This window comes from Artemia sp. Qi Xiang Cuo, chromosome 5, assembly GCF_049724085.1.
Source record: "Artemia sp. Qi Xiang Cuo chromosome 5, ASM4972408v1, whole genome shotgun sequence".
NCBI lineage: Eukaryota > Metazoa > Arthropoda > Branchiopoda > Anostraca > Artemiidae > Artemia > Artemia sp. Qi Xiang Cuo.
The window spans coordinates 41,371,129-41,592,427 of NC_142798.1; the positions used below are offsets into that span (position 1 = coordinate 41,371,129).

At 36.1% G+C, this 221,299-nt stretch overlaps 1 protein-coding gene across 1 annotated transcript; it reads right to left on the reverse strand.

Moving 5' to 3' along the window:
• Positions 1 to 37,506: 37,506 nt before the first annotated feature.
• xit (ALG6/ALG8 family glucosyltransferase xit) lies at positions 37,507 to 207,987 on the reverse strand. The gene is made up of 9 exons (XM_089088859.1): positions 207,917 to 207,987; positions 148,002 to 148,274; positions 135,739 to 135,916; positions 109,659 to 109,874; positions 103,500 to 103,605; positions 81,695 to 81,835; positions 51,118 to 51,257; positions 49,293 to 49,429; positions 37,507 to 37,958 (listed from the first exon to the last, which is right to left on the reverse strand). The coding sequence occupies exons 1-9, from the start codon at positions 207,979 to 207,981 to the stop codon at positions 37,544 to 37,546; spliced, it is 1,671 nt and encodes a 556-aa protein (XP_088944985.1). The 5' UTR covers positions 207,982 to 207,987; the 3' UTR covers positions 37,507 to 37,543.
• Positions 207,988 to 221,299: the final 13,312 nt, after the last annotated feature.

A 221,299-nucleotide genomic window follows, 5' to 3' on the forward strand; every position in this document is an offset into this window, starting at 1 on the left:
AACCAATAAAAAACCAATTGAATTTTTCTGAAGAACTGGTTTAGCCTGCCTATCAGTCTAGTGGAAAAGGCAGGCAAGCCTAGCAGCCCCAACCCCAGGGGTGCAATTGGGGACCCCCCAGGTAAAGTCTTTTTATTTTTCTGCCTGGTGCCTACACCTCTGCTTCGCTGTTATTAGAACCTTTTATAATTTATAATTGCTTGTGCCAGCCGGAAGATCCCTTGCCTTTTGCTATTGGGCTGTATCTTGATTAGCCTAGTTTGGATTTCACTTTAGCCTACATCATGGGAGACAACTCAAAAAATAGTTATAGACCACCTAGTCACAGAGAGATGAAATCAGACTGCTCCATCCAGTACAGTGAAGCTGAATCTATTAATGAGCAGATTAGTATGCTTACCTCACACATTAACACCCTTAAGAGCAAGAAGAAGCTAATTGCAGATTCACTGAATGACCAAAACCTTAGATCTACTATGGCAGAAGTTGTCAGTGAGGCACTGTCTAATGAGGTTGGTTCTTTAGTTGAGGCCTCTGTTAAAAAACTTGCCTCTAGTCATCTGCCTGCTGCTTTTGATGCTAACAACATGGAAATTATTAAACAGGAGGTATATAATAGTCTAAAAATAGATTTTGATGTGCTTGTGGAAAAATCACTAAAACAATATGATTTGAGGATGTCAAAGCTTGAATCATCTCTTCATTTGCTTGACTCAGGTTTGTCAGAGCTGCAAAAATCTCTGAAGCCAATTCAAATCAATATGGATCACCTGTGTGATCAGTTTGACCAAATAAAAATTTCAAATCAGCTAATCCTATTTGGTTTCAAAGAAGACCCTTATCAAGAAGCTTCTGAAAACAAATTTCTTAGATTTTGCAGTACTAGATTTCCTGGTAGTCCTTTGACTAAGAATGACATAGTTTCTGTTAGAAGGATTGGAAAAAAAGTCTCAGGTTTGAAATCTCGCCCACTTGTTGTGGAATTTTGTAGTCCAAGAATGCAGCAGCTTATTCTTAGAGAAAAGAAAAGTTTGCAAGGTAGTGGTGTCTTTATTTCTGAGTCACTTACAAAGCCTAGACTTCAGCTACTTAACTAAGCTAAATCAAACCTTGGGAAGAGGTCTACATGGTATAGTGGAGGAAAAATACTTACCAAGCTTTCTTATGGTAAAGTGATCACTGTTAAAGAGGCATCTCAAGTTGATGTTCTCCATTAGTCAACTGCAGCCCATCCAAACCCATTCCAGGACTTAAATAAACCCTGTTTCCCCTTTTAGCTCTGTTGTTTTGTTGTTGTTTTTGTTTTTTTTAACCCTTTATGATCTAATGGTTTTACTTATACTTGCATTTATGTTGTTTTACATTATTTTTTTAAATGAATTCCATAAACCATTGATAACTCTTTCCTCTGGTTGCTTCTTTATTGTTTTGCCTTTTTCTTTATTTTGTTTTTGCCTTTGTCCTTGTAATTGTTTGTTATTTTTTTTTTTTTTGAGCTTAGTAGCTTGTTATTGTTCTTTGTCTTACAGGCTTTTTTTTCTTCTCTTTCTTTTCTTGTTGCCTACAAGTTTTACCTTTTTAGTTTCAATTTACCCTCTGCTATTTCAGCCTGTTTGTTTGATATCTTATTCATTTGTGAAGATATTGTGTGCATTTGTTATGTGTGGTAAATCTGGCTGATTTTTCTTTTTTTTTGAATTCTTCTATTCTTAAATCAGTTATCTTTGAGCAACCAAGTAGTGCTGGCAAACAAGAGGCCCACACACTTAACCCTCTTCTTGGAGCCATGGTTAATTCTAGTTGCAATTATCACACTACTATTGATTTTTGTGATAAAATCATGCCTTCTCTCTCTTTAAATAGTTGCTTTAATGTATTTTGTTTGAATGTACGTGGGATACGAGATAAGTGGGATAGTCTGAAATCATATTTGTGGTCTGATAATTCTTGCCATTCTGATGTAATTAGTTTAACTGAAACATGGTTATCTGATAGTGAAAATTTAACAGTTTATGATATGCATGGTTATATTGTTATCCATGTCCCTAGAATGGTAACAAAGTGCTCAGGGGGCATTTCTGTATTTATAAAATCTTATATTAAATTTAGTAGACGGTATGACCTTGAATCCTTGTTTACTTCAGTAGTGTTCAATAGTAGGACTGTTTATTCTCTTGTCATTGGTCTGAAAAGTCAGTTAGCATGTGATACTGTTTGTTTGTTTTATAAGCCCCCTCCCTTCCCAACACATCTGTTCTGTAATTTGCTTGATCAGCTTTCTGGTGCGGGGCATTTCTCTTAAAAACGTATTTGTGTTTTGGGAGATTTTAATTGTAATATGCTAAATGTTGGATCAAGAGGTGAATGCAACCATCTCTTTGATGTGCTTTCTTTTTCTGGGCTACTTCCTTCAATTTTTTTTCCTTCTTGTGTTGATCCTACAAGAAATTCTACCACTTTGATAGATAATATTTTCATTTCTCATGCTCCAAAATTGAAGTTTACTTCTGGTCTTGTTTTCACTGATCTGTCTGATCACTTCCCTATTTATCTATCACTTTTTGTACCTAAAACTGAGATTGCTGTGAATAAGCAAGGTGAGTTTTCTTTTAGAACTTTTACAGATAAAGAAATTTATAATTTAATTCTTAGTCTTCAGAGTAATGATTGGTCTAGTGTTCTTGAAGCTAATGATGTTGAGTGTGCAACAAGTTTATTTGTGTGTCGTATGGGAGCTCTGTTGGATAAGCATTTTCCTCTTAGGAAGAGACTAAGGAATTCTACATCCAAATGCCCATGGATGTCCATAGGTCTGATTAATGCTACACATATGAACGCGTCTCTGTTCAAGGTTGCATGTAAAAGTAAAACACAGGATGATCTTTTGAAGTATAAACATTATAAAAATGTACTTACGACTTCAGTGCGTGCAGCCAAAAACCTCTATTTTTCGCGTTAAATTGATGAGTGTAAGGGGAACTCGCGAACGATTTGGACTGTTGTTAATGAAGCTCATTCCTACTAGAAACTCAATCAGATCCCCCATGTTATTATAGGAAAGCTGATGGATCTATTGTGGATAAAAATTCTTCAGCAAATGCCTTCAATTCGTATTTCACCACTCTTCCTTCAGTTCCCATTCAACCCAAGAATAGAGTAAGTAGTTTTCCCATAGCAGAAAAGTCATTTTTCCTTTCCCCATGCAGTGATATTGAGATTTATAGTATTATCTCCCAGCTTCCAAGTAACGGTTCAGTTGATGGTTTTGGTTTGACTAATAATGTTCTTAAAAAAATTGGTCAGTTTCTTTCTAACTCCATCTCACACATTACTAACCTCTCTCTTTCTTCTGGTGTTTTCTCTCATTTATTTAAAGTTGCTGATGTTTTACCTTTACATAAAAAAGGTGATTCATCTCTAATTTCAAATTATAGACCCATTTCTCTTCTTCCTGTCATCTCTAAGGTTGTTGAAAGAGTAGTGTATTGTAGACTCTCTTCATTTGTTTTTAGTACTAACACGACTGCAGGAAATTTTCTCATAACTAACCATAAGTATGGTTTTCGTCCCACTTTCTCTACCTCGTATGCACTCTCAGATGCAACAGAGTTTGTGCGTGTTAATCTGGACAAGGGCTTGTGTGTTTTGGGTCTATTTCTTGACTTTTGAAAGGCCTTTGATATGGTTGACCACTCTGTTCTTTTGTCTAAACTATCTTCATTTGAAGTACATGGAGTCCCACTAGAATGGTTAAGGTCTTATCTGTCGGGAAGATCTCAGTATGTTTCAGTTAATGGTAATTCTTCCACTACTTTGCCTATATTGAAGGGTGTACCACAGGGCTCTGTGCTTGGACCACTTTTGTTTTTAATTTACATTAATGATCTCGTTGATGGTCTTCATCCCCTTGTGCACCCTATTCTTTTCTTTTTGCTGATGACAGTAACTTTTTCATTGCTGCAGTGGACTTGCCATCTGCCACTTCCCTAGCTCAAGGTCTTCTTGATAAAGTAAAAGATTGGTGCTGGTCAAATGGTATGACTCTCAACAGCCAAAAAAGTGCCATTGTACACTTCAGGACCCCTTATCGTATGAGAGACGTAAGGGAGCCAATCATCCTGACTTATGGGAATGATGTTATACCGCAAGCTGCTATGGTGAAATTTCTTGGTGTGTATCTTGACTGTTTTCTCTCTTTTAAGCCTCATATAACTCACACCCGTTCCCTCATCTTCCGCCAGTCTTCAATGTTGCACCGGTTTAACTCATTTCTTCCCCCAGACGTTATGCTTTCTCTTTATTATGCTTTTATTTTTCCTTACATTTCTTAGTGCTGCTCTGTCTGGGGTAATACTAATAAATCTCTTCTCTGCTCACTTCAAAGAGACCAAAATAGGGCAGTGAACGCTACTTTTCTTCTCCCTCGGCTTTACCCTTCCTCTGATCTTTATAATGATACTGGAATAGCTCCGCTGGATCGCATTGTGAGTAAAAGTAATCTTTATTTAGCGCATTCTGCTTTTCTAGGTACACTTCCACCGCCTCTACAGCAATTTTTTTCACGGACAGGCTCATGTAGGTACTCTTTTTTTTTACGTAGTTCTTCTCGTAGATTTATTTTGCCAAAACATTCATCTACAGCAGCCCAGAGGTCTCCTGTTTATAAATAAATTCAATTATGGAATTCAATCTCACCGGATGTCCCGTTATTTTTGTCTGCAAAGGCAGTTATTCGTCGTGTATTTCCAGTTTAGTAATTTCTCTCTCCTTCGTTTATTTTGCCTGTTTTCTCTTTTCCTAGTGTATCTCCTTTTGTGTTTTTCCTTTATATATCGTTATTATTATTATTTTTTTTTTTACTGTACGGTAGTGTTTATTCTATTTAATCTTTATTTCATATATATTGTTTGATTTAGAGTAATATTCATGGTTGTTTTAGTACTTTATTATTGTGTTGTAAGGCCCACAACAAGCCAAGCTTCTTGGGCCAAATAATTTTTCTTTATGTCTGTAATACAGTTTAGTATTAATAAAATGATTGATTGATTGATTGACAATCTTCAATTTGCATAGTAGATCCTCTTTTTATTAGACGTGAGATGTATAAACCGACCGTTCAGTCAAGTACGTCAATCTTTTCACAATTCTCTAATGATGACCAGCTGCCTAATTAATGTATGCACAGTGGGCGTATCTTGACCATTTTTTCATATGTTGACGAAGATAATTTCTTAAACAACATTGGCCTGACATCACATAAATAAATAAAAACGAGCAAAAATGGGGTTTTTATAGGTAAAATGACGATACTGAAAAAACAAAGAGAATATTTAGAGATGAAAAAAGCATATCTTCTTCAGCGCGAAACGAAAACATGTATCAATAAAAGACAAAAATTCAAAGAATTAAAACCAACTACCTAACAACCATAAACGCGAGTTATTCCCCAATATCCGCGATTTGCAAAAAATCAAAAAAAACATGAACTGCCATCGACGGATACTAGCGAGCAACAGACAAATGAAAGGAATCAATTCATTCACTCGAAAAAACAAAACGAACCAGCAATTAAATAAGTTGGAAAACTATGTCCTTTGATTTCGGATTTTAATTAAGGCATTTCTTGCAGACACCCTTTGAGACCTAAGGGGTTGTTAACGTGTTTGATTAGATGACTGGGAAAGTGGTTCAAGGTTTATTTAAGGGATTACTAACGTATCGGCTTCTCTTTTGAGAAAACCGAAATATGACTCGTTTATTCTTAAATAACCCGAAACTGTGTTTAAAGCTAGACATAAATGATGGTATTTATAAATTTCAACAGCTTCTCTGTAGTGCTGGACAATACCTTTATCATGGGAAATAAGACTAGCTTGATTAAACAAAATAGTATGGTCTGGTTTTTTAAAAATGTTCTTTGCAAGGGCAGAGTCAAAAATTTCTTGTTTTTTTCGCTTTTTCAGTGTATTATTAATTGAACTAGAATGCTGGGTTAATCTATCTCTCAGTCGCTGATTAGTTCTTCCGATATACCAAAGACCACACGAACAAGGAATTCTGTAGACACCGAAGTTTTCACCTATCGGAATAGGGTCTTTACCTTGATAAATTTGGGACCTGATAGTTTTTCTGGGTCTATAATAAGTGTAAATGTTATTTTTTCTTAGATTTTTTGAAATGTGGTCTGAAATCCCTTTAATGTATGGGAGACCAAGATAAACTGAATTTTCCCTTTGATTTGTGTTTTCTGTGGAACTATCTGATAATCTTTTAATGCATTTTGTAATTACAGAATTTATTAAACTAATTGGATAACCATTCCGAAATAAAATATCTCTAAGGTGGTTGAGTTCTAAATCCAAGAAACGTGTTGAACAAACTTTCAATGCTCTATCAACTAGAGAAGTGACAACTCCTCTTTTCACAGCAGGAGAATGATTGGAGGAATAACTTAAGTAACGGTCATTATGTGTGGGTTTTCTATATACACTAAACTCGAAACACGAATCATTTCGGTGCACCAGAACATCTAAGAAAGGAAGACGCCTCTCTATCTCTGATTCCTGAGTAAATTTCAGTTTTGGATCCAAGGAGTTGAGCCGTCGATGGCAGTTCATGTTTTTTTGGATTTTGTGCAAATCGCGGATATTGGCGAATAACTCGCTTTTACGGTTGTTAGGTAGTTAGTTTGAATTCTTTCGATTTTTGGCTTTTATTGATACATTTTTTTGTTTCGTGCTGAAGAAGAGAGGCGTTTATCATTTCGAAACATTCGCTTTGTTTTTGCAGTTTCTTCATTTGGCCTATAAAAACCTCAATTTTGGTCGTTTTTATTTCTTTATGTCATGTGTTGACACTCTCACTGCCACAATGAAACTGAGCTAGCAACAACAAAAATTGTCTGAGACAGAGAGAGAGAGAGTAAATTATCCTTGAGCACCATCTTTCTCATGAAAAAAGTCCTAAATTTCTAAACTAATGTCTAAAAGCATATCCACAATATCATTTTGGCGTGTCGTGATCAATATATCAATAAATTGGGTAAACGCATTTGAACCACGGTGTAGAAGCTTCATACAATAGTCTAATGATGGAGAATCAGTTTTCATTATATCGACAAGCAGTCCCCGAGAAAATATCTTCCTTTGAATAGACAGCTCTAGAAAATCGTCATCTAGAATCAAATCTCTTTCAATAAACACTAGATTACCCAAGATTCGCTCTTTCTCAAATATATCCATTTTTTGAGTCCTAAAACTCTCACAACCAACTTCAGACTAACCAGAATTTCTTTTTGTACTCTAGAAAATATACGCTAATCTACCATAGAAAGAAAAATACCTTTGATTTAGAAACAATTTTATTGAACATAATTACAATAATAGTATTCACTGATACATTTCGTTCTCATCAGTATATTTCGATAGGACATATAATGCTGACCGAAGCTTATTTATATGGAGAATATTCACTTTTCCAGCAAAACATAGTTGCTCCTCCTGCTTAAACTTGCTTAATGATATCACATATCTAGCATACATACTGTCCTATTCAAGGCAGTCTACAGCCAGCGGTTATTTCCACAGCCACATTGGGTACTCGTGTATCATTGCTGCTGCTGTCGGCTCCATCATTAATCTCCAACAATGTAAATGCACCACTCATTTTTTTCTCTACTAATATCCTCTCAAATAAACTATTCTCTCTGAATTCAATTCTCTTACTAATATGAATTGTAGCGAAAACCATTCGTTTTATTCAAATCCCAACCACAGATCAAGTTATCGTATATTGAACAACCTCTGATTGGCTCATAAAAAATGTCTGCGTCAAACGGTACATTCATTGTGCAATTGACAAGAACAACAGAAACCTTGGCAGATTTTCAAAATGTTCACGTGTAAATACAGTGTCTCAAGCATGGGTTTTTCTTGCGCAATTCCAATGTACGCTTGAATGTACGCTTGAAATCTATTACACTTTTCAGCATATTCTTGTAGGCGTGAATTTACGCTTGAATGTACGCTTGAAATCTATTACACTTTTAACCATATTCTTGTAGGATTGAATGTAGGGTTCGTATCTATTACACTTTTGACCATATTCTTGTAGGCGTGAATGTATAGTTGAATGTATCATTCAAATCAACACCTAGGTTACGTGTAAATACAGTGTCTCAAGCATGGGTTTTTCTTGCACAATTCATGTGTAATTGTGTGTGCAATTAGTATCTATTACACTCACACTACTCACAATCCCCCAGAGCGCGGAGGTGAAGGTTGTAAGCAGACCCCAGAGCCACGCCGGCGCAACGACTGAACGCCACCAACTAGGGGCCCATTTGACCGCCACCGAAGTGTCGCAACGTCACCGGCATACCGCCGCCAGTAGAGGCGGCGGCGTTGCGCCGCCAGTACAGGTGACTTTGAATTAACTTTGCGGCAATCTTTTATTGCGTCAACCGCAGTGTCGGAGCTTTCCTTTTCTCGTGTGGTTAAGTATTTCGACTTTCCTGATTAGAAATCAAGCAGGGCTTGCAAAATCCCCGCATTTTCGGGGATTTTCCCGAAAATGTATGTCACCCCGAAAATCACCCAATCACGGTGCCACCCCTAGTGATTTATCACTAGTGACTATCCCTGCCAAATATTACTTTGCATACCATAATTCTTCACTACTCTCTTGTTCGTTAATTTTCGTCTCTTGTGTTACTTTGCATAAAAACCAGACAGATACAATTACAAATTCGCAATACACACGGCTCTTCATACATTGACAAAAGTTTTTATGAAATAATATTAAACTATTTCGAATGCAGTTCCCAAATTGCTATAATTTCTTGCATAATTCGTAGTCAACAATGTTATTTTTAAGAAGAGCGGAACGAATACACTATACAGGTTCAGTTAGACTTTGAAACTGATTAAATAAAAAAAAACGAGTTTTTTAACTGAAAGTAAGGAGCGACATTAAAACTTAAAACGAACAGAAATTATTCCGTATATGAAAGGGGCTGTCCCCTCCTCAACGCCTCGCTCTTTACGCAAAAGTTTGACTATGTCTTACAACTTTATTTTTTAAAACAATAACAAACTTTAGCGTAAAGAGCGAGGCGTTGAGGAGGGGACATCCCCTTTCATATACGGAATAATTTCTGTTCGTTTTAAGTTTTAATGTCGCTCCTTACTTTCAGTTAAAAACACTTGTTTTTTTATTTAATTTCTGATCGTTTTTTAGTTAATGCAGCTTTTATTTTGGCTCACCGTCACTGAATAAGTAAAACAAAATTTGGGTATTATTTTTACTTTTCTTGTGCTAAATGGCTTTCCAATAAACCAAAACCAATACTATACAGAAATACCAATGCAGAAATTATTCCGTATATGAAAGGGGCTGTCCCCTCCTCAACGCCTCGCTCTTTACGCTAAATTTTTTTATTGTTTAAAAAATAGTTGTGAGAAAGTCAAACTTTATCGGAAAGAGCGAGGCGTTGCGGAGGGGACAGCCCCTTTCATATACGGAATAATTTCTGTTCGTTTTAAGTTTTAACTTCGTTCCTTACTTTCAGTTGAAAACTTTTTTTTTATTTAATTTTTGAACGTTTTTGAATTAATACAGGTTTTGATTTTGGCTCACCGTACATGAATAATTACAACAAAATTTTCATATTAATTTTACTTTTATTTGGTTAAATGGCTTTCTCGAAACTTGTTTAATTTTATTTACGAACGTTTTTATTATCAATAAATATACGCAACTTACGAATTAACTTACGTAACGAAATTCTATATTCATATATTCTTAATACGTATATTAGGGAATTCGCCCCCTAGTCAATACCTTGCTCTTTAAGCTAAATTTCCAATTTTGTTCTTTAAAAATGACCCTTAATCACAAAGGCTCTTATGAAAGTACTAAAACATCTTTGGCTTAAAGAGCGAGGTATTGACTAGAGGGTGAACCCAATCATATACGTAATATTTTCTGTTCGTTTTAAGTTGTGATGTTGCTCCTTACTTTCAGTTGAAAAACTTATTTCTTTTTATTTAATTTCTGGTCTTTTTTTTAAAGAATGCTGGGAAATCTGGCGCCCCCTTCATAGCAATGTCCCTTCTCCCATGAAACTTCTTTTAAGGAAAAATCCTCTCACATAACCCCCAACCCACCCCCCTCCCCCCACTACCAGAAAAAATCCCCTCTGAAAACGTCTTTATACTTCCCAATAACCAATACCATATGTTAACATTGGGTAAAGTTCATAACTTTCAGCCCTCCCCCCGGGGACTTTGGGGAATTAAGCCCTTCAAAAATATATAGTTATCATATTTTCGACCATGCTGAACAAAATGGCTCTCTCAAAATTTTAATCGCAGGAATCTGGGAAAAAAATAGACGTTAGATGGGGCCTAATTGCCGTCCATTTTTTTGGTCACCAAAAATAGGCACTTGAACATTCAAGTTCCATTCCAATGATCCCTCCCGCGATTTTCTAGGAGTACTGGGTCGATACGATCGCCCCTGGGAAAAAACAAAAACAAAAAACAAACACATAAACGCGCACCCATGGTCTTTCTTCTAGCAAGAAATGCAAAATTTCAAATTTTTGCAAATAAGTGATTGGAATTTCTGTAGTAAAGTTTTCTGATACGCTGAATCCGATGGTGTGATTTTCATTAAGATTACAAAACTTTTGGGGGTTTTTTCCCCCTTTTTTAAAAATATTTCACATTTTCTCCGGTGTCTAACTGTTAATGCGTTGGACTGAACTTGATGAAAGTCATATATTTGAAATCAATAAAAAAGTCTGACTCTTTTGATGCACTTGTTCGCATCAAATTCTTGTTTTTTAGAGTTTCGGTTACCATTGAGCCGGGTCGCTCCTTACTTACAGTTCGTTAACCACGAACTGTTTGATAGTCAACAGATTGTTGTGACAGCTGAATCGTAAATTTTTAATTTTTTTTTTATTTTGCTATTTTTGGATATATTTTCTTAATGTTTAATACAATTATTGAACGCATGATAGGTTAAAGAAATACAATTTTCTTTCTGAAATTTTTTACCCCCCCCCCCAAAAAAAAACCCGTAAATTGAGACAAGATTTAGCTCTAGACTATGTACAAGGTTGGGGAATTAAAGATTGAAACGGAAGTAAACCTAAAAATAGGATTCATAAAAAGCAGTATATTATTGCCTACATGGGGGGGGGATAGGGAGCTATTATTTTTAAATGATAAAACCTATTTTTTTTTATTGAAAGCAGGATGCCAAAAAGATTATTATTTTTTTCATTAAAGGTGGAGACGGAAGAAAATGATATCAAATTCCCTGGGAAACAACATAAATATTTTGATAGACCCAGGTCCCCCGATTAGGACTTGTTCATTGTCTTGGGTATTTTTGCATTTCTCATAGGCTACTGGCCTCATTTGGCTTTTGTGTATGCTCTCTTTTAATTAGATTCTTTAGATCTTCTTTAATGCTACGGCAAATCTATGATTCAGTTTTCCAGTAATTTGAGGTATATCTGAATAATCTCGACATTTTTGTTGTTCGACCTTTATAATTTTTTTATTGAAAGCATGGATGCCAAAAAGTTAATTATTTTTTTATTTGAAGCAGAGATGGTATCCTATCAAAGTGGTATCCAGTGGGGAGGGGGGGGTAGGAATGGTCATATTTAAATGATGATACCTCGAAAAAATTTTTCTTGTAAGCAGGGATACCGAAAAGTTTTCTTTTAATTTAAAGCAGAGACGGTATACTATCAAGGCAATATCCAAAGCTAGGACGGATAGGGGGTTTCATTTTTAAATGAAAATACCTCGATTTTTTTTATTGAAGGCAGGGGTGCCAAAAAAGTTATTTGCTTTCTTAATTTAAAGCAGAGAGAGTATCCTATCAAGGTGGTATCCAGAGGGGCTTTTTTATGCAATTGGAAGTTCTTCTAATATAAGGTATTTAGAAACTATTTGCAAGTGAGAATTTTAATTTTTATCAAAGTATTTTATTTTTTTAATTGTAATTGAAGTGTTTCACCAATATGTATTTTTCAATTTGATAAATTTACTCCTTTTAGATGCAGTGTATAATTTAACTGATATTAGATATTCATGAATTCCTAATTTGGAATGAATCCCCAATAGAAAAATGAATAATATCCAAAAGAGCAGCCAAAAGCAATCCAAAAAAGCAGCAGTTCAGCATTAGCTTACATGATATATATTCTATAAGGAAGCCCCCCCCCCCCAAAAAAAAATTTGGTTTTTAATTGTTATTAAAAACCAGTTTTTAATATAAGGAAGGCTTTTTAGGAATCCAAAAGTCGTCCATTTCAACTGTTTTAAAGGTGACAAAACAGATATAGGCAAAAAGCATTATGAAAAAATTAAGCTTTTAAGTTCAAACTAAGTTCAAGGTTCTATTCAAATTTTTTACCCAGATAATTGACAAATTTTGTGATACGGTACTTGAACTTTTCTATGCAATAACGGCCGATGAAAAAAAACAACTAATTTTGATAATTATTTATGTTAATAATACATAGTTAATAAATACTTCAACTATTATGCAAGGGTTCTGAAACGCCACAGCCATTTCGTTTCTACCAGATTTTTACTTTTCTTGATGAATAACGACCAAGACCAGCGTCCAGCCAGCGATTTGTGAAGTTTTTAACTCATGAATAGGCCCGAATCAGTTGTGAATTCAAGCTGGGATTTGAGAAAACTGATGAAAACATTAATGTTTGCGGTCAACATTGATCGCGCCGGCGGCACGCCGCTGACATATCACCGGCGACGGCGCGGAAAATCATCAGTGGCGCGCCGGCAGCGCGCCACCACTGTTTTTGGCCCCGCCTCCGACCTTCCCTTATCGGCGCTGCGTCGGGGGCTAGTTGTAAGTTATGCCCCTGGGGCATATAAGGTTTTCATGGAAGAGGGGGCTGTGTGAACGGAGGCTTATTTGATTGGAAATGTAAAGTTCTAGTTCCCTTTTAAGAGTAAAACGTGATGGAGATCAACTAGCCCCCCCCCTGACCTCTTTTCCCCAAACGCGTTCGATCAAAATTGTGAGATAGCCATTTTGTTACCAATATACCAGAGGGCATATAACCATTTCCTCAGGGTGCATACAACCCTCCAGAGTCCAGAGGCAAGGGTTGTAAGTTATGTCCTGTAGCTCATAAGTTTTTTAAGGAACGGGTGGTCGCATAAACTTTGGATCAGATTTGGCTCATTTGTTTGGTTTAGTGCCCTTTTTAAGATTCAAAAGCGAATTGAGGGCAATCAGCCCCCCCCCCCGCCGCACGTATGGTTCCCGAAAAAACATTCGATCAAAAATTTCAAGAGAGCTATTTTGTTCAGGTTTGTTGAAAGGTCTAGTAATTATGTCTTTGGGGATGTCAACCTCTCCACAGTTCTCAGGGCAAGGGCTGTAAGTTAGGCAATTTGTTAATTGTTTACATATAGTACATGTAATTGAGAAAGGTATGCATGTTTGAAATTTACTTTCCAAAAATATAAAGGGCATTCAAGTGAGCATTTCAGAGAATGTTGAGGGGAGTGTTGAACTAAATCAAAACACGTTATGTGTATGCAAATTGTCAAAAGGGCGTAACTCAGGAATGACTGAGTTTACTAATTTGGAAATTTGAGGAAATGATAAGGGATATGATCAAAAAGGCAATATTTGCATACTACCACTACTACCATAACTACCACCACTACTACTACCACAGTACTCCATTTAAAATATTGAAGGGGACTTCGAACTAAATCAAAAAGACGCTATGTACATACACATTGTCGAAAGAGCGTATTTCAAGAGTTGATTTGGGTATTAAGTTGGAACTTTCAGAGAATGCTTAAAGGGGAAGATCATCTAACTAACCAAAAGGCAATATGTACACGCTACTTCTAATACTTCTACTGACCAAAAGGAAATATGTCAATATTACTGTTGCGACTAGTACTACTGCTATTATCAGTCTAAAACAGCGGTAGTACTAGTAGCATCAAAACTACTACTGTAATTACAATTACAACTATACCTAAGGGTATGAAGGTGAAATTTTCAAGGAATTTTGAGGGGGGATGAACTGAATCACAACAAGTCATATGTATGCAGGTTGTCAAAAGAGCGTAACAGCAATATATTAGGATGAGCTTGGTGTGTGAAGTGGAAACTAACAGGGCTTGGTGTGAGGGATGTTGAACTAACCAAAAGAAAATAACTGCATCCTAAAGCTACTGCTTCTACTTGTACTATTTCTACTGCTACTATTACCACTACTTCTACTACTACTACTGCCACTAAAGCTAACACTACTACTGTTACTGCTATAAAACTAGGGTATTAAAAACTTGGGATATATTGAAACTGTATGGAAATAAATCGAAACACTCTATTCCCACACAGGTTAAATGCTTCAGGAATGGTTGATGGTGAAATCTGCAGCATGTGCTGAAGCGGATGTTGAAGAAACCAAAGGTGTCATGTGCATACTGCTACTAATGCTACTACAACAATTGCTACTACACAAGCTAAGGGTATCAAGGTGAAGCTTTTAAGAAATATTCAGGCGGATACTGACCTAAATCAAAACAAACTATGAGCATGTGGACTTCAAAAAAGGGTGACAAAGCAATATCTCAAGGACAGCTTACATTGTCAAGCTAGAGCTTTAAAAATGAGTTTTCGGAAGTTTTGAACTAGTCACATAGTACCATGTGTATACTATAATACTACTACTACGGTTACTATAACTAATGACGTTAAGGGTATTAAGGTGAAACTTTTAGGGAACGTTTAGGGGGAGTTTCAATTAAACGAAAAACTGTATGTATGCAGATTTTCAAAAGGGTATATAAGCAAGCCCATTCATTTTCCAAACACACCCACTTAAAATGTTGAGACAGGCATTTTGTTCGGCATAGTAGAACGGTTCAGCAACTATGTCTCTAGGGATATTAGGCATGTCTGTATTAAGTTGAAACTTTTGGAGCTAGTACTATTAATATTTCTGCTCTTAAAATACAAATAAATAAAATGAGTGTAAGTGTATCCAGGTTGTCAAAGAGCATAGATAGAATCTTTTGGGAATGATATTAAGTTTTATTTTTCAGGTCCACTTCAGGAGGTTTAAAACTAAATTAATAAATACTAATTGTGTCAGGATTGAAAATTGTTGACGAAGTTTCTCCAACATACAAATGTTAAGCCAAACTATGGATTCTTCTAGAAAAAAAACGAAAGATACAAAATATTTTTTCCATGTTATAACCTATGTCAATAAAAAACTAAAAAACGAACAGAAATTAATTTAAAAAAAACTTTTTCCACAACAGGAGTTTTCTAACAAAAGTAGAACTCCATTAAGCCAAAAATAAGCAGAAATAAAGTCAAATAATCTTCCAAGCGCAAAATTACCACAAATCAACATCAATAAATAAATGAAACTCAAAACGAACAGAAATTACAATAAATAGTCGAGTCAAACTCAAAACGAGCAAGAATCAACATATGTAGTGCTGGTAATCCCCACGCCTTCTCAAAACCAGAAAATAATTTGCACTTTACTAAAAAAAAAAACAAAAAAAAACATTTAATCTTTTTACTTTTTTTACTTTAATAAATAAAATAATTACAATTTTGAGGAATAAAGATCAGTATATTTAAATCAAACTGACTTCTTAACCCTGCTGCCACCTACAATTTAGTTTAATGCTGACGGGACATAATTTATTCAAGGATTATCGATCGAGTCTAATGTGGTGTGTCAAGGTCAATCGATCTGTTGTTGTTTGGCCACGTGCGAATGACACGAGGAATGATTTACATAATCGATGGGGGACATAATTTATTCAAGGATTATCGATCGAGTATAATGTGGGTGTGTCAAGGTCAATCGATCTGTTGTTGTTTGGCCACGTGCGAATGGCATGAGGAGTGATTTACATAATCGATGGGGGAATTATTGATTCACGAGCATGAGGGACATAACCTGTGAAATTATTGATCGAGCAATGTGGGTATGAAACAATCATGGTTTCATTGTTGTTTGGTTAGACTTAACCTGAGAACATTGATGCTTACATAATCGCAGGGAAATTATTGATTCACGAAGGGGAGAATTAGTAAACATTAAGGCTTCTTTAATCTGTGATTTACATAATCGCTAGGGGAAATTATTGATTCACGATGGTGGAATTAAGAAACAAACATGGCTTCATTGTTGTTTGGTTAGCTTAACCTGAGAAATTGATTTACATAATCGGCGGGGAAATTGTTGATTCACGAAGAGGGAATTAAGAAACATTAAGGCTTCTTTAATCTTTAGGCCTGAGGGATTTATTTATTATTGTTGTTTTTGGACAAGTGCATGCCATAAACCACGTGGTGCTGTCACGAGTCAGAACACCTGTGCTGTCGACCTCAATTCACCTATCGTGAATCAATAATTCCCCTTAGAAACAACAAATTAATTTCCCTTTCTTGACAGATCAATCAATCAATGACATCATCTGTCAGACTTTAAAAATTTTCGCCTAGAAACATTTCTCCAGGAATAGATCCAGGTCATTAATGTCTTTGCCTCGGGAACAGTTCTACTGGTCGAACTCCAAAGGATATTAATAACCAAAGGCCATGGAAACAATTAGGCAAGAAACATCTTAGCGATGAATTGTTTTAGCGTGCGAGAAGGTTTCCTATTAATTTGAAACGCGTTAGCACAGAGATGCCAATAACAAAGGAACACGCTGAATTTGCGTTTAGGGATTATTTGGGCGAAACCGTTTTAGACAGGTAATGGAACTATTTCGGCGAAACAGATAGAGACATTTTAAAAGAATATTTTTGAAGAGATTTTAGAAGAGAATTTAATGGTGAAACTCTGTGGTCGTTATAATACACAAGTTTCATTTGAACAGTGTTGTGAGGTCCTCTAACCCAACCCCAAAGGGTTCCAATCCTCATACCCCAACCCCGAAGGAAGCCCCCGGTCCTCAAAGGTCCACCGGGCTCCCAAAGGCCCTCCACCGGTCCCCAAATGTCCCCCAGGCCCCCAACTGCCCCCCGGACACTCAAAGGTCCCCCAAGCTCCCAAAGGGCCACCGGCACCCCCAAAGGCCCACCCCAGACCCTCAACGGCCATCCCCGGGCCCCCCAAAGGCCCATCGAGCTCCCAAAGGACCAACGGGGTCCCAAAGGCCATCCACCGGTCCCCAAATGTCACCCAGACACCCAAAGGCCCTCCCTGTGCCCCAAAGGCCCTCCCTGTGCCCCAAAGGCCCTCCCCCGGCCCCCTCCTCCTCCTCCCTCCTCCTCCCTCCTCCTCCTCCTCCTCCTCCTCCTCCTCCTCCTCCTCCTCCTCCTCCCTCCTCCTCCTCCTCCTCCTCCCTCCTCCTCCTCCTCCTCCTCCCTCCTCCCTCCTCCTCTCCCACCTCCTCCTTCCTCCTCCTCCTCCCCTCCCCCCCCCCATTCCCTCATCATTTTTTATACTTTTTTTGTGCATTGAGACACAGAACGACCCCCTGCCCCCGGCCCCTCCCCCTCCAAAGGTCTGATTTTTTCAAAGTTCATTTTGAATTTCTTTCATTGAAATGCAAGAGTTGGAATATTTCAGTAGTGTTTGGTTGTGGTTTACCTTGTCACAGTTACATTTTCTTGATTTTTCAAAGTTCATTTTGAATTTCTTTCGTTGAAATGCAAGAGTTGGAATATTTCAGTAGTGTGATGTTGTAGTTTACCATGTCACAGTTACATTCCCTTGATTTTTCAAAGTTCATTTTGAATTTCTTTCGTTGAAATGCAAGAGTTGGAATATTTCACTAGTGTGATGTTGTAGTTTACCCTGTCACAGTTACATTCCATTAATTTTTGATAGTCCATTTTGAATTTCTTTCGTTGAAATGCAAGAGTTGGAATATTTCAGTAGTGTTTGGTTGTAGTTTACCCTGTCACAGTTACATTTTCTTGATTTTTCAAAGTTCATTTTGAATTTCTTTCGTTGAAATGCAAGAGTTGGAATATTTCAGTAGTGTTTTTGGTCGTGGTTTACCTTGTCACAGTTACATTTTCTAGATTTTTCAAATTTCATTTTTAATTTCTTTCGTTGAAATGCAAGAGTTGGAATATTTCAGTAGTGTTTGGTTGTGGTTTACCTTGTCACAGTTACATTCACTTAATTTTTCAAAGTTCATTTTGAATTTCTTTCGTTGAAATGACATAGTTGGAATATTTCACTAGTGTTTGGTTGTGGTTTACCATGTCACAGTTACATTCACTTAATTTTTCAAAGTTCATTTTGAATTTCTTTCGTTGAAATGCAAGAGTTGGAATATTTCACTAGTGTTTGGTTGAGGTTAACCTTGTCACAGTTACATTTTCTTTATTTTTCAAAGTTCATTTTGAATTTCTTTCATTGAAATGCAAGAGTTGGAATATTTCAGTAGTGTTTGGTCGTGGTTTACCTTGTCACAGTTACATTCCCTTAATTTTTCAAAGTTCATTTTAATTTCTTTCGTTGAAATGCAAGAGTTGGAATATTTCATTAGTGTTTGGTTGCGGTTTACCTTGTCACAGTTACATTCCCTTAATTTTTCAAAGTTCATTTTGAATTTCTTTCGTTGAAATGCAAGAGTTGGAATATTTCACTAGTGTTTGGTTGTGGTTTACCATGTCACAGTTACATTTTCATGATTTTTCAAATTTTATTTTGAATTTCTTTCCTTGAAATGCAAGAGTTGGAATATTTCACTAGTGTTTGGTTGTGGTTTACCATGTCACAGTTACATTTTCCTGATTTTTCAAAGTTTATTTTGAATTTCTTTCATTGAAATGCAAGAGTTGGAATATTTCAGTAGTGTTTGGTTGTGGTTTACCTTGTCACAGTTACATTTTCTTGATTTTTCATAGTTTATTTTGAATTTCTTTCGTTGAAATGCAAGAGTTGGAATATTTCAGTAGTGTTATGTTGTGGTTTACCTTTGTCACAGTTACATTTTCTTGATTTTTCGTAGTTCATATTGAATTTCTTTCGTTGAAATGCATGAGTTGGAATATTTCAGTAGTGTTTGGTTGTGGTTTACCTTGTCACAGTTACATTTTCTTGATTCTTCAAAGTTCTTTTTGAATTTCTTTCTTTGAAATGCAAGAGTTGGAATATTTCAGTAGTGTTTGGTTGTGGTTTACCTTGTCATAGCTACATTTTCTTGATTTTTCAAAGTTCATTTTGAATTTCTTTCGTTGAAATTCAAGAGTTGAAATATTTCAGTTGTGTTTGGTTGTGGTTTACCTTGTCACAGTTACATTTTCTTGATTCTTCAATGTTCATTTTGAATTTCTTTCGTTGAAATGCAAGAGTTGGAATATTTCAGTAGTGTTTGTTCGTGGTTTACCTTATCAGAGTTACATTTTCTTGATTTTTCAAAGTTCATTTTGAATTTCTTTCGTTGAAATGCAAGAGATGGAATATTTCAGTAGTGTTTGGTTGTGGTTTAACTTGTCACAGTTACATTTTCTTGATTTTTCAAAGTTCATTTTGAATTTCATTCGTTGAAATGCAAGAGTTGGAATATTTCAGTAGTGTTTGGTTCTTGTTTACATTATCAAAGCTACATTTTCTTGATTTTTCAAGGTTCATTTTGAATTTCTTTCGTTGAAATGCCAGAGTTGGAATATTTCAGTAGTGTTGGGTTGCGGTTCACCTTGTCACAGTTACATTTTCTTGATTTTTCAAAGTTCAATTTGAATTTCTTTCGTTGAAAAGCAAGAGCTGGAATATTTCAGTAGTGTTTGCTTGTGGGTTACCTTGTCACAGCTACATTTTCTTGATTTTTCAATGTTCATTTGAATTTATTTAGTTGAAATGCAAGAGTTGAAATATTTAAGTAGTGTTTGCTTGTGGGTTACCTTGTCACAGTTACATTTTCTTGATTTTTCAAAGTTCATTTTGAATTTATTTCATTGAAATGAAATAGTTGGAATATTTCAGAAGTGTTTGGGTGTGGTTTACATTGTCACAGTTACATTTTCTTGATTTTTCAAAGTTCATTTTGAATTTCTTTCGTTGAAATGCAAGAGTTGGACTATTTCAGTAGTGTGTTATTGTAGTTTACCCTGTCACAGTTACATTTTCTTGATTTTTCAAAGGTCATTTTGAATTTCTTTCGTTGAAATGCAAGAGTTGGAATATTTCAGTAGTGTTTGTTCGTTGTTTACCTTGTCACAGTTACATTTTCGTGATTTTTCAAAGTTCATTTTGAATTTCTTTCGTTGAAATGCAAGAGTTGGACTATTTCAGTAGTGTTTGGTCATGGTTTACCTTGTCAAAGTTACATTTTCTTGATTTTTCAAAGATCATTTATAATTTCTTTCTTTGAAAAGCAAGAGTTGGAATATTTCAGTAGTGTTTGGTCGTGGTTTACCTTGTCACAGTTACATTTTTGTGATTTTTTAAAGTTCATTTGAATTTATTTCGTTTAAATGCAAGAGTTGGAATATTTCAGTAGTGTTTGGTTGTGGTTTACCTTGTCACAGTTACATTTTAGTGATTTTTAAAAGTTCATTTTGAATTTATTTCTTTGAAATGCAAGTTTTTGAATATTTCAGTAGTGTTTGATTGTGGTTTACCTTGTCACATTTACATTTTCTTGATTTTTCAAAGTTCATTTTGAATTTCTTTCATTGAAATGCAAGAGATGGAATATTTCAGTAGTGTTTGGTTGTGGTTTACCTTGTCACAGTTACATTTTCTTGATTTTTCAAAGTTCATTTTGAATTTCTTTCGTTGAAATGCAAGAGTTGGAATATTTCAGTAGTGTATGGTTATGGTAAACCTTGTCACAGTTACATTTTCTTGATTTTTCATAGTTCATTTTGAATTTCTTTCATTGAAATTCAAGAGTTGGAATATTTCAATAGTATTTGGTTGTGGTTTACCTTGTCACAGTTACATTTTCTTGATTTTTCAAAGTTTATTTTGAATTTCTTACATTGAAATGCAGGAGTTGGAATATTTCAGTAGTGTATGGTTGTGGTATACCTTGTCACATTTACATTTCCATGATTTTTCAAAGTTAATTTTGAATTTCTTTCATTGAAATGCAAGAGTTGGAATATTTCAGTAATGTTTGGTTGTGGTTTACTTTGTCACAGTTACATTTTCATGATTTTTCAAAGTTCATTTTGAATTTCTTTCGTTGAAATGCAAGAGTTGGAATATTTCAGTAGTGTATGGTTATGGTATACCTTGTCAAAGTTACATTTTAATGATTTTACAAAGTTCATTTTGAATTTATTTCATTGAAATGCAAGAGTTGGAATATTTCAGTAGAGTTTGGTAGTGGTTTACCTTGTCACAGTTACATTTTCTTGATTTTTCAAAGTTCATTTTGAATTTCTTTCGTTGAAATGCAAGAGTTGGAATATTTCAGTAGAGTTTGGTTGTGGTTTAACTTGTCACAGTTACATTTTCTTGATTTTTCAAAGTTCATTTTGAATTTCTTTCGTTGAAATGCAAGAGTTGGAATATCTCAGTAGTGTTTGGTTGTGTTTTAACTTGTCAAATTTACATTTTCTTGATTTTTCAAAGTTCATTTTGAATTTCTTTCGTTGAAATGAAAGAGTTGGAATATTTCAGTAGTGTTTGGTTGTGGTTTATCTTGTCAAAGTTACATTTTCTTGATTTTTCAAAGTTCATTTTTAATTTTTTTATTTTAAATTCAATATTTTTAATATTTCTTTTGTTTTTACTTGTTTATTTCATTTTCAATTTTACTTTTTCTTTATTTTTAAGAATTTCATTTGTATTTATTTCGTTGAAATGAAAGAGTTTGTATTTTTCAATTGTTTCTTGTTATTGTTTTAAATTTAAAAGGTAAATTTTAATTTTTTTTTAAATTTTAATTTTGAATTTATTTCTTTGAAATGCAATATTTGTAATATTTCAGAAGTGTCTGGTTATGGTTTACCTTGTCAGAGTTACATTTTCTTGATTTTTCAAAGTTCATTTTGAATTTCTTTCGTTGAAATGCAAGAGTTGGATTATTTCAGAAGTGTTTGGTCGTGATTTACCATGTCACAGTTACATTTTCTTGATTTTTCAAAGTTCATTTTTAATTTATTTCATTTAAATGCAAGAGTTGAACTATTTCAGTAGTGTTTGGTCGTGGTTTACCTTGTCACAGTTACATTTTCTTGATTTTTCACAGATAATTTTGAATTTCTTTCGTTGAAAAGCTAGAGTTGGAATATTTCAGTAGTGTTTGCTTATGTTTTACCTTTTCACAGTTACATTTTCTTGATTTTTCAAAGATCATTTGAATTTCTTTCTTTGAAAAGCAGGAGATGTAATATTTCAGTAGTGTTTGGTTATGGTTTACCTTGTCACAGTTACATTTTCTTGATTTTTCAAAGTTCATTTTGAATTTCTTTCGTTGAATTGCAAGAGTTGGAATATTTCAGTAGTGTTTGCTTATGGTTTACCTTGTCACAGTTACATTTTCTAGATTTTTCAAATTAATGTTGAATTTCTATCGTTGAAATGCAAGAGTTGGAATATTTCAGTAGTGTTTGGTTGTCGTTTACCATGTCACAGTTACATTTTCTTGATTTTTCAAACTTCATTTTGAATTTCTTTCTTTGAAATGCAAGAGTTGGAATATTTCAGTAGTGGTTGGTTGTGGTTTAACTTGTCACAGTTACTTTTTCTTGATTTTTCAAAGTTAATTTTGAATTTCTTTCGTTGAAATGCAAGAGTTGGAATATTTCACTAGTGTATGGTTGTGGTTTACCTTGTCACATGTACACACATGTATACACATGTACACACACATGTGCTTATCATGAGTGCTCATGATAAGTTAACCTAACCTTTTCCGGTGAGTATGGTTAGGTTAGACTAGATTCAGTTATGTTAGATTAGACTAGGTTAGGTTAGCCTACGTACGCTTCACTTAGGTTAGCTTAGGTTAGGTGAGAGACATGCGAAATGTTAGGTGTTTTTTTTGGTTTGGTTAGGTTATATTTGGCTAGGTTATGTTATGTTCGGTTAGGCTAGGTTAGCCTACGTACGCGCGCGTACTTAGGCTAACCTAGCCTAACCTAACTTAACCTAACCTAGCCTAATCTAACCTAACCTAACCTAAGCATACACCTAACTTTTCGCATGTCTCTCACCTAACCTAAGCTAACCTAAGTGAAGCGTACGTAGGCTAACCTAACCTAGTCTAATCTAACCTAACTGAATCTAGTCTAACCTAACCATACTCACCGGAAAAGGTTAGGTTAACTTATCATGAGCACTCATGATATGCACATGTGTGTACATGTGTATACATGTGTGTACATGTGCCAAGGTAAACCAGAATCCTACAATAGTGAAATATTACAATTCGAGCATAACAACTAAATAAAATCAAAAATGATCCTTTAAACTAAAATAAAAGTTCAATGGTGCGATTTTAACCCCCACACACCAAGACTTAAATAGTCCGTCACTTTATTTACAAAGAAAGAATTTCAAAAATCAGTTTGACGTTTCGAGACAATGTCCCTGGTTCTTGATCAACGACACAACAAAGCTCCTGCCATACTAAGTCACCAGCATTTCAATGATAGAAATTAAAAATGAATTTGAAAAATCTAGAAAATGTAACTGTGACAAGGTAAACCATAACCAAACACTACTGAAATAGTCCAACTCGTGCAATTAAAAGAAATAAATTCAAAATTAAATTTGAAAAATCTAGAAAATGTAACTGTGACAAGGTAAACCATAACCAAACACTACTGAAATATTCCATCTCCTGCTTTTCAACGAAAGAAATTCAAATGAGCTTTGAAAAATCAAGAAAATGTAACTGTGACAAGGTAAACCATAAGCAAACACTACTGAAATATTCCAGCTCTTGCTTTTCAGCGAAAGAAATTCAAATGAGCTTTGAAAAATCAAGAAAATGTAACTGTGACAAGGTAAACCACGACCAAACACTACTGAAATATTTCAACTCTTGCATTTCAATGAAATAAATTCAAAATGAACTTTGAAAAATCAAGAAAATGTAACTGTGACATGGTAAATCACGACCAAACACTTCTGAAATAATCCAACTCTTGCATTTCAACGAAAGAAATTCAAAATGAACTTTTAAAAATCAAGAGAATGTAAATTTGACAATTTAAAACAAAAAAAGACAAAAAATAAATAATACAATTCATTCAAATCAAATAAACAAATTAAAAATTAACATTTAAAAAATCAAGAAAATGTAACTGTGACAAGGTAAACCATAACCAGACACTACTGAAATATTCCAACTCTTGCATTTCAACGAAAGAAATTCAAATGAACTTTGAAAAAATCAAGAAAATGTAACTGTGACAAGGTAAACCACAAGTAAACACTACTGAAATATTCCAACTCTTGCTTTTCAACGAAATAAATTAAAAATGAACTTTTAAAAATCAAGAAAATGTAAATTTGACAAGTTAAACCACAACCAAACACTACTGAAATATTCCAACTATTGCATTTCAACGAAATAAATTAAAAATGAACTTTGAAAAATCAATAAAATGTAACTGTGACAAGGTAAACCAAATCCAAACCAGACTGAAATATTCCAAATCTTGCATTTCAACGAAAGAAATTCAAAATTAACTTTGAAAAATCAAGAAAATGTAACTGTGACAAGTTAAACCACAACCAAACGCTACTGAAATATTCCAACTCTTGCATTTCAAAGAAAGAAATTCATAATGAACTTTGAAAAATCATGAACATATAACTTTGACAAGGTAAACCACGACCAAACAATACTGAAATATTCCTACTCTTGCATTTCAAAGAAAGAAATTCAAAATGAACTTTGGAAAATCATGAAAATGTAACTTTGACAAGGTATACCATAACCATACACTACTGAAATATTCCAACTCTTGCATTTCAACGAAAGAAATTCAAAATGAACTTTGAAACATCAACAAAAAGTAACTCTGACAAGGTAAACCACAACCAAACATGACTGAAATATTCCAACTCTTGCATTTCAACGAAAGAAATTCAAAATGAACTTTGAAAAATCAAGAAAATGTAACAGTGATAAGGTAAACCACAACCAAACACTAGTGAAATATTACAACTCTTGCATTTCAATGTAAGAAATTCAAATGAACATTGAAAATTCAAGAAAATGTAACTGTGACAAGGTATAAAATAATCAAACACTACTGAAATATTCCAACTCTTGCATTTCAACGAGAGAAATTCAAAATGAACATTGAAAAATCAAGAAAATGTAACTGTGACAAGGTATACCATAACTATACACTACTGAAATATTCCAACTCTTGCATTTCAACGAAAGAAATTCAAAAATAACTTTAAAAAATCAATAGAAAGTGAGTTTGAAAATGTAAAAAACAAACAAACACAAATGAAATATTCCAACTCTTGCATTTCAACTAAAGAAATTCAAAATGAACTTTTAAAAATCAAGAAAATGTAACTGTGACAAGGTAAACCACCATCAAACACTACTGAAATATTCCAACTCTTGCATTTCAACGACAGAAATTCAAAATGAACTTTGTAAAATCAAGAAAATGTAACTGTGACAAGGTAAACCACAACCAAACACTACTGAAATAGTCCAAATCTTGCATGTCCTCGACATAAATTCAAAAGAACTGTAAAAAAACACGAAAATGTAACTGTGACAAGGTAAACCACTACCAAACACTACTGAAATATTCCAACTCTTGCTTTTCAAAGAAAGAAATTCGAAATGAGCTTTGAAAAATCAAGAAAATGTAACTGTGACAAGGTAAACAACGACCAAACACTACTGAAATAGTCCAACTCTTGCATTTCAACGAAAGAAATTAAAAATGAAATTTGAAAAATCAAGAAAATGTAACTGTGACAAGTTAAACCACGACCAAACACTACTTAAATATTACAAATCTAGAATTTAAATGAAAGAAATTCAAAATGAACTTTGAAAAATCAAGAAAATGTAACTTTGACAATTTAAACTACAATAACACACTACTGAAATAGTCCAACTCTTGTATTTCAACGAAAGAAAATCAAATCAACATTGAAAAATCAAGAAAATGTAACTGTGACAATGGAAACCCTAACCAAACACTTTTGAAATATTCCAACTCTTGCTTTTCAACGAAAGAAATTCAAAATGAACTTTTAAAAATCAAGAAAATGTAACTGTGACAAGGTAACCCACAAGCAAACACTACTGAAATATTCCAACTCTTGCATTACCACGAAATAAATTCAAATGAACTTTGAAAAATCAAGAAAATGTAACTGTGACAAGGTAACCCACAAGCAAACACTACTGAAATATTCCATCTCTTGCTTTTCAACGAAATAAATTCAAATTTAACTTTGAAAAATAAAGAAAATGTAACTGTGACAAGGTAAACCATACCCTAACACTACTTAAATATTACAACTCTAGCATTTCATATAATGAAATTCAAAATGAACTTTGAATAATCAAGAAAATGTAACTTTGACAAGGTAAACCACAACCAAACACTACTGAAATATTCCAACTCTTGCATTTCGACGAAAGAAATTCAAAATGAACTTTGAAAAATCAAGAAAATGTAACTGTGACAAGTTAAACCACAACCAAACCCTACTGAAATATTTCAACTCTTGCATTTCAACTAAAGAAATTCAAAATGAACTTTGAAAAATCAAGAAAATGTAACTATGATAAGGTAAACCACAATCAAACACTACTGAAATATTCCAACTCTTGCATTTCAACGAAAGAAATTCAAAATGAACTTTGAAGAATCAATAAAATGTAACTGTGACAAGGTAAACCACAACCAAACACTACTTAAATATTACAACTATTGCATTTCAACGAAAGAAATTCAAAATGAACTTTGAAAAATCATGAAAATGTATCTCTGACAAGGTAAACCACAACCAAACACTACTGAAATATTCCCACTCTTGCATTTCAACGAAAGAAATTCAAAAAGAACTTTGAAGAATCAGGAAAATGTAGCTATGACAAGGTAAACCACAACCAAACACTACTGAAATATTCCAACTCTTGCATTTCAATGAAAGAAATTCAAAAAGAACTTTGAAGTATCAAGAAAATGTAACTGTGACAAAGGGAAACCAAAACATCACACTACTGAAATATTCCAACTCTTGCATTTCAATGAAAGAAATTCAAAAAGAACTTTGAATAATCAAGAAAATGTAACTGTGACAAGGTAAACCACAACCAAACACTACTGAAATATTCCAACTCTTTCATTTCAATGAAAGAAATTCAAAATAAACTTTGAAAAATCAGGAAAATGTAACTGTGACATGGTAAACCACAACCAAACACTAGTGAAATATTCCAACTCTTGCATTTCAAAGAAAGAAATTCAAAATAAACTTTGAAAAATCAGGAAAATGTAACTGTGACATGGTAAACCACAACCAAACACTAGTGAAATATTCCAACTCTTGCATTTCAACGAAAGAAATTCAAAATGAACTTTGAAAAATTAAGGGAATGTAACTGTGACAAGGTAAACCTCAACCAAACACTACTGAAATATTCCAACTCTTGCATTTCAACGAAAGAAATTCAAAATGAACTTTGAAAAATTAAGGGAATGTAACTGTGACACGGTAAACCACGACCAAACACTACTGAAATATTCCAACTCTTGCATTTCAATGAAAGAAATTCAAAATGAACTTTGAAAAATAAAGATAATGTAACTGTGACAAGGTTAACCGCACCCAAACACTAGTGAAATATTCCAACTCTTGCATTTCAACGAAAGAAATTCAAAATGAACTTTGAAAAATTAAGGGAATGTAACTGTGACATGGTAAACCACAACCAAACACTAGTGAAATATTCCAACTCTTGAATTTCAACGAAAGAAATTCAAAATGAACTTTGAAAAATTAAGGGAATGTAACTGTGACAAGGTAAACCGCAACCAAACACTACTGAAATATTACAACTCTTGCATTTCAACGAAAGAAATTCAAAATGAACTTTGAAAAATAAAGATAATGTAACTGTGACAAGGTAAACCACGACTAAACACTACTGAAATATTCCAACTCTTGCATTTCAACGAAAGAAATTCAAAATGAACTATTAAAAATAAAGAAAATGTAACTGTGACATGGTAAACCGCAACCAAACACTACTGAAATATTCCAACTCTTGCATTTCAACGAAAGAAATTCAAAATGGACTCTCAAAAATTAATGGAATGTAACTGTGACAGGGTAAATTACAACATCACACTAGTGAAATATTCCAACTCTTGCATTTCAACGAAAGAAATTCAAAATGAACTTTGAAAAATTAGGGGAATGTAACTGTGACATGGTAAACTACAACATCACACTACTGAAATATTCCAACTCTTGCATTTCAACGAAAGAAATTCAAAATGAACTTTGAAAAATCAAGAAAATGTAACTGTGACAAGGTAAACCACAACCAAACACTACTGAAATATTCCAACTCTTGCATTTCAATGAAAGAAATTCAAAATGAACTTTGAAAAAATCAGACCTTTGGAGGGGGGAGGGGCCGGGGGCAGGGGGTCGTTCTGTGTCTCAATGCACAAAAAAGTATAAAAAATGATGAGGGAATGGGGGGGGGAGGGGAGGAGGAGGAGGAAGGAGGAGGTGGGAGGAGGAGGTAGAAGGGGGAGGAGGAGGAAGGAGGTGGGAGGAGGAGGAGGAGGAGGAGGAGGAGGAGGAGGAGGAGGAGGAGGAGGAGGAGGAGGAGGAGGAGGAGGGAGGAGGAGGAGGGGGCCGGGGGAGGGCCTTTGGGGCACAGGGAGGGCCTTTGGGGCACAGGGAGGGCCTTTGGGTGTCTGGGTGACATTTGGGGACCGGTGGATGGCCTTTGGGACCCCGTTGGTCCTTTGGGAGCTCGATGGGCCTTTGGGGGGCCCGGGGATGGCCGTTGAGGGTCTGGGGTGGGCCTTTGGGGGTGCCGGTGGCCCTTTAGGAGCTTGGGGGACCTTTGAGTGTCCGGGGGGGCAGTTGGGGGCCTGGGGGACATTTGGGGACCGGTGGAGGGCCTTTGGGAGCCCGGTGGACCTTTGAGGACCGGGGGCTTCCTTCGGGGTTGGGGTATGAGGATTGGAACCCTTTGGGGTTGGGTTAGAGGACCTCACAACACTGTTCAAATGAAACTTGTGTATTATAACGACCACAGAGTTTCACCATTAAATTCTCTTCTAAAATCTCTTCAAAAATATTCTTTTAAAATGTCTCTATCTGTTTCGCTGAAATAGTTCCATTACCTGTCTAAAACGGTTTCGCCCAAATAATCCCTAAACGCAAATTCAGCGTGTTCCTTTGTTATTGGCATCTCTGTGCTAACGCATTTCAAATTAATAGGAAACCTTCTCGCACGCTAAAACAATTCATCGCTAAGACGTTTCTTGCCTAATTGTTTCCATGGCCTTTGGTTATTAATATCCTTTGGAGTTCGACCAGTAGAACTGTTCCCGAGGCAAAGACATTAATGACCTGGATCTATTCCTGGAGAAATGTTTCTAGGCGAAAATTTTTAAAGTCTGACAGATGATGTCATTGATTGATTGATCTGTCAAGAAAGGGAAATTAATTTGTTGTTTCTAAGGGGAATTATTGATTCACGATAGGTGAATTGAGGTCGACAGCACAGGTGTTCTGACTCGTGACAGCACCACGTGGTTTATGGCATGCACTTGTCCAAAAACAACAATAATAAATAAATCCCTCAGGCCTAAAGATTAAAGAAGCCTTAATGTTTGTTTCCTAATTCCCCCATCGTGAATAAATAATTTCCCCGCCGATTATGTAAATCACAGATTAAAGAAGCCATGTTTGTTTCTTAATTCCCTCTTCGTGAATCAATAATTTCCCCGCCGATTATGTAAATCAAGTTCACAGGTGCTATTTCTCAGGTTAAGCTAACCAAACAACAATGAAGCCATGTTTGTTTCTTAATTCCCCCCTTCCTCAGACCTAAGATTAAAGAAGCCTTAATGTTTCCTAATTCTCCCCTTCGTGAATCAATAATTTCCCCTAGCGATTATGTAAATCAAGTTCACAGGTGCTATGCTCGTGAATCAATAATTCCCCCATCGATTATGTAAATCATCCCTCATGACTTTCGCTCGTTTACAAACAACAAAAGATCGATTGAGCTTGACACCCATTAGACTCGATCGATAATCCTTGAATAAATTATGTCCCCCATCGATTATGTAAATCACCCCTCGTGTCATTCGCACGTGGCCAAACAACAACAGATCGATTGACCTTGACACACCCACATTAGACTCGATCGATAATCCTTGAATAAATTATGTCCTGTCAGCATTAAACTAAATTGTAGATGGCAGCAGGGGTGCCACATGGGAGTAGCACCTCCCCCTCTACTAGCCATTTCGTTCAAAATAGTCCATGTATGATATAACAAAGCCTTTGGGGTTGACACAGCCTCGCAAAGCCCAGAATCAAGGGTTGTAAGTTATTCACCGGGGGCATATAAGGTTTTATGGAAGGAAATAGTCGTATGAGCTTTGGAGGAGCCTCATTAGATTAGGAATTGAAAGTTTTAGTTCCCCGTTTTAAGAGCCTAAAGTAATGAGAGGGCAAAAGCCCCCCCCCCACGTCCTCTTTTCCCCAAGTGCATCGGATCGAAATTTTGAGGTGGTCATTTTGTTTAAAATAGTCCAAGTTTTAAATAACTATGGTTCCGGGTTCGAACCCGTCCCCCAGCCCTTGGGGAAAGGGTTATAAATTATGCAAGTTACCTATCGTTAACATATAAAGTTTTATGGAAGGCGTGGTCGTATAAACTTTGGAGAAGGCTCAATCGATTGGAAATTGGAATTTCTTTTGTTCTTTTTACGAGTCGAAATTGATCAGAGGATAACGAGCCCCACGTCCCCACGCTTTTTTCCTCAATTGCATCCGATTAAAATTTTGAAATAGCCATTTTGTGGAAAATTAGCCAAAACTCAAATAAATATAACTTAGATGTTGAAAAATCCCCTATAGCCCCGGGGCATGATTCGTAACTTTTGCAAGTTGCCCATTGTTAACATATAAGCTTTTGTGGAAGGGGTGGTCGTATTAATTTTTGAGGGGCTCATTCAATTGGAAATTGAAACTTCTATTTCTTTTGTTAAGTGATCAAAAGGCAACCACCCGCCTAACCCTTTTCCACAAATGTATCCGGTCAAGATTTTTTTGTTTTTTATTTTTGATCAAGTTTACTTTGATGCTTTCTTTACTCTGATACTGTCGTTGCTTTGATACTTTTTTACTTGGACATTTTTGGAAATTAGAAAAGATGAAAGCTTCGAACAGCCTTTTTCATAAATGATGAATTTGACCGAAGAGAATAATTCATAAAAACCGCGAAGTTCCTGGAATCTCGGGAATCTCCGCGGAGCTGCTTAAGAATGGCGGCGACACTATCCTTCTATGGCTCCAAATCCTGTTCAATGCAATATTGGGACTCGGAAATCTTCCCGAAAGACTGACGTACAGAAGTGATTCTACCACCGTGGAAGAGAAAAGGTTCCAAGGATGATAGCAAGAACTTTAGAGGGATAACGCTTCTCTCAGCACCAGAGAAACTCTTTCCTATGGTTTTGTTGCAGCGAGGTTTTGCACACCTCAAACGAAAGCGCAGAGTACAGCAGATGGTTTTATACCTGGCCGACCAACACCAGAGAAGATATTCTCCATAAATCAAATCATCGAAAAGGCGAACGAGTTCCTCCATCAGGCTTTCATTGCTTATGTCGATTTCAAGGCGACATTCGACTTTGCTGATTGAGATTCTCTATGGAATATCCTTTCTAATATTGGCCTCCCGTAAAAATATGTATGCATCAAGAGACTGAAAGGCGTGTGCAAGTGAACGGTAGACACAACACGTTCTTTCCAGTAAGAACGAGAGTAAGGAAAGGTTGCCCAGTTTCTCCGGAGCTATTTAACTGTATCATAGATTATGTTATGACTTCCTTGACCCGGAAGCTGAGCTTTGGACTCAAGTATGGGGATAGAGTTGTCACTGATTGTCATTTGGCTGATGATAGCACAAGTGGCCAATTCCAAGTCCAAGTCACCACTGCTCATGACTAAGAAAACGCTTCTGGAAGAATCTGATAGGACCGGACTATCCATTAAGTGGAAGAAAACGAAAGTCATGGTAGTGCAGCCAAAGTCGTACGCTGAGAATTTGAATGACTTGGTCGCCGGGAACCAAATCGAAGCAGTTGACCATTTCGCTTAATATGGTTCTATCATATCATCGGACAGCTACATCGACCATGGAGTTGTTGCGCGCGCGGTTAAGGCCTCTACCGCCTTCGTTAGACTGAGCCATGTTTGGAAGAAGCAAATGATCAAATGAGCCACCAAATGAAGATCTTTGGAGCGTCAGTCTGTTCAATTCTGCTTTACAGAGCTGAAACTTGGCCTGCAACAGCAGTTTTGCAGCACCGTCTCGACACTCTTCAATCTAAGTTATTTCGAACAATTGTGGGATCCCAATGAACAGACTTTTTCAGCAACAATCGCTTACCAAGTATGAATTCCCAGTCGGCCTTGTCACACCAGGTTACACAGCGGACACTTCGCTGGTTCGGACATCTTTTGCGACTGCTTGCCGACACTCCGGCTCAGATTCTTTACGACTTTGAACCAATCAGTAGTGGCTGGATACATCCAAGAGGAAAACCCAAGTTCCGGTGGAATGACAGTCTCGGGAAGCGACTGGACTAGGCTGAATTTTGCTGTAGATGCAGAAGCCCTTACTGCTGGCCGTCCCTCGTAAGTAAGTATTTCGGGATATAGAGTTGTTACTAGAAATAGGCCTACCCGTTTGAAAGGTTGACTTCCTCTGTCTATCAATCATGATCTGCATGTTCGTGAAATCACTTACTTGAATGATTCATATCAAGAGATGGAATTTGAATTCTTGATTGTTGAAATTACGTCAGGTAAAGAGAAGCTACCGTTATGCCGGTTTTATCAGCTTCCGGGATGAAGCGCCACGAGTTTTATTGGTAAGTTGAATGATCTTATAAAACGGATAAATTTTAAGAAACAGAAAATAGTTTTTATGGGAGATTTCAGCATAGATCTAGGACAGGTGAATTCGGAGTCCCAAGCCTTAAGATCTCAGCCTGCTGATTTATTGACTACTTGATTTTCTGTGGGTTTGTCCCAGCAGTAAGAATACCAACGCGTATTAGTGAAAAATGTGCTTCAGTTATAGATAACATATTTACGAATTTTAGTGTGCACTCGAGTTACATCGTGTTAACTGATGAATCAGATCACTTTATCCGATTTGACGAATTTTTGATTGTCCGTGGGGAGTCAAACGCGAATATAAAAGTAAGAATGACGATTAATGACAAATCTATATAGAAGTTGCGAGCGAATTGGCTTGTATCGATTGAAGCTCAGTTTATGAATATACGAACTCAGACGAAATGGGTGCTCTATTTGTTGAGAAATTTTCGTCTGCTCTCGACTCTGCCTGCCTTTATTCGAAAAGGGGCTCTTTGTCGACACCAAAAAAGCCATGGATCATGCAAGGATTACTTACCAATGTTGAGCCCAAAAATATACTGATCAGGCAATATATAGATGATCCTGGTGCATTCAGTACCGAATCCAAAACCTATTAGAAACACTTTGACATCCCTGCTCAGGAAAGCTAAACAGGCATATTACCATAAAAAGTTTCAACAAGCAGAAGGATCACGAAAGAAGACATGGACCCCAATAAATTAATGCCTGAATAGACAAACACATTTCCCGAAACCAAGATGAAACACTGTCAACATCGTAACAAGAAGTAGTCAACACGTTCAACGAATTTTTCGCAGGTAGTGGAGGATTTTTTCGCATCTGTAGAGGAAGCTTACGGTCAGTCAACTACCGTCACAGATGATTAAAAAAATATCGTCATCTAGCTCCCCTTTGTTTCTGTCACCTATCATTGAAGAAGAACTCTTGAAGATTGCACAAGTCATGAAAAGTCACTTCGAAGGTCCAGATGAGTCGTCAACTTACCTCATAAAGGAAACCATCGATCCCTATGTCGGCGCATTCACACATGTTATCAATTCTTACTTTAAGGATGAGATCTTCCCCACTGTTTTCAAGTCGACGTGGATTAAACCCCTCCATATAGATAGTGACCCAAAGCACCCTTCGAACTACCACCCTATCTCTATTCTCTCTGATTTTTGAAAATTATAGAGCGTTAGATATACAACAGAGTGATAAATTGTCTGACCAAGTCTAATTTCTTACACCAGTTCACATACACCAGTTCTTACAAAATACACCAGTTCAGATTCAGGTCTGGACACTCTAATGATCATTCTATGCTAGATTTTGTAAACATTTCTAAGTGATACAATGGACCATGACGAAATACCAGCCTCTATATTTGTCGATGTGAAGAAACGATCATTTAATACGATCTGTCGCATTCAATACGATTTGTCATCTGATTCTTCTGGGTAAGCTTGACAACTGTGGAATAAGAATGCTCTCTTACTCATCCCGTCTTACCTCACTGATAGGAATCAACTTGTGGATGGAGGTAGAATAAGATCAGTAAAAACTCCGTGTTCAAGAAAGGTAGGAGTGCCGTAAGGTTCAATTCTTGGACCATTTCTGTTTATAATATGTGTCAATTTGCTTCTCAACGCAATTGCACGTGATGGACTTGTTCTACTATTTTCAGACGACACGGCTAATTCCGTCACAGGTACAGATGAGTCTTCGGTCAGAGAAAACCTCTGTCGTGGTCTAGCGAAGCTATTGCGGTGGTTCGCTGATAACACCACTGTTTTAAATTCATCGAAGACTTATTTCATCCTCATGGTTTTTTTTATGCCCTGCCGTCACTTTCTCAAATATTTGTCCATTTTTAGGGAAAACTAGTCACCATTACTAGAAAGGAATCTTGTAAGTACCAAGCTTTTATAGTTGATGAAAACTTATCATAGAAGGTTCATCTTGATAGACTAAGGATTCATCTGGGAAGGAATGTGGGTTATTGCAGTATCTAAAATTTTACCTCCCTTTCCCCGCCCTTAAGTCAGTTTATTACTTTCTAATTAATTCTTACTTTAATCATTGTCCCATTGGTTATCCAAGTACTTTTCAATCTCGAATTAAGCCCCTTCAAAGTCTTCAAAATAGAGCCCTTCGCACATTGAAAGCACTCCTTCCTTCCCCACTGGCACTCTCTGATAAATCCCCTACAAAGAGTCTTTTTACATTTTTGAGAGTATCGCCAGTTTATGTAGTCCTTCCTGTTCATTGTGTCTTTTTTTTACTTAAACATTGTAAATATTTATCATTATTTGTTCTTGATTCTCTTAATTTTACGCCAATTTCTTTTGTTCAGAATAGGTATAGTATAAGAAGACATTCAGCAAAACTGCCTAATCCTAGAATTCAGACTGAACGATCTATATTTTCTCCAAAACATCCTATAATAAACTTTGGAACATTTATGGAAGTTAAATAGATTCACGATCTTCTAATTTGCCTTATAAAAATATTAAAATTAAAACTATTAAAATAAAACATAAATAATATTAATTAATATGAAATCATGGTTGCCGGTGCTGGTATTTACATATAATAAGGTTAATATTTGATTTGGAATATGGGTTGCGATTTGAACGTGGTGTCTCATTGTCTTTTCATCTTGGGTATTTTTATTTTTATAATTATCCCTTTTTTTCATTACTTTTATACTATTATTTATTTATTTGTTATTGTTGTTGCTTAAGGGGGCTAGTTTTTGAGTATAAATCACATTTTAGGCACCTTCCGTAAATATTTTATTTTCTTATACTTTTAATTTGTCATGCAGTGAAATTAGTATGAAAATTAAAGAACTTGAACTTAGATGTACATATGTGGCCACGCTCCGCAATGTACATTGTGTCCTTCTTAGCAGTAACGTAGGCGTCCTGCACCTTGTTTAACCCGAAATCATGCAAGGATTATCAATCTCCGTACAAACACTAGCCAAACCCAGTTGCGGAATGAACCAGTGCAAAAAAACGCTAAACTTTAAATCAGTGTAAAACGAGCTAGTTCCAAGCTACGGGCAGACTCGGTCCAAAATGAACAAGTCCTGACTTGACGAAAAATTGAGCTAAGCTTTGAATGAGCTAAGTATTGAAACAGTGTAAAAACGGATTAATTTTGGGACTCGGAGCATAACAAACTCAGTCCTCACTTAGTACAAAAAGAACTAAACTTTGACTTGGTGCAAAAATGAGCAAGTCTGACTTTGTGCAAAGCGATAAAGTGCAAAGCGGTGGAGGTTGATAGGCAGATTCTAGGCATCAGTGTTTTGTGTGTTGGAGGGACGGCAATCAAGATAACATATTTAATTAGGTCTTAGCTGAGCAATGCTTTTCAAAGTTCAGCTCCCTCACTAGACCAGTTTATCATCTCTTACCAAATGTATTAATCTTAGGGATGTGGTTAAACGTCCATTTCTTTTAGTTCCACTCAAGAAAAATTGCGTGGGAACTGTTGATTTCAAAACTTTCCGCCCATTGATAACAGCTATTTCTAAGCTATTCATATATTGCTTTGGAAATAAATAAAACCAATTTTTGATTATAACAAGTTACAAATCTAATCTTAATTTAATAATGAAGTAGTTTATCTTTCGCCAGTATCATACATCATGGACTGAATTTATTTTCGTTTTAATCTTTTACATTTTCCGTTTTTTCTTCATACTTAGCCTTTTCCCCCCGATAAAGGGATACACGATACTCTGGGTGTACAAGAGACGAAAGGCAGGGCTAGTCCTAAGTTTGCCTTGAATCTAGTTCGTGAAACTGTTGAAATTGGTAACACAAAACTCTACAAGTAAGAAAATTATACTAACATTTTAAAAGCTTCGCATTTTACTTCGACGTTATTCTTTAATTTCTGAAGGCCTGAGTTTGCCTGAGTTTTCTACAAATATTATGAAATAGCCTGAGTTTTCTATAAATGATCACGGAAAAATTACGGTTCAAGTATATCACCTGATAGAATTTAAAACAACTGAGCTTGGACTTATAGAAAAATAAGAAATCCAGATAATACACTTAAAAAATATATGGCAAATAGCAAACGAGAGAAGAAAGTAGTAAATTTAAAATCAATAACAACATATTAAAGTAAGTAAGTTTAGATAATTAAAGATAATTAAAGCAAGTTTAGTTACTGCATGCCAGCACCTTAAAGAAATTCTCTCCCATTAGCCTTCACTCAATTGTTTTTACGCGTACTTTTACAGCAAAACCTTCCTCAAAGGATTCCAAAAAATCCAGACACTTCCTCAATTCCTTCCTAAGGTTTCAAGCTTGAAATAGTAGACCCTAATTTCACACACGAGGATAAAATAAAAGATATTCAAAATTATTTTTATTAAAATTATATTAAACAGAATAAAAACTATTCAGTTTTTGACTTTTTCCTTGCGAATAGCCTAACTAACAAAATAATCCAACAATAAAATATACCTATACCACAATAAAAGGACATGACTAATAAAGGCAAAAATGGCATTTGATCATGTAGTCCTGTCAGCTTATACATAAACACTTCATGTAAAGCAACAGGGACAAGACCCAAGAGGTAAAACAGCTCAAATTTGTTCAAATATTCCCTTAAGAAGTCAAAGAATCCTTTGTTCTTGAAATGTAATATTGACAAGCAGCTGACACTAAAACATGAATAAAATGAAACTAGTAAGACCTTGAAGACTGACTCGAATGCCGTAAAAAGTAGTGGAAATAATGAAATATGCCCAGTGATGCTCAGAATAATGAATGGCTTAATGAATGCCTCATCTACACATGCCAAGATCCTGAAATGAATGATCAGTTACAATCCATACTTCTACAGGACAATAAAAACAAATTATTATTAAAGGGAAAGAGTATCAAAGAAAAGGAAATTGTTATTCATGTTTTCTTGGACGTATTGCGACTACTGCCCACCATTCTCAGTGCTCAGTTCTACACCTTGAATTTATTGATGCTTTTTCGTACCATAGATTCAAGTTCATAAGCGTTGCCTGTGGACTAACATCAAAACTTAGAACAAAGTCAGTACACTCGGATCTGGAAAATAAAATTTCGAATAAGCACCGTAATACAAGGGCAATACGAGAAAACAAGGATAAGCGCGGTGATTTACCGTTTCCACGAGAAGGTGATCCTCATTTTCATTTTTTTTTTTTTTTTAGATTTGTCTTTTTATCTCGTCTCGTGGACTTATACCTACATTTTTATTCTTCTTTTTGAACTGATAACAACTGAGCGGAGGTCTCAGTCGAAAGATTTACGTTTCCCTTCTTTTCTTCACTGACAGTAAATAACCTTTTCACGCTTTCCTACGTTTTCTCGTATTGTCACCCTGGGTCAGTGTGGTCTTGAAATTATGTAAAATACAAGCACTATTTTTTGTAACTTTGCCATGTTTCTCGAAATGTTTTGTAATACTCTTTTTATAAAATGCTTTCCTCGATGATTTGAATTGGGGATTGATGTTTTTTTTGTGCTCCTTCAGTTTGGAAATAATGTCCCCCCCCCCCCTAGCCCCTTCTTCAATTCAGGGAAAAGACGGAAGTGTCTCGTTGCTGTGCCAATTTCGAAGTGGCTCCATCTCTCCGTTTCTGCAGATCCTTGACGAGCTTTCGGGGACAATACGAACTCGTTGGCTTGATCTTATAATAATGGAAGATGCCATCCTTAATTTATTTGATCTTCCATATTCAGTGGCAGTGTATTTTCTATCATCTCTGCCCACAATTAGAACCTTACCAAAAGTTCGCACGTCGACACGTCTAACAACGACTATGGCATGTAACTATTACCTTGATATATAATATTTTCCCTTCTCTCAATTTGTGGAAGAATTTTGTACTAGTAAATGATCTATCGGACCATTTTTCGATCCTTTCTGTATTTAGTCAGAAGATGATGGTGAGATTTTTAGTGCTAAGAATATATTGATTTTTGTTCAATTTGACTCCTTTATGAATCTGTCAAAACGTCTATCGTCATGTACGTGCTACGTCTACTTCTGGTTCCAGTTCTAAAAGATTTATTTCCTTAAATCCATGGATGACCCATTTCCTTCTCAAGAGCTGGAGAAGAAAAAATCCCTTTTGGAAATCTTACAAGTCAACAAAGTCATCATCAAGCACAGCTATTGCTCGCCTTCAACGTTTCAAAAACTATAGGAACATTTATGGTTCTTTGGTTTGAAAAACTAGACGCCTTTATCTGGATCCAACTTGCTTGGAATCGATGGCCCAGAAGGCTAATTCTGGGATTGAGATGAGTAGATTATTCAATGGGTTAAAAGGTTCAGCGTCTTCTGGTTCTGATTATACACCCACCAAGGTAAGGAAATTCATTCTTCCTTTAATTATATCTCCCTTGGACGGGAATACTAAATCTATCTTTTGAAAATGGAATTTTTCCCAGTTCACTTAAGCGAACTCGAGTGATTGTTATATATAAAGGTGGGCTTCGGAATGATCCAGCTGGTTATCAGCCGATATCTTCATTGTCTATATTTGGGATTTTTTTTTTGAAAAGGCTATGCTTTCCCGTCTACTTTCCTTTTTAGAAGTTAAGGATTTTTTTTCATACTGTTCAGTTTGGCTATTGAGCAAAGCATAACTGATCATTTGTGCTACTCCTTTAAATTCTCTACATTCGACTCATGATTCAGGTCTGATTCCAGCCGCTATATTTTTGGACGTCCGAAAAGCTTCTGTTTCCTTGAACCCCCAAATTCTACTTTTTAAAATGTCTCGTCACGGTACAAGAGGGAATGCCAGGACTTGGTTTGATTCTTATTTACCTGGTAGGGTTATTTCTGTGGATCCTCTTTTTCGCTTAGCGTCCCAGTTTGAGTTCGGGGTCTCACAAGGCTCTGTTCTAAGGTCAGTTCTGTTTTTATTTATGTTAATGATTTTGTTTTTACGGTTATGAACCAAGAAAAAACAGCTTATTGTCGTCTAAGTCACCCTGGATCTTTCCATGCCAACAAATGTAGATTTCCATCAACTGGGGCGACGTTCTAGTTGCCTTGGTTGACGGCAGTACCCTTTGTACTTCTGTCAGAGCGGAGCCCGAGATCCGTATTAAGTTGAGCGAATTATTTGAAAGACCATTTCAGTAGTTTGATGCTAATTGTCTGGTATCAAACGCTGCTAAGTCAAGCTTCCTGACTTTCTACCGAATTTCTAAGGCTTGCCCCCAACATGAAGTTTTTCTCTCAAGGCATTCAAACGGTGGACCTAGTGATCGTTGTGTTTGGTTCCTGGGTACTTTGCTTGAAGATATATCTCCTTCAGGCATCATATAAGTCAAATTAAAATGAAGATATCGAGGAATCTCGAGATTCTTAGAAAGATCAGACATGTTTTTCCAGGGTTGATTATAACATTTTTGTTTAAAAGTTTGATTTAACCTTACATTACTCATTTCCCCACTATATGGATGGCAGCATTTCCTTCTCTTCTGATATCGCTCTCTAGGATATATAACAAAGCAAGGAACCTTAACTTTGATAAAATAATTCTATTAATAAGCCGTTGCTTGATTTGAATTCACTGTATACTGTTTCATGTGTGTCTTTTTTTTTTTTTTTTTATTACACAATGACCCTCCTCCAGCCCTTAAAACTAGACCGTCTCCAATCTCTGACTGCCCTACACATTATTTTCGAAATTATAATAATATTCGAATTCCATTCAGTCCATCAACCAGATCCTATTTCAACCCCCTGACTACTTGTCAGTCTGTCTGGAATACTTTACCTGAATTCGCAAAAAAGTGCCTTTAAATATGCCGTTTAGTACCTTTAAAAGGATTTTAAAAATATTTTTGATATCTGCTTAATTTATTAAATTTTGTTTCTATCTTTCCTTTTCGTTCTTTTCTGTAATACGCACATGCGGTCGAAGTCTCTGGTACAAGTTGGAATGGTGTGCTGTTTTGTTTATTCGACACGGCACTTCGCTCCGGTTTGTTTTCGGCGCATAGTGGTGAGCGGCTGATTGATATTTCCATTTTGTGTGTGTGTGTATGTGTTTTCATTATTCTCCTTTTTTCTTTTTTTGTATTTTGTTTGTTTTTGTTCTTTCTCCCTGCATTCTCAGTCATAGACACTTGCGGAGGGGGGGGGGGGGGGGATAATTGAAGTTTGTTGCTGAACGTTTCGTGTTTTGTTGTATTTATAAACAAATCTTGTTAATAATAAATAAAATCTTAATAAGTCGGAACTGTATGACGAGTCTGAAAAATTTCCCATTTAGCTGCTCAAAGAGAAAATTGGTTTACACGAGCCGTATGAGGAGCAAAATGAAGAAATTAATCATGGATCAGAGCTATTGTCAGAGGCAGCGCATGAGCGCTGCCTAAGTAAAGAACGATGTTGGCACAATGTATTGTTTTTTTTTCTTGGTCTTAGACCAGGGCACTTCGTGTCGATGGAATTGTCGTAGAAACTTCGAAAATGGCTCATTCGATTGGAAATTGGACTGGCTAGTGCCCTTATTAATAATCGAAAACGATTGGAGGGCAACTAGCCCCCCACGACCATCATTCCCCGAAACACATCCAATAAAAATTTTAAGAGAGCCATTTTGTTCAGTGTAGTTAATTTCCAGATAGAAAATTTGTTTTTGAGGAGGTCACTCCCCCACAACCCTAAGGGCAAGGGTTTTAAGTTATGCCCTGGGGCATATAAGAACGATGTGGGCACAATGTATTATTTATTATTTTTTCCTTTAGACCTGGGCACTTCGTATCGAAGAAATTGTCGTAGAAACTTCGAAAAGGGCTCATTCAATTGGAAATCGGAGTGGCTTGTGCCCTTTTAATGGTCGAAAGTGAATGGAAGGAAACTAACACCCGCTCCACGCCCACCATTTCCCGAAACACATCCAATAAAAATTTTGAGATAGCCATTTTGTTCAGCGTAGTTGATTTCCAGACAGAAATTATATTTTTGAGGAGGACACTCCCCCACAGCATTCAGGGCGTGGGTTGTATGTTATGCCTTGGAGGCATGTAATGTTTATGTGGCAGGCATTCCTTTCAAAGCTTTAAAATAGGCCCAACTCGTTGGAAATTCAAAGGGCTAGTGCGCGTTTTGGTACTCGGAAGTGATTTGGGGGAACCTAACCCCCCTCTCACGCCCACATTTCTCCCAACAACATCCAATCAAAATTTTAAGATAGCCATTTTGTTCAACGTAGTTGAAAGTTCTGGAAATTAGGTCTTTGAGGATAACACCCCACAGCCCTCAGGGCAAGGGTTGTAAGTTATGCCATGGGGGCATATAAGGTTTTTATAGAACGCGTTGTCATAGAAACTTCAAAAAAGGCTCATTCCATTGGAAATTGAAAAGGCTAGTATCCTTTTTAATTTTCAAAATTCATTGAAAAACAAGTAACATCCCATCGATGCCCACAATCTTCCCCAACACATCCAATCAAAATTTTGAGATAGCCTTTTTGTTCCACGCAGTTTAAAGTTCAGGAAATTATACTTTTGAGCAGGGTAATCCCCCCACAGTCTTCAGGGCAATGGTTATAAGTTATGCCCTGGGGGCATACAATTTTTTTATTGAAATCTTTGTCGTAGAAACTTGAAAAAGGGCTAATTTGATTGGAAATTTAAAGGTCTAGTGCCCTTTTTAAGAGTCTAAAGTGATTTGAGGGCAACTAACCCCCCTCTCACGCCCACCTATTCCCCAAACATATCCAATCCCAACTTTCAGATAGCAATTTTGTTCAGCGTAGTTGATTTCCAGATAGAAATTATGTTTTTGAGGAGGACACTCCCCCACAGCCCTGAGGGCTAAGGTTCTAATTTGTACCCTGGACACATACAACGTTCTTGTAGAAGAATTTCCTGTCGAAACTTCGGAAAAGGATCATTCAACTTGAAACTCAAAGGGCAATAGCCCTTTTTAACAGTCGAAAGTAATTGAAGGGCAACTAACCCTCCTCTCACGCCCACCACTTCTTCAAACACATCCAATCAAAATTTTAAGACAGTCATTTTGTTCAACGTAGTTGAAAGTTCTGGAAATTAAATCTTTGAGGATGACAAACCCCCCACAGCCCTCAGGGCAAGGGTTGTAAGTAATGCCCTTGGGGCATATAAGGTTTTTATAGAACGCGTTGTCGTAGAAACTTCAAAAAGGGCTCATTCGATTGGAAATTGAAACGGTTAGTGCACTTTTTAATTGTCGAAAGTTATTGAAGGGCAATTAACAACCTTTCCATGCCCACCATTTCCACAAAAACATACACTAAAAATTTTTAGATATCCATTTTGTCCCAAGCAGTTCAAAGTTCTGGAAATTATACCTTTGATCAGAACACTCCGCCCACAGTCTTCAGGGCAAGGGTTATAAGTTATTCCCTGGGGGCATATAAGTTTTTATTGAAATATTTGTCGTAGAAACTTGAAAAAGGGCCCATTCAATTGGAAATTCAAAGGGCTAGTGCCCTGTTTAATAGTCTCAAGAGCGATTTGAGGACAACTAACCCCCTTCTCAAGCCCACCTTTTCCCCAAACACATCCAATCAAAATTTTCAGACAACCATTTTATTCAACGTAGTTGAAAGTTTTGGAGATTAGGTCTTTAAGGACGATAACCCCTCCACCCCCACAGCCCTCATGACAAGGGTCGTAAGTTATGCCCTGGGGGCATATAATGTTTTTATAGAAAGCGATGTTGTAGAAATTAAAAAAGGGGCTTTCTCAGTTGGACATTGATAGGGCCAATGCCCTTTTAATAGTAGAAAATAAATGGACGGCTGCTGACCCCCTTCTCATGCCCACCATTTCTTCAAACACATTCAATCAAAGATTTGAGATATGCATTTTGTTCAACGTAGTCGAAAGTTCTGGAAATGATAACCCCATCAGAGCCCTCAGTACAAGGGTTGTAAGCTATGCCCTGGGGACATATAAGGTTTATATAGAAAGTTGTTGTAGAAATTTGAGAAGGGGCTTATTTGATTGGAAATTAAAATTGCCCTTTTCAATAGCCGAAAGTGAGTGGAGAGTAATTAACCCCCCTCTCACGCCCACCATTTCCCCAAACACATTCAATTAAAGTTCAGAGATATCCATTTTGTTCAACGTAGTTGAAAGTTCTGGAAATTATGTATTTAAGGATAACAAACCTCCCAGGGCCCCCAGGGCAAAGGTTGTAAGTTATGTCCTGGGGGCATATAAGGTTCTTATAGATAGAGTTGTCATAAAAACTTCAAAAGGGGCTCATTCAATTGGAAATTTAGAGGGCTAGTGCCCTTTTTAATAGTTGAAAGTGATTGGAGGGTAACTAAACCCCTCTCACGCCCACCATTCCCCCAAACATATCCAATCAAAATTTTCAGATAACCATTTTGTTCAACATTGCAGAAAGTTCGTGAAATCTGGTCTTTGAGGATGACAACCCCCCCCCCCCCCCAGCCCTCAGGGCAAGGGTTGTAAGTTACTTCCTGGGGGCATATAAGGTTTTTATTGAAAGCGTTGTCGTAGAAACTTCAAAAGGGCTCATTTGATTGGAAATTGAAAGGGCTAGTGCCTTTTTTAATAGTCGAAAGTGATAGTAGAGCGACTAACGCCCTTCTCACGCCCACCATTTTCCTAGACACATCCAATCAAAATTTTAGATAGTCATTTTTTTAACGTAGTTGAAAGTTCTGGAAATTAGTTCTTAGAGGATGACAACCACCCTCACACCCCTTCGGGTAAGGGTTATAATTTATGCCTGGAGGACATATAAGGTGTTTATAGAAAGTGTTGTCGTAGAAAGTCAAAAGGGGCTCATTCGATTGGAAATCGAAAGGCCTAGTGCCCTTTTTAATAGTCAAAAGTGATTGGAAACTTTGAAATTTTTATAACAAAGATGAATGTGGGTATAATGTATTATTTTGTTCTTGTTGTTTAGACCAAGGCACTTCGTATCAAAGAAGTTTTCGGTAGAAACATCGAAAAGGGTTTATTCAATTGAAAATAGGAAGGGTTGATACCCTTATTGATATTCGATAATGATTGGTGGACGACCAATCCCCCTCCCATGCCCACCCTTTCCTTTGACTGTATGTTTAAAAAATAAATATTGCCATAAGATTAAATCAAAAGTCACTGTGTTAATGCTAATTCTCAATAAGGCATATCAGCAGTATCCCAAGAACGACTGAGGTTATCATGTTCAAACTGTCGGGGCTACTTCTGATTTTAAATTTAACCGAATCAAAATAGCGTAACTCTGTCCAAGCTATAAGAGAAAGTAAACAGATTTTTTTGCGAATGGTATCAAGTTTTCTATTTCACGTCAACTAGAGGAGGTATGAAACTAAATTAAACACTACTATTTGTGTCCAGATTTTTAAAAGGGTGTATGTTGTTAAAAATTGCTGAAATTTTTTCTCCAGTATACAAATAGCAGGCCAAACTATAAATTCTGAAAAAAAAAACCAAAAGATTAAAAAAATTATTTAATTTTTCTCTGAAAAGACTATGTCAATATAAAACGAACAGAAATTAATAAAAAAAAACCTTTTCCACAAAATAAGTTTTTCAAAGAAAAGTAAAGAACTCCATTAAACAAAAAATGAGCAAAACTAAAATCAAATAATCTACCAAGCGTGAAACTACCACCAATCAGCATTGATAAATAAATGAAAGCCAAAACGAACAGAAATTACAATAAATAACCGAGTCAAACTCAAAACGAGCAGAAATTAACATAAGTTGGGCTCAAAACCCCCATGCCTTCCCAAGGCCAGAATATAATTTGCACTTTACTGAAAAAAATACAAATGAATGTGCATTGTCAGTTTAATATACATATACTGATATTTAGTAATCAAAATGTTAATATTACTTGATTTATGAAAGTTACAAAAGTAAAACATTTATATTTTTTTTGGATCCAGTCAGTAGCAAGCTGAATAATTTTATCCATAGTTTAGTCATGACACCATGTTTTTCTCATTGCCGAGGGATCGAGTTGGAATTTCAGGGAAAGTTCATTCTCCAGTGGGGAGAAGGAAACAAGAGTACTTAGAATTTTGTGAGAGGAGGAAGGGGATTTTTTTCTCTAGTCCTCACAAAAGAGTGTACTCAAAAGTGTTTGTCCACTTTTGCAATTATTTATTATGGTTAAACTGTGGTATTCCAATTTTCATGTCCTTTATCTTCCATTTTATTACTTATAAGTGCCCAAACAAAATTTTCATCTCTGATCAGTTTAAAAATTATATAAGCAAATCCCCCACACTAGAGGACCCTAATATACAAAACAAAATAGGATGGGGTCACAGCCCCCCAAAATAGGGCCCAAAAACAGACCCTCCCAATTTTTTTTTATTAATTTGAAACTCATATCTGCAAGTCCTTACGCCAAGGGGGTCCCAGCTTACGCACACACTCAAAATGCTTTTTCCAAGGGAGGGCCTGAAAAACATCCGTGAGTCTCAAGGACAAGGGAGCCATAGTGTACAAACATATTCCAAGGTTGGAGGCCACGAGCCCCATCGGAATGAATTCACTTGATAGTCGTAGACATTATTCGACATATCAATTTGGATTAAATCGTTTGAACTCTCCAACTCACCGTAGTTTATTACCCGACCTTGAGAGCCCCCCTACTGAAGGACCAGACACTAGACACCGACAAAATAAAACAAACTTGTCTACAATTAATGGCTTAAACAGTCTGAAGTACCAAGAGATATCGTACATAATTTGCCCCTTATTTTACTCAGAATTTTAATAATATCACCTTGGGAAGTATTTAATATTTAATGTTTGATGTAGTTTATCCAGGGATTTGCCTGTAAATGTTTTTGAACTTATTTTTATGTTGGGCATTATTCACTTTATTGTGTACATGACGCACCTTTTATAAGTATTTTATATCCATTTATATTCTTAATTTATGTAACCTGTATAACACATGGTCACTATTATAATCATGAACCATGTGGCCCGACTCTTGACATATATATATTCTATTTAAGACTCATTTTAATCTCTCCACCTTTAAGCAGTACTAGCTACTTAAATTTTTGATGTTGCTGTTTTTGTATTTTTTTTCTTGATCCTTGTTTTGCTTCGTCTTCTTTTTAAAAAAATTGACATGCTCATGTTAGCTTCAGCTATTGTAGTAATAAATATATTCTATTCTATTCCAATAGGGCCAAAAAAGGGGCCAAAGATAAAATTTTCCGGTCAACTTCAAACTTATATTTGCAAGTTCTTGGGTCATGTGGACAACAATAGTACAATACACATACAAATTTGAAAACATTTTTTTTGGTTCATCCGTTAATCGGCCAAAAATTTTTATCTGATTGGCCAGGACTTTATTTTCAATCAGCCCAGAACAAAAGAAGTTATTGGACCAACAACGGGGCCGTTAAAAGTTGACCGCAACGCAGAAAATAAATTTAAAACTAATTTAGCTGTATCTATTCGTGAGGCCCGTAAATGGCTGGACTTTCTTTCGTCTATGGCTTGAAAAACAATTTGCATGTATAAAGGGCCAGGTGGAACTTAATAAACACAAAACATTTTGAAATATGGATGTGTCGACTTGGGACACCTGAAACGGAGCCAAAGATTTGTATTTCTCCGATTGTCTTAAACTTACAAGTCATATAGACAGAACCAAGGGAAGTTTTCAACAAAATAGTTGGAAACTATTGGTTGTGTCGATTGACTAGAAACTTACTGGGCATGAAGACACGAACAAAGGCACTTACGGAGACCAGAAAAAGTGGAAGATAATTGTTTGTACGGATTTGTGACGTCTGATATAGGTCCAATGTGGGTTTGTATTCGATCGGCTTGCAACGTTCTGTGCATTTGAACTGCACAAAGAGTACTCAGTAGGAAAAATAATAAAAAATTGGATTGTATCGATTTGTAACGCCCAAAAAAAGGCTAGAAACTGATTTTCAACCATTGGCTTGAAACTTTTATGGTATGTAGACTGGACCTTCATGAGGACAAATAATTTTGGGGGAAAAGTTTATTTGTGTTGATTCTTAACGCAAAACAATCGATTCTTTTGCATTGCCACTTAATTTGGTACTTACACCACAGATTATCTATTAGGTATCACCAGATACCTCACTTCAACATTGTTGCAAACATCAAAAGCCGTCCGATCAGATGATTTGCCTTCCTAAAGACTGACGATAGCCAGTGACATTGCACGGGCGGAACGTTGTCCAATCCCAGCGCTGGCGGAGAGTTACTCAATCCAATGACATTGCGCAAAATTGCCCGGGCGGGCGAGTTTTGTTAGATAACCAATGTAACTAAGGATCACATCGGCCCAAGTATTTTGCTGGGAGTGAGTTATCTGTTTAAGCACTGTAATTGTGCTTACAGGGTATTCAAACAGGGGCAGATACGTCTAGAAAGGTCTAGAACTATACAATAACCTAGATAAACATTTATTTAAACACTCTAGCAGCTACAACAGAACATGAAAAGATTCATTAAATAAAACCATGGATTATGTTTATGTTCAAAGGCGTCAACAGGATGGAGTTCAGAATGAATTAAACACTATAGAAGGCCAAAAATTATGCAGATCTTCAATCCTTGAGATTGAAAATCCCTCTCCCCATCCAACCCAAACTTCATGGTAAAAAATACTACCAAAAATGATCGCGCAAAACAACCGCTTACCGAATGTTTTGACTGAATATTTAAATTCTAATTCAACATCTAAGTTATTAAGCAGAAAAGCTGAAATATTTTTGTAAATATCGATTAAGTCCTACATAAAACCATGTCAGTTAACAACGATCAGTAAATGATTAATAAAAACGTTTTCAAAGAAATGTTTTCAAGCCAAGATCAATACTAAAACCTAAAATAAGCAGAAATAGTCACACAAAAATTACTGTGATAGAAAATGAAAACTAAAATGAATAGAAATTACTATAAATGTTATCACTGATGTTATAACAAATACAAAACACCGTGTTAAAAATAATGTTCGGAATACTTTTCGTTTAGAAATATAAAAAAAAGTCCTAGAAAAACTAAGGGTGCCATGCCGAAGCACCAAAAATCTTATTCTCCGTAGCTACTATGTTTTCACTGTTAGTGAGTAATAGATTATGAGTACTTACGTAAGAGGTAGCACAGGAAGCAAAATAGCTTTTTCGTGAACGTGCCAGCCAAACAAAAACGAGGAAAGAGAGCAAGCAACAACACTTTCTAGGAAGACGTGACTATTACGCCGCCGTATAATGGCAAACAATATGGGCTACAAAAGATAAACAGTTATTTAGACTTTGTGGATACTATGTGCTTACGATGAAACAGACCCCCTACCACGCCCACACCCCCACCGTAATCTTGAGATATTAACTATAATTTCTTATATATTTTTTTTTGACAGTTTTTGCATTTTTCAAAAGTTGCACCCATAAAACTTTCGTCCCCTACCACTCCCTCCCCTCCAAAACTAATTTTTCTGTATAGCCTATGTCTATCTGCGCGACACATGAGTGACTCAGTTGAAACTCAATTAACTCTTAAAAAAAAACCTGTAAAATTATTGCTCCTTATGATAGAAGTATATCAATCATCTAGCACAAATGTATTTCCGGTGTAAGAGATCTTACATTCAAAAGTGTGCAAACTTGTTTTCGAATTTATTAAGTATTTAAGTAAGAAGAATATTTTGGGGTATTTAACACTCGATTTAGCCAATTTGGCAACCAGAAGTGAGCATTATTAAAGTAAGGAATGAGATTAAGGAATAAGGAATAAGGTGTAAGAGATTTTACATTCAAAGGTGTGCAAACTTGTTTTCGAATTTATTAAGTATTTAAGTAAGAAGAATATTTTGGGGTATTTAACACTCGATTTAGCCAATTTGGCAACCAGAAGTGAGCATTATTAAAGTAAGGAATGACCAAAACCTTTTTTGTCATATTTTGGGGATTCAGCAAATTCTTATGTTTTAGAAAGTTCCTAGAGCCAAGAGTTTTTTGGGAAACGTGAAGAGCCAAGAGTCTAATTTTTTAATGCCAGAATAGTAAATAATAAATGCCATCAGTCAGTTTAATTTTTTAGAAACCTGTGGGTGATGCTTCTCATTTAAAACCCCTGGAGTAGGACTATATGTAATTCTTATGAAATGGAGTAAAGCCACGAACAAAACAAGAAAACCAACTCATTTAAATTCGCGATGCAACGAGGTAAAAAAAAATGATGCATACCGGCTCTTTCATTATCAATAAAAGAAAATCACGAGGTGAGTGCGGTCGAAACTAAAAAATAATTCGATTTTCAAAATTGACATCCTTTATATAATGTGTAAATTAGGCCGTCAGTAGACCGTCAGTGTTGAGCGAAACTATGTCCACTTTCTAAAAATTTCAGGCTTAAAGTTATGCTGATAGAAGGTCAATGTACTAGCAACTATGTCGACCCATTTAGCCTACATGAGGTATATTTAAATCTGTTGTCCGGCATCTTTTGTCTATCTAACATTTAAATTATCGGTTGATCTACGCACTATTCCAACATGTCAATAGTATCTACTTTTCCCACTGCCATCAATATCAGAAAATTAAGGTTTTAGACAAAAATAATTTTAGCAATGGATTAAAGTCCCAAACTACATTCTCCTTATCAGAAAATGATCACTTTCTTTCATCAAATAATCTCAATGTGTTCCTTAAGCTGTTTCGCACTACCTTACTATTTCTATTATGTAGCTTATTATCATTTTTGAATTTTATAATTGTTCTCAAAATTATGCATTCTTTTGTAAATAGCCATTCTATATCAAAACCGTCAAAAGTGCACCATTCTCATACAGACAGGCTTCATTTTCTTTATCAAACTATTCCTTATAGTACACGCAAATCATTAGCATACTGTATTAGAGTGATGGATTCGAGGACAAAATAAAAACAACAGTTTGATGACTTGAATCCTTACCACCATCGAAAGAATTGTTAGGACAAATGTAGTCTTTGGTGTTATGCTCGGTAGTAACGCATGTTCAAACTGCTGAACTAGACCACCCGTCATGGACGCTTTCGTTACGTTAAGTTTTGGAGGAATGAGCGTATCCTCATCTGAAAATAAAATAATGTAATAAATATATATATATATATATATATATATATATATATATATATATATATATATATATATATATATATATATATATATATATATATATATATATATATATATACATATATATATATATATATATATATATATATATATATATATATATATATATATATATATATATATATATATATATATATATATATATATATATATATATATATATATATATATATATATATATATATATATATATATATATATATATATATACTTTCTTTATAAACGAGCAATAATTGTATATGTATGTATTTATTTATGAACTTTTTTTTTATCGAAAACGGCTCTATATCTTTTCGGGAAAATACGTATCTTGGGATTTTCTCGCATAAAAAAAACAAAACGATCTAGATAGGTCAAAACTCTGAATAAATTCATTAAGAGTCTTAATTTTGGTGTTATGCTCGGTAGTAACGTATGTTCAAACTGCTGAACTAGACCATCCGTCATGGATGCTTTCCTTAGGCTTAGTTTTGGGGGAATAAGCGTATCACTCATCTGAAAATAAAACAATGTAATATATATATATATATATATATATATATATATATATATATATATATATATATATATATATATATATATATATATATATATATATATATATATATATATATATATATATATATATATATATATATATACACTATCTTTATAAACGAGCAATAACTGTATATGTATGTATTTTTTCTCGAAAATGGCTCCATATTTTTTCGGGAAAATTGGTATCTTCAGATATTCTCGCATTAAAAAACGATCGAGATAGGTCAGAAGTCTGAGGAAATTCGTTAAGAGCCTTAAGTTTTGTTTTTGAAAAATATGTCATGTACTATGTTAGTACATCATACAAGCATTTCTTATGACATCATATAAGCATTTTCTTATATGATGTCTGCATAGCATAAATAAGATTATTGAGTTTCCAATATTATCTTTATAAACGAGTGCTATCTTTATGTCTTTTTCAGAAATGAAAAAAAATTGAAATAATTTAGAAATTCAGTTCAGAATTGCTAAAGCTATTATGCAAACTGCAAAAATATTTACGATACCTGAGCAATAAATTTAACGTTTTAATTCAAACTAGACAAATACTTGAAAATTTTAAAATTTTTAGATAAAATCCACTCGCTAAGTGATTAAGCTTAAAGTCTTGAACGCAACCAGTTTTATAATGTCAGTAGGAAGGCCCAAAAAACGAAAATTTGCAATTATTACAAATGATTCTCTATTTTGACAAAGGATTACAACAATTCAAAAACCTTATAAAAGAAAACCAAGCTTAGTAGATATCAGTATATTCCAAGGTACCATTTTGCTGGCGCCCCCGTACCAAACAGTTTTTTCTGGTAGGTAAACAGGTCATTACACTCGGTCATTACATACTTTGTCAAGAGGATTTACGCAATTTCAAAGAGGAACGAGTACGCAATACCGGGTCCTAGCGTGATTGATTTTTTGGACAATTGCCTTTAGTCAAGACTAGTTTTTTGGGAATGTGTCGTTACTAAAGCTAACTCTCATTGGAAAAAGGGGTAAAAAGCTTTTTGTTTTTGATAAGAATTGCACTATGAATGTATCGTTTGACGTGGGCATTTCTTATGAGCCAATCAGAGGTTGTTCAATATATGATAACTTGATTTGTGGTTGGGATTTGAATAAAAGAAATAGTTATGTTATTTGCTTGCATGTATAGGAATTCCCAAGTTATTTCCTTGTGTGTATAGGAATTCTCATGTTATTTGCTTGCTTGTATAGGAAATCCCATGTTATTTGCTTTCATTTATATGAATTCCCAAGTTATTTTGCTTGCTTGTATAGGAATTCCAATGTTATTTGATTGCATTTATAGGAATTCCATTGTTATTTGCTTGCTTGTATAGGAATACCCATGTTATTTGCTTGCTTGTATAGGAATTCCCATGTTATTTGCTTGCTTGTCTAGATATTCACTGGTTATTTGCTTGCATGTATAGGAATTCCCATGTTATTTGCTTGCGTGTATAGGAATTCCCATGTTATTTGCTTGCATGTATAGGAATTCCCAGGTTATTTGCTTGCTTGTATAGTAATTAACATGTTATTTGCTTGCTTGAATAGGAAGTCCAAGGTTATTTTATTGCTTGTATAGAAATTCCCTTGTTATTTGCTTGCATGTATAGGAATTCCCAAGTTATTTGCTTGCGTGTATAGGAATTCCCATGTTATTGGCTTGAGTGTATAGGAATTCCCATGTTATTTGCTTGCCTGTATAGGAACCCCCATGTTATTTGCTTGCATGTATAGGAATTCCCACGTTTTTTTGCTTGCTTGTATAGGAATTCCTGTGTTATTTGCTTGCATGTATAGGAATTCCCATGTTATTTGCTTGCATGTCTAGGAATTCCCATGATATTTTAAGAGCTTATGCCCCCCCCCATGCAATTATAAGAGTTTTTTTTACCTTCCTATGCTATTCCAGGAGCTTATGTTCCTTCCTATGCTATTATAAGGGGCTTTTCCGTGGGGTTTTTCTTTACTTGGTACCCATTAAAAAAAAAAATTTTGTGTTAAATAAGTAGTTCTTGTATCTTTTAAAAGAACTTTACGGGGTTTGAGACACTCTGTTGCCTGATTCCGTTTGATTTTTCTTTACTTAGTGCTCATTAAAAACGAAATTTTTGTGTTTAATAAGTAGTTCTTGTATCTTTTAAAAGAGCTTTACGGGGTTTGAGAGACTCGGTTGTCTGATTCCGTGTGATTTTTCTTTACTTGGTGCCCATTAAAAAAGTTTCTAGAGAAAACCCCGTGTGGATGAGTTGAAATAAAAAATTTTAACAAGAAATGGCTGAAAAGTGTTTTGGGGGAGATGAGTTGATTGGCAGAAGGATGTATTAGCGAATTTAAAGTGGAGGGCGAGTTGCTAGCGAAAAATCTAAGCTAATAGGGGTTTTGACCGTAAACTCTAGTTTTTTGACAGACAATTATGGAAAATACAATTCGTTGGTTCATAGGTGAAACTTAAGTCCAGGTATGGATCGAAAAATAAACTATTTCTGTAGAATCTGAGCTAATAAGGGTTTTTTTTACCATAAACTCTAGTTTCCTGTAAGAAAATTATGCAAAATACAATTCTCTCGTTCAAATGTGAAACTTAGGTCCATTCTCTGGTTCAAATGTGGAAAAACCCGTGTGAATGAGTTAAAATAGAAATTTTTTAACAAGAAATGACTGAAAAGTGTTTTGGAGGAGATGGGTTAATTGGCAAAAGGATGTATTAGCGTAGTTATAGTGGAGGCCGAGTTGCGAGCGAAAAACCCGTGTGGATAAGTTGAAATAAAAATTTTTAACAAGAAATGTCTGAAAAGTGTTTTGGGGGAGATGGGTTTATTGTCAGAAGGATGTATTAGCGAATTTATAGTGGAGGGCAAGTTGCTAGTGAAAAATATAAGCTAATAAGGTTTTTTGACCGTAAACTCTAGTTTTTTGTAAGAAAATTATGGAAAATACTATTTGTTGGTTCATAGGTGAAACTTAAGTCCAGGTATGGATTGAAAAATAAACTATTTCTGTATAATCTGAGATAATAAGGGTTTTTGACCATAAACTCTAGTTTCCTGTAAGAAAATTATGGAAAATACAATTCTCTCGTTCAAAAGTGAAACTTAGGTCAATTTTCTGATTCAAATGTGAAACTTAAGTCCAGTTTCGGATACTCATAATAATGAGGACTGATGGTTCTAATTCAATATTTTTTTTTTCATAAAAGCAAACTATTTTTTTTTAAACTTCGAAATTATTCAACTTTTTTTTTGTACGTATCTTAAAATGACAAAATATGCTTACGGCTCTAACAATTGTACTCTGTGATTGGTCAGAGACACAATGTGGCTTTCCCACAGATATTCTATGTCCGGATATTGACACTACCTAGTCTATTGCATGTATTAAATCAGTATTTTTTACACAGTAGTACGATAAACACATAAGCCATATCTTTTAAAAAAGTGAAGATGGAGCATTTTAATAAAGTGTGTTCACATGTCAATGTTATTGTAGCATAGAATGCTGACAAGGAGACGTATTTAAACTATGAAACAAGTAAAAATGGTAGCACTATTGGAAATATATGTGTGCATTGTCATGACAGTAAGGAATTTAATTTCTTTGGAGTATCAAAAAAATTCAACTGTTTTTATGGTGGATATGCAAGAGTGAGATATCCAGAGATGATAACACTCAAAGAAAATGCCAAAATAAAAATAATAGTTGATGAAGAGGGACATCTTCTTGCCAGTGCTTGTGGTAACATGCTACCTATTGTTACACCCCATAGTCAACTTTTGGGTATTAGCATTCAACGGAAGATCAAAAGAAGACATGCATACTCTTCTACTAATATCATAAACCATATCTTGTCGACGTTCCGAAACTGTTACCTTTTTAAAAATAATGTTGTAATAGACAGTGAAATTTCCGTGAAAATAAAAAGGGCATTGGCATAAAATATCACTAAGGAATATAAATATTAATCGATGAAAAAAAAAGTGACTTCAAACTTCACTACCATTAATCAAAAAATTATTTATACAAAAAAGATCAAAGATGAAGTGCATATTGAACATTTGGATGACCCCCCCATTAGAAAAGTGTTCACATGCTAGTGTTATTGTAGCATTGAATGCTGACAAGGAGAAGTATTTGAACTATGAAACAAGTACAAGTGATAGCACTATCGGAAACGTATGCGTGCGTTGTCATGACACTATGGAATTAAATTTCTTCGGAGTACCAAAAAAATTCGATTATACAAATGGTGGATATGGGAAAGTATCATTTCCAGAGATGTTAGTACTCAAAGAGAATGCCAACATAAAAATAATAGTTGATGAAGAGGGGTATCTTCATGCTAGTGCTATAGGTAACATGCTACCTATTGATAGAACCTTTCGTCGGCTTTTAGGTATTAGCATTCAAATGAAAGCAAAGAGGAAAAAGAAAGGCCTACTCTGCTACTAATATCATAAACCATATCTTGTCTACGTGCCTAAACTGTTACCTGTGTAAAAATAATGTGATAATAGACAGTGAAATTGCCAGAAAAATAAAATGGATTTTGTCAGAAAATATCACAATGGAATATAAAGATGAAACGATGAAAAACATAGCACCAGCACACATTACTGTCTTTGATCAAACAGTCAATGAATCAAATAATACCAAAGACGAAAAGTATAATGAACCTGTTCATGAGACACCAGTAAAAATTGTGTATGATTCAAAATGGAATAATGATTATTCCACTGATTACGAACTAAGAGAGGACAATAACTACGATATCAAGACAGAACATGGGGAACCATTTTATGGAACAGGTTCAAAATGTTCAAATTTAATCATTGATATTAATAATGTATCATAATATATTTTTGTATTAATATTATACATAAAACTATTTCATTAAAAACTTACATTGTTATGTCTTAATTATTTTTTAGAGTAAGCTAGCACATCAAGCGTTTAGAATGTCTATTAAAACATCGACGATGTAAGAAAAGGAATTTGCTTACATCTATTGTCAAACACCTGGGGCAACATTGTCGAAATCTAGGTATCAGAATGAAGAATTGTAGGTAAGTAAGTAAGCAAGTAAGTAGGTACGTAAGCAGGTAAGTAAGTAAGTAAGCAAGTAACAAACTCTTTCTTGTATTCACCTCCTGGATACACAATGCAGAAATTTCATTTAAGAAATTATGAAAAAATTGTAAGCAAGTAACAAAAAATTGTAAGCAAGTAACAAACCCTTTCCTGAAGTCACCTCTCGGATCAAACTCTTTATTGATTTCACCTCTTGAATATACAGTACAGATACTTCATTCAAGAAATTATGAAAAAAATCGCAAGTAAGTAACTTTTTTCTCTTTATCACAAACAATTTTCACTTAGCTCCATGATGTAGAAATTTAATTCAAGAAATTATGAAAAAATTCTCAGTAAGTAACAATTTCTTTCTTGAAGTCAACTCTTAGATACACAATACGGAAATTTCATTCAAGAAATTATGAAAGTATTTGTAGGTAAGTAACAATCTCTTTATTGATTTCACCTCTTGAATATACAGTACAGATACTTCATTCAAGAAACGTGATTAAACATTTTTTGAAACTACATACTATTTGCATGCCTTTCCTTGGCACCTTTCCAAATGAGCGGGGACTCCCCACTGCTTCCTACACATTGCAAAAAGTGAGCAGTACGAAAACTCCACGTTTTCAACCAGACTGGTTTTTTGGTTTTTTAGACAGCACGAAAGACATACAAAGTCGACAGTGCTTTATTTCATTTTTAAAAATTCAAGAAATTATGAAAAAATTATCAGCAAGTAACATTTTATTTATTGAAGTCAACTCATGTGTAAAAATTATGAAAAAATTCTCAGTAAGTAACAATTTATTTCTTGAAGTCAACTCTTGGATACACAATACGGGAATTTCATTCAAGAAATTATGAAAAAAATGTAACTAAGTAGTAAATTCTTTCTTGAATTCACTTGTTTAATAAACAAAAAGACATTTCATTCAATAAATTATGACAAAATTCTACGTAAGTAACAAACTCTTTATTGTTTTCACGAGTTAGATTTACGATTTAGAAATTGAATTCAAGAAATTATGAAAAAATTTTAACTACGTAGTAAATTCTTTCTTGAATTCACCTGTTGTATAAACAAAAAGACATTTCATTCAAGAAATTACGACAAAATTCTAAGTAAGTAACAAACTCTTTATTGTTTTCACGAGTTAGATAAACGATGTAGAAATTAATTTCAAGAAATTATGAAAAAATTCTCAGTAAGTAACCATTTCTTTCTTGAAGTCAACTCTTGGATACACAGTACGGAAATTTCATTCAAGAAATTATGAAAATATTTGTAAGTAAGTAACAAACTCTTTATTGATTCCACCTCTTGGATATACAGTACAGATACTTCATTCAAGAAATTATGAAAAAAATCGCAAGTAAGTAAGTAACATTTTTTTTCTCTGTCAACTCTTAGATACACAATACGGAAATTAAATTCAAGAAATTATGAAAGTATTTGTAAGTAAGTAACAGTCTCTTTATTGACTTCTTCTCTTGAATATACAGTACAGATACTTCATTCAAGAAACGTGATTAAAAACGTTTTGAAACTACACACTATTTGAATGACTGTGCTTGGCACCTTTCAATAAGATTGGGGATTCCCCACTGGTTCCTACACATTGCAAAAAGTGAGCAGTACGAAAGCCCCACGTTTTCAACCGCACTGTTTTTTCAGACAACACAGCCACAGAGATTACACACACACTAAGGAAATTTTATTCAAGTAATTATAAAAAAAATATTTGTAAGTAAGTAACAATCTCTTTATTGATTTCACCTCTTGAATATACAGTACAGATACTTCATTCAAGAAAACGTGATTAAACACGTTTTGAAACTACATGCTATTTGTATGCCTTTCCTTGGCACCTTTCCAAACGAGCAGGGATTCCCCACTGGTTCCTACACATTGCAAAAAGTGAGCAGTACGAAAACTCCACGTTTTCAACCAGACTGGTTTTTGAGGGACCAATCAGGAGAGATATGCAACGTCGTCATAGCTTTATTTCATTTTTTGTAGGTTCATTTCGACGAGGTTCCGGGCGCGCACGTACCCCCGTCTAAATGAACCTTAAAAAAATGAAATAAAGCTATGTCGACTTTGCATGTCTCTCCTGATTGGTCCCTAAAAAACCAGTCTGGTTGAAAACGTGGAGTTTTCGTACTGCTCACTTCTTGCAATGTGTAGGAACCAGTGGGGAATCCCCGCTCGTGTGGAAAGGTGCCAAGGAAAGGCAAACAAATAGCATGTAGTTTCAAAACGTGTTTAATCACGTTTTCTTGAATGAAGTATATGTACTGTATATTCTAGAGGTGAAATCAATAAAGAGCTTGTTACTTACTTACAAATATTTTTTTATAATTTCTTTAATTAAATTTCCTTATTGTGTGTGTCATCTCTGTGGGTGTGTTGTCTAAAAAACCAGTCTGGTTGAAAACGTGGAGTTTTCGTACTGCTCACTTTTTGCAATGTGTAGGAAGCAGTGGGGAATCCCGCTCGTTTGGAAATGTGCCAAGGAGAGGTATTCAAATAGCATGTAGTTTCAAAACGTGTTTAATCACGTTTCTTGAATGAAGTATCTGTACTGTATATTCAGGAGAAGAAATCAATAAAGAGACTGTTACTTACATACAAATACTTTCATAATTTCTTGAATTTAATTTCCGTATTATGTATCTAAGAGTTGACAGAGAAAAAAAATGTTACTTACTTACTTGCGATTTTTTTCATAATTTCTTGAATGAAGTATCTGTACTGTATATCCAAGAGGTGGAATCAATAAAGAGTTTGTTACTTACTTACAAATATTTTCATAATTTCTTGAATGAAATTTCTGTACTGTGTATCCAAGAGTTGACTTCAAGAAAGAAATGGTTACTTACTGAGATTTTTTTCATAATTTCTTGAAATTAATTTCAACATCGTTTATATAACTCGTGAAAACAAAAGAGTTTGTTACTTACTTAGAATTGTGTCGTAATTTCTTGAACGAAATGTCTTTTTGTTTATCCAACATGTGAATTCAAGAAATAATTTGCTACTTATTTACGATTTTTTCATAATTTCTTGAATTTAATTTCTACATCATATATCTAACTCATGAAAACAATAAAGAGTTTGTTACTTAATTAGAATTTTGTCATAATTTCTTGAATGAAATGTCTTTTTGTTTATTCAACAAGTGAATTCAAGAAAGAATTTGCTACTTAGATTACAATTTTTTCATAATTTCTTGAATGAAATTCCCGTATTGTGTATCAAGAGTTGACTTCAAGAAAGAAATTGTTACTTACTGAGAATTTTTCAAAATTTATAAACATTATTTTAATTAAATAAATAATTTTTTACTTTATTATAATTTTTTCATAATTTATTTAATTTTAAAAAATTAAATAAAGCTATGTCGACTTTGCATGTCTCTCGTGTTGTCTAAAAAACCAAAAAACCAGTCTGGTTGAAAACGTGGAGTTTTCGTACTGCTCACTTTTGCAATGTGTAGGAAGCAGTGGGAATCCCCGCTCATTTGGAAAGGTGCCAAGGAAAGGCATGCAAATAGCATGTAGTTTCAAAAAACGTGTTTAATCACGTTTCTTGAATGAAGTATCTGCACTGTATATTCAAGAGGTGAAATCAATAAAGAGATTGTTACTTACCTACAAATAATTTCATAATTTCTAGACTGAAATTTCCGTATTGTGTATCTAAGAGTTGACTTCAAGAAAGAAATTGTTACTTACTGAGAATTTTTTCATAATTTCTTGAATTAAATTTCTACATCATGGAGCTAAGTGAAAATTGTTTGTGATAAAGAGAAAAAAAGTAACTTACTTGCGATTTTTTTCATAATTTCTTTAATGAAGTATCTGTACTGTATATCCAAGAGGTGGAATCAATAAAGAGTTTGATCCGAGAGGTGACTTCAGGAAAGGGTTTGTTACTTGCTTACAATTTTTGTTACTTGCTTACAATTTTTTCATAATTTCTTAAATGAAATTTCTGCATTGTGTATCCATGAGGTGAATTCAAAAAAGAGTTTGTTACTTACTTACTTACTTACTTCACTTACTTACTTAATTGCTTACTTACTTACCTATAATTTCTAATTTTGATAATTAGATTTGGACAATGTTATCTAATTTGTTTGACAATAGATGTATGCAAGTTCCTTTTTTTATATTGTCAATGTTTTTAATAGATATTATAAAAGCATTACTGGATAGCTTAATCTAAAAAATAATGAACACATAACAATGTAATGTTTTTAATGAAATAGTGTTATGTAGAATATTAATACAAAAATATATTATGATACATTATTAATATCAATGATTAACTTTGAACATTTTGAACCTGTTCCATAAAATGGTTCACCATGTTCTCTCTTGATATTGTAGTTATTGTCTTCTCTTAGTTCGTAATCAGTGGAATAATCATTATTCCATTTTGAATCATACACAGTCTTTACTGGTGTCTCATGAACAGGTTCAATATGCTTTTCGTCTTTGCTATTATTTGATTCATTGACTGTTTGATCAATGCCAGTAACGTTTGCTGGTGCTTTGTTTTTTATCGTTTCATCTTTATATTCCATAGTGATATTTTCTGACAATACCCATTTTATTTTTCTGGCAATTTCACTGTCTATTATCACATTATTTTTACACTGGTAACAGTTTAGGCACGTAGACAAGATATGGTTTATGATATTAGTAGCAGAGTAGGCCTTTCTTTTTCCTCATTGCTTTCATTTGAATGCTAATACCTAAAAGCCGACGAAAGTTTCTATCAATAGGTAGTATGTTACCTATAGAACTAGCATGAAGATACCCCTCTTCATCAACTATTATTTTTATGTTGGCATTCTCTTTGAGTACTAACATCTCTGGAAATGATACTTTCCCATATCCACCATTTGTATAATTGAATTTTTTGGTACTCCAAAGAAATTTAATTCCATAGTGTCATGACAACGCACGCATACGTTTCCGATAGTGCTACCACTTGTACTTGTTTCATAGTTCAAATACTTCTCCTTGTCAGCATTCAATGCTACAATAACACTAGCATGTGAAAACATTTCTAATGGGGGTCATCCACATTTTCAATATGCACTTCATCTTTGCTATTATTTGTTTCATTAATTGTTTGATTAATGGTAGTGAAGTTTGCTGTTACTTGTTTTTCATCGATTCATCTTTATATTCCTTAGTGATATTTTCTACCAATGCCCTTTTTATTTTTCCGGCAATTTCACCGTCTATTACAACATTATTTTTACAAAGGTAACAGTTTCGACACGTCGACAAGATATGGTTTATGATATTAGTAGAAGAGTATGCATGTCTTCTTTTGATCTTCCGTTGAATGCTAATACTCAAAAGTTGACGATGGGGTGTAACAATAGGTAGCATGTTACCACAAGCACTGGCAAGAAGATGTCCTTCTTCATCAACTATTATTTTTATGTTGGCATTTTCTTTGAGTGCTATCATCTCTGGATATCTCACTCTTGCATATCCACCATAAAAGAGTTGAATTTTTTGGTACTCCAAAGAAATTAAATTCCTTACTGTCATGACAATGCACACATAGATTTCCAATAGTGCTACCATTTTTACTTGTTTCATAGTTTAAATACTTCTCCTTGTCAGCATTCAATGCTACAATAACATTGACATGTGAACACACTTTATTAAAATGCTCCATCTTCACTTTTTAAAAGATATGACTTATGTGTTTATCGTTCTACTGCGTAAAAATACTGATTTAATACATGCAATAGACTAGGTAGTGTCGATATCCGGACATAGAATGCCAGTGGGAAAGCCAAATTGTGTCTCTGACCAATCACAGAGTACAATTGTTAGAGCCGTAAGCATATTTTGTCATTGTAAGATACGTAAAAAAAAAAGTTGAATAATTTCGAATTTTAAAAAAATAGTTTGTTTTTATGAAAAAAAAATATTGAATTAGAACCATCAGTCCTCATTATTATGAGTATCCGAAACTGGACTTAAGTTTCACATTTGAACCAGAGAATTGACCTAAGTTTCACATTTGAACGAGAGAATTGTATTTTCCATAATTTTCTTACAGGAAACTAGAGTTTATGGTCAAAAACCCTTATTAGCTCAGATTTTACAGAAATAGTTTATTTTTAAATCCATACCTTGACTTAAGTTTCACCTATGAACCAACAAATTGTATTTTACATAATTTTCTTACAAAAAACTAGAGTTTACGGTCAAAAACCCTTATTAGCTTAGATTTTTCACTAGCAACTTCCCATCCACTACAACTTCGCTCATACATCCTTATGCCAATCAATCCATCTCCCCCAAAACACTTTTCAGACATTTATTGTTAAAAATTTTTATTTCAATTCATACAAACGGGTTTTTCTCTAGCAACTCGGCCTCCACTATAACTACGCTAATACATCCTTCTGCCAATTAACCCATCTCCTCCAAAACCCTTTACAGTCATTTCTTGTTAAAAAATTTCTATTGTAACTCATTCACATGGGTTTTTCCACAATTGAAGCAGAGAATGGACATAAGTGTCGTATTTGAAAGAGAAAATTGTATTTTGCATAATTTTCTTGCGGTAAATTAGAGTTTATGGTCAAAAACCCTTATTAGCTCAGATTCTACAGAAAAAGTTTATTTTTTGATCCATACCTGGACTTAAGTTTCACCTATGAACCAACAAATTGTACTTTCCATAATTTTATTACAAAAAACTAGAGTTTACGGTCAAAAAAACCCCTATTAGCTTAGATTTTTTCGCTAGCAACTCGCCCTCCACTTTAAATTCGCTAATACATCCTTCTGCCAATCGACTCATCTCCCCCAAAACACTTTTCAGCCATTTCTTGTTAAAATTTTTTATTTCAACTCATCCACCCGGGGTTTTCGCTAGCAACTTTTTTAATGGGCACCAATTAAAGAAAAATCACACGGAATCAGACAACCGAGTCTCTCAAAACCTGTAAAGCTCTTTTAAAAGATACAATAACTACTTATTTAACACAAAAATTTAGTTTTTAATGAGCACTAAGTAAAGAAAAATCAAACGGAATCAGGCAAAAGAGTGTCTCAAACCCCTTAAAGCTTTTTTAAAAGATATAAGAACTACTTATTTAACACAAAAATTTTGTTTTTAATGGGTACCAAGTAAAGAAAAACCACACGGAAAAGCCCCTTATAATAGCATAGGAAGGAACATAAGCTCCTGGAATAGCATAGGAAGGGGACAAAAACTCTTATAATAGCATGGGAGGGGACATAAGCCCTTAAAATAGCATGGGAATTCCTATACACGCAAGCAAATAATAAGGGAATTCCTATACATGCAAGCAAATAACACGGGAATTCCTATACATGCAGGCAAAAAAAATTGGTAATACCTAAAAATCAAAGAAAAAAAAATGAGGTTTCCAAAACAACAACGACCTAACATTGTTAATTAAAATAAACGCACTAAAAGAACATGGGAATTCCTATACAAGCAAGCACATAACTTGGGAATTCCTATACAAGCAAGCAAATAACATGGGACTACCTATACATGCACGCAAATAACAGGGTAATTCCTATACACGCAAGCAAATAACCTGGGAATTCCTATACATGCAAGCAAATAAGATGGGAATTCCTATACACGCAAGCAAATAACATGGGAATTCCTATACATGCAAGCAAATAACATGGGAATTCCTATACAAGCAAGCAAATAAAATGGGAATTCCTATACATGCAAGCAAATAACATGTGAATTAATATACACGCAAGCAAATAACATGGGAATTCCTATAGATGCACTCAAATAACAAGGGAATATCTATACCAGCAATCAAATAACTAGGGAATTCCTATACACGCAAGCAAATAACATGGGGATTACTATACATGCAAGCAAAAAACAAGGGAATTCCTATACATGCAAGCAAATAACATGGGAATTCCTTTACACGCAAGCAAAATAACGTGGGAATTCCTATACATGCAAGCAAATAACATGGGAGTTCCTATACATGCAAGCAAATAACAAGGGAATTCCTATACACGCAAGCAAATAACATGGGAATTCCTATACATGCAAGCAAATAACATAACCATTTATTTTATTTAAATCCCAACCACAAATCAAGTTATCATATATTGAACAACCTCTGATTGGCTCATAAGAAATGACCACGTCAAACGATACATTCATTGTGCAATTCTTATCAAAAACAAAAAGCTTTTTACCCCTTTTTCCAATGAGAGTTAGCTTTAGCAACGACACATTCCCAAAAAACTAGTCTTGACTAAAGGCAATTGTCCAAAAAATTAATCACGCTAGGACCCGGTATTGCGTACTCGTTCCTCTTTGAAATTGCGTAAATCCTCTTGACAAAGTATGTAATGACCGAGTGTAATGACCTGTTTACCTACCAGAAAAACCTGTTTGGTACGGGGGCGCAAGCAAAATGGTACCTTGGAATATACTGATATCATTGTTAGAAATTGGACTTGCTTGAATAATCAGATATATTTGAAACGACCTCAGTATTAAAAGACAGCAAATTGTCTTTGGTTATAAGACAAGCGACAACGAGAATCCATAAATAGAAGCCTGCCAGGGCCCGGCGGATGGTAATCGCAAAAATATGTGTATATATTTTAACAAAGGATTACAAGAATTCAAAAACCTTGGGAAAGAAACCAAAATTTGAAGCTTAAAAGATATCGTTGTTAGAAATCGGACTTACTTTAATAATCAAATATCTTTGAAAAAAACACAATATGAAAAGATAGCAAATTGTCTCAAATTCTCTGCGGCTAGAACACAAGCGACAATGACCATCCATATATAGAAGCCTATATATATATATATACATATATATATATATATATATATATACACATAAATATACACACACATACACACACACACACACGCACAAACACTCACTAACACACAAAAAAAAACAAAACCCAAAAAAAAAAAAAAACAAAAAAAAAAAAAAAAAAACATACAACTGAAAATAACAAAAAAAAAAAAAAAAAAAAAAAAAAAATACAAACAAAAAAAAACAGCCAACAAACTCTACAACACACCCACACCAATAGACACACACAAACATAAACATACCAACATATACACACACACACACACACACACACACACACACACACACACACACACACACACACACACACACACACACACACACACACACACACACACACACACACACACACACACACACACACACACACACACACACACACACACACACACACACACACACACACACACACACACACACACACACACATATATATATATATATATATATATATATATATATATATATATATATATATATATATATATATATATATATATATATATATATATATATATATATATATATATATATATATATATATATATATATATATACATATATAAACTTGCAAAAGAACCGGCTTGATCAGCTCCCCTTTTATAGCAAAAGGTAAAAAAAGATGAAGATTCTCTCCCCCCATTACTGCCTTCACTCACTACGGTCACATCTTGGACTTCCAGCCTCTGCATTGCAACAGTAGAGAGGGAGGTGCTACTCCTGTCGCTCACCCCTGCTGCCACCTACAAGTTTTTTTGCACACCAAATATGGGCATAGGGTCCCTAGGGGAGATGGATTTCTGAGAAATTGATTGCGTAATCAAAGTGTGTCAATGACATGGAACACCTGTGCTGTCAGTCATTAATCAAATTGTTTCCGGGCAAAGTTTAATAGTGTCTGACAGATGACGTCAAGTTAATTAATGTCTTTGATGTATTTCCAAAGAGAATGTTTCCGAGGCAAAGTTTAGATCATACATGACAGCTGATGTCATGATTGATTGGCATGAAAGGGGAATTAATTTGGTGTTTCTAAGGGGAATTATTGATTTACCAAAGGGAAATTAATTTGTTGTTTCTAAAGAGAATAGTTTCCGAGCGAATGTTTTGATCTTAGCGCGCGAAAAGGTTTCTTTGTAATTTCAATTGTGAAAGCACAGGGATGCCAAAAACAAAAGGAACTCACTGAAATTACGTTTAGGGATTATCTGGGCGAAACCGTTTCAGCCATTTTAGGGAATAATTTCGGCAAAACAGTGAGAGATAATTTATAAGATGATTTTAAAAGAGGAGTTTAAAAAAGGATTTGAGGGTGAAACTCTATGATCGTTATAATACACAAGCTCAATTAGCAATATGTTGTAATACCCCATTACTAAGCCCCCAAGGGTTCCGATACCCCCACACCCAACCCGAACAAAGCCACCCAGCCTCAAAGGTTCCCCGGGCACCCAAAGGGTCCCCGGCGCCCCAAAGGATCCTGAGCCTCCATTTTAATACTTTTTTAAGGCTTTATTATATCTTTTCAGAACAAATTATTATTTTAGGGAATTATTTCAGCGAAACAGTTAGAGACATTTTAAAAGATGATTTAAAAGATGATTTTAGAAGAGAATTTGAGGGTAAAACTCTGCGGTCCTTATAATACACAAGTTGTATTTTAACAGTGTCGTGAGGTCCTCTACCCAAACCCCAAAGGCTCCTCATACCCCACCCCACCCCTGAAGGAAGCGCCCGGTCCCCAAAGGTCCCCCCAAGCTCCCAAAGGACCACCCGACCCTCAAGGATTCCACAGACCCTCAAAGGCTCTCCCCGAGCCCCGTCTTTCGTTTATGAGTGTTGTCTGAAACTTATGATTTGGGATATGTAAATTACTATTTCGGACTTTTCTGAGCTAGATTTCTTAGCCGTTCATAGGTGAGTGCTGTCTGAAACTTATGATTTGGGATGGTTAATTTGCTATTTCCGGCTTTTATTAGCTAGGTTTCTTAGCCTTTCATAGGTGTGTGTTGTCAGAAAATTATGATTTGGGATGTGTAGTTTACTATTTGGACTTTTTAGAGCTAGGATTCTTAGTCCATCATAGGTGTTTGTTGTCTGAAACCAATAGTTTGGGATGAGTAGTTTGCTATTTCAGGCTTTTCTGAGCTAGATTTCTTAGCCTTTCATTGGTGTGTGTTGTCTGAAACCTATGATTTGAATTGTGTGGGTTGCTATTTTTTGACTTTTCATAGCCAGATTTCTTAGTCTTTCGTAGGTGTGTGTTGTCTGAAACCTATGATTTGGATTGTGTGGATTGCTATTTTTTGACTTTTCTGAGCTGGATTTCATAGCCTTTTGTAGGGATGTGTTGACTGAAACCTATGATTTGGGATGAGTGGTTTGCTTTTTGGACTTTTCAGAGCTAGATTTCTTAGCCGTTCATAGGTGAGTGTTGTCTGAAACCTATGATTTGGGGTGGTTAATTTGCTATTTTTGACTTTTATGAGCTAGGTTTCTTAGCCTTTCATAGGTGTGTGTTGTCAGAAAATTATGATTTGGGATGTGTAGTTTGCTATTTCAGGCTTTTCTGAGCTAAGGTTTCCTAGTATTTCGTAGGTGAATGTTGTCTGAAACCAATAGTTTGGGATGAGTAGTTTGCTATTTCAGGCCTTTATGAGCTAGGTTTCTTAGCCTTTCGTAGGTGTGTGTTGACTGAAACTTATGATTTGGGATATGTAATTTGCTATTTCTGACTTTTCATAACCAGATTTCTTAGTCTTTCGTAGGTGTGTGGTGTCTGAAACCTATGATTTGGGATGTGTGGGTTGCTTTTTTTTGACTTTTCTGATCTGGATTTCTTAGCCTTTCGTAGGTGTGTGTTGACTGAAACCTATGATTTGGGATGGTTAATTTGCTATTTTTGGTTTTTCTGAGCTAGATTTCTTAGACTTTCATAGGTGTGTGCTTTCAGAAAATTATGATTTGGGAGGTGTAGTTTGCTTTTTGGACTTTTCAGAGCTAGGATTCTTAGTCACTCATAGGTGTTTGTTGTCTGAAACTTCGAGTTTGGGACGAGTAGTTGGCTATTTCAGACTTTTCAGAGCTAAGGTTTCTTAGTATTTCGTAGGTGAATGTTGTCTGAAACTTATGATTTGGCATATGTAAATTACTATCTCGGGCTTTTCTGAGTTGGATTTCTTAGTCTTTCATAGGTGTGTGTTGTTAGGTTAAGGTTAGGTTAAGTTAGGTTAGGCTAGGTTTGCCTCCGTACGCGCGCGAACTTAGGCTAACCTAGCCTAACCTAACTTAACCTAACCAAACTTAATCTAACCTAACCTAACCTAATCATACACCTAACTTTTTGCATGTCTCTCACCTTACCTAAGCTAACCTAAGTGAAGCGTACATAGGCTAACCTAACATAACCTAATCTAACCTAACTTAATCTAGTCTAACCTAACCTAATCATACTCGCCGGAAAAGGTTAGGTTAACTTACCATGAGCACTCATGATAAGTTAACCTACCCTAACCTAACTTAAACATGTAGAAATGTTTCTATTTATTTATTAATATTTATTTATACCTAACCTAACCTATTGTTTTGAAGGTTAGATGAACGAGTTTGAACGATTGTCTTTAATAATAGAACGAGTCACTCATTTTCTAATTTAAAAATTTGATGGATAAATCCATAAGACAAAGGAGCTAAAATTTAATTTAAAATTAGAAAAGAACTTTAAATTTTTCATTTCTTTGAGAAAAAACCAGAACTGAAGTGGTGCCTTTTTATTTTCTTGGAAAAATTAGAAGAGAACTTTGAATTTTTTATATATTTGAGGAATTAAGAACTGAAGTGGAAGCTTTTTTCATTTTCATTGGTAAAATTCAGAATTGAGCTAACATTTTCCACTTCTTTAAGAAAATTCAGAAGCGAACTTGAACATTTTGCACTTCTTCGAGAAAACTCAGAATTAAAGTGATGCTCCTTATTTTCATGTCGAATATTCAAATCAATGTATAACTTTTTCTATCTTCTATGAAACATTTGGAACAGAACTATAAATTTTTCATCTCTTTGCAAAAAATCGGTAGTGAACTTAAGAAAATTAGAATTAAAGAGAAACTTTTTATCTTCACTGGAAAATAATCACAATCATAGTATAACTTTTCCTATCTTCTACAGAAAAATTTAGAACTGAACTTTAAATTTTTTATGTCTTTGAGAAATTAAGACCTGAAGTGGAAGGTTTTTTCATTTTCATTGGTAAAATTCAGAATTGAGTTAACTCCTTTCTCTTCTTTAAGAAAATTCAGAAGAGAACTTGAACAATTTGCACTTCTTCGAGAAAACTCAGAATTAAAGTGGAGTTCCTTATCTTCATGTTGAATATTCACGATCAATGTATAACTTTTTATGTCTTCTATGAAAAATTTGGAACAGAACTATAAATTTTTCATCTCTATGAGAAAAATCGGAACTGAATTTAAGAAAAATTATAAATAAAGTGAAACTTTTGATCTTCAATGAAAAAAATCGAAGTCATAGTATTACTTTTTCTACCTTCCATCTAAAAATTTAGAATAGAACTTTAAATTTCTTTATATCTTTGGGGAACTTAAAACTGAAGTGTAAGATTTTTATTTTCTCTGGAGAAATTAGAATTAAAATGTGTGTTCTTTGGTAAAGTTCAGAAGAGAACTTGAACTTTTCTTCACTTCGTTGAGAAAATTTTAAATTGAACTAGAACTTTTTATATTCCGGGAAAATATTCACAAGTATGGTATTACTTTTTCTATCTTCCACCGAAAAATTTAGAATTGAACTTTAAATTTCTTTATGTCTTTTGTGAAATAAAGAACTGAAGTGGAAGATTTTTATTTTCCCTTTAGAAATTAGAATTGAATTGTGTTCTTTGGTAAAATTCAGTAGAGAACATAAACTTTTCTTCACTTCATTGAGAAAATTTTTAATTGAACTATAACTCTTTATCTTCCGTGAAAATAATCACAAGTATGGTATTAATTTTTCTATCTCCCACCGAAAAATTTAGAAATGAACTTTAAATTTCTTTATGTCTTTGTGAAATAAAGAACTGAAGTGGAAGATTTTTGTTTTCTCTGGAGAAATTAGAATTGAAGTGTGTTCTTTGGTAAAGTTCAGAAGAGAACTTGAACTTTCCTTGACTTCGTTGAGAAAATTTTAAATTGAACTAGAACTTTTTATCTTCCGTGAAAATATTCACAAGTATGGTAGTACTTTTTCTATCTTCCACCGAAAAATTAGAATTGAACTTTAAATTTCTTTATGTCTTTGTGAAATAAAGAACTGAAGTGGAAGATTTTTGTTTTCTCTGGAGAAATTGGAATTGAAGTGTGTTCTTTGGTAAAGTTCAGAGGATAACTTGAACTTTTCTTCACATCATCGAGAAAATTTTAAATTTAACTAGAACTTTTTATCTTCCGGGAAAATATTTACAACAATGGTATTAATTTTTCTATCATCCACCGAAAAATTTAGAATTGGACTTTAAATTTCTTTATGTCTTTGTGGAATAAAGAACTGAAGTGGAAGATTCTTATTTTCTCTGGTGAAATTAGAATTGAATTGTTCTTTGGTAAAATTCCGAAGAGAACTTGAACTTTTTTATCTTCAGTGAAAAATCTGGAACAGTATTTAAAATTTTTCATCTCTTCGAGCCAGATCTGAACTAAAGTGGAAAATTTTTATATTATTTGGAAAAATAGAAATTATCAATGACTAATTTCTTTTTCATTGTGAAAATTCAGAAGAGAACTTGAACTTTTCATCACTTCGTTGAGAAAATTTTAAATTGAACTAGAACTTTTTATCATCCATGAAAATATTCACAAGTGTGGTATTACTTTTTCTATCTTCCACCGAAAAATTTAGAATTGAACTTTAAATTTCTTTATGTCTTTGTGAAATAAGGAACTTAAGTGGAAGATTTTTATTGTCTCTGGTGAAATTAGAATTGAATTGTGTTCTTTGGTAAAATTCAGAAGAGAACTTGAATTCTTCTTCACTTCGTTGAGAAAATTTTAAATAGAACTAGAACTTTTTATCTTCCGGGAAAATATTCACAAGTATGCTATTACTTTTTCTATCTTCCACCGAAAAATTTAGAATTGAACTTTAAATTTTTTATTGGGGAAATTAGAATTGAATTGTGTTCTTTGGTAAAATTCAGAATAGAACTCGAATATTCGCGATCAAAGTATAACTTTTCCTATCTTCTATGAAAAATTTGGAACAGAACTTTAAATTTCTTCATCTCTTTGAGAAAAAAATCTGAACTGAAGTGGAAATTTTTATATTATTTTGGGAAAATAGATTTTATCAATAACTTATTCCATTTTCATTGAGAAAATTCATAATCGAAGTTGAACTTTTCTTCTTCCGGGAAAATATTTGGAACAGAACTTTAATTTTTTTCATCTCTTTGAGAAAGGTCGGAATTGAATTTAAGAAAATTTAGAATTAACGTGAAACTTTTTATCTTCATGGAAAATAATCACAATCATAGTATAACTTTTCCTATCTTCTACGGAAAAATTTAGAAGTGTCCAACTCAGAAAAGCCCGAAATAGTAATTTACATATCCCAAATCATAATTTTCTGATAGCACACACCAATGAAAGGCTAAGAAATCTAGCTCAGAAAAGCCTGAAATAGCAAACTACTCATCCCAAACTATTGGTTTCAGACAACAAACACCTATAATGGACTAAGATTCCTAGCTCTGAAAAGTCCAAATAGCAAACTACACATCCCAAATCATAAATTTCTGACAACACAAACCTATGAAAGGCTAAGAAACCTAGCTAATAAAAGCCGGAAAAAGCAAATTAACCATCCCAAATCATAAGTTTCAGACAGCACTCACCTATGAACGGCTAAGAAATCCAGCTCGGAAAAGTCATAAAATAGCAACCCACACATCCCAAATCATAGGTGTCAGACAACACATACCTATGAAAGACTAAGAAATCCAACTCAGAAAAGCCCGAAATAGCAATTTACATACCACAAATCATAATTTTCTGACAGCACACACCTATGAAAGGCTAAGAAACCTAGCTCAGAAAAGTCAAAAAGATCAAACTAGTCATCCCAAAAGATATGATTCATAAATCAAACATCTATGAAACTCTAAGAAATCCAGCTCATAATATTAAATAGTAGCATTCCTCAAATACCAATTCATCTTTTTCATACAACACAAACCAAAGAAAGACTAAGAAATCTAGCTTAGAAAAGCCCGAAATAGTAATTTACATATCCCAAATCATAAGTTTCAGACAACACACACCTCCGAAATACTATGAAACCTTAGCTCAGAAAAGCCTGAAATAGCAAACTATTCATCCCAAACTAGAAGTTTCAGACAACAAACGCCTATGAGAGACTAAGAATCATAGCTCTGAAAAGTCCAGAAAGCAAACTACATATCCCAAATCTTAATTTTCTGACACCACATACCTATGAAAGGCTAAGAAATCTAGCTCAGAAAAGACAAAAATAGCAAACCACTCATCCCAATCATAGGTTTCAGTCAACACACACCTATGAAAGGCTAATAAATCCAGCTCAGAAAAGTCAAAAATAGCAACCCACTCATCCCAAACTATTGGTTTCAGTCAACACACACCAACGAAAGACTAAGAAATCTAGCTTAGAAAAGCCCGAAATAGTAATTTACATATCCCAAATCATAAGTTTCAGTCAACACACACCTACGCAAGGCTAAGAAACCTAGCTCATAAAAGCCTGAAATAGCAAACTAAACCTCCCAAATCATATTTTTCTGACAACACATACCTATGAAAGGCTAAGAAATCTAGCTCAGAAAAGACAAAATAGCAAACCCCTCATCCCAATCATAGGTTTCAGTCAACACACACCTATGAAAGGCTAATAAATCCAGCTCATAAAAGTCAAAAATAGCAACCCACTCATCCCAAACTATTGGTTTCAGTCAACACACACCAACGAAAGACTAAGAAATCTAGCTTAGAAAAGCCCGAAATAGTAATTTACATATCCCAAATAATAAGTTTCAGACAACATTCACCTACTAAATACTAGGAAACCTTAGCTCAGAAAAGCCTGAAATAGCAAACTATTCATCCCAAACTAGAAGTTTCAGACAACAAACACCTATGAGAGACTAAGAATCATAGCTCTGAAAAGTCCAACTAGAAAACTACACATCCCAAATCATAGGTTTCAGTCAACACACACCCACGAAAGGCTCAGAAATCCAGCTCAGAAAAGTCCAAAAAGCAAACCACTCATCCCAAACTATAGGTTTCAGACACCACACACCTATGAAAGACTAAGAAATCCCACTCAGAAAAGCCCGAAATAGTAATTTACATATCCCAAATCATAAGTTTCAGACAACATTCACCTACGAAATACTAAGAAACCTTAGCTCAGAAAAGTCTGAAATAGCCAACTACTCATCCCAAACTCAAAGTTTCAGACAACAAACACCTATGAGTGACTAAGAATCCTAGCTCTGAAAAGTCCAAAAAGCAAATTACACCTCCCAAATCATAATTTTCTGAAAGCACACACCTATGAAAGGCTATGAAATCTAGCTCAGAAAAGTCAAAAATAGCAAATTAACCATCCCAAATCATAGGTTTCAGTCAACACACAGCTACGAAAGGCTAAGAAATCCAGATCAGAAAAGTCAAAAAATAGCAACCCACACATCCCAAATCATAGGTTTCAGATACCACACACCTACGAAAGACAAATAACTCCTGTTATGAGAAGTTGGAAATAGCAAATTAAATATCCCAAATTACATGTTTCAGTCCACACACACTTATGAATGGCTAAAAAACCTAGTTCATAAAAGCCTGAAGTTACATCCTACTCATTCCAAACTATTGGTTTCAGACAACATTCACCTATGAAATACTAGGACACCTTAGCTCAGAAAAGCCTGAAATAGCAAACTACACATCCCAAATCATAATTTTCTGACAATTCACACCTATGAAAGGCTAAGAAACCTAGCTCAGAAAAGTCAAAAATAGCAAATTAACCACCCCAAATCATAGGTTTCAGACAACACTCACCTATGAACGGCTAAGAAATCTAGCTCTGAAAAGTCCAAAAAGCAAACTACTCATCCCAAATCATAGGTTTCAGTCAACACATCCCTACGAAAGGCTATGAAATCCAGCTCAGAAAAGTCAAAAAATAGTAATCCACACAATCCAAATCATAGGTTTCAGACAACACACACCTACGAAAGACTAAGAAATCTGGCTATGAAAAGTCAAAAATTAGCAACCCACACAATCCAAATCAGAGGTTTCAGACAACACACACCAACGAAAGACTAAGAAATCTAGCTCAGAAAAGCCTGAAATAGCAAACTACTCACCCCAAACTATAGGTTTCAGACAACAAACACCTGTGATGGACTAAGAACCCTAGCTCTGAAAAGTCCAAATAGCAAACTACGAATCCCAAACTATAATTTTCTGACAACACGCACCTATGAAAGGCTAAGAAACCTAGCTAATAAAAGCCGGAAATAGTAAATTAACCATCCCAAATCATAAGTTTTAGAAAGCACTCACCTATGAAAGGCTAAGAAATCTAGCTCAGAAAAGTCCGAAATAGTAATTTACATATCCCAAATCATAAGTTTCAGACAACACACATCAACGAAAGACGGGGCTCGGGGAGAGCCTTTAAGGGTCTGTGGAACCCTTGAGGGTCGGGTGGTCCTTTGGGAGCTTGGGGGGACCTTTAGGGTACGGGCGCTTCCTTCGGGGTTGGGATGGGGTTTGAGGAGCCTTTGGGGTTTGGGTAGAGGACCTCACGACACTTTTAAAATACAACTTGTGTATTATAAAGACCACAGAGTTTTACCCTCAAATTCTCTTCTAAAATCATCTTTTAAATCATCTTTTAAAATGTCTCTAACTGTTTCGCTGAAATAATTCCCTAAAATAATAATTTGTTCTGAAAAGATATAATATAGCCTTAAAACAGTATTAAAAAATAGGGGCTCAGGGGCCTTTGGGGTGCGGGAGACCCTTTGGGCGCCGGTGGGAACTTTGAGGACCGGTAGGTTCCATCGGGGTCGGGGTGGGGGGATCGGAATCCTTTGGAGTTGTGTTAGAGGACCTCACAACACTGTTAAAATGGAGCTTGTGTATTATAACGACCACAGAGTTTCACTCTCAAATCCTCTTCTAAAATCATCTTTTAAATCATCTTTTAAAATGTCTCTAACTGTTTCGCCGAAATAATTCCCTATAATGGCTAAAACGGTTTCGCCCAAATAATCCCTAAACGTAATGTCAGTGAGTTCCTTTTGTTTTTGGCATCCCTGTGCTTTCACATTTGAAATTACAAAGAAACCTTTTCGCGCGCTAAGATCAAAACATTCGCTCGGAAACGATTCTCTTTAGAAACAATAAATTAATTCCCCTTTCGTAAATCAATAATTCCCCTTTGAAACAACAAATTAATTCCCCTTTCATGCCAATCAATCATGACATCAGCTGTCATGTATGATCTAAACTTTGCCTCGGAAACATTCTCTTTGGAAATATATCAAAGACATTAATTAACTTGACGTCATCTGTCAGACACTATTAAACTTTGCCCGGAAACAATTTGAGTAATGACTGACAGCACAGGTGTTCCATGTCATTGACACACTTTGATTACGCAATCAATTTCTCAGAAATCCATCTCCCCTAGGGACTCTATGCCCATATTTGGTGTGCAAAAAAACTTGTAGGTGGCAGCAGGGGTGAGCGACAGGAGTAGCACCCCCCTCTCTACTTGCAACATCAAAAATGAAACTCTTACTTCGATCAAGCCGTACAAAGGCCATGCTCATGCGATAAAGAGAGCTATCTGCGAAAACCAAAGAAGAATCTGCTCACTGCCACAAGCAAAGCCAGTCCCAAGGCTGAAACTGCGAATGTTTCAATGTCCCATCAAGATAGAAAAAAAACGAAGTTTGAAAAAAACCGAAGGTACCAAATACTAATGCTAAATATGGTAAATATACCTTCAAAGGATACACCATACTACAGCTGAAAAAAGGAACATAAATTGCTCCGAATAAGAGTGGGATTACCTAAAAAGGTGACCACGCTCTCATTACCGGTACTTTTTTTTATTCATTTTAGGTTTCATTCCTTTATTCATAGTAATTTCTGTTTGTTTGAAGATTAATTAATTCTATGGCTCTATTTGTGCTCGTTTTAAGTGCTATTATGCTATTAGTGCTATTATTTGGCAAGGAAACTTCAAGCTATAAATATTCCTACGGGTAATACCAAAGTTTATTTACACAGTTAAACTATAACTGTATCAAACAAAAACTTATTATAAAACGAGCTTTGTTGATGAAAAATAATGAATAGGACAGACCGTAACTGTCTTGTAAAAATTTCTGCTTTTTTCCTCCTAAAAAAAAAAAATGACAATTGGTATAGTTGGAATTAAGGAGATATCCACCAATTTAGAATCAACTTATAAATAATTGGCTCTGAATGTCGAAGGTTCAAGTATTTATAATACTTGGTTATAGCATAAACCGAAGCTCGGTTTAGCAAGGCTAGAGATGAGACTTGTCTCCCGATTCCAAGTATTTCTGCAACTCCTTTTTACGTTACTTAGGCTATACACAATGAGCTTACCAAGTATTAGAAGTTTCATCCTCAGATACTTACAAAAAAAAACCTTGCTTACAAGAAAAAAAAATCACAGAGACGTTTCAAATCATATTCCTTACATTATACATTTTTTGTTTTGCCTTCTGTTTTTCAATGTATAAGTAGGTATTAGTTTTCACAGTTTTCTTTATGTGGCTTTTTTAAGAAAGCATTTCTTAAATCTTGAGAACTTCTAAAATTTGTAGATTAACTTGTAGTTGCATTTCCTCTCAAAGAAAAATCGGCATTTTAACAAAAGGGTTAGAGAACAAAATTCCGTATCTCTTCTAGATTTCTTGAAAATAAGCCTGGAAAAGTCAGTCTTAAACGCTAAATTTTGATTTTGTGGGCTGTTTTCTGAAATTTTTGATTTGATGCCTTTTGTATTGTTATCGAGTAGCGCTATACGAGAAGCCATGAACTTTCTTATCTACGAAAATGCTTCTTTCACTTAAAAATAATTTCCAAGTTGTAAAAAAAAATTATCCTAGATGTAACTTTTATCCAGCCGAGTTATATTTTTCTCAAACGTGGATAGACAGATCTTTACCTTCTTAGATCAGGAACTGACAATAATTTTTCAAAAATTATATTCCTTCAGTGACTTTCTACTTTGAAGTTTTGATCTTGCGAATTTCCTACATTTTGTCAAAGTAAAACATCCTAGCTTCGAAGCTAAACTTTTGAAAATTAAACAACTTTGAATACTTATATAAACTCATATCCATTCAAAGCAAACTATCCGTATCTCTCTTAAACTTTTGGGAAATAATACCAAAAATCCTGATTTCGAAACAAATATATGATTTCTCTTATTTTTTATATATTTTTTTTTTCAATTTTGATGTTTATAATATTTTATACGTTCAATGCCATGAAAAGCAAGCAAGACGACATGTAATCTTTTTATATCTGAAGATGAACTGAACACTAAGAAATAATTTGAAAAGTTGTCATCGTGAATCGATTTCTTGATATCCTACACGTAACTTTTCTCAAGACAAGGTAGAATTTTCCGGTATAGGCAAGCAGACAGATCTTAATACTTCTAAGAACTGAAACTCAAATTCGTTTTCCAGAAATAAAATTACTTCTTTGACTTTTTCTATTTTGGAATTTTATTTTACGAATTCCCAACATTTGATCTAAGTAAAAAACCCTAGCTTCGAAGCTTAGCTTCTTAGAAATCAAATAACTTTGAATACTGATGGAGCTTCATAATTATCTCTTCGGCAGCCCAAGTAGAATTGCCGTATCTCTCGTGAATTTTTAAGAAATAATACCGGAAATCCTTATTCGAAACAGAATTTCAATTTTTTTTTTTTTAAATTTTGAAGTTGATAGTATTTTGGACGTTTAAAGCCATGGAAAGTAAGAAGATATGCGCTCTTCTATATCCGGAAACGCACTGTACACTAAGAAATAAAAGCTTACACAATGAACCGATTCACGGATGATCTTTAATCGACAGTCTTAATACAGGTAAATACAAAACAATTCGGATACTTTGACGATTACTTCGTGCACACAGAACTTATTTCAGAAGTTCTATCACATGTTGACTTTACAATTAACATCATAGGCAGTGCAATCGATAGCCATTTTGTTCAACGTAGTTGAAAGGTCCGGAAATTATGTCTTTGAGGATGACAACCCCCTCACAGCCCTCAGGGCAAGGGTTGTAAGTTATCCCTGGGGCATATAAGGTTTTTATAGAAAGCGTTGTCGTAGAAACTTCAAAAAGGGATCATCCGACTGGAAATTGATAGGGCTAGAGGCCTTTTTAATAGTCGGAAGTGATTGGAGGGCAACTAACCCCCCCCCCTCTCACGCCCACCATTTCCCCAAAAACATCCAATCAAAATTTTGAGATAGCAATTTTGTTCAACGTAATTCAAAGTTCTGGAAATTATGTCTTTGAGGATGACAACCCCCGCCCCCCCAGCCCTCAGGGCAAGGGTTGTAAGTTATGCCCTGGGGGAATATAAGGTTTTTATTGAAAGCGTTATCGTAGAAAATTCAAAAGGGCTCATTCGATTGGAAATTGAAAGGGCTAGTGCATTTTTTAATAGATGAAAGTGATTGGAGAGAAACTGAAGCCCCTCTCACGCCCACCATTTCCCCAAACAACTCCAATCAAAATTTTGAGATAGCCGTTTTATTTAACGTATTTGAAAGTTCTGGAAATTAGGTCTTTGAGGATGACAACCCCCTCACATTCCTCAGGGTAAGGGTTGTAATTTATGCCCTGGGGCATATAAGGTGTTTATAGAAAGCGTTGTCGTAGAAACTCAAAAAGGGCTCATTCGATTGGAAATTGAAAGGGCTAGTGCCTTTTTTAATGTTCGAAAGTGATTGGAAGGCTTGGATGTGGGTACAGTGTATTATTGTTATTATTATTTTTTTTTAGACAGGGCACTTCGTATCGTAGGAACTTCGAAAAGGGCTCGTTTGATTGAAAATAGAAAGGGTTATGTCCTTTTTAATAGTCAAAAGTGATTGGAGAGCAACTAATCCCCTACCACGCCCACCCTCCTATTTTCCCATTATGTTTAAAAACTAAATGTTGCCTTAAGATTAAATCAAAATGCACTGTGTTAATGCTAATTTCCGATAAGGTATCTCAGTAGTATCCCAAGAACGACTGAGGGTATTATGTTCAAACTTCGGGGCTACTTTTGCTCTTGAAATTCAACCAAATAAAAAAAGCGTAAGTGTATCCAAGCTATCAAAGAAAGTAAACAGATTTTTTTGCGAATGGTATCAAGTTTTCTATTTCAGGTCAACTAGAGGAGGTATGAAACTAAATTAAACACTACTATTTGTGTCCAGATTTTTAAAAAGGGTGTATATTGTTAAAAATTGCCGAAAATTTTTCTCCAGCATACAAATAGGAGAACGAACTATAAGTCTTTAAAACACGAAAAGATTTAAAGTATTATTTTCTTTTTCCCTGAAAAGACTATGTCAATATAAAACAAACAGAAATTAATTAAAAACACTTTTTCTACAAAATATGTTTTTCAAAGAAAAGTAAAGAACTCCATTAAACCAAAAATGAGAAAAAAATAAAATCAAATAATCTACCAAGCGTGAAACTACCACAAATCAGCACGATAAATAAATGAAACCCAAAACAAACAGACATTACAATAAATATCCGAGTCAAACTCAAAACGAGCAGAGATTAACATTAGTAGGGCTCAAAACCCCTAAGCCTTCCCAATGCCTCAACACAATTTGCACTTCACTGAAAAAAAACAAATGAATGTGCATTGTCGGTTTAATATACATGTACTGATATTTAGTAATCAAAATGTTAATATTATTTGATTTATTAAAGTTATAAAAGTAAAAACATTTATATTTGCAGCTGAAGGACTAGCTTAAAAGTACCACACACCAGATGTTCAGATTATAATCATTTGAGCCAGGAAGTTTTAACTTTCTTAAGGAGACAAACGCTGGGGTAAAATAAGATTTTGGCAAGGGTCTTGCCGAGAAAATTGGGTAAGGAGGATCTAACGAAATGATGTATTTAAACGAGAAGGACGTATCTAAATCAGAGGACGAAGACGAGAAGTGTCATTCGCATACACTATGTGATTGTCATACTTTATAAGGTCTGTCTGAAGTTCCGTGATTGTCATACTTTATAAGGTCTGTCTGAAGTTCCGTTGGGTTATTGAGTTGACTGATTCTAGAGACTACTTCATTTGCTATTGATCCAAAATTTTAAGTCATGTTTTTATGGCGGCATCTAAAACAATGTAGACAAGTTTTGGCACTACTTCTATTCGTGGTGAATATCAAACCACGCAAAAGTAAATCGAGGAAACATTCATAAAAACATGAACATAAATACTGAAATAAAGAACAAAAAGATCCGTAAAAAAAAGTGAGACGCAGGTGTTTCCAGGATTTCCAAAAGAAAAAATTGTTTTGACGATAATTCTTTTACAAAATCCCACAGAGTCCAGACGACTCGAGAAACGGCATATAAATAGCTCTTTCTTCATTAAATTGCGCAAAAATAACATATGTGATGCATACATGTGGCGAAAACATTGAATGTGGCGGTACTTTTCGTAGAGCTAGTGAGAAATGTCATAAAAAAGCAGAAATAAAAAGACTTGACGAACTCACTAAATAATAATGGCCGGATACTGGAATTCCATAGCTGCAGCACCTTATCTCCAACACTTCCAACGAATGTTTTTGCCACCTCAGATGTTTTTGAAGCATCCATATCAGGTAATTCTATCTGTATATATCCAATTTTCTTGCCTACAATGATCCATATATTCAACAAAAACTACAATCAGAGGCAACGCTATAGCGTTGCCTATAGTAAAGCCCATACGGCTCCAATGTTTTATTGTTTATTATTTTTTTCCCCAGAGGCACTTCATATGGAATAGGTCGTCGTAGAAACTTCAAAGGGGGCTCAATCGATTGGAAATCGAGAGTTCTACCGGCCTTTTTAAGGGTCAAAAGTGATTGGAAGGCAACTAACACCCCTTCCACGCCCACCAATTCCCCATTTTGTTCAGCGTAGTTGGTTTTTAAATAGAAATTATGTTATTAAGGAGGAGACTCCCCCACAGCCCTCAAGGCAAAGGTTGTCGGTTATGCCCTGGGGCATATAAGGTTTTTTTTTATAGAAATTTTTCTAGTAAAAACTTGAAGAAAGGCTCATTCGATCTGAAACTGAAAGGGCTAGTGCCCTTTTTATTAGTCGAAAGCGATTGGAGGGCAACTAACCCTCCTCTCGTGCCCACCTTTTCCCCAAACACATCCAATCAAAATTTTGAGATAGCCATTTTGTTCAACGTTGTTGAAAGTTCTGGAAATTATGTCTTTGAGGAAGACAACCCCCCCCCCTTCCTCAGGACAAGGGTTGTAACTTATGCCCTGGGGGCATATAAGGTTTTTATAGAAAGCGCTGTCGTAGAAACTTCAAAAAGGGCTTATTCAATTGGAAATTGAAAGGGCTAGTGCCCTTTTGAAAAGTCGAAAGATTGGAAGACAACTAACACCCCTTTCACGCCCACCAGTTTCCCAAACACATCCAATAAAAATTTTGAAATAGCCATTTTGTTCGACGTAGTTGAAAATTCAGGAAATTAGGTCTTTGAGGATAACAACACCCCCCTCCACAGCTCTCAGGGCAAGGGTTGTAAGTCATGCCCTGGGGGCATATAAGGTTTTTATAGAAAGTGTTGTCGTAGAAACTTCAGAAAGGGCTCATTTGATTGGGAATTGGAATGGCTAGTTCCCTTTTTAATAGTCGAAAGTGATTGGAAGTCAACTAACACCCCTTACACGCCCACCATTTCCCCAAACACCTCCAATAAAAATTTTGAGATAGCCATTTTTTTCAGCGTAGTTGATTTCCAGATAGAAATTATGTTTTTGAGGAGGACACTCCCCCACAGCCCTCAGGGCAAGGGTTGTAAGTTATGCCCTGGGGCATTTAAGGTTTTTATAGAAAGCTTTGCCGTAGAAACTTCAAAAAGGACTCATTCGATTGGAAATTCAAAGGTCTAGTGCCCTTTTAAAAAGTCGAAAGTGATTGGAGGGAACCTAACCCCCTCTCACGCCCACCGTTTCCCCAAACACATCCAATCAAAATTTTGAGATAGCCATTTTGTTCAACGTAGTTGTAAGTTCTGGAAATTATGTCTTTGAGGATGACAACCCCTCCATATTCCTCAGGGCAAGGGTTGTAAATTATGCCCTGGGGGCATATAAGGTTTTTATAGAAAGCGTTGTCGAAGAAACTTCAAAAAGGGCTTATTCGATTGGAAGAAATGGCTAGTGCCCTTTTTAAAAGTCGAAAGATTGGAAGTATATACCAAGGTTCCATTTCTACGAGGCCCCCGTACCAAACAGTTTTTTCTGTTAGGTAAACAGGTCATTACACTCTTTGCCAGGGATTTACGCAATTTCAAAAGTTCAGCGTAACTTCAAAGTTCAGTGTCTTTTTTTAGTGATTAACCAGAAAACCGATGACTCTTTTTACCCGCCAATTATTTTTGTATATATTCAGATTTCAAATTTGATTCTCAATAAGTTTTTAATAGCCTATATTTGAGAGAGCATTAAATGCCTTTTTTGTAAAAATAATTTACATAGAAAATTGTATAAGCAATTTTTGGTGAGTAAAAAATATTCTCATTATTATATTAAAAAGAAATTTTCATTAAGTTAAGGAAGAACTTCTTTAATTGCAATGTAACTAAGGATAATTATCTACTTATAAGCCAGTTGTTTTTAGGAGGTGAAAAAAACCTATAAGTCTCTTATAGGTTGAAATTTAAGGTTTGATTTTTTATCGAGATCAATGGGTCTTTTAGATGTTTTTTGAAAAAAGTGCTTATCTTTTGATCGGCAATTTGGGATTATAATAAAATGTTGATTTTTTTAATGTATTGATTGTTACAAAAGCTTCCTTTTTATAAATATAAATGACCCTTTTTTTTTTAGGGGTGTTTTTGAAAATACTTCCAGGCCATTCTGCAAAAAAAAAAAAAATTTTTTTTAATTAATTTAATGAATAAATTATTTACTTAATTTTTATTATTTTAATTTATTAATTTTTAAATAATCTTCATTTTTTTTACAGTGTGATTTTTTTTTTTTATCAATATCAGTGTTGTTTTTTTTTTTATGGATGTTTTTTTGAAATATTTCCAGACCAGTATGCTTTTAATAATCGATTCATTAAATTTAATGCGTTCAAAACCCTCACCCCCCCCCCCCCAATTGAAAAAAAATAAAATTTTTTTAATTAAAAACCAAATTAAAAAAAAAAAATTTTAGCTTAGCTATCCTTTTATTTAAAGGACCTTCTTATCTCATAGGGGGGAGGGGATTGACTGAGCCATGCTAATTAACATTTCCACTTCTTAAAGTTCTATTTATGTCTACATTTGATTGAAATCTGATAGTTTTACTTGACTGTCAAATGCAATTCTTCTCGATATTGTTTAATAAGGAACGCAAATACTACTTTTTAAGTTTGAAATTTGAAAATACAGTAATGGAACCCTGGACGTAGGAGGGGGGGGGGAGGGCGGAGGGAGGGAGGCGCAGTTTATAAAAGGTCCTCCATCACACTATCAAAACCCCTGATTTTGAAATCAAGATGTTTTTTTACACTACTTTAGATTTCTAACATAAACTGAATTATTTTCCAAAAACTCAAAATGCATGTTTGCTACATGCTAAATTTTTGTCTATTTTTTTTTAATGTAATAATATAAGTGCAATAATCTCCCTTAGGAGAATAAAACGAGATATTGCTAACATTCATTAATACAGACTGCAAGGGCGTATGTTATCAAATTTGCTGGAAAAGTTACACGTGTTCTGGACCATCCTTCGAGCACCCAACTTATAGGGATAGCACCCTCTGACTCCCGTGTTAGCTCCATGGCAACTGGAAGGAAGTTGACAAGAGAATGGGCTACTTTATACCCTGTCTCAGCTCAGCCTACTGACTCCCTTCAAGTTTTGCAAAGGAGTTCAGATATAGAAGTCCAGTCAGAATTTGTAATTATATACATAATTTTTTCTATTACTATTTTCAAAAATAAGACAAAATTTTCTCAGGCTCATAGCTTCTTATGAGTTAAAAAAAACTTAAAATTTGTTTATAATATATGTCATTTTCTTTCATTAACAAAATTAGCATTATATATATATAAAGGATTGATTTTATGAATTTTCTATAAAAAAAAAAAAAAAAAAAAAAACTTACATTTTAAATTATAACCAATATACATTATAATGAAATATTTCATTTTAAACAAAAAAAAAAACGATTTGGTATTTTCACGCTTGGCAAGTCACCCTTAAACTGATATTATTGCGCTACAAGCATTTGAATTGTATCAGATCGTTTCATAACTTTTAATTGTAAATGAGTTTTCTGTGACAGGAAGAAGGTTTTTAGTAATCACCAATTATGGGTTTCACATACGAAGAAAATATTATTATTATTTTGAACAAACTCTGGCAATTATTCTCGTTTTTTAAAGGTTCAAGAAAAAGAATTTGAGACTGTTCTTTTAGAACAGTGTTGTGGAGTCCGATACCCCCTCAACTCGGAAAGGGTATCAATCCTCCTACCTGGAAGGAATCTCCCGGTTCCCAAGGGTTCTCCCTGGGCTGAGGGTGGGGAGGGGCGGAGGTCTCTAAAAAGGACCATCCAACATTTCAATTGTTGATATGGATGGAGAAAAAATTTCTTCTCTCTTAAAAATCATTTATTTAGCCGAGGTCGAAAAAATCCGTTGGCAAAACACAGAGGAAAATACGGATTATTGAGAAAGTAACAACACCGCCACCAACCACCGACATATGGAGTTCGTGTCCGTTAACTAAAGCCGAGGAGTAACTTTTAGTACAGGATACTGCGTCAGTCGAACAATGGTCAAATTTCATTAACAGTTATGATGAAGAAGCTCAAACCATCGTATTGGACTAATATTTTGCGTTTTTATTTTAAAAAAAAAAATTTTGGGAATAAAACCATTAATTTTTTCTATCATTCTCTTGTTCTAACTTACCGTTCTAAGAATAAGACTACATTTTCCCGACAAAAAAAAATGGTTATTTTACATAAAAAATAAAACTTTTTTTTTCTACAGATTAAAAAAATATCACTCCCAGTGGCGCCAGTGAGTGATGAAGCAGGTATATTTACAGTACCAATTCTGTCACCACCAGCAGAGTTCAGGGATGAACCTACACTGGTTCTAGAGAATTTGCAGTGGCATGAGGGATTCCTTAATGATATTTTTGGGGAAATGGCCAGTCTGGATGACTTAAGCTGTGATATTGACATGCTTGAGGACCCAGAGTGGGCAAATAGTTTCATGCATGAATATTTAGATGATGCTACAAGTAAATTTGAATCAGAGGACAATACAGGCTGGCTCGATCAATTGTCTCCAAACACCTTGGAACATCTACTAGGAGACCTCATGTCATATCCCCCCACTGTGATTGAACAGACTGGGAGTGGTGTTATTGACAATTCCCTGTCACCCTCCTCCACCAGTCCACTTAATGGTAGTAGTAATACAACATCAGCTCATTTTTCCGGGGACATTTTTAATGAGAACTTTATAATTAGTGAATTGAGTCCTGAACAAACAGGGTCAAAACATGAAAACAGTGTTACGTCCCCGGAATTGCCTGATTTTTATCTGTTAAAATCTGCTCTCGGTAATTTGAAAACATACAGGATAGATTTTAGCCTCCCCGAGGAAAACTCTGGCGTTATTTTAAATGACCCCGTGAAAAATCTCCATAGCTATATCGACAAAACTCGAGCACTTATTGATATTCAGATCCAGATTTGGGGGGGGCGGGGGGAATGAAAGCAGCAGTAAACCAAAAAGTTTATCTACAAAAGGGGACATCTGGGGACATTTTTTATTTTCATTTTTCAACAGGCAACCAGACTTTCTACACAGGTCTAAACGATTTTGAAGACAACTTTTTCAACAGGGTAAATAAAATAATTTCAACTTTGGATACATTTAATGAGCGGGGGAGCGGGGCCAACATTTTATACATTGAATGCACGGATCTTAATCTCAGTAGATTTAAAAAAAACTTTATTTTAAGGGGTGGGCGAGGTAAAAAAATAAAATGCCACCCAGATTTGTCGACTACCAAAGGAGTTCAGAGTTTGAATTTTGACACAGGGCTACAATGCTTTAAATATCCATTTTTAGCGGCAGCCTATAGGACATTAAACAATGAATCAACAATAAAAAATCTCGCCGAACTTGCAAGTAACGGTGGGAAAATATTCCCTAAATTAAATTTATTGTTCTTATTGGTAAAGTATCGGGTGTCATTTACATAGATAAGAATTGTAGAGACAGAAAATTACAATCTGGGGGTGGGGGTGGTTGTTCTCCAAGATGACATGGAATTTGTAGCTGGGGGAAAAAAACCGAATAAAAAAGGGGTTTTGTATTCAGTGAGGACACCGATGATGGAACATTTTAAAAATTTGGTATGGTTTATTTACCAACCCCCCAAAGATGTAAATTCTTTTGGTCATTTTTTCCCCGTTACTGCGATAAGTCGACTCCTCTGTCAAGTCGTTCAGAAAGGTGAATGCTTCTATTGCCCCATGTTCCTCTCCTCATTTAGATCCGAGCGAACGTTATCAGATCACATGGAGCATTGCAAACTTCATGGAAATCAAAGAATAGAAATGCCGGTAGAAGGCAAAGACATTTTACAATTTAAAAATTTTCAAAATTCCCTTCTGCAATCTGATAAAGCGTCTTTGGACTGTGAAACAAGACTGGTTGAGATATCAGACCCATCAAGGCCAAATATCGTCAAGGAACACAAACTAATTGCGTGTTCCTATGCGCACGCCCGTCAAGACGCCAACAATAACATGCGCGTGGAAGAGTTTTTTTTAACTCTGGATAAGGATGGTAGTATGGAAAAGTTATTGGTTTCTTTAATAAAAAGGGCAAACAGGGCAATTTCACGATTACGTCATACCAATTATCCAATGACATTGTCAGATAAAAAGCAACTGGCGTTGGAAAAGGGAACAATTTTCTAGGTGTTTAAGAGTATCTTTGCCCCAAAAAACGCGGTGCAGGACCACAATCACCTTATTGACCCCAATTCAACGGGACAAAGTAACTTTCGGGGGTGGGCTCATAATTTGTGTAATTTAAAAATTAAACAACAACTTGTTCTACCGGTTTTTATACATAACTCAAACTACGATCAGAAGTTTGTGCTGCCTGCATTTGCACATCTTCAAAGAAATGGAACAGCGGATGATGATGATGATGATGCTTGGGTGACAGACAGCTTTACGTACAAAATCATACCTAAATCCGCGGAACAGGTGCTTGTCTTGGAATTTATGTGGAAATTTGTTGAAGCCGGTGTTGAGTACACGAATAAAATTCGCTTTTTAGATTCCTACAGTTTTTTCCCCAAATCATTGAGCAAATTAATTCAAGTGCAGAAAAAAGATGACGGCTAGAATGCTTTCACCCTTCTCAAGCAACAATGTCCAAATTATGTATATGAGTTGTTAACGGTCAAAGGAATATATCATTATGACCATTATTGTTCCATGTCGAGAGTCGCCGAGGAGGCTATTCTCTGCATTGAATCGTTTTACGACAGTCTTCACGATCGTAGTTGCACCCCCTAGGAATACAGTTTTGCTAAAAAAGTTTGGGCAGAGGGGGGGTGCAAAAATGGATTTGACTACCGCAAGCTGTATTTGTCGAGTGACGTGTTAACTTTGTTAGACATTATGTGTAAAAATACGGATAAAATCTATGAGGAGTTTAATCTTGATTTGGGTTATTATTATTCTTCGCCTCATCTAGTGATGGACCTCATCCTGAAAATTAGTGGGGACAAAATTGGGCTAATCACTGACATTGATCAGCATCTGTTCATCGAAAGGTCAATGAGGGGGGGTTTTGTTTTTCACGGAGACCGTATCTTGGAAACCGATCCAACGGGAGAGAAGACGGGGACAAAATCAAATGCAGTTTTCCTCGATATGAATTCTCTCTACCCCTCGGCCATGTCCCATTATGCACTACCTTGCGGCGACTATAAATGGCTCAGTGACCCTCAAGCTCCCCAGTTTCACAACATTGGCGACGACAGTGTTGAGGAGACAGAACCGGTTGGATGGTTTTTTTAAATTGATGGAGAGATACCAGTCGAGCTTCACGATTCAGTATAGGATTTTGTTGTCCCGTGTATCAATATACCTTTGACTAAGGACTCTTTGATTCATCGCAATAGGCGTTAAGTTAAAGTGGACGGATTGAATTGGGCACATTCAAAACAAAAACTTATTGCTGACCTTCTGCCGAAAAAAAACATAGTTGTAAAATATGTATCGTTAAAATGGATGTGCAACAATTGTTTCAACGTCACAAAGGGTCACCGAGCACTCGAGTTTAGTCAAAAATCCAATCTGAAAACGTGTGTTGACACTTTTGTCAGCAAACGTTCTGCAGCACAGACAAAAGCCGAAAAAGAAATTTATAAACTCATTTTAAATTTGGCTTTCGGCAACATGTGTGAGATTGTTCGTGATATGAATCGTTTTGACGTCGCGACCGATCCAGAACAATGGGCTCGAATTAGTGCCGATCCCAATTACACTTCCTTTACAATCATTGGTCCGGACATGGTACTTTTGACTAGGAAAAAAAGACACATTGTCCTGAATAAAAATATTGCTGCAGGCAGTGCTATCTTGGAGATCTCAAAAAAGCTCATGTTGGAATTCTACTACAATTTGGCTAGGGTAGAGTGGCCGGAAAAGGGGCAAGTAGAGGTCTGCTACGGTGACACGGATTCTCTACTGCTCAAAGTAAAAACACCAAATCTAATTGATGATTTGGCGCACGGTGAAATTATCAGTTCACGGAGGGACTACACCAATTGGAGTGGTGATCTTTACCCTGAGCTAGTAAAACGTCGGGGCGCCAAATCAGCTTTTATTTTTTAAATCTGAAACGGGTAGCGACTTGATTTCCCGTTGTATGTTTGTCGGTCCGAAGGTGTACTTTATACAGACATACGACGAGGAAATCAAAAAACGTTTCAAAGGAGTAACCACGCGCTTAGTGGACAAGAATTTTGACATGAACAGTTATAGGAATTGTATTGTTGAAAATACAATTCCACGAGCCAAATTGTTGGCAATTCGTTCATTAAACTACAGGAACTATACTGTAAATGTAGAGAAAATAGCCATGAGTACCATTTCCGACAAGATCTATGTTTGTCAAGATGGTGTGACCACCCTCCCCCTTGGACACTATTTAACTTCAGACCGGATCGAATGTACTGCCCACAGGGAAAGTCTCGGTTTAAATAAAGTCCTGTAACTAATTTCCTAAAAAAACCTTTGGGGGGGGGGGGCCTCGCGGCCTTTGGGGGGGGGGCCTCGCGGCCCGGGGGGGGGGCGGCCGCCGCCAGCGCGGGGGGCGCACCGTCACCAAAGTTATCTTTTTTTTTTTTTTGGACTTAGAGCAGATTTTTTTTTTTTTAAAGTGCCCTCTCTAATTTAATGTTTTTTTTTTCTCTATAAACAAAAAAAAAAATGTGTTTTTCTCTCTGTCTCTCTCTGTACCTATGTAAATGTTGGTGATGTATTTTTTTTATTATAAATAAATTTAAAAAAAAAAGTTTATTTTTTCAAGTGGGCTCTCTCTAATTTAATGTTTTTTTTTCTATCTATTAATAAACAAAAAAAAAGTGTTTTTTTTCTCTATTTTTATACCTATGTAAATGTTGTTGTATTTTTTATTATAAATAAATTTTAAAAAGTGTATTTTTTTTTTTTCAATTTATTTTTAATTTTTTTTTATTGGCATATAATAAAATAAAAAAATATGATTCTTTATTCGTCTTTGTCTTTGTCTTCTTCTTCTTTTTCTTGAAGAACAGAGTAGTAGTAGTAGTAGTAGTAGTAGGGAAAAATTATTTAGTTATTAGACAATTAGAGTCTACAGTTAGTTGTCCAGGTGAACTGTTGAAAGGAACATGTATCAATTTAAAACACCATTCATATTGCTTCTGTGTGGGCCCTCAAGGTTGTTCAAAACAACGCTCTGAACTAAAATAATTAAAAATTTTGATGAAATGTTTGCAATATAGCCAAAAAAATATGCTATTGAACTAGCATTTCGCAGGAGTCATACACTATAACAAAATCTAATGCTGTCGTCATCACCATGGGATTAGTGCAGATACAGTTCATACAGGGACTTGATGTTTTCAACACTATTGAACCAAACTCTTGGCTGATCATTGACGATCTGGCTGAATCTATTGAACAATGGTCTCAGCAAATTCTGCAATTGTTCACTGTTCGCTCTCATCATGAACAGATTTCTGTTATTCTGGTTCTACACAATCTCTTTCATCAGAGCAAATGTATGCGAACACTTGCTTTGAACTATACCTACTATATCATCTACAGAGTTGTTCGTGATTCTAGCTCGCTAATAACCCTCAATAAACAAATCTATCCAGGTGCCCCTAAATTTCTGCTCTCGGCATACAATCAGGCAACTAATAAACCCCATTGTTATATCCTGCTGAATCTTAATCAAAATATACCCGAGGATCTACGCGTAGTCACAGATATTTTCGACACTGAAATTACAGTATATCTCCCAGTGAACACTAAAAAAAACTATTAGTCGCTATCATAACACTGAAGAAACTACATTAAAATAGACATTTGTTTTCAGTTCTAAACACTTCAAAACCTCCGCTTAGAAAAGCAATACTCAAACACGGTCTTGACAATGATTTCATTAATCTAATATCTGAACTTTGTTTAAATTTGACCGAGGGTAATGTTCAACTGCCAGAAGTAGTTAAGCAACAGGCAAAGCAACATCGTTCCATTGTACGTACATTGGCCTCTAAAAAGAAAGGAAAGAATTTTAAAAGGAAACAACTTCTTCAGGCAGGCGGTAGCTTTTTCACACTTTTACTGCCAATAATTGCAGGACTTGTAAACAGTTTTTTCTAGTGAGAACGGCAAAACCCTATAAATTGACTCTAATAGAACTCGCTCTCTCACCCGTCGAACACTTTGAGGACAATCTGAGTAAATTCCTCGACAATGAAACTATTGAGGATGATAAAAAAGTGATTTTACTTCAAGATGCACTTCGTCGAATGGACAAACACTATCAATCACAACCCACTGCTGCTGCTGTTAATCCCAAAAAAAGAATCACCTTCTCAAGAGTCTCCTGCTGCTGGTGCTGCTGTAACAAAATTAAATAAGGTTTAATTTAATTAATGTTTATTTAAATTTGTAATTATATGGCCCAAATAATAGCTTGAAAAACTAACACGACTCCTGATCTATCTCTTGGAAAGTGATCAAATTCAAGTTGAGAGCAATGGGGAAAGGATTATAATTCAGGGCAAGAGCTCTAGTCTACTTGATTTAATGTATGACATGGTTACAAATCGTAGAGGACTATTATCATTTGACACTCGTCTATACAACTTTCTAAATACATTAAACTTCCCCAAAAGTCTTATTGGCAATAGACAAATTCTAAAAAATCTAAATGAACGTGCATCATCATCATCATCATCATCATCATCAACATTAAAAGATGAACTTGAAGAAGAAGATTTTAAATCAATTTTGGAAAATACTAGCACACCACTGATAGCTAGACAAAAGCGAAGACGTATCACGTCAACGTACCCATCACCACCACCACCAGCAGCAGCCAGTATACAAAAGGGTAGCGGACGTTACACAAAGTGTTTACGTTCAAAATGGCTGAAGTTCTGAAAGGTGTTTATGAAAATATTGGCGAGGCGGGGAGTGTAAGTTCCCCCATAACTTTTTCCAAAGTCACGGGTGTTCACACTAAAATTTTACAAGACTATCTACAAAATGAACCAAGTTACACTCTGCATCGGAATCAAAGACTTCGTGCCAATCAATATCGACAAACTGAAGCCTTTTACCCATTGGATATAATGCAAGCAGATCTCTTGACGCTAGACGAGCTTCAAAGACGTCACAATATACCGTACAAATACATTCTACTTGCAATCAGTGTCTTTAGTCTCTATGCATATGCAATTCCATTGCGATCAAAGAGAGGTGTTGAAGTTGCTCAGGTCATTGAAAGTATTCTCTAACAGGATTCATATAAAAAAAATTCAAAAGGATCGCGGTAGTGAATTTGTTAATCCTCATGTTGCAAAAGTACTAGTGAAGTATAGTACACTTCTCTATCATACGCAAAGTCCTATAAAGGCTGCATTGGCCGAATGATTGATAAGAACTATTTGACTTTTAATTTCAAGATATTTTACATTGAAAAATACGCCGGATTTTATTCATGATCTAGATAAAATCATGTTGATTTATAATCAACGACCTCATCAATCATTGTCCAACTCTACACCAACGGAAGTTCATCATTCGGATCATAATACAATTGACACCTTTCTTAAACAATATTCCAAAGAATCAAAAGCCAAGAAGAAGAAGAAAAATGAATTCAATGTTTGTGATACGGTTCGAATTAATAGAAAAACTAATGTTTTTGAAAAGGGGACTTACTTGTGGTCCACTGAACTTTTTAAAGAGGCAAAAATCCTCGACACTAAACCCATAACTTATCGCCTGCGTGATACCAAAGATGAAGAGATTCTCTGCGGATTTTATGACTATGAATTGCAAAAAGTTAAAAATGCTAGTGAAATATTTCAAATTGAAAAGATATTAAATACACGTACTCGCAGGGGTAAGAAACAGTTACTTGTTCGCTGGCTATGATACAACTCTGATTTTGATTCTTGGATTGGTGTTGAAGATATTGACAATGCCCAATGATTTCTATGTAACATTCATGTCCAACGTTTCCAATCCTCTCTACAATTACTTGAATGTGACAAGTGATTTTTGGACAAAACTCTCACCCGCCGTCAAATTGGACGGCTCATATGAAGTGGCCCTTGTCTATGGTATTCTCAAAAATACCTATGATATCATAAGAAATGACCGTAAATATGAAATAAAAATACAACCGTTTGAATTCGGCGATGAAGGTGCAATGGCAACTTTTGACTCTAATCAGTACCCTAGTGCTAACATCCCCTACAGGGAATACAATAACATGCATGAACTGTGTCGAGTTATCAACAAAAAATGGCAAGTCGAAAAAAAGGCAGTTTCACTTTCAATTACTCGACGGAACAAAGGATAATTTATATTACCAATCCATTTCAGAATGAAAGAATTTTCCTCAATGAGAATTTACGTGAGGTTCTTGGTTTTAAAAACCGTATTATTAAGACAGAAAATTTCAGTGGTATTGACCATGTTATCTATGCAGACTATGCACCCAGCTTCTCCACGGACACTTGTATATTTCTCTACGCTTCATTTGTGGAAACATCTCGGGTTGGTAATTCAAATGTTCCCCTCCTACGAGTTCTTGAACGAAAAACCAATCAAGAACACGTTCACCACTACAATATAAAGCATCATCAGTATATTCCCGTAAACACTTCATATATGGAACTCTGTCAGTTAACACTAAAAACTGAATTTGGTGATCCAATAGAAATTTCAAAAGGCTTAGCAGTTATTACATCTCATTTTCGACCCATTGTCAACGACAACGACGGTACAATAACCTAAACAATGAACAATAGAAGAACTCAATTTGTCTGTCCCGATATTGACTGTTATGTTGGTGCTTTGAGTCCACGTCAAATAGGCAATGGATTGGACTACTACAAGGGGCGTACTACACTGTCTGGCTCTGGTCTTGGTAGCTGGTTTGCTAGGCTATTTCGTTCTGCACTACCCCTTGCCAGAAAATATCTTGTGCCTGCTGCATCAAATTTTGCTGCCTCCACAATACAGGAATGGTGGTCGGGCAAGAATTTCAAGGAGAGTGTTAAGGAAAATATTAGATATTCAGCAAGAGCCGTTGTTGAGCAATTAAAATCTCGACAAAATGGGGTGGGATTGAAAAGGATGCGTTCGCGTCATTCACTCATCAGTATCAACCCAGGCAGGAAGCAAAGAACATCAACAAGGACTTTGAGAAATAAAACAACGAACGCCAATACGCAGCAGCAGCAGCAGAAGAAGAATACACAGAAAAAGATTGTTAGATCAAAGAAGGATTTCTTCTCTTAAGATGACTTATCTCCCCCACAAGGAATCATATCCGTCAATCAGTTCCTCATTGAATCTATTCAATGCTGAAAATGTTGATGTCAGTGTCAAGTATGGCTACTATGAACAATTTCACCCCCAACAACCCCTCTCGGAGAATATACACTTTCAAATATTTTCCAATGAAGACTATTTCATTGATTTGTCATCAACATTTATTGATTTAAATGTTGTGGTGAAGAAAAAGTCAGATAATACAACTCCAAATGCCGGCGATGGTCTCTCCTATGAAAACTGTATTCTACACAACCTATTCAAGCAAATTAATGTATTTATTAATGGAACATTGGTGAGCACTAGCAATAATTTATCCAACTATGCAAGCTACATACAATTTATGATGATAACGCCAAAGGCGTACAAGGAGATGAGAGGACAATCATTGGGCTATGAATATCGAACAGGTGTTGATACTGCCGGTGAGTTGACTACTGCAGTGACCCAGGAGTATCATCTAGTTGGAAAATTAAATCATGAGATATTCAATATATTCCAATGGCTACCCCCCAATGTCAAGATTGACATAAAGTTGCAGATGGCCCCATCGAATTTCATTTTGAGAAAAACACTTCTTGCAGCACCCAATGCAAATGTTATTATCACATCGGCAATTCTCCACGTCCGAAAACAACAAGTTATGAGCTCTGTTGCATTGGCAGTGGAAAAGCTAAGAACCAATGGTAACAACATTAAACTTCTTGTCCCCCATACAATCACCAATCAACGTCACATTGCCACCGGTTCTCGTAGCTATAGCGATTCATCGTTTATCAATAGAGAAATCCCATCAAAATTGGCTTTGGCCTTTGTGAAGAGTGGCAGTGCCGTTGGATCCAGGACTGAATCCCCCCACGATTTTAATTTTTTCGGGCTATCTAGCCTTGTGTGCAAAGTGAATGGTATTCCACTGTACACTCTATCATTTGACAAAAAATCCTATAGAACTCTGTAGGGGTTGACCATGCAATCCCTAGATCATGACTCTCAACTATTTGAAAATGGAATAACCGATTCAATGTTCTCAAAAAATCATGGGGCTATTGTTTTGGACTTGTCAGGCATGCAAGATGTGACCATAGTACGAACATGGAATGTACGTTTAGAGTGTACATTTGCCAATGCTCTGACTGAGAGTATCACGCTAATATCACTAAGTCAATTTGAAACCTATTGGGAAATCACACCCGACGGCAGTGTTCTACTAGACCTAGCACCATGAACACAAACCAAATAATCATTGTATTTAGTATGGATCCATACATGTCCCAGTACAAGTCCTATTGCATACCCTCGGACTTCATTGAAAAAATTCCAAGTGTTAACAATACCCTACTCATTGTTAATAGCAGTCCGTCGACTTTGAAGACTGGCCATTGGCTATGCATCTTTCAAACAGCGAAGAAAATTGAATTTTTTGATCCTCTTGGCCTATCGTATAAATTCTACGCTCCATACATCAGCAACTGTATTGAAAGGAGTGGGAAAACCATTATTCAAAATCAACGAAGAGTACAGGATTTAACGACTAAGACATGTGGCTTTCATGCACTATTCTTTTTCATGTTCAGATGTCGTGGCTACACCTACAAGCAGTTTCTCAACACCTACTTTGAATTACCTAAATTGAACGAATTTATATTTGATATTATAATTAAAATTTTTTTTAATTTTTATTTTAGTGCCATAATAATAAAAGTTTAAAAATTTTTTTTTTAAATTGTTTATTAATAAAAAAAAAAAAAATTATATACATTATAAAACGAATTTTCTACTCTTTATATTTCATCAACTAATATGTCTTTGTCGACAAAAACTCGTTCGGGTAGATTATTTTAATTCAAAGTGCAATGATCATGATGTAGTGCAATGTGGGGGTCACATTTTCTACAGTAGATTGTGACTTCAATCTTGTCATATATCTTTGTATAGTCAATGATACTATTCGCATTCATTCTATAGAATTCACATGTTTCAATTTGCCTATTTGCAGCAATTTCACAAACAGTGTCCTCAAGTGTCGAATCACATTCCGTCACAGCCAAATAAAAATCAGTGGGCTTATAATCATAACACCCAGTGTCTTCACAACAATGACGTAGAAACAATATTCTCTTGTTGTTCCAACAGTTGAATCGTTGACCTGGTTCCTCCTCCCAGAACAATCTAAAACCACGACGATACCAATCTCGTAGCAATAAAATAACATCACGGTTATGATTCTTTCCAATCATACCGGTATATGTAATCTCACAATTCTTACATTTATCATAATGACAATTTGATCATAGGTTTACTCTAGGATGAGAGTCACACACCTCTTAAATAAAGGAATTACAACCTTTAATTTGTAAATCATATCCTCTATGCAATTTACACGGGTTGCAGAATCTACACTTTTCATCATACTCCTCAATCATTGTGCAATTCTCACATGATGACCAGCTGCCCTGTGTGTACATACATAACGGACATGTATGGAACATTTTGTCATGTGTTAACGCTCTCACTGCTAAATTGAAACTGAGCTAGCAAAAAAAAAAAAATTGTCTGAGAGAGATAGAGAGGAGTAAATCATCCTTGAGCACCATCTTTCTTATGAAAAAAAGTCCAAAATTTCTAAAAACTAATGTTTAAAAACATATTCACAATATCATTTTGCTGTGTCGTGATCAATATATTAATAAATTGTGTAAATGCATTTGGACAACGATGTAGAAGCTTCATACAATAGTCTAATGATGGAGAATAAGTTTTCATTATATTGACAAGCATTCCCCGAGAAAATATCTTCCTTTGAATTGACAACTCTAGAAAATCATCGTATAGAATCAAACGCTTTTACATAAGAACTAGATTCCTCATGATTCGATCTTTCTCGAATCTATCCATTTTTTAGAGTCCTAACTCTATCACAACCAACCTCAGACAAATCAGAATCTTATTTTTGTACTCTAAAAAATATATACTAGTCTACTATAGAAAAAGAAAAAAAAATACCACTTATTTAGAAACAGTTTTATTGAACATAATTACAATAATAATAATAATATTCACTGATGCATTTTGTTCTCATCAATATATTTCGATAGGACATCTAACGCTGACCGACGTTTATTTATATGGAGAATATTTACTTTTCCAGCAAAACACAGCTGCTCCTCCTGCTTAAATTTGCTTAATGATATCATATATCTCGCATATATAGTGTCCCATTCAAGACATAGTCTAAAACCAGCAGTTATTTCCACAGCCACATTAGGTACTCGTATATCATTGCTGCTGCTGCTGTCGGTTCGATCATTAATCTCCAATAGTGTAAATGCACCACTCATTTTTTTTCTCCACTAATATCCTTGCAAATAAAAACTATTCTCTTTGAATTCAATTCTCTTACTAATATGAATTGTAAAGAAAACTATTCCTTTTATTCAAATCCTAATCACCAATCAAGTTGTACTTTGAAATTGCGTAAATCCTCTTGACAAAGAGTGTAATGACCGAGTGTAATGACCTGTTTACCTAGCAGAAAAACCTGTTTGGTACGGGGGCCTCGTAGAAATGGAACCTTGGTATATACTATTGGAAGACAACTAACACCCCTTTCACGCCCACCAGTTTCCCAAACACATCCAATAAAAATTTTGAGATAGCCATTTTGTTCAACGTAGTTGAAAATTCAGGAAATTAGGTCTTTGAGGATAACAACCCCTCCACAGCTCTCAGGGCAAGGGTTGTAAGTTATGCCCTGGGGGCATATAAGGTTTTTATATAAAAGCGTTGTTGTAGAAACTTCAGAAAGAGCTCATTCGATTAGAAATTTAAATAGCTAGTTCCCTTTTTAATGTTCGAAAGTGATTGGAAGGCAACTAACACACCTTACACGCCCACCATTTCCCCAAACACCTCCAATAAAAATTTTGATATAGCTATTTTGTTCAACGTAGTTGAAAGTTCTGGGAATTATATGTTTGAGCAAGCCACTCCTCCCACAGTCTTCAGGGGCAAGGGTTATAAGTTTTGCCCTGGGGACATATATAGTTCTTATGGAAGGAATGCTCGTATAAACTTCAGAGAGGGCTCATTTGATTGGAAATTGAAAGTTCTAGTTCACTTTTTAAGCGTCAAAAGATATTGGAGGGTAGCCAGCTCCCCTCCCCCCTCCATTTTTTTCAAAATAGTTCAAAGGTCAAATAACAAAAACTCCAGTGTCGACACAGCGCTCCAGGACCCGGGAGACAGGCATTGTAAGCTATGTCCTGGGGCCGTATGTGGTTCTCATGAAAGGGATGCTCGTATAAACTTCAGAGAGGGTTCATTTGAATGGAAATTAAAAGTTGTAGTTCATTTCCTCAGAATGAAAAAAGATCGGAGGGCAACTGGTCCCTCCCGCCCTCCACGCCTTTGGGTTTATCGGATGGATAAACCCATCCGATAAAAATTTGAGGTGACAATTTTGTTAAAAATAGTTCAAACATCAGATATTAAAACTTTGGGGTCGACACAACCCCCCAGGGCCCAGGGACAGGCGTTGTAAGTTTTACTCTGGGGATATATATGGTTCTTATAGAAGGGATGTTCGTATAAACTTCAAACAGGGCTCATTTGATTGAAAATAGAAAGTTCTAGTTCACTTTTAAAGGGTCAAAAGAGACCGAAGGTTAATTAGCCCCCCCACACCCTTTTTCCCCAAACCCATCCGATAAAAATTTTGAGATAGTCATTTTGTTAAAAATAGTTCAAACATCAGATAGTAAAATCACCGAGGTTGACACAAACCCGTTTTTTCACAATGAGATTGTTACTTTGATACCATTTTTGATACTTTGATGAACATTTGATTTTTTTTTAAGTTTGATTTTGAAATAACGAATTTTTAAAAACTTTAAACTTTTTGCAATCAAAAACGAACAAAAGTTGATTTAAAAATAGCTTTCCTAAAAATAAGTTTTACAAAGAAAAGTAAAGGCCATTTTAAAATTAAGCTCAGCATATACAAATACATGTTAAAATTCAAACTAAACACGACCAGAAATTACTATTAAAGAATAAATGAAACCCAAAACGAACAGAAATTAAATAAACAATCATAGCAAAAAACATACAACAAGTAAATTACAATAAGTAATAATATAAATGAATAAATAGATCTTAAAGCGAGTAATGCTTTGATTGAATATGAAAATCAAGCTTAAAACAAAAAAAAATATTTTCCTATTGAAGTATAGACGAAACTTCAAACGAACAGAAATTAAATAAACAATCAATGCAAACAAACATACAATATATATTAACGTAAATTAATAAATAAATCTTAAAACGAGTGAAACTTAAATTGAATATGCAAATCAAGCTTGAAACAAACAAAAATCACCGCAAACAAGAGTTTGGGTATCACCTCCTTCTCTCAATGTAAAAGTCTAAAATCTACTGCGTCATTGGCGCTTTACTGAAAACTAACAATCATAGAATACAAATACCTTTTTCAAAAAAAAAAAAAATCATTAAAAAAAAAAATTTCCTAAAAAAATGTTTTTCAAAAAAAAGTAAAGGAATTTTAAAACTTTTCATAATCATAAGCAATTACCTGCAAAAGTACAAAATAAACACTACCAGATCTTAATACTAAAGAAAAATTGAAACCAAAAACGACCAATAATTCAATAAAAAATGAAAGCAAAAAACACTCAACTATAAACTACATAAAAGAATAAATCAATATTAGAGTAATCAATTATGAGATTAAATGTTCAAATGAAGCTTAAAATTAAAAAAAAGATTTTCCTATTGAAGTATAAATGATACTTAAAAGGAACAGAAATTAAATAAACAATCAATGCAAACAAACATACAATAGATATTAAATTAAAATGTAAATCTTAAAACGAGTGAAACTTAAATTGGATATGCAAATCAAGCATGAAACGAACAAAAATCACTACAAACAAGAGACTGAGTATGACCTCCTTCTCTCACTGTAAAAGTCTAAAACCTACTGCGTCATTGGCGCTTTACTGAAAACCAATTTTATGACAAATATTTTCTTTTGTACTTAATATTGAAAATAAACATTAAAATTATAGTAAAATTTTGAACTGATGAGCTTTCAGCAGTTAATATCATTATACATCGAATATTCAGTTTAATTTATTAGCTCTTTTTAAAGTTGTTCAAGACGAATATAGTTTCACTACAAACAAGTGTTTTTTATACTGCCTCCTTTCTTAACTATAAATAAAAACCAAAAGCCTACTGCGTCATTGGCGCTTAACTGAAAACGAATTACATTACAAATATTTTCTTTTACAGTTCTTTAAGCATTGAAAATAAAAATAAAATTACAGTGAAATAAATTCTTGAACTGATGGATCTTTCAACATTTAATATCATTATACATCAAATATTCAGTTTGATGTTGTTTATGCTTTCCAAGACTGTTCAAGACGCATGTAGTTTTCAGTAACGCGCCAATGGCGCAGTAGGTTTTCGACTTTTACAGTGAGAGGAGGTCATACCCAATCTCTTGTTTGTTGTGATTTTTGTTCGTTTCATGCTTGATTTGCATATCCAATTTAAGTTTCACTCGTTTTAAGATTTATTTATTAATTCACATTAATATCTATTGTATGTTTGTTTGCATTGATTGTTTATTTAATTTCTGTTCCTTTTAAGTTTCATTTATACTTCAATAGGAAAATATTTTTTTTCGTTTTAAGCTTGGTTTTCAAATTCAATCTAAGCATTACTCGCTTTAAGGTCTATTTATTCATTAATATTATTACTTGTTGTATGTTTTTTGCTATGATTGTTTATTTAATTTCTGTTCGTTTTGGGTTTCATTTATTCTTTAATAGTAATTTCTGGTCGTTTTGAGTTTTAATTTTAAAATGTATTTGTATCTGCTGAGCTTAAGTTTAAAATGGCCTTTACTTTTTTTTGAAAAACTTATTTTTCGGAATTTTTTTTTTTAATGAATTATTTACAATACAAAATCATTGCTACATAAAAGTACCCCACAAAAGTACATTACCTGGTCTAAAACAAGGACTAATAAATATGATATTATATTAGTTGTAGCAACCGGAGATACACAGATAAATAACAGTATTACTATTTTTCTATTCAGTACTTTCTTGTTTTTTTTTCTTTTCATTTATGTTTAGGAGGATTCAACGGAACGCAATCCTGGATATTTATCCAAGACGTTTCAACCTCGAAGAAGAGCTATAAATAATGAGAGACAATAAGCTAAAGATCGAAAGAGAGAGAGGATGAGAGATAGTGAGAAAGCAGAAGCAGAGAGAGAGAGAGAGAGAGAGAGAGAGAGAGAGAGAGAGAGAGAGAGAGAGAGAGAGAGAGAGAGAGGAAGGCAGGTTTGGGAAGACGGACAGAGACTGAGGGGAGATAGATAGAGGGTCAATGGAAACACTGTTGTTATATTACTTTAAATCTTTTGTTTATTAAATAAATCACTTTTTTTTCTACACGACACTTTCTTTTTTTTGCTCGTATATTTATGCCATAAGGTCTCAACAAGGCCTGGTTCTAAACATTTATCCTGGACATATAATCGCGAAATAGAGTTATAGATAATGAGAGATAACATGCCAAAGAAAGAGAGGGAGAGAGAGAGAGAGAGAGAGAGAGAGAGAGAGAGAGAGAGAGAGAGAGAGAGAGAGAGAGAGAGAGAGAGAGAGGAGAGAGAGAGAGAGAGAGAGAGAGAGAGAGAGAGAGAGAGAGAGAGAGAGAGAGAGAGAGAGAGAGAGAGAGAGAGTGAGAGAGAGAGAGAGACAGAAAGAAATAGAGTGAGAGAGAGACAAAAAGGGAAAGGGAGAGAGAGAGGGGAGAGAAATAGAGGGGTAGGATAGAGACTGTTGTTACATTAATTAAATTTTATGATTGCTATGAGCCTACAAAAAAAGTTGTGCTCTGCTAAAATAAAAAAGGTTTTTTCTTAATCCAAAGAAAAGAAAGATCTTTCGCGAATCACCAGCCCTTTGTATTTGAATAGGCTTATTAGCCTAGAAGTTTTAGTTTAGTGTAAAAAAAAAAATCTTCAGCAAAGCATAGTAGGTTTCGACCTGCTCTACCTAGAACTTAATGAAAAATGCCTAGCCTTCTAATAAGCGTTAAGCAAAGGGCAATTAAAAGTTAATAAGGGAGAAAGCTTACCCATAGTAAATAATGCCTTATCCAAGACATTATAAATTGCCCATATATTTGGGGCCCAATATGCATGGCAGAGACCGCGTTGAAAAGGGAACAAGCGTGATAATACCTGTTAACAAAAAAAGAAAAAAAAATCTTTGATCGACAATATTTAAACCGATTCTAAAGCCAAATTTTTCCAAAGTAAACAAAACCAAAAATTTATATAAGAAATACAACACAGCTCTAGCCTATAGACGGTCTAACAAGGAGGGATGGTAGCCCCGATTTTATTTGTGGTAATGCATATTCGTTTTAAGTTTGACTTGATTACTCATTTTAATTTCTGTTGTATTCGCAAAAGTATTTTTTGTCTTTTCAACTTAAAATAAAATGTTGGATTACAATTTAACATTTAGGCAAAATTAGAATATCAAGTCAAATTTTCAATCAGCAATAGCTTTTTAATAATATTTTTACTTTGAAATTTGGAATGGATAGGGAGGGAAATTTTCAATCATAGGGATTGAAAATCTGCATAACTTTTGATCTTCTATGGGTCTGAGGCCATCCTGACCCCATTTTAAAGCCAAACTCAAATATGACTTATCTTAATCCAACCACTTATTTTAAAAATTTGTCCAAGCTCTGTTTTATTGTGGCTGTTAATATTTTTAAGTAAATGCATGTTTAAGTCAAAAAAATAAAAAATACTTTTGCGAATATTTCTAGAATTTGCCCGTTAAAAAAACTAATTTAATTAAAAAAAAATACTTTATGGGTGAACAACAGAAATTAAAATGAAAAATTAAAAAAAAAGAACAAATAAAATCCGGACGTCACTAACCAATGGTCCAAAAAATTTTTCTGCAATTTTTGTCTTCATTGAGTTTCCTGTGCCCTATATCCCCATTAAATTTCAAGCTGGTACACCAAAATAAAATATTTTTTTTCCCTCCGACTCGACACAATCAACCTTTTTTTTCAAAATTATTGTCGTCAATGAGGTCTACCGTGCCCAGTCTATAAAACCTTCCAACTTCAATTCGATAAAACCTATAAAACCTTCCAATTTCGAATAAGATAAATTATGGGCCCCTTTTTAGACGTCAAGAATCGAACCAACCATAACAAGTTTCAGATTTTTGGCCTTTATGGCCAAATATTATGGCATTTCCTGTCCCAGAAAAATATGAAGTCGTTTTAGCTCGGGCAACGATCCCTGAAAATGTCAAGCTGGCCTATTTTCGCATCCAATTTTTGGAACCCGTGTCCCCGAACTAAAAAATTATTTTCCTACAAGGCTCCTCTTGGCTCAGGGGTTTACGGATTTAGTTTTCATGTCAGTTGACAAAACAAAATTTTGGCCCTTTGTAGGTACAGTTTAGGTTAAACTGTGGTTTAAGTGTTTATGCATTGGGTTCCCCTGGTTATATGCTTTATGGATAAGTCTCAAGCCAATAAAAAAAAAGAAAAAAAAGTACCCCTAGCCTATTTTTTGCAACGTCCCCTTGGCCCAAAGATTTGCGGTTGGAGAAAAAAAGGTTGGTGGCACAATTTTGAGAGGCCAAATTTTTTGTGCATTGGGTTCCCCTCGCCTCAAAGACCTTACAGACATAAGTTTCATAAAAAAAAAGTCGTATATCAGTCAATTTTCGGGACCCATTTCTGGGCGTTCCATGCTCCAGCCTAAAGTTTATTGCGGATTAGATTCCCAGTCACCCAGCAATTTACGGACGAAGTTTAAAGCCGTTTTAAAAAATAGAAGATTATTTACCCAATGCCGGGGCACATTTTCGCGGGAACCCCCCTTTTTGCAATTGATTCAACTTGGCCATATGTTTTATGAATTCTTTTGAATTAATAAAAAAGAGCTGGGGCCATTTTTTTTAGGGGGGGGGGGGAGAGTGCTCACAGCGTAATTTTTCTTGGCCCATGTTTTTTCCATTTTTTTTTTTTGCATTAGGGTTCTCTTGGCACAAGGACTTAAGAATATAAGTTTCAAATTGATCGGAAAGCAAATTTTCGGCCCTTTTCGGTCCTCAAATAGGCCCTTTTCAATGTCCATTTACTTGGAAACTATATTCTTTTACTTCCTTTTTTTGCATTGGAATTTCCTTGACCAAGGGACTTAAGGACGGAATTTACAAGCTGATCAGAAGAATAAAGTTCTTTGGCCCTTTTTGTACCCATTTTTTAGGGGGCCAGTGCTCTCAAACCAATTTTTTTTACATTAAGGTCTCCTTGGCCCGATGATTTACGGCTGTCAAATTCAAAGAGATCAGAAAAAAAAGTTGCTAGCCCATTTATGGGCTCCTTGCCCACTCTGCCCTCCCAGCAAAAATATGTAACCCTCTTGGTGCCGGGAACGATCCTGAAAGCTTTGATCGAACCGGATAGCCAATATCAAACATGCAAGCCAATTTGCACAATAAAAGCTGCCTGTAGACAAAAGGCAATTTTCACAATCTAGGGCCCTTGCTCCTGGACCGTACGAGTCATATCATCCCCGGGGGCATATTTATCGGAATTGGCGACCATTTTGATCAAACGGGCTATCTGGAAATTTTGATCCTATGCCATGGAGGGCTACGGAGTGTCCAAGGGGCGAAAAGGATGTGAAAGGGGGGCTGGTTGTCCTCTAATCACTTTGACTTGACTTTATTGAATAATAATAAAAAAAAAACACAAACAAGACGTTAACTCCAGGGACTTATCAATGATACCTAGGGCTTAAACGTTAGCCCCTAGAAAACGTGGAATATCCATACTGATACAACACTGATTTACGTCACAAAATACATCCCATTACAATACATAATACATCACATATTATTAAAACAAAGGCACTATGCACTATGAAGAAAAAAAAGAGAGAGAATCCTGCTAAACGCTATTCATGTGTAACAGTAGAAAGAATATGCTTTGTATAATTATTAAATAAAAAAAAAGTTTTTTTTAACGGAAAGTAAGGAGCGACATTAAAACTTAAAACGAACAGAAATTATGCCGTATATGAAAGGGGCTGTCCCCTCCTCAACGCCTCGCTCTTTACGCTAAAGTTTTTTATTGTTTAAAAAAAATAGAATTGTGAGAAAGTCAAACTTTAGCGTAAAGAGCGAGACGCTGACGAGAGGACAGCCCCTTTCACATACGGAATAACTTCTGTTCGTTTTGAGTTTTAATGTCGCTCCTTACTTTCAGTTAAAAAAACTTGCTTTTTTTATTTAACTTTGGATCGTTTTAGAATTAATGAAGGATTTTATTTTGGCTCACCGTAGATGAATAATTAACAACAAAAATTGCATATTAATTTTACTTTTATTTGGTTAAATGGCTTTCTCGAAACTTGTTGAATTTTATTTACGAATGTTTTTATTAGTAATAAATATACGTAACTTACGAATTAACTTATGTATCGAACTTCTATATTCATATATTTTTAATACATATATTAGGGGGTTTGCCCCCTTGTCAATACCTTGCTCTTTACGCTAAAGTTCAAATTTTACTCCAATTCTTTAAAAATTACCCCTTAATCACAAAGGCCGTTAATTAGAATAAATAACTCTTATGAAAGTACTAAAAAATATTTGGCTTAAAGAGCAAGGGATTGACCAGGGGGTGAACCCAATCATATACCTATATTTTCTGTTTGTTTTAAGTTTTGATGTTGCTCCTTACTTTCAGTTGAAAAACTTGTTTTTTTATATTTAATTTCTGATTTTTTTTAAATAATACTGGGGAATCCAGAGTCCCCTTCATAGCAATGTCCCTTCCCCCATGAAAACTTCCTTCATGGAAAGATCCTCCCACATAAACCCCGACCCACCCCCAAAACCCACCCCCAGAAAAAATTCCCCCAGAAAACGTCTATAAACTTCCCAATGACCAATGCTATATGTTAACATTGGGTAAAGTTCATAACTTTCAGCCCTCCCCCCGGGGGCTTCGGGGGATTAAGTCATCCTAAAAGACATATTTATCACGTTTTCGACCATACTAAACAAAATGGCTATCTCAAAATTTTGATCGGGTGACTTTGGGAAAAAAATGAGCATGGGAGGGGGCCTAGTTGCCCTCCATTTTTCTTGGTCACTTAAAAAGGACACTAGAACTTTTAATTTCCGTTCCAATGAGCCCTCCTAAGATATTCTAGGACCACTGGGTCAATGCGATCACCCCTGGGAAAAAAAAAAAAAAAAAAAAATAAACACGCATCCGTGATCTTTCTTTTGGCAAAAAATGGAAAAATCCACATTTTTGTAGATATGAGCTTGAATCCTCTACGGTAGGGTTCTCTGATACGCTGAATATGATGGTTTGATTTTCATTAAGGTTCTATAACTCTTAGGGGGTCCTTTACCCTTTTATCGAAAATAAGCCAAATTTTCTCAGGCGCTTAACTTTTGATGGGTAAGATTAAACTTGATGAAACTTATATATTTGAAATCACCATTAAAATCTGATTCTTTTGATGTATCTATTGGTATCAAAATTCCGTTTTTTAGACTTTCGGTTACCATTGAGCCGGGTCGCTCCTTACTTACAGTTCGTTACCACGAACTGTTTGATACCAAAATGATGGAACTGAAAGAGCCACTTTTATTTCCAGCGGAATAGTGTTCCATAATTTTGCTCCAACGTGTTTTATGAAAAAAATTCTCTTTGCGTATGACAAATATCAGAAATAAGAGAAAAACTTTGAATAAGCATGATAATATATCGATAAATAAAAGAGGGCAAGTTGTGTTAGTCCTGGGGATCCTAGACCACTCATGTATTTATACAAAAAAAAAAACAACAATTTGGAGCTGGGAAATTTGTTTTACCATTAGTAACTTAAATTTCAGAAAAACTTCTTTAGTATTAAATTTATTAAAATAAATTGACTTTACAGCTCGATTTTTTACGGTTTAAACCCTTTTTAAATTACAGCTGAAGGAATCAATCCAAACATGACAACTATACTGAATATACGAATAAACAGGAATAAAATAAAGGCCTCGTAAACTTTTTGAGACAAGACATTTTTCGATCTATACAGAATACCAGCCACTCTTGCAATTTATAGAAATAAAGAATTTGTTAGAAATAAGAACAATGATTCATCAATGATTGCACTTAAGTATTTAAATTTTGAAATCGTATCTATAAAAATCCATCAACTGTTAAACTTAGCTCAGAATTTACCTTTTTAATAGCACAGAACATCATTTAAGTGGCTTTTTTTTTAAATATTAATCAACAAACAGTTACTCTTCGTATATTTCATTGAATCATTTAACATGTTTTCCGTGATTTTAAAAAGGGTTTCAACAGCTAAAGCTCGGAATAACAAAACCACGTCATCTACGAATGATATTGTCTAACCGTCTTCCATCAAACTTCCTATTTCTGCGGTATAAATAAAATTAAGAAGGGGCCCTAAAATCGCCCTTGTGGAATTCCTCGAATTATCCAACCATAGTCACTTATGACCTATACGACAGATATGATTCGATCCAACAATCAACCGACGGTGGAAAATTATGTTTCTTTAACTTTCTAAGTAAAAGATTATGGTTTATTATATCAAAAGCTTTCGACAGGTCAATAAATAAAACTGAGATGTAAAAATCCCTATTAAAGAATTCTTTCACTTTACAAATAAAATGATTAATAGCATGGCCCGTCGAGTGCCCCTTCCAAAATCCATATTGGTTTGGTGTTGTGATTCCTTTTTCTTCCGCAAATTTACTCATTTTATCATGTACTATTTTTTCAAAATCTTCGAAGTAACCGGTAAAATTGAAATAGGGCAGCAATTATTTATCTTTTGCTTATTTCCATTTTTATACAAAAGTATAATACGGCTTTCCTTTGGAACAATTCCTTTTTGAAAAGACAAAGTGATAAGAGAGAGCAAGATATGAGATATCACTGGGAAAACATGTTTCAGAACTCGTTTCGGCATATGTATTTTTGACCATCCTAATTCTCACAAAATCACAGTCTTAGAAGCGCATGTTTTTGCTGGCAGATTTTAAAAATAATATTGGCTTTCTTTTGTTTTCCTAAGCCCTTTTGTGAATAATTTCCCCAAATTTTTCCAATTCTCCTAGGGAAGACCTCGGATAAATCTCAGGAAGAAGGGTCTCTTTGTGCAAGTGTAATTATAAATATGATTAAATGATGGCTTACCTGAAGGATATGGTCCGCAAACGGGGCAAATGAAACTGCAAAAACTGAGGAAACAATTCCTCCAAGGTACAATACCCTCTTTAAAAGGTCGCACAAGTCTTCTGTTCCACAATATGCTACAAGGAGGAATACAAAATATGCAGGGGCAACATACAGATATATATGCTTGAAGTTCAACAAGACTGCAAACCAAAAGGCACTTGCTAAAAAGTTACCCTAAAAAAGAAAAGAAAAATAGCCACAATATCTTTATATCTATATATTCGTAAAATATATAGTAAACATTTCTATAATGAATATTAAAAGATTTAGTCTCTTACAGGGCCAGAAAATGAGTACTACTTGGCTGTGAGCCAGAAGTTATGGCGTTTGTAATAGAAAATTCGACAGGTTCTGGCAGCTAAAGTCGTGTTTATGTTCAAAAGAAATTAATTTTAGAGTACAAAATACACGGTTTATGGCAAAAGGGAGTAATACCCAGATTGGTACAAATACGGATAGATTATTTTCCTAGCTTAGACATTTGGCAAACGGAATCAAAATAGCGTTGGTCCTCACAAGACCCATCACGAGGAACGAAACCTCATACCTGACGGAGCAGGGGGAGAGAATAAAGATGAGAGGAGAAAAATACAAGAAAATCATGCTAAACGCAAAATTGCAACATGCAACGATAATGGTCAGTAAATAACACAGAGGTAAAACACACAAACCTTTCTTCTAAAATATTGGTAGTCTGAGGGACTTTGAAGGCTAGAGGTCGACGAAGGAGCCACGGACCCCCCTTTCAGCTTCAATAATACAGACTGAAAATCAGGACATAGCTCAAAAATGTAACCAAGTAACCAAAATTTTGCTGTGGTAGTCCACACCTTGGTTATAACTCCTCATTGCCTCTCTAACGCCCCATCTCCCCGTTTAATCGCCCATTTTTTAGAAAAGAGGCAGGTATGGTATACCTTGTTTGAAGCAAAATCACACGACGACTTTCAATCCGTATAATTGGAGGCACACAGTGGGCCCGTGGTTCATTCAACACCCTCTCCACTCATCTCACCACCAGCTTTTTAGCAGAAAGGTAGACGTGATGCACCTTGTTTGAAAGGAAATAATGGAATTGCTTTCACTATGTATAATTGGAGAGCAAAGGGGATCAGTGAACCCTCGAATATCCTGATTTCCCATCGCCCACTGATTAGCAAAAAGGTTGTAATGTTGCAAATTGGTTGAACCATAATCATGCGAAAATTCCTAATCTGTCTGATTAAAGGTCCACAATGGGTCCTTAATTTTCGACCAATACCCCGAACTTAGACCTTCCTGTACCTCCAGAGGTTCTTAGATCATCTAAGAAGAGTCACCACTTACCTTTCAACGCTTTTACCACCAAAACATCTTACCATTCCAGTTGCGAGGTCAGTTCGGTAGCTGCGTCATAGGGTGTTCTTGGGGTACCTACAGGACATCTGGTGCCGCGTGGCTGCCAACAGAGGACGACCTTTGGTAGTCGAGTTTTGGGTATGCAAATAAAATATCCAAGGCGTCCCTGCTTCCAGTATCTGATCATGTCGAATATCAGTAGTTGATACATCTTCTATCGTACAGTACCGTTGTTACTTTCTGGGTCCGGTGGACAAATGAGTGCGTCTTGAACACTTGTTTACGAACACGAGAAATTTCTTTTCAAGTTATTGGCCTAAATGTCAGTTTTCGGAATGATAGCAAAGTGTCGAGATGACGTTGCTTTTGAACAGTCTCTTCTTGAGTCGAGAACAGTACTGCTGGCAAAGCCATACTTGAGACATTTTCTGGTTGTCACATCGTAGGTCGAAGGGATTCAGTATTCGCCATACTTTTTGTTTTGATAGGATCTATCTTTAAGCCCAAAGTGTACCGTGAGTAATATGTGATATATTTAAAATATAAAAATAAAAAATAAAATTCTTTCCTTCTAAGGATACTTCCGATATAAATTAAACTCCCCCTAATTAAGCTTAAATCCCGTTTCAAACTTGAGTCTAAATTCTTAATCAGCAAAAGAAAAATTGCATTTTATTCTCAGCCAAACATCGGCACTAATCAAGGAAGATGGTTTTGAATTTCGCGAAAATACTTGGCAATAAAAAAATCACGAGATGCAAAGTTCACAGGAAGTTTCAAGTTATTATAACAATATGAATTTTTAATCATCAAAATACTGAACATATATTATTGGATGGGCAGTTAGCATAATGAGTTTCGTTCGTAAACATAATGACAAGGTAGCGGCCCCACCACAGGAGTTCGGCCAATCTTGAAATAGCTCTCACAGCACAGAATCAGGACTTAGGATATATGGTGATGAAAAGTGTTTTTTGCGTCATTATTATTATTATTATTCAGAACCCAGGTATTATGGTGACAGACCTTATGTTTCTACCATTCTGTGAGCAATTATAAAATTTTTATTCTGACTGAAGTGAAGCCTTGCTCATATACGTACGTTGTTGTACACCTGAAATGTAAGTCAAAATAAAACTATTACTTTTCTATTTGTGTTGTTTTATTTATATGCCTGTATCTCATCGCATAGTAGATAACTAGTTCAATTGTACTCCATAGGCAGCGCTCCCATGGAATCTGATAACCCTACGAAGTTAGAACATGGTATTGGATTGACAGCTCTCCAGCCTAATTAATCGCCTCATAAGGAAATTCAAACCTAGTACTTTAATCCATTTTTTATTTTCTTCCATAGGAAGTGGCGCGGTCACCCATTTATCTTAATCCCCATTACAAGTAGTGTAATCTTTAGCGGCACAAGTTTAAAATAGTAACAGCGTAATACAACTTAACGGCACAAGTGGCGTGATACTTAATGATACAAGTGGCGCGGTCGGAAAACTTGGAGGAAAACAGGCGAAATAGTTATACTACAAACTACTTAATTTGAATTTAAATCATTGGATAGATACAGACTTATAAGAAAAAGTGATTAGGTCTATAACCGCTAAGTTATTATAGGGAAAACCGTTAAAATATCTCATAGGAGATAATAGCCTCCCCCAAATAGGTTAAGTGAAAAATAAGTTTACTGTGAGTATATAATATTTAAACCAACTTCGCGATTTAAATATTTCAAACGCAAAAATGTCAGAAGAATTAAGCGAACTATTAATTGCACAAACGTTGGTCGCGAAAAATATAGAATTAACAAACTCTATTCCGCAATATGATGGACAATCAGATATCAACAAATTCAATATCCAATTGGCCCAATTTGTAGAATTAACAAAAACAGAGGTATAAACGTTAGTCGGTATGCTCCTCCTAAGATTAAGAGGGCAGGCCTTAACCTTCCTAAAGCAAATTGAAAATACTGTAGGAGATAATGACCGTTTGCCAATAAATAAAATAGAAAAATTGTTAACGGCATTCAGAGATAGATTCATCGAAACTAGTTCAACAAATAATTTAAAACACGGAATGGTTTGCTTAGACCATACACAGAGTTTAAGAGAATATCTTCACAATATACGGATTTCAATAAAAGCAAACTTCGGAAAAAATTCAGGAGAATTGTATGAAAAAATCATACTACAAGCCTTTTTACGAGGGCTTCCCCAATAACTTTATAAAATGTTAACATCCAAAAGTATTCAGACATCAGATCTTGTAGTTCAGGAGGTGGGCCGCCTGATTAAGATTCACATGATCGTGGAAAACCACAGTAAAACAATGATAAATGGCCTAGGCGAAACGACCACAAGGCTAGCCTCCATTGAAACTCAGGCTTCTCCAAATTTCTTTTCAATGGATAATTCGCCAGTGCCACAAAGAAATAAAACACAAGAACCCAATAGGCAGAAAACAGTACGTTTTCAGTCCATTAAACCAATCAATTATGGAAATAGTTCCACAATTGTAAGATGCTATAACTGTAAACGACCTGGGCATATCGCGAGATAGTGCCGCTTTAGGATTAGGGACACAACGGCACCAAGGAATGCGGTCAGTAATGTGCAAAAATTTTGGCAACCATTTGTTCTAGAGAACAAATTTTAGCGCCAGTGGTGCACAAAGTTGTTGGCAGAAAAGATTGCAAACACCTGTACATCAAAACGTGTACGAACAGAATTTGTATAACCCTCCCCCAAATAGACAGAATAATTATGGATTCGAAAACCCAAATTCTCATCAAAACCAATATGGTGCAAGGATGGTATACAGAAATCCTGAAAATTTGCCGACAGGAAATGCAAATTTTTAAGCCAGCGGCATATGCAGCTGACGCCAGCACCCAGCACTGGCGTAAGAAATCTAAACTACCGTAATAATACCTGGCCAAATCGACAAACAAATGTAAACCATTTGGTTAGAGATTCCATGGACGTATCTGAATCTCTATTGCAGACACCGACATATGAAGTAAATCCGCAGGGAGACCTTTCAGGCCACTAAAAAGAATAAATCGGATCCAGATGGGGCCTAGTATATTTTATGGGTTAAACCCAATATTAGTATCATCCTTTAGTGATAGCAATAATATGTTACCTATATTTAATGATTTTTGTTTGGCAAATGTTTACTTTAAGGCTCTAATTGACTCTGGTGCAACGGTTAATATCATAAACTCATACGTATTTAATAAGTTGCCTCCGCATATTAGGCGACGGAAAAATGTTAATAATCCAAATTTTACTAGTGTAACAGGGCCTAGACACAAGAGGTTCAATTCGCCTAGAAGTAAAAAGGGATAATAGAATTTTTCCGACAAACTTTATAATATGCAACAATTTTCTGTATGAAGCCATCATCGGCGCAAATTTTTTAAGGTCGAATAAAGTATTATTAGACGTAGCGAACGAAAGGCTTGTGTACCCGGCAAATACCCCTTCCCCTACCTTAAGAAATTGTAACAGAGGTTACGAAGAGAATGTAACAGTAAATAAAATTTCTGGCGGTATAATGGCATAATCAGAAATTTGTTTACTTATTCTGGGAGACATTGCAGAAATGAAGTAAATTTACATAATAAGCGGATTGAATCGGCAAAAATAAAATAGGAGATATGCGACGATATAGGTGGAATGAAATCAAGGAAATAGTGGAATTATGGAAAAAGGTAAGGAACCCCAATGCGGTTCAGGCGCAGCCAATGTTATTGGCGTATAGCGCCAGTCTAAATTTAATAGACAATGAAAACAAAGAAAAATATTATGGATTCACAATACGGAAAACAAAAGTCCCTCCCAAAACGATAGAAAGAATTCAAATATCACAGATGATTCAACCAGTACCTAAAGTAGCAAATCCGAAATATGGCTCGCGATCCCGTCGAATGAAATTCCTGAAAATCTGTTATGCGAGGAATAGATTATATCTTACGACAAAGGAGAAGGTTTTATTTGGGTAACTAATAACCACGAAAATGATACAATTACAATAAAAAAGGGAACATGTGTGGTTCAAATCAAAGTTATCTCGGAGAATGATTTAGATAGGTGGGAAAATTCCAAAAGAAACCTAGTTAATGGCATTAAAACCTCAAATAACAAATACCCTCTAACTAAATCGCAATTTTTAAAAAAATTTAATATGTATCATATTACCGACTTGGATCTTAATAAAAATTTATGCGAATTATTTTGGAATGTTAAATATTTTTTTTCCGAATCTGAAGTTGAAATCGTACTTATACTTTTTTATTAACATTCAATTTTAACGACCGGTAATCCTGTCGCGAAACAGCCATATCGTGTACCGTATAAGCACAAAGAGTGGATAAAAAATATAATTCATGATTTAGAAAAAAAAAAGAAATTATACGCCCCATTATAAGTCCGTATTCTGCACCAGTGATCTTAGTTCCAAAAAAGAATGGTGATCTGAGACTTGTAGAAAATTATAGAGCCATTAACAAACAAGTAGTTAGTGATAAATTTCCTTTACCAAGAATAGATGAAATCCTTGACTCTATCTCAAGTAAAAACTAAATTTTCACTCCTCTGGAACTGACCCAAGGTTACCTCCAGGAGAAAGTTGCCAAAAACGATGTACACAAAACTACACTGTCTGCAGCCGAGTGTGGTTCATATGAATACTTAAGAGTGTCCTTTGGACTCTCGGCAAATTCCATCACACTCTGCAGTCCCTTATTGCATCTATTAAGAGGATTAAAGAATATCATTCATTTTGTTGATGATGTCATATGTGTAGGAGAAAACGCTGAACAACGCTGAGCAACATTAGCTAATGTGTTCGAGAAATTCAGAGAGGGCAATTTAAAATGCCGGCCTGAAAAAGTAAATTTATTTCAACCTAAAATTAAATTTTTAGAAGTAGTGGTGACGCAAAGAGAGATATCCCCAGACCTAAATAAAATAAAATGTGTTAAAAACCTCAAACCCCCTAGAACTATGAAAGAATTAAGGGGAATTCTAGGTCTTACTGGTTACTTCACAAAATTCGTGCGCAATTACGCCCAAATTGCGAAACCCCTCACGGAATTAACTAAAGGGAACTCCCAAAATGTTACCTGGTCTCAGGAAGCTCAAACTTCCCTAGACCGTCTCAAAAAGGGACTCACTTCGGAACCAATAAAATCGCTGCCTGATTTTGAGAATGTACAATTTGTAATTACAACTGATGTAAGTTGGAAGGGCATTGGCGCTCTTCTTTCGCAAATAGTTCTGGTAGAAAACCCTAATCCTCTAGAGGGAACGCCTAAACGAAAAATAATTGAAAAAGTTATATGCTATTCGAGTAGAACTTTATCAAAAGGCAAAAGTAGTTATTCCGCCACAAACTTAGAGTTATTATCTATAATCCACCACTTGGATAAATTTAGACACTATTTAATTGGCAGAAAATTTATACTACGATCAGACCATAAAAGCTTGCAGTACCTACACATTTTTAAAAACCCCACGGGAATTCTAGCTAGATGGATCATGAAAATCTTAGATCCAGTTATGCATTTGAATATTTAAAAGGCACAAAAAAAATAGCTTGCGATTTTTTGTGTAGAATTCCGGAAAAAATTCCATTGGAGATGAAAAACAGCAAATTTTTATTTTCTGAAACCGAGAAACCGAGAACGCCGTCGGAAACCGAGAAGAACAAAATTAACGCTATCAATACTAAGAGTAAACATAAATTTAAGAAAAACAAGGTCAAAGACACAGTAAAAGAAAATAAGGATAACTATTGTCCCTTGTCTTTAGAAAATATGAAAATAAATCAAAAAAGGACAAAATGTGTTTAGCAGTTATTAATTGTTTGGTAAATGATGATATGTTACCAGATAAATTCAAAACTCTTAGTAAAGAAATAGATCATTTTCACTATGATCTTGATGAAGAAATATTATGCAGAATTGTGACTGCTGAGGCAAATAGAAACCAAACTTCAATAATACCTGTATTACCCCAAAACTTAATAATACCTGCCTTTGAATATTTACATTCAGATATAGGTGGACATTTAGGAATAACGAAAACTTTCCATAAATTAAAACAATGTTTTTATGTGCCGTCGGCATTAACAAAACTTAAAGAATTTGTAAATTCAGGCGAAGCGTCTAACTTAAGAAAAAACCTCCAAGCCTATCCTAAACCCCCAATGGGAAGAGTCCCGGTAGCGAGGTCCCCCTTCGATTTTATCTCGTTTGATTTATATGGAACCAGTGGAGGCTTACCTGTTTCCAACAGGGGCCATACTTGTATTCTTTCAGTTATAGATCACTTTTCCGGATTTACTTCCGCAAAAGCATTAAAGAATCAAGGCGCTTACGCCACGAGTAAGGCGTTAGCGAAATTATTTTTAAAATTTGGTATTCAAAATAAGGTTATAAGTTATAATGGAAGTAATTTCGTTCCTAAGGTAACACAGGATCTAATGACTTCTCTTAATAGTGAGAAATTGATGACGACCCCTTATCATTCACAAGCAAATGGTTAAATAGAAAGTAGACATAAATGTATTAAGCATTTATACAAAAGACAACAGGAACAACTGGGACCAATTCTTACCTTATTTAACTAACATAATCAATACTGCTTATTCAGAAAAAAACAAAGAAAACCCTTTTTATTTACTATTTGGTCGCGACTTCAGAATACCGTATCATGATATTGTTGAATACCAACAGTATTATGAGAGAACGGAGAACTACAAATAGGAAATCATAATTTGAATGAGGAAAACTTACAAAATAGTAGAACAAGACTTGAAATAATTTAAAATAAGTCAAGAGTTAAGAAACCTACCCAAAGTCAAAGGGAATATAGATTTTAAGATAGGAGATTGCGTCTACCTAAAGAACGAGGCAAAGATGGAAGGCAAAAAACTTTCCAGTATATACTCTGGACCGTATAGAATAGTAAAAAAGTATGATAATGATTTTACTTTTAAAATGGCAAACCCGATAATGGAAGAACCTATAAGGCAAATGTTAGCCGAATAAAAAGAGCCAAATTCCCGGAAAGATAGGTATCACGTCCCTCGTCTACCGATTCATCAGACGCAGAAGACGATCCCCCCAAATCAAGATTAGCAGAACTAAAACCATTAAATTTCAAGCAAGATTATTTTGAGAATGATAGTGATGAGGAAAACTTTGAAGAATTTTTAGCTATGAAAAATATAATTATTCCTAAAAGAAAATCCCTAGTACAACCGAGAATAAAACCACCAGAAATTCCAGAGAGCTCATCATCAGAGAGCGCAGGAGAATTAGATTATACGATATCTCCAAAAACCGAATTTTTCCCGATAGAATTTCCACCCCTTGTCCCCCCAAAAGATTTCCAGACGATATGGTTTCCCTAGCAACCCCAATAGAGAGTCACTTGTAGCTGCAGGAAGAATTGAACAGAGTTGTCAAAACTCCGGGTATTATTGTAATGAAAAATCCCCTCAAAGATTCAATTAAAACAAATCTGCGAGAAGCTATGGATTTAACACATTTCCCCATAAAAACGAGGCAAAGTACATTGCCTTGGAATCAAACTCCCAAGGATAACCGGCAAGGACAATATCATGATATAACTGTGTCCAAGGTCAAGCCTAAACAATGGACTTCACGAGGGAAACAGTAACGCAAAAAATGCCCCTGAAGATATGGTATTTAAACAATAACGAAACCCGCGAAAACTCTTTAGTTCTCTCAAAGCTCTCAAGAATTTTTCAAATCTCTCGAATTGAAAAGTCATAGCAATGATTTAGAGACTAAACCCTTTGTTTCCAGAGGAGTAGAAATTTACGAAGGAAGGACAGGTGATACCTTAAAAACGAAAAGTGCCACTTCTAAAAGTTCTAATGTGGAATCATCGGAAACCAGTTCCGAAGAGTCTGACGGCGAATCAGACCATATGGTAGTTAAAGAAATAGGGAAATCAAAACCGACTTCAGCGGCCGCGCACGCGAAAGAATCAAAATTAAAAGGTCAAGAATTTTTTAAAAAACAATACAAGAAATTTTATATTATATCACTAGCAAAACCTAAAAAGAAAAACCGCAAGAAGTCAAGGAGAAAGTAACGACACAATCAGGTAGAATGGTTAAAAAACTCGATAGATGGAATTACCCTTAGTCAGTACAGGATTAAGAGAATTTTAATGGATAGGCGTCATAAAGGAATAATAATTTAAAAACTTTTAGCTCACAACAAAAAAATGCTATTGAAAAATTTTGTTCAACATATATCAGTTCCCGAAAACAAATTCTAATTAAAAAGTCATATTGCATATAATTAATTCGAATATTTTCCTTTACTCTACGCAAAGTTAAACCATATATTTACCTCAGTGCTTAGAGGAGTAATAACCTTACGAGATTGATAAGTACCTAGCATCTAGATAACTATCTATTAGTTATCAATAATAGGAATATGTAACTATGGAATAAATTAATCTCATGTATATAAATTATTTTGTCTTAGTGCCGATTCAAATAATTCTAGTTGCAATAACAAAATTAATCAATTTTAAGGCAATCAACCTGTCGTACACTATTCCCAATATAGAAAGTAAGGAAATGAAAACCTCAATATGGTCCAAAATAGAAAAGAATAACAGGCATGTACTCCTTACAAAAGTAAGAAAAGTATTAGCCTCCCAGATTCAAATATTTACATATTAAGACCAAACTTTAACCTATATGGATAATCGATACGGATTATTCTCGACCAGGTTCTGGTGGAACATAGGCCTACTACTGACCATATGTTTTGTATTCGCAATTTCCCTGACTATGAGAACCCTAATGACTTTTAATTATGAAAAAATCCTGAGACTAAGAAGGCAAGACCTAAAAGAAAAACACGAGAAAACGGCTGAAATGCAAAAGTTAAACCCAGAACCCCATGAAAACGTGTCAGCCAAGGGAAAGGGTATACATTAGAAAACGAGTGGGTTTAGAGGTCTCCACTAATCCTTGCTATGTCTAGTTCCCTCATTGTAAGTCTCATTTACGTAAAAACGTGCGGTTACGACGCTGCAACATGCGTTTCTTAAACAGCACGGACGTGCGTGAACAATGAAGTCATGAAATATGTTGTAAACTGAGACCTCAAACTTAAGGATGTAGCGTAACTTATGTTTAAATGGTTATTTTAAATCTAAGGTAGAATTAAATAAGTGTCGAAGGAAATTAAACTAAAGTGTGTGTAATAGCCTATACTAAGGAGCACTATAAGAGACATTACTTAAAGTTAAAGGAATTAAACTCTTATATCGTCGTTATTCTATAACAACTTAGAAGAAATTCTTATGTTTTAGGTTTCCCAATGGAAATTCTATTTGAAACCAACATGATAATAATGTCGTTTTGTTAAAATCAATAAATGTGTAATAATATTAGTTTATTTGTTTAATATGTTCTTGTAGCGTAAATCTCGCAATAAATGTACCCAATCATATTACCTATTATGTATTATTAATACTCGTTTTAAAGAACGTGTGATTCTGCCTCGTTATTTTTATTGCAGGTATTGGAATGACTTATTGGAAATCATTCATCACAATACATAATCCAGTTCAGATAAAATCTAGTAACACCTATCTTCATAATTCCTGAGCCAATGACGAGCACTAACCATAAACTACAGGCACCGAAGGTTCGGTGAAAATTACCATCACCTTTCTGATTATTGTTCCTCGATCACAAACTATATTATGTATCAGGTAACACTATCTAATAAATATCAGTATCCAGTGCATTTTTGAACTATATAAACACATCAATCCTGAGAACCCCATCGACAAGTACAAGATATAAGTACATAAATATCACCCTTGATAATCCTTATGGACCCATGCACCATATAACTGTATAGTCATGATATTTGATGAACCTAAATTATTTACGTGTCGCAGATTCACGCGTTGAATCTCCTTCGACCATTTCTCGGAACCCATCCTATCACCTCTATCAAATGCGAAAAGTTCCTATCATTTAGCGAAAAGTTCCTATTCATTTAGCTCTTGCCAAGACAAGACGTGATGTGAATTGCCTGCTTAGATAAACCGGTTTAAATCGGACTATGAGTGTTGCAAGCGATAATGACAGGTATGTTTATTCGCCTGTTTTGAACTTTATCCAAGTGAATTTCGAAGCGGGAATTGACGACGATATTATTGTGAGTCATGCGGTTGATTTTTTCGAGAATTCGGCCGTTTCAATTGCAAAGATTGAACTTTATTCAGCTACAGTTCCAGATGACTGTTGTCCTAAGCGCGTTGGCAATAAAGCAATTACAAACAATATCAGAGATATGATTGATTTAATCCGGAAATGTGATTCTGAGAACATAACTATTCCTATTTGTGATCCGACTTCCAACCGAAGTTCCTACCATACCGGCTGTAGCATATTCACGCTTAGCTACCAAGATTAATAAAATTGGCCGAACTCTAGAAGTTATTGATTCTAAGCTCACAAATTATGATATGAATTTCCCGGCATTACCTACTGTCCCCGCGAATGATAATCTAGCCACAGTTGTTATCTCGAATGTGCCTAAGGTTTTGAATAACCCAGAAAAACTTAGAGAGGTAATTGACAAGATCTCCGGTCATGAGGCAATTAGCAGCATACGGTCGTCTAACGATAAACTTGTTGTAAGAATTGATAATGTGGCCGTGAATGATTTTTGCAAGGCTGTGCCCTCAGTTTTAGCGAACTCTAAAGCCAAACTTATCGAAAAGAAATATTTTGGTCTATTAAAGGGCATAGGCACTGATTACGATATCTCTCGCCTTACTAAATACCCTGGAGTCTCTGAGGTAACAAGGCTTGGAACTTCCCATGCACTCAGAATTTCGTTTGTAGATGTTGCAACTAAGATCAATGCCATTAAAAATGGATTGAAAGTTGATTACGAATTTTTGCGCGTTTTTGAGTATTTTCAGATCCTGTGTTGTTGCCATAGATGCCGCTCTCCTGACCATGTAGTTGCCAATTGCAGAAGCCCAGTCGTGAAATGCTCCCGATGCTCCAATCCCCACGAATCATCAAAGGACTTTCCCTGTCAGTTGTCCCCTAAATGCGCTAATTGTGGTGGAGACCATGTGTCATATAGTTTGCGATGTCCCAAGTTGCGTGCTATTGCTACCAAAGGTATTGCCAAATGATATCTTTGCCTATCTCTATTTGTTCTTTTAATATTAATGGGACCAAAGATAAGGACATTTGTATTGGTAATCTTCTTGATAAATTTGATGTAGTCCTTTTTCAAAAACATTTATTGCCGGCTGTGAGCGTAAATTTCCTTCGACGTAGCCCCGGCCACATTGTTTTTTCTACAAATGCCCGAAGAACTCGTGGTCGTCCCTCCAGTGGGTTGGCTTGCGTGCTGAATCGGAAACTCTCTTCCCTTTCCCCTCAGTGTTACAGATCTGATGATATTTATTTAGCCGTCAGGATTGGTGATCTTGTACTAGTCAATGTTTATTTGCCGCATAATAAGAGTAATCTTGCGTCATTCACCCATTTTGTTAAAGCGTGCAAAAAACTGAAAAATTTGGTATCGGGTATTGAGAAACTTGGTTATGATTGGCTACTAATGGGTGACATGAACTGTGATATGACAATGTCCTCCCCCCGATCCGATTCACTGCTAGAGTGCCTCCCCCTTGGTTTCCGGATTCTGACAAAAGATCTTCCATTTACTTACATACATGCCAGCGGCTCCCGGTCTAACCTTGACCACTGTGTATGCTCTGCTGGTGTTACAACTTCAACTGTCCATGTTGATGAAGATGAAAGAGATTATGATCACATACCCATATCTCTGTGTGTGTCAGTCACATCTAAACTAGTAATAAATGCTCCCCAATCCGTAGAAAAAAAGTGGTTTCAACGGCGAAATTGGAATCGTTGTGATTGGCCTTTATATGTGGCCACGCTTGCAAGCCTGCAGAGTACCATTAATGTGCCTTATAACCTCCTCTGTTGTGGAGTTAGCTCACCTAGTGCTCGTTTGCAATTGAATACGTATTATCATCAAATCATTTTATGTTTGAAAAAAACTGAACAAGTAGCTGTCCCAATTGAACGTATTCGGTCCAACACGCGAAAGTTTGTTTGGAATTATGACCCTCTTTTTAAAAAAGTGAAAAATCAGGCCAAGCTATGGTTACGTATTTGGATTGCTTGTGGGCGTCCCTCTCGTGGTACTGTTTTTGATATTAAACGTAAAACGAAAACGGCTTATAAAAGACAACTGCGGTCCGTTCGTGAAGCTAGAGTTAATTTTCCAAATAGTTCGAAAGAGTGGAAGTTTGTGACGAATTCTTCTAAGTTTACTGATTATAAGAGTGATAATATTCCGCAATCAGCTTGGATCCAACATTATTCTAATATTTTTTCCCGTGTTAATTTCGCTGTTCATAGCCGATATTCCCAACTCCTTGCTAAGTGCCTTCCCGGAAAAATGCAACAAAAGCACGTCCTTCATGTGTCAGCTGATATAAGTACTGAATCGATCAGGCGGATGAAGTCTCAGTCTATTGATATTGATGGTATAAGCGTTTTTCATTTACGGGAAGATTCTCGGGAACTAGTAAAACATTTGCAGCTACTTTTTCAAATGTGTCTTTGTTGTTCTTTAGTGCCTGATAGTTTCCTATGTGGTACTGTTGCCTCAATTGTAAAGAGAGGAAAAGACGTAAATAAATGTGATTCTTATAGGCCTATTACTGTCGCCTACAATATTAGCAAACTTTTTGAATATGTGCTTCTTCCTTATATTATTGATTTTGTGAATTATGATGCTAATCAGTTTGGATTTAAAAAGGGGATTTCTTGTCATTATGCACATCGGGTGCTTTCTCTCCTTTTTAAGGATGCACAAACGAAAGGTCAATCATTACATATATGTGCTTTAGACATATCTAAAGCTTTCGACAGTGTTGTGCACCCTCAGGCTTTTTATTCTTTACATCAGCTTGGTATAAACCCATCGATTATTTCTCTGCTAAGTTTTTGGTATTCGAATTCATATGTTAGATTGAAATCAAATGGATGTGCTTTTGGAAATATTCCTGTTAAAAGCGGGGTTAGGCAAGGAGGAGTTCTTTCGCCTTATATTTTTAATGCTTGTATTTCGAGTGTGATTAATAAGATTCCCTCCAGTTATTTTTTTGGTTTTTAGGAAGTGTCTTATTTAGCATATGCTGATGACCTCCTCCTGATTAGTCGTTAAAAAAGGAGGCTTGAATGGAATGTTATCATGGTGGGATCTATGCTTAATGAAATAGGCCTATCATTAAATACTTTGAAATGTGAATATTCACTTTTTAACGCTGTTAATCCCCCTGCTACTCCCCTTGCATGCAATACCTTTACGGTACCTAGGGTCCCTGTTATTAAATGGCTTGGTATTTCCATTTGTGAATCCGTAGGAAGTATCCGACGTAAATTTATTTGTGATTCGAAGGATAAGCTTAAAGCTGGTTATGGGAAAATTGTTGCAAACCGTGGACGTTTTATTAGGCATGGTCTTGCTAAACTCTATTGTAGTTTCTGTGACCATGCGATTTTATCCGCTTCTGGGCTGTATCCGCTTTTTACTAAGTATGATCTGAAACAAATGAAGGTTAATTATTTTAGATATTGTAAGTTCCTATTATATTTGCCGCTTGCTGTGCGCAATAGGCGCCTTGTTGGTCGTTATGGTGCAACAGAAATTCTGTCCTCGCTTGAAATGGTGCAAGCGAAGATCAGTCAGGATGCTAGTTTTCGGTTGGGCCCACATCACAGTCTTATACGTTTTTTTTATTAGTGTTTATATTTGTGGTTAGATTGTCGCTGTTCTTTTTCTTTTTGTGTTTGTATTACTCCACTATTTTACATTTATTGTACAGTGGGTTATAAATAAAATAAATAAATAAATAAATAAAATAAATGTTACGAGATAATTTCTGAAAAACAGACCTGGAAACCAACCACTGAATTGCAGAAACCAAAGTAACCCCAGTGACTAACCCCTCAGTGACAATATAATCCTCCCACAAGTTAAAGACAATATGTTGAAGGAGTCACTAATGTTTGATGTCAACCCATTCTAAATTCAAACATCAATTCCCCTGTGATTAACCAAGGAATCACCACAAAAGCTAATAGATGCAAGCCATGCACGAACAATTTTATAAGAGAACTTAATCTCTAAGTACACGAACGAACAATTTTATACGAGAATTACATTCTCTATGTCCTTTAAAATATCCCAAGAATGAAATGCTGTGAAGAAAGTCAACCCATCTATTAACAACGTGATCCCAGTGTTCAACCCCTTAACCATAGAGCACCTTATGAACTATCCAAAAACAGCAGGTGAGAATGAACTCTGATATCAAAATTCCACACACCTGTACCTGTAAGTATCATTTCCCGTTTGACAATTAGAGAAAGCGTTTCGTCCAAGATGAACATAACCATGCTCGAACTATTCTGTGAAGAAACTATATTGTAAATGTTTTAAATTTTTTGCCAAGACGAAAAGAGTGAAGGACCATAATTTACAACAAAAGGAGTGAGTACGCTAAGAGACACGTAAGGTGGTGAAATAGGTTTGAATGTACAAATGTCACATTTTAATAGTTTTGATAAATTAACAACTTCGGTAACTTATTATCAGAATTATATAACGAACAAACCAAGTGAAAATATTTTAATGATTATCATAGAATGTAGTGAAGATATTATTATATGCTTTAAGTCGTTCATATATATATATATATATGTATATATATATATATATATATATATATATATATATATATATATATATATATATATATATATATATATATATATATATATATATATATAGACAGAGTTAATGTAAAATCGATGTATTTCCCCATTAATTTAGCGTAGATAGGAAGCATAATTATCCTATAGTTAGCGAAGGATAAAAACTTGTAAAAGGTGAATTTTCAAAAAAATCTTGTAGTAATAGTAGAATAGTCCCAACCACATAAAACATTTCCCGTGATAATGTTTGATACCGTTGGAAATGTAGGAGTCATCAGTGTTAGATGTGGAAAAAAAAACAAAAAAACAATCTTTAGTATAGTAGCTAGGCTATAACCATAGATAATCTTAGTCCGGTAGAGGAACTTTAGAAAGGGATATATAATAAAACAAGAAAAGTAATAGAGATAATTTTTAAGCACTCCCGATTAAGCTTAAATAAAAGTATAACAGGATACAATGTCAATTATAATTATGCAGGAGATATAGTAAATAAACTACAAATATTTCAAAACACAAGGGCAAGCAAATCTTAACGGTGAGACTTCATTAAATGACGGGAAGGGTAACGTGTACAGTGATTAATAAGTGATATATTTAAAATACAAAAAATGAAAAAAAAAATCTCTCCTTCTAAGGATACTTCCGATATAAATTAAACTCCCCCTAATTAAGCTTAAATCCTGTTTCAAACTTGAGTCTAAATTCTTAATCAGCAAAAGAAAAACTGCATTTTATTCTCAGCCAAACATCGGCACTAATCAAGGAAGACGGTTTTGAATTTCGCGAAAATACTTGGCAATAAAAAATCATGAGATACAAATTTGACGGGAAGCTTCAAGTTATCATAGAAGTATGAATTTCTAATCATCAATATACTGAAAATAAATTGTTGTATGGGCAGTTAGACTAATGAGTTTAGTTTGTAAGCATAATGGAAAAGCAGCAGCACCACCACAGGAGTTGGGCTAATCTTGACATAGCTTTCACAGCACAGAATCAGGACTTAGGATATATTGTTAAAAAAAGTGTTTTTTGCGTCATTATCATTATTATTATTCAGAACCCAGGTATTATGGTGACAGACCTTATGTTTCTACCATTCTGTGAGCAATTATAAAATTTTTATTCTGACTGAAGTGAAGCCTTGCTCATATACGTACGTTGTTGTACACCTGAAATGTAAGTCACAATAAAACTATTACTTTTCTATTTGTGTTGTTTTATTTATATGCCTGTATCTCATCGCACAGTTGATAAATAGTTCAATTGTATTCCATAAGCAGAACTACTAAGGGACTTGATAATCCTACGAAGTTAGAATACGCTACTTGATTGACGGCTCTCCAGCCTAATTAATTGCCTTATAAGGAAATTTAAACCTAGTACTTTAATCATTTTTTATTTTCTTCCATAGGACTGGATGTAGTCACACGTTTATCTTACTTTTGCTTACAAGTGGTGTAAGTTTTAGTGGCACAAGTTTAAAATAGTTACAGCACAATACAACTTAACGGCACAAGTGGCATAATACTTAATGATACAAAAGGTTCGGAAGCGTCTCTGACTTGGTTGGGGTATTGCTTGAGTTTTTGCTCTAGGATTCTAGGACTCTTATAGCGTGGGGATGCTTACCCAAGAAGATTTGTATCCCCAAATCATAAACATTTGAAGCCTGCTAGCCGGGATTGTAAAGTTCAGAGGTCTAAATTTTCTTGGGGAACACCCCTTGGCTATAGGTAACAGAGCATCACATTTCAAGAGAATTCCTGTACCAGTACTTTCAATTTTTCAGTCGCTTCCCCAGCAAATTAGTGGAGATGCTACTAATCATAGGGGATCAATCCCAGGTGAATCAATAAAAACTTTGAAGTACCAACTTTCTCTACTGAACTATAGACTATCAGCCGTTGGAACAAAGCTCTCCCTCGGTTGCCCGTTTGCATACTAATGATTGTATATGTAGAGGCACAACGACAGCCCATAGCCACCCTCCCAATGCAAAGAAAACAGTTTCTTGAATGATATCTCTGTAGTGATTGAACGTTCATCTTAGCACAGAAACTTGCTTTTGCTGAAGATATGGGTAAGAAATTATCTCACATCGTCTAATAAAACTATCATGTATCATAATCTTGTGCAAAAACAGTTTTCATTCGCAGAGATACTTGAGACGCTTAATTCACTGAAATCAACCTTGAATGACGCAAGTTACTACTAAAAAACATCAATGTGACACATTAATAGTTACAGTAAAACAGCATGGAAAAATTCTTTCAGAGGCAACGTGCTAATGTTGCGTATAGTAAAGAGCCATAAGGCTTCAATGTATTATTTTATTCCCCACTACCCACTTCATATAGAAGGGGTGGTCATAAAAACTTCGGAAGGTGTTTTGATTGGAAATTGAAACTTCTAGTGCTCAATTTAAGCGTCGAAAATGATCATGGGGTAATCAACCTCCCTCCCACGCCATTTCTTAAGCTGTCCTACCCCCAAAGACATCCAATCAAAACTTTGAGATAGCCATTATGTTCAAAACTATCTAAAACTCAAATATCTATTCCTTCAGGGACGACACAACCTTCAGATCCCCCTGGGGCAAGGGCTGTAAGTTATGCACGTAGCCCATTGTTTACATATAACATTTTAATTCGGAAAGCGGGCAAGTTTGATCCTGGGGCCCGAACAAGGCTTAGGGTATTAAGGTAAGACTTTCAGGAAATTTTGAGGGGAATGTGAAGCAAAATCAAAAACACACTTTGTGAATACTGGTTGTTAAAAGGGAGTATCAGCAATATATAAGGAACGGCTGAGGGGCATAAAATTGAAACTTTCATGGCATATTGGGGGGTGTTGAAGGGTGATCGGAGGAAACTCAGTCTCCCTCGCCCTTTTTAGATGCCCCACCCCAAAAACTGACCAAAATTTTGAGAAAGCCATTTTGTTCAAAAGAGTAAAAAGGTCTAATAACTATGCCTACGGAAATGCCATTCCCCCCCAAAGTCCACGGGGCAAGGGCCGTAAATTATGCAATTTGCCCTTCAGATATAGGATTTATCATTAGGAAAAAGGTAATTTTGACCCTGGGTTGTCTGTAAAGCCAAAGGCATTAAGGTGAAACTTCAGGGAATGTTTAGGGGGACGTTAAGCTAAATCAAAAGACATTGTTTGCATCCAGGTTATCAAAAAGGCGTATCTGCAATAACTTATCCCTAATAACGAACCCCTAAGGGCAAGGCCGTATCCAGGGGGGTTAGGGGGTTTGAACCCCCCCCCCCCGAAATGTCCGAGAAAATTACTTTTTTCAACACTTTGACCTCTTTATGAAACTCGCATATTTTAAGCTTACCAAATCACAAGATTACTGTAATTACCGGCTTAGCTTGAGTGAACAATAGAGTCAATTATTAGGATTAGGCAGCATACCTTCTTCTTCAGTTCAGCCTTCTCTTAGCTGGTGCAATCCGATCCCAGGTCAGTTTGCATCTACAGCTGAAACAATGAGGCGACGACAAGCGGATAACGATTTAATTCGATACTTTCAAGGGAAAAGGCCCGCAATAGAAAGTTTGGATACCCGGCAACCAGAGCCAGAATGTGAATCTCAGAACCGGTACGTTAGGGTAAAAGACCAGTATCTGATTGAGCAAAACTATGTAAAACTAAAACCCTCACATCTTGTTACCAAAGAGGAATTGAGAAGAATTGTCAGATGACGAAATTGGGATGACGACTCTTCAACGGAGGAGACTTCTCAAGGCAGCAACCATCTTCAGATCCCACATAACGACATTGTAGAAGCTGTCAACAAGGCCTGTGATTTAGACATTACTGCGAAGTTGAAATTACTTGAATCTCCTTGGCGGCCAGACAAAAGCCACTCGTTTCCAGCCTCAGGCAAACGTAAATTAAGGTTTCAGCGAAGCCGGATGGCTCCGTTTTCCGTGGCTTGTGTACTCGGATAAATTTAAGGGTGCTTTCTGCCAGTACTGTGTAGTCTTTGCAGCTGGATGCTCAGGTAAAGGAAATAACCAAAGGCTTGGATCACTGGTCCTAAAACCATTTACAGCGTGGAAAGACGCGATTGAAGTTTTCGCTTGTCACAGTAAAATGAATTTCCATATAGGAAGTGTTGTACTTGCGGAGGGCTTTGTAGCCGTACAGAAAGGCAAGCAAGAAAATATTTTCTTCAAATTAGATGATGCTCGAAAAGCTCAAGCAAAAGAAAATCGCATGAGACTCAAACCGGTTGTAGAAACTATTGTTTTTGTGGTCGACAGCAGCTACCCCTTCGTGGTACGAATAATCACGGTTTCCTGCGTCCCGAAGAAAAAGAACCAACTTTAAACGATGGAAATTTCCGTGCTCTCTTGAGAATAAGAATACGATGTGGTGATTACGAGCTGAAACAGCATATTGAAAAAAGTGTAGGAAATGGGATGTATCTGTCCCCAGTAGTGCAAAATGAGCTTATTGGTGTGTGTGGAAAGATGATTCAAGCTGATATTGTTAAAACGGTAAACGAAACTGTGTGCTATTCAGTTTTAGTGGACGAAACATCTGACATAAGAAACACAGACCTGCTGTCCTTTTGTGTTCGGTATGTTTCAAACAGAGCTTTGCGCGAAGATTTTCTTGGTTTGTTCCCGTATCAGATTTAACCAGACAAGGTCTGGCCCTCACAATATTAGAAACCTTGAAAACCATGGTTTGGATTTGAGCAAGCTTGTAGGACAGGGATATGACGGAGCTACTGCTATGAGCAAGTATCTGACAGGGACTCAAGCTTGGACTGGATAGCAGTATCCTCGAGGCGTTTATGTCTACTCCGGAGGACACGAACTCAACCTGGCGATCGCTTCCGCTTGATCCATTCCAGTCACAAAAACAGGTTTTGGGACAATATCTCTGATCTGCAACTTTTTTGGCTCATCCCCCTCCCATACCAAGGTACTCAAAGATAGAATTCGACAATGCATGCCAGAATCTAGAAAAACTACTCTCATTACCCTTTGTGAAACACAGCGGGTGGAGAGGCACGATGCCGTTAACCACCTTGTGGAGCTCTATAAGCCAATTTTCGAAGCACTGGAAGAGCTTCAAGAAGGAAACGCGAATGCTGAGACTTTCACAAAGGCCCAGCAGTTAGCAAGCTCAATGGAGCAAGGACAGTTTCTGACCAGTTTATTCGTAGCAAAAGAACTCTTTAGTCTTACGTTGCCGCTGTCTGAAGTTCTTCAAGCTGTTGACTGTGACTTGGCGCTTGCATGCGACCACGTTGACACTGTGGTGCAGACAGTTGTGGGCCTACGCGAAGACGCAGATTCTTTGTTCGACTCGTTGTATTCAAAAATGGAAGATTTTGCCAGAGATCTGAAGATAGAATTGATGTTTCCAAGAGTTGGTCGTCATCCAAACGACTACGATGACATCGGTTGGTCGAAAGAAGCGTACAGAGCTTCCACATACATTCCATTAATGGACTACCTCATGTCAGAACTCAAGGAGAGATTTACGGTGCATCGTACAATTTTGACAACTTTAAACGGCTTCATACCTGCGAACTTAGACAAAAAGAAACTTGTCTGACGCATAAATCAGTGAGAATACTGATATTTACTCCGACCTTTTACTAGAGCCAGATGCCATAAGCCACGATCTGAAATTGTGGAAAACGAAGGGGCAGAACGTAAACAAAAAAGAAAGACCACTCTCAGCTTTGGCTGCACTTGATACGTGCAATGCTGATTTCTTTCGAAATATCAGCCGCCTTCTTACAATTGTAGCTACTTGGCCTGTTTCAACTGCTAGACCGGATAGGACTTTCTCTACCATGCGACGGCTCTAAGACATGGCTACGAAATGCAACCGGTGAAGAACGTTCGACGGGTCTAGCGTTACTGTCAGTACACAGGGATGTTGCTATTGACACTAATACAGTTATTGAAATGATTGTAAATCAAAAAACACGTCGAATTGATTTTGTTCTGTGAATTCATTTTGTAACTATTAAGTTTCTTAACTTCAATGTACAGTATTTTATGTTCCTATCTATTGTCTTCTTTTATCGTTAGACATGGATTAAGTCAGACCCGAGGAGAACATGCGACTAAGGCTCAAAGCCCATCACTCAGAACCAAGACCAGCCAAGATCGATGTCTCTCGCCTCTACGATAGAAGATACGGTCGAAATATGCCATTGATGTTTCGAACCGCTTCGACGCACTCCTGCCATTTGAAAGTTGTGAAAACGCATGGCTCTCGTTCAAAAAGAATGTCCTGGAACCAGCGACAGCAAATGTTTGACGGAAAAAGCGTGCTAATAAAGCGTGGATTCAGTCGGATACGCTGGACGTCATACAACAGAGACGCCAGGCGAGGTTACTCGGTGACATGCTAACCTATACAAGCATTAATGGGGTCTACAACAAACCGATACAGCGAGAAAAGAAACTGTTTCTGGAAAGGAAGGCACATGAGCTAGAGGGTGCAGCCAAGAAAGGTGACGTTGGCAGTCTCTACAACCATCTCCGTGATCTAACAGGAGACATAGCCCCCTCGGTTGCATGTGTTGTCTCTGTGGATGGTATGCCGCTCAGTGACGAAGCTGCCCAGGTCAGTCGATGGAAAGACCACTTGTCGGGCCTCCTGAACATCAAAGCTATAGCGCAGACTGATCAGGAGCTCATCAGCCTAGCCGCCGTCACCCAGAATCTGCAGCCAAGTGACACAGAAACTTCTTTCACGTCTTCAGAAATCTACTCAGCATTCTAACATGTGAAAAACAACAAAGCGGCAGGTATATGTGGAATATCTGCTTAGCTCTTGAAGTATGCCGGACTGGCGATGCTACTTTGGCTCCATATGCTGTTTTCTGGGGTTTTGGCGCACAGAATGGATCCTGAAGGACTGGCGAGCAGGTATAATCCTGCCCTTATGGAAGAGAAAGGGGAGCAAGAGCATCTGTTCGAACTACAGAGGCATAACGCTACTTTCAGTGCCTGGAAAACTCTTTGTTCTGACCATGCTGGATAGATGCACGAGTATCCTCAGAAGAAAGAGGAGAGTCCAGCAGGCAGGGTTTATTCCCGGGAGATCCACTGTCGAACAAATCTTTACCATGCACCAGTTAATTGAGAAGACGAAGGAATTCAGGAGGAAAGCATATGTAACCTTTGTGGACTTCAAGGCTGTGTTTGACTCGATGGATCGCAACTCGCTCTAGCTGATACTTCGTTCAACAGGTCTATCAGACAAATACTGCAAGTTGTTTGAAAAGCCTTACGAAGAGACCGTTTGTTGCGTCCAAGTCAACGGCAAACGGAGCACGACATTCGGCATCAAAACCGGTGTACGACAAGGGTGTGCTGCCGCCCCGGAACTGTTCAATTACGTGATAGACCATGTCATGACACGAACAACAAATCGCCTGTCCTATGGTCTGCAGTTTGGAGATCGCGTTCTGACGGACGCTGACTTCGCAGATGATCTTGGTCTCGTTGCTGACTCGATCGACCAGTTGACTGACACTCTGGAAGTTCTACAGGAAGAGGCAGCAAAGTTGGGGCTGTAAATAAACTGGCTTAATGCAAAGATAATGACAATTGAGCCCCCAAGCCGAGTCTCACCCCCTGAGAACATAACTGTTTTCGGAGCTCCTGTTGAAGTTGTAAAGATCTTCACTTATCTTGACTCCGTGCTGTCTAAGAAAGGCTTTATAAAGGAAGAGGTGAGCAACTGAGTTTCAAAAGCCTCGTCTATCGTCGGAAGGCTCAAGAATCTCTGGAGAATACCGCATATATCTAGGCGGACGAAGATGCGAATTTATAATGCATCCGTAGGCTTCGTCCTCCTCTATGCAGCGGAAACCTCGTCTCTCAAATCAACAATCCTCAAAACGATAGACGTCTGCCAGACGAAACAGCACCGTCGGATTAAGGAACTCCGATAGGACGATTTTATAAGCAACACAAGGTTGCTCACACTCACCTCCCAAGTGCCATTCTCCGTCCAAATAGCGTACCGTACTCTCAGATGGTTCGGACACCTCCTGCGTATGCCGACGACAACCCCAGCCCGAAAAGTCTACGATTTTGACGCTAAAGCTAATGGCTGGTCTTGCCTGAGGGGCAGACCTCAGACAAGGTGGAAGGATAGCCTCAACAAATTCATTGAGATAGCTAACATCGCTGTCGAAGAGGCCCCACTAATAGCAGTAGACCGGTCAGCCTGGAGGAGCAGAGTTGCGACGTTCTCTACGCCACCCCCAACGTGGCAGGAGCCTTAAGTCAAATAAGTCAAGTAAGTCGAGGAGAACCCCTCCCCCCAAATAATTTCCTGGATACGTTCATGCCTAAGGTTATGAACTTGAAACTTTCAGGACGAATGCTACTGCAACTACTACTACTACAACTTTTAATGCAACTACTTGTAACTGGGACTAATTGCGACTCCCTTTACTTGCGACTACAACTTCATGCAACTGTAAATTCTTGGGACTTCGAATACGACTACTTGTGACTCCTTCATTAGCAACTACTTTCAGAAAATATAGAAGGAATTATCGAACAAAATCAAAACACACTATGTGCACGTTGGTCGTCAGAAGGGCGTATCAGCAACATCTCAGGAATGGATGAGGGTATTAAGATGAAAATTTTAGACCATACTGAAGAAGATATTGGAAAGCGATCGAAGGACAACCTGCCTCCCTCGCCCTCTTTCAGGGCCCCCGATACTGATAGAAATTTTGAAAAATCTATTTTGTTCAAAACCGTCAAAAGTTCTAATAGCTAAGCTTCTGAGGATGTCATGCCCCCCCCCCCCAAAGCCCTCGAGGCAAGGGATGTAAATTATGCACTTTTTCTAACAGGATTTTTCATTAGATAAGGAGGAATTTTTGATCCTGGGTGGGTCCGAAAAGGCGAAGGGGATTAAGGTGAAACTCCAGGAATAGTTGAGCGTGATGCTGAACTAAACCGAAGACAATAGATGCATCCGGGTTATCAAAAAGGCGTACCTGCAATATCTTAGGAACAGCTATGGGTATTAACTTGAAACTTTCAGGGTCTCTACTACTACTATTACTGATCCCCAAGGGAGCTCCTCAGGGAGGCGGCTAGAGTTCAAAGAAAGCGTTTAAGGTAGTTGGTCAATCCCCAATAGTAGTTATGTGGTATTAAAGGGATCAAAAATTCAATTCAAGGCATGACAAGAAACGTGGTCTTTGAGTTTCTTTTATAAAAATCAAGCAGAAAGGGCAGCAATATACCAGAAACGCTGAATTCCAAGGTTACGATGATTTCACACACAAAAATATTCCTCTTCAGCTCCTGACAGAAGTTTGGGGTGTTACGGTTGGCACTAAATTTTTGAAAGGATTCGAGCTAAAGCTGGAAGAAATATGCATACTCCAGGATTTTAAGGAGGGGGAGTTACATGTTCTTTACAGTATGTACTAAACATATTTTGTGTACATATTGCAGATGGTATGCTATAATAGTTTTTTACGGATTTGAGTTTCCTCGTTCTTTTTCTTCTTTTTTTTTAAATCTTTTTGTAATATTTTCTTGCGAGGTTTAGCAGTTTATTGTAGTTTGTTGCAGTTGATATAGGATATGTTTTCGGAATTTTATAGATAGATGAAGTAAATTTTTTTTTTAGTATAGTCTTTTGCTTAGAAGAGGGGATAAACTAGACTTTTATTTATTCGACTAAGCATTAGTAATATTCTATTGACTTAATGTTTTGATTTCACAAGAATTTAAACCAAGTTTTCCTGAATAGCGATTAACCAAAGCAAGTGCGAGCGGAATCAAACTAAAAAAAAAACACTTGCCTGTCTTATATGCGCTATTGATATAAATAGAAGTCCTGATAAAAATCCGTTGTACTGGAAGTGAATATGGTCAACCATAAATAAACCAGGATTGGAAGCTAACAAAATAAAAGCAATCACGTTTGTGGAGGTTAGCTTGGCTGTTCTGGTATCTACTGGCATGAACGATGAGCAGACTCTAAAAGTAAACAAAGGTTGTATACATAAATATAATAAGTAAGGCCATATCCGGGGGGTGGGGGTGGGGTAGAGGTGGTTAGGGGGCTTTACCCCCCCCCCAAAAAAAAATGTTTTTCCGATTCGTAAAAACGTAAAATAAATTAATATAAACAAATTTTTGATGCCTTTTTGTAAGTTTTTTAACCCTCCCCTCGGAAAAAATCCTTTTTTAACCCCCCATCCCCGGGAAAAAAAATCCTGGGTAGGGCCCTGATAGCAAGTCATAGATTTGCCCATATGTATTGATTATTCCAACTCTCTTCATTCAATCAGTCAGATCAGACTTCATTTCTCAGATTGCCTCTCGTGCCGGCATGAATACTCTGCCTGAATTAGCTAAAAAGTGTCATTTGTATGGAGCCTTCAAAAAAAAAAAAAAAAAAAAAAAAACAAAAACATTTATTATTTCTTAATTTTTTTTTTCTCTTTTTTTTACCTCAATGTGATAGATTTCTATCGGCCAAGTCAGAAATGTATGTTTGTATTGTTTTTTATTGGACACATCACTTTGATCTCGCTAAGTTTTCGGCGGATAACCAATGGTGAGAGGCTCTTTGTCATTTCCTCTTAGAGTTGTGTTGTTTCCCCTTCTTCTTTTTCTTCCTCTCGGCATTGCCAGCCATAAAGCCTTGATGTCTCTACCGACTTCTGAACACCCCAATTACCAATGTTTGCTGTGGATTGTGTCACAAATGTTACTCTCAGACTATGTCGGCGTCCACATCTGATAGTCGAGAAGAACTGGTAGCATTTGTAGATGACACTACTCTAGGTGCTGCAGCTCCGGAGGAGTCATCCCTTATTCTAAAGCTTCAAGCAATGACTGAGAAGATTGGTTTGACATAAATCAACTAGCTTTAAATGTAAAAAAGTCGTACCTTCTAATTTTTTCCCGTACAGGTTTGAGTTGCCCCTCCATTACTGGGCTTCTTACACCAAGAGGATCCATAAGTCGCCCCCCGGATTGATATCTGTAATTCCTGAGAGTAATTCTGGATGAAAGTTTATCTCTTTAATCGTATTTTCGAGTAATAAGCTTGAAAATTTTCCGTGGACGTGGACTAATTCGTAAAGCGTTTATATCCTTTTTCTATGCTCGGCCTTTAACATTTCTCTCCCATTTTCATTTGCAAATGCTACTGTTTGTTTGTATAGATGTCTACATTTCCTTCTGTACTTGCTCCTGTTATGTTCTTCATGAAAAAGCGGTAAAAGTTCTCCAGTCAGCTACACACACTCCTGTTGACCTCCTTAAGATTAGAGATAATTATGTTATATCTCTATCTTCGTTGGCATATCAATTTTTCCACGGAGATCTCCCATGTTGTTTTCTGGACTACTTAAACCATTAGGGGAATTCCATCTTTATACAGTTTGAAACTTGGAGAATGTGATAATTCCGGCTACTCCCTCGGTTCGTTCAGACTTTGATCTGGTCGTGACTGTGGGACGTGCTTGGAACTTGGTTCCTGCTGAGATTCGTCAGTCACGAAGGCTTGGCTTCTTTAAAAAACATATGAAAAGTTTCTTATTAAAGGGAAATATTAAATACTTTTTAGTAGGTTTATGGCTTTTTTGGAGGGGGGGGGGGGTGGTTGGGTTGTTTTGTTGGCGTTGGACCCTCAAGGATGAAGAGAATTTTATTTTGTTTTTCATTGTCGAGTGATAGGAGGGTCGCTGTTTCGTGTGGACTGTCGGTGAGTTAACTTCTTTTCTTTATAGATTTATAAATTAGACATTGTTTAGTATTGGTAATGCCAAGTTTTAATATTAGTCTTTTATTCTATGTTGTTTCCCAAATAACGGGCCATTGACTCCTTTGGGATATTGTTTTTGTAATTGTTATTTATGGAAATAAATGGAACTTGAACTTGAACTTGATATTTACTTTTGCTATTTAAACTTATTAATGAATTGCTTCTCCTGAATAAATTTATCAATCTATTTAGATGCGCATACAAGTTCTATCGTTAACAGTAGTAAACAACGAGTAAAGTGTCGTTGTTCTCCCAGTAAGCCAAACTTAAAAATTCAGACTTGAAGATAATACACAGTGAAAAAGATTTTGTTTTTAATTAATTCGAAATATGTCATTTTTATTAAGATTCGAACTACCCATGCAACAGTGTTTGCATACAAATCTTGAAACGCTACGACAAAAGGGTGAAATCCCCTCAAAACACATCACACCTTAGTGTTTTACTTCCCAACCAAAAATACCCAAGTTAAGTATTGTATCCTGAACCTTAAGCTTAGACGGAGGTCAAATGGAAAAAGTGCATATAAAGACATAATTTTTAAATCTTATTAAAACCAGTATCAGCTGGACCCCCTTCTCTCATCATATATGCAGACATGATCTTAGTTTTTAAATAAAGGGCATATTATATGGCAAGACTGGAATGTACACCATTCATTGGCGTCAATGGGGATTCCCCCTCTAAATTAAAAAAATACATTTTATTTTATATCTTTATAAAATTGAAAAAGTCTTGCCCCCGTCCCACAAGATTTTCGCGGATTGGCTTCACCACTGAAAACGAAGGAAATCAAAAGAAAATAAAAGGTAAACTTCTTTTGAAATGCACTCTTAGCCATAATACTGCAATGTTTCTCATAATAGAGCGATGACGTGCCACGGCAAGGTGACTTAGCTAGAAATGTAAGTCTAGGCACCTAGACCTCCTCTGCAATCTAGAAAATTGTATGCAAACGAGTAATTTTGGACTCAAAATTAAGTTTTTTTTTTGTTCTTTTTTTTATTAAAAAAAAATAGAGTGATAAATAACCTTAAACAAGTAGAAATAAAATTGAATAATAACTAGAACTTTAAACGAGCATAAAGTAGATTTACATTACTAGGCAATGTTAAGCCCTTGGGAAACACTTTGATTTTGTTTTTTCACTGTCCATTAAATTCCGTAGTTTTGAACCCTTTAGAATTTTTAAAAGGGTATTTTCCAAGAAGAATTTGTGATAAAAAAAAATGAAGAAATATTCCTTAAAGAGGTCCTCAAAATACGCTGTTTTCCCGAGAACGGTCATGCACCACCACCCACTGAATCAAGAAAGAGCTCTCAATCTGTCAATCCTTCCAGTGTCCGGGCCTGGTGAGGTTTCCCGTGTTGAGTCAAAAACCAACTCATATTCATATTCTGACACCCAATAAGTGGGTGTCAGAATTGTGCGTTTTAAAACCCCCAACTTGTTTTTATTTCACACTTTCGTCATCGTCTTTTTAATAATTTTTCAAAAAATAGCTTAAAAAAGTATTAGACCCTCCCATTTTTGTCCTTAAAATGACAAAAAGAGTAGTCTTAAAATTTTTATTGTCTTTCTAAGGAAAAACAAAGACTTCATTCTACTGGCCTGCTCAGTTATGTTTTATTTTCTTGTCAAACACACAAATGTGAAAATAGAACTTGAGCACAGCAGGTACAAATTATGTTTCCTAATTTAAATTCGAAACCAAACAAGAAGTATTTTATTTCTATTATATTGGACTTGTTAAAAAAAAGTGCATTTTATTGAACATTGAATGTCTTTCTTTCTTTCTTTGTTTTGCAGCGTTATTTATATCTGTTAATTTGTTTAAGCCAGTCTTACCTCGTATGTTTGTATATGCTTATACAAGCATAATACAAATTGTGAACAATAATTTAGTTAGTTTATTAGGCTATAAAAAAGAGACTTGATTAGGAAAAACGAACAAGTACTAGAATTTGTTGCTACTTCTAAAATGAACCATTTACGCAAGCTAATGCTGTATCACTTAGCCCTTGCCATAAAACCTAACCCAATCTATATTGTTGCTTATAAAATTACAGAAAGTGCAACCTAAGACTAAGGTACATTTTCTCAATTCATTACGTTTATTATTAGTTTCTGGCGTATTCGTTGGCAAAACAATTTCATTTTAAATCTATCACCGATTGAATGCACAAAATATCTTTATTATAACAGGGAAATCAAGTCATTGTGCTAAATAATTATTTAAAATCGTTGCATAACCACTGGAAAGAATACAAATTTCTCTACCCTAAAATGCACTGAAGCAAATAAAAGGCTGACAAATGAATCCAGCTCAAACAACGCGCAACATGAGTACCTTTCTATCTGAATTTTGTCAGTGAAACGTGCGGGGGGGGGGGGGGGGGGAAGTTTAATATGTCATCAGTCCAGTTATGCCTGGGCCCACTTGTTTGGTTACAAGGCGCAGCCGATCTGTCTTTGTCCCAAAAATTGACATAAAAAGGCGGAAGGGAACAGTCCACAGGCCCCAATTTTGCCTCCAATTATACTGGTTGAAAATCTGTGTATGATTCCAGTTCAAGCATGGTGCAACAAGCCAACCATATAGCTAGTTGGAGGAGCAGGGGGTTGTTGGAAGGCCCAGGGGCTTGTCCAATATCCAACACAATCGGTTTTTTATTCATGCTAGGGGCAGATTTGAATCCCAAATTGGTTCTCTGATGACGCAGGGTGAAAATCCATGCATAATTTCAGTTCAAACTAGGTTCCACATGCCTATCTTTATGGTAAGAACTTGGTAGTTGGAGGGCAGGAATGCGGAGGAAGGGATAATAATTCTTTAGTTCCTTAATTATAAAGATTGAAAACATTTACGTGATTTTGGCTCAAAAAAGCGCAACATGTTTACTTTTCTACGAAACAGTAGGGACGATAAGGATTTAAAAACAAATTCCACTGGTCTACATTGTGTTGCTAGCTTTTTTTTGCAATGAATCGAAACTCAGCTTGTTTTTGCGTGGCTTCATTATCCAATTATTTTTTGTCGGTGTGGGCCAAAGCAATGAAGTTGTCAGTCCCACAAAATTTACAAACTTGTGTAACAAGAATATTTGTTAAAAAAAAAGTGATGTAATATACATTAATCAGCTCTCCATTGAATGTTAATGAGATATAAAAGAAACTATATCTCTCAAAATTCAAATGTAGACTTTCTTGGTGTTGGCGAGCTTTCTAGTGTCATTACTAAGAAACGAGCAAAGGGTAAGTTACAATTTCACTATGAATAAGAAAATGGTTAAATTTAAGGAAGCACATGTGGTATACCTTCCTCTAACTCAGTTCCACGTGAAAAAAAAATTAACTTTCCTACCAGTGGGGAAATGCCACTCTTTTCGTTCATACTAAAGAAAAAAAATTGGCCCTTCTTGGGCCACAATTTCAGGGACAAAAAGACAGTTTTGGGGATGTTTTTCAGTCCCCATCTTTGGAACTGAACCATTGTTGTTGTTTTACTGTTTTTTTTTTGTGAATTGGGTCTCTTTGGCCCAAAGACTTGCGAACATACGTTTCAAGCCAATTGGAAAAATATGTTTGGTCCATTTTCGGGGAATCCATGACTCTAACCTAAATCCTTTTTGGGCATTAGGATTCCCTTGTCTCAAGGATTTACAGTGGTAAGAGCCAGGCCGTTAAAAAAAGGGCCCCAAAACAAAAAACAAAGTTAGAACTGAGCCACTTTTTGTGCATTGGGGTCCACTGGGACTCTTTTACGGATGAATGTTTCAAGAAGAATACATACCTCTCAGCTCATTTTCACAGGCCCGTACCCATGTCCTCACTCTAAAAATTGCCTTTTATATAAGGGTTCACTTGACTTTACAGGAATTTTGACCCAGGAACTTAATCATGAATGTTTCCAGCGGTTCAAAAAAAGTAGGGATTTTAGCCGCATGTTTGGGCAAACCAAGAGTATTTTCTCTATTGTTTTTGGCGCATTGGGTTTCCTGTGGCCTAGGGACTTAAGGGTATAACTTTCAAGCCTATCGGAGAAAAAAATGTCTCTTTTGGGACGCGTTTTGAATGGGATTGTGCCTCGACCTAACATTTGTTTGTACTATTGGGTCTGTTTGGCCCCGCAACTTACAAATGTGAGGATTAAAGCGATTAGACACAAAAGCTTGTTCAATCTATTTTCGAGCCCCTAAACTCCCGTCATCTCCAATCCGAAAAATTATGACGTCCTCCTGGTCCAAGGACGATCTCTAAAATCAGATTGTCACAAACCAATTGGACAGTCAAGACCTAAGCATGTCCGCCTTGTTTTTACTATAAAGCCTTTTCGTGAACAAGTAGTCAAGTCGCATCACTTAAGGCTTAACTCCTGAGGCTGTTTGGATCATGTCATCCCTGAAGGCATATTAACTGGAGCTTTCGCTTATTTTGAGCAAAACGACTATCTAGCAACTTTGATTTGACACCATGGGGGGGGGGAGGCACTGAGAGGCCAGAGGCGAAAAAGGGTCCGGAAGAGGGGCTGTATGTCTTCCAATCACTGCCGGCATACGAAGCAAAAACACTCTGACCTCTCAGAATTTGAATTGGAAAAATCGTCATGCTTCCCAGCAATCCTTGCTTTATCTAGACGAGAGAATACATAATCATATTTATAATACAATCTTATAAAATTATAAGAAAAAACAGATTTGCTTTGTAAAACCTCTCTGGTGGTTAACTTAATCAGGTAATATGAATCCAAGTCCCATTCAATGATATGGAAATGTGCTGCAGTGAGAATTATTTAGTTGAATAAAATTTTCATCGAGGACCTCATGAAAATTGAGAGTTCAACCAATCAATCAAACAATCAATCAACCTTTTATTTATAAATATATGAACAAACGAAACAATCAACATGAACATTTCGACTCAAAGCACTGCATGTGCGAGTCACACCTGATATTGGTAAACAAATTTATATCACACTATGAAATGAAAAGAGGAGAGCTAATAACATAAGAGAGGGATAAAGAATTAGAAAGGAAAGGATTGAGGAGAGGTGGAGTCAAAGAAGGAGAGTGAGAGGATAAGATAAAAAAGAAAAATTAAGACATTAACTCATGCGGTATCAAATACTGTTTAAGAAAGGTATCGTTTTTGGAGGTGCCAAATGATTTTATGGATTTAATAGATTCATTAATTGAGTTCCATACAGAAATACCTCTATAAACTGGAGAGCGCTGAGACCTTGTAAGTCTTCTTCTCGGTAGCACAAAATTGTACTGGTAGCAACTGAGAGCTCTTCCTCGATGGATTGTGCTACAAAATTCGAAGTACCTGGAAAGACATGGAGGAATTTTAGTCACTGTTGTAGAGTAAGCTAAACGCAGATTATTAACGTTTATTATATCAGTTATATCTATTGTTCCAGTGTCTCTGTATCGGTCTATTGATGGGTATAGCTTGGGGAGGCAAAATGTCTCCTTGAATGCAAGGTTTCATGATCTCTTTAATGATTTTAGATGAGATTTGAATGTATCGCCCCAGACAGAACCGCAGTAGTTCAAGTAGGGGAAGACAAAATCATTATGAAGCATTTCCATCAAGTCAGCACTTAGAAGCAGGCTAGCTCTATGTAACATTGATGTTTGCCGTGAGACTGTTGAAGACAGCTGGGATATGTGATGTTTGAACAAAAGAGAGGAATCTAAAAATACACCAAGGAACTTTGTGACTGTGGTCTGAGGAATGGGATTTCCATTGATTGATAGTGCGACAGTGTGAGACAATGAGGAGTTTGAAGGAGCAGAAGTGAAGACTATGATGCAGCTTTTTATAACATTTACCTGCATTTTGTTATGAAAACACCAGTCAGATATTTCGTCAAGAGTTTTTTGGGCCTTTTTTGCAGCAGACTCTGATGATTCAGCAGCAATGAAGAAATTTGAGTCATCAGCGAATAGGGCTGGATGTGCCTTTGTAGTGAGACATGTTGTCAGGTAATTGATATACAAAATAAACAAGAGCGGTCCAAGTACCGACTCCTGAGGTACGCCCTATTTTACCGGCAATTGTGCCGACACACTACCCTCCACAATTACACACTGCTTACGATCAGTCAGGTACGATGAAAACTACTCGTGAGCAACACCATATATTCCAATGGAATGTAATTTTGTGAGGAGGATGGAATGACATATCGTGTCAAAAGCTTTAGTGAAATCCAAAAAAATCCCTAGTACCTTTTCTCCAGCATCCTGGCAATTTAATATGTATTCAAGTAAATCAACTAAGGCATACAAAGTTGAGTGATAACGCCAAAACCCGTATTGATGGGGAGAAAGTAGCAGCATGCCATCGAGGAATCCATAAACTCTGTTATAAACCACTCGCTCGAGGACTTTTGATATAACCGGTAGAATTGATACGGGTCGATAAGACTCTTGTCTCCTTTTTTGTAGAGGGGAAGGACTAATACACTAGGATAAACTCAGGTTGCTAGTGAAAGGTTGACCAAGTGTGTAAGTGGAGCTATAAGACCTGCAGAGGCCTTCTTCAAGACATAGTTGCACAGCCCAAAGGTGTCTTGGGTTTTACCATTTGGCAGCTTACTGATAAGCACTAGTAATTCCTCTTTCGTACATGGTGCTATAAAAAGACCTGATATTGTTCTACTGTGGGTTTGTTCAGGAGATGGGCCAGAAGCATGTAGAGATGTCTGATTAATGAAAAATTGATCAAAAGCATCAGCACGAGATTCGTTTGCTACTGTCTCACCACGCATATTTATTATTTCTTTAGGTATAGCCACCTTCTTCCTTTTTTGACATATTATTTCATGAACCTACCATAATTTTATAAAGTTATTCTTACGTTAATTTATTCTATCCGAATACTACCGCATTTTTGCATTACATACTAATCCGTTTAATGTATTTCTGTACTTTTTGTATTTCTCTCGCGCTTCAGGAGTTGTATATTTACAAGCTTTCAGGTACTGTCTATTTCTGTGTTCGGTAGGCTAAACGAGATCTTTCGTCATTCAAGAAGTTTTGGGAACACTTTTGATCCGACTTGTTCGTAGAGGAAAACACCGTTCTGTTAACTGTTGAAGCCGGCTCGTGAGTGCATTTGCTGCCATATCTGCAGAAGACGCATGAGTTATAGCAGACAAATCATTTGATTTCAGGGTTTCAGTAAACTAATCAATGTTTTTTTTTTTTGGGGGGGGGGGGAATTTCCATACGTGAAAACACGATTAGGCGCTGACATAGTGGTCCGGCCTGCCCTTGTTGGGACCATTGTGATGACTGGGTAGTGATCGGAAACATCAGATGTTATAATATGCGAGGTAAAAGATGTGTGAGGGTTAAAGGAAAGGAATATGTTGTCAATCAGTGTTGCAGTATTTCTAGCTGTACAATACCGTGTGGGAAAGAATACAGTGGGGAGAAGACCAGATGATACGATTGTATCAAGGAACGAACGCGAGTTGGCGTCACCGTCAGTCGTCAGCAAGTTGATGTTAAAGTCACCCATAAGACAAGTATTTTTACCTCGATCACATTCATTAATCTCCGACATAAGCTGCTCAACTTGCGAACAGAAAATGTCACTTGGAAATGGAAATGGGCTTAAAAAAAAGGCGTACGAAATCTACTGGAAATGACTTTCCAAGGATTTCAGATCGACTACGTTCGACCGCAGCATTAAAAATTGATTTCAAGTCATCGCGGAACTTGTAAGAGATAGATTCATTTACAAATAATGTAATGCCACCGGAGCACTTTGTTACGTGCCGTGGAAGATGTATGGCCTTAAAACCGGGCGAACAGTATGACGACATGTCATCTTGAGAAGACAGCCAAGTTTCAGTTAAACCAACTAAACTAGAAGAATTTTTCCTTTCAGTAGTGAATGTAAGAATATCATCCCATTTGTGTTTAATTCCTTGAACATTATGGCAGAAAAGATTAAACGTATCATTAGTAGAAATTGCAGGAAGTATTTCTTTAAGATGTTCTTGGGGTGTTGCATATGAGCAGGACGAGGCACTCACCCTGTCTATCACGGGATGCAGCTGACTCGTCATCACATCCTGGCAGATTGAAAAATGCGGTTTTCAGCATGGACTGTTCAGTTAAGAATGAAAAATCATTCATCGTCGAGATCACCGATGTTTTTTATTTTCATCAATTAGACTAAATAATGATAGTGGAGGAAAACAATAATAGCATGAGTGTTCCGGTATTCGTAGTGTTTCGTGATGATGTGCGCTGATGATGACTTGTACCGCCAAAAACGGGCAGCCCGCATGGAAAAAAATCCCTGTTCCTTCTCCCCCTTTTTTTGATTCTGAGAAATCCGACCGTCGATCACAACTTGAAGAGAGGCATAAGCCGGAAATAGAGCAGGAAAAGCATAAGCAGGATTTGAAGTAGAAAGAGAAAAAGAAATGGGAAAGAGAAGTAGAGAGAGAAAAAGAAATGATAGTACCAAGGTAGAAAAGCAACAATGTTACAAATTAATTACATCCATTAATATTATTATCAATACTTTCTTAGTTTTCAATACCCCCGATCGAAGTATCAAGATATCTTTTCAAAATGATAATCCCGTCCTTATTTGGCACTTTACGGGCACTTGTGGGTCCATTTTTAACCATAAAGTTTCCATCAGTGGTCCCGACATTTTTAATTCCAAATTCAGTTTTAGCATATGCGAAAAACTCACGTTTAGTTTATGTTAGGCATTCAGTGACAGACATTCTAGACCCTTTGAGTTGCTTCCTATTTTTTTAAATCTGCGACCGAGCTCTAATGTTTGAAAGTGTAACGACTGTCGGTATTGGCAGATTTGACACTTTTCGTCCGATTCTTCTATCAGAGACAAGATTAGAGGCATCTACAGTACTGCCAGGACCTTTCTGCGCAAATATTTCCGTAAGTTTGTTTTCTACGTTCTCCTTTATAACAGTGTTCGTTGTGACATCTTCTTTGAGGCTGAAAAATATCAGTTGGTTACCAAGCGACGCTTGTTCAAGGGTCTCATGGTGATTGTCTATTGTCCCTTTGATTTCACTGACTGACGCTTTCACAGCATTAGTAGCTAGATCGATATCGGAAGCGGACTTCTCAAGGAATTTTCGAAGGACGGACTTCCCTGATCAAGTTCACAGAGCTTGTCTTTCACCATTTTCTCAAGATCGAGCGACAGACTATTGCAAATCTCCGTTTTGATGTTTTCAATGGTGGACTCACTCGGTTCTGTTCTCTGATTTACAGCACCCAGTTTGCTAACGGCTGTTTCAACTTCTAGGCTGATTTTTAAGTCCAAGTCCCTTTCGATTTTGTTAGTCCACTATTTTGTTTTAACTTTCAGTTGGTTTATTTGGTTTGTCTTCGTTGCCCGAGAACTTCACTTCTGAATCAGAGTTCATTCTTCTACCACCTGCCGTTAGAATCTGCAACTTAATTTTATCCGAACCAGACACTTTACTTGCCATTGTCTTTCCTTCAGCCACCTAACCAATTCTTCTTCCTTCGAATATCTCTCGGCAACTTATTGATTATGTTGTAATAATGTCCTCAATAGGCACAAAATAATCTTCAATTGCCCCTTTCAAAATTATTGAGCTAGACGGCCATCATTCAGCCATCTCTTATATTTTCCTTCAGCACCTTCAGAAAATTATGTTAAAAAAACGAATAGCAGTAAACAAAAACTTACTGGCAAGGGGGGCAATTGAATCCCCCCATTTTCCATGTGCCTTGCAATAAATCACGTCCACCAGCGGTTAGTTTGCTTATCCAATAATTAGTTTGTTTATCCAATAGATTACGTCACAGTGTATTTGGCACGGAATACAGCGCAGGAAAATTTTCGAACTTGCTCGGTTGAATGCTAGTTGCTAACTGAGTTCAACCATCAAACAGAGTTCAAGTTTGGGGAAAGTCTGTTGACCTGAGAAATGTCTTTAGATCTTCAACAACAGCATGAAAAATCCAATCGTAACTACCCTCACAGAGGATAGAGGAAAGCACTCCTTTACTAAAGCTTCTAAAAATAGTCTGAAATTCCCTCAGAATACTAAAAACACACTCTTGTCAGTTTCAGACTCATGACAACACCCCCACCCCTCCTCCAGTCGAGGAAGAGGTCATCCAAAATCGTCACGAGAACTGTCGTTGTAGGCTTGTGTTTGTGGTAATAATACTCTAAAATGACGACTTCAAAAACACCTATTAGCACGGTCGTTACAATTCCAACTAAAAGAATAAAAATGATATACTCACAGATAAGCACCATAGTAGTACACAAAATCCAAGAGAATCACGGACGATCTCTGAAAAATTATGGTTGCTTCAGATTTGTAGTCGATGTTATTCAGTTTCACCATTTCTGGATCAAAAAACACAGCTAGCTGGGAAAGAATGTATTCTAGCCAAGCAAAAAAAGGAGGGTAGTCAAGAGTCCATACTGAAGTATTGTCATAATACCATTTTTCTAATGGAAGACTTTTTGTAATAGCAAGCCAATTTCTATGCACTTGAAAATCGGTTGAAAAACTGAAATGAAAAAGCACATATTGAAAAAAAAAGGCCCAAATAAAACTGCAGAGTTCTTCACTGAAGTGAAAATGGAAATATAAGATAATAAGTGTCTTCTATACAGTATAATTTATGAAGTATTAAAAAGTTAATTTCACAGAATTTATTTTAATATTTAATATATTTATTTTAATAATAGTTAATGTTCTAATAAATTATCCTGCTGTCATTCAGTAAATAAGAGAGAATCTAATCAAATTCTAATTTTACGCATATACAGTGCCTTTCATTTCATGCCGTTTATTTTATAAAGAACTTGATAAAAAATTTTGGCTCGGGATTTTTCCGGGATCCTTTTGGGAATGGTCTTTAATGATAAGAAGACTACCCTAAACAAACCATGTTGAATATATATTCAACATTTGATGTCTGACCTTACCCAATCTTAGACCTTAGTTCCTCCAGAGCCACTAATAGTGCAGAGCGCGTCGATGAAGCCTCTACAATAGTGCCGAAGCCATGCCGTAGCGGTAGGAACCCCCGAATTCAGTATCAATGAGGCCTCAGCAGTCCTTAGATCTCCGTCATAAGTTGACTGTAAGATTTTTTTTAGACAGCATCGTCTTCTTCAGCCATCTATTGTCCAACCATAAGTTGTCTGATGAAGGTGGCTTTGTTGCATACGAAGAAATTGTCCCAAATATATTCACCTCTTCTTCCTTAGAAATGCAACAACAACAGGCTGACCCACTCCACAATGGATTTCAGAATTGCAGACTCTTTGTTGCCAGCTTATATTTAGAATTCTTCCAAGGCAAATATTTACAATTGAGAGAATCCTCTTTTCGAGTTCCTGGGTCATTTTCCAGTACTCATTAGTATAAAAGAGCATGGAGAGTACTTCGCTATTAAAGAGACATAACCTGAATCGTAGCGAGTATTTATTATTCTTCCATACAGGCGTCATTCTGTTAAACAGGCTTTAATCATAGTAAAGAACGATGTAAAGAACCTAAGTAAAGAACGATGTGGGCACAATGTGTTTTTTTTTTCTCCATACCCGGGCACTTCGTAACGAAGGAGTTGTCGTAGGAACTTCGAAAAGGGCTCATTCGATTGGAAATTGGAGCGGGTATTGCCCTTTTTAATAGTCGGATGTGATTGGAGAGCAACTAGCCCTCCCCCCTCCACGCCCATCATTCCCCCAAACACATCCGATCAAGATTTTGAGATAGCCATTTTGTTCAGCGTAGTTGACCTCCAGATAGTAAATATGTTTTTGAGGAGGATACTCCCCCACAACTCTTGGGGCAAGGGTTTTAAGTTATGCCCTGAGGACATATAAGAACGATGTTGCCACAATGTATTATTTATTTTATTTTTTCCTTTAGAGCAGGGCACTTCGTATCGAAGAAGTTGTCGTAGAAACTTCGAAAAGGGCCCATTCAATTGTAAATTGGAGTAGCTTGTGCCCTTTTCAATAGTTGAGAGTTATTGGAGGGAAACTACCCCCCCCCCCCCCTAAGCCCATCATTCTCCCAAACACATCCAATCAAAATTTTGAGATAGTCATTTTGTTCAGCGTAGTTGATTTCAATATATAAAATATGTTTTTGAGGAGTACACTCCCCAAAAACCCTCGGGGCAAGGGTTTTAGGTTATGCCCTGGGGGCATATAAGGTTTTTATAGAAGTCATTGTAGTAGAAACTTCAAAAAAGACTCATTCGATTGGAAATTCAAAGGGCTAGTGCCCTTTTTAATAGTCGAAAGTGATTGGAGGGCAACTAGCCCCGCCCCACGCTCATCATTCCCCCAAACACATACAATCAAAATTTTGAGATAACCATTTTGTTCAGCGTAGTTGATTTCCAGATAGAAAATATGTTTTTGAGGAGAACACTCCCCCCATAAACCTCGGGGCAAGGGTTTTAAGTTATGCCCTGGGGGCATATAAGATTTTAATAGAAGGCGTTGTCGTAGAAACTTCAAAAAAGGCTCATTCGATTGTAAATTCAAAGGGCTAGTGCCCTTTTTAATAGTCGAAAGTGATTGGAGGATAACTAGCCCCCCCCCCCTCGCCCATCATTCTCCCAAACACATCCAATCAAAATTTTGAGATAGCCATTTTGTTCAACGTAGTTGATTCCCAGATAGAAAATAAATTTTTGAGGGGGACACTCCCCCACAACCCCCGGGGCAAGGGTTTTAAGTTATGCCCTGAGGGCGTATAAGAACGATGTTGGCACAATGTACTGTTTATTTTTTTTTTCTTTAGAGCAGGGAACTTCGTATCGAAAACGTTGTCGTATAAACTTAGGAAAAGGCTCATTCGATTGGATATTGGAATGGCTAGTGCCCTTTTTAATAGTCGAAAGTGATTGGAAGGCAACTAACACCCCTTCCACGCCCACCATTTCCCGAAACACATCCAATCAAATTTTTTATATAGCCATTTTGTTCAGTGTAGTTGATTTCCAGATAGAAATTATGTTTTTGAGGAGGACACTCCCCCATAGTCTTCAGGGCAAGGGTTGTAAGTTGTGCCCTGGGGGCATAAAAGGTTTTTAAAGAAGGCGTTGTCATAGAAACTTCAAAAAAGGCTCATTCGATTGGAAATTCAAAGGGCTAGTGCTCTTTTTAATAGTCAAAAGTGATTGGAGGGCAACTAGCCCCCCCAACGCCCATCATTCCCCAAAACACATCCAATCAAAACTTTGAGATAGCCATTTTGTTCAGCGTAGTTGATTTCCAGATAGAAAATACGTTTTTGAGGAGGACACTCCCCCACAACACTCGGGGAAGGGGTTGTAAATTATGCCCTGAGGGCATAAGATAAGATAAAATAACTTTTATTTCAAGCCATGATTTGAAATACATTGATTTCAAAATGTTGCAATGTACACAAATAACATACAATATAAAAAAATTACAGCACTCGTCACAATAATAAAGAAAAAAATAAAAATAAAATAAAAACTACTCTCTTCTTTTTGCAAAATACTCATCAAGATATCTTCCCACTAGACAAATAAATTATGACGACGTACATTTCAAGGCATCAGGAAGCAACAGTCCATCATTCCCACATAAATTTTTCCTTGCCCCCAGAAGACCTCGACAACGACTCAAACAATGCTCCAAATTCTCCTCCTCTTCTTGGCAAAGAGGGTAAGCAAACCTGCCATCCGGGACACTTTTCCTCCTCTTAAAAACTTTCAATCTCGAACGAATCGGAAGGCAATTAGATCGCAGCTGCATTAAATATGTAAGGAATCTAGACGGTAAATTTAACTTAAAGTAAAATTCCTGACCATAAATTATCTTAACCTCATTATAATGCCTTAAAATTTCCGAATTCTTAATCTCCTCACCCCATTTCTGTATCGTCTGGTCCTCCAGCACCCGCTTGATTTCCTTGACCAACTGTAATTGTTGACTAGTTGGTCCAAGGCCGTCATTCCATGCGAAAGAAAAAACCTGTCTTATCCAATACCTCTTTAACTTTAAAAGGCCAAGATCTTTTCCTATGTAGCTGAAGTAACTCATCATATGCAGCATTCAGTAACCAATCACTGGGTAACTGTACAACCCTTAGCCAAAATTTTATCATTTGGACTATCCTATCACTTTTAAGAGACCAAAGTCCAAGGTCTTCTTTAAAGAACTAGTACTAAGTTATTCTCAATAACTCTCACAGTCTATTAAAATAACTGAGTTGAACATTTTCTAACTGGATAGCGTTCTCATGTTCTCATATCTCGGTCCTATCAAAGCGAATTGACATATTCTTAGATAAAAAAAACCCTCTTATGCAAAGAAAAATTCTTTTTTCCACTAATTTTATTCCTTAAAAGTGATAATGTTGCAGCTCTTCCCCTATTTAACACTTCTTTAATATGAGAACTTCATCCACCATTACTTTGGAAGATATAACCAAGATACTTTATTTGTTCAACTACTTCTAATTGTTGTCCTCCAAATACAAATATATAATCTGTTTTTTCAATCCTTTTACTGAAAACAACCACTTTAGTTTTCATAACGTTCAGCTGTAACTTTTTCATTTGTAAGTATTCCTCAATTAAATCCAGTAGCATATGAAGCTCCCTTGCCGACTTCGCCACCAATGCAGTGTCATCCGCAAATAATAACACCGAAAAATTAATTTTTTCCAAGACACAGCTTTGGAGCCCATTTTTCTTCCAGAAACTCCACCATATCATTTAAAAACAAACCGAACAGTCTCGGGGACTTGGCGCTGCCCTGCTTCACTCCTTTCTTAAGGTCAAATAGCCTGGAAAATCCCGAACCTGCAACCCTGACCATAGACTTAATCCCAGAATAAATACCAACAAATAAACGAATAAAACTTAAAGGTAGACCTTCATCTCTTAAACACTTTTCAAGGAGAGCTCTATCTACATTGTCGAATGCCTTTCTTAAGTCTAGAAACGCAACATACAGCTTTTTTCTACCTGATCCATACTTCTGTATCAGTGCACTTAACACAAATGCTCTATCCGACGTACTATACTCTTTTCTGAAACCCCACTGTTCCGCTTTAATCATCCCATAGCCCTCCAACCATTCATTCAACCGATTGGCCAAAATCTTTTCTAAAATTTTACTAAGTGCAGGCGCTAATGCTATGAACCTATTGCTATCCTTATCACAAGGACTACCTTTCTTAAATAGAGGTACCATAATCGATACTTTCCATAAGGAAGGCCATACACCACTACTTATAATTCTATTAAAAATATTCACTAAAACTATCAAAAAAACATCAAGAAAACTCTTTAACAAAACTACTGGTATACCATCTATTCCTGGCCCTGATCCTCCCTTCATCTTCTTAACTACTTTCCTAACTTCATCTGTGGTTACCTCCTTCAGTAACTCATAAACTTTTCCTTTCATCAGAAATGGCGGAGCAGCCCCTGAATCTTCACTATCAAGGACACAAAAATCTCCATCTATACTGTCAAGAAAACTAGCCGAACTTTCAACTTCAAGGATATCTGATTGGCCTTTTCGTTGTCTATTCTCCTGCATTATTCCTGCCCAAAATTGCTTTGTATCCCCTTACCATGTAAGCCTCCTCTATCCCTTTCTGTTCCTCTCTAATGTTCTATCGTTTTTCCCTCCGTTTTAACCTATTATATTCCCTTCTCCTTTCCTTAAACCGTAAAAACAAGCTCTGCCTTTCTTCCTCTACAGAGCAAGCATTTACCAAATCTAATAACTCCTCCAACTCCTTTTTAAAAGAACTACATTCATCATAAAAAAAAAACTATTTTTCCTTTTCATATTTGATTTCTGTGACACACGAGCACACTCATAAATCACAAAACCCATATCTTCTAAAATTTCATCTATATCTCTTGTTTCATCATGCAGACTCTCAACTTTCTCAATTATTTCAGGCCTCAAAAACTCCTCTTTCGTCAACTCCAACTCCTCTTTACTCCATTCACTCTTTAAAAACTTCCCTGAAAAACAAAGATCCTTTGTAACCCTCCTAGTAGGACTATCACCTTTTTTATTCCTTGGAACTCCTCTTCCAAGATAAAGCTTAATCTAAACTGGTAAGTGGTCAGAGACTACGACCCTAAGAACCTCAGCATCAACTGTCAGGGCCACGAGTTCAATACCAACCAAAACATAATCAATTACACTAGGGTTTGTCCCCGACAGACAGGTAAACTCACCCGCCTCCCTATCCATCCCAAATCTTCCATTTCCAGTCACTAATACATTGTCTGAACACAGTTCCAGAAGCCATTTACCCCAACAATTAACCCTTCTTTCAATATCTTTGCTCCTTCTAGATGTCTTATAAATATCAGGTATCAGGTCCGGCGTATCAACAAATGAAACTTGATTAATCTCCTTACATATTCCCGTATAAGCATTAAAGTCCCCCACCACCGAAAAATAATCCTTATCAAAACGTGGTCGCAATTGCCTAAGCTCCTCCTCTAATAAATCCCATGTCACTTATACTACATACGAACTATTCTGGGGGGCAATATACACGGAACCAACAATCAAACTTTTATCACTAGCTATCTGAAGCTTAACCCGTTTGATATTCTTTAAGACACTAGAATTTCGTGAAAGGTCATAGAAATTGTCCTGGTGAATTAACAGTAAATTACTTCCATAAGGTCTCATAATCTTTGCTGGTTTTCGCGCCACATTCTTTGTCCAGTATCCGTCAAAAGGAGGCGTTGTGTCGTCACTATGCCACGACTCCACAAGAGCAATAATATCAACACCACCTAGGTCCTTCAGTACTTGTTCAACCTTATTTCTCAGACCCTGGACATTCCATATGATTACTCGCATAGGGTGAACATGGCCACACTGTCCCTATTCACTTAGAACAAGCTGGTCATGTGTCGGCAGAACAAAGGGCGTTTCTGGCTCATCAGGTAAGTATGAAAGTCTATAATAATCTTTTGATGACGCAGCTCTGGTGCTCCTCGACTGACCTCTGTAGTTAGCTCTTCCGCCGCCAGATCTAGAGTCCTTTCTTGCAATATTACAGGCATCAATACGATTTTGATCGTCCGGGCTTATGACCTCCCAGGCTTTTCGCTTTTCAGTATTTTTCACAGCTATTGGAGAATTCCGGACAGGACGCGGAGCCCCTTTCGAGAAATTCGGTTTTGGATCACGTATATTAAATTTGATCATCGTCTCGATATCACTCTCGGCTTTACTATCACTCTCAGAGCTTTCAGACACCACTGTGCCAGCGAAGCAAATGTTCGTTTTTTCGCTAGCCGGTTCTTTAGATAGTTCGACTTCTCTTGTTTCTGCTAACCTGTTTCGAGGAGGCTCCTGTTTGTTCACTTCACTGGAGCTGGTGGTTACTTCCTTAACACATTCCTAAGGAAAGTCATAAACACTCTGCCGTCGATGTATAACTTTTCACTCTTAAGCCTAGCTTGGTGGTGTTTCGACAAAGCGTACTCTAAGACCGGTTTAAGGTTTTTACGGGCTTCCCTTTGCCTGGCACTATAATCAGGGGCAGCCGACAACCCATTCCTCTTCAAAAGAGGATTAGACTTAAGAATTATCCCGCGAAATTCAACAGTTCAAGAGTTCATCTTTAGTAAGACTGGTCCCGCACGCATTCTGAGCACTTCTTTGAAGTCACAACGGTTCAAATTTAAATCCGATATACACTTGTTAATAACCATAATTATTTTTTACTTCAGTGTATATATAGCAGGATTAATAGGTTCGAAGTTATATAGGACAATATTGCATCTTCTAAGTTCTTCATCAAATGCATCAGCCCGCATGGTAGCTGCTCGTAAATTCTTCCGAAGCGTCTCAATTTCTCCTTTCATATCTTCACAAGGTTTGACATTTTCAGATAGTTTTTTGTTCAAAGAAGAAAACTGGCTTTCAACTGATGTAACCTTCACTAAAACGTCCGGCAAAGTCTTTTCAGTAGCCTCAATTAATCGTGGTATCAGATCTAGCTTGAAATTAATTTCCCGTAAAAACTGAGCACTGGCTGTACCCTAAGGCACATTCTCGGTTAAGGCTATAGTCGCTCCGTTTGAGTTATACATTTTTCAAAAATTTCAGTCTTCCCACACACTGCTTACGCATTCCTGCTTCAGTGATCCAAATCACGATGAATAAATATATATAAATAACAGTCCAGAGTTATTATCACAAGAGTCTAAATTCTATTTCGTATTTCACTTGCAATCAACGCTGAATGAAAACAGATTTTCATTCAGAGAAATGATTCATAATTATTTCCGAAACGTCAGATTAAATACCAATTGCATAGTTAAGTATCTGGTTTCACGGTTATCCGTATGAAAAATATATAAATAAAAATCCTCTATCACAGATTTAAATTTCAAGACATATACACACTGCTTACGTATTCCTGCTTCAGTAATCCAAATCACGATCAATAATCATATATAAATAACAGTCCAGAGATATTATCACAAGAGTCTAAATTTCTATTTCGTATTTCAATTGCAAGCAACGCTCCCCAAGGCGATGTTCATCAGACGAGCGCTGAATAAAAACTGTATAAGGTTTTGAATAAAAACATATAAGGTTTTTATAGAAAACTCTGTCGTAGAAGCTTTAAAAAGGGCTCATTCAATTGGAAATTTAAATAGCTAGTTCCCTTTTTAATAGTCAAAAGTGATTGGAGGGCAACTAACACCCCTTCTACGCCCACCATTTCCCAAAAACCATCCAATCAAATTTTTGAGATAGCCAATTTGTCCCAAGACGTTCAATGTTCAGGAAATTATACCTTTGAGCAGGACACTCCCCCCACAGTCTTCAGGGCAAGGGTTATAAGTTATGCCCTGGGGGCAAGTAAGGTTTTTATTGAAATCTTTGTCGTAAAAACTTGAAAAAGGGCTCATTCGATTTGAAATTCAAAGGGCTAGTACCCTTTTTAATAGTCGAAAGTGATTTGAGGGCAACTAGCCCCCCTCTCACACTCACCTTTTCTCCAAACACATCCAATCAGAATTTTTAGATAACCATTTTATTCAACGTAGTTGAAAGTTTTGGAAATTAGGTCTTTAAGGATGACAACCCCCCCCCCACAGCCCTCAAGGCAACGGTTGTACTTAATGCCCTGGGGGCATATAAAGTTTTTATTGAAAGCGTTGTCGTAGAGACTTCAAAAGGGCTCATTCAATTGGAAATTGAAAGGGCAAGTGCCTTTTTTAATAGTTGAAAGTGATTGGATAGCGACTTCGCGCCTCTCAGGCCCACCGTTTTGCCAAACACATCCAATCAAAATTTTGAGATATCCATTTTGTTCAACGTAGTTGACACTTTTGTTCAACATCATAACCCCATCAGAGCCCTTAGTGCAAGGGTTGTAAGTTATGCCCTGGGGGCATATAAAGTTTTTATTGAAAGCGTTGTCGTAGAAACTTCAAAAGGGCTCATTCAATTGGAAATTGAAAGGGCTAGTGCCGTTTTTAATAGTTGAAATTTATTGGATAGCGACTAACACCCCTCTCACGCCCACTTTCCCAAACACATCCAATTAAAATTTTGAGAAATATCCTCATATTCAGCGATATAAGTAGGGGGAGAGGTAATACCACGGTACGAACAACAGGGCGAACAAGATCACGTGCCTCTTTCTAGGCCAATCAACGGTTAGAATACTGGGCTAACAAGATGACATCATCAGATAAGGAAATTTCACCTCGTGAACATTCTTATCAGGGAGTTAGAAATAAAGACGGGACAAGATATATGTTTGACACAATTTCTCCATGAGACATGTTTATAAATTTGGAAGGTTTCATGGGAATTTAAAATATATTTGTAATATTGTTCGCGCTTCGAGACTAAGATAACAGTTTACTTCTCGGCTGTGGTCGCTATAATAGACACGTACACAATATGGGATGTGGACGATATAACTTTACTTCTCGATTGTGTTCTGTATAATACAAAAACGCAATTGAAGAAGTGTTGTCAATATAAAATATTCTCTAAAATTCTAGTATACTAAAAAGCTGATACTAATAAAGAAATTAAGAACAATCCTTAGAGATTCATAGAAATCAGCTAGTGAAACAATTACGAATATAAACTATTAAGGACCGCAACCACCAAGGATCTCTACCTCAAAATGCCTCCTCTCTCTAACCTCCTAGAGGCCCCCTCCCTTCCAACTTCTTTTTGAGGACACCCCTCAATTTTCTAGATAGAGGCTACATTAAAAGTTATGAATGTGTAAGAAAACAATTATCAGAACATCATTTCTAACCTCATCTTTCGGGACTTAACAAGTGAATGCTTAGAACATCAAATTCTGATACTTTTTTGCATAGCATTATGAAATGTGACAATTTAGAATTATATCTTTTTAGAAGTCCCCCCGTGTCCTAAGATCTTTCCTCATTATGACTTTTCTATTTGCTAACCTTAGGTACTTCAGCTTTCCATAAAAATACCCAGGAATAAAATCGCAATTAAAGGAAATTATCATCCCTTTAAAAATTAGGACATATCAAAAAATATATTTTTAAAGCACATTTTCTGATCGACTAATTTAAAGGCGGATAGTTACAGTTTGAAAATCGTTTACAAAACGTTGAATTGTTCTTTGTTCCCTAATGTTCTTTGTTTGTACATCCTTTAACTTGTGGGGAGGTGATTGGATTTAAAATGTAGATATCAATTATTTTGTGCGGGTTCTGTATACTGTAAAATCCAGTTTATCAATGCTACGAATAATTAATACATCCAGAAACGGTAATTTATTTGCATTTTCAATTTCTTATGTATATATACGATTTTCGTGAGCAAAGCAAATGTTTGAATGCTGTGCATAACCACCTTCGAAATATTGGAAGCAAGTATCTTTCGTTAATACTACACATGACCTTAAGGGAATACCTTGTTTATTTCATTTCGGTAAACCATTAAACTTTAGACAACGGCTTCCTAGGGGTGCCTCTAAGGTCACTCCTCTTCCTTTAACTTTTTATCAAATGACATAAAATATGATTATGGCTGTACTCGTTAACTCTAAGCCTTTTTTCATATTTTTTTTTATTATTTTTGTGACTTGAGTTCAAAGGGACATTTGAGGTGAAGTTTTATTTTTATGATGAGTTTGAAAAAAAATAAATAGAGTTATTAATTGAAATGAAGGCAGATAGTTTGCCATTGTGCCAAAGAAGAAAGTTTATCGGAAGAGTCAGTCAACGTAGGGAAATTAAAAAATGGGGTGTCACCTGGGGGTTGAGTTGGAGTAAGATCCTCCCAGACCGACTTTTTGCTCACTGTTAAAATATCGAGGAAAGTGGAAATACAATCAGCTGTTTTAATGTGTTATAGTAATGTATGAATTGAATCTAATACTCATAGTCTGAATGGAGTTTCAGCTATCCATGAAAAAGTAGCTCTGCCTTTTAGGTTACCCCCTCAAACTTTTTCCAAAAATTGCAATAAATATGCTAGTGGCTGTACCAATCATGTTGGGTTTTAAATTTATGAAATATTAACACCCATTTTTAAAACAAATCAGACTTTGTTAATAGTAACGTATTTCTTATAATACATGAGTACATTTTTGCATTTTATTTAAATGGAACCGGGCTAGAAATGTCGGAAAGAAGAATAACACAGTATAAAATACATTTTATTTTATTAATAACATTTTCTTATCTAGGTTTCTTAACCTTTCGTAGGTGTATGTCTGGTTTTATTAATAATATATGATTTTCTAATAAAGTTTACTTTTAAATTTCAGGAATAAGAACATTTTTTAATAAAGTTGGGTTTTAGTTTTCGAAAATATGAACACCCCAGTTTAAAATACATCTGATTTTATTAATTACGATTCCTTAGCTAGGTTTCTTAACCCTTCGTACAAACTCATGATTTGCGATGTATAGTTTGCTATTTTGGACTTGGCTGAGCTAGATTTTCTAACCTGTCGTAGGTGTATGTCTGGTTTTATTAATAATATTTGATTTTCTAATAAAGTTGGGTTTTAATTTTCAGAAATAAGAACATGACTCCTCCCCACAATGAATTCTATGGGTTTATGACTCATTCACACAATGAATTCAGATGGTTTTAGGACTCCCCTTCTATTCATAATTCTGTTTACGCTTGAGCAAAAATGTAAAAGTTGACGAAGTACTTCGCTGCTCAAATATTGTATTAATAGCTTCGAGAATGATAGGACCATATGACACAGAATTTATAGGTTTGAAAAAATCATCTTGTAGTGTAGTATTTGAATGTGCATTTTTATTATTGTCAATGGAACTCGAAGAAATTGCCTGTTATCATTGGATGGTGAACTATAATATGTTTGATTGTGATAAAATCTTATGGAGTACTACATTACGCCGTATAAACAGACTAGGATGCTACGAAATAAGAACATCCATGTTTAGAATACATCTGATTTTATTAATAATATTTGATTTCCTTTAATAATTGGGTCAATTTTTGCATATGTTTTTTAAATAAAGTTGGGTTTTAGTTTTCAGAAATATGAATATCCAAATTCAAAATAAATTCGGATTTACTAACGGCATTTTCTGTGATAAGTTTGTTAACCTTTCGCATGTGTGTATTGCACGAAACTTGTTGTAAACAACGGACAATTTTTTATTTTAGACTTTTTCGAGAACAAATTTATAATCTTTTGTAGACACATATCTAATTTTATTACAAATAATGGATATCACGGTATAGTTGGGTTTTAGTTTTCATAATTAAGAACATCAATGTCTAAAATACATTTGATTTTATTAATAATATTTGATTTCTTTTAATAATTGGGTATATTTTTGCATATTTTTAAAATAAAGCTGGGTTTTAGTTTTCAGAAATAAGAACATCCCAGTTTAAAATACATCCGATTTTATTAATAACATTTTCTTAGCTATGTTTCTTACCCTTTCGTGGATGTGTGTTGCATGGAACTCATGATTTGGGAATGTCTAGTTGACTATTTTGGACTTGTTTGAGCTAGATTTCCCAACCCTTCGTAGGTGTATGTCTGGTTTTATTAATACTATTTGATTTTTTAATAAAGTTGGGTTCTAATTTTCAGAAATAAGAACATCCATGTTTAAAATACATCTTATTTTGAAAATAATATTTGATTTCTATAATACCTAAGTATATTTTCGCATATTTTTTAAATAAAGTTGGGTTTTAGTTGATTGAAATAAGGACATCCCAGTTTAAAGCGCACTAGACTTAATTAATAACACTGATTTGACCAGGTTTCATATCTTTTTGTGGATGTGTTTTACTTAAAATCTTATGACTAGAGAATGTCTAGGCGTCTATTTTGGACTTTTCTTAGATTTGTATCTAAAACGTTCGTAGGTTTAGTTCGTACTAATAATATTTGATTTTCCAGTACGACTGGGTTTTAATTCTCGGAAATAGGAAGATGACTCCTACCCACAATGAATTCTATGGGTTTTATGACTCCTTCATACAGTGAGTTCAGATGGTTTTAGGATTCCTCTCCCTAGTCATAAGTCTTTCTACCCTTGAGCAAAAATATAAAAGTTTGACGAAGTACTTCTCTGCTCACATATTACATTAACAGCCTCGAGAATGGTAGGACTATATGACACAGAATTTATAGGTTTGAAAAAATCATCTTGTGGTGTTATATTTGAATGTGCATTTTTATTATTGTCAATGGAACTCGAAGAAATTGCCTGTTATCATTGGATGGTGAACTATAATATGTTTGATTGTGATAAAATCTTATGGAGTACTACATTACGCCGTATAAACAGACTAGGATGCTACGAAATAAGAACATCCATGTTTAGAATACATCTGATTTTATTAATAATATTTGATTTCCTTTAATAATTGGGTCCATTTTTGCCTTTTTTTTTAATAAAATTGGGTTTTAGTTTTTAGAAATATAAACATTCCAGTTTAAAATGCATCTGATTTTATTAATAACATTTTCTTAGCTAGGTTTCTTAACCTTTGGTAGATGTGTGTGTTGCATAAAACTCATGATTTGGGATGTATAGTTTGCTATTTTGGACTTTTCTGAGCTAGATTTCCTAACCTTTCGTAGGTGTATGTCTGGTGTTATTAATAATATTCGATTTTCCTATGAAATTGGGTTTTAATTTTCAAAAATAGTAACATATATGTTTTAAAAACATCTTATTTTATTAACAATATTGTATTTCCTCTAATAATAGGGAACATTTCTGCTTATTTTTAAAATAAGGTTAGGGTTTAGGTTTTAGAAATATGAACATCCCAGTTTAAAATACATCCAATTTTATTAATAACATTTTCTTAGCTAGGTTTCTTACCCTTTCGTAGATGTGTGTTGCATGAAACTCATGATTTGGGATGTCTAGTTTGCTATTTTGGACTTTTCTGAGCTAGATTTCCTAAACTTTCGTCTCTTGGACACACAACGCGGAAATTTCATCCAGGAAATTATGAGAAAATTGTAAGCAAGTAACAAACTCTTTCTTGAATTCGCCTCTTGGATACACAGCATAGACATTTCATTCATGAAATTATGAAAAACTGTAAGCATCTAATACGATTTGATTAATAATATTTGATTTTTTTAATAAAGTTGGGTTTTAGTTTTCAGAAATAAGAACACCGAGGTATAAAATACATGTAATTTTATCAATAATATTTGATTTTTTTAACCTTTTTATTTTCTCTGGAAAAAAATTAGAATTGATCTGTAACTTATTTTTTTCTTTGTGAAAATTCAGAAGAGAACTTGAACTTTTCTTCAATTTATTGAGAAAACTCAGAACACACATCTACGAAAGGTTAAGAAACCTAGCTAAGAAAATGTTATTAATAAAATCAGATGTATTTTAAACTGGGATGTTCATATTTCTGAAAACCAAAACCAACTTTATTAAAGCAATATGCAAAAATGTACCCCATTATTAAAGGAAATCAAATATTATTAATAAAATCAAATGTACTTTAAACATGGATGTTCTTATTTCTGAAAACTAAAACCCAACGTAATTAGAAAATCAAATATTATTAATAAAACCAGACATACACCTACGAAAGGTTAGACAATCTAGCTCAGAAAAGTCCAAAATAGCAAACTATACATCCCAAGTCATTAGTTTCATGCAACACACATCTATGAAAGGTTAAGAAAACTAGCTAAGAAAATGTTATTAAAAAAATCAGATGTATTTTAAACTGGGGTATTCATAGTTTCGAAAACTAAAACCCAACTTTATTCTAAAATGCTTTTATTCCTGGAAATTAAAACCAAACTTTATTAGAAAATAATATATCATCGATTAAACCTGACATACATCTACGAAAAGTTGAGATACCTAGAGGAGAAAATTTTATTTATGAAATCAAATGTATGATAAACTGTGATGTATATATTTCTGTAAACTAAGACCCAACTTTATTTAAAAATATGCAAAAATGTACCCAATTAGTAAAAGAAATCAAATATTATTAATAAAATCAGATATATTTTAAAAATGGAGGTTCATATTTCTGAAAATTGAAACCCAACATGATTGGTACAGTCGCAAGCATATTTCATGTCATTTTGAGAAAAATTTGGAGGGGGTAACCTAAAAGGCAATGTTACTTTTCCAAGGATAGCTAAAAGCCAATTCAGTAACCCCTTAGCATACTCAATTCTAACATTGCTATAACCCATTCATTCTATTCATTTTATTTCCAATGTCCTTAATACTTGAGTAGTAAACAATAAGTGGTCTTGGAGGATCTTACTCCAACTCAACCCCCAGATGATACTCTTTTTTTTAATTCTCGATAAACTTTCTTCTTTGGCGCAGTGACAAACTATCTGCTTTCATTTCAAGTAATAACTCTATTTATTTTTTTCAAACCCATCTTAAAAATAAAACTTCTCCTCACATGTCCTTCTGCAATCGATCTATAAAAATAATAAAAAATATGAAAAAAGCTTAAAATGAACGAGTACAGCTGAAAGTATATTTCATGTCATTTGAGAAAAAGTTGGAGGGTGGAGGGTAACCTAAAAGGCACCTCGAGGTAGCTTTTGTCCAAAGTTTTATGGTTTACCGAAATGAAATAGACGAGGTATTCCCTTAAGGTCAAGTGTAGCATTAACGAAAGACACTTGCTTCCAGAATTTCGAAGGTGGTTATGTACAGCCTTCAAACCTTTGCTTTATTAAGAGTCGATGGCGATCTTTCAGATCTGGTCCTGATCGAGGAAGGTGTACGTCAAGGCTGTGTCCTTTCACCAACTTTGTTCAACTTCGTCATCCATTGGATCCTCAGGGTCCAGGACAATAATAAAGGCGTTGCAGTAAGCCCGTACTTCTCCGTCACAGATCTTAACTATGCTGACGATGTGGACATGCTTGCTGAATCCGTTGCAGAAGCCCAGGCTATGATAAATGACGTGGCAGTCAAGGCACTTTCGACTGGTCTCCAAATAAGCCTACCAAAAACAAAATCCATGCGAACAGATGGGATGGATGAAACCCTTGTGACCCTAAATGGTAATCAGATAGAGGACGTCTAGTCGTTCAAATAACTCGGATCAATTGTAAACCCTGCCGGCGAATCTTCAGAAGAAATCCAGAGCCGCATATCGTCAATCTGGAGTGTCTTCCTTCAATTACGGAAGCATCTCTGGAAGCGGAGCGAGATATCGCTAAGCACAAAGCTCCGAATGTATGAAGCTATGGTTCTCTCTGTCCTCCTCTATAGATGTGAAACGTAGTCACTTAAAGCAGCCGAAGCGTTGAGCTTGAATATATTCAACCACAAATGCCTGCGCTATATCCTGGGTATCCGCCTCTCAGATAGAATCTCGAATGAAGAAGTAAGGAGAAGATGTAGGGATTGCCCACATGTTTCTGACATTGTTAAGCATAAGAGACTGAGATGGTTTGGCCACACAATGCGCAGACCAGATGACCATATAAGCAAAAAATGTTTCAAATGTATACCATTACCTGCATGGAAGAAGAGGGCAGGATGTCAAAAGAAGACGTGGCTAGCAACAGTTAAGTCTGATCTGGAGCCAATCGGGGGATTCCGAAAATACGGCCGTCGCTGGGATCGCCAGTGGCTGGAAATGATGGAGCCTGCCACCCTCGAGCGAAACCCATGGAAGGAGGCATGTCGTCATCTGCTGGGCGCCACGATGAGTCTGGATGCGGCTTGAACGTGCAACAAGTACAAGTAGTACAAGTCCATTATAATTATAGGCAGCGCATTAGCGTTGCCTAAGTAAAGAACAATGTTGGCACAATATATTACTTATTTTTTGGGGTTGGTTGGTTGGTCTTAGACCAGGGAACTTCGTATCGAAGAAGTTGTCATATAAACTTCGAAAAGGGCTTATTCGATTGGAAATTGGAGTGGCTTATGCCCTTTTTAATAGTCCAAAATGATTGTAAGACAACTAACACCCCTTACACGCCCACCAATTCCCCACAAACATCCAATCAAAATTTTGAGCTAGCAATTTTGTTCAACGTTGTTGAAAGATGATGAAATTATGTCTTTGATGAGGACACTCTCCCCACACCCCTCAGGGCAAGGTTGTAATTTACGCCCTGGGGGCATATAAGGTTTTTATTGAAAGCGTTGTCGTAGAAACTTCAAAAAGGGTTCATTCAATTGAAAATTCAAAGGGCTAGTGCCCTTTTTAATAGTCGAAAGTGATTGGAGGGCAACTAACGCCCCCTCTCACGCCCGCCATTTCCCAAAACACATCCAATCAAAGTTTTGAGATAGCCATTTTGTTCAACATAGTTGAAAGTTCTGGAAATTAGGTCATTGAGGATGACAAACCCTCCACAGCCCTCAGGGCGAGGATTGTAAGTTATGCCCTGGGAGCACATAAGGTTTTTATAGAAAGCGTTGTCATAAAAACTTCAAACACGGCTCATTCAATTGGAAATTAAAAAGGCTAGTGCACTTCTTAATAGTTGAAAGTGATTGGAGGGCAATTAACCCCACTCTTACGTCCACCATTTCCCCAAACACATGCAATCAAAATTTTGATACATCCATTTTGTTCAACGCAGTTGAAATTTTTGGAAATTAGGTCTTTGAGGATGGTAGCCCCCATCAGAGCCCTCAGGGCAATCGCTGTAAGTTATGCCCTGGGGGCATATAAAGTTATTTATAGAAAGAGTTGTCGTAGAAACTTCAAAAAGGGCTCATTTGATTGGAAATTGAAATGGCTAGTGTCCTTTTTAATAGTCGAAAGTGATTGGAGGGCAGCTAACCCCTTTTCACGCCCACTTTTTTCCAAAACACAAGCAATCATAATTTTGAGACAGCCATTTGTTCAACGCAGTTGAAAGTTCAGGAAATTATATCTTTGAGGATGATAAACCCCCCACACCCCTCAGGGGAAGGGTTGTAAATTATGCCCTAGGGCATATAAAAATTTTATAGAAAGCGTTGTCGTAGAAATTTCAAAAAGAGATCATTCAATTGGAAATTGAAAGGGGGAGTGCCCTTTTTAATAGTTGGAAGTAATTGGAGGGCAACTAACCCCCCTCAAACGCCCACCATTTCCCCAAACATATACAATCAAAATTTTGACATATCCATTTCATTCAATGCAGTTGAAAGTTTCAGAAATTAGGTCTTTGAGGATGATAACCCCCCACAACCCTCAGGGCAAGGGTTGTAAGTTAGGTTGGTACATAAGGTTTTTATAGAGTGTTGTCGTAGAAACTTCAAAAAGGGCTTATTCGATTGGAAATTAAAAGGGCTAGTGCCATTTTAATAGCCGAAAGTGATTAGAGGGCAACAAACCCCCCTCTCACTCCCACCATTTCCCCATACACATCCAATCAAAATTTTGATATAGACATTTTTTCAACGTAGTTGAGAGTTAAAGAAATTATGTCTTTAAGGATGACCCCCCCCCCCGCCCCTCACAGCCCTCAGGGTAAGGGTTGTCAATTATGCCCTGGGGGCATATAAGGTTTTTGCAGAAAGCGACGTTGTGGAAACTTAAAAATGGCTCATTCGATTGGAAATTGAGAGAGCACAATTCAGAGAGCATAGTCGAAAGTGATTGAGGGCAAAAAAAAACCTCTCATACCAACCATTTCCGCAAACGCTTCCGATCAAAATTTTGAGATAAACATTTTGTTCAACGTAGTTTAAAGTTCTGGAAATAAGGTCTATGAGAATGACAGCCCCCCTCAACCCTCAAGGCAAGGGTTGTAGGCTAAGTTATGCCCTGGGGGCATATAAGGTTTTTATAGAAAGTGCTGTCGTAGAAACTTCAAAAAGGGTTCATTCGATTGGAAATTGAAAGGGCTGTGAATGTGTTTCCCGAACACATTCAATCAAAATTTTGAGATAGCCATTTTGTTCAACGTAGTTCAAAAGTCCATAAATTATATCTTTGAGGATGAGAAACCCCCAACAGCCCTCAGGCAAAATGTTGTAAGTTATGCCCTGGGGGCATATAAGGTTTTTATAGAAAGCGTTGTGGTAAAGACTTCAAAAGGGGCTCATTTAATTGGGAATTGAGAGGGCTAGTGCCCTTATTAATAGTCACAAGCGATTGGAGGGTGAATACCCCCCCCCAAGGCCCATAATTTCCCCAAACACTTCTGGTGCACATTTTGATATAGCCATTTTGTTGAACGTAGTTGAAAGGTCCGGAAATTATGTTTTTGAGTATGACAACCCCCCCTACAGCCCTCAGGGCTAAGGCTATAAGTTATGCCCTGGGGGCATATAAGGTTTTATCGAATGCGTTGTCGTAGAAACATCAAAAAGGGCTCATTCAATTGGGAATTGAGATGGCTAGTGCCCTTATTAATAGTCAGAAGCGATCAGAGGGCGAATGTCCCCTCCACACCCATTATTTAAGGGTCCAGAAATAGTGTTTTTGAGTATGACATTCCCCCCCCCCCCCCCACAGCCCTCAGGGCTAAGATTGTAAATTATATCTTGGGGGCATATAATATTTTTGTAGAAAGCGTTGCCTTAAAAACTTCAAAAAGGGGTCATTCGATTGGAAACTGAGAGGGCTATTGTCCTTTTAGTAGTCGAAAGTAATCGGAGCTAGAATCACCCCCGCCCCATCATTTCCCCAAACATTTTGATATGGCAATTTTGTTCAACGTAGTTGAAAGGTCTAGAAGTTATGTCTTTGAAGACGACAACCCTCCCCCATAGCACTCAGGACAAGGGTCGTAAGTTATGCCCTTGGGGTATAAAAGGTTCTTATAGAAAACTTTGTAGTAGAAGCTTCAAAAAAGGCTCATTCGATTGGAGATTGAGAGCACTAGTACCTTTTTTATTAGTCGAAAGTGATCATAGGGCAAATTCCCCCCTCCATGCCCATCATTTCCCCAAACACTTACAATTAAAATTTTGAGACAGCCATTTTGTTCAGCGTATCAGCAGGGTCTGGAAACTATGTTTTTGAGGATAAAAAAAATCCCCTCCATCCTCAGGGCAAGGGCTGTAAGTAATGTCCTGGGAACATATAAGATTTTCATAGAAAGCATGGTCATATAAACTTCGGAGGGGGCTCATTGGATTGATAATCAGACACTCTGGTGCTCTTTTTAAGAGTCAAAGTGATCGGAAGGTAGTTATCCCCCCCCCACACGTCGCATTGTCCCGAAATGCATCTAATAGAAATTTTGAGATAGCCATTCTATTGCAAATAGTCTAAATATCATATGAAAAGGTTTTTGGGATATAAACAAACTCCAGGTATTAGGGACAAGGGTTGTAAGTTATGCCCAGGGGGTATTTAAGGTTTTTATGGAAGGAATGGTTGTATAACAGTAGTAATAGTGTTAAAGGTCCGACGAGTGATTGCGTAATATGACTTACCAGGGTCAGTCACCTATTACTACGAACGGTACATGCCTTACCAGACGTGTTTCTAAGGTAACACCCATTTTTAACAGTTTCAATTGCACAAGGAGACAGGTTTCTGGTGGGTATAGAATTTGAGAGTTGATAAAGTGAAATTATGTCACTATTCTAGTTTTTTCTAAACCGGTATTTCCTATAACTTAATAACGGGTTAAGGTGATTAGCGATTACGAGCGAGGATAGTGTGAATTGCTTGTGAAAAACCCGGATGAATTAGTTGAAAATAAAGTTTTAAGAAGAAATGTCTGAAAAGTAACGATAGAATGACACTGTGACTTGACCTCGCTTTACCTCTCCGATGTGGTCTGTATAATGCACAAGTAACGTTTGAAAAGTATTGTCAATTTAAAAAGAAATGGCTGAAAAGTGTTTTGAGGGAGATGGGTTGCATGGAGGGTTGAGTTTCACGAGGGTTCAGTTAAAGGGGATACAGTTCCACGGGGGTTTAGTTAAATTGGGTTGAGTTGCATGAGGGTTCAGTTAAAGGGGGTATAGTTACACATGGGGTTTAGTTAAATTGGGTCGAGTTGCACGAGGGTTCAGTAGCACGAGGGTTCAGTAACATGGGGATTCAGTTGTACAGGGTTTCGGTTATGCAGGGGTTCAGTTACATGGAGGGTTCAGTTGCACGAGGGGGGATTTGCGACTTGGAGGAGATGGGATGATAGTGTACTGTATAATACACAAGTGATGTTTTGGAGAGTATTGTCAATTTAAAATAGTTTAGAAATAAAAAAAATTTAACAAGAAATGGCTGAAAAGTGTTTTGAGGGAGATGGGATTGCATGGAGGGTTGAGTTGCACGAGGGTTCAGTTAAAGGGGGTAGAGTTACATGGGGGTTTAGTTAAATTGGGTTGAGTTGCACAAGGGTTCAGTAGCATGAGAGTTCAGTAGCACGGGGGTTCAGTTGTACCGGGTTTCGGTTATACAGGGGTTCAGTTACATGGAGGGTTCAGTTGCACGAGGGTTCAGTTACACGGGGGTTTAGTTAAATTGGGTAGAGTTGCACGAGGGTTCAGTAGCACGAGGGTTCAGTTGTACAGGGTTTCGGTTATACAGGGGTTCAGTTACATGGAGGGTTCAGTTGCACGGGGGGTGAGTTAAATGGGGCTTGAGTTCCACGAGAGTAGTGCTTTGTCGTGGTTTAGCTTGTCACAGTATTTAGTGAAAATAATGCTAAAAAGGGGGAAATTAAGTTTTGAGGGGGGGGTGTAAAAATGGTACTTATTTAATATCCCTGTAAACATACGACTAGAAATGCTTCATGAGAAATAGACTATTGCTTCTTTCTGAACTAATCAATATTCCTTGACAAATATTTTATTTTTATTTTTACTGTATTACTATTATTCAAAACATTGCATTGTCTATGCCACATCAAACTAGCGAATAATTATCGGGGCTTTTTAGGTGTTCAATTTTTTTTCAGTGTAATTAATAACATACAAAAATGATGAAATTTAGATTTGGCTAAGATCTATTTTGACTACTTTACATGAAGTGAGGGGGGGGGGCCAAGTAGACAGATAAAAGAAAGCCCGGCCGGGGCAAAGGAAGTTGTGAGGGAGGGGTAAAAATGCTACTTATTTAATACCCCGGTAAACATTTGACTTGAAATGCTTCAGGAGAAATAGACTATTGCTTCTTTCTGAACTGTCTGGGGAGTGAGTGGGGGCAAGTATTTAGTGAAAATAATGCTAAAAAGGGGGAAATTAAGTTTTGAGGGGGGTGTAAAAATGGTACTTATTTAATATCCCGGTAAACATACGACTAGAAATGCTTGAGGAGAAATAGACTATTGCTTCTTTCTGAACTAATCAATATTCCTTGACAAATATTTTTTTTTATTATTACTGTATTGCTATTATTCAAAACATTGCATTGTCTATGCCACATCAAACTAGCGAATAATTATCGTGGCTTTTTAGGTGTTCAATTTTTTTTCAGTGTAATTAATAACATAAAAAAATGATGAAATTTAGATTTGGCTAAGCTCTATTTTGACTACTTTATATGAAGTGATGGGAGATGGGGGCAAGTATTCAGTTAAAATAAAGCTAGGAAGGGGCAAATAAAGATTAGAGGCGGGTGTAAAAATGCTACTAATTTAATACCCCGGTAAACATTTGACTTGAAATGCTTCAGGAGAAATAGACTATTGCTTCTTTCTGAACTGTCTGGGGAGTGGGTGGGGGCAAGTATTCAGTGAAAATAATGCTAAAAAGGGGGAAATTAGGTTTTGAGGGGGGTGTAAAAATGGTACTTATTTAATATCCCAGTAAACATACGACTATAAATGCTTCAGGAGAAATAGACTATTGCTTCTTTCTGAACTAATCAATATTCCTTGACAAATATTTTTTTTATTTTACTTTAGTGCTATTATTCAAAATATTGCAGGGTCTATGCCATATCAAACTAGCGAATAATTATCGCGGCTTTTTAGACGTTCAATTTTTTTTCAGTGTAATTAATAACATAAAAAAATAATGAAATTTAGATTTGGCTAAGCTCTATTATGACTACTTTATATGAAGTGAGGGGTTGGGGGCAAGAATTTACTTAAAATAAATCTAGGAAGGGGTAAATTAAGCTTTGAGGGAGGTGTAAAAATGCTACTTATTTAATACCCTGGTAAATATTTGACTTGAAATGCTTCAGGAGAAATAGACTATTGCTTCTTTCTGAAATGTCTGGTGAGTGGGTGGGGGCAAGTATTTCGTGAAAATAATGCCAAAAAGGGGGAAATGAAGTTTTGAGGGGGGGGTAAAAATGGTACTTATTTAATATCCCGGTAAACAGACGACTAGAAATGCTTGAGCAGAAATAGACAATTGCTTCGTTCTGAACTAATCGCAATTCCTTGACAAATATTCTTTTATTTTTACTTTATGGCTATTAGTCTTCACGATTATATGAATATACAGTGTATTTTCACGACTTCAAGCCTGAGGCATGAATATACAGTCTTGTTTGACGATTACATTGCAAAAAGTGAGCACTCCTTTTATATTATATGCCTATAGAGTGAACGAACACGTTTTGACAGTATAATTGAGATTATATGATGCAACCAGATGGGTTTTTGAAGCACTTTCATCATAACATGTTTTTTTGTTTTTTTTTGGCAATTGACATTTTTTTCTGATAACAAGTACCATTAATTGCGATCGTAGCTCTATGTTGGCTCGTTTTATATACTTCAGCTTGTCTATTCATTTGTGTTAAATAAAAATCTGGAATCTGGAAAATGAAAAAATAAGTATTTAAACAAAATGTACGATGCTGCTAATTAAAGAAACATTTCACTTGAAATGCTTCAGGAGAAATAGACTATTGCTTCTTTCTGAACTGTCTGGGGAGTGGGTGGGGGCAAGTATTTAGTGAAAATAATGCTAAAAAGGGGGAAATTAAGTTTTGAGGGGGGTGTAAAATTGGTACTTATTTAATATCCCGGTAAACATACGACTAGAAATGCTTCAGGAGATATAGACTATTGCTTCTTTCTGAAATAATCAATATTTCTTGACAAATATTTTTTTTATTTTTACTGTATTGCTATTATTCAAAACATTGCATTGTCTATGCCACATCAAACTATCGAATAATTATCGTGGCTTTTTAGGTGTTCAATTTTTTTTATTTTTAATTAATAACATAAAAAAATTATTAAATTTATAATTGGCTAATCTCTTTTTTGACTAATTTATATGTTGTGCGGGGGGTGGGGGCAAGTATTCAGTTAAAATAAAGCTAGGAAGGGGGAAATTAAGTTTTGAGGGAGGTTTAAAAATGCTACTTATTTAATACCCCGGTAAACATTTGACTTGAAATGCTTCAGGAGAAATAGACTATTGTTTCTTTCTGAACTGTCGGGGGAGTGGTCGGGGTCAAGTATTTAGTGACAATAATGCTGAAAAGGGGGAAATTAAGTTTTGAGGGGGGTGTAAAAATGGTACTTATTTAATATCCCGGTAAACATACGACTAGAAATGCTTGAGGAGAAATAGACTATTGCTTCGCTCTGAACTAATCGCAATTTCTTGACAAATATTCTTTTATTTTTACTTTATTGCTATTAGTATTCACGATTACATGAATCTTTTTATTTGTTAAATTTTTTTTTTCATTTTAATTAATAAAATAAAAAATGGCTAATTTTAGATTTGTCGAATCTCTATTTTCACTACTGTATATGACGTGAGGGGGGGGGGGGCAAGTATTCAGTTAAAATAAAGCTAGGAAGGGGGAATTAAGTTTTGAGGGAGGTGTAAAAATGCTACCTATTTAATACCCCGGTAAACATTTGACTTGAAATGCTTCAGGAGAAATAGACTATTGCTTCTTTCTGAACTGTCTGGGGAGTGGGTGGGGGCAGGTATTTAGTGAAAATAATGCTAAAAAGGGGGAAAATAGAAGCTGTTTCCAAAAGATTTAGGATTCATTAACATTTTTCAACTTTATTTATTTTTCTCTTTTTGTACATATCTTAAAATGTCAAAATATGCGTATGGTTCTAACAATTGTGCTCTATGAATGGTCAGAGACACGATGTGGCTTTCCCACTGGAGGTTTTATGACTCCTCCCCACAATGAATTCAGATGGTTTTAGGACTCATCTCACTACCCATAACTCCATTCAACCTTGAGCAAAGGTATAAAAGTTTGATGAAGTATTTCTCTACTTAACAACTACATTAATAGCCTCCAAGATGATAGGACTGTATGACACAGAATTTATCGGATTAAAAAATTCATCTTGTGGTGTTATATTTGAATGTGCTTTTTTATTATTGTCTATGGATCTCGAAGAAATTGACTGTTATCATTGGATAGTGAACTATAATCTGTTTGAGTATGATAAGAATCATTCAGAATCAGAATCATTTATTAACATAAAAGCTTTCGTAGTCAGGGTTTAAATCCCGACTAAATCGCGCTATTATTTACAAAGTAAACAAAGACAAAAAAAAATTAATACACATGTCACTTATTGTAGACAGAAACATAAAAAGGCACAAACGAATTGTTGAAGCGATTAGTGCGACACTTGGGCTGGGCTAGCTTTGTTGCTTTTGATCTTGTAGTTACTTTTTTTGTCAGCATTGGGGGTAATATATTTCTGTGTTCATCACTTGTCAGAAGAAACTGGCCAAATTTACAGATAAGTTGAAAACGGCGATCGTGGAGTGACGGCAAATTTAGTTGAGACAGTGCTGATTCGTAATCGGTGTACAGATCAGACAGTATGACCTTCACCGCTCTTTTCTGGACTGATTCGAGTACTTCGCTCATATAGGCAGTGTTCTGAACCTGTGGACCCCATACAGGGCACGCATACTCTAATATCGGGCGAATATATGTCAGGTAGGCTGTTTTCAATTGCGGCACTGAAAAACCAAATCTTCGCATCAGTAAAAGGGTACGCATGCGTATCAGCGATAATCAGAGTGGCAACCATGGGTGAAATAACTAAGGAAAATATATTTTGTCATATCAATAGTTTTGAATAATATTTGGATATTTTTTTGGGATAATTTTTGAAACCCGATTTATAATTGTGACTTTCCAAGTAAGTGAATATTTTTTTCCAGTTAAGAAGAGCCATATTCTAGGAACCAGGTGTGTCTATTGGATGCGCACGCGCTGATTGCGTGATTTTTGGCCGCGCAGCGTTGCCATTCTTGTTTGTGAGTTTGGTTTTCGGGCGCGGAAAAAAGGTTAAAATCGGCGTGTGTATATGTTTATGTTTCTTCTGAATAAGTAAAGTCCTGTTGACTGCGTGGATCACTTGGGATCAAGCAGAAGAGGGGAGAGAACCTGCCGGAAGCGCCTTATTGGTACCTGCCGGTTAATTGGCCATAAATTGCAGGGAACAGGTGAGTAGGTCTCGACGCTTCCCTTGCTCCCGGTGATCTCTTGCTCGTGAGGTTTCTCTGATGTTTCCTTGATGTAGATGGCGGTGAGAGCGCTTTGAAAAAGCTGCCTCCGACTTCTTAGTTTAGCTAGTCCAGTGCTATTTTTATCCGGATTCCTGCTGTGATAGTGAAAGTAACCAAAGACTTGCTGTTCCTGACTTTGTTTAGTGCAATCATCATGCAAATTAAATACAATTCATGTATCTAATTTGCATCATGTATTTAATTTGCATGATGATTGCACTAAACAAAGTCAGGAACAGCAAGTCTTTGGTTACTTTCACTATCACAGCAGGAATCCGGATAAAAATAGCACTGGACTAGCTAAACTAAGAAGTCGGAGGCAGCTTTTTCAAAGCGCTCTCACCGCCATCTACATCAAGGAAACATCAGAGAAACCTCAGGAGCAAGAGATCACCGGGAGCAAGGGAAGCGTCGAGACCTGCTCACCTGTTCCCTGCAATTTAAGGCTAATTAACCGGCAGGTACCAATACGGCGCTTCCGATAGGTTCTCTCCCCTCTTCTGCTTGATCCCAAGTAATCCGCGCAGTACACGGGACTTCACGAATTCAGAAGAAACATACACAGATACTCACACCGATTTTAACCTTTTTTTCGCGTCCGAAAACTAAACTCACAAACAAGAATGGAACCGCGGCGCGGCTAACAATCATGCAATCAGCGCGTGCGCATCCAATAGACACACCTGGTTCCTAGAATATGGCTCTTCTTAACTGGAAAAAAATATTCACTTACTTGGAAAGTCACAATTATAAATCTGGTTTCAAAAATTATCCCAAAAAAATATCCAAATCTTATTCAAAACTAGTGAAATGACAAAATATATTTTCCTTAGTTATTTCACCCATGGTTGCCACTCTGATTATCGCTGATACGCATGCGTACTTTTTTACTGATGCGAAGATTTGGTTTTTCAGTGCCGCAATTGAAAACAGCCTACCTGACATATATTCGCCCGATATTAGAGTATGCGTGCCCTGTATGGGGTCCACAGGTTCAGAACACTGCCTATATGAGCGAAGTACTCGAATCAGTCCAGAAAAGAGCGGTGAAGGCCATACTGCCTGATCTGTACACCGATTACGAATCAGCACTGTCTCAACTAAATTTGCCGTCACTCCACGATCACCGTTTTCAACTTATCTGTAAATTTGGCCACTTTCATCTGACAAGTGATAAACACAGAAATATATTACCCCCAATGCTGACAAAAAAAGTAACTACAAGATCAAAAGCAACAAAGCTAGCCCAGCCCAAGTGTCGCACTAATCGCTTCAGCAATTCGTTTGTGCCTTTTTATGTTTCTGTCTACAATAAGTGACATGTGTATTAATTTTTTTTTGTCTTTGTTTACTTTGTAAATAATAGCGCGATTTAGTCGGGATTTAAACCCTGACTACGAAAGCTTTTATATTAATAAATGATTCTGATTCTGAATGATTCTTATCATACTCAAACAGATTATAGTTCACTATCCAATGATAACAGTCAATTTCTTCGAGATCCATAGACAATAATAAAAAAGCACATTCAAATATAACACCACAAGATGATTTTTTTAATCCGATAAATTCTGTGTCATACAGTCCTATCATCTTGGAGGCTATTATTGTAGTTGTTAAGTAGAGAAATACTTCATCAAACTTTCATACCTTCGCTCAAGGTTGAATGGAGTTATGGGTAGTGAGATGAGTCCTAAAAACATCTGAATTCACTGTGGGGAGGAGTCATAAAACCTCCAGTGGGAAAGCCACATCGTGTCTCTGACCATTCATAGAGCACAATTGTTAGAACCATACGCATATTTTGACATTTTAAGATATGTACAAAAAGAGAAAAATAAATAAAGTTGAAAAATGTTAATGAATCCTAAATCTTTTGGAAACTGCTTCTATTTTCCCCCTTTTTAGCATTATTTTCGCTAAATACCTGCCCCCTCCCACTCCCCAGACAGTTCAGAAAGAAGCAATAGTCTATTTCTCCGGAAGCATTTCAAGTCAAATGTTTACCGGGGTATTAAATAAGTATCATTTTTACACCTCCCTCAAAACTTAATTTCCCCCCTCCTAGCTTTATTTTAACTGAATACTTGCCCCCACCCCCCTCACGGCATATAAAGTAGTCAAAAAAGATCTTAGCCAAAACTAAACTTCATCATTTTTTATTTTATTAATTAAAATTAAAAAAAATTTAAAACCTAAAAAGATTCATGTAATCGTGATTACTAATAGCAATAAAGTAAAAATAAAAGAATATTTTTCAAGGAATTGCGATTAGTTCAGAATGAAGCAATAGTCTATTTCTCCTCAAGCATTTCTAGTCGTATGTTTACCGGGATATTAAATAAGTAGCAATTTTACCCCACCCTCAAAACTTAATTTCCCCCTTTTTAGCATTATTTTCACTAAATACTTGCCCCCACCCACTCCCCAGACAGTTCAGAAAGAAGCAATAGTCTATTTCTCCTGAAGCATTTCAAGTCAAATGTTTACCGGGGTATTAAATAAGTAGCATTTCTACACCTCCCTCAATACTTAATTTCCCCCTTCCTAGCTTAAATTTAACTGAATACTTGCCCCCACCCCCCTCACTTCATATAAAGTAGTCAAAATAGAGCTTAGCCAAATCTAAATTTAATAATTTTTTTATGTTATTAATTACACTGAAAAAAATTGAACACCTAAAAAGCCACGATAATTATTCGCTAGTTTGATGTGGCATAGACAATGCAATGTTTTGAATAATAGAAATACAGTAAAAATAAAAATAAATATTTGTCAAGGAATATTGATTAGTTCAGAAAAAAGCATTAGTCTATTTCTCCTGAAGCATTTCTAGTCGTATGTTTACCGGGATATTAAATAAGTACCATTTTTACATCCCCCCTCAAAACTTAATTTCCCCCTTTTTAGCATTATTTTCACTAAATACTTACCCCCACCCACTCCCCAGACAGTTCAGAAAGAAGCAATAGTCTATTATTCCTGAAGCATTTCAAGTCAAATGTTTCTTTAATTAGCAGCATCGTAAATTTTGTTTAAATACTTATTTTTTCATTTTCCAGATTCAAGATTTTTATTTAATAAAAATGAATAGAAAAGCTGAATTATATAAAATGAGCCAAAATAGAGCTACGATCGAAATGAATGTTACTTGTTATCATAAAAAAATGTCAATTGCCAAAAAAAAAAAAAAAAAAAAACATGTTATGATGAAAGTGCTTCAAAAAGCCATCTGGCTGCGTCATATAATCTCAATTATACTCTCAAAACGTGTTTGTTCACTCTATAGGTATATAATGTAAAAGGATTGCTCACTTTTTGCAATGTAATCGTCAAACCAGACTGTATATTCATGCCTCAGGCTTGTAGTCGTGAAATTACACTGTATATTCATGTAATCGTAAAGACTAATAGCAATAAAGTAAAAATAAAAGAATATTTGTAAAGGAATTGCGATTAGTTCAGAACGAAGCAATAGTCTATTTCTCCTCAAGCATTTCTAGTCGTATGTTTACCGGGATATTAAATAAGTACCATTTTTACACCCTCCTCAAAACTTAATTTCCCCCTTTTTAGCAATATTTTCACTAAATAATTGCGCCCGCCCCCGCCCCAGACAGTTCAGAAAGAAGCAATAGTCTATTTCTCCTGAAGCATTTCAAGTCAAATGTTTACCGGTGTATTAAATAAGTAGCATTTTTACACCACCCTCAAAACTTAATTTCGCCCTGCCTAGCTTTATTTTAACTGAATACTTGCCCCCACCCCCCATCACTTCATATAAAGTAGTCAACATAGAGCTTAGCCAATTCTAAAATTCATCATTTTTTTATGTTATTAATTACACTAAAAACAAATTGAAAACCTAAAAAGCCACGATAAATATTCGCTAGTTTGGTGTGGCATAGACAGTGCAATGTTTTGAATAATAGTAATACAGTAAAAATAAAAAAAAAATATTTGTCAAGGAATATTGATTAGTTCAGAAAGAAGCAATAGTCTATTTCTCCTGAAGCATTTCTAGTCGTATGTTTACAGGGATATTAAATAAGTACCATTTTTACACCCCCCTCAAAACTTAATTTCCCCCTTTTTAGCATTATTTTCACTAAATACTTGCCCCCACTCACTCCCCAGACAGTTCCGAAAGAAGCAATAGTCTATTTCTCCTGAAGCATTTCAAGTCAAATGTTTACCGGGGTATTAAATAAGTAGCATTTTTACACCTCCCTCAAAACTTAATTTCCCCCTTCCTAGCTTTATTTTAACTGAATACTTGCCCCCACCCGCCTCACTTCATATAAAGTAGTCAAAATAGAGCTTAGCCAAATCTAAATTTCATATTTTTTTTATGTTATTAATTACACTGAAAAAAAATTGAACACCTAAAAAGCCACGATATTTATTCGCTAGTTTGATTTGGCATAGACAATGCAATGTTTTGAATAATATCAATACAGTAAAAATAAAAAAAATATTGTTCAAGGAATATTGATTAGTTCAGAAAGAAGCAATAGTCTATTTCTCCCGAAGCATTTCTAGTCGTATGTTTACCGGGATATTAAATAAGTACCATTTTTACGCGGCGCTCCCCACTTCATTTCCCCCGGTTTAGCTTTTTGTTCACTAAATACTGTGACAAGCTAAACCACGACAAAGCACTACTCTCGTGGAACTCAAGCCCCATTTAACTCAACCCCCGTGCAACTGAACCCGCCATGGAACTGACCCCCTGTATAACCGAAACCCTGTACAACGGTACCCCCGTGCTACTGAACCCTCGTGCTACTGAACCCTCGTGCAACTCGACCCAATTTAACTAAACCCCCGTGTAACTATACCCCCTTTAACTGAACCCTCGTGCAACTGAACCCTCCATGTAACTGAACCCCTGTATAACCGAAACCCGGTACAACTGAACCCCCGTGCTACTGAACTCTCATGCTACTGAACCCTCGTGCAACTCAACCCAATTTAACTAAACCCCGGTGTAACTGTACCCCCTTTAACTGAACCCTCGTGCAACTCAACCCTCCATGCAATCCCATCTCCCAGAAAACACTTTTCAGCCATTTCTTGTTAAATTTTTTTTTATTTCTAAACTATTTTAAATTGACAATACTCTCCAAAACATCACTTGTGTATTATACAGTACACTATCATCCCATCTCCTCCAATTCGCAAATCCCCCCTCGTGCAACTGAACCCTCCATGTAACTGAACCCCTGTATAACCGAAACCCTGTACAACTGAATCCCCATGCTACTGAACCCTCGTGCTACTGAACCCTCGTGCAACTCGACCCAATTTAACTAAACCCCATGTGTAACTATACCCCCTTTAACTGAACCCTCGTGCAACTCAACCCAATTTAACTAAACCCCCGTGTAACTGTATCCCCTTTAACTGAACCCTCGTGCAACTCAACCCTCCATGCAACCCATCCCCCTCAAAACACGTTTCAGCCATTTCTTTTTAAATTGACAATACTTTTCAAACGTTACTTGTGTTTTATACAGACCACATCGGAGAGGTAAAGCGAGGTCAAGACACAATGTCATTCTATCGTTACTTTTCAGACATTTCTTCTTAAAACTTTATTTTCAACTAATTCATCCGGGTTTTTCACAAGCAATTCATACTATCCTCGCTCGTAATCGCTAATCACCTTAACCCGTTATTAAGTTATAGGAAATACCGGTTTAGAAAAAACTAGAATAGTGACATAATTTCACTTTATCAACTCTCAAATTCTATACCCACCAGAAACCTGTCTCCTTGTGCAATTGAAACTGTTAAAAATGGGTGTTACCTTAGAAACACGTCTGGTAAGGCATGTACCGTTCGCAGTAATAGGTGACTGACCCTGGTAAGTCATATTACGCAATCACTCGTCGGACCTTTAACACTATTACTACTTATAACTTTAGAAGAGGCTCAGTCTTTCTCCCTGAAAAAGACTATGTCAATAAAAACGAACAGAAATTAATTAAAAAAAAAGTGTTTACACAAAATATGTTTTTCAAAAATAAGTTAACAACTCCATTAAACCAAAACTGAACAGAAATAGAATCAAATAATCTACCAAGCATACAACTACTACAAATCAGTATCAATAAATAAGTGAAACCCAAAACCCAAATTAAAATAAATAACATAGTCAAACTCAGAACGAGCAGAAATTATTATGAGTAGGGTTCTAAGCCCCATACTTTCTAAAAGCCAGACTATAATTTGTACTTCACTGTACAAATTATATTCTGGCATTTAGAACGCATTGGGTTTAGAGCCTACTCATATTAATTTCTGCTCGTTTTGAGTTTGACTCTGTTATTTATTTTAATTTCTGTTTTTAATTTTAATTTCTGTATTCTATCAGTTCCTGCTGCTTGTCATTCCTCAGCTTGAGGGCTGCCTGTCAGACTTCTGCATCAGACGGTTCCTCGATACTGACTTGTAGACTGAAAAAGTAAGTTGCAGGAATATCTAGTGGATCGGAAGGGGGTGGTCTATTCAAAATCTTTTCGAAATGGAAGACCCATACTTCACGAATTTCTGATGGGTCTGGAGACAATTTCGCCACTTCCATTTTTGACTAGTCCGTTTACGTTTCGGCTTTTAACCACAATTTCATTGGTAATCTTGAATACTGTTCGAAAGTTGCCAAGTTCCGCTGCTTCCTCAGTCATGGCAGTTTTTCTGTCCAAACTGTTGTGTTTATCTCCCATCCCTTTGCACTCCTTTTGACTTGTTTATCCAAGTCTTTGTAGAGTTGGTTTTTCAGAGCTGTGTTGCTGTTTTCACCACCGTTTAGGAAATGCTGCTTTAAGTTACGCCACTCACCAATCAGGTTCCAGGTTCTCTCTGATCGCCACTGGTCTTTGGCTCTCATAACGTAACCAACCGTAGCAGCAGCCGTCTGATTGAAAACCTCCTTTATGGTGTTCCAGGTTGACTCTAGACTCGCATCATGGTCATCATCTAAGGAGAGGGCTTCAAGTTTGTTAGAGAGCATAACGAAAAATTCATTTCGTAACGCCGCAGCGGGAAGCTTCAAGGATTCGAAGCATTGGATTTACTTTGGGTCAGGTCTTTTTCATGACCGTTAGCTTTATGATATCCTTACTATCATTACTGCGTCATCAGAGTCACCTCAGCACCTCTGAAAACTCTCGTATTTTGCACACTAGACTTCCAACTTCTGTTGATCAAAAGGTGGTAAATTTGGTTGTGCGTTCTCCCGTTAGAGAAACTCCAAGAGTTTTTATTGGTTGTTTTGCGTGCAAAGAAGGTGTTCCCAATAATTAAGCCATGTGTCAGTAAAAAGTCCACTAGTAGCGCTCCATTTTTATTCATTTCGTCAAGCCCTCCATTTTTGGGACCTCTGAACAGTAAGATCTATCGTTCTCCACTTTGACGTTGAAGTCCCTGCCAAAACAGATTAAGTGATGACTGGAAATGTTTTTTGCCACTGATTTAAGGGTGTTATAGAAGCTGTCCTTCAACGCGTCGTCAGCGTCGTTTGTAGATGCGTAACAAGCAATTATGGTTATTTTTGCGCTATTACCTGCAAATCGGACATTTTGTCAATGCTTTTCAGGCTGTTTTAGAGAGCATTACGACCACCCCCGCTACATTTTTCTTCTCGAGGCCTCTATACATTACAGTGAACCGTATATCTAGGTTTTGTTTTCCTGCTCTAGTCCAACAGACCTTAGAGAGCACTAGTATATCCAGGCCATAATTACCCATTTTCTCTACAGCCTATTCTGTCTTCGATAGTTGGGCCATGATTCAAAATTCAAGAGACCAAGTTTGATGAGGCACTTTGCCTTCAAAAAGCGTATCCGAGGGCGGTCCAAGCATGAACGAAACTTATTATTCTAGTATTTTGATTCCTCTATCAGCATCCTCAGTGCCAATACCAAATCATCAGCAGAATCCACCGGTTCCAAAAACAAGCTACTATCCTTGGAGGTGTGAATCATGTGCACATCTTAACTGGTGCAATATAACCAAAACCAATAGTTTGCACGGTACTGACAAAAGTCAGTCTCTTATTTTGGAGAATTTCCCCAAAATTTCATACATGATCCATACATGGAAGACCTTTCCTAAATTCCACACGCTCGTGAAAACAACAAGCCACAGAGTGGGACATGTTATCATTAAATACTTCAGTATTTGCATAGTGATGCCAGATATGCCAGGAGGTCATCTGTTCCTAAGCTGTTCTGCTACATACACTATCTCCAGAGCTTAGCGGGTCTTTTTCAATCTCTAGGCGAAACAAGAGAGCATCACGTACATTTCCTTGGTCGTTGGCTCATGGTCTTTTTTTAAGTTTTTCAAAGTGGACAGCCTATCTCTCATCATTGTTGTCTGGACCAGAAAAAACACTCAATTCTCTCTTTGACCAGGGTAATCCAGCTACTCTGTTTCCTGACTCTCAAATATTGAGCCTTTGATGATATAACTTTTTAACCAAAGAATAAAAGGATTCTTGGGTATTTATAGTTCGAGCGTCGAAAACTGAGCCCAGGGGACAAAACCATAGATATTTAAAAACAAAAATTTGAGCAAACCCTTTTTTTGTCATAGCCAAGTGTTTTCATTTTTTATCCGTCGTTGAACAAGCTGTCATTGTTTTTATAGTAATATCATATTCATGTTTAAGGACACTGTCTGATTAGGTCAAATTTAGTCACCTCAATTTATGATTTTTATTTGTCATTGCAATAGAACTGTCATAATCAAACATAAGGATTTCACCTTTTAAGGCACAAAATTTAGAAATGTCTTAGAAATTAATAATCAGAAAAACTCATATTTTGAATGACTTGTGAAAATCAAAGTCATCTTACTTGTGATTCAACATTTAAACACTATTCAGATAGTATACACATATATATTGTTATCAAAGTCAAAATTATGTTTTTAAAGCTTTGGTTTGCATTGCTAAGGGTCCCTTGTTATTTAAGTTTTGTAACCAATCTGTTTGACCCAGATTCCTCTTAAATGCAGGGGGGATTGCCAGCTCTACCCTCAATTTACACTGACTGGATTCAAATTTAATTTATGTATAACAATGTTTTGAAATGTTAATTACCCCTGAAAAAGCAAACCCTTAAAATATTCTCAGGGGACGGGGGGGAGGTCTGAAACGTAACAGTGATGGTGTATAGAACAGAATATGGTGGTTAATTATGTAGGCAATATGGTTATATTGAGTAAAACTTGCATATTTAACTTGGCATATTCTTAAATAAAAAACAAGTTTATGTGTGGAAGTTGCTGGAAAACCAGACATTTAAACAATATTTTCTAGCAAATTGGTTTGACCTAAGAAAAGAGGACAAAAGACAATAGAAAGTTCCTACTATACAAGCTAAAACTACTAATTCAACCAAAACTACTCCTGCCGTGAAAAATCTTTCAACATCTATTTTGACCAGGCCTACTCTTAACCCTTTCAGTCACCATGTTCTCACATGAGAACATCACAGCTTCGCTTGGTCTTCTTGGACCCTGTAGATGGCAGCGATACTCGAGTATGCGCTCCATAATAATAAGTAATGCGAAAAGACACTGGCGAAGTTTCAAACCGATGATGCTAAATTCTGATTTTTAGCAGTATTTTGAAGTTGTTGCACATCCGTACTCGAAAGAATGGATCTACCAGGTATGTTTTCATGCATTTTTTTTACCAGATTTACCATGAAAATACGCGAAAAAAGGGGTTCATTTTTCCTTTTCAGTTAGTTACCCCATCTATTAAAAAAGTTTACCTCGGTAGTGAGTTGGATAGATGCCGCAGATTTTTTCGAAGTAGCGTGTTCCTGGGTAAGGACAGTGTGACTTGATACTAACTTTTCTAGTTCAATAGCAGCATATATGGTACAGTCAGAGGAACATACTTTTGGTAGTATTATTTGAAAACATCAGTGATAACTTTTTTCCTTTCATGTCGATTTTCTGGAAAAGCGACTCACTATCTTCTTTTCCAGGTCCATCCAATGATCGACCACGTCGAGTTCGTCACGCTGACATACTGAATGTCTTGGACGCGATCGACTCAGACCTTTCAGAGTTATCGGACCTACCAAACTCAGATGACGAAGGTGAAGATTGGGCGTCAGTAAATCTATCGCAGCCACACGATACGGATGAAGATTCATTATCGGAAGTTGAGGATGATGAGCCGCTCCTCCCCCCGCCTCCGAAAAATCGAAAACGCAGACTCGTATGGAAGAATGCGATCTTCTCGAAAGTTATCAACAATGCCGACCCGGCGCCGCCGCCACTTGGTCCCGAGGAGCATATAGACTACTTCAAAGAATATTTTGATAGTGAATTTTATGAGTTAGCCGCCGAGATGACCAATCTTTATTCTGTACAGAAAACCGGCTCAAGTTTGGGTACAACAGCCTCTGAAATAAGAAGGTTCATAGGTATTCATATAGCGATGAGTGCTTTTAAATTCCCAAGGTATCGCATGTACTGGGGTAGTCGGACTCGGATACCTCTAATAGCAGACGCCATGAACTTCAATAGGTTTTCGCGTCTCCGAAATTTGTTTCATCTGGTAGATATCCTCTCTAAAGACCCGGAGAACACCGATCGCGTATGGAAGGTTCGTCCGGTTATAGACCGGGTCCTGAAAAAGACAGAAAGCATCGTACCTTCTGAGTATGTATCAGTCGACGAGCAAATGGTGCCGTACACCGGTGCATTGGACATAAAACAGTATATCAGGGGGAAGCCAACACCGTGGGGCATAAAAATCTTTATGCTTTGTAACAGTAACGGCATCATACTCACTTTTGATGTTTACCAGGGTAAGAAAACTATCCTGACGGAAGAGCAGAAGCAGTTCGGACTGGGACCTGGAATGGTACTAGCTCTTGCTGGTCGCGTCCAGCTTCGCCCGCATACGAAAATATTCTGTGACAACTTTTTTACGAGTATTCCGCTCCTTGAAGAGCTTGAACGGAAAAGTATGTATGGCACCGGCACGATCAGAGCGAATAGAGTTCTTGGCGCAAAGTTGGAATCTGATACGTCTCTGAAAAAGAAAGGAAGGGGGCGTTCCACGAGCTAGTGAGTGGAGAAGTATGTCTGATCAAGTGGATGGACTGTAGATCGGTGATAGTCGCTTCTAACATGATTGGAAGCGGCAACGTAAAAAACGTGATGAAGTGGTGTAAGAAAACGAAGACAGAGGTACAAGTGACGCAGCCGGAAGCTATTGCGGCTTATAACCTGAGTATGGGTGGGGTTGATAAGCTTGACCAGATGGTATCCTACTATAGGATCCTCATTCGATCAAAAAAATGGACTTTGAGACTCGTATTCCATTTGATCGATCTTGCTGTAGTCAACAGTTGGCTTGAATATGTCGAGATTTGCAAGGCACAGAATATGAGACAAAAGAACATTGTCGATTCGCTCACCTTCCGACTCGACATAGCAGAGACTCTCATTATGTCTGAAGACACTCCTAGAAGAAGAGGCCGACCCAGATCTCTTCCTTCAAGCGAAGAGGAGGAGAGTGATGAAGAAGACTCGGTTGCCGAAAATCGTAGGAAACGAAAACTCAAATTTCGTAGGCCCTGCTCCGCCGTGAAGAAAGATTCCTTTGCTCATTGGCCAGAAAAATTTGCCGCCCAAAACAGGTGTAAAAATGCCCCCTGTATCATGAAGACTAGGTTCATGTGTACCAAGTGCAACGTCCCACTTTGCCTGGAAGAATCGCGAAACTGTTTCGCACAGTTTCACAAACCTAAAGAAACGTAAAAGGATCATTGTCAATTCAGTTTCTCGTTTTTTGTACTATATTTGAAGTCTCAGTTTTTCATTGGTTTTATACTGTATTTGAATAAATTTGGTCACACTGTCCTTGCTCAAGTACATGGTGGAAAAGAAAGAAGACGTTCAGAAAAAAATCTGAAAAAATTCCTGGTAAGTACTTATCCATCACATGGTTGACTTTCGCTACTCTCATAATTTTGACCTTCCAGGCTAAAATTCGTGACTGAAAGGGTTAAGACAGCTACTCATATCACCAATGCTCCTAAGACCACATAACTACTGCTAATTAACATTAATTACAATCATTATAAAAATTTAGCAGCCAACACTACCGTTATTAAAGTACCAAGACCATCAAACGGAAAATATTTGTTGCTCCTTGGCCCCATCTTGGGTCTATTCAAACCTAAAACCCGGAACTGTCTTTTTTTTAATTATTACACAAATATTTAACTAAAAAGCTTTATACAAGGTTTTTTAGGACAGTGTTGCCATTCTGTACCATGATAAAAACAAAAATAAGCGGAAACTAACTCTGTGAATTTCATGACACTTTTCTCTTGTAAAAATTGAAACACAACAATCTTTTGGTCCCCTCTCATGTTATTACCTGTCTACAGAACTGCTGTAAACTGGTGAATGCTCTTAAAGTAAGCTCTTATCTTTGGATAAATGATTTTATGACACTAAACATGGACCCAATCCAGATTTTCATCTTGGAATTTGTGATACTTATCTAATTGAATATTTGTGCTTTACGTAGTAGGAATAAAGTATGCAAAGTGATATTGTCACAATCAGAAGAAAATAATGATTTAGTGATATGTAAATAAAGTTTGAAACACTAGATACGGACTCCGTCACTAAAGACGGAGTTCTTGGAATTTTGTCCCTCGGCTAGCAGGCAGCAAAGCAGTGGCCCTACATATGTGACGGCTGAACAGAAGAAGATATCCCCTGGAAAGCCCATGAAGTACCTGGGAATAGCATACGGTCATGATATCAGAAGTTTTAATTTACTAATCATTGAGAAAATTACCAACAGTATTTGCTGAAGTTACAGGAAGCTTGTCTCACTGAAATTTAGCTAAAACAGGAATATTCTTGCAAAGCTTTATGATGCGGTTGCTCTCCCTCACCTGCTTTATACATTGCCACTATGGGACTAGTTCACACAAACTGACAGACTAAAACTCCGGTCTATGTACTGCAAATACCTCAAGTTTTGTTTCGAGGACCACTCCACAAGAGAAACACAGTCGTTATAAACTCTCAACCGCTGGTAGAACCTATTGTCGTTGTGTAATATACTGAAAAAAGTGCAGAAAAAAGGCATTTGAAAACATTTTTATAGTTTTGCATCTAAATATGAGCTAATAGTGCGAATGAAGAAGTTACTACTTAAGTTTATTTTTTGGTTCTGAATGTTTTTTTTCCTTTACTTCTTTTGTATTACTTCGCTTTTCTCTTTTTTTTTGTATGAGTGGGCAAAAAATAAAATTATTCAATTGATAAGTATAACAAAATACGATTATTGGTCTTTCAAAGATGTTCTTTTAGGTCAGTCAATTAGCTAATAATTTGAATTTTTTAATCTTGGGTGATTATAATAATAAACATATTAATCCATAGCTTAGATTTTTCACTATCCAATGATACATACTGTTCCTTACGAATTTCTATTTAATAACAAGATGTTAGAGTTAAATTCTACCAAATTTACTCAATTAATCACAGCTTTTTTTTACCCAATTTACTGCCAATTAATGGAAACGTTTGTCTTTTGTTATAGTAATCAGGGAAGTTGCACTTTCTAGAGCTCCATGATATACATTTTTTTCCCACAAGTTACTTATTTTCAAACTTGGAGCACGCTAAGTACTAAAACTGTGTGACGCATATGGGGGTCTTTTTCATTAAAAAACGGAGTTCCCAGGTTCTCCTCATTCTTTTAGACTCATTTGGTATGATAATGTTAGTTTCCACTGAACTTATTTCCACTGAATCAGCTTTAATTTTTATTGTTCTTGGTACTTTAATGTACATTAATTAAAAAAGAACTTTCCATAAAAAAATGTTTTTTCAAAGGAAAACGAAGAGTTCTACTATCAAAATCAAGACCATCAGAAATAAATTCCTATATTAGTTCAAACTTAAACGACCAGAAATTACTATTAAAGAATATATGAAACCCAAACGAACAAAAATTGAAATTAACAATCAAAGCAAACATAAACATAATGGGTGTAAATACAGATGGATAAATAAATCCTAAAACGGGTAAAAACTGAATAGAATATTGAAGTCAAACTTAAAACGAACGAAAGTTACTAAAAACAGTAGTTTGGATAAAGTCCCCTTCTTCGACCCCTAACTGTAAAAGTCTAAAGTCTACTGCGTTATTTGCGCTTTACTGACAAAAAAATTACACTACGCATATTTTTTTAAATTGAAACTTTCAAAACTAAAAATGAAAGTGAAAAAAAGAGAATTACCGAGTTTTCAGAGATTGATATCATCATATATGAAATATTCAGTTTATTTTCATTGGTTCTTTCCAGTCATCTTGGTTATCACAGTGATTTGTTTTTATTTGTTGTTGATCTTTTGAATACAAAGCACACTGTTCAAGATGCAAATAGTTTTCAATGTTGTAAAATATAAAAGAAAGTATTAAAACATAATTCTTTTTCAGTAAAGCGCAAATGATGTAGTAGGCATGTGTGTTTTATTGGGCATAACTTAACACCCTTAGCTGTTCTCGAAATATTTCAGACATGCTTTATTGACAATATGACAATTTATTGAAAGACATTATGTTTTTAGTTGGTTCAACATCATCCTCAACATTCCCTGAACGTTTCAAGCTAATGCCCTTGCTTGTTCCTGAGATATTGCCGGCACGTCCTTTCAAATACCTGAACGTACATAGTGTCTTTTGATTAAGATTAATTAAAAAAAATTTCCGAAAAATATTTTTTTAAAAGAAATTTAAAGACAATTTTAAACTTAAGCTCAGAATATATAATTACCTGTTAAATTTAAAACTAAAAACGACCAGAAATTACTATTGAAGAATAAATGAAACCCAAAACGAACAGAAATTAAATAAACAATCATAGAAAAAAACATACAACAAGTAATGATATAAATGAATAAATAGATATTAAAACGTGTAATTCTTAAATTGAATATGAATATAAATATTAAAACGAAAAAAAAAAATTTCTATTGAAGCATAAATGATACTCAAAACGAACAGAAATCAGATAAAGAGTCCATGCAAACAAGCATGGAATGTATACTAATGTAAATTAATAAATAAATCTTAAAACGAGTGAAACTTAAATTGAATATGCAAATCAAGCTCGAAACGAACAAAAATCACTACAAACAAGAGTTTGGGTATCACCTCCTTCTCTCACTGTAAAAGTCTAAAATCTACTGCATCATTGGTGCTTTATTGAAAATCAATTTTATGACAAACATTTTCTTTTGTACTTAATATTGAAAATAAACATTAAAATTATAGCAAAATTTTAAACTGATGAACTTTCACCAATTAATATCATTATACATCAAATATTCAGTTTAATTTATTAGCTCTTCTTAAAGTTGTTCAAGACGAATATAGTTTCACTACAAACAAGTGTTTGCATACCGCCTCCTTCCTTATCTGTAAATAAAAACCAAAAGCCTACTGCGTCATTGGCGCTTAACTGAAAACGAATTACATTACAAATAATTTACTTTCCAGTTCTAACAGCATTGAAAATAAAAATAAAATTAAATTGAAATAAATTCTTGAACTTATGGATCTTTCAACAATTAATATCATTATACATAAAATATTAAATTTTATGTTGTTTATACTTTCCAAGACTTTTCAAGACGCATATAGTTTTCAGTAAAGCGCCAATGACGCAGTAGGTTTTATACTTTTACATTGAGAGAAGGAGCTGATACCCAAACTCTTGTTTGTAGTGATTTTTGTTCGTTTCAAGCTTGATTTGTATATTCAATTTAAGTTTCACTCGTTTCAAGATTTATTTATTAATTTACATTAATATCTATTGTATGTTTGTTTGCATTGATTGTTTATTTAATTTCTGTTCGTTTTAAGTTTCATCTATACTTCAATAGGAAAATATTTTTTTTCGTTTTAAGCTTGATTTTCATATTCAATCTAAGCATTACTCGCTTTACGATCTATTTATCCATTTATATTATTACTTGTTATATGTTTTTTGCTATGATTGTTTATTTAATTTCTAGTCGTTTTGAGTTTGAGTCTTAACAGGTATTTGTATCTGCTGAGCTTAAGTTTAAAATGGCCTTTACTTTTCTTTGAAAAACTTATTTTTCGGAAGTTTTTTTTTAAATTAATTTTTGTTCGATTTTGATTGCAAAAAGTTTTAAGTCTTTAAACATTCCTTATTTCAAGATCAAACTTAAAAAAAAAAAATCAAATATTCATCAAATTATCAAAACTGGTATGAAAGTAACAATATCAAAGTGAAAAAATGGGTTTGCGTCAACCTTGGAGTTTTTATTATCTGATGTTTGAACTATTTTTAACAAAATGTCTATCTCAAAATTTTTATCGGATAGGTTTGGGGTACAAAGGCGTGGGAGGGGGGGGGCTAATTAACCTTCGGTCTCTTTTGTCTCTTTAAAAGTGAACTAGAACATTTTATTTTCAATCAAATGAGCCCTCTCTGAAGTTTATACGAGCATCCCTTCTATAAGAACCATATATATCCCCAGAGTACAACTTACAACGCCTGTCCCTGGGCCCTGGGGGTTGTGTCGACACCGGAGTTTTAATATCTGATTGGTTGAACTATTTTTAACAAAATGGTCACCTTAAATTTTATCGGATGAGCTTATCCATCCGATAAACCCAAAGGCCTGGAGAGCGGGAGGGGCTAGTTGCCCTCTGACCTTTTCTTTACTCTGAGAAAAGGAACTAGAACTTTTAAATACCATTTAAATGAACCCTCTCTGAAGTTTATACAAGCATTCCTTCCATAAGAACCACATATGCCCCCAGAGCAATAATTACAACGCCTGCCCCAGGCCCTGGGGGGGGCTGTATCAACACTTTTTCTTATCTGACCTTTAAACTATTTTTAACGAAATGGCCATACGTAAAGAAGTTTTTGTTAATGATCTTTGAACTATTTTTAACAAAATGGCTACCTCAAACCTTCTATCAGATGTATTTGGGGAAAAAGGGCTTGGGGGGGGGGAGGCAAGTTGCCCTCCGATCACTTTTGAATCTGAAGAAGGGCACTAGAACTCTCGATTTCCAATCAAATGAGCCACCTGTGAACTTTATACGACGACACCTTCTATATGAAGTGTCTCTAGGGAAAAAAAAAATGGAGTGTGGGGAAAGGCTAGCTGCCGTCCAATCACTTTTGACTCTTAAAGAGTGAATTACAACTTTCAATTTCCAATCAAATGAGCTCTCTATGAAGTTTATACAAGCATCCCTTCCATAACACCATATATGCTCCCAGGGCATAACTTACAACGCCTACTCCAGGGCCCTGGGGGCTGTGTCAACACCGGAGTTTTTTGTTATCTGATCTTTGAACTATTTTTATCAAAATGTCTATCTCAAAATTTTTATCTGATGCATTTAGGACATGGAAGGGAGGGGGGGCTAATTGCCCTCGATCTCTTTCGACTCTTAAAAAGTGCACAAGAACCTTCAATTTCCAATCAAACGAGCCCTCTCCAAAGTTTATACGACCATTCCTTCCAAAAGTACTAGATTTACCCCTAGAGCATTACTCATTACGCCTGCCTCCGGGCCCTGGAGTGTTGCGTCGGCACAGGAATATTTCTTATCTGACCTTTGAACTATTTTTAATAAAATGGCTATTATATAAGTTTTATCACATGGGCTTGGGGAAAAAAGGGTGTGTGTGTGGGGGGGGGGGGGTGCTAGGTGCCCTCGGATATCTTTTAACTCTTAAAAATTGAACTAGAGCTTTCAATTTCCAATCAATTGATCACCTTAACAAAATGGTCACCTCAAATTTATATCGGATGGGTTTATCCATCCGATAAACCCAAAGGCGTGGAGGGCAGGAGAGGCTAGTTGCCCTATGATCTTTCTTCACTCTGAGAAAATGAACTACAACTTTTAATTTCCATTCAAATGAACCCTCTCTGAAGTTTATACAAGCATCCCTTCCATAAGAACCACATATGCCCCCAGAGCAATAATTACAACGCCTGCCCCAGGCCCTGGGGGGGGGGGATGTATCAACACTTTTTCTTATCTGACCTTTAAACTATTTTTAACGAAATGGCCATACGTAAAGAAGTTTTTGTTAATGATCTTTGAACTATTTTTAACAAAATGGCTACCTCAAACCTTCTATCAGATGTATTTGGGGAAAAAGGGCTTGGGGGGGTGGCAAAATACCCTCCGGTCACTTTTGACTCTTAAAAAGGGCACTAGAACTCTCAATTTCCAATCGAATGAGCCCCCTTTGAACTTTATACGACGACACCTTCTATATGAAGTGTCTCTGGGAAAAAAATGGAGTGTGGGGAAAGGCTAGCTGCCGTCCAATCACTTTTGACTCTTAAAGAGTGAATTACAACTTTCAATTTCCAATCAAATGAGCTCTCTATGAAGTTTATACAAGCATCCCTTCCATAACACCATATAAGCCCCCAGGGCATAACTTACAACGCCTACCCCAGGGCCCTGGGGAGCTGTGTCAACACCGGAGTTTTTTGTTTATCTGATCTTTGAACTATTTTTAACAAAATGTCTACCTCAAATTGGGGGGGGGCAGTTGCCCTCTGATCACTTTTGACTCTTAAAAAGGGCACTAGAACTCTTTTTTTACAATCAAATGAGCCCCCTTTGAAGTTTATGCGACGACTCCTTCTATCTGAAGTGTCTCTGGGAAAAAAAATGGAGTGTGGGGAAAGGCTAGCTGCCGTCCAATCACTTTTGACTCTTAAAGAGTGAATTACAACTTTCAATTTCCAATCAAATGAGCTCTCTATGAAGTTTATACAAGCATCCCTTCCATAACACCATATATGCTCCCAGGGCATAACTTACAAAGCCTACTCCTGGGCCCTGGGGAGCTGTGTCGATACCGGAGTTTTTTGTTTATCTGATCTTTGAACTATTTTTAACGAAATATTTATCTCAAAATTTTTATCTGATGCATTTAGGACATGGAAGGGAGGGGGGGGCTAATTGCCCTCGATCTCTTTCGACTCTTAAAAAGTGCACAAGAACCTTCAATTTCCAATCAAACGAGCCCTCTCCAAAGTTTATACGAGCATCCCTTCCATAAGAACTACATATGCCCCTAGAGCATTACTCATAACGCCTGCCTCCGGGCCCTGGAGGGTTGCGTCGGCACAGGAATTTTTCTTATCTGACCTTTGAACTATTTTTAATAAAATGGCTATTATAAAAGTTTTATCACATGGGCTTGGGGAAAAAAGGGTGTGTGTGTGGGGGGGGGGGGTGCTAGTTGCCCTCGGATATCTTATGACTCTTAAAAATTGAACTAGAACTTTCAATTTCCAATCAAATGATCCCTCTCTGACGTTCATACATGCATCCCTTTTATAATAACCATATACGCCCCCAGGACAACACTTACAGCGCCTATCCCCCGGGCCCAGGGGGAGTTTGTGTTATCTAATTTTTAAACAATTTCCAAAAAACTGGCTATCTCAAAATTTTTAGCGAAAGGGTTTGGGCAAAAAAGGGTGTGAGGGGCTAGTTGCCCTTAACTCTCTTGACTCTTAAAAAGTGAACTAGAACTTTCAATTTCCAATCAAATGAGCCCTTTATGAAGTTTGTACGAGCATCTCTTTCATAAGAACAGTACATACTCTTAGGGCATAACTTACAACGCCTTCCCCCTGGCCCTGGGAGGTTGTATTGACACCGGAGATTTTCTTATCTGACCTTTGAACTATTTTTAACAAAATATGTATCTCAAAATTTTCAACAGATGGGTTTGGAAAAAGAAGGCGTGGGGGGGGGCTAGCTGTCCTCGGATCTTTTTTGTCTAGTAAAAAGTTAACTCGAATTTTCAATTTCCAATCAAATGAGCCCTCTCTGGAGTTTACACGAGTATCCCTTTCATAAGAACCATATATACCCCACGGCATAACTTACAACGCCTGCCCCGGGCCCTGGGGGGTTGACGATAGCTGACTTTTGTTATCTGACTTTGAGCAATTTTTAACTTAATGGCTATCTCAAAATTTTTAGTTGGTGCATTTGGGGTAAAAAGGGGCGTGGGGCTAGTTGCCCTCCAATCTCTTGACTCTAAAAAACCGAACTAGAACTTTTAATTTTCCAATCAAATGAGCCCTCTGAAGTTTTTACGAGCATCCCTTCTATAAGAACCATATATTCCCCCAAGGTATAACTTACAACACCTGCCCTCGGACCCTGGGGGGGGGGGCTGTGTCGACTCCAGAGTTTTCGTTACATGGTCTTTGAACAATTCTTAAAAAAAAAAGCTATCTCAAAGTTCTTATCGGATGGGTTTGAGGAAAAAAGGGCGTGGAGGGGGGGGGGGTTGAGTGACCTCTAATCTCTTTTGACTCTTAAAAACTGAACTAGAACTTTAAATTCCCTATTAAATTAGCCCTCTTTGAAGTTAATACGAGCATCCCTTCCATAAGACCCATATATGCCCCAGGGCATAACTTACAATACCTTCCCCTGGGCCCTGGGGGATTGTGTCGACACCGAAATTGTTTTTATATTATCTTCGAACTGTTTTTAACAAAATACCTATCTTAAAATTTTTATTGGATGCATTTGGGAAAAAGGGGTTAGGGGGGGGGGAGCTGGTTACCCTCCGATATCTTTTGACGCTTAAAAAGTCAACTAGAAATTTCAATTTCCAATCAAAGGAGCCCTCTCTGAAGTTTATACGAGTATTCCTTCCATAAGAACCATATATACCCCCAGGGCATAACTTATAACCCTTGCCCTGAAGATTGTGGGGGAGTGTCCTGTTCAAGCATGTAATTTCCAGAACTTTCAACTACGTTAAACAAAATGGCTATATCAAAATTTTGATTGGATGTGTTTGGAGAAATGGTGAGCGTGGAATGGGGTGTTAGCTGCCTTCCAATCACTTTCGACTATTAAAAAGGGAACAAGCAATTTAAATTTCCGATCGAATAACCCCTTTCTGAAGTTTCTACGAAAACGCTTTCTATAAAAACCTTATATGCCCCCAGGGCATAACTTATAACCCTTGCCCTGAGGGCTGTGAGGGGAGGGGGTGTTATCCTCAAAGACCTAATTTCCTGAATTTTCAACTACTTTGAACAAAATTGCTCTCTTAAAATTTGGATTGGATGTGTTTGGGGAAAAGGTGGGCGTGAGAGGAGAGTTAGTTTCCCTCCAATAACTTTCGACTATTAAAAAGGGCAATAGCCCTTTGAATTTCCAATTGAATGAGTCCTTTTGAAGTTTTTATGACAAATCTTTCTATGAAAACCTTATATGCCCCCAGGGCACAACTTATAACCCTTGCCCTGAGGGCTGTGGGGGAGTGTTCTCCTCAAAAACATAGTTTCTATCTGGGAATCAACTACGCTGAACAAAATGGCTATCTCAAAATTTTGATTGGTTGTGTTTGGGGAAATAGTTGGCGTGAAAGGGGTGTTAGTTGCCTTCCAATCATTTTTCACCCTTAAAAAGGGCACTAGAACTCTCCATTTGTAATTGAATAAGCCCCCTTTGAAGTTTCTACGACGACCCCCTCCATATGAAGTGCCTCTGGAAAAAAAAAACAATAAATAATAAAACATCGGAGCTGTATGGCGTTTACTATAGACAACGCTATAGCATTGCATCTGAAATCCCTTGAAGGTTTCAACATAATGTCCTTAGCTATTCCTGATTTATTTCACCAATGCCATTTTGACAAGGTAGATGTCCATAGTGAGTTTTGATTTAGTTTAATATCACCCTCAAATCGCTTGGAGATTTTTATCCAAAGCAATACGAGGGGGGGGGGGGCAGTGATGATTTTCAAAGGAGGAATGGGGATCTTGGCAATATATCGTTAAAAACAAAACGCGCTTGGACATTTTCCTCCAGGGCTGGGGCTGCTCTATGATAGTGTGGAAAAAAGGTAATTTACATTACTACAAACAGAAGTAGGGCTAAAACTCCTCTGCCTTCTAGACCAAACGTCACTTATGCTTTGCTGAAAGATGTCAGCTTTTTTTTGTCAGCAGAAAAACATGTAACTTTTGCTAGTAAGCAAAAGTGGTAGTGTTTGAGTGGTCCAGGTAAATGTGGCACACACAGGATCCATTATTCTCTCCTCCTTTTTTTAATGATAAATCCTGTATGTAACCTATGGATAAACTCTGTGATACCACATAAAGAAAGAATAACGAGCAAAAATGGGGTTTTTATAGGCCAAATGACGATACTGAAAAAACAAAGCGAATATTTCGAGAGGACAAACGCCTCTCTTCTTCAGCGCGAAACGAAACGATGTATCAATAAAAGCCAAAAATTAAAAGAATTATGGTTGTTAGGTAGTTGGTTTTAATTCTTTTAATTTTTGGCTTTTATTGATACATCGTTTCGTTTCACGCTGAAGAAGAGAGGCGTTTGTCCTCTCGAAATATTCGCTTTGTTTTTTCAGTATCGTCATTTGGCCTATAAAAACCCCATTTTTGCTCGTTATTCTTTCTTTATGTGATGTCAGGCCAATGTGGTTTAAGAAATTATCTCTGTGATTTACAACCATTTCCCCAGGTGCTATTGTGCCATAGTTATTAGACCTTTTGACTATTTCGAACAAAGTGGTTATTTCATAATTTTGATCAGTGTTGAGGGGAACAGCCATCTAAAAAGGACAAGGACCCTTTGCCCTCTAATCACTTTTCAAAATGCCCTGAAAGTTTTAGCTTAATACTCTCGGCTTTTTCTGAGATATTGCAAATAAAAGATTTTGACAGCCAGATTTACTTCAACATCCCATTTGATATTTCCTGAAATTGTTTATCTGAATAATCTTATCTGTTCCTGAGAGATTGCAGCTATGTCCAGTAACAACTGCAATGCACATATTTTCCCTATGTTCAACATCACCCTCAACAATATCTAAATGTTTCAACTTGATACCCCTCACTAACTGCTCTTGAATTATTGAAGTTTTACCTTAAAACCACTCGCCTTTTTGGATACTCACGATCAAACATGTCCGCTTTTCCCAATAACCAACCTTTTATATAAGCAATGGAAAACTTATATAACACAAACAACCTGCCCGATAGGCCTTGGGGTTTTTTTGTCAAATATTCAGGCATATTTATTTGACTTTTTGACTATTTTAAACAAGATTGCTATTCCAAATTTTGATTGGGTATCTTTGCGAGAAATAGAGCTAAAAAGGGCATTTAATTCAACATACCCCTCAACATTCCCCGAAGTTTTACCTTAGTACCCTTAGCTTTTTCAAACAGACCCAGAATCAAACATTCCCCATTTCCTTAATGACAAATCCTGCATTTAAGAAAGGGTAAATTGCATAATTTGCAATCCCTGCCCTGCCCATAGGCATGGTTATTTGAACTTGATATTAATTTGAGCAAGATACTCAAACTTTACCAATATGACTACTTTTCTTTGACTGTAAGTTTAGAGCAAACCTTAAGGACAGGGTCAAATTCAAAAGAAACTCTTGAAAAAATCTGAGAACTGCTACAAAATTATCATAAATACTTATTTATCTCATCCCTACAGGGAAATTACTTCCCTTTACCTTCATCCCCCCCATGATGGATAAAAATACAGTCAACTTTATATATTCCCATTACACTTTGCAATTGAAAACAGCTGTAGCAGTCCAAACCCTTCATACCTTATGGTTGTATGTGCTAGTTCTAAATCAGGTGGTTACAACCATTTATATGGGAATATATAAAGTGGGTAGAATATGCATTTCCATCAGGGGAGTGGGGATAAAACGAAGCACTACACCTTTAGGCATGAGATAACTAAATATTAATTCTTGCTATAAATGTAAATCCAGAATTTTTTAGGACTTCCTTCAAACGTGTCCTTAAAGTTTACCAAGTTTTAAAACACAATCCTGATGATCTGAGTAGAATTTAGATAGAGATCCAATCCTATAAGTTTTATTTTTTTTAATTCTAGGTGGGGGCTTTTGTCTATCTTGGAAAGTAGTTGAGTTTGGTGAATGAAACTTTCAAGGACAGACCTGGAACCTCAATGATCCCCCAGAAATATATTATGAAGTGCATACCATGCCCCTTCACCCTCCGAATGGTACTGACTTTTCATGATTTTTTACAATAGCTGTGCTTTAAGAAAAGTGAAACCTCAAGAAATGGACCTACTGCTCAAATAAGGCACAAGGTAAGAGTTTTGTGTCTCATACTGATAGTATTCTAGAAAAGGGTAAGGTAAAAGACAAAGAATATGGCATTGGACTTTCCAGTCCTTACTGGCAGTTTTGGTCTCCATTTCATGACTCTTCAGCCAGGCAGTGCAATAGGGGGGGGGGGGGAGGGCAACCATCCTGTGCTTTTGCACACTCTTCCTGTTTACCTTCCCCAGATTTCTCCAGGTAACCATTTAGAGCTGGGTCAACTCTGGCTGAGCCTACAGAGTTGCACTACTAACCCCATTCCAGACCAAATAACCAGAAACATCAGGACTCAAACCCCTATCCAAAGAAATCCTACATAATGGAAGCAAAGTTCCAATGATCCACTAGGAAGGTGCTTTTAAGTACCTATCTCAACTCCTTCCCTCCCCAAAATGCACTGTCCTTTGATCACCTTTTACAGTCTTTCTGTAATAAAAGCAAAATCTTGAAAAATAGATCTACTACTGAAATAAGACAAAGAGAAAGTGTTTTAAGACTCATATCTTTGCTCAATATTGACTTTAGAGGTTTTAAAGATTTGCAAATCTATTTTTTAAATCTAGGAAAAGAGCTCTGACAGGCTTAAAATCCTGCTGAAACAATAGGAAATGCATTTTTCAAAGGCTAATGCCAACAAAAAAGAGACTGAAAACCCAAAAAATTAAGGTAACACATTTTGTTCAAAATTTTGAAAGACATAGCCGAGACCTGTCATCTACACAGTTGTCTAAGCCCCAGAAACAAAGGGAGAGTAGAGGTAGTAGCTTGACCAAACCCTTGTGGGTTAAATTTTAGGCCCTGTATTAATTCCTGTAAGTTTCATTCACCTAACTCAAGTACTTCCCAAGATAAGAAGAAGCTCCTCAACAATAACTATGTCCTTTTACCTTTGCTCAATCCTGATTTACAAGGCTTTGTAAATCTTTCCTAAATTTAGAAGAAAAGTCTTGACACAGCTTCAAATCCTGCTGAAATAATGGAAAAACTAGAGCCAATGAAAAAGAGATTAAAACCCCAAAATTAAGGTTAAATTATCTTTGCCAAATCTTAGATACAGGGTTTGTCCAGAAAGTAATAGGACTGGGTCGATTTAAAAGCATTTGTTGAGCTAGTTGTTACAATTCTTTAAAAACCTTCAAAATAGGCTCCTTCTGCGTCAATGCAGCACTGCCAGCCTGATTTCCAAGCATTGAAGGCGTCACGGTATGCATTCTCCGGAATAGCTTTGAGAGCCGTTGTGCATGCTGCTTGGATCCCCTCTGTTGCCTCAAAATGCTTGCCTTTCACCAGCCATTTCAGGCAAGGAAACAAAAAAAAAAGTCTGGGGGCCACATCTGGGCTGTAGGGTGGCTGCGGAAGCGTCAGATGCCAGCCTTGATCTGGCAGCTGTTAATGAAAAGGGTGGTGTGAGCTGAGTGTTCTCGAGGTGCAACTTCCAGTGAGCTGTGATGTCTTGTCAGACCCAGTTGACTCTTTGTTTGAGTCTCTTGAGCAATTCCACATAAAACTTGGCATTGACGATTTGTCCTGGAGGAACAAATTCATGGTGGACGATGCCTTTGATGTCAAAAAAGACAATGAGCATTGTTTTCACTTTGTGTTTCCTCATACTTGCCTTTTTGGGCAAGGAGACACCAACGTGTGCTGCTTGGAAGATTACCTCTTTGTCACGGGATCATACTCAAAGATACAGCACTTGTCACCTGTGATTACTTTATTCAAAAATTGGGGGTCACTTTCACACATGTTCAAATTTTCTTGGCACACTTCCACTCACTGCAATTTCTGGTCATCAGTGAGCACTTTTGGGACCATCTTTGTGCACACCTTGCACATGTTCAAATGCAAAATCACAATGTCGTGAACAACAGATTTTGGTAAATTTAACTTTTGGGCAGTAAATTAAATACTTAATAAATGGTCTGAGTTCAAAACTTTGTGCACACAAGTCACATTGTCAGTGTTTGTTGAAATCAAAAGTCTTCCAGCACAGTCTTCATCAGTGACCTTTTCCCTCTCCTCCAAAAAGGCCTGGTGCCACCAAAACACGCCATTTCTTTCTAAAGCAACATCTGGGTAAGCCTGCTTGATCATATCAAACATCTCTGTTGCAAATTTACCAAGTTTCACACAGAATTTAATCATGCACCTCTGCTCTAACTAACACTAAATTTTTGGCTTGCACCACTCACTGAAACATGGTCATGCAAAAATACCAGTCCTGACTCTCCAGGTGCTCAGAGACAACTGACCAGCCACTTGTTCTTTAGCTAGGAATGCCCTCTACCAAATCCAGTCAGCACACGCAAGCTCCAAAGTACAGTTGCAACAAAAGAAAATCAGTCCCATCATTTTCCAGACAAACCCTGTAGGTCATCTAGGCCATATAAAATTCCTTAAAATGAGGAAATGGTATAGATACTACTAACAACTCATCATAGCACCAAGCTGCCTGAGGCCAACACAGTCATTCATGCTCCCCCAATCTATTCAAAGCATCCCTATTTACACCCTTCTGGGCAGTTCTCATTTTCCTTAAATCTTTTTTTACAACCTCCTCCCAACCCAACTGAGGACAACCTGCTTTTTGTTTTGTCCTAGACAGTTGGCCAAAAAAAGCAATCTGTCATCCTTCATCAAAAGAATGTGCCCTAGCCATCTCAGCCTTCCTCTCATTATATCCCGAGAAAACAGGATTGAACCACACTTTCCATCAAGACTACTGTTTGAAATATGGTCAGTCAGTTGATTAGCCAAAACAATCAGTCGGCAATTTTTTTGGAAAAAATCTAGCAAATCTTCCTCCATTTTTTGGAGCACCCATGATTCAAAACCATACTTGACCACTGTTATCACTGTAGTTTCCAATATTTTAATCTTGGTTAACAGATTTATCTTCCTATCCTTCTAAACTTTTTTCAACTGTGAAAAAACATCCTGGTCCTTGGCTGTTCTACTTTTAGAATCTTCACTGCACCAACCATCTGTACTAATAATACTACCTAGGTAAGTAAAGCTGCACAATTGATTGATCTTTTCATTACCACAACATCATTTTTTCATCTTCACTTATTCCAACCCTTAGTGACTTGGTGTTCTTAAGATTAATTCTAAAACATATTCTAGCATTCTGAACTTGCATAAGATTTACTTGCATTCATCTTGCTCACATTTTCATCTAGGGTGATAAAATCATTAGCATAGTCTAAGTCCAGGAAGATTTTACTTCCCCATTTAATTCCATGTTCTCTCATTGCCTTTGCTGTACTCCTTGAGACAAAGTCTATCAAAATGATCCATATAAATGGGGATAGAACACAACCCTTCTCAACTTCTGATTTAATACAAAACCAGCTACTAACCTCATTTCCTACCTCAACTGCAGCAGCATTATTCTTGTACATAGCACTAATCACTTTATTGTATTTGTTTGGTATATCATATGATGATAAGACTTTTGCTAATGCTCTTCTAACAGCTGAATCAAACACTTGCTCATAATCTATAAAAGTGAGGACTAAAGGTGTTTGATGTGTCAGGCACTTCTTAATTATTAATCTAAGAGTGAAAATTTGGTCAACACATCCTCTACCCTGCCTAAAACTATACTGTTCTTTTCTTAAAGCTATGTCTACAGAATCATCATACAAAATAATGTACTACCTACAGAAGCCAGGATAATGCCACTACAATTACCACACTCACTCCTATCACCTTTATCATACAGGGGTTTCCTAAAATTGCTAGGTACTTCCCCTTTTTCAAAAAAACATATTCACAATTTTCAGTAGCTTATTTCTTACTTCATAACCACCATATTTAAGAAACTGATTTACCATGCTATCAGCACCTGGAGTCTTTTCCTTTTTTATTATTCTCAAAATGTTCTGCCCATCTTTCTTTAACTCTTTTCTTATCACTAATTGTTGCCCTACTCCTATCTTAACTGGTCTGTTTAAATGAAGCACAACAAAATTATTTCAGCTTCAAAACTTTGCTCAATCCCAACTTATAAGGTTTTAAATATATGCAAATACATTTCCTAAATTTTGGAAATAAAACATTGATATGGCTTAAAATTCTGCTCAAATGATTTTCAGAACTGAAGCCAGAGAAAAAGAAACTGATAACTGAAAATTAAGGTAAAATGTTGTTTTGTCAAAATTTCAATGGGTAATGGCTTTTTCAAAAAAATCTTCCCATGACATAACTTATAACATTGATATGGCTTAAAATTCTGCTCAAATAACGGAAATTGTGTTTTCAGAACTAAAGCCAGAGAAAAAGAAACTGATAACTGAAAATTACGGTAAAATTTTGTTTTGTCAGAATTTCATGTGTAATGGGCATTTCAAAAACATCTTCCCATGACAAAAAATATCCTCTTAAGTTGATTCTGATATTATTAGCGCTCTATATAATGGCGCTTTAGAAATATTTATAAAGGCTTCTTAAATAGAATTTTGAAAAATTTTGAGTTTGGAGGGAAGGGGAAATTATTGTAGAATTAATTTGGCCTCTACAGTTGATTCTGATGTTTGTAGCGCTCTATCTATTAGTGCTTTATAAATATTTAAAAAAGCTTCTAAAGTAAAATTTTGGAAAATTTTGAGTTTAGGGCAAAGGGGGATTTCAAAAACATCTTCCCATGACATAACTTGTCCTCTAAAGTCGATTCTGATGTTTGTCGTGCTCCATGTCTTAGCACTTTAGAAATATTTAAAAAAGCTTCTAAAGTAGAATTTTGGAAAATTTTGATTTTGGGGGGAGGGGGGATTTCAAAAACATCTTCCCATGACATAACTTGTCCTCTAAAGTCGATTCTGACCTCTCTTTCTTCTGGTGTTTTTCCTCATTTATTTAAGGTTGCTAATATTGTACCTTTGTTTAAAAAAGGTGATTCATCTCTAATTTCAAACTATAGACCTATTTCTCTCCTTCCTGTAATTTCTAAGGTTGTTGAAAAAGTAGTGTATTGTAGACTCTCTTCATTTGTATTTAGTACTAATAAGACTGAAGGTAATTCTCTCATAACTAACCATCAGTATGGCTTTCGTCCCAGTTTCTCTACCTTGCATGCACTTTCAGATGCAACAGAGTTTGTGCGTGTTAATCTTGACAAGGGCTTGTGTGTTTTGGGTCTATTTCTTGACTTTTCAAAGGCATTTGATATGGTCGTTCACTCTGTTCTTTTGTCTAAACTATCTTCATTTGGAGTGCATGGAGTCCCACTTGAATGGTTTAGGTCTTACCTCTCAGGGAGATCTCAGTATGTTTCGGTTGATGGTACTTCTTCCTCTTCCTTGCCTATTGTGAAAGGTGTCCCACATGGCTCTGTGCTTGGACCACTTTTGTTTTTAATTTATATTAATGATCTTGTTGATGGTCTTCATCCCCTTGTGCACCCTATACTTTTTGCTGATGACAGTAACTTCTTCATTGCTGCAGTGGACCTGCCATCTGCCATTTCCCTAGCTCAAGGTCTTCTTGATAAAGTAAAAGATTGGTGCTGGTCAAATGGTATGACTCTCAACAGCCAAAAAAGTGCCATTGTACACTTTAGAACCCCTTATCGTATGAGAGACGCAGGGCAACCAACCATCCTGACTTATGGGAATGATATTATACCGCAAGCTACTATAGTGAAATTTCTTGGTGTGTATCTTGACTGTTTTCTTTCTTTTAAACCCCATATAACTCATACCCGGTCCCTTGTCCTCCGCCAATCTTCAATGTTATACAGGGTTAACTCATTTCTTCCCCCAGATGTTATGCTTTCTCTTTATTATGCTTTTATTTTTCCTTACCTTTCTTATTGCTGTTCTGTCTGGGGTTGTACTAATAAATCTCTTCTCTGCTCACTTCAAAGAGCCCAAAATAGGGCAGTGAAGGCTACTTTTCTTCTTCCTCGTTTTTACCCTTCCTCTGATCTTTATAATGATATTGGAATAGCTCCGCTGGATCGTATTGTGGGTAAAAGTTACCTTTATTTAGCACATTCCGCTTTTCTAGGTAGACTCCCACCATCTCTGCAGCAGTTTTTCTTTCTGTCAGGCTCAGGTAGGTACTCTTCTTTTTTATGTAGCTCTTATCGCAGGTTCATTTTACCTAAGCGTTCATCGACAGCAGGTCAGAGGTCTCCTGTTTATCAATCTATTTTACTATGGAACTCCATCCCTCCTGATGTCCCTCTATCTCTTTTTGCAAAGGCACTTTCTCGCTGGGTATTTCCATTATAGTATTTTCCCCCTTTTTTATTAATTTTTTGCATTATATCCACATTTTTGTCTTTTTTTTTTTCTTTTTTTTTTAATTAAATATATTTAAAATAATTATCCTATTTTATCATATTATTTATCATATTTTAATAAATGTCTCTTATCTAATTTTTTTTTTTTTTTTTTTTTTTTTTTTTTATTGGTTTTTAAAATTTTTTTTTTTTTTTTTTTTGCCCTTTAAAATATTTTATTCTTTGGGGGGTTTAAATTTTTAAGTTTGTAATTGTATTGTTTTTTTTTAGTATTAATAAATTGATTGATTGATTGATTGATTGATGTTGGAAGCGCTCTATGTCTTAGTGCTTTAGAAATACTTAAAAAGCTTCTAAAAAAGAATTTTGGAAAATTTTGAGTTTAGGGCAAAGGGGGATTTCAAAAACATCTTCCCATGACATAATTGTCCTCTAAAGTAGATTCTGATGTTTGTAGTGCTCTATATCTTAGTGCTTTGCAAATTTTTAAAAAAGCTACTAAAGTATAATTTTGGAAAATTTTAGCGTTTGGGGCAAAGGGAGATTTCAAAAACATCTTCCCATGACATAACTTGTCCTCTAAAGTTAATTCTGATGCTTGTAGCACTCTATGTCATAGCTCTTTAGAAATATTTAAAAAAGCTTCTAAAGTAGAATTTTGGAAAACTTTGAGTGTGAGGTGAAGGGAGATTTCAAAAATATCTTCCCATGGCATAAATTATACTCTAATATTGATTCTTATGTGTATAATGCTCTACGACTTAGCACTTCAGAAATATTTAAAAAAGCTTCTAAGGTAGAGTTTTGAGTTTGGGACGAAGGGAGATTTCAAAAGCTTTTTGCCTTAACATTACTTGTCCTCTAAAGTTGATTCTGATGTTTGTAGCACTCTACGTCTTAGCGCTTTAGAAATATTTAAAAAAGCTTCTAAAGTAGAATTTTGGAAATATTTGAGTTTGGGGTGAAGGGGGATTTCAAATAAATTTTGAGTTGGGGGGAAGGGGGAATTATTGTAGAATTAATTTGGCCTCTAAAGTTGATTCTGATGTTTTAAGCGCGCTATCTGTTAGTGCTTTGGAAATATTTAAAAAACTTCTAGAGTAGAATTTAAAAAAATTTTTGTGTTTGGGGGGAAACGGGATTTCAAAAACATCTCCACGTGACATAACTTGTCCTCTAAAGTCGATTCTGATGTTTGTAGTGCTTTATGTTTTAGCGCTTTAGAAATATTTAAAAAAGTCTCTAAAGTAGAATTTTGGAAAATTTTGAGTATGGGGATAAAAGGGATTTCAAAAACATCTTCCCATGACATAAATTGTCCTCTAAAGTCAATTCTGATGTTTGTAGCGCTCTATGACTTAGCGCTTTAGAATATTTAAAAAAGCTTATAAATTAGAATTTTGTAAAATTTTGAGTTTGGGACGAAGGGGGATTTCAAGAACATCTTCCCATAACATAATTTGTCCTCTGAAAGTTGATTATGATGTTTGTAGTGCTCTAGGCCTATGTCTTAGCGCTTTAGAAATATTTAAAAAAGCTTCTAAAGTAAAATTTAGGAAAATTTTGAGTTTGGGGGGAAGGGGGTTTAAAAACATCTTCCCATAACATAATTTGCCCTCTGAAACTGAATCTGATATTTGTAGCGCTTTATCTATTAGTGGTTTAGAAATATTTAAAAAGCTTCTTAAGTAGAATTTTAGAAATTTTTGAGTTTTGGGAAAGAGAGATTTCAAAAACATCTTCCCATGACATAACTTGTCTTCTAAAGTCAATTCTGATGTTTGTTGCACTCTATTAATTAGTGCTTTAGAAATATTTAAAAAGCTTCTAAAGTAGAATTTTAGACATTTTTGAGTTTGGGGGGAAGGGGGATTTCAAAAACATCTTCCCATGACATAAATTGTCTTCTAAAGTCAATTCTGATGTTTGTAGCCCTCTATCAATTAGTGCTTTAGAAATATTTAAAAAGCTTCTAAAGTAGAATTTTAGAAAATTTTGAGTTTGGGGGGAAGGGGGATTTTACAAACCTCTTTCCTTGATGAGTACATGGAACTATAAAATAAAACCATCTTCTCATAACATAATTTGTCCTCTAAAACAATTTTAATTTCTTTACTGGTCTATCTCTTGTCATATCCTTTCCCTATCAATAAAGTGTAAATGGCTTATCAACACAAAGTTGACTCCTACCTAATGGTACCAGCATGCTACTGTTGAAGGGGGTTATGATAAGCAAAGTTGTGAACATCACAAACGGGTTCAATAAGCAATGTCAGCTATACAGTAAATAAGTTAAATGGATTATTAAATGAAAATATGATTTTGGAATATATTTTAATGAACAAGGTTAAAAGCTGAACTTGTGTGAGGTAAGCAGTGATTTATAATTATGATAGTAATATAGGATGAAATGTGAGCTAAAACAACTAGTAATGTGCAGTAATTTAACTTTATATAGAGGGGGAAAGGAGTGGATGTAGGTAGTTCAAAGTACCTTCCTGGGACATAGGCCTACCTCAGCATGTAGATCCATCCCTGAACGTTTCATTTTCCTAACCCAACCCCTTTCCAAGATAGCCAAAAGTAACTAAAGTAGAATTTTACCGAAAATCCTTCCAAATAGAATAAATGCTAGTCTTAATATTACAAAATTGTTAGACCTGTTCTAGCCTATAGGCCTACCTTGTCAAAAGTATTTTTTTATTAGCAAGTAAAAGTTGTTACAATCATTATTCCAATATTTCATTGTTAAAATTATGGAGGTTATATATTTAACTATAAATGTTACATACTATGCGGGAATAAAAAGATATTTTAAACAAGAAATAGAGCTGATAATTAGCAGGTAAATCTTCATGCTGAAACTTTGAATTTTTTTGCTTTTAAACAGCCATCTATTTTAAATAGCCCAAAAGGCTATAAACTCCTGAGTAAATGAACAAAGCCGCCTTTATTTGTCATTTTCCTGATACATTGCAGAGGAAAACGAGGCTTCTCATTGGTTGATCTTAGTTTGTTTTCTGTCAATAATACACAAAATGAAAATGTGACTTTTCATTTGGCGTTTTACGTACGACGGAATAAACACAGTACATCCAACTACAAAAAAAAGTTAGAAAAGTAAATGTCCAGTCAAGACATCTACAATCAGATTACTACTACTACTAACAACTCACCGCAGCACCAACCCGCCTGAGGCCGACACAGCTACGCACGCTCCTCCTCCACCTCAATCTATTCAAAGCCTCCCTTTTTACACCCGCCCAGGAAGTTCCCATTTCCTTTAAATCTTTCTTTATGACGTCCTCCCACCCCAAACGGGGACGACCTGCTTTCCGTTTAGCCCTAGATGGTTGGCCGAAAAGAAGAATCTTCGGCAATCTGTCATCCTTCATCCGCACAACATGCCCTAACTACCTCAAGCTTTCTTTCATTATAGCCCCAGAGAGCAGTACTGAACCACATTTTTCGCATAGCCTATTCTTTGAAATACAGTCAGTCAGCCGGGTACCCAGAACATTCATTAAGCAATTTCTCTGGAAAACATCTAGCAAATCTTCATCCGCTTTTCGGAGTGCTCATGCTTCAGAGCAATATTTGACCACTGTCATCACTGTAGCTTGTAATATTCTAATCTTGGTTTGCAGACTTATCTTCCTATTCTTCCAAACTTTTATTAACTGTGAAAAAACATCCTGAGCCTTGGCTATTCTATTTTTAACATCTTCACTGCTCCCACCATCTTTACTAATAATACTACCAAGGTAAGTGAAGCTGCCCACCTAATCAATGTTTTCATTACCCAACGTCACCTTTTCATCTTCACTTATTCCTAGCCTTAGTGACTTAGTCTTCCTAACATTAATTTTCAAACCAATTCTAGCACCCTGAACTCGCAAAACCTCTAAAACTTCCTTCATTTTGCTCACACTTTCATATAGGATGCTTAAATCATCAGCATAATCCAAGCCCAGGAGATTTTTTCCTCCCCATTTGATTCCGTGGTCTCCCATTGCCTTTCCTGTGCTCCTTAAGACAAAGTCCATCAAAATAATCCATATAAAGGGGGATAGAACACAACCCTGCTTCACTCCTGATTTGATACAAAACCAGCTGCTAACCTCATTTCCTACTTTAACCGCAGCAGTGTTATTCTCGTACATAGCACTAATCACTTTAATGTATTTGTCTGGTATACCATACAAGGATAAAACTTTTACTAAAGCTCTTCTATCAATAGAATCGAACGCTTGTTCATAATCTATAAAACTGAGGACCAAAGATGTTTGAAAACTCAGGCATTTCTCAATTATTAGCCTAAGAGTGAAAATTTTGTCGACACATCTCTACTTTTTCTAAAACAGGACTGCTCTTCTCTTAAAATTTTGTCTACGGCATCTCTCAGTCTAAAAAGTATCATATTACTAAGTAATTTGCTACCAGACTAATGCCTCGATAATTACCACACTCACTTTTATCACCTTTCTTATAAAGTGGCTTAATTAAGGTTTTCCTAAAATCGTTAGGTACTTCCCCTTTTTCAAAAATCGTATTCATAATCTTCAGTAACTTATTTTCTAACCTCAGAGCCACCATATTCAAGAAACTCATTTACCACCCTATCAGCACCTGGAGCCTTATTATTCTTTAATCCTTTTATTACTGTTGCTAATTCCTCCTCACAAAACAAATCTTCTTTCATATCCAAGGTATCACAAACTTTTTCATTTTCCTCTATATTTTTTCCTGCAACTCTATCTCGGTTAAGCAAGCTCTCAAAATGTTCGGCCCATCTCAAAATGCTCAAAATGTTCGACCCCCATTCCTATCTTTAAATGGGACAAGTCCAGATTGACTACTCCCTTTCAATTGTTAACGTGCCAGTACAATATTTTACTATTATGCCGTCTAGCTGCATCTTCCAGATCCTCGGCAATTTTATCCATGGCCTCCATTTAACACCTCCTTAGTTCATATTTTAATGCTTTCTCCACTTTCTTTACATTTCTTTTGTTTTCATACGATCTATCACTCAGATAATTCTTGTACAAGTTCTTTCTCCTTTCTATTAAATATAAATGTTTTCCACTGATATGCTTAGTTACAGTAATAGCTTCCTTCCCTAATACACCTTCCGCAACTTCAGAAATTATTTTTCTAAAATTATTTTAACAATCTTCCTCATTATCAAATTCTTAACTCTCAAGTTTAGGATTCAACTGTTCCTGGAAAGTTTCTCTCAATTCTCATCTTGGAGTCTACCAACATCATAACTCCCCGGGAGGTAGTTTAAATAAGATGCCAACTACTGACAAACACTTGAAAAGAGACCTTGGCTAATGGCATGAAACATAAAAACGTGACACTTTATAAAACACAATGTCTGTAATCAATCATAAATTAAAACGTCTAATGGATAAGGCCTGTTTAGGAAATAAAGAAAGTAAAAGAAATTCAAGACGGATATGCAGGGTCAACTTCAGTACCTAATTGAAAATGAATAAAACTTAGAAAATTTACACGAATGAGATGCTGGCCTTTATAAAACTTTGAAACCCGAGAAGGAACCCAGGTTAGGCTATCAGTAGAGAGACATTAAAGCTTTGAACAAATAGAAATTATGCCGTATGAATTTTGCTTACGATGAATTTTGCTTACAGATACTAATACAAATAGACAGGATCCTATGTAGTTTTATGATCATTTTATTAGGAAATTTCTATGTCTAGGGTGTTAGAAATAGGAATAGATGGTATCCTAGCCTACGTAAATTTAGCGCAAGGACAGAAAACAGTAACAGTTACAGACGGCTGCAATTTTGTAAGTAAACAAATATAGCTATAACCGATAGAGTACTTGGTCATAAATGGTCCATAAGTTAGCATGGTACTCAAACGACAATAAGATGACCAACCCTATTGACTGTGTTATTATAAACAGAAGAATGACAGAAACGATACAAGCTACCAGAGTATATAGGAGTACCATTACTGATATTAAAAGTAAAGATCACCATCTAGAAGTGTCTAGGGTTAATCTAAAGCTAAATTTCAAGAGAGATAACTACCTTCCAGGAAACTTTGGCCCTGGTAGATTCTACTATGAGAATTTTCGAGAACTTTCCTGTTTCAAAGTTCTGACTTTGATAGACTCCAGGATGAGAATTTGAAATAAACTTTCCAGGAACAGTTGAATATCATAGGCAGCGTTATAGCGCTGCCTAAGTAAAGAACGATGTTGACACAATGTATTATTCATTTATTTTTTTGGTTTCTTGGTTTTAGAGAAGGTCACTTCGTATTGAAAGAGTTGTCGTATAAACTTGGAAAAGGACTCATTCGATTGGAAATTGGAAGGGTTTCTGCCCTTTTTAATAGTCGAAAGTGATTGGAAGGCACCCAACGCCCTTCCACGCATCATTTCACTAAACACATCCAATCAAAATTTTGAGATAGCTATTTTGTTCAACGTAGTTGAAAGATCTAGAAATTATGTCTTAGAGGAGGACACTCCCCCAAAGTCCTCAGGGCAAGGTATGTACTTTATGCCCTGGGGACATATAAGGTTTTTATTGAAAGCGTTTCGGTATAAATTTCAAAAAGGGCTCATTCAATTGGAAATTCAAAGGGCAAGTGCCCTTTTGAATAGTCGAAAGTGATTGGAGGGCAACTAACCCCTCTCTCACAAACACCATTTCCCAAAACACATCCAATCAAAATTTTGAGGTGGCCATTTTGTTCAACGTAGTTGAAAGTCCTGGAAATTGAGTCATTGAGGATGAAAAACCCCCCACAGCCCTCAGGGCGAGGGTTGTAGGTTATGCCCTGCGGGCATATAAGGTTTTTCAGAAAGCGTTGTCGTAAAACTTCAAAAAGGGCTCATTCAGTTGAAAATTAAAATGGCTAGTGCCCTTTTAATAATTGAAAGTGATTGGAGGGCAACTAACCCCCCCCCCCTCTAATGCCCACCATTTCCCCAACCACATTATGAGATATCCATTTTGTGTAAATTATGAGATATCCATTTTGTTCAACGCAGATGAAAGTTTTAGAAATTAGGTCTTTGAAGATGATAGCCCCCTCAGAGCCTTACAAGGGTCTGAGGTTGTAAGTTTACAACTTACAAGGGCTGTAAGTTATACCCTGGGGGTACATAAGGTTTTTATAGAAAGCGTTGTCGTAGAAACTTCAAAAAGGGCTCATTTGATTGGAAATTGAAAGGGCTAGCGCCCTTTTTAATAGTCGAAAGTGATTGGAGGGCAGCTAACCCCCCTCTCACGCCCAACATTTTCCCAAACACATCCAATCACAATTCTGAGACAGCCATTTTGTTCAACGTATTTGAAAGTGCTGGAAATTATGTCTTTGAGGATGACAACCCCCCCCCCCCAGTGCAAGGGTAGTAAGTTATGCCCTTGGAGCATATAAGGTTCTTATACAAAGCTTTGCCATATAAATTTTAAAAAGGGCTCATTCAATTGGAATTGAAAGGGCTAGTGCCCTTTTTAATAGTCGAAAGTGATTGGAGGACAACTCACCCCCCTCTCAAGCCCACCATTTCCCCAAACACATGCAATCACAATTTTGAGATATCCATTTTGTTCAACGCAGTTGAAAGTTTTGGAAATTTGGTTTTTGAGGATGATACCCTCCCCCCCCCCCCACACCCCTCTAGGCAAGGGTTGTAAGTTATGCCCTGGGGGCATATAAGGTTTAATAGAAAGCGTTGTTGTAGAAACTTGAAAAAAGGCTCATTCGATTGAAAATCGGAAGGGCTAGTGCCCTTTTTAATAATAAAAAGTGATTGGAGGGCAACTACCACCTTCCCTCTCACACCCACCATTTTCCCAAACACATCCAATCAAAATTTTGAGACAGCCATTTTTTCAACCCAATTAACAGTAAAAGAAATTAGGTCTTTACGGATGAACCCCCCCCCCCACAGCCCTAAGGGTAAGTGTTGTGAATTATGCCCTAACGGGCATATAAGGTTTTTACAGAAAGCGGTGTTGAAGAAACTTAAAAAAATGGCTCATTCGATTGGAAATTGAGAGAGCTAGTGCTATTTTTAATAGTCGAAAGTGATTGAAGGGCAACTAACCCACATCACGCCCACCATTTCCCCTAACACATGCAGTCAAAATTTTGAGATAACCATTTTGTTCAACGTAGTTTAAAGTTCTGGAAATTAGGTCTTTGAGGATGACATCCCCCCCCCCCGTACAACCCTCAGGGCAAGGGTTGTAATTTATGCCCTGGGGCCATATAAGGTTTTTATAGAAAGTGTTGTCGTAGAATCTTCACAAAGGGCTCATTAGATTGGAAATTGAAAGTGATAGTGCCCTTTTTAATACTCAAAAGTGATTGGAGGGCAAATGCCCCCCCCATGCCCATTATTTTCCCAAACATTTACAATCAAAATTTTAAGACAGCCATTTTGTTCAGCGTATCAGAAAGGTCTGGAAATTATGTTTTTGAGGATAAAGAATTTTCCCAGCCCTCTCACAACCACCATTTCCCCAAACACATCAATCAAAATTTTGAGATAGCCATGTTTTTCAACTTAGTGGAGAGTTAAAGAAATTAGGTCTTTAAGGATGAAACTCCCCGATAGCCCTCAGGGTAAGGGTTGTAAATTATGCCCTGGCATCATATAAGATTTTTACAGAAAGCGGTGAAGTAAAAACTTAAAAGAGGGCTCACTTGATTGGAAATTGGGAGAGCTAGTGCTCTTTTTAATAGTCGAAAGTGATTGAAGGGTAACAAACCCCCCTCTCACGCCCACCATTTCCCCAAACACATCCAATAAAAATTTTGCCCCACAGCCCTCAGGGCTAATGTTATAAGTTATGCCCTGGGGGCATACAAGGTTTCTATAGAATGCGTGTCGTAGAAACTTCGAAAAGGGTTCATTCAATTGGGAATTGAGAGGGCTAGTGCCCTTATTAATAGTCAAAAGCAATCTGAGAGCGAATGTCCCCCCCCCACCCATCCTTTCCCCAAACACTTCCAATCAAAACTCTGATATAGCCATCTTGTTGAACGTAGTTGAAGGGTACAAAAATTATGTTTTCAGTTTGACAACCCCCCTCCCCCACAGCCCTCAGAGCTAAGATTGTAAGTAATGCCCTGGGGGCGTATAATGTTTATATAGAAAGCGTGTTTGTAAAAACTTTAAAAAGGGGTCATTGGATTGTAAATCGAGAGGGTTGTTATCCTTTTTAATAGTCGAAAGTAATCGGAGGGAGAATAACCCCGCCCCATGCCCATCATTTTCCCAAACATTTCCGATCAACATTTTGATATTGCCATTTTTTTAAACGTAGTTGAAAGGTCTCAAAAATATGTCTTTGACGATGACACCCTCCCATAGCCCTCAGGACAAGGGTCCTAAGTTATGCCCTTGGGGCATATAAGGTTCTTATAGAAAGTTTTGTCGTAGAAGCTTCCAAAAGGGCACATTCGTTTGGAAATTGAGTGGACTAGTGCCCTTTTTTATTAGTCGAAAGTGATCAGAGGATAGATGCCCCCCCCATGCCCATCATTTCTTCAAACACTAACAATCAAAATTTTGAGACAGCAAAAAGGCCTGGAATTTATGTTTTTGAGGATAAAGGATTCTCCCAGCGCTCAAGGCAAGGGTTGTAAGTTATACCCTGGGAATATATAAGGTCTTTATAGAAAGTGCGGTCACATAAACTTCGGAGGGGGCTCATTGGATTGGTAACCAGACGCTCTGGTGCTCTTTTTAAGAATCAAAGTGATCGGAAGGCAGGTACCCCCTCCCACCTGACACGTCGTATTGTCCGGAAATACATCTATGAAAAAAAAACCCAAAGCTTAGGAGTAAGGGTTGTAAGTTATACCCAGTGGGTATTTAAGGTTTTTACGGAAGGGATGGCTGTTTAACTTTAGAAGAGGCTCAGTCTTTCTCCCTGAAAAAGACTATACCAATATAAAACAAACAGAAATTAATAAAAGAAACTTTTTCCACAAAATAAGTTTTTTTTTTTTAAAGTAAAGAACTCCATTAAACTAAAACTGAACAAAAACATAATCAAATTAACTACCAGTCATACAACTACCACAAGTCAGTATCAATAAATAAATGAAACCCGAAACAAACAGAAATTAAAATAAATAACAGAGTCAAACTCAAAACAAGCAGAAATTAATATGAGTAGGATTCTAAGCCCCATGCTATCTAAAAGCCAGACTTTTTAAACTTTTTTACTTTTTTCAAAAAAAAAGTAAAGAACTCCATTAAACCAAAAATGAACAAAAATAGAATCAAATTATCTACCAATCCTACAACTACCACAAATCAGTATCAATAAACAAATAAAACCCAAAACAGACAGAAATTAAAATCAAACAGTTCGTGGTAACAAACAGGGGCATAAATTGCTATGGGGCAGGGGGGGCAGTTGCCCCCCCAGACCTCGTTTTGCCCCCCCCCCCTAGACCTGATTTTGCCCCCCCCCCCCCCCAGATTTTTTTAGATTATACCCTTATTTATCCTTCATCCGAATAAAATATACAAATTTTATCGAATACAAAATCTTATACGAAATGACGCGTAGCCCGGAGCCTCGTGTTTTCTCTAGCATTGTCAAGTAAAGATAGTATTGAATGGATTCATTTGTTGAATAAGAGTGTGCGATGAGTCAGAGGAAAATAATCGATATTTTTATACCTAGTCAACCGGCTAAAAAAGCTAAGTTGGTGGATAGTGTAGCAGCAACCGAGGCAGCAACAGAAGCTGGCCCAAGTGAGGTGTGTAATTTTGCCATTTATGGTTTGACTAATACAAACTTATAGCCTTTGCTTCATGCAATAAATTCCATGCAAACTAAAGTTTAGCCTACAGAAGTAAGATCTTAATTTCGCGGTACAACTTTGGATTAATGTATAAATCTCAAATTTTATGGGGAAAATCATAGAACCGAGCATATAACAAACAATTATAGATATAGAGGTGTCATTCAAGGAGGGGGGGGCAGGCTAGGACTTCAGAGATGACTACAGAGACTACAGCCTGATTTATCAGACATGATTTATGGCAAAGAGTTTTGGAAGAGCTTAAGAGAATGACAGGGCATTATATGCTTTCCTAAGGCCCAGCCATTTTAGTTAGGCGGCCGCTCACCATTATTTATACCTCTTGTTATATTCTCACCCTAGAAACTGGGTATGGCGCAAAAGGGAATGACAAAGAGCTAAAATACATTTGAATTGACAGTTTTAGTATAAATAAAAATTGCTGCTTCGTGACAAAATTCTACTTTTTAAAGTTAAATCGGCTGTTATTGCTAGGCATTCGCTTCACGTCAGCGTGCTTCATCCAAAACAAAATCTACGACTTGCCCTCCTAGATTTTGCTGATAAGCTAGATAAGTATAAGAATTTTTGTATAGAGTTGCTAAGTTTCTTATTCGGATTATGTTATCGTTTAATTTACGAAATTTTACTCGTAGTTAAACTGACAAAAAACGATATATATGTTTTAACCCTTTTAAATTTAAGTTTACTAGCTTAGACTATTTTACCGAATTCTAAAAACTGAGAATTTAAGCATTTGGAGGCGCTTAACCATGCAGAAGATGCTAGAGCGTGTTAAATGATCAGTCGAAAGAAATTTGTATGCTATCGTAGATTTTGGTGGAAATAAAGCTATTAATATCAGTGAGAAAAAAGGCACCATACTTAATAGACCGTCACATTCGTAATCATGAAATAACAAAAACGAAAACTATTAAGGACAAAATTACAATACGTTACACTAAACGATAGTAGAAAAGCTAAACAGAAACTAGGAGCAGGGGTTTCACTATCATTTTTTTGGGGGGAGGGGCGAGCACGACGAAAGTTTTCCAACCAAACCAAGTGAAAGTTAGAGTGGCGAAAGTTTCTGTATAAATGGAAGTAAATGGCTTGAAAACAGTATTTTTTGCTGCGGAAAGTTGGAAATTCTAGAAATATTTCACTAAGAAAGTCTACTATTCCTTATGTCTCCTAGACACCTTGTTAAGAGAACAACTCTTTCAGAGCTATCGCCCTCTGAATAAAGTTAAAACGTTTAAAAGCAAAAGCACTGGATATTTTTCTAGGGTGGAAGTGTAGCCGATGCATCGGATACTATATTGAGGGGCAATCTTGACATCTCCCACCATAAAAGGGAGGCACCCAACAAGCCAAAGCTAGCCGAATACCCCAAAACAAACGGTCGCCGTTTTTCTGCTAAAGCCTATGAGAAAAACCATGGGTAGAATATTCTATTAAAGAAGACGCCATTTAACTGCTTTTGATGTCGGCACTTTTCCTTAAAAAGAAATCATGGAAATACTTCTGATAACGTAGTGTTTGTCGACAGAGGAATGAATAACGGGAAAAAGCTATTCGAAAGGATTGAAAAACACGAGGCTTCAGAAGCTCATAACGAAGGAAATCGCAGCTGGACCAAATATAAAGTAATTGAGTGTGGCACATCTGAATCACTAGCTACAACTCTCTATTCAAATCGGAAGGAAGCCATACCGGAAAATCACCTGCATATAGTCACACTTACGAAAGTTGCATGTGCCCTAGCCCGCCAAGGGCTTCCATTTCGAGGTCATGATTAACACGACGACTCACAAAATCTAGTTAATTTTATAGAAATACTATAAATGATGACAGAGGTAAACCCGTATCTTCAGAAAAAAATAAAACGTCGGTATGGAAGCTATTTGAGTCCCGACTCCCAAAATAGTCTTATAAGCATACTGGCTGACCTCTTGCGAGAACAATAAAGATGCTCTATTAAGAAATATTGGACAATCTGCGCAGATGAAACGAAAGATCTGTCGAAAAAAGAGCAGCTTGGTTTAATTGTTCGGTTTATTGGTAGTAATGCTACTGCGCTTCGCGCCAGAAAACCCTGTTCTAGGCCTTCACTCAATTCAATTCTTAACAAAACAAAATGACGTTTCCTAATTCTAAATTTTCCTTTTTGGCTTAGACCCTTCACAGCACAATATTTGTTTTTAAGTAATTTGCTTCCCTAAAAAAGAGTCTAAGAGGTCCAATATAAGGGATAATACAGTTTTTAATAATATTTCAAAAATATCCGCTACTTCGCGGCAGGAAATGCTCTTTCCAAGCCATCCACTCGCTCTGAATTAGAAACTTTCACCAATTCAAACTTTTTTTCTTTATTTTTACTTTGTTTTTAACAGAATATAATCAACATAGTTTTGTACTTTCCTCACAAAGTAAAAGTGAAAATTTGAAAATTTTCTTCCGTGAGGTGGCAAAAATCTTTGAAGTTTGCCCCCCCCCCCAGAATTTGTCTGAATTTACGCCACTGGTAACGAATTGTAAGTAAGGAGCGACCCGGCTCAATAGTAACAAAACTCTAAAAACCGTAATTTTGATACCAATAGATACATCAATAGAATCATCAATAAAATTTTTGTGCTGATTTCAAATATATAAGTTTCATTAAGTTTAGTCTTACCCATCAAAAGTTACCTGAGAAAATATGCCTTATTTTTTAAAAAGGGGGAAACAGCCCCTAAAAGTCATAGAACTTAATTGAAAATCACACCATCAGATTCAGCGTAATAGAGAACCCTACAATAGAAGTTTCAAGATCCTATCTGAAAAAATGTGGAATGTTGTACTTTTTTTGCCAGAAGAAAGATCACGGATGCGTGTTTATTTGTTTTTTTTTCCACGTGTGATCGTATCGATTCAGTAGTCCTAGAATATCGTGAGATGGCTCATCTGAATGGAAATTAAAAGTTCTAGTGCCCTTTTTAAGTGACCAAAAAAATTGGAGGGTAACTTGGCCCTCTCCCACGCTCATTTTTTTTCCCCAAAGTCACCCAATCAAAATTTTAAGATAACCATTTTGTTCAGGATTGTCAAAAATCTAATAACTATGTCTTTCAGGTTGACTTGAGCCGCCACAGTTCCTGGGGGAAGGCCTGCAAGTTATGAACTTTGTCCATAGTTTACATATAGTATTGGTAAATGGGAAGTATACAGACGTTTCAGGAGGGATTTTTTTTCTGGTGGGGGGGGGGTCGGGTAAGGATCTTTCCATGGAGTGTGTTTCCTTGGCGGAAGGGACATTTCTATGAAGGGGGCGCCGGATTTACCAGCATTATTTAAAAAACGATAAGAAATTAAATAAAAAAAACAAGTTTTTTCAACTGAAAGTAAGGAGCAACATTAAAACTTAGAACAAACAGAAATTATTACGTATATGAAGGGGTTTGCCCCTTCGTATATGAAGGGGTTTATGTTGGAGGATTTGTCCATGAAGGAAGTTTTCATGGGGGAAGGGAAATTGCCATGAAGGGGGCGCCGGACTTGCCAGCATTATTTATTGGTTATTGGGAAGTATACAGACATTTTCAGGAAGGATTTTTTTTGGAGGGGGGGGGGGGCTAGAGGAGGGGGTTACTCTGGAGAATCTGTCCGTGGAGGATGTTTCTTGGGAGTAAGGGACCTTTCTATGAAGGGGGTGCCGGATTTCCAAGCATTATTTAAAAAACGATCAGAAATTAAATAAAAAAACAAACAAGTTTTTCAACTGAAAGTAAGAAGCAAAATTAGAACTTAAAACGAACAGAAATTATAACGTATGTGAGGGGGTTCTCCCCCAAGTCAATACCTCGCTCTTTACGCTACAGTTTTTTTTAGTGCTTTCAAAAGAGCTATCTATTCTAATTAAACGGCCTTTGTGATTCAGGGGTTAGTGAATAAAATTTTTTTTAACTTTTAACGTAAAGAACGTGGTATTGACTAAGGGGAGAAACCCCTCATATACGTAATAGCATATACGTATTAAAAAAAAACAATAAAAAAACAAGCGATACGGCTCAATAGTAATCGAAACTTTTAAAAACGAAATTTTGATGTCAATAAATGTATCAAAAGAATGTGTTTATAATGCTGATTCTAAATATATAAATTTTATTAAGTTTAGTATTACTCATCAAAGGCTACGAGCCTGAGAAAATTTACTCAATTTTTTAAAGAGGGGGGAAACATCCCCTAAAAGTGAAAGAACTTTAATGAAAATCACACCGTCAGATTCAGAGTATCTGAAAACCCTGCTACATAGGTTTCAAACTCATATCTGCAAAAATCTGCAACTTTTTATTTTTTCCTAGAAGAAACATATAAGAATTTACAAGTTCGTTACGTTAGTTAATTTGTAAATTAAGTCAAAATAAAATTTTGAGACAGCCATTGAGCAAAATAAAAGAAAAATTTTAATTCAATTTTTTTTTACTTATTCAATGACGGTTAGCCAAAATAAAAGCTGCATTAACTAAAAAACGATCAGAAATTAAATAAAAAAAAACAAGTTTAATAAATTATTCCGTATATGAAAGGGGCTGTCCCCTCCTCATTGCTTCGCTCTTTACGCTAAAGTTTTTTATTGTTTTAAAAAATAAAGTTGTGAGACAGAGTCAAACTTTAGCGTAAAGAGCGGAGCGTTGAGGAGGGGACAGCCCCTTTCATATACGGAATAATTTCTGTTCGTTTTAATGTCGCTCCTTACTTCCAGTTTAAAAAACTTGTTTTTTTTTAATTTAATAAATAACAGAGTCGACTCAAAACAAGCAGAAATTAATATGAGTAGGATTCTAAGCCCCATGCTTTCTAAAAGCCAAAAAATATTTTGTACTTTACTGGAAAAAATTCTTTTAAATGTTTACACTTTTATAGCTTTAATAAAATAAAAATTAATTTAGATTTTAAGGAATAAGTATCAGCATATGTATATTAAACCGACAATGCACATTTTTTTTCAGTAAATTCATTTCAATTTTTTTTCAGTAAAGTACAAAATATATTCTGCCTTTTAGAAAGCATGGGGTTTAGAACCAAGGGTGGATCCAGCATTTTTTTTTCGGGGGGGGGGGGTTTACTAATTTTTGACTCCGTTTTCGACTAATTTTACTGATTTTTACCTAGGTCTTACTAATTTTCGACTTATTTTCGACTCGGTCAGTAGTAAGAGAGGTGCTGATCCAGCCAGTGATTGCGTAATATGCCTTACCACGGGCCAGGCATCTATATATTTGAACCCTACGCCTGAGGCATAGATATATGTGTAAGTTTTCAAGTAATTGGGTTACCAGGGTCATTTGCAAAGAGGTATCATTTCTATAGAAG

What these genes read in the sequence shown, in the direction of transcription:
- xit (XM_089088859.1), bottom strand. Translation starts at nt 207,981, where the DNA reads ATGAAGATTTACCTGCTAATTATCAGCTCTATTTCTTGTTTAAAATAT. An exon ending in TTGCGGACCATATCCTTCAG is followed by an intron (nt 103,606 to 109,658) that starts GTAAGCCATCAT and finishes TTTTGTTAACAG; the next exon opens with GTATTATCACGCTTGTTCCC. An exon ending in CTTCCTGTGCTACCTCTTAC is followed by an intron (nt 37,959 to 49,292) that starts GTAAGTACTCAT and finishes CATTCATTTCAG; the next exon opens with GATCTTGGCATGTGTAGATG.